This window comes from Mytilus galloprovincialis, chromosome 13, assembly GCF_965363235.1.
Source record: "Mytilus galloprovincialis chromosome 13, xbMytGall1.hap1.1, whole genome shotgun sequence".
NCBI lineage: Eukaryota > Metazoa > Mollusca > Bivalvia > Mytilida > Mytilidae > Mytilus > Mytilus galloprovincialis.
Genome location: NC_134850.1, coordinates 13,618,466 through 13,906,823, shown reverse-complemented (window position 1 = coordinate 13,906,823; position 288,358 = coordinate 13,618,466). Strand labels below are relative to the sequence as shown.

Below are 288,358 nucleotides of genomic sequence, written 5' to 3'. Positions count from 1 at the left end.
GGTCTTTCTTGTCTCTGTTTTTTTAAACATGTATTTTGGTTTTTAGTGATCTCTTTAAAAAGGGGTACGTTGTTGGTCATTAATATTTAACTTTTTCTTTGGTTTTTATTTATACCTATTAATAGGTCTTGTTAGTCTATGTTTTTTTAAACATGGATTTGGGTCTTTAGTGATCTCTTTAATAAGATGTACGTTGTTAGTCATTCATATTTAACTTTTACTTTGGTATTTATTTATACCTATTAATAGGTCTTTCTTGTCTATGTTTTTTTAACATGTATTTTGGTTTTCAGTGATCTCTTTAAAAAGAGGTACGTTGTTGGTCATTAATATTTAACTTTTTCTTTGGTTTTTATTTATACCTATTAATAGGTCTTGTTAGTCTATGTTTTTTTAAACATGTATTTTGGTTTTCAGTGATCTCTTTAAAAAGAGGTACGTTGTTGGTCATTAATATTTAATTTTTTCCTTGGTGTTTATTTTAAGCTATTTAATAGGTCTTTCTTGTCTCTGTTTTTTTTAAACATGTATTTCGGTTTTTAGTGATCTCTTTAAAAAGGGGTACGTTGTTGGTCATAAATATTTAACTTTTTCTTTGGTTTTTATTTATACCTGTTAATAGGTCTTGTTAGTCTATGTTTTTTTAAACATGGATTTGGGTCTTTAGTGATCTCTATAATAAGATGTACGTTGTTAGTCATTCATATTTAACTTTTAATTTGGTATTTTGTTTTTATCTATTTATGAGGTCTTTCTAGTCTATATTTTTTATAACATGCATTTTGGTTTTCAGTGAACCCTTAACCATAGACGTGCATTGGTGGTCATTAGATTTAACTTTTAATTTGGTATTCATTAATATCTATTAATAGGTCATTCTCGTCAATCCTTTTTAAATATGTATTTTGGTTTTTAGTGATCTCTTCAAAAAGAGGTACGTTGTTGTTCATTAATATTGTTTTTTTAAAGATAGATTTTGGTTTTTAGTGATCTCTTTACAAATAGGTACGTTGTTGGTCATTAGTTTTTAACTTTTACTTTGGTATTTATTTATACCTATTAATAGGTCTTTCTTGTCTATGTTTTTTTAACATGTATTTTAGTTTTCAGTGATCTCTTTAAAAAGAGGTACGTTGTTGGTCATTAATATTTGACTTTTTCTTTGGTTTTTATTTATACCTATTAATAGGTCTTGTTAGTCTATGTTTTTTTAAACATGTATTTTGGTTTTCAATGATCTCTTTAAAAAGAGGTACGTTGTTGGTCATTAATATATATTTTTTTCCTTGGTGTTTATTTTAAGCTATTTAATAGGTCTTTCTTGTCTCTGTTTTTTTTAAACATGTATTTCGGTTTTTAGTGATCTCTTTAAAAAGGGGTACGTTGTTGGTCATAAATATTTAACTTTTTCTTTGGTTTTTATTTATACCTGTTAATAGGTCTTGTTAGTCTATGTTTTTTTAAACATGGATTTGGGTCTTTAGTGATCTCTTTAATAAGATGTACGTTGTTAGTCATTCATATTTAACTTTTAATTTGGTATTTATTTTTATCTATTTATGAGGTCTTTCTAGTCTATATTTTTTATAACATGTATTTTGGTTTTCAGTGAACCCTTGACCATAGACGTACATTGGTGGTCATTAGATTTAACTTTTAATTTGGTATTCATTAATATCTATTAATAGGTCATTCTCGTCAATCCTTTTTAAATATGTATTTTGGTTTTTAGTGATCTCTTTAAAAAGAGGTACGTTGTTGTTCATTAATATTGTTTTTTTAAAGATCTGCTGCAGATACTCCAGATCATAAATGAGAGAATGTATGAATAAAACTGTTGTTGTTATTACTAAGAATTTTTTTTTAGGTATTACAGTGAAGAAAATAGATGCTTCTGACTGCGGGTACAATTTCTTATGTGTGCATCTTTTTTTCAGTTTTATTTTTAACCGCCATTCTATATTGATCCACAGTATGACAATGACAATTTCATCAGCCAATCCAATAAAAATGTTAATGCGCACACATGTACTAACTATTCTGAAGACATCTGGTAGCCAGAAAAGTTTAAAACAAGTCTGAAAACTACTTTTTATCATATAAAAAAACTTAAAAGTGCATGCAAGATATATGCTTACATGGACTTCCTACAGTGAAATTTCGGTGGGACTACTTGGACCCGTACCGAAATTATATTAATTTAAATAGAAACTTCATGATTTTGTACTACTAGCAGCAAGATAAGACTCTAAAGTGGACAAAATATATTACTACATGCATGGTAAAAATATTCTTTACAATTCTGAATAGAAAAGGGCTCTCAATTTTTGATATAGTATCCTGTAATATTAGTTTTCTAAAAAGAAATATTCAAATTAATGAATTATGCAAGATATTTAAACTTTAACTTAGCAAAAAGATTATGTTTTTTGCCATTTTCTATCTATGATGGTTCTCTTTCTTTAGTCTAGACTACTGGTGTAAATAATACATAAAAAGAAGACAAGACAAGTGAAGAAAAGAAAAGAAAAGAAAAGAAAAGAACAGAACAGAAGCACAGATAGGAACATTTATATGTTGTTTTTTTCTTTCTTTCTTTTGTACTATTGAATACTTCACACTAGGACATACATGTACCATGATAAACAAACACCCCCTTTTTTTTTATGTGTGATGAAACTTGTGTCATATAATTTAAATTTTTGTCTATAATTGTATTGCGTTGTATAAAGATGGATTCAACAAGAAGAAATAAAAGAGAGAGAGAGAGAGATGGGAGAAGAGGGGTTCAGCTATGTCTCTTTTTTTTCATGTACATGTACAACAATTTATAGATTATTTTTGAAAAATATTGCTGGCCCTGAAAGGGGGTCTCATTGGGGGGTTCCGATCCCGGATCCCGCTTACTTTTTTGTCAGATTCCCGTATCCCGCTTACACTATGTACGTAAGCAATTCTCATTTTTTTGTCATTTCCCAGGTCCCGCTAGACCTCATTTCCCGTTTTCACGACACAATAATTTGACTTTCACGTGTCCCGCTTACAAAAAATCGGCAATCCCGCGTCACGCTTAGACCCCAATGAGACCCACCTGAAAAGGGCCGTTATGTTTTGGTGAAAAATTCACACTTCTTAACTTAAGGTGGTATGGATGTCTTCCTCCATCTTGGATTGTAAAAAACAGAGAATCAAAGGTCCAGATTTTCCATCAAGTTAGCAAAATTTGATGCAGGAATGCAGATGTTAATGTACATTTTCATTTAAAAGTCTCAATTTATAAGAATATAACTTCTAAATATTGATATTTTTGCAAATGTTAACTATTTTTGGTTGTTTTTATCTTTTTTTAAAAATTGAACATTTTAAGGGGAGGTAACTCTAAAAAAATGCATTTTCTGAAGGATTCTGTATGGAATTTTCCTATTTTGTATTTTAGCCGGAAAAAACGTACGGTGACCCTATCTTTTCTTTTGATATTCTCAAAGCAGTGTCTGAAAGCTATCTTTCCCTGAAGTATTTAACAATTCTATCATTTTGTTTAGTTTCTAATCACAAAATAGTGTTTTTTCCTGTATAATCCATACACAATGTGTCATTTTGTCCCGTCCTGTAGCTTGAGAAAATGCGCGGTGATCTATCATTTTTATTATATTTTTCAACATGTATCAATAGATACAACGTTTTGGCAAAGTATGAACAAATTCTATCATTTTTATTTTAGACTCCCATACCACGTTAAGCACGTTCTCCACGGATTCTTCGGGCCAACTGGATATCCTTTGGCATGATGGTTACTCTCTTGGCGTGGATTGCGCACAAGTTGGTATCCTCGAAGATACCGACCAAGTAGGCTTCGCTGGCTTCCTTGTAGGGCCATGACGGCTGAACTCTGGAATCGGAGAGGTGTCTTTACTACTAGCCAACGCAAAGAAAAGAGTGCTTGAAATACATTACGATTTTATAAATAACGCTTCAGTGCAAATAAATAGCTACTAGAACACATCCGCGAAATCGCGGGCATTCAGAGCGTAGTTTATAGTATGCAAAGTGTTGTTGGAAGAATTATGTAAAATATTGAATGACTGGAGAATTTCAGCAAAAGTATCATAAGTCAAAGGAACAATTCATGAACAAGAAAGGGTTCATGATCATTGTTGTTCATGAACATTTAAATGCTCATGAACCTTTCTTGTTCATGAATTGTTCATGAACATTAAAGTTCATGAACATTACTGTCGATTTTCAGTTCATGAATTGCTCATCAAATGTTCATGAAGATATGATGAACTGTTCATGAAATCTGTTCATGAACAGTTCATGAAATGTTCATGCATATTCATGAATTATTCATTATCATCTCGCTCCCTAGTATACTAATTTTAGATTTCCAGAAAACCAGGTTTTTGTTTTGGAGTACCTCTGTTTGATGGTCAGTTATTTTGTTAGAAGGCTTTAAAAAGGTATGGTGAAAATTGGCATGTAGAAAGCTGATACATGTACAATTAAGGATATACCTGGTTTCTATGAAGTTAAACTTAAGGTAAAATATTTAGAAAGCTGTGAAAATTGCAAAATTTGGTTGAACAGATAGGGATTTTTAATTGGTGGTCTGACACCTTTAAGAGAAATGCGGTGAAACCCAAAATTCAGAAAACAATTGATTTTTTGGTCTTAACTGATCATTTGAAATAATAGTAGCCACATTTTAATCTTTTTTGGAGCAAAAATTCACATATTGCAAATTTAGAGCCTTAAACCTGAATGTGTGCTATTTTTAGCTTTTCCCACCCTGACAATATGCTTTCATATAAAAAATGTTATAAATTGTTATAAATGCACAGTAAGTTGTTTCTGTGGTGTTAAACATTTAAACATAGGTTGATTGCTACCCCAAAAAAATTGTCGTCATGAAGATTTGATGAAATTATTTGATTTTTACCCCTTATATCATTGCGGCATACCATGTATATGGCAGTTAACATAGCCTGATATAAACACTGCATAAACTCACAAAAATCTCATTTATTATCCCAAATGAAAGTTTTATACTTTTAATTTTATTGACTGATAGTAAATAAAACAGTTAAATGACCATGACTGCACTTTTGATCAGTTAATAGTCCCATTACTGACACCAGGTGTAAAAAAGGGGGGTCAATATTCCTTGACTCTTCAATACCTTGGATTTTTTATTAAACTCATTGTAAAAATTGTGGAAAGTCTTTAAAGCAGTAGAACAAACAAGGAAAAATCAACAAAAGCTGATCTTGATATTGAAAGTTTAGGTTTCTCTAGTCCAAAATGAGATTTTCAAGTATTTTCTATCAAAGGCTTACATTACAGTCAGTTTAAATTGAGCTGTGAAATTTGTTATATGAGTCGCATTATGCTCAGAAAGGATGTTTTTAACTTCAAATTGACTAAGGATTAAGAATAAACAAAACAAAAGATTTCTGATCAACTTTTTTTGCTCGAGAAATGCGGTGAAACCCAAAATTCAGAAAACAATTGATTTTTTGGTCTTAACTGATCATTTGAAATAATAGTAGCCACATTTTAATCTTTTTTGGAGCAAAAATTCACATATTGCAAATTTAGAGCCTTAAACCTGAATGTGTGCTATTTTTAGCTTTTCCCACCCTGACAATATGCTTTCATATAAAAAATGTTATAAATTGTTATAAATGCACAGTAAGTTGTTTCTGTGGTGTTAAACATTTAAACATAGGTTGATTGCTACCCCAAAAAAATTGTCGTCATGAAGATTTGATGAAATTATTTGATTTTTACCCCTTATATCATTGCGGCATACCATGTATATGGCAGTTAACATAGCCTGATATAAACACTGCATAAACTCACAAAAATCTCATTTATTATCCCAAATGAAAGTTTTATACTTTTAATTTTATTGACTGATAGTAAATAAAACAGTTAAATGACCATGACTGCACTTTTGATCAGTTAATAGTCCCATTACTGACACCAGGTGTAAAAAAGGGGGGTCAATATTCCTTGACTCTTCAATACCTTGGATTTTTTATTAAACTCATTGTAAAAATTGTGGAAAGTCTTTAAAGCAGTAGAACAAACAAGGAAAAATCAACAAAAGCTGATCTTGATATTGAAAGTTTAGGTTTCTCTAGTCCAAAATGAGATTTTCAAGTATTTTCTATCAAAGGCTTACATTACAGTCAGTTTAAATTGAGCTGTGAAATTTGTTATATGAGTCGCATTATGCTCAGAAAGGATGTTTTTAACTTCAAATTGACTAAGGATTAAGAATAAACAAAACAAAAGATTTCTGATCAACTTTTTTTGCTCGAGAAATGCGGTGAAACCCAAAATTCAGAAAACAATTGATTTTTTGGTCTTAACTGATCATTTGAAATAATAGTAGCCACATTTTAATCTTTTTTGGAGCAAAAATTCACATATTGCAAATTTAGAGCCTTAAACCTGAATGTGTGCTATTTTTAGCTTTTCCCACCCTGACAATATGCTTTCATATAAAAAATGTTATAAATTGTTATAAATGCACAGTAAGTTGTTTCTGTGGTGTTAAACATTTAAACATAGGTTGATTGCTACCCCAAAAAAAATTGTCGTCATGAAGATTTGATGAAATTATTTGATTTTTACCCCTTATATCATTGCGGCATACCATGTATATGGCAGTTAACATAGCCTGATATAAACACTGCATAAACTCACAAAAATCTCATTTATTATCCCAAATGAAAGTTTTATACTTTTAATTTTATTGACTGATAGTAAATAAAACAGTTAAATGACCATGACTGCACTTTTGATCAGTTAATAGTCCCATTACTGACACCAGGTGTAAAAAAGGGGGGTCAATATTCCTTGACTCTTCAATACCTTGGATTTTTTATTAAACTCATTGTAAAAATGGTGGAAAGTCTTTAAAGCAGTAGAACAAACAAGGAAAAATCAACAAAAGCTGATCTTGATATTGAAAGTTTAGGTTTCTCTAGTCCAAAATGAGATTTTCAAGTATTTTCTATCAAAGGCTTACATTACAGTCAGTTTAAATTGAGCTGTGAAATTTGTTATATGAGTCGCATTATGCTCAGAAAGGATGTTTTTAACTTCAAATTGACTAAGGATTAAGAATAAACAAAACAAAAGATTTCTGATCAACTTTTTTTGCTCGAGAAATGCGGTGAAACCCAAAATTCAGAAAACAATTGATTTTTTGGTCTTAACTGATCATTTGAAATAATAGTAGCCACATTTTAATCTTTTTTGGAGCAAAAATTCACATATTGCAAATTTAGAGCCTTAAACCTGAATGTGTGCTATTTTTAGCTTTTCCCACCCTGACAATATGCTTTCATATAAAAAATGTTATAAATTGTTATAAATGCACAGTAAGTTGTTTCTGTGGTGTTAAACATTTAAACATAGGTTGATTGCTACCCCAAAAAAATTGTCGTCATGAAGATTTGATGAAATTATTTGATTTTTACCCCTTATATCATTGCGGCATACCATGTATATGGCAGTTAACATAGCCTGATATAAACACTGCATAAACTCACAAAAATCTCATTTATTATCCCAAATGAAAGTTTTATACTTTTAATTTTATTGACTGATAGTAAATAAAACAGTTAAATGACCATGACTGCACTTTTGATCAGTTAATAGTCCCATTACTGACACCAGGTGTAAAAAAGGGGGGTCAATATTCCTTGACTCTTCAATACCTTGGATTTTTTATTAAACTCATTGTAAAAATGGTGGAAAGTCTTTAAAGCAGTAGAACAAACAAGGAAAAATCAACAAAAGCTGATCTTGATATTGAAAGTTTAGGTTTCTCTAGTCCAAAATGAGATTTTCAAGTATTTTCTATCAAAGGCTTACATTACAGTCAGTTTAAATTGAGCTGTGAAATTTGTTATATGAGTCGCATTATGCTCAGAAAGGATGTTTTTAACTTCAAATTGACTAAGGATTAAGAATAAACAAAACAAAAGATTTCTGATCAACTTTTTTTGCTCGAGAAATGCGGTGAAACCCAAAATTCAGAAAACAATTGATTTTTTGGTCTTAACTGATCATTTGAAATAATAGTAGCCACATTTTAATCTTTTTTGGAGCAAAAATTCACATATTGCAAATTTAGAGCCTTAAACCTGAATGTGTGCTATTTTTAGCTTTTCCCACCCTGACAATATGCTTTCATATAAAAAATGTTATAAATTGTTATAAATGCACAGTAAGTTGTTTCTGTGGTGTTAAACATTTAAACATAGGTTGATTGCTACCCCAAAAAAATTGTCGTCATGAAGATTTGATGAAATTATTTGATTTTTACCCCTTATATCATTGCGGCATACCATGTATATGGCAGTTAACATAGCCTGATATAAACACTGCATAAACTCACAAAAATCTCATTTATTATCCCAAATGAAAGTTTTATACTTTTAATTTTATTGACTGATAGTAAATAAAACAGTTAAATGACCATGACTGCACTTTTGATCAGTTAATAGTCCCATTACTGACACCAGGTGTAAAAAAGGGGGGTCAATATTCCTTGACTCTTCAATACCTTGGATTTTTTATTAAACTCATTGTAAAAATGGTGGAAAGTCTTTAAAGCAGTAGAACAAACAAGGAAAAATCAACAAAAGCTGATCTTGATATTGAAAGTTTAGGTTTCTCTAGTCCAAAATGAGATTTTCAAGTATTTTCTATCAAAGGCTTACATTACAGTCAGTTTAAATTGAGCTGTGAAATTTGTTATATGAGTCGCATTATGCTCAGAAAGGATGTTTTTAACTTCAAATTGACTAAGGATTAAGAATAAACAAAACAAAAGATTTCTGATCAACTTTTTTTGCTCGAGAAATGCGGTGAAACCCAAAATTCAGAAAACAATTGATTTTTTGGTCTTAACTGATCATTTGAAATAATAGTAGCCACATTTTAATCTTTTTTGGAGCAAAAATTCACATATTGCAAATTTAGAGCCTTAAACCTGAATGTGTGCTATTTTTAGCTTTTCCCACCCTGACAATATGCTTTCATATAAAAAATGTTATAAATTGTTATAAATGCACAGTAAGTTGTTTCTGTGGTGTTAAACATTTAAACATAGGTTGATTGCTACCCCAAAAAAATTGTCGTCATGAAGATTTGATGAAATTATTTGATTTTTACCCCTTATATCATTGCGGCATACCATGTATATGGCAGTTAACATAGCCTGATATAAACACTGCATAAACTCACAAAAATCTCATTTATTATCCCAAATGAAAGTTTTATACTTTTAATTTTATTGACTGATAGTAAATAAAACAGTTAAATGACCATGACTGCACTTTTGATCAGTTAATAGTCCCATTACTGACACCAGGTGTAAAAAAGGGGGGTCAATATTCCTTGACTCTTCAATACCTTGGATTTTTTATTAAACTCATTGTAAAAATTGTGGAAAGTCTTTAAAGCAGTAGAACAAACAAGGAAAAATCAACAAAAGCTGATCTTGATATTGAAAGTTTAGGTTTCTCTAGTCCAAAATGAGATTTTCAAGTATTTTCTATCAAAGGCTTACATTACAGTCAGTTTAAATTGAGCTGTGAAATTTGTTATATGAGTCGCATTATGCTCAGAAAGGATGTTTTTAACTTCAAATTGACTAAGGATTAAGAATAAACAAAACAAAAGATTTCTGATCAACTTTTTTTGCTCGAGAAATGCGGTGAAACCCAAAATTCAGAAAACAATTGATTTTTTGGTCTTAACTGATCATTTGAAATAATAGTAGCCACATTTTAATCTTTTTTGGAGCAAAAATTCACATATTGCAAATTTAGAGCCTTAAACCTGAATGTGTGCTATTTTTAGCTTTTCCCACCCTGACAATATGCTTTCATATAAAAAATGTTATAAATTGTTATAAATGCACAGTAAGTTGTTTCTGTGGTGTTAAACATTTAAACATAGGTTGATTGCTACCCCAAAAAAATTGTCGTCATGAAGATTTGATGAAATTATTTGATTTTTACCCCTTATATCATTGCGGCATACCATGTATATGGCAGTTAACATAGCCTGATATAAACACTGCATAAACTCACAAAAATCTCATTTATTATCCCAAATGAAAGTTTTATACTTTTAATTTTATTGACTGATAGTAAATAAAACAGTTAAATGACCATGACTGCACTTTTGATCAGTTAATAGTCCCATTACTGACACCAGGTGTAAAAAAGGGGGGTCAATATTCCTTGACTCTTCAATACCTTGGATTTTTTATTAAACTCATTGTAAAAATTGTGGAAAGTCTTTAAAGCAGTAGAACAAACAAGGAAAAATCAACAAAAGCTGATCTTGATATTGAAAGTTTAGGTTTCTCTAGTCCAAAATGAGATTTTCAAGTATTTTCTATCAAAGGCTTACATTACAGTCAGTTTAAATTGAGCTGTGAAATTTGTTATATGAGTCGCATTATGCTCAGAAAGGATGTTTTTAACTTCAAATTGACTAAGGATTAAGAATAAACAAAACAAAAGATTTCTGATCAACTTTTTTTGCTCGAGAAATGCGGTGAAACCCAAAATTCAGAAAACAATTGATTTTTTGGTCTTAACTGATCATTTGAAATAATAGTAGCCACATTTTAATCTTTTTTGGAGCAAAAATTCACATATTGCAAATTTAGAGCCTTAAACCTGAATGTGTGCTATTTTTAGCTTTTCCCACCCTGACAATATGCTTTCATATAAAAAATGTTATAAATTGTTATAAATGCACAGTAAGTTGTTTCTGTGGTGTTAAACATTTAAACATAGGTTGATTGCTACCCCAAAAAAATTGTCGTCATGAAGATTTGATGAAATTATTTGATTTTTACCCCTTATATCATTGCGGCATACCATGTATATGGCAGTTAACATAGCCTGATATAAACACTGCATAAACTCACAAAAATCTCATTTATTATCCCAAATGAAAGTTTTATACTTTTAATTTTATTGACTGATAGTAAATAAAACAGTTAAATGACCATGACTGCACTTTTGATCAGTTAATAGTCCCATTACTGACACCAGGTGTAAAAAAGGGGGGTCAATATTCCTTGACTCTTCAATACCTTGGATTTTTTATTAAACTCATTGTAAAAATTGTGGAAAGTCTTTAAAGCAGTAGAACAAACAAGGAAAAATCAACAAAAGCTGATCTTGATATTGAAAGTTTAGGTTTCTCTAGTCCAAAATGAGATTTTCAAGTATTTTCTATCAAAGGCTTACATTACAGTCAGTTTAAATTGAGCTGTGAAATTTGTTATATGAGTCGCATTATGCTCAGAAAGGATGTTTTTAACTTCAAATTGACTAAGGATTAAGAATAAACAAAACAAAAGATTTCTGATCAACTTTTTTTGCTCGAGAAATGCGGTGAAACCCAAAATTCAGAAAACAATTGATTTTTTGGTCTTAACTGATCATTTGAAATAATAGTAGCCACATTTTAATCTTTTTTGGAGCAAAAATTCACATATTGCAAATTTAGAGCCTTAAACCTGAATGTGTGCTATTTTTAGCTTTTCCCACCCTGACAATATGCTTTCATATAAAAAATGTTATAAATTGTTATAAATGCACAGTAAGTTGTTTCTGTGGTGTTAAACATTTAAACATAGGTTGATTGCTACCCCAAAAAAATTGTCGTCATGAAGATTTGATGAAATTATTTGATTTTTACCCCTTATATCATTACGGCATACCATGTATATGGCAGTTAACATAGCCTGATATAAACACTGCATAAACTCACAAAAATCTCATTTATTATCCCAAATGAAAGTTTTATACTTTTAATTTTATTGACTGATAGTAAATAAAACAGTTAAATGACCATGACTGCACTTTTGATCAGTTAATAGTCCCATTACTGACACCAGGTGTAAAAAAGGGGGGTCAATATTCCTTGACTCTTCAATACCTTGGATTTTTTATTAAACTCATTGTAAAAATTGTGGAAAGTCTTTAAAGCAGTAGAACAAACAAGGAAAAATCAACAAAAGCTGATCTTGATATTGAAAGTTTAGGTTTCTCTAGTCCAAAATGAGATTTTCAAGTATTTTCTATCAAAGGCTTACATTACAGTCAGTTTAAATTGAGCTGTGAAATTTGTTATATGAGTCGCATTATGCTCAGAAAGGATGTTTTTAACTTCAAATTGACTAAGGATTAAGAATAAACAAAACAAAAGATTTCTGATCAACTTTTTTTGCTCGAGAAATGCGGTGAAACCCAAAATTCAGAAAACAATTGATTTTTTGGTCTTAACTGATCATTTGAAATAATAGTAGCCACATTTTAATCTTTTTTGGAGCAAAAATTCACATATTGCAAATTTAGAGCCTTAAACCTGAATGTGTGCTATTTTTAGCTTTTCCCACCCTGACAATATGCTTTCATATAAAAAATGTTATAAATTGTTATAAATGCACAGTAAGTTGTTTCTGTGGTGTTAAACATTTAAACATAGGTTGATTGCTACCCCAAAAAAATTGTCGTCATGAAGATTTGATGAAATTATTTGATTTTTACCCCTTATATCATTGCGGCATACCATGTATATGGCAGTTAACATAGCCTGATATAAACACTGCATAAACTCACAAAAATCTCATTTATTATCCCAAATGAAAGTTTTATACTTTTAATTTTATTGACTGATAGTAAATAAAACAGTTAAATGACCATGACTGCACTTTTGATCAGTTAATAGTCCCATTACTGACACCAGGTGTAAAAAAGGGGGGTCAATATTCCTTGACTCTTCAATACCTTGGATTTTTTATTAAACTCATTGTAAAAATTGTGGAAAGTCTTTAAAGCAGTAGAACAAACAAGGAAAAATCAACAAAAGCTGATCTTGATATTGAAAGTTTAGGTTTCTCTAGTCCAAAATGAGATTTTCAAGTATTTTCTATCAAAGGCTTACATTACAGTCAGTTTAAATTGAGCTGTGAAATTTGTTATATGAGTCGCATTATGCTCAGAAAGGATGTTTTTAACTTCAAATTGACTAAGGATTAAGAATAAACAAAACAAAAGATTTCTGATCAACTTTTTTTGCTCGAGAAATGCGGTGAAACCCAAAATTCAGAAAACAATTGATTTTTTGGTCTTAACTGATCATTTGAAATAATAGTAGCCACATTTTAATCTTTTTTGGAGCAAAAATTCACATATTGCAAATTTAGAGCCTTAAACCTGAATGTGTGCTATTTTTAGCTTTTCCCACCCTGACAATATGCTTTCATATAAAAAATGTTATAAATTGTTATAAATGCACAGTAAGTTGTTTCTGTGGTGTTAAACATTTAAACATAGGTTGATTGCTACCCCAAAAAAATTGTCGTCATGAAGATTTGATGAAATTATTTGATTTTTACCCCTTATATCATTGCGGCATACCATGTATATGGCAGTTAACATAGCCTGATATAAACACTGCATAAACTCACAAAAATCTCATTTATTATCCCAAATGAAAGTTTTATACTTTTAATTTTATTGACTGATAGTAAATAAAACAGTTAAATGACCATGACTGCACTTTTGATCAGTTAATAGTCCCATTACTGACACCAGGTGTAAAAAAGGGGGGTCAATATTCCTTGACTCTTCAATACCTTGGATTTTTTATTAAACTCATTGTAAAAATTGTGGAAAGTCTTTAAAGCAGTAGAACAAACAAGGAAAAATCAACAAAAGCTGATCTTGATATTGAAAGTTTAGGTTTCTCTAGTCCAAAATGAGATTTTCAAATATTTTCTATCAAAGGCTTACATTACAGTCAGTTTAAATTGAGCTGTGAAATTTGTTATATGAGTCGCATTATGCTCAGAAAGGATGTTTTTAACTTCAAATTGACTAAGGATTAAGAATAAACAAAACAAAAGATTTCTGATCAACTTTTTTTGCTCGAGAAATGCGGTGAAACCCAAAATTCAGAAAACAATTGATTTTTTGGTCTTAACTGATCATTTGAAATAATAGTAGCCACATTTTAATCTTTTTTGGAGCAAAAATTCACATATTGCAAATTTAGAGCCTTAAACCTGAATGTGTGCTATTTTTAGCTTTTCCCACCCTGACAATATGCTTTCATATAAAAAATGTTATAAATTGTTATAAATGCACAGTAAGTTGTTTCTGTGGTGTTAAACATTTAAACATAGGTTGATTGCTACCCCAAAAAAATTGTCGTCATGAAGATTTGATGAAATTATTTGATTTTTACCCCTTATATCATTGCGGCATACCATGTATATGGCAGTTAACATAGCCTGATATAAACACTGCATAAACTCACAAAAATCTCATTTATTATCCCAAATGAAAGTTTTATACTTTTAATTTTATTGACTGATAGTAAATAAAACAGTTAAATGACCATGACTGCACTTTTGATCAGTTAATAGTCCCATTACTGACACCAGGTGTAAAAAAGGGGGGTCAATATTCCTTGACTCTTCAATACCTTGGATTTTTTATTAAACTCATTGTAAAAATTGTGGAAAGTCTTTAAAGCAGTAGAACAAACAAGGAAAAATCAACAAAAGCTGATCTTGATATTGAAAGTTTAGGTTTCTCTAGTCCAAAATGAGATTTTCAAGTATTTTCTATCAAAGGCTTACATTACAGTCAGTTTAAATTGAGCTGTGAAATTTGTTATATGAGTCGCATTATGCTCAGAAAGGATGTTTTTAACTTCAAATTGACTAAGGATTAAGAATAAACAAAACAAAAGATTTCTGATCAACTTTTTTTGCTCGAGAAATGCGGTGAAACCCAAAATTCAGAAAACAATTGATTTTTTGGTCTTAACTGATCATTTGAAATAATAGTAGCCACATTTTAATCTTTTTTGGAGCAAAAATTCACATATTGCAAATTTAGAGCCTTAAACCTGAATGTGTGCTATTTTTAGCTTTTCCCACCCTGACAATATGCTTTCATATAAAAAATGTTATAAATTGTTATAAATGCACAGTAAGTTGTTTCTGTGGTGTTAAACATTTAAACATAGGTTGATTGCTACCCCAAAAAAATTGTCGTCATGAAGATTTGATGAAATTATTTGATTTTTACCCCTTATATCATTGCGGCATACCATGTATATGGCAGTTAACATAGCCTGATATAAACACTGCATAAACTCACAAAAATCTCATTTATTATCCCAAATGAAAGTTTTATACTTTTAATTTTATTGACTGATAGTAAATAAAACAGTTAAATGACCATGACTGCACTTTTGATCAGTTAATAGTCCCATTACTGACACCAGGTGTAAAAAAGGGGGGTCAATATTCCTTGACTCTTCAATACCTTGGATTTTTTATTAAACTCATTGTAAAAATTGTGGAAAGTCTTTAAAGCAGTAGAACAAACAAGGAAAAATCAACAAAAGCTGATCTTGATATTGAAAGTTTAGGTTTCTCTAGTCCAAAATGAGATTTTCAAGTATTTTCTATCAAAGGCTTACATTACAGTCAGTTTAAATTGAGCTGTGAAATTTGTTATATGAGTCGCATTATGCTCAGAAAGGATGTTTTTAACTTCAAATTGACTAAGGATTAAGAATAAACAAAACAAAAGATTTCTGATCAACTTTTTTTGCTCGAGAAATGCGGTGAAACCCAAAATTCAGAAAACAATTGATTTTTTGGTCTTAACTGATCATTTGAAATAATAGTAGCCACATTTTAATCTTTTTTGGAGCAAAAATTCACATATTGCAAATTTAGAGCCTTAAACCTGAATGTGTGCTATTTTTAGCTTTTCCCACCCTGACAATATGCTTTCATATAAAAAATGTTATAAATTGTTATAAATGCATAGTAAGTTGTTTCTGTGGTGTTAAACATTTAAACATAGGTTGATTGCTACCCCAAAAAAATTGTCGTCATGAAGATTTGATGAAATTATTTGATTTTTACCCCTTATATCATTGCGGCATACCATGTATATGGCAGTTAACATAGCCTGATATAAACACTGCATAAACTCACAAAAATCTCATTTATTATCCCAAATGAAAGTTTTATACTTTTAATTTTATTGACTGATAGTAAATAAAACAGTTAAATGACCATGACTGCACTTTTGATCAGTTAATAGTCCCATTACTGACACCAGGTGTAAAAAAGGGGGGTCAATATTCCTTGACTCTTCAATACCTTGGATTTTTTATTAAACTCATTGTAAAAATTGTGGAAAGTCTTTAAAGCAGTAGAACAAACAAGGAAAAATCAACAAAAGCTGATCTTGATATTGAAAGTTTAGGTTTCTCTAGTCCAAAATGAGATTTTCAAGTATTTTCTATCAAAGGCTTACATTACAGTCAGTTTAAATTGAGCTGTGAAATTTGTTATATGAGTCGCATTATGCTCAGAAAGGATGTTTTTAACTTCAAATTGACTAAGGATTAAGAATAAACAAAACAAAAGATTTCTGATCAACTTTTTTTGCTCTTTAGGTGTCAGACCACTAATTACTCCCTCCAATTTAGAACGTATGTAAAAGTAGCCCTACTCTGACACAAAATAGTGCTTTTGATGTCCTTGTTTACTTAAACTAACCAACAAATTTGTAGAAATGAAACTTTTGGTGAAAGAGAAATATATCTAGATCATTTTGAGCCAAAATTTACTTGTCTATGAGTTTGCATTAAAAATTGAGGATTAGTGCGCTCCCTAGTATACTAATTTTAGATTTCCAGAAAACCAGGTTTTTGTTTTGGAGTACCTCTGATGGTCAGTTATTTTGTTAGAAGGCTTTGAAGGTATGGTGAAAATTGGCATGTAGAAAGCTGATACATGTACAATTAAGGATATACCTGGTTTCTATGAAGTTAAACTTAAGGTAAAATATTTAGAAAGCTGTGAAAATTGCAAAATTTGGTTGAACAGATAGGGATTTTTAATTGGTGGTCTGACACCTTTTTTCTCGTTTTTCTCCCAAAATAACTCAATCTGAATAATCATATGAATGGGTGACAAATGCGACTATGCACTGTACCTATAGGACACAGAGGCGTGTTGATTAATTTATTGTGGAAAGAAGAGAAGCGACACCAAAAATGAGGTCTTCTCCTTTAATAGTATAGATATGTTTATATTTTCCGTGTTCATCCATTTTAACTTAGGGAGCTACCATTTGATTTTTATGGGGGGGCTAGGATGAAAAATTTTGTCCTGCATTTATTTTTTAGTTGTAATCTTTGTCCTGCATTTTTATTTTTCACTCTATTCGGTCCTACCTTTTTTTTAATAGTTTATCCTGACTTTTTTTACCTAAATAAATTGTCATCCTGCCTTTTTTTTTTTGCAAAGTGTCTCATCCTGCCTTTTTTTTTACTCAAAACTCCTGTCCTGCCTATTTTTTTTCAAATTTCATCCTAGCCCCCCCATAAAAATCAAATGGTAGCTCCCTTACATCAGTAACACAATACAAAGGAAAACAATAAAAGGACTTGAGAAAAAATATTAACATCGTTTTAGAACTATTTTAGTAATGCGAGTGTGAACTCGCATTACTATAAGACGTGGTACGGTACTTATACATCCCAAATTCATGTATTTAGTTTAAATGTTTAATGTTATATTTGTAATTCTCATCGGATTTTGTCAAATGTGTTGACGTCTTTTCTATTATATTTCTGTGTTATGGTAAAGAAAATTAATCACCGCCTTCATTTATCAGATTTGATTTCGTTCAAAGTAATCAGTACGATATTTTACGTTTGAAGTTAGATTCATAACAAACCTGACATAGTTTTATAATATAGTTAATTGCTACCTCAGTTTTATATTAATAAGAATTAAAATGTGCTTTGTTATTAAATGCAATATCAGTATTTAGTTCAAATATATAATCTTAAATTAATCCTAATTCTAATGACGTCATTTTTTCGTCATTTTTCATTTTTTGATGCTCTGTTTTACTAATTCTAATGACGTCATTTTTTCGTCATTTTTCATTTTTTGATGCTCTGTTTTACTAATTCTAATGACGTCATTTTTTCGTCATTTTTCAGTTTCAAATAGGACGTCACTTGGCGTAGAGGTTTAAACGTATTCGGATGTGTCTACTTTTGTGTTTCAAATGTCTGGTTATGTAAATGTATTTCAGTTGTTTCCTGTAATTAGTTAATACTTCAGCTTTATCATGTACATCTTTTGAATATTCATTTTATTAAATTTACTGTGTGCAAAAGTATAAATTACTCTAAATTATAGGGATTTTCTGGTAACTTAACGGAAAACCCTTGCCGTTTTTGGCACAACCTTTTTGATCTTTTGGTCCTCGATGCTGTTCAACTTTGTACTCGTTTCGGCTTTCAAACTTTTGTATCTGTGCGTCACACATAGGTCTTGTGTGGACAAAATACACTTCTGGCGTATTAAAATTTTGAACTTGTTGCCTTTTGTTGGCTGTTGTTCGTGTGATTCTTTGTCAATTGTGTTCTCCAATTTATTTATATTGTAGTCCTGTGTTGTCATTTTGATGTTATATTTCACATGGCCATAAAAGTGCGAGGTTTGGCATGCCACAAAACCAGGTTCAACCCACCATTTTTTCCTTTAAAAATGCCCTGTACCAAGTCAGGAATATGGTCATTGTTATATTATAGTTCGTTTCTGTGTGTATTACATTATAACGTTGTGTCGTTTGTTTTCTCTTATTTTTTAGTGTAAATTCACATTGCGATAAGACGTGTCACGGTACTTGTCTATCCCAAATTCATGTATTTGGTTTTGATGTTATATATATATGTTATATTTGTTATTCTCGTGGGATTTTGTCTATATGTGTTACATTTTAGTGTTATGTCGTTGTTCTCCTCTTATATTTAATGCGTTTCCCTCGGTTTTAGTTTGTTATCCCGATTTTGTTTTTTGTCCATGGATTTATGAGTTTTGAACAGCGGTATACTACTGTTGCCTTTATTTACAGGATACCGAACCGGAAGTACTAGACTCGATAAAAACCCCTTAAAATCCCTTGAGGTCAACTACAACTCGCCTCTACAGAGAAGAAGTGTATATATGGGGTCGATGTATCTTGTTTATAATAGTGAAAAGGGGGCCATAATAACAGCTTTTCTTGGTTATCAATACAAATTTGGCATGATCGTTATTAATTCGTCATCCATACAAAACAAATGTCATAAAACAGACCGTTCGAAACACACAGGTTCAGCCGAGACCATCACGGGTAGTGAGGCCCCTCATGGGGGGGTCCTAGTAATCACATAATCACCATTTTTTTGCCAATATAATCACATAATCATTAAATATTTGCTTATCTTTAGTAATCAAATAATCATAAACTAAAAATACAGTCCTAGGTAATCAAATAATCATGAAATATTTGGCTTAATAATCAAATAATCTTCTTCTTCTTTGTATAAGCTTCCTATAGACAGGAACACCTCTAATGATATTAGAGTATATATGAGGGTATTTTTGTGGATAATTTTTTTTTTTTTTTGTTGATCATAAAAAAAAGGGCCAAGTAATCACATAATCAAAAACCCCATGAGGGCCCTCGGTAGTCAATGACCGACTGAAATTGTCAATGTCGTTAAAAAAACATCAATGGAACCTATAAAGCCAGGAACTACAGTGAGATTCAGACATTACGAGAACACATTTGTAGATTTTTTTTTGTAGAATGTCTCTGTTTACGCACGAAGGCACCTAGGCACCTAGGCACCTCGACGAAGGCACATACTCAAAGGATTTCCAAAGCAATAAAAAATTAACATACGCACATATAAAAGCGGACAGAACATCAAATAATATATTATACCTTCTTACATTTTCTCAAACCAGGAATAAACTAACAAAGTTCGTGTGGTTCTTCTATTCCCCATGCATCCTCCAAACTGGTTTGCATTATTACTTCGTTTATTTATGGTTCATCATAACCTTTTGGCTAAAATGGCCGTATTTACACCCCAAATTTTACTCTGAGTACAGACTAACCTATACATCTGCAACAGTTTTAAGGGATGGCAGGAACTAGATATATAAATTTTAAATGCATTTTATGTTTCAGAAAATTATAAACTTTTCTAGATTTTGCTATCCATTTTTTTTCGTTCCTGCAGAAGGTGCAAAAATTAACTAAGTAGTGAAAACGATTGAGAAGCTCCCCTCATATAATCAATGTTGTGAGTAGTATTGATTTAAATGGACAACAGATGGACAATAGACACCTGTAAACAATAGGTGATTTAACAGGTTTAAACTGTGTAACTGAGTGGACCGTATCAAATGAAACTCGGGTGTTTGTTTATTTTGCTATCTTCCTGCAGACTGGAAAAAAATGAACATCAAAATCCAGGTTTTTTTTTAATTTTCTGAAACGTAGACTTCATATAACTTTTATATATCTAGTTCCTGCCATGCCTTAAAACTTTCCTGGATGTACCAGTTTGTCTGTACTCATAGTAATTTTGGAGGTGTAAACACGGCCATATTTTTCAATTCTATATGATGAACCTTAAGCTCCACTGCTCAGGTGCACTTGACTGGTGTATCTGAAGACACATTTTCTCTGGTAATAGTGTTTAACATTCAACCAGCATACAATTAAAGGTTTGTCAATACATGTACTGTAGGGTTTGCTAGTTGAGAAGTAATTGTAAATATTTGCCAAAGGATTTAGATTTCATTTTAATTTACCAACAAACTTGACAACAAATAAATGAAATAGAAATTATTATTTCAAAGCAAAGATTTTTTTTAAGGCTACATCAAGAAAAGATGAGAAATATTCAATTTTTAAAGTTTTCTCAAATTCTTGTCATTCTTGTCATTTGATGATATTAACAGTTACTTCTCAATTAAAAAAAAACTTGTTTCACTTAATTACAGATCATTATTAGTTCATTGGAATTAAGATTGAAATAACTTATTACATATACAAAAATGGTTTACTTTTGATATAAATTCCACAAATATGACATGTTCTAAAATATTGTATGAATTAATAATTATTAATGTGTTACATATTGATTGTTATCAAACAACCAGCTCTAGGCAGATTCAGGGGAAGGGGATACCCTTTTCTGGGAGAAATTTGATTAATTATTATAGGAAATCATTGAAGCATATCTGTAGTGGGCCCCATCTTGGGTGTTATGAAAATTTCTGGTTCACTGCTGACACCTACAACATTAATTGATAATATTTACACATAAAACAATCAATATCAAGCCATTAACCACTAAAAATTCAAAATATTTATATCATCTGATACTATTATTTAAGAATTGAATGCTTCTTTTTGTAAATTCATTGGGGTACAAAAGCGTTGACCAAAGTACATTTTGTATGAAGCGCTTCTCTAAAAATGTGCGCACGGTCAACGCTTTTACAACCCTATAAAGTTACAAAAAGAAGCATTCAATACGCCACTTTATTGTTGGACCATGTGTTATCATGAATGAAAAGTTGTATTGAGCAATGCAACTGCTTACGGAATAACATGTGATGTGCAGTTAGCCAATCAAAATAAAGTATTATAATGAAACATACATCTAATGTAATTATTACTATACTATATATAAAAATATTAATTTTCGCGAACCATTTAGGTCACGGAAATTCCAAAATATGGCATCAGTAAGGAGAGTTGTACAAACAATGTAGATACACAGAACCCCATCCAAACTTGCTTTAGCTAATAGTATTCATCTTTTTCTATATTATATGTACAAACAACATTCCATTTTTCTATAATTTCGATTAAAAAATTCCAAAATCTGAGTTAAAATAGGTCGAATGCCCCAAATAAACGTTGTCTGATTGGTTGAAGTACTGTGGCGTCGATGATAAGCATAGAAAGCCTCGACGTAAAGCACACGCTTCACAGGAATAAGGAGAAATCCCGGGCTTAAAAACACGAAATCCCGAGGTCCCGAATTTAAATAAAGTTAAATCCCGAATCCCGTAATTTGAAAAAAAGAATTCCCGGATCCCGAAGGAGTAAATCCCGAAATCCCGAGCTTAAAAACACCCGATCCCGGAGTCCCGATAAAGGTCCTATCCCCCCTCAACATTCCATTTTTTTTTTATAATTCCGATTTAAAGATGTGGAAACCCGTAATAAAATTAGATGGCCTCAATGATTTAAAAGCAACGCAAAAAAATCCGTCAATACGACCCTGAGTTCAACCGGGGTTATATAAACCGATTCACAAATAGATCTCCTTGCGCTCAAATGTAATTCTTAGTGAAGTATACGGGTAAATTCGTTTACGGAAATTTATACACACTTTATCATTAATTATTACCAGGCTTTTGCATATTCACGTTTTTTTTATGCTCAACTTTAGTCAAATTCAATTCTATACATTTTTTTTTACGTAAAGCAATAGGAGTAAGAATATTATTTCGCGCCAATTTAACCAGCATCACAAAATTATTTACCGTTATCTTTGTGAAATTTCGTTATATAGTTTATTAATTAGAGAAATTTTGGTAAGTATTACTTATTAATGTTAAGGTTCTACTGATGTGCTTCTCTAGACCTTTTTGACGGTCAGTTTTATCCCATTTATCTCAATATTATCCCCGATGACAAAAATGTCAACCCGACCTATTCGTGTCAAAAGTGAAAATCGATCTATTTGATTAACTAATTTCTTCATAAACTGTACATGCATTATTTCTGTATTATTTGATAACCAATCACATTCACGTTGCATGTTTGCATGATAATGGGTTATGTATTAGTGGATTGTAAGCCTTAAAGGGCAATGCAACATGTGAGGTCTGCGCGATCACGTGACATTATTATTTGTAAACAAACATGCTCCCCGTGTAACACGTGTCTGAATTATCCTTTCAAAGTGTTATGAATCTTCAATCACTATTTTATGATATATTTTTCTGTTTTTAGGTTTGCATATCAGTAGTCAAAGTGAATTAGACATAGTTCTGAGTATTGTGGTTTTTTTTTTAAATTAGAAGGTATAAAAAAAAAAATACATAACTTCACAAGTCATTATTTAACTCTGAGACTACTATAACACATTACAGTAGTCTCAGTTTAACTGAAGTCTAAAAAGATGACTCAACTTTCCCTCTTAGGCAGCAACCATTTGATTTTCTGGGGGGGGGGGCTATGGTTTTTTTTTCTGTACAAACTTTTTTTTTCGCCTGCGGCGAAAAACAATCTATTTTTTTCGCGACAAGTCGAAAACAATTTTTTTCTTTCAATTTTAGCATTACATATAGTGGCAGCTGAGGGTGAAACAAACAATTTTTTTTTCTCAGAATCAAAAACAAATTATTTTTTTCTCCAAAAACTGGAAACAAACTTTTTTTTCCAAAAAAAACCATAGCCCCCCCCCAGAAAATCAAATGGTTGCTGCCTTATTCTCCCTCTATTTTTGAAACTAGTCCGAGATTACTCTGACGTCCAACGGCTGTTTTGCCAGACAAGCTGGGGCCGTGGGACGTCAGAGCTCGTCCCATATCAAAAAGTGGATATTTGCCCACCCAAAATAGATGCGCTGCTTCGTCGCTTCTGGTGCCGACTGACGCCCTTGGAATTATATAAATCGGGCATCAATCTGTTCATTTTTCATTAATCTCTTCATTTATGTAGGTTTCACCTACCTGCCAACTTTTATTTTTCCATATTTTAACAGTTTTCACAGTGACCCATCCATTTCGGCATTTTGACTTTCACTTTCAAATGGACCTCAAGTTACGAGAGAGTTTGTGGTCTCGAGACTCAAAATATGCAAATATTTATATTTTTTCACCTCCTTTACAGGAGATCGGTATGAAGCATTTAGTTCCGACCACGTTACAATCGGAAGCTCTCGGACGTTTAGATAACTTGCATTGTAAATGAACGAGGTGTTACATTATGGTCATTTGCATAAATCATCACTGTTTTCTCGTGGTCACGTGATAATCTTTGAAAATGAAAGGCAAAATGCCGAAATCGATGGGTCACTGTGAAAACTGTTAAAATATGGAAAAATAAAGGTTGGCAGGTAGGTGAAACTTACATAAATGAAGAGATAAATGAAAAATGAACAGATTGATGCCCGATTTATATAATTCCAAGGGCGTCAGTCGGCACTAGAAGTGACGAAGCAGCGCATCTATTTTGGGTGGGCAAATATCCACTTTTTGATATGGGACGAGCTCTGACGTCCCACGGCCCCAGCTTGTGTGGCAAACCAGCCGTTGGATGTCAGAATAATCTCGGACTATTTTGAAACCTGCATACCAAATGAAAGGGCATTTGCTCCCCTTCCCTGTCATTTCCCTTTAAATTTGCTCAAAAGTCATAGTCCATTTACAGTAACGGCTGATTTGTGATTTTACCATCTTAACTGCAATTTTCATATTGAACACATTTGACCATTCAGTATGAGTTCCCATGTATTTTTGTCTTATATGAAGGAGGTTTCAGGTCATGTTTTCCTAAACACCTTATTGCTATTTGTCTGTCTGGATTGTTAAAACCACAAATTCAAATATCGATGAATATGCAAGTTTTCAACAATCCAGGAGAATTGACATCCATGAAAAATATAGGATCCACAGTAAGATTTAGGTTTTGATAAATTTTGGAAATGACATTAGGAAGTTATAAAACTTTATTCTTTGAATATGTTTCAAGCATATTACATGCATGCTTGGCACCGCTTTTTATCAGGAATTTTATAATTTATGTCTTAAAATTCGGGTTTTTTCCATTATAATAGGTGGATTTTCAAGTTAATGAGAAAAATGCTTTGTTCACTAATTCAGCAATGCTTTAACTGTTGTGAATGTGAGCTCCCTTCGGCTATTATTAGAATCTAGATTTACAGCATTCATTTTCAATGTAAGAGTTCTCCTTTCATTCAAAAGGTAGATTTCCATGTTTGCTGGTCACTTGACTTGAAACTGCATTCAGTGATATTGTTTGTCTCAATTTACGCCTGAATTTCAGATTTTTCCTAATTACCAATCACTAAAATAAATGTCATTTAATACGTATTAAATACATGTAGCATTGTATGTAACTGGCTAAGTATTCAGTATAGTGTTGTTAGTGTGTGACATGGGCGTCAAGTTGGTTACCTATTCCCTATTCCCTATTCGTTACCTATTCCCTATTCCCTATTCGTTGCCTATTCGTTACCTATTCCCTATTCCCTATTCGTTACCTATTCGTTACCTATTCCCTATTCCCTATTCGTTACCTATTCGTTACCTATTCCCTATTCCCTATTCGTTGCCTATTCGTTACCTATTCCCTATTCCCTATTCGTTACCTATTCGTTACCTATTCCCATTCCCTATTCGTTACCTATTCGTTACTTATTTGATTTTTAATATCCTTCCCCCTTTTTAATTATGGCATGGAATAGTTTAATATGGCTGCCGTTACCATGGAAACGGCACAATTGTGAAAAAAATGAGCTTTTGGTTTTTGGTGAACTGTTTGGATATGCTTCAACTCAGAATCATCATATTTTAAAACAATGTAGGTGCCCACTATATACAGGTGTTGGATAATTTTGGCGATCATTGGAACTACTATGTTGCCATGGAAACTACACCAAAATTTTCAAAATTCTAAAAATGCTCAAAACTTCATGAAACTTCACAGTAATGATGAGCAACATTGGAGTTGGAATTTCCAAAATAGGTCTTGTTACCATGGAAACAATGCAAAAAGGTCAAAAATTTCAAAAATAAGAATTTTCCGCAAACTGGATGAAACTTTACAGGAATGGTAACTGGCATAGGCAGAGTTGGATTTTGAAGTTAGAATTTTCAAAATGGCCGCCGTAACCATGGAAACAGCAAAAATATCAAAAATTCAAAATGTTCAAACTTAATGAAACTTTGCAAAAATGTTACTAGACATCTGTAGATGCTCTCTTTGACTTTGGAATTGTCAAAATGGCTGTCGCTCACCTGGTAATAGGGGGAAGGGGTGCCTTCCGTTATTGCTAGCAATTACAAATCTAGTTGTTAATAGTCTTACATATGGTAATAGTTCTGAATTGGTTGAGGTAAAATGATCTTTTTATGACCTATTTATATGTGTTTGTGCTCAACCGATCCTTTTACTTCATGTTCGATACGCATTTGTTCCTTACTTGTTTTTTATACGTTCTACCTTTTAACTGCTTTATGTCCGTATGTTTGAAGATGGATCTTGGTTCGACGGGATGAAATCACCGTGTTAGCGCTTGCGTAAAAACGAAGATGTGGTATGATTGCCAATGAGACAACACTCCACATTAGACCAAAATGACACAGAAATTATCAACTATAGTTCACTGTACGGCCTTCAACAATGAGCATAGCCCAAACCGTGTAGTCACCTATAAAAGGCCCAGACATGACAACCTCATACAATTCAAACAACAAAACTGACGGCCGTATTTCATATACAAAAAAATAAACGGAAATATGTAACACAAAAACAAACGATAACTACTTAATTTCAGGCTCTTGTCTAGGGACAGGCACATACTTACATAATGTGGTAGAGTTAAACATGTAAGCAGGGTGTACATCGTTTCGGAGCATGCTATTACCTTGTTTAATTCGTTCCATCACTCGCTTATAATTCGCTTATAATACGTGTATCTTACGTTGCACCTTTTAAAACATGATTTTCAATTGTTTTGTTGTCTCTGGTGGAAGATTTAGGCTCTTAGAGGTGATATAACTCTATAAGTGCATTTGTATCCGTTCCAGCGGTCGGATAATACCCTGTTAAATATTCGTTACTATTTCGCTTTTAAAAAGTTTGTTGTACGTTGCACCTTTTAGAAAAGGATTTCCAATTGTGTTCATATCTCTGGTGGTAATAATGTGTTCTTATAGATGAAATACCCCTATAAGCGCATATGTACTCGTTCAAGCGATCGGTTAATACCCTGTTACCTATTCGTTACCTATTCGTTACCTATTCACTTATAGTACGTTTGTTGTACGTTGCACCTTTTAGAAAAGGATTTTCAATTAAATTCATATCTCTGATGGTAACAATGTGTTCTTAGAGATGAAATGACCCCATTAGAGCGCATGTACCCGTTCCAGCCCTCGGTAAATAACCTGTTACCTATTCGTTACTTATTCGCTTTTAATGCGCGGGGTATACGGTGCACCTTAAAATAAATCGTTTTTTAATTGTGTTCAGGTCTCTGGTGGTAAGAATGTGTTCTTAGAGATGAAATTACCCTATTAGCGCGCATGTACCCGTTCCAGCGCTCGGTTAATACCCTGTTACCTATTCGTTACCTATTCGTTACCTATTCGCTTATAATACATTTTTTTATACGTTGCACCTGTTACAAAAGGATTTTCAATTATGTCCAGGTCTCAGACGGTAACAATGTGTTCTTAGAGATGAAATGACCCCATTAGAGCGCATGTACCCGTTCCAGCGCTCGGTAAATAACCTGTTACCTATTCATTACCTATTCGCTTTTAATGCGCGGGGTATACGGTGCACCTTGAAATAAATCGTTTTTTAATTGTGTTCAGGTCTCTGGTGGTAATAATGTGTTCTTAGAGATGAAATGACCCTATTAGCGCGCATGTACCCGTTCCAGCGCTCGGTTAATACCCTGTTATCCAATCGTTACCTATTCGTTACCTATTCGCTTATAATACATTTTTTTATACGTTTCACCTGTTAGAAAAGGATTTTCAATTATGTCCATGTCTCAGGTGGTAACAATGTGTTCTTAGAGATGAAATTACCCTATTAGCGCTCATGTACCCGTTCCAGTGCTTGGTAAATAATCTTGTTACCTATTCGTTACCTATTCGCTTTTAATGCGCGGGGTATACGCTGCAACTTGAAATAAATCGTGTTTTAATTGTGTTCATGTCTCAGGTGGTAACAATGTGTTCTTAGAGATGAAATGACCCCATTAGAGCGCATGTACCCGTTCCAGCGCTCGGTAAATAACCTGTTACCTATTCGTTACCTATTCGCTTTTAATGCGCGGGGTATACGGTGCACCTTGAAATAAATCGTTTTTTAATTGTGTTCAGGTCTCTGGTGGTAAGAATGTGTTCTTAGAGATGAAATTACCCTATTAGCGCGCATGTACCCGTTCCAGCGCTCGGTTAATACCCTGTTACCTATTCGTTACCTATTCGTTACCTATTCGTTACCTATTCGCTTATAATACATTTTTTTATACGTTTCACCTGTTAGAGAAGGATTTTCAATTATGTCCATGTCTCAGGTGGTAACAATGTGTTCTTAGAGATGAAATGACCCCATTAGAGCGCATGTACCCGTTCCAGCGCTCGGTAAATAACCTGTTACCTATTCGTTACCTATTCGCTTTTAATGCGCGGGGTATACGCTGCACCTTGAAATAAATCGTGTTTTAATTGTGTTCATGTCTGGTGGTAACAATGTGTTCTTAGAGATGAAATGACCCCATTAGAGCGCATGTACCCGTTCCAGCGCTCGGTAAATAACCTGTTACCTATTCGTTACTTATTCGCTTTTAATGCGCGGGGTATACGGTGCACCTTGAAATAAATCGTTTTTTAATTGTGTTCAGGTCTCTGGTGGTAAGCATGTGTTCTTAGAGATGAAATGACCCTATTAGCGCGCATGTACCCGTTCCAGCGCTCGGTTAATACCCTGTTACCTATTCGTTACCTATTCGTTACCTATTCGCTTATAATACATTTTTTATACGTTTCACCTGTTAGAAAAGGATTTTCAATTATGTCCATGTCTCAGGTGGTAACAATGTGTTCTAAGAGATGAAATGACCCCATTAGAGCGCATGTACCCATTCCAGCGCTCGGTAAATAACCTGTTACCTATTCGTTACCTATTCGCTTTTAATGCGCAGGGTATACGCTGCAACTTGAAATAAATCGTGTTTTAATTGTGTTCATGTCTGGTAGTAACAATGTGTTCTTAGAGATGAAATGACCCCATTAGAGCGCATGTACCCGTTCCAGCGCTCGGTAAATAACCTGTTACCTATTCGTTACTTATTCGCTTTTAATGCGCGGGGTGTACGGTGCACCTTGAAATAAATCGTTTTTTAATTGTGTTCAGGTCTCTGGTGGTAAGAATGTGTTCTTAGAGATGAAATTACCCTATTAGCGCGCATGTACCCGTTCCAGCGCTCGGTTAATACCCTGTTACCTATTCGTTACCTATTCACTTATAATACGTTTGTTGTACGTTGCACCTTTCAAAAAAGGATTTTCAATGGTGTCCGTGTCTCTGGTGGTAACAATGTGTTCTTAGAGATGAAATGACCCTATAAGCGCATGTACCCGTTCCAGCGCTCGATAAATACCCTGTTACCTATTCGTTACCTATTCACTTATTATACGTTTGTTGTACGTTGCACCTTTTAGAAAAGGATTTTTAATTCAGTTCATATCTCTGGTGGTAATAATGTGTTCTTTTAGATGAAATACCCCTATTAGCGCGTATGTACTCGTTCCAGCGCTCAGTTAATACCCTGCTACTTATTCGTTCCTTATTTGCTTTTAATGCACGAGGTATACGTAGCACTTTGAAATAAATCGTTTTTTTAATTGTGTTCAGGTCTCTGGTGGTAACAATGTGTTCTTAGAAATGAAATGACCCTATTAGAGCGCATGAACCCGTTCCAGCGCTCGTTTAATACCCTGTTACCTATTCGTTACCTATTCACTTATAATACGTTTGTTGTATGTTGCACCTTTTAGAAAAGGATTTTTAATTGTCTCCATGTCTTTTGTGGTAACAATGTGTTCTTAGAGATGAAATTACCCTATTAGCGCGCCTGTAACCGTTCCATCGCTCGGTAAATACCCTGTTACCTATTCGTTACCTATTCACTTATAATACGTTTGTTGTACGTTGCACCTTTCAGAAAAGGATTTTCAATGGTGTCCGTGTCTCTGGTGGTAACAATGTGTTCTTAGAGATGAAATGACCCTATTAGCGCGCATGTACCCGTTCCAGCGCTCGATAAATACCATGTTACCTATTCGTTACCTATTCACTTATAATACGTTTGTTGTACGTTGCACCTTTTAGAGAAGGATTATAATTCAGTTCATATCTCTGGTGGTAATAATGTGTTCTTTTAGATGAAATACCCCATATTAGCGCATATGTACTCGTTCCAGCGCTCAGTTAATACCCTGCTTCTTATTCGTTCCTTATTTGCTTTGAATGCACGAGGTATACGTTGCACCTTGAAATAAATCGTTTTTTAATTGTGTTCATGTCTCTGGTGGAACGGGTACATGAGCGCTAATAGGGTAATTTCATCTCTAAGAACACATTGTTACCACCTGAGACATGGACATAATTGAAAATCCTTTTCTAACAGTTGAAACGTATAAAAAAATGTATTATATGCGAATAGGTAACGAATAGGTAACGAATAGGTAACAGGGTATTAACCGAGCGCGTGAACGGGTACATGCGCGCTAATAGGGTAATTTCATCTCTAAGAACACATTTATACCACCAGAGACCTGAACACAATTAAAAAACGATTTATTTCAAGGTGCACCGTATACCCCGCGCATTAAAAGCGAATAGGTAACGAATAGGTAACAGGTTATTTACCGAGCGCTGGAACGGGTACATGCGCTCTAATGGGGTCATTTCATCTCTAAGAACACATTGTTACCGTCTGAGCCCTGGACATAATTGAAAATCCTTTTCTAACAGGTGAAACGTATAAAAAAATGTATTATAAGCGAATAGGTAACGAATAGGTAACAGGGTATTAACCGAGCGCTGGAACGGGTACATGCGCGCTGATAGGGTAATTTCATCTCTAAGAACACATTCTTACCACCAGAGACCTGAACACAATTAAAAAACGATTTATTTCAAGGTGCACCGTATACCCCGCGCATTAAAAGCGAATAAGTAACGAATAGGTAACAGGTTATTTACCGAGCGCTGGAACGGGTACATGCGCTCTAATGGGGTCATTTCATCTCTAAGAACACATTGTTACCACCAGACATGAACACAATTAAAACACGATTTATTTCAAGTTGCAGCGTATACCCTGCGCATTAAAAGCGAATAGGTAACGAATAGGTAACAGGTTATTTACCGAGCGCTGGAACGGGTACATGCGCTCTAATGGGGTCATTTCATCTCTAAGAACACATTGTTACCGTCTGAGACCTGGACATAATTGAAAATCCTTTTCTAACAGGTGAAACGTATAAAAAAATGTATTATAAGCGAATAGGTAACGAATAGGTAACAGGGTATTAACCGAGCGCTGGAACGGGTACATGCGCGCTAATAGGGTCATTTCATCTTTAAGAACACATTCTTACCACCAGAGACCTGAACACAATTAAAAAACGATTTATTTCAAGGTGCACCGTATACCCCGCGCATTAAAAGCGAATAAGTAACGAATAGGTAACAGGTTATTTACCGAGCGCTGGAACGGGTACATGCGCTCTAATGGGGTCAATTCATCTCTAAGAACACATTGTTACCACCAGACATGAACACAATTAAAACACGATTTATTTCAAGGTGCAGCGTATACCCCGCGCATTAAAAGCGAATAGGTAACGAATAGGTAACAGGTTATTTACCGAGCGCTGGAACGGGTACATGCGCTCTAGTGGGGTCATTTCATCTCTAAGAACACATTGTTACCACCTGAGACATGAACACAATTAAAACACGATTTATTTCAAGTTGCAGCGTATACCCTGCGCATTAAAAGCGAATAGGTAACGAATAGGTAACAAGATTATTTACCGAGCACTGGAACGGGTACATGAGCGCTAATAGGGTAATTTCATCTCTAAGAACACATTGTTACCACCTGAGACATGAACACAATTAAAACACGATTTATTTCAAGTTGCAGCGTATACCCCGCGCATTAAAAGCGAATAGGTAACGAATAGGTTACGAATGGGTAACAGGGTATTAACCGAGCGCTGGAACGGGTACATGCGCGCTAATAGGGTCATTTCATCTCTAAGAACACATTCTTACCACCAGAGACCTGAACACAATTAAAAAACGATTTATTTCAAGGTGCACCGTATACCCCGCTCATTAAAAGCGAATAGGTAACGAATAGGTAACAGGTTATTTACCGAGCGCTGGAACGGGTACATGCGCTCTAATGGGGTCATTTCATCTCTAAGAACACATTGTTACCACCAGACATGAACACAATTAAAACACGATTTATTTCAAGTTGCAGCGTATACCCCGCGCATTAAAAGCGAATAGGTAACGAATAGGTAACAGGTTATTTACCGAGCGCTGGAACGGGTACATGCGCTCTAATGGGGTCATTTCATCTCTAAGAACACATTGTTACCGTCTGAGACCTGGACATAATTGAAAATCCTTTTCTAACAGGTGAAACGTATAAAAAAATGTATTATAAGCGAATAGGTAACGAATAGGTAACGAATAGGTAACAGGGTATTAACCGAGCGCTGGAACGGGTACATGCGCGCTAATAGGGTCATTTCATCTCTAAGAACACATTGTTATCACCAGACATGAACACAATTAAAAAACGATTTATTTCAAGGTGCACCGTATACCCCGCGCATTAAAAGCGAATAGGTAACGAATAGGTAACAGGTTATTTACCGAGCGCTGGAACGGGTACATGCGCTCTAATGGGGTCATTTCATCTCTAAGAACACATTGTTACCGTTTGAGACCTGGACATAATTGAAAATCCTTTTCTAACAGGTGCAACGTATAAAAAAATGTATTATAAGCGAATAGGTAACGAATAGGTAACGAATAGGTAACAGGGTATTAACCGAGCGCTGGAACGGGTACATGCGCGCTAATAGGGTAATTTCATCTCTAAGAACACATTCTTACCACCAAAGACCTGAACACAATTAAAAAACGATTTATTTCAAGGTGCACCGTATACCCCGCGCATTAAAAGCGAATAAGTAACGAATAGGTAACAGGTTATTTACCGAGCGCTGGAACGGGTACATGCGCTCTAATGGGGTCATTTCATCTCTAAGAACACATTGTTACCATCAGAGATATGAATTTAATTGAAAATCCTTTTCTAAAAGGTGCAACGTACAACAAACGTACTATAAGTGAATAGGTAACGAATAGGTAACGAATAGGTCACAGGGTATTAACCGATCGCTTGAACGAGTACATATGCGCTTATAGGGGTATTTCATCTATAAGAACACATTATTACCACCAGAGATATGAACACAATTGGAAATCCTTTTCTAAAAGGTGCAACGTACAACAAACTTTTTAAAAGCGAATTAGTAACGAATATTTAACAGGGTATTATCCGACCGCTGGAACGGATACAAATGCACTTATAGAGTTATATCACCTCTAAGAGCCCAAATCTTCCACCAGACACAACAAAACAATTGAAAATCATGTTTTAAAAGGTGCAACGTAAGATACACGTATTATAAGCGAATTATAAGCGAGTGATGGAACGAATTAAACAAGGTAATAGCATGCTCCGAAACGATGTACACCTTGCTTACATGTTTAACTCTACCACATTATGTAAGTATGTGCCTGTCCCTAGACAAGAGCCTGAAATTAAGTAGTTATCGTTTGTTTTTGTGTTACATATTTCCATTTATTTTTTTGTATATGAAATACGGCCTTCAGTTTTGTTGTTTGAATTGTATGAGGTTGTCATGTCTGGGCCTTTTATAGGTGACTACACGGTTTGGGCTATGCTCATTGTTGAAGGCCGTACAGTGAACTATAGTTGATAATTTCTGTGTCATTTTGGTCTAATGTGGAGTGTTGTCTCATTGGTAATCATACCACATCTTCGTTTTTACGCAAGCGCTCACACGGTGATTTCATCCCGTCGAACCAAGATCCATCTTCAAACATACGGACATAAAGCAGTTAAAAGGTAGAACGTATAAAAAACAAGTAAGGAACAAATGCGTATCGAACATGAAGTAAAAGGATCGGTTGAGCACAAACACATATAAATAGGTCATAAAAAGATCCTTTTACCTCAACCAATTCAGAACTATTACCATATGTAAGACTATTAACAACTAGATTTGTAATTGCTAGCAATAACGGAAGGCACCCCTTCCTCCTATTACCAGGTGAGCGACAGCCATTTTGACAATTCCAAAGTCAAAGAGAGCATCTACAGATGTCTAGTAACATTTTTGTATGTTTGATTAAGTTTGAACATTTTGAATTTTTGATATTTTTGCTGTTTCCATGGTTACGGCGGCCATTTTGAAAATTCTAACTTCAAAATCCAACTCTGCCTATGCCAGTTACCATTCCTGTAAAGTTTCATCCAGTTTGCGGAAAATTCTTATTTTTGAAATTTTTGACCTTTTTGCATTGTTTCCATGGTAACAAGACCTATTTTGGAAATTCCAACTCCAATGTTGCTCATCATTACTGTGAAGTTTCATGAAGTTTTGAGCATTTTGAGAATTTTGAAAATTTTGGTGTAGTTTCCATGGCAACATAGTAGTTCCAATGATCGCCAAAATTATCCAACACCTGTATATAGTGGGCACCTACATTGTTTTAAAATATGATGATTCTGAGTTGAAGCATATCCAAACAGTTCACCAAAAACCAAAAGCTCATTTTTTTACAATTGTGCCGTTTCCATGGTAACGGCAGCCATATTAAACTATTCCATGCCATAATTAAAAAGGGGGAAGGATATTAAAAATCAAATAAGTAACGAATAGGTAACGAATAGGGAATAGGGAATAGGTAACGAATAGGTAACGAATAGGGAATAGGGAATAGGTAACGAATAGGCAACGAATAGGGAATAGGGAATAGGTAACGAATAGGTAACGAATAGGGAATAGGGAATAGGTAACGAATAGGTAACGAATAGGGAATAGGGAATAGGTAACGAATAGGCAACGAATAGGGAATAGGGAATAGGTAACGAATAGGGAATAGGGAATAGGTAACCAACTTGACGCCCATGTGTGTGACAACATGTATGATTTTAAAAGTAGCTGTTTCAATCTTAATAACATGATTTTCTGAAAGGAGAATGATTCTAGTTTAGGGTTTTACATGTAAAAAGATAGTTATTTAGTCAGAAAACATAAAATTAGACCTAAATAGCATGTTGGACAGAGGTTATGTTGGACGTAACAGGACATTGAAAAATTGAATATTTTCCTTTTATATGAAGGCCTAGTTAATAAATATATCAATTTTTCTCTGACAGTTCATAAGATCTTCAATTAAAGTATATCATTTTGTTAAATTTTTCAAAAACTAACTTATAAGTTGGAAAAATCTTAAAATATGTCGGACAAACGGGGACATTTTTGGATGAGAATTTGTTCCATTTGCATCATTGAAAGTCAAAAACAAAATCAAAACTATGCTGTTTATACTAATATCTACAGCTGGTGTTCCTCAGCAAGAGGTAAAATGGTTCATTATTAAATAAATGGATAAAACAAAACCATAAAAAACTGTAGGACAAACATAGGACAGATTATATTCCCTGTCGGACAAACATAGGACAGAATTCATTAATTTACTGATCCTAATGGGAATTTAAAAATGGGCACCTCTTAAGAAGAGACTAGGAAGGGTCTGAGAACTATTTTTTAGTAGGTGGACTTGTTAGTTGTTAACAAGGTTCTTTTTACTTTTAAAAAGCTGTTACGTCCGACATTAGAAGATTTTGTCCTACGGTTCGTCCAACAGAAAATTAATGGACTCTTGTTACGTCCTAATTTTCAAAATTATGTCAAATTTAGACTGTCAACAGTTTAAAATCTCTTTATTTTTCATTTATATGGTAGTATTTAAGGTTAAGTAATTGTCAAAGTAGAAGCGAAATTGATTCTGTGACTTGTGGTAGCCATTTTAGAGAAAATCTTGGATGTTGGACCATTAGGCTTCCAAAAAATATTTGAGCCAGCCGGACATTTCATATCTGATCCCGATTTTAATCCCTTAAGACTTAGTCACAAAAGGCAATTATGGTAATCAGATGGCCATTCCAATGATTGACATAACATTAAAAAAAACGATTTTAAACTTTACTTTGATATGATATGAATTTGATGTACGGATGTAACTGTTAAATTGGCAGTTCATCATTCAAAGTGTGCACATCAGCGTGCTCATATCTGCCTTAGACTTTTTATTTGTGCAAAATGACATTGTCAAAAACTTTACTTTCGTTTCACATTGTTCTAACTGGAGAGGTCAACCGGATGTTGACTTGACAATGGTAAAACATGGACCATAAACGGATACGTAAAATCCGTGTACGTTTACAAAGCACGACTGAGTGAAGAAGGTCTTTCCACGTTATTTCTTCAACAAAATACTTGAAACGAACGTTAGATACATGTTTCAATGATAATTTTAGCATTTTTGAAGAAATGTAGCCATTTATAGGATGCATAATTAAATTTCCCACCTGTGCACATGCGCACGTGTTCTAGTTCATACGACGTAGTTCTGACGATTTTTCATTTAAAACCTTTTTAAATTTTTCATCAAATCATGTTGATAAACTCATTTCTAATAATTTTAATCTTTTGGACTAAATCAATTAGAAACAAACCGCTGAAAAGTAAGAAAAAAATTGTGAATAAACCGATCAATTATACGATGTCCGGTACTGAACATAGATCACCTGTCACCTGAACAGGTAGATTTCAGCTGTCCAACTACTAATTAGCCTTGATTAAAATTAGAAAGTATTGAAGTAGGTGTTGTTTTGATAGTAATTAATCATCATGTCACATTTATGACCGGAAATGTGATGATGTTAAAGGCATAAGGTTGGGTCAAAAAGAACGTGAATTATGTAAAAATGACCGAAAAAGCCTTGAAAACTAAAAAGTATATGACCGTTTCATGCTTTGACCAGCCGGTCTTTTACCGGACATTATACAAATGACCGGAATATATGACCGTTTTGGAAGCCCTGTAATACAGTAACAGTTGGACGTAACATTTTTTTGGACAAATGTTGGATGTAACTTCCATCTCTTGGTTGGACAGAAAGAGTGTTCACCCCTTCAATGTCGTTGACCTCAAGTAAAAAGGAACAGTTGACAGCAATACCGTATGCACATCGCGATTGTCGTAAAATTTGTTGTCATAAACATTAAAAAAAACTTAAACTGAGTTGGCAACTTGCAAATGAAAATTGAAATTTTCGCCCGTAACGGTTGGACAGATTTTTCAAGAGTAAACTTTAATGACAATTCCTGAAAAAAATAAAACTTTCTGCTGAAACTTCATGATGAATTATCACATTTTAGTTAATAAGCTCAAGCCTCAAGATATTTTGTGCATTTAATTGCCCTCTATTGTTACATAACTTATATTTCATTTTCACATAGGAAGAAGACAGAAAATGTTAGTCCAACAACATGACCATTTAAAATTGTTTTTAATCCTTATTTTTCGATAATTTTTCATGTTATAGTGTCCTTAACCTTGCCAACCCTATTGTTTTACCTGAAAATCCTTTTTACCTAGTTGCCATTCATACAAAAAGGTTAATAAAACAATTTTGATTTTGGGTCATTCGACCATGTCACAAAATAAGCATGCAAAAAATAGGGAATTCAACACTTCATTTATAAAATACTTTATTCAACAATAAACTTTTCATATGAGACTGTTTATATTATCTCTTCATCATGCAGTGAATTGATTAGCTACCTGCATTAAAACTCAAAATAATTTAAAATATGAAAAAAATGCATTTTTCTGGGACACCCATTGAAACAGCACTTTACTGAATACTTAGCCAACTATCATATTCATGTTTTAATTTGACATTATGAAAGTACTATTGAGATCCAGGATTCTGACTTGAATAAACAGTGTTTGTAACACACATGGTTTTATCCGTTTCTTTCCCTTCCTTTAAAAGTATCTTTCAGTTTGAAACTACCTGACAATCATACTGAGTTCACACCTAATTTGAATTGGATTGCATCGACATTAACTAATTTGAATTAGTTAAATTCACATTTGAAATGGTTTACATTAACAAACACATAGTTCAAATGCGAATCGAATGCAAGTGAATTGTTTGTCTGTCTATGGTCAACATGTTGGGGTATGACTATACCACTTTTACCAATTTTAAGAAACATTGTTGAATTTTATTTATGGAAGCTTACTTTTCATTTATATAAATTTAAGGGTTATGGATTGTCTCTACTTATAAAGGGGGAGGATTCCCAGTTATTTAATATATTTAATTAAATTGTATTCAGGCGCTTAGCTCCCTATATGCCAACACGCAACTGCGTGCGTATCAATTCAGCATGCAAAAAAAATATCAAAATAAAAATTTATAGCATTCGGCATGCAAAAAAAAATAATGTCAAAATAAAAATTTATAGCATTCGGTACGCAAAAAAAAATAATGTCAAAATAAAACTTTTAAGGAAAAACAAATATGTTGTTTATATAAACAAATCATTTAAACATTGTATGTTTTTCGAATATCATAAATACAGTTGTGAAAATGAATAATCAGTCCCTTGCTTTAATGAAAATGAAAAATCTTGCTTCACTAGTGCAGAAAATGAATAATTTGTCCTCTTAGATTACAAAAATAAATAACTTCAAAAACAAATCCTCCTGTCCCCTCCCCCAGAATATCAAATGGTCGACCCCTAAGTCTAATTATAGGATTTTTTTCTGCGACAAGTGCCTCAAACCATGTACATTGTATTAAGATTTTTGGATAAAGGACCACAATAGGTAAAAGTCCAATTTAATATTAAATGTTTTAAGTTCTTAGACTACATGTACATTCATTCTGTGTCAGAAACCTATTCTGTTTTGACTATTTGATCACAATCCAAATTCAGAGCTGTATCAGGCTTTAATGTTGTGTCCATACTTGCCCCAACTGTTCAGGGTTTGGCCTCTGCTGTAGTATCAAGCTGCGCCCTGTGGATCATCTGGTTTATTTGAAGGGTAGATGTTCCCGACCTGTTTATTAGTGGAATTGTGAATCAGGCCATTACTCTTCTCAATTGTATTAATGCATACTTTTCATGTTGGGACAGTTTCCCTCATTTTTGAAGGCTGTATGGTTGCCTATAATTGCTTTGTCATTTGAACATTTGTGGGTAGTTGTCTCATTGGCAATCTTATTACGTATTTTAATTTTTATACGTATCCATCCTTCTGAAAAGTTGTTCCAAATGTAATGAATCCCCTCCAGGCTTGCCTTTATCTTCATTGGAACAATTTTTGGGATACGATTGCTTTCAAGCAATCTGTAGACTTATACTGGTGGCTCAGAGCGTTGCCCTCACGTCAATCGTTTTATTCTAAACATTAAGGAACATCTCAGATTCTTATGATTGTCTTGCTTTAAAAGGTAAAAACAAACAAAGGGATTGAACTTTAACAACTTTCCTATAATGTTCTTTTCATAATCTTCATGTTTGATAATTCCCTTGACTTATATATGCATGTTTTTAACAACACGGAAAATCAGAATTAAGCAGTATTTATATTTACTAAGTGTTTTTATAAATTTAGAAACACGTTAGAGGAAATTCCCAGTTTTGATAAAATGCGAGAGTTCTCTGACTTCCGATAAATCTTTTTCTGTCATATAAGAACTGAAGTGGAGTTTTTCTTATATTTTACCTTTATGAAGGTACCTTTTGAGATTGTACTTCCATAAAGAAATAGAGAACTATCTAGGTCGTTTAATAAACATTTAATATACGACCTTGCTCCAGGTTTTTTTTTGAAATTATGCGCATGGGTATAGTTTTCTTGACTTATAGGGGTTTTCGATTGAATGGTTGCTCTGGATTCCCCACTCAATTAATTAATTTTTAACTCATGGGATCTTTTCTATGTATGTCTGCTATTGAAGGTTATTATTGTTGCATAATTTTAAATCATATGCATCATTTAAATTAAAATAAATATAGTCCACATCGTAGACCACCCCTTCAGGCGAAATGGAGTCTTCCATATTATTGTTTCGAGTTGTCTCCCTTCCGGAAGTAACTTCCGTGAATTCTGAATCAAAACAATACGTCGAGTATTAGCTCGTTCTGTCAATAAAGTGTATTACAATGTATATTAAAAACGATAGCAATTTAAACCGATAAATGTGTACGGAAAGGAGTTATGATCACTGACCGAAAGGAAATTAAATATTTAAAGAGTTAGGAATTGGGGCCTAAATTAAAATATTGTTTGTTTGCCCTTTTCCGACCCTATGTTTTGAAACAGGGTAGGTAGGTAGGTAAAATATTTTAGTTTTTTCCCCAAAAAAATAATTTGATTCGGTATATTTTTTTACATGGGTAGGCAGGTAGGTATAATATTTTATTTTATAGATACGAAATCTGCATAATGTCATTTTTTGTCTGTTTTGCTTTTGCTTATAAGTTTGTGGGACAACGTTTTGAAAAAAAAAATTCATGTAGAATGTGAAGTTAATTCATATGGCTTTTTTTTTGCACTACTATTTTGTTTCCAAATATCAAAATAAAGTGCTGTGTCGCATATTTTCAATGTTCATTTATGCCTGTAACTTTGAAGAGTTTTAAATTGCACTAATATTCTGTACTACATACCTTGTGTGCTTACCTCTACCTAAAGGTTTTTTGTAAGAGATAACATTGTCCTGGTTAAATATGTCCGGGCAGACATACATTACTATAAGAAAAAGTCCCAAGAGTGTTTAAATTTCCGTGTGTGCCCACGTTTCCAATAAAAATGCTACAAAACTTAAACTCAATTGTCACGTATTTTACATCGCATTTATTAATGATTTGTATGGAAAACTTTGGCGATTTTACTGCCAAATATTCTCCACTTTACAGGCTTTTGTCACCTTTGGTTCATGTCAGATATAAATAATATGGCAATGCTTGTCGAAGGCATCGTTAACCATGATAATTATCCTAATGATTCCCTAATCTACGGATCACAAAAGGCCATCCCTACATAAAATACAACGTCCGTTTACAAAATAGTTTGTACACACGTTAATAATTTTTTATTAAACAAACTTTTTTGTAAATGAACCCTGCTCTTCAAGTAAAAAGATGCAGAGTTAACGTACGTCATATCATTATTTCAAAGCATTTAACATCGATTTCAAACAAATGCTTTGAAACTCTATGCATGCTATATGCAAGTGTTCATGTCAAACGCTCACGTGATACCAAACGGACTAGACCTTATACGATAAAGATAAAACCCGAGGATTCCGGTAAAAAAGTTTTGAGCGGGAAATACAAATATAAGATTTTTGGTAGGACGAAAAAATAAAATAAAATAAAATCTTGCTGGTAAATACAAATAAAAGATTTTCAGGCGGAACGAATTTATAGGGTCGGTCGGTAAAGGGCAAACAAACAATATTTTAATTTAAGCCTGGGTTCCTCCTAGAATTAACGTAGGAAAATAGGTGATAAGATACGAAGTGAAATACCTTCTCTCACTCTGAGTCTCAGTGACTGCTGTGGAAAGTAAACTTGGAATTGATAGTACAAAAATAAAACACAATAGGCCTAATTGCATTGTTCATGCACTTTTATCCGGGATTGGCTATTTTGTAACTATTTTACATGTGCAATTGAATTAGTTTTGAAAATAATATTATCCAGCTACATGTATACATGTACATGTGTCAACGAAACAACGGCAATCGTATCCCTCAGAGCAATCTGCTCTTTGATTTTTTTGGGGGGAGGGTTCCAAACCAGTTGTTTATAAGTTGCAAATCAGGCCATTAGGCATTACTTTTCTTAATTTAATTGTTGCTTACTTAACATGTCTAGACTGTTTTTTTCTCACTTTTTAAGGCTGTATGGTTGCCTATAATTACTTTGTTATTTTAACCTCTGGAAAGCTGTCTCATTGGAAATTATACCACATATATATTCAGATTTTTATATGGATTGTAGACCTGGTAAAGATTTTCAAAGTTGAATATGCTGCAAACTTCAAACAACCTACTACTTATTTACCATGCATGTCTATCATGAAACTTTTGATCAGAACTATATATAAGTGATTTCACCATTTCTTCATATGTGTACCACTATCAATCAACAGAACAAATGCAAATTATTTTTTTAATATTTGCATATGGTTTCCTTTAATTTCTCACATCTATTTTATTTGAATTTAGGGAAATAAGTATTATGTATATAAACAAATCTCATGTCGATATATAACATGTACAACAATCAAACATCAACCCACACCAAACTGGCTGTAGTTGAAAAACATCAATAGGGAAAATGCAGTGAAATTTGGAGAATTTATATTATCACATGTACATGCATTTGAAATATATTTAAAATATTTTTTTCAAATTTTTTAGTTTTAGTTTCCACCTAGCTACCATATTAGAAAACTGGGATTTAAACGCTAGTCTATTAGAGGGATATTTCCAGTGGCGAATCCAGAAATGTTCATAAGTGGGGGCCCACTGACTGCCTAAGAGAGGGCCCACTCTGATCATGCTCCAGTGGTTCTCTAAATAATCAACCATTTTTTTTCCAGACAAGGCCTCTTAATTCGCCTTTGATTTCATTGGTTGTAATTTTTATTTTATCATAAATCAGATTTGAACAGGACTTGGGGAATGAAGGTAAAGACCGAATGTCAGTTTTAGTCTTATATATGTACTCTAATTTTAGTCTTACATGTATTTATGTGTACATATATCACTGATTCAGTGGCGATGGTGAATAGCTATATATAGACACTGACAAGTCTTAGATAACATTTTATAGTTTTGAATGTTTCTTCATCAGTTGACTAAAATTAGGTGGAGGTATGTTTTTATTTCCAACAGAGGGGCACTCATGCTCAACCTATATCAGTTTGTGCATGAAGCGATTGATAGTTGCCAGACACTGAATGATTATACCACAAATTTGTGAAAGTTTTAACCTATGCATATATACTTTAAATACGATAAAAAAAATCATGTCTTTTTCAGGACTTCTGATCCAACCATGTAGAATGGCATGTTATTGAGATATGGTTCTGGTTGACGGATGTTCATGAAGGACCTGTAGTTCAAAGTATATCACTGGATTGAGCTCTCTGTCAAGGTGTATTATTAAAGTGCTTTGCTTTGAGCTCGGTTCATTGTTATGCAATTCATTCTTTGTGAAATAAAGATTTTACAGACAACTCTCATGTACAAGGATGTCTCCAAGTATTATCATTTCTATGTACAATGTAAGTAACAGTGAGATAAAAGCATTTTTTGTTTGTTTGAACCAAACATTATTTGTCCATTGACCAAATTTGTTTTGCTTTCACCAGCTTTGAAGGAGATATTATCAAAGAATTGATAGAAAACAGCACAGAAGCTTACTTTCTAGCTCATCAGGCCCAAGCATCATGTTAGGCATTGTCATTACTAAAAACCAATAAATGTCTTCTAATCTGAGAATCAATTCACCATTTTAAAGTGTTTTACTAATGATACTGACAAGCCACCACAAAGATATACTGAGTGCCAATGAAAACGCAACACTTTTGTTTTTCAAAAAAGTCTGATAATTTTTATTTGTTTTATATTAGAACTTTGTAAAGTTGGTTGAAAATGACTTTAAAGACAATTGTCGACAACTTTACGGTTGGGTGATTTTTGGAACAAATGCGAAGTAAGGGTTATTATGAACGGATGTAAACCGAGTTCACCGCTTTTCAACATACGCACCATTTTCACGATTTTGTCATTTAAAGCTTGGCTAATGTCATGAATTTTCCCGCCCTTATTGTAAGGAAACTGCAATAAACATCTGAGTAAATGCCAGGACTTTCTGACAACCAGCGACATGCAGTTTCGGGCATGATCCAATGAAGCCTTTCACAGCATACAATAACCCAAATCATCCACAAATTGAACAAAAATGGATCAGTTAATGATAAGCCACATCCCGGGGTTCAAAAAGCAAGAAACCGGTTGGTTGTCATCGTGCAACACAGTTAATAACACATATAGGAAAATCATAGAACTACATTTATCATAAAACACTGTCAAACATCCAAACATACTATCCACACTCATCTGTGTCCACACTTGTATATTTTATAATATATCTATACATACAATTTCTATATATCTTTAATTTTTAATTTTTAATAATACTCTTAGAAGATATCTTACAAAACACACTTTATAAGACATCTCGCTAAATATAAGATAAATCTAATGAATTATACGAGTTATCTTACATAACTTATAAGAAATCATATTAATAATGTTAGAAATACGGAAAAAATGGAACGGTTATAAGATATTTTTCTTTTTTGTGATAAAATTAACAGTTCCAATTTTTGTGCACCAGATTCATATGAAATGTTCTTTCGGTGATGCTCGATGGAACACGTTTATTTTTTTTTTAAATTAATCAATCGTGCAAAATTGTCCAGAAACATTACATATCTTTAGAAAAGATATTTTATTATAAAGTTCAAGGGACATTGGACAATTCTGTCCACTACTAGGTATTATATTTATCAAATTCTCTGTTTTTTCTTGCATCTTTTAACAAAATGGTAAGTCCATTTTTAAACATACTAGAAAGGAATATTGTTTTACTTCCAGAATATACAGAAGATGGAAATGAAACTATGTTTCAGGTAAGGCTTAAAGAGTATATACGATGTGAGTTTTTATCACTATTGAAGGCCGTAAGGTGATCTTGGTTGCTTAAATATGTTATATTTTGACTCTGTTTGATTAGCAATCATAACACATACCCTTATATTATACTAGTCATAGCAGTCAAAATCCTATAAAGTTATACAAAACCTACTTTCAAGAGTTGAGAGTAAAAAGAAGAAAGATACCACAAAAATCAAAATATCAACAGAAAAATTACAAAGGCAGTGCACTGAAAACATACCAGTCAAATCCCATTAAAACTAGATGTTTTGAGCCGACCAGTATCTGAAACTACAAATAAGTGCTTTTCATGCTGAATATGTCCAAAAGTATCAAATGTAGATATTAACTTAGTTTTATATTGTTACAGGTAAATTATTTAAGCCAACTTTTGTTAACATTCCATTTGTTGCCAGTAATAAAGCGATCTGGTGACGATAGCAGAGTAATCCTTGTCAGCAGTTATGGACATAATTTCCACTCCACTCCATTTACTGTGGATAAAATACAAGGAAAGCAACACAACACTGGTAACTTCCCTAGATTCCATTATTATGGAAACTCGAAATTATATCAGGTAAAATCAAATATAAACCAAGGCCATACATAATTAACTAGTTTTCCATCATTATAAATGAAATAGTATATATTATGTGAGAAACGAAACGAAACGGAGGCAAATAAATTTTCGTTGTAGTATCAAAAGTTTAAAAAAAACCACAGTGTTCTTTCAGACTTTTGTGATATTTTGATAATATACTCCAAATGTTAAACAGCATTACCCTGTACCTTAACTTATAAACTATGCAAACTATTCAAAGACAATGCACCTTGACTTAAGGTGCAGGAACAAATAACCCTTGGATGTGAGAAATGCCAATGCTAATACAACTACAATCCAAATACCAATGACTTATCATAAGCGATTCCCTGCACATACTTCAGTATGTAAACTTTGCAAAACTTTCAAATATCAATGGACAATGACTGAAATAATCTGGTATCTTGAACCAATTGTTAAATTATCTAAATCTCAATCTTACTATAAAGACAACACAGCTTTTTTGAATTAAGGATTTAGTTCTGTCTTTTTATCTCACTCCACAGAGACCATTTCATTTCAGATTTTACAAATGTATTTTATGAATCGTCGGCTTGCTGAAAGTAATGTGTGTGTGTTGTCACTACATCCCGGATTGGTAGACACAGAAGTAACACGAGGATTTCAAGATAATTCATGGATGACTTGGGGATGGAAAATAGCAAGAGGTAATTGCTACACATTTTTTACCCAACATGAGGCAGAAAATAAGGTCAAGATTTTAAGTCATATGCTAATATCAAACAAATGTACAAAACCCATATTGCATGTAAAGGCGTAGTTTGGAGAAACGTACGCAATAATGAAAAACATGATCCATCGATTTCAATAAAATCAAAAATAAGCTACATGAATATTCGACAGACAAGCCGTCTCCGTGGACATACTTTTGTTTCAATGAATGTAATATATGTATTACTGTTAAATTATCAAGTCAGGGATTTGTTATTAAAAGTCACCTAATAAAATTATTAAATGTTTTCTGTTTCTTAGATGTTAAAATTTGCTCAGTAAAATTGGCTTTAAGTGTGGATTTTTTATCGGTAAAACATTGATTTTATTTTTGAAAAATTGAAACATAACTAATAATCTTTTTTCTAATGTCCTACTTCCTGTCGATACCATATACTTATATAATGGCATTGCGCATACTTATATATTGGCATTGCGCAAGGCAATGTTTTCTCATACTGTTTTTGACATCTTAATTTACACTAAATTTGTTGGATGTGTACTTATTGATTCTTAAGTCTGTGAGACTGAGATCGTGATTTACATGTATTTATTCTTTTTCTGTCCGCATCGGGACAACCTCAAATGAGTATTTATGTATCTGTCATCTATATGATACTGTATGTACAATAAATCATTCACCATAATTGTACCATCACCATATATACACTCAAGTCATCAGGGTTGGAACCCCCCCTTTTTTTTGGCCGATCAATGCATTTGAATGGGAGCATATAGCTGGAACCCCTCCCCCCCCCCTTTACTCTGGGTTGGGAACCCCCCCTTTTTAAAATGGCTGGATCCGCCCCTGCTGTTTAGTTATATGACATGTCACATGCTGATTTAGTCATAATCATTGTATGTGAGTAATATAGAAATGTTTCAGGACCTCCATTATTCGAATTCCGGATATCCATAAATTATTGAGGACTTCCTATAATATTTCAGTACCCCAGTATTCAAATTCAAGATATCCTGAAATATATCTGGATCTCCATAATTTGATTTAGGGATATCAGATAGTTATCAAAGGTACCAGAATTATAATTTAGTACGCCAGATCCTTTTATTGAATTTTAAAAGTCTTTTAGGGGGCTCACAGGTATAAATCTATTTTTTCTTATATAGGATTTCTCTATATTTTTCTATAAATGAACATTGTCATATATTTAAAAGAAAAAGATAACATAAACAAGAATGTGTCCCCAGTACAAGGATGCCCGACTCGCACTATCGTGGACCGTGAAATTGGGGTAAAAACTATAATTTGGCATTAAAATTAGAAAGATCATATCATAGGGAAAATATGCCTGAAGTTTCAAGTTGATTGGATTTCGACTTCATCAAAAACTACCTTGACCAAAAACGTTAATCTGAAGCGGGACAGACGGACGGATGAACAGACGAACAAACGGACGAAACAACGGAAGAACGGACGGACGAACGGACGCACAGACCAGAAAACATAATGCCCTCCATTATCGTGGTAGGGGCATATAAAATGGGGTCACCGTTCATTTAAACTCCAATCTGCCTTCGAAAGAAGCATACATGTTTGTACAGGTACTTTTTTTCTGTTGACCTGAAACTGATTTTTTTAGCTCCATAAGTATTTCAGGATATACAGAAATCGATAAATGTTAGTCCCATAATATTGATGGAGCTAATTGTTAAAGACTGTATTGTGAATTATAGTGACATCGACATTGAACTTAATGAATTCTGAATAAAGCTAATAACCTGTAATGTTAATACAGTTTTCAGTAAGTCATCAGCCGAAGGAGCAGAATGCACATTAAATGCAGCTATCAACCCTGCTCTAAAAGGTGTGCGAGATGTTTACTACCAAGACTGCAAACCAAAGAATACTCATGATGATGCAAGGTTTGTTTTTACTATTTTATTAGGTACATGTAGTTACAGTTTAGGTGGATTATCTGTATTTTGCAAAATATTTTAGGAATATTGGTCCACTTTGCTCTTCAACTTCATACTTTATTTATGACTTTTTAACTTTTTTGGATTTGATCTACCTGATGAGATTTTTGTAGACGAAACCCTTGTCTGGCGTAAATAAAAATATAATCCTGGTATCTATGCCTGCCCTTCTATTCAAACACTTTTAAGTTCTAATCTTAATTACGAAACAGTATGAAAATTCAAGCACTGCCTAACCCTTACAAGTTTCTATGAAATTCACTTTATAATGCCAGTGTGAACCACATATGCTTACCTCCTGAAATTATGTGCATATCTGGGCTGCAGCATATGCTTCATCTAGCTTACCTCGAGCAAAGTTAAAATTGGCCAGATATTTATTTAACTAACAAAATATCTTTTCACCACATTTAGTTTATATTGATAAGTTAAGAGGCAGGTTAATGAGGGGGGGGGGGGGGTACACAGGGTTTCAGGGACCCTGGGCTATATCAATTATTAATGAAATTGCTTCAACCTTCCCTCACCTTTTCCCTATCTATTTTCCTCTCTCCTCCCTTGATGCATTGCCAAATTTGGTGGATTAACTGTTGTCCAGTGCATACTTTATTTTTAGCTCACCTGACCTGAAAGATCAAGTGAGCTTTTCTTATCACTTGGTGTCCGTCGTCTGTAAACTTTCCAAAATTTTCTCCTCTGAAACTACTGGGCCACAATCATCCTTGGGGTATCTAGTTTTTAAAATGTGTTCGATGACCTGGCATTCAACCAAGATGGCCGCCATGGCTAAAAATAGAACACAGGGGTAAAATGTATATTTTGGCTTATATCTTTAAAACCAAAGCATTTAGAGCAATTCTGAATGGGGTAAAATTGTTGATCAGGTCAAGATCTATCTGCACTGAAATTTTCTGACGAATCAGACAACCTGTTGTTGGGTTACTGCCCCTGAATTGGTAATTTTAAGGAAATTTTGCAGATTTTGGTTATTATCTTGAATACTATTATAGATAGAGATAAACTGTAAACAGCAATAATGTTCAGCAAAGTAAGACCTAGAAATAAGTCAACATGACCAAAATTGTCAGTCAACCCCTTAAGAAGTTAGTTATTGCCCTTTATAGTCAATTTTAACAACTTTTTCGTATTTTTTGTAACTTGTACAAAAATCTTCTTCTCTGAAACTACTGGGCCAAATTTAAACTACCGTAACTTGGCCACAATCATAATTGTGGTATATAGTTTTAAAATGTGTCCCATGAACCCACCTACCAAACAAAATGGCCGACATGGCTAAAATTAGGACATAGTGGTAAAATGCAGTTTTTGCTTTATGTCTTTGAAACTAAGACATTTCGGGCAAATCTTTCAAGATTTAAATGTCTATCAGAATAAGATCTATCCCTCCCTCACAAATTTTCAGATGAATCCTACAACCCATTGTTGGGTTGCTGCCCTAAAATTGGTAATTTTAAGGAAATTTTGCAGTTTTTGGTAATATCTTGAATACTATTATAGATAGAGATAAACTGTAAACAGCAATAATGTTCAGCAAAGTAAGATCTACAAATAAGTCAAACAAGACCAAAATTGTCAGAGAACCCCTTAAGGAGTTATTGTCCTTTATAGTCAATATTGAACAACTTTTCATCATTTTTGTAACTTGTACAAAAATCTTCTTTTCTAAAACTATGGGCCAAATTTAACCAAACTTGGCCACAATCATTACTAGGGTATCTATTTTAAAAAAGTGTCTAATGACCCCACCAAGATGGCCAACATCAGTAAATACAGTAACAGGTGAGCGACACAGGCTCTTGAGAGCCTCTAGTTTGGTTTATGTTGGACTAGTTTGTCCTTTTTTTGTTTGTAATGGCTGTTGGTTCCGATAACCTTATCATTTAGATTGCAAGAATTTTCCATCTCCCCCCTCTTTTTTACTTCACAATTTTGTTTGTCTTACTTCTGCATCCTCAATTTATTTTTACAATATAAAGTGCTACAGGTTACTGTATGCTTAATCTATTGAACAATATAATCTTGAACATCTTACTGTATCTCAAATCTTTTGAAAAACACATTCTCTTGCTTATCTTAAATGTATTGAGAAGCACAGTCTTGTTCATCTAACTGCATATTATATCTGTTGAAAAACACATTCTTGTACATCTTACTGCATTCCTGTTGTACATACATACACAGTGGTGAATCCAGGTGGAGGCTTCCATGCATTGGAACCCCAATTGAATGGGCATATAGTTTGAACCCCCTTTTTTTGCATTTGAATTGGCATATAGTTGGAATCCCCCTTTCACCTGGGGTGGGACCCCCTTTTAAAAAGTGTTGGACAGTGCAGGACATAAAGTTGGAACCCCTTTTCTCCTGGGTTGGGACCCCCTCCCTTTGTAAAGAATAAAACACATCTTACTACATCCTTCCTTAATCTATTTTATTTTTTTGTCAGATTTGAAACAGCTTATACTCAAAACAACAAATAAAATTCCTTTTTATATAATATTCAATGTGCACTGTTTGAGAGTTGAAAGTAACATTTTTTATGTAGTAGGTTATATTGGAATAATTGTAAATACATGTTACAATGATTTCCAACAAACTTGTGGTTATTCAACAAACACACTGAAATGTAAATTTTATCACAAATGTATGATTTTCAGATACTTTAATATAGCTTCATCTATGGTTAATGTTAAATATTATTCTCTCTTCATCTAACATTGCCTTGATTGGGGTCTATTTAGGTTTTGTTTATCTGTACTGTACATTTTGAAATAATAACAAGGTATATATATATTCTTGTATGTGGTTGTTTTTTTCAGAACAGTCAATAACAAGTCTACAACATCTTTGTAAACATTGTCTCCCTGATACGTTTCAGCATCAGGGTAATGTGATGCCATCTAAAATTATTTCCTTATAGATAGTGTAATGGATGCGATGCTTTAATTTCTAGCAAGAGTCTCCTCATGGGGTTATTGATTATATGTTTATAGTGATTATTTGATTACCAGACAAAATATTTCATGATTACTAGTATTTGATTATTTTGTTCAAAATTGTGATTTAATATGGGATAACTTGGACACCCCTTTAAGGGGCCTGGAAACAAGAGGAAAGTTCATAATTTGCTATTTACCAGGATGCTATATGGGATCACTTGGACACCCCTTTAAGGTAGATTCATGGTATACCGCCATCTTGGATTGAACAATCACAGTAAAAAATCGGTCTAGTTATTTGCCTAAATCTGCAAATTTGGAGACAGATTTGCAATTTGATGGTTAGACTGTTTAATAATATAAAGAAAACTTGGCAATTTATTGTATAATTCAAAATAATTAAATAAATATCATTTTATTTTGCTTTTTGAATCATTTTTTTCAAATGAGCCATTTAAGGGAAGATAACTCTTTTAGTAAAAAATTTATACTGGACAGATAGGAAATTTTTTTCTTTTTACTTGTAGCAAGAAAACAAGTTCGGTGACACCATTTTTTATTTTTATTTTCTTAAAACATATTACAAAACCTATCTTTTCACAATTTATTTCAAAATTTTATCTCATAGATTATTTTTTATGCACACAATTGTGTTTTTCCATTAACAATCTAACCAAATTTAGCCAATTTTCAACGACTCATAGCTTGAAAAATAGCACAGTGACCCCTACTTTTTATTATATTTTTGAAAAGAGCATATTAAAATCTTCATTCTGGCTAAGTATAAGAAAATTCTGTCTCAAAAAAGATTTACTTATGATCTACCTTAAGGGGCCTGGAAACAAGAGGAAAGTTCATAATTTGCTATTTACCAGGATGCTATATGAAATGTAGGGAGAACACTGGACTCATGTGCAGTGGCGGATCCAGGGAAGGGTCTGGGGTTGGAACCCCCTTTTTCTTGGATGATCAATGCATTTGAATGGGAGCATATAATTGGAACCCCCCCCCCCCCTTTACTCTGGGTTGGGAAGCCCCCTTTTTAAAATGGCTGGATCCACCACTGATGTGTCTTATTTGTATTTCAATGTAATCATATATTTTCTCTGTATTGTATTTATTGATAATTTGTTCTGGTCTGAAATATGCTTGGAATATTTGCCACTGGACATTAAGCAAGCAATTGATTTGCATTACCAATGGATGTCATATATCCTTAGAGATCATTTGGCCTAATCATCTCAGTTTAGGTATTTCAACTTTCAAAGTTTTATGTAAAATCTGTGAAAAGTTCACTTTAAAGGCAATCAGACACTATTTGCCCCCATGGAGACTCCCAAATTGAACATTTGAAAGATCCATGAAATGAGGTCGAGGTCAAGTGAAAACTGTCTGACAGGCATGAGGACCTTGCAAGGTATGCACATACCAAATATAGTTATCCTACTACTTATAATAAGAGAGAACTTAACATTACAAAAAATTTTAACTTTTTTTTCAAGTAGTCACTGAACGATGAAAATGAGGCTTAACTATGTAATTGTTAAAGGTTCCATCAAAGATTTATGATTCGAAGTATGTCAAATTCTTTGTTTATTTTTGGCATACATTTTAATAGATTAAATTTTTTGTCAAATGTATTAATGAAGTGACAAACTGAAATCTTGTACAAATGCTCAGTAAACACTTTGGACCTTGTAAAATATATGAAATATTTGTGTTTGGATTGTTGTATTTTGCAGTACAACAACAGTAGGAAGAATCCATTGTATCTTGTCAACAAATCTTTTTCTTTTATTATATGATTGATACTGAGTATTGATAGTATTCACTGTGTGAATTTAAATTTCTTTTTTTGGTTTTAGATACTCTTTAAAAGTGTTTAAAAATAAAATTGAGAAAGGAAATGGTGAGTATGTCAAAGCGACAACCACCCGACCATAGAGCAAACAACAGCCGAAGGCAACCAATGGGTCTTCAATGTAGCGAGAATTCCCGCACCCGTAGGTGTCCTTCAGCTGGCCCCTAAAATATGCATAATAGTACAGTGATAATGGACGTCATACTAAACTCCGAATTATACACAAGAAACTAAAATTTAAAATCATACAAGACTAACAAAGGCCAGAAACCTATTGGTGACCTTCTTCTGTTGTCTGTTCTATGGTTGGGTTGTTGTCTCTTTGACACATTTCCCATTTCCATTCTCAATTTTATTGTATTTAAAATTAACAATCTGATTAAAGTAATGAGTTTATCAAAATTCTAATTTATTACAGTTTGTCTCTTTTTTAAATGTACATTGTAGAGCCGTGATGTAGTGGTACTAAGTGCATTGGACTACTAACACAAAGGTTCCTGGTTCGATTCCCGTTTGGGATGAAAATTTCAGGAACTCAATTTTCGGCTCTCCCTTGACACCATCTGCGAGTATGGTCTTGAGGAAACGTTGATAGTCCATCGGAAGGGGGTGATAAATGGCTGACCCGTGTTAAGAGAGCCATGTCTCTTGCACGTTAAAGACACCCTTGTAGATTTCGAAAAAGAGTAGGCTAATGCCGCTACAAGGCCGCAAAGTGGAAAGGGATTAATATAAGTTGCAAAACTTGTTTCCCAATCCACTATAAATAAATAAGTTTAAACTAAATGAACATTGTAATTTCCAGTGGGTGTTCCGTGTTCTAATGTAGCTTTCTTTTTAAAGCTTAAAAATATAAAGGAAGGAAGCACCACATAGCTAAATTATAATCAACATAATCTCCAAGAATTTATGTTACAATGTATGTACAAGATTGAATCAGCTTCTACTTTATTTATTTTCCTATAGGGATAAAAATCATCAGTTGTCCACATCGTATCATTGTTTTACACCAATCAGCTTTAAGATATTAAAAACCAGGACATTGGATATTTAAAGTTCCCTTAAACCAGGACAGAGTTAAGCCAAAACACAGTTTGAAGAAAAATAAGGTAAGCATTATATGCATGAAGTTTGGATACCAGGAAGTTTATCAAGAGGGATAAAGGTACTTTTGACATGGGACATATGAAAATCAGTAGGACATTCAGATCCAGTTTTGTTACCCCCCCCCTCCCCCTTGTAATCAACCAAATTTTTCCAACAAAAAGAGAGGGGGCCTGCCCCCCCCCCCCCTGGATCCACCTATCTAATGTTGGTAAGTTAGGGTCTACACCATCCATTATTATGAGGTTCTTTTCCAGAATTTTATTTTGCTAATCATACATATTAATGAATGACTATTCCCATTAGGTTTGAATAACTCTACCTGTCTAATATTGCAGACTTTGAAACAAATAATGATAACTGGTATAATTCAGTGTAGCCAACTGTGTCAAAGTATGAGTTTGATTTTCAGAATGAAAATAACAGTAGAGGAACAAAGATTTCTCACGTATATAATTAACAATATGTACACAGTAAAAGAAAACAATTGTCATATTTGGCAGCACACCATCACCGATTATGGATATCCATCTCTCTGAATAACTTTTAGGGGGAAAAGGGTTGCTATACGGGCACACCGCCTTGTTTTTTATTTGTCAAATTATGCTAATCCATTGAACCCTAAAGTTCATGTCAGTCATGTTTGCCATGAGAAACTTTGTGTTAATGTTTTACATCTTAGCTATGAACCTGCAGTTGTCAATCAGCTCAGAGAAATTCTTGTTACAGAGCAAATAAATGCTTTGGACACATTGGTTATAAGAATTGTATTGTGTTAACCAAGAGGCAAGTAATGTTTCAGTTTGAAATTTGAATTATGTACAAAACAATATCAGTTTTTGGTAGAATAGAAACTCATACAGGTCAGTTTAGACACAATGGCATGTAATACACACTTTTTTTTTGGTGGTTTGGGGAATTAGAGACACATGAGTTATTTTATGGACTGTTTTATATATTCCAATTGACATTGTATTTGACATTGTATTTCTTTCAGGATGTCTTCTTCTGACGTTTCAGTCTTGTTGAAATCTCGTATTGGAATTATTTCAAAACTATGTTATAAAAGTGGAAAATAGCAATGTGTTTAAAAAATATCATTATCAAACTAAACTCTGTCAAAAAATTAGGTATTTAAATCAGTAGTTTTTGAGTAATTAATTTTTCATATTTTATTAACAATCAGGGTAGTCAATTTAGCCTAAAATGTGAGAAAATAGGTGAGGGGTACAAAAATGATTCACCAGACACATGTACATCCCATATCACTTTTGTCTTTTCAAATTACTTAGTTACGTTTTTTTCATTTATCAGACAAAAAACTTGAGATCATATGCATTATGTTCTTAAAACAGAGAAAAATCACAAATTTACAAAATTGACAGCATGGTAAATTTGCCAAGAAAAAGCATCAAAATATGACAAAACTTTCTTATATCAACACCTACCTATAGTTTTTGAATTTATTCAGATTGGTCTACTTCATCTTTATTGAAAGTATGAAACAAAGTTTAATTGTGGAACTGTGATTTTTTTTCACGATAATAGCCCAAAAATGGGCAAAAACTGATGAGAAATGGATAAATCATCAAAATTGGGTACTTTCAAAGGGCTGAAGCAAAAAAAGAAGTGCACTGAAATATGATTTTTTTCTTCTCTAATTATTTTTTACAGTCATATAGACCCCAAAAATCAGGTTAAGAGCACAAAATTTATGTTATCTTGTTTGATGATGCACAGACGCGGATTTAGGGGGCAGCAGCCCTTTTTCAAGAAAAAATTGGTTGCTTATATAGGGAATCACTGAAGCGTGACTGGAACGGGCCACCTCTTAGGCAGTCAGTGGGCCCCCACTTATTAAAATTTCTGGATCCACCAGTGATGCAGCACATAAATTCCTATTTTTGAAAATCTCAAAGACTGTTATTTTTCAATGAATGTATCAATTAACATGTCACATTTATTTTTAAGTATAGTCATATTATATACACATTTGTTTGATTATGACTGAAATTGGATAGGCTGTTAGCTCACTTGCTATTTTGATCCATATATATGTTACTGTTTCAGAAATTTTGTCATTGTTCCCCTTTCAACCCCTACGGTACCTAACAATTTGTCTTCTCAATGTATTCATAAAATGTGTGTATTGTTATGCGTTTACTTTTCTGCATTGGCTAGAGGTATAGTGGGAGGGTTGAGATCTCATAAACATGTTTAACCCCGCTGCAATTTTGCGCCTGTCCCAAGTCAGGAGCCTTTGTTAGTCTTGTATGATTTTTAATTTTAGTTTCTTGTGTATAATTCAGAGTTTTGTATGACGTCCATTATCACTGTACTAGTATACAGGTGACATCCCATGAGTCCGACAACCATTATTCCGACAGCCCATTACTCCGACAGCCCATTATTCCGACAGCCCATTACTCCGACAGCCCATTATTCCGACAGCCCATTACTCCGACAGCCCACTTTTCCGACAGCCCATCACTTCGACAGCCCATTATTCCGACAATGCATCTATCTTAAGTTTATAGGTACATTTTCTATTAAAAAGACCAACTCCGTTCTCTATAATATTTGTGGTTGTACGTTTTGATTCCGATTCTTCTTCTCATGCGGAATATTTGTCTCAGTATATTGGAGTTGGTACACATGCGTTTTGCAACTGCTCAGTCCTGACCCTCGTCCCTCTTTCGTTTAAGTTTTTTTTTGGCTTTATCTATCTTCATTTCACTAGATCTTCGGATTCCCCCTTTCGCGCATCAGGGGAGTGAGGTTTAACCACTATTAACTACATAAATAAATATATCAGAGTTGGACAACACTACCCGCCCTCTTTGGTCACAACACATTCTTCTCCTTGTATGACACTCATCTGAGTTTTATTAAAATTGATTTTGTCGTGACAGTCAAAATGAGGGAAAAAAAGAGACAAATACAAACCAGGTCCTAAAAAAGATGACAAATAGGACGAAATATGTTTTCCGAAAAGATGAGTAATTCCAGCTTCTACCAAGACACCATACCGTGCGATTTTATGAATATCATTTTCGGGAATGTGAGTCCACGAAATACGGAGACATTCAGCACTTCCAATAACAATCGATCAGACATGGTTACACGCCATTATTCTGACAGCCCATTGTTCCGACAGCCTATTGGTCCGACCAGAGACATATATATGTGTATATATGTCTCTGGTCCGACAACCCAATATTCCGACAACCCATTGCTCCGACAGCCCATTTATCCGACAACCCATTAGTCCGACACTTATCAAGTATTAGGGTAAAATAAAATGTGCATGTCTGTATAATTACGTATATATGTTATAACATATTTAAAAAAAAATTACTCCTTATATATTACATAATTAGTTGGAATATTTTCTACATACTCAATTTGATATCTGTATATAGAATAGAACAGAATATAATATTTTATTTTCAAATTACAGGGTCTATAAAGAGCATATAAATCAAGAACAATAAGTGAAAGTGCGAGCTACTCACTTCAATGATACCCCGCCCAAATATTTTGGTAAACAGGAAGTTGTTGAGTGATGAATCTGAAAAAGCATCACACGTTATTGATGTCTTCAATATCCCTGTAATGTAGTTTATGAGAAAGATGCAACGAAAATATTCATTTAACCAAAACACATAATGTACTAAGTTTTTGATTCAAATAAGTTAATTGAATTCTTTTTGTAGAAATTCAATGCTGGAAAAAAACATGTATTGACCATAAAAAAATATAACTGTTTATTACACTTGTAGGCATCATATATAGTATTCCATCTTTCAAACCTACTAGTCTATGAACATTTTAACATTGATAAGTTAATCGCAAAATAAGGAAATCTACCAAGTTCTGACATCACAGCTATACGAGTTACAATTAGTGTAATAATTTTCTCGCCTTTCCGTATATATAGAAATCGTTTAATATGTGTTCAGTACTATTTACAAAATTATAAAAAAAAAAAAAAACAACGGATACACAAAACTATTTTGTGTGTGTTTAAGTTGGATAGACTTCGAATTACGTAAAATAAAAAGTACACACTATACAGAATTTAAATTACGTGTGTATATATGCAGAATTCGAATAACGTTAAACAGGGAATTATTTGTACAGATTCTCATCAAACTATTCAAACCAATTCGGCTGGGTCAGCATATGGTCCGAGACCACAATTATTTCATAGTGCATTTCTTTTTAATAGAACATAAATGAAAATAAAAAAAAATCCCACCTGCGCTTTCTCAAAGAAACTTTTACAGTGTGTTGTACTACTTTTGGGACAAATTATATCTAAATTATAGAAAACTTCATCGTCTCTAACTCAAAATATGGACAATTTTATCTTTAGGGCGTCTTGAAATCTTTTGACAGCTTCCGAAGTGCTATTTTTCAACCTTTTTCACCTGGACCAAATCACTACTTTCCTTTAAAATTCTGGACCCAAGTTTTTTTACAGTGTAATTTCACCCCCCTACTTGCAATTTGAGGCATTAAACATGGAAAAATAAATTTGAAAGGGGTATAAAAATTATTCTAATGCAATTTGGATGTAACAATTTTTTTCATTGGCTAAAAGTTGCCGTCAAATCCACAGTTGACCAGACGTAACTAAGGAGGGACCCGCCATTTTGAATTGATGAATCAACAAATATTCAATTACTTCTATATAATAGAAAATAAAACAACACCTACCTCGAATTCGCCGTTTTAATGTTTTTTTATTCGAATTTGAAGCGTACAGGTAACGTAATAACCTCAAGTTTGTAAGTTTTCATATGTATGACGTCACGTTTAGCCATGACGTCTTTGTGCCAAAATCATTCATGAAATTTCGAGGATTTTTTTTTATTTGACAAATTTAGACATTTTTTCAAGTTTTATCGGATTTTTTTTCTGTTTGTAATGCATTAGAATCGGAATAACAGTACTGTAGTTGAAGAGTTGCCACCGTCAATTTTGATTTGACGGTCGCAAATCTCTGTTTTACTGTCTCCACTACGCGTCGCCAGTAAAACTGCATTTGCGACCGTCAAATCTACAATTGACGGTGGCAACTCTTCAACTACAGTACTGTTATTCCTTAAATGGCAAGTAACCCACTGTCAACACTAGGGACTATATTTGTTATTCTGTATATCGGATGTTGTGTGACTTCAATATGGTCAAATCCAACCGGCACTAGTTACTGTAAGGATTAGGTGGGCGACTCTGCCTTAACCAATGAATAGAAGACAAACCAAGAGTAAGTCCAGGAGAAGGGAAATCATTGGACAAAGACACAATCGAGACAAAAATGTCACACATTGTCTTAGATACATGATTTTTTATTTATAAAAAAAGATGTGGTATCATTGTCAATGAGACAACTCTCCACAAGAGACCAAAATGACACAGAAATCAACAACTATAGGTCATAATATTTGTTATTGGCTTTGAACTTAAACTTTCAATAACTGCGAATACTTTCTGTTAAGCCATGTCCACGTCCGGTATGTATAAGTGTTAAAAGTGTATGTTATAACCTGTACAAAATCGCAACTTGTACACGACATATATATCATAAACTTAGTCATCTGTGCACTATTTTATTATTTATCAAAAGAAATCCATTACAAGAACAAAAAAAAAAAGTAAACATGAAAAACCGGGGGTTGTCTCAGATGCTTCGAAATAAGTAAACGGGCGTTTTTCAATAAAAGCGTATATTTCAGACCTAAAAAAATGGAATCAACTTGTCTAAAATTTAATTTCAAGAGTTATTTTGAATACCTCTATTATAGACCTGTTTGTAAACAAAAGGTGCAATCTTAAATACTCCTTAAAATGATATTTTTTTTCATAATTTGAGTACTGTTCAAAAGTCCCCTACGAAACTGCTTCTAAACACACATATGTTTGCAATTTTAAATGTTTCCTATAGGCATTCAAGTTTGTTTACTTTATATACTAGGAAAATCTAATTTTTTTCTGAATTGGAGAACCATTTTTTATCGATGAAGATTAGACAGTACTTCACATATGAAGGTACAATTCGTGTTACGTAGTGGACATTTTGATGCGTTTCGTAGGTGACAAATCCGTTTCGTAGTGGACAAAAAGTTTCGTAGTTGACATCAACCCTATTCTATGTTAATAAAAACATAATAAAAATTACATGAAACTAACCCTTGGTATTTGCTTTGCACGAATATAATTGAAAAAAGAGTAAAAAAAGACTGCATGGTAGTGGTAGTGTCCCCTACGAAACGTTTTTCTCCCATACTTGTTTCGTAGGGGACGTATTCACATGTTTTATTTTTTTACCACAATCCCTTTATTGCAAAAGTAACAAGACTGATTGTATTCATCAAAGCATGTATTAAGCTGTACACTGATATTTTTTTCATAATTTTAAAACCAGATACTGATGGAGATTTGACCCGTTTCGTAGTGGACATTTACAAAAATACGGTATCACTCTGGTCCATTTGATGTGCTCAATTTTTTTTACCAACAATTTAATTGCCGTTATAAAAGCATCACTTCTTTTGTAAGACCCTAATGTTTATATCTCTTGCAAACAAAAATTACATTGATTTTATAAAACGGTTTATTAGCAAATTTAATGACTTCGTTTCGTAGTGGACATTTTGTTAGGGACACACCTTCTGAAATTAAAAAGGCACTGGCTACGGTTACATGGAAATGTAACAATAATAAAAATATTATTGTTACATTGGAGACTAATTGCCGGAATGCAAAGTTGGGTAAGGAACCGATTAATTACGAATGTAACAATAATTATTGAGGCTACGGTTACATTGCGTTATTGTTACATAAAAAACAGCAATATACGCTAGATTTTTTAAACTTAAAAATCTTCTATAGTTTTATTGCTTAATTCTTTTATATGTACTTGATAATACTTGTAATAATGATAAATAATAAACATTATTATTTAACAAATGGTGTTTACATAGTTTTACGTATTAAATTTGGTTTTGATGTTCTTAAAGATACTACACCAGATTAGGAGTGCCAAAGGCGAAAAATATACTAGTAGTTCAATCGTTTCACTTTTAAGTATTTAACTACACACCTACTCTTAATTTACTGTTCGATTATACTTTGAACAACGGATGAAGAGATTCCTATTATCAGTTTTGTTTAGGGTGGAAAATTTGAAATTTGGGATGCGTTTGAAACGAAACTGAAACAATATCAAGACACAAATTTCATTCAACTATACAAACGCAGTTCTAAATAATTTGATACATCAAAAGCAAACTGTGAACTAAAATACTGGGAACTTCTGTATACATGTATCCATGGAGGACGTTATTTCGTTCATCAAAAATGTGTCGGACTTAAACATGCTTTAACAACCACTTACTGGATATGTAGAAACTGTCATTGTAAATAAAAAAATAAAGAAATTGTATGTAATTATTGTATGTATTGTAAATATAAAATAAATGTCCTCAACTTTTATTATTTAGTAATAATTACTAGTCCCATCGTACATTGCTGTTTTTCATGTAACAATAACGCACTGTAACCGTAGTCTCAATAATTATTGTTACATTCGTCTCTAACCAACCATACATTCCGGCATTTAGTCTCCAATGTAACAATAATATTTTTATTATTGTTACATTTCCATGTAACCGTAGCCAGTGCCTATCAAAAATCCTATGTTAAAAGCTGTTTATTATAATATGTTGGCTCTAAACATACTTTTGAATTATTAAAGAACTTATATTAGTAAAAATAACATTTATTTCTACATTTTTTTACGAAATTAGCAATCCCTTTAAAAAATTAACTCTTTCTTTGCTTTAAAATGTTAAATCTAAATGTACTGACTGCACAAAAAATTACTTGCAAAGACCAAACACATTATTTTTAAAGTGGCTAGGACAAGAAAATACGTTTTTATTGAAAAACGCCCAAACATGAAAAACCGGGGGTTGTCTCAGATGCTTCGAAATAAGTAAACATGAAAAACCGGGGGTTAATTTGTCTCAGATGCTTCGAAATAAGTAAACATGAAAAACCGGGGGTTGTCTCAGATGCTTCGAAATAAGTAAACATGCAGATCCTGCCCAGTAGAAAATGTCCCGTATAATTTTGATGGAACTTTTCACAGAAAAAGTAAACTAGTCTAAAAAAAAATGCTAGTAAAGAAAGCAATGCCGAGGGTGCAATATTTTAAATTAACATTTATTGTTCTTAGAATTATTCTTAGAAAGGCTATTTTATAATTTTATAAATGTTGTCTCATATTGAATGGGATTGTAACTGATGATGTATAAACCGAGTTTTTTTAATATTATGAAATGTAGTTTTATATTTTTTTTTTACTTTACGACACAATTAATAAGCAGTTACATCATCATAATAGTTAACATGCCAAAATTTTTGATCAACAGGGCAACCGCAAACACACTTGATAACGCCGATAAAAATATCATACACACAAATTTAAAGTTCACATTTTTCCTTTTTCGCACCTGTGATATGAAGTACCTAGGGTCGCGAAGATAATTATCCAAATAAAGAAGATCTTGAGAGCAAATATCCTTATCAGACCGATTATATAATTAATCTGGTTGAAGTATTATACTGTATAATTAATACCAGATTTTAAAGATAACGGTTATCTCAAAAGTCTCATTGACATGTTTCAATTTAGCAGATGAGGGGGGAATCCCGGGCTGTTCTATCAATTATACTTGGTTGTAAGAAAGTGTACTTCAAATGTCCGGTGGTATCACGATCATACATATTTGAGGGTTAAGTTGAAGGAAAATAATTGTTACAGTATTGCACACGTTTAAGTAGCTAATCAAAGTCTTTTTGTAATAATTGTGATGTTAGTGCGTGACTAATACGTGGGAGTTAAGTAACAGCCGAATAACATCGCCTTTCTTCAGTTCATTCAACCAGTGAATATAGAAAAGAAAGTGCTGGAGGCTTTTTGGAGGAGTTTGTTTTACAGTTTCAGCTGTTTTTCATTTTGTTGTTAGACGGCTGGGAAAAAACTCTGGCCTTGGATATTAGATAATGCATTTGAATAGGCATTTTTAATAGTGTGTCACGGCTTTTGTCTTTTTACATCTGGATTAGTACCGGTTAAAGAGAAAAGAAAAGGGGGTACTTACTGTCTGTTGCCCCAAAGGAAAGTGAAAATATGACCATGTATTCGTCTAGTAAAATATTATTCCTAAGGAACTGCAGAACTTTATTAATAAGTTTAATTTTATTAAATGGAATTTTATTATCAACTTCAGAATCGGTAAGTTTAAAAAGTGCTGATAAAGGAGTATTCTTGTCTGCATTAGTCAGTAGTTAATTATTTTAATTATCTTATCAGAATATTATATAATCGGTGCATGTTTGAAAAGAGAACGCAATATATACAACACGTTTACATAAGTACTGGTACATGATGCATGTGTTTGAATTGATTATAGTCTGTTTCCATTTAGGAAAAGACATGCATGTGTATAAAGTGAAAACGTCAATTTAGCGATGCTATTTATTGAAATATTTGAAAACACACATAGGTGTATACTCGTATCTACATATTATAGAACAATTGACATAAAAAAAAATATGCAACTTATGTGTTTATTGCTAATTTGACAGTATATCTGTATGTATGTACATGTGTGCATTTATCGTTCAAAACGGAAAAAAAGATGAAAAAGTTGCATACTAACTAATTTAATATTCCTGTTGCTAAGAAATATGTATACTTACATGTATATAAATGCAAAATTTTGTTTGGTGAATATTTCTAAAAATTCTTTGATGAGTTCTAGATCTTAAGATTTTTATAATAAATTATTTAGTTATGCAACTGTTGATCTGGTGCCTCCCAGATGTTTATAAATGATAACTGTCTTTAGCTCTGTTATGTGAAAGACTGGTTTCCTGCTGAGGTGATTTATCAGTCTTATCAAGGAGGTTATATGCTTTTCAGAACAAATATTTTTATTGATGAAAATCGTTTCACAAACCACCTGTGATGAATTAGTTTTCTTTTATGCATGGATATGTTGTTAAAGCAGCAGCAAAGCTGTTTTTCTTTGCATGTTAAATAGTATTCAAATTAGAGTTAGGACATAAAAAAGATATGTCTTGAGATCTTGCCAAACAAATTGTGATGTTATTTACTTTTTCCTTTTCTTTCTTTTTCCAATGCCAAGGCAACTTTTTCAAACAATTTCAGTAGAAAATTTGACCTACATGTTATCATTTCAATTTGTGACTGACTTCTGGAAAATCAAATATTAAATCTTGCCTAACCAAAATAAAATTTGCCTGGCAGATATGAAATCACACCCAAAATTTAAATAAAATTCATCATTGTCTGACTAGCTTTGACTATTCAGTCTATTGCCAATACTTGTCTGAAATAAAAATATTTCAGTCATATAAGTACATTGAATTATGGGGACCTCCCCTGGGAATAATTCAAGAACACACTGTTCTTAAAATGATCAAGAACTGTTCTAGGACCTAATTTTCACTTCAGTTCAAAGGAGATGTATTTCATGTATTTTGTATTCTTACATATACATATGTACATGTATAAAATAATCTTCAAAAATGGATTTCTTTAATATTTTTTTGGCAAATTGCAATTGCACAATGTAAATGTATTAAAATACAGAAAAGTGCAATGTTATCATGGTTATGTACATATTGGTTAATCCATGGAAGTAAAATGAATTATAATGCTTCCATGGTTTAACTAAAAAGACAATTTAAAAGCAAAAAATATTTTCTCCCAAAAAATAATTTTTAAAATGAAAATCAAACATTAATAGAAAGTCAAACTTGAATGTTATGTAAGACAAATTCTACCTTAGCATTTAATAACAAAAATATTAAAGTAGAAAATTATTCACAGATTTACTGATACAAATTTATTTCAGTCAAAAGCTAAATATAATCAGATGAAAAATAAGAGGTCACATTTTACAAATCTTTATGCAAGAGTTAATCTATTCATCTGGATTAAACCAATAACTATGAATATGAAATGATTTTACAATGAGAGTGACAAACAGGACATTCCTACAGGCTACTAATGGTGTAACAGATTTGTCTTCATGTATACAGGCTATCAACTGACCTGTATAGTGTACATGTCTGTATGCATGTTCACATTGTACAACCATTTTTGTACACTGTCATGACTGTATAACAATTTTAGATGTACATATATATAACACTTTGTAAGATGTTACATATATATATATATAATTACATTTGATGTATGTTTCATTATTTCGTTATTCTGATTGGCTAACTGCACAGCACGTGCTATTCCTTAAGCAATTGCATTACTCAATAAAATGTATCATTCATGATGACACGAGGTCCAACAATAAAGTTCACAGGTGAATTAAATAAAAACTTGATAAAAATCGTGTTTTCATGATCCTAGCTAAAAAATGTAATAAGTATTGAATGCTTCTTTTTGTAACTTTATAGGGTTGTAAAAGCGTTGACCGTGCACACATTTATAGAATGAAGCGATTCCGCGCTTCATACAAAATGTACTTCGGTCAATATTCTTTTACAACCCTATAAAGTTACAAAAAGAAGCATTAAATTCTTAAATATATATACGAGTCCAAATTGAAAACTACGTTTAAACCTATGATTGCGTTGGATAAAAACCGCAATTTTTATATGTGTGCATGTAAAACAAATTTCGTTGTAGAAGGGTCTAAATACAGCACAAACAACATTTTCCAAAAGACCAAAAATTTGAAGAAGTATACTTTTCTTCTGAGAATATAAGACAGATTAAGTTAAGTTTCACTTCTAATTTTTGAATATTCGGGCTGATGATATTAGCTAAAGGAAACATTTTTATTTGGATTATTTTAAGCAAAAAAATATGGCTGTCTAGTTCCTATACACTCCATGACCTCTGAATTTGCCTCTAACATGTCTAATTGTGGTTATAAGTCAAACAATATATGCGACTATAGTAAATATATACATGTACATGTACATGTACATGTCTATATATAGTAAAAGAAAGTCAGAGGTTGGAAAACGACCAGATACCACTGTACATGTAGTTATGACCATGTCATTTTCTTTGCTTTTACATGAATGTCAATGTATATTTGTGTACAAGTTATTGTTCATAATTATTTCATAAAAGTGAATTTTCTGTACATTTATATACAAAAAAAGCAGAAAGCATTGCAAAATATATTTGATGTACATTGTGTGTATACATTTGTACATGTACATGTAGGTATCTGAATATATATTGTACTAGAGGGAAAAATGCAGACAAATCATACCCTTACATACACTGTCTGCAAGTACATGTACATGTATATAATCATGATAATAGTAAATACCATTGGAAATTAAGATTAAGTCTGATAATACAATACAATACAATACAATACAATATTTTTATTTTACAAATGTAAAGAGCCCATTAACATGATTAAGAGCATAACATTTATTACAACATGACATAATTACAGAGAGATTAAAGAAACATAAAATAATAATTCAAATGCATGAGGAAAGAATCAGTGGTCAAGGGGAGATAATTTTGATATCTTTAATTAGAGTAACTAATTTTCTAATTTTCTAAGTTGAAGACCTTTATCGAGGTATGCTAATTACAGCCATGTAAATTCTTTTGGGGGTACATGTAGTATATTTGATTCATGTTATAAAATCAGTGGGAAGCAACTCATTAAAAAATACTTATGACTAAGTAGAAAATTATTTGTATTCCTTAAAGCTGGTAACTAAAACGATGTAATCAAAGAGGCTGCAGAGGAAGTTGACAGTTATTGCAATTGACATTTTGTGGTAGAAAATAATTATTATACATCATACATGTACATGAACTTAATAACACAATTCATTTTTGTGGTTAAAATTAAAAATGACCTAAATTTATAAAACACCAGGTTCAAATTTAAAACTGCTGCATTCTACATTGTGTACATCATCATGATCATGTATAATTCAAAATTTTAACAAAATAAATAATTATATCAATTATTCCCTCCCCCCCCCCCCCCCCCCCCCAAATGAGACAACTCTCCATCCAAATCACTTTTTGTAAAGTAAACCATTTTAGGTCAAACTACGGTCTTCAATACAGATCTTGAGACTTGATCCACCGAACAGCAAGCTATAAAAGGCCCCCAAAATGACTAGTGTAAAATATTCAAAGAGGAAAACCAACAGTCTAATCTACATGTATATAAAAAACCGAAAAAAGAGTACCACATCAACAAACAACGACCACCACATCAACAAACAACAACCACTGAACATCAGCCTGAACTTGTAGACTCTAAAGAAATTGTATCCTTAATGGTTTTGTCTGTAGAAAATTATAGGTTATCACTAAACAGCTTAAATACCCAAAATTGTTTTGCCCTATAATAACAATTATATTGCCATAAAATGTAGATAATTGGTCCAATTTCATTTTATCTAGTAAATATCCTCAGGTGTTCCTATTAAAAGTGAAAAGTAGGTTAATTGTACCCTTTTAACTTTGAGTTTCTGTAAAGCACATACACTATCTGGGTTTTTAGTACAATTAATAAAGGCATAGTGCGCAATTTAAAAATAGGTAACTTTTGATCCAAATATTTATTTTACCAAGTATATACAGTGAGTGGTTCATTTTATTTTTATTGCTTAAGCTGTGTGATCATATCTGGAGATTTTTCTACTTAATTTCATTGTTATATGATAAGAAAACTAATAAACTGATCAATTTTGCTGATTATGAAAAAAATAACAGAAGCTTTAAATACTTAATTGAAATTGACTTAAATGGATTGGTACATTGTACCAGTCTCTATAGAATTAGAACTGTTATAGGTGGACTAACTGGTACAATGGATTGGTACATTGTACCAGTCTCTATAGAATTAGAACTGTTATAGGTGGACTAACTGGTACAATGGATTGCATGGTACATTGTACCAGTCTCTATAGAATTAGATCTGTTATAGGTGGACTAACTGGTACAATGGATTGGTACATTGTACCAGTCTCTATAGAATTAGATCTGTTATAGGTGGACTAACTGGTACAATGGATTGGTACATTGTACCAGTCTCTATAGAATTAGAACTGTTATAGGTGGACTAACTGGTACAATGGATTGGTACATTGTACCAGTCTCTATAGAATTAGATCTGTTATAGGTGGACTAACTGGTACAATGGATTGGTACATTGTACTAGCCTCTATAGAATTAGAACTGTTATAGGTGGACTAACTGGTACAATGGATTGGTACATTGTACCAGTCTCTATAGAATTAGATCTGTTATAGGTGGACTAACTGGTACAATGGATTGGTACATTGTACCAGTCTCTATAGAATTAGATCTGTTATAGGTGGACTAACTGGTACAATGGATTGGTACATTGTACCAGTCTCTATAGAATTAGAACTGTTATAGACAGACTATAAAGGCTGACTGCGCCATTAGTTTTATTACTATATTAGTTACTGATACAAATTTTAATCCCAACTTTTTGATTTTACCAAATAAGTCTTTCACCCATGCATTCATTAAAGAGTTTGAACTTGACAATACAGCTTGTTTAATGTATAGAGAAGGAGGGAATTCTTTTCTTCATGTTCAAGTAGCTAGCTACATGCAATAATTTAAATATTCAAAACTTTATCAGTACTTTAGTCAATTTTTTTTTTGCTTTTTAGGGGGGGGGGGGGGGGGTAACAGACATTTCATTTAGCATCTTAAGTAAACAGGGAAATTTGAAATACAATATTGTTTCTTAAAATTATAGCATGTGACATCCATAACTTAATCTATAATAAGAAAACCAATCCAGATAGCCTCACATTCAGAAATATAGCATGATATTACCATCATAATACTAATAGGTTTTGAGGAGTATCTGTTATCTGAACCCCTCCAACACTCCCCACCCCACGCTGGCTACAGGAATGTCTTTGAAACAGAACATGGTACTCAACTGTCAATCAACATGGCCTTTGTATTTTCCATTTAAAGTATATGTATGTATATGATACTGGTACATGTACATGAAATAGAAAATATACTTTTGAATATTACATGTATTAGGGAGGTTAAGGCCCTTGGTCTTAAATTACTATTTCCTGCAACTTATTAACTTGAGGATATATACATCTTACACTTACAGATATCATATTATGCATAATTTATTTCCGACTTTGAAAATTATGAACTTGAGTTAAAGATCTTATTGTGCAGATTCAAGTTGCCCTTTCCTTTCCTGTTTGGTAACATTAGATTGAAGTGTTAGATCTAAAGAAAATCATAAAGAAATATCATGTTTATATCATAAATTGTTGACAGGTCAGGGACAGATCCAGCCATTAATAAAAGGGGGATCCCAATCCTGGATAAAGGGGGTTCCAACTACATGTCAAAATGCACATTCAAATGCATTAATTGTTTACTGCAGGTCTTTTTATTGCTGGTTGCTTGAAACAGGAACAATTTAAGGATTTAAGTTTTAATTGGATTAATTGACTTTTTCCTATCATAATTGTAAAAATGTTGTTTTGAACAAGTTATTTGATGTTTTCTGATTGTTTTCTGATGTACACATCTATTCTTTCAATCAAATTTTATTTAACAAGCTGACTCACATATTAAAAAGTCTTCACATGTACATGTATCATTGAACCCATCCGAAAATGAACTAAACATCAAATGAAAAGGTTGCTGACTTGAGAAAAAAGATATGAAAAAATAAATTATTAAAAATAAAATCACAAAGCTGTGTAAACCCAGTTGTTAAACTGTCACAGTTTGTGGTATGATATAGGATGATTCAAATGTGGCTGTTGTTTGTTTGATGTCTCTGGTTTTCTCACCTGTAGGCTACAGGTAAATCTGATAAGGTAGATAAAAAGATGGATCTGTTCACCTTCAGTATCAGGTGTAAAAACAAATCATGGTGTAAAATTACTCAATTAATCATATCCTCTAAACCACAATGCATATATCCTCTAAACAAAAAAGTGTAAAGAAAAAATCTGTTAGAAAATAACTATTGACAAACAAAAGAGATTATTTGGTAGATATCCATTTCTATAGTTTACCTGTTGAACTGATTTAAACAAAAAGTGAAAATTCTCTCTGTTTTATACTAGTAAAAAAAGGCATTTTTGGCAGGAAATTTAAAAAAGGTAAACAAAAAGTCTTAACTTTTGTCAAACAAAACGGAATAGATTTTCTGTGAGACATCTTTTTCAGTAAGTTCTGAAATTTTAGCCACGGATTGTAAATGAGCAATAAAAAATCAATCAAGCTTTTTTCAATAGCTTACCTTATGAGCTGAATAGGAAAAGGCAGGATATTTTTATACACTTGGGACTATTCAATTGATCATTCTCTTAACCACAATAAACAAAAAGGCAAAGAAAAAATCTATCAAAAGATAACTATTGTCAACCAGTTATCTGGGAGACTTCTTTTTTTGATAGTTTACCTGTTGAACTGAATATGAAAAATGAAAATATTATTTAAATATCCTAGGGAAAACCACATTTTATAAAAGATGTAACAGTAGTATGTGATTTTTAACCACATCTTTATCCAAGCGGGGCGAGGAAATGGCTCCCTGGGAGATTTTCATACTTTTAAACCTTGTTTGAAAGAATGCAACTCTGTATTGTATGCTCAAGGTGAATGCACTTAGTTTACAGATGTGTGCAAGTATGCAGTCAAGTTTGAGATAAGAAAGTGCATTTATGATGGTGGACATGAGGGCACTCCATAAGATGATTAGATAAAATTTGTGCTAAAAGTAGCATTGAAGATGGATAATTTACATTTTTAGTTTATAATTTTAAGGTTCTGACTGTTCATTTGACATAAATGCTAGCAAAAATAGGGAATAAATGCTTGAAGAGAAAGGGCATTCCTACCCTCATTTATGCAACAGGGCATGCATTTAGACACACAAACTTATAACCAAGTTCCCCAACTAGCTTTTATCATGGTTTTCACTGTAAATGTATTTGATTTTGGAGAAAAAACTGTATTTTATTGTACAGTGCAGTTTAGAGTTAAACAATTTTCTGCTGACAATATCCCTAAAATGCTACATTGCAATTAAATGTTTCCCCGATAGAAGGTTATTTTTAGGAATCGGTACATATACAATGTATGATATATAGATAGTTAAAATTAAGGAAGTTAAGGGGAAATAACTCTGAATTGATTGATGGATTGTTTGCTTAACACCCAGAGTGGATCTTTAGTGGCAGATACACTATTGTGCAAGTTCAAGTGCATATTAAAGTGATGTTATGCAATATTACTTTCAGTGATTTTACTTTATTCAGTTTACAAAAATTGGAACATATATATATATCATTGTATATACACAATATAAAATATGCAGCTGTAAAAACTGCATTTATCATGTTTTTCTGATTAAGATCTGTATTGCTTAAAGATGATTTCAACTTTCCAATTGTGAACTTTCCATTTTTAAGTAGCAACTTTCCAGCAGCACCTGCATACGGTGTATATATCTCCCAAGTAATACAATATTCCCGTGCTTGCATTTCCTATCATGATTTTCTTGATAGAGGGTTGTTGCTCACAAGGAAGCTATAAAATCAAGAGTTCCAAATGGTGAAGTTGAAATCATCCCTTCATACATTTTACGGACGCCATCACGAGTTGGTTGACTGTTATGGAATAACCGTTTCACAAATGATATCGGATATGTTCCTTATGTCATAACTACAATCCCTTTCCTTTCATGAATGTGACCTACCGAATTAGAGTGTTGTTTATTCTTTAGTTTTCTATGTTGTGTCATGTGTAATATTGTTTGTCTGTTTGTCCTTTTCATTTTTAGCCATGGCGTTGTCAGTTTTTTTCGATTTATGAGTTTGACTGTCCCTTTGGTATCTTTCGTCCCTCTTTTATTGTTTTTTGTCATCATTATTGGTTACTTGTTTCAGACAAGAAAAAAATGTTAGAGCACAAATATTACTGAAAAAAAGTGTCATAAAATTTTCCAATAGGCTGCTTTTTATATAAGTTGGTCAAGCAATTAGAATTTTATTTGTGACCTTACATGTTTTTATCTTGTTTGTGCATTTGAATGGGATTTTGGGATTTATACAGGTTTACTTCATAGTAATTGCAAATTGCCCCATAACCATGATAACTACTAATATTAGCATTTTGTCAATTTTTAAAGAAAAAATAACTCACTTTACAAATTGATTGCTCAGCCCTGGCTATAGGCTGTAACTGAAGTTAAGTACTTGAATTACTTCTGACTGACTTTTACAAGTAAATACACTGCATTTAAAAATATTATTGAAAATTTAACTGTATGGAATACGCTAGACATGTTACAAATGTAGATGTGGCTTAAAAAAGAATAATCTGAACCTTGGAGGCTTGATAGGCTTAAATTGACCTTGGAATTTTCATATGTGAATTTGTGACCTGAGGGTACCCTACTGGAGCTGCCAAAATGAACAGATATTCCATTAAAAAATCTGTCAAATAATGATAATAATAAAAACAAAGAATTTAAGTTGCTGATCTAAACTTACAATGGTTTTTTAAACTGGTTGTTAATGGATAAAATCAATGAAATGATTTGTTAGACATTCGACATATGATCTGATAATGGGATTGTGGCTTTATACATGTAGATGTCATAAGTTGTATATGCAAAGGTTTACTGTAGACTGACCCAAATAAAAGGGCTTTGTATGCACTATACTTTACATGTAATGTATATGTAAAAGTCAGTTAATAGTGCCATAAAATGTATTTCTTTTTAGTTTTAAAATGTATTAAAATAAAATCTCCATTGAGCAAAGAAAATGGACAGTTTGACAGACTTATTAATATTCTGTTTAAATGGCTCATGAACAGTTTCTTTAACAAAAAGCCATAAAGTATAATACCTCAATGTTGTCCATAAATAATTGTTAGTTTAGATATATTGAGTGAGAACAAAAAAAGAAGAAAAAGAGGTCCAAAAGGGGACATTTATATTTTGTCTGCTTGCTAACATTCTTTTCTTTTTCCTATCTAGTGGACTCTGTGGTTTACTTGTCTCAGTTACCTAACTTCATAACTTACAATTCACCACCGAGGTGAGATCAAACACAGCATGTGGCAGTTGCACTCAAATCCAATTTTAGTTGACATGGATTGTCAGTTTTCCTTCGAAGGTTGTGCCATGGTTCTCTCAAGTGAATCTGGCTTCCTAAATGGCCAATGGTTCTCTCCGGTGAATCTGGCTTCCTGATTGGCCAATAGTGCTAAAAGTGTGCTGGTATTGGCTATTTATGTGTTTATAAAAGCTGAAGTATCTCGTATGGACTAGTCCTTTGATGTGCTTAGAATGGAGACATCTCATCTCATGGCTATAATGTTCTTTGTTTTGAATAAATAGGAGGCATTTCATCTCAGAGCTATTGCCCTTGGTGTGTTTAAAGCCTATGCATCAGTCAGCATAACATCTCAGAGCTATTGACCTTTGATGTGTTTAAAATCAAACATTTCTTCTGTATTCAAGATCATATATACATGTATATACAAAATCTATAATTATCTATCTGTAAAAACTGTATAGAAGTACTTTTCTGTACCCCTCAAAATAATAAGATTAAAAATTTAGAGGAACAGGAGCATCACATCTCTGGGCAATTTCCCTTTGATGTGTTTAAAACAGAAGCATTACATCTCTGTGCAATTTCCCTTTGATGTGTTTAAAACAGAAGCAAGACATCTCTGGGAAATTTCCCTTTGATGTGTTTAAAACAGAAGCATTACATCTCTGTGCAATTTCCCTTTGATGTGTTTAAAACAGAAGCAAGACATCTCTGGGCAATTTCCCTTTGATGTGTTTAAAACAGAAGCATCACATCTCTGGGCAATTTCCCATTGATGTGTTAAAAACAGAAGCATCACATCTCTGGGCAATTTCCCTTTGATGTGTTTAAAACAGAAGCATCACATCTCTGGGCAATTTCCCATTGATGTGTTAAAAACAGAAGCAAGACATCTCTGGGCAATTTCCCTTTGATGTGTTTAAAACAGAAGCAAGACATCTCTGGGCAATTTCCCTTTGATGTGTTTAAAACAGAAGCAAGACATCTCTGGGCAATTTCCCTTTGATGTGTTTAAAACAGAAGCATCACATCTCTGGGCGATTTCCCTTTGATGTGTTTAAAACAGAAGCAAGACATCTCTGGGCAATTTCCCTTTGATGTGTTCAAAACAGAAGCATTACATCTCTGGGCAATTTCCCTTTGATGTGTTAAAAACAGAAGCATCCTATCTCTGGGCAATTTCCCTTTGATGTGTTTAAAACAGAAGCATTACATCTCTGGGCAATTTCCCTTTGATGTGTTAAAAACAGAAGCATCACATCTCTGGGCAATTTCCCTTTGATGTGTTAAAAACAGAAGCATCACATCTCTGGGCAATTTCCCTTTGATGTGTTTAAAACAGAAGCATTACATTTGGGGCAATTTCCCATTGATGTGTTTAAAGCAGAAGCATTACATCTCCTGGCAATTTCCGATTGATGTGTTTAAAGCAAATGCATTACATCTCTGGGAAATTTCCCTTTGATGTGTTTAAAACAGAAGCATTACATCTCTGTGCAATTTCTCTTTGATGTGTTTAAAACAGAAGCAAGACATCTCTGGGCAATTTCCCTTTGATGTGTTTAAAACAGAAGCATCACATCTCTGGGCAATTTCCCTTTGATGTGTTAAAAACAGAAGCAAGACATCTCTGGGCAATTTCCATTTGATGTGTTTAAAACAGAAGCATCACATCTCTGGGCAATTTCTCTTTGATGTGTTTAAAACAGCAGCAAGACATCTCTGGGCAATTTCCCTTTGATGTGTTTAAAACAAGCATTACATCTCTGTGCAATTTCCCATTGATGTGTTTAAAGCAGAAGCAAAACAACTCTAGACAATTTCCCTTTAATGTGTTTAAAACAGAAACATCACATCTCTGGGCAATTTCCCTTTGATGTTTTTAAAACAGAAGCATCACATCTCTGGGCAATTTCCCTTTGATGTGTTAAAAACAGAAGCAAGACATCTCTGGGCAATTTCCCTTTTATGTTTTTAAAACAGAAGCATCACATCTCTGGGCAATTTCTCTTTGATGTGTTTAAAACAGAAGCAAGACATCTCTGGGCAATTTCCCTTTGATGTGTTTAAAACAAGCATTACATCTCTGTGCAATTTCCCATTGATGTGTTTAAAGCAGAAGCAAAACAACTCTAGACAATTTCCCTTTGATGTGTTTAAAACAGAAGCATCACATCTCTGGGCAATTTCCCTTTGATGTGTTTAAAGCAGAAGCATTACATTTGGGGCAATTTCCCATTGATGTGTTTAAAACAGAAGCATTACATCTCTGGGCAATTACCCATTGATGAGTTTAAAGCAGAAGCATTACATCTCTGGGCAATTTCCCATTAATGTGTTTAAAGCAGAAGCATTACATCTCCGGGCAATTTCCCATTGATGTGTTTAAAGCAGAAGCATTACATCTCTGGGCAATTTCCCTTTGGTGTGTTTATAACAGAAGCATTAAATTTCAGGGCTTTTGCACTTTGATGAGTTTAAAGCAGAAAAATTCCTTCTGTATTTGAAAAAAATCTTACAAAATCTACAATTATGAATCTGCAAAAACCTAATAATCTGTACATTTTTGTACCCCTGAAAAGATTTAGTAGTAACATATTTTAGGGGCTCATTTCACATATTGCCCTTTCTTGTGTTTAAACCCAATGCATTCCCTCTTTATTTTAGCTCAAATTTACAAAATCTATAATTATATATATTTGGGAAATATGATAATTTTTTGGTGAACTCTTGAAAAGATTTAAGGTACAGATAATTGTCACCTGTGTATAGGATTAAGATTAATCAGGCTTTAATATTCAGAATGATTTATGGAGAAGATAAAAGTGAAGGCAGATTTGTAATCAACAGGTGAATGTCTAGACTTAATCTCATCATGATGGGTTTATTGCCAAAATTATATTTTGAAATTTATGTTTGAAAATTTTTAATCACATAGATGTACATGTGCAGACCTACACTTTGTTAGTTTTAGGGGTTGTGGCATCTTTAAATGAAATATCTGACCTTATATGTATATACCTATGATTATTTAAATGTAGGACAGAAAGTCACAGGACAAAAAGTCACAGACAAAAAGCAACGGACAAAAAGTCACAGGACAAAAAGTCACAATTCATTTTTTCTGATTATTTTCTTTAAATAAAAAACGCTTATTTCTACAAAATGTATTTTTCTTGAACTATTGTGTATAAACCAACTTTGTAAACAAAATTTATCAAAAAAATATCAAAGATGATTAAATAATTGTTGAAAAAAAATGTCAGAGTGGCTTGGCACTTAAATGGCTACATCAGGTGCCAAGAAATCTTTCTTTTGCACGATTAAAACTAAATAAATCTTTATTTTTCAAGTATAATGACACATTTCCTAAACTTTAATATGAATATATAGATGTATTAAAAAGTAAATATTTCAAGATATTTTTCATACATATTCAAACAATTGTCAACATACACTGTATATATTATTTGTGACTTTTTGTCCTACCAAATTTATTACTTTTTGTCCTGTGACTTTCTGTCCGTTTACCGATTATTTAACGCAGAACTTTGTGTTTTTCATGGATTTTTTTTTTACAATCAAACATTTTGAATTTTGAAATTACTTCTTTATACCTCAATACAATGTTGCTGAATATATTTTAAAGTTCCTCAATGTTTTCAATTTCTGCTATTTGTGTGTCATCTAATTACCAAAAAAGTGACATGTTTTATAAACCTGCATGTATTTGGTGCAGATGTGATCATTTAAAGTTAGAAAATGTGGTGATTCTAAGGTATTTCACCAGAATTTTGCAAAAGACACGTCACAATTTGGTATATTGCAATAGAAATAATAGTGAAATTTTTTCTTCAAGGACCACAAGGGGAAAAAAATAAAAAGTTTTGAGAATCCTGTCTTTGAGGGTTAAAAAATCCAATTTAAAGTATATATTTTTTTTACTGAGTAATTTATAATTAATGCAACATATGATGAACATGTAAATAAATATACATATAAGGTTTAATCATGTAAATGTAGCATACATTGCATGTAGTATTTGGTTTCTTCCGAAGGTCAGCCATGTATGTATAGATTAACAACATTGAAACTGAATATAGTTTATGTCATTGACATGTATGTATTAAAGTTTATTGACAAAACCTGGAGTTTTAAATTTCATTCAGATTTTAATTTTATAGCTGTCAATGAAATTTGATAGCAGAAAAGGTCAGTAAACTGATGTGTCACTTTAACATATACTGAGAAAATTTGTTAGAAATAAAGGAAAAGTGGAGTGCATGTATACCTCACCTGGGAAGTATTTAAAAATAAATAAATGTAGTACGATTGCCAATGAGACAAGAAGATCAAATGACATAGCTGGTTTTCAAAGCTGAAAAATGAAAAACTAAGGATCAGGGGCAGATGCAAGCGAGATTGTGGCGGGCTGCTGCACCCTCCCCTTCCAAAATAAAAATGCAAAGCATGGGTTGTCCTCAGCATAATAAAGAATATTTTATCTTAAAAATTTAGTTTTAGGCCCCCTTTACCTAAAATACTGCCTTCAACAATGAGCAAAGCCCATACCACATTGTCAGGACCCGAAATGACAATTCATACGAAGAAAACTAACGACCTAATTTATGTACAAAAAATGTTTACTTTACTTACATGTACAAAATGTAGAATTTCATTTTAAAAGTTACATAATGTATTCTATTTAAAAAAAAAAATAAAAAATTCCAATATCATTTTGATAGTAGTCATGGTAGTAACTCTTAATTTTATGTTTTTCAGGAAAAAGATTTTGAATTTTTAGATGAAGAATTATCATTACATAAAGTAGAAAAACGTTCCGTAACAGATGATGAAGATTTTTTAAATGATGAATCAGGATCAACACCAGAGGGCAGTGGTGACACTGACGAAAAAGTCAGTTACAGAGGTAAACACATTTCTTGTAACTGTTATCATTTTAAGGATAAGAAAGACATAATTGTTTACCTTTTTTAATTTTATGCAATGAAATTATTACATAAGGTCAGGTGTGGTCTAGTATAATACTAAAATTACACATTTAGCTCTATTAGTTCCAAGGACACAGTTATCGTACTTAATATAGTCCCTAGTGGGAACAGTGTATAACTTGGATTTTTAATTTGATACACTTTCCCAATTTATTTCTTTGCATGAAATATTAAGAAGGTGGATGAAATTACATGTTTAAAAAATTTGGGTGCTGAATCTTTATGTTATTTGTAGTGATTTGTTCCAGTTCAAAAAGGTCAAATTTGATTACGTCTGAAGCTGTCAAACTGAATTTTAGACCCCCTCAACATAGAATTGTCAATATTTTGAGTTAGAGCTGGTAGAAGTTTCTATAATTTTGATATTATTTGTCCCACTAGTGGTAAACTACCCTGTAAAAATGTTTTTGAGATAGAGATGGTGTGAATTTGAATTTTGAATTTGAATTTATTGTCTAAAAGAAATGCACTTCGAATTAACTCACTCACTCACTCAGTGTTCTTAGACCTTTTTATGAAAGGTGTTGATTGATTAGTAGGGTTATCAAGGCTGTAGCTATGCATCTTATTTTAGTGAGGCAAAATAATTGAGCCGAGCAAAGCGAGGCGAAATTTTTTTTTCAGGGTATGAAATGAATGGTGCAAAATCCTGCATTCTAAGCATTTTTAGAGAGTTTGATAATGTTTTGAATTTGGACACTTTTTATATATTTTTTTTTTATATTTTAAGACTTTTACTTACACCAAATTTTTAACAACTTTATTTAAATTTATATGTAAGATAATCATCCAAATATCACTGAAATGAGTCTGCTGTCAGAACATAGAACAAACATCGATTCAGTAGAGTTTGCCAAATTTTTCTATGGCCGGTTCAGTCAAATCGTTTCAGAATCATAATTTGGTCTGCTGATATCCTTATCGCGATGAACATGGCAAGCCCGCAAAATCTCTCGCCACTCATGCATGCTCTTTTCAAAGTTTTCAGTCGTTTCAGGGCTGTCTATGTTTCACATTATCATCAACACAATGATCAATGTCTTCTTCCAATTCCTTCTCCATCAGCAATTTGGTAGCAGCATCGGTAGTAACAGTTTTGTTTGCAAAAGTGAATTAAGCTTTCCTGTAAGCACCATCATACAGTTGCAGTTACAAAATATCAAACTCGCTTTTATGCTGACAAAGAGTAGACAAACTATATAAATGTATATGATGCTGTCTATAGAGTATATATGATATGGGTACAGGGGAATTGGAATGGAGGTTTTGACGTTTACATGTAGGTCCATAATTTCAAAATATTTCTGGAAATAGTTGGTGGTATTTTAGTTCCAGAATCTATAAATTTAGGGGTTAGGGGTATGGGTGTCTGATTCCGAAACCCAGAATATAAAGAAACGAAATTCCGTAGTCCCGAATAAGTAAAGACAAAATCCTGTGTTATAGGTTCTACCATTCCTCAATAATATCAAATTGGAATATGGGATATTCTTTCAATTTTTAAGGTTAAAGAAACACCTTTGAATAGACTTATTAAGAAGGGATATAATTACGATACTGTTGTCAAGTCATTAAAGATTGCATATTTTGGCGTTAATATTGAGTCACTGATAAGGTCTTTGCATCGGAACTAAACACATTTATTCTAAAAACAGTTGTTGGCATGACACGGGTTATGTTCTTTTCATATATGTTATGATGGTATGATACTAAACCCCTAACGGGAAGGATTGTGCCTGATGTTCATATGATGAAATCATAATCTTTCAGTCAGTTTAATTGAAGTCTGGAGCTGGCATGTCAGTTAACTGCTAGTAGTCTGTTGTTATTTATGTATTATTGTCATTTTGTTTATTTTCTTTGGTTACATCTTCTGACATCAGACTCGGATTTCTCTTGAACTGAATTTTAATGTGCGTTTTGTTATGCGTTTACTTTACTACATTGGTTAGAGGTATAGGGGGAGGGTTGAGATCTCACAAACATGTTTAACCCCGCCGCATTTATGCGCCTGTCCCAAGTCAGGAGCCTCTGGCCTTTGATAGTCTTGTATTATTTTAATTTTAGTTTCTTGTGTACAATTTGGAAATTAGTATGGCGTTCATTATCACTGGACTAGTATATATTTGTTTATGGGCCAGCTGAGGGACGCCTCCGGGTGCGGGAATTTCTCGCTACATTGAAGACCTGTTGGTGACCCTCTGCTGTTGTTTTTTATTTGGTCGGGTTGTTGTCTCTTTGACACATTCCCCATTTCCATTCTCAATTTTATGGATAGAAACTAATCCATGCGTGTTTCATATTATTTATATTTTATTCATCTGTAAAGAGAAAGATTAAAGTTCGTGAAATGAATACGCAGACAGGACAGCCCCCTTGTGATGACTTGATTTGTCAAAAGTTGGTTAAACGGAGAAATGAATACGCAGACAGGACTGCCCCCTTGTGATGACTTGATTTGTCAAAAGTTGGTTAAACGGAGAAATGAATACGCAGACAGGACTGCCCCTTTGTGATGACTTGATTTGTCAAAAGTTGGTTAACCGGAGAAATGAATACGCAGATAGGACTGCCTCCTTCCGAAGACCACTACTTGATCATTTGTCAGTCTACTTATCGTTTTTGGATTGTTCTAATGAAGTTATATGCAATACTCAGACTCTGTTCACAAAAAAACTAGTTTACTAGAATTATTCCTTCTTTACCTTCAGTGTCGCTTTTCCTTTTCTGCAAGAGCCTGTTTTAAACTAGAGATCCATGATGATTATCATTACTAGGTTAATGTTATCGAGAAACATCACCCGTGGAGATGCTGAGTTATATCCAGGAAGAATAGTTTAAAAGGAATGATGACAAGTTATATAGAAATTCGGGTTGAGACAGAACAACAAATGACTATTATATTGATATATATGTACCAAAAAATAGTCAGTGTCGAAATTTTAGTGAGGCAATTGCCTCACTTGCCTCAAGGGTAGCTACGGCCTTGGTTATACAGTATACACTAAAAATATCTGAACCCATGTCCTAATTTGGTTATGTGTACATTTGTGGCACACTTAGACTGTGGTAAAAGTTAAAAACATTTGAAGCAATGATACATATATATAAACCATGTTACCTACATATTACATGAGCATTGTATGTCTGGAAGACATTTGTTAGTCAAACTGAATTGATATGTTATTGTTTTATGAGACTCCCCCACTCATAAAATATCTTAATACATTGTCATAATTCAATTTATCAGTTCTTTTATGTGTGAAGATCTTTTAATATTTATCAAATCTGGAATCAAATAAAAAGTGTCACCCATGCATGCAACAACAACAAAAAAACAACACTAAACAACAAAAATATTAAAAAAAAAAAAAACAGGACAAAGGGAACAAAAAACTTCAGATTAAAATTGAATACAAAGATCAAAGCATTACAAAAACAATGTATAAGAAAACTAGTAAAAAGGTAAGATGTTTTGGCTGACAAGAGTTTTCTTAGACCTTTGGTCATAGAGGAAAACCTATTTGACCAAATAAGTTCAAATTTACACTTGCAAAGCTATATAATATACTTAGGACTCCCAATTATACTTTTTTTGTAACGATATTTTGGCTTGCTTAAGATTTCTAAGAACTTTGGTGACTTTGGTCATTGTTGAAAAGCAATATGACAAAATTTGATCAAGTTTACACTATAAAATATAAAATGTACATAATCTTTTGGCTACAAATAATAACATCAGATAACTGCATGTGGCCTATCTCAGTTTTAAATAAAGACAACTTATCCTGTTTACATGACTGAGCCGAGGGACAGAGTCTGATGTTTTTACATGACCCGAGGTAAAGATCACATGACCTGAGGTAAAGATCGTAGATGATATGTGAGACTTACATGTTCAGGGTCAGAATCTTCACAGATTTCTCTTCATCTTGTTTGTCATTGATTTATTTATAGCCGTAAACAAAAATTGAAAATGTTTATTTGAAGGTTTTGCTTGTTTGCTGTTGGCAAATGTAAAAATAGTTGGATACAGTTACTTTTTAATTTTTGTACATGCTAAATTGTTTAAGTTTAAATTGAAAAAAAGCTATGTCTGTTTTGTTTTACTAATGTCATTCTATAATTTTCAATATAGTTTTCATAAGAATTACTTGACTGCTTTAAAAATGTTCATTTTTGTTATATCATGGCCTTTTATAGCTGACTATACTGCATAGGTTTGGCTCATTGTCATTTGGTCTTTTGCGGACAGCTGTCTCATTGGCAATCATACCACATCTTCTTATTTTTATGTAGCTATATTCTTGTGCTAATTTGGTTATATCTGATCCTAATAATAATATGAAATAAGAAGATGTGGTACGATTGCCAATGAGACAACTTATCTATGATGTAGATGTTAGGATGTCAGTCTATATTTGTTCTGCCTCTGTACACTTTGTCAATGTTTGTTTTAGACATTCCATCATATATTTGTTCCTGGAACAATTATTCTGTACCCTGTATTTCATAAGGAACACATGGTTTCTCTGATCTTGTATATTCATGTAAAAGTACATAAACATTCTTCGATCAACTCTTTTTCATTAACACCCTGTCATGTTAGTGTAAACATCAAATTCATTTTATATGTAATACATCTAAATCTGATGGGACAAAGATGTTACAGATTCTTGAATGGGTGATTTGTAAAGGTTTTATTTGGAGATGAAATTGGCATGAACTTAGGTAACAAAACTTTTGAAGTTTTGCTACAGAGAGGAAAAGGGTCTTTGAAAATAAGGTAGCATCAGTTTAAAGTTTTACCTAAAGATGAAAATGTGTTTTGAGTCTAAGGGAACATAAGTTTAAAGTTTTTATCTGGTCACAAAAAGGGTCTTCAAGCTTTCATAAGTAAGAATAAGATTAAAGTTTTTACCAGGCGATGAAAAGGGGCTTTGAGCTTAAGTATAATATAAGTTTTTAAGTTTTAACAAAGAGATGAAAAGGGGCTTTGAGCCTAGGTCGAATCAGTTTTATGTTTTATCAAGTGATGAAGAGGGGCTTTGAGCTTAGGTCGAATCAGTTTCATGTTTTATCAAGTGATGAAAAGGGGCTTTGAGCTTAGGTCGAATCAAAACTGTGTGATAGAATTTTATGTAGAGGCTAAGAACCACAGCTACATTTTAGAAATAACTTGTCACAAAGTTGTGGATCTTATGGGTTGTCAAGGTTGATAACACCTCCTAGTACTACAGGTCGGTCATTTAAAGACTTATCAACTGTATCATATACTTTGATGTATATATATATGCATCTGCAGATTTACCAATAAACATTATGTGATCCTGAGCTTTAATTTTATATACTTTCAATAATGCAGATGGGCAACTGATTAATTTCTACTGCTAGTATTCAATTGTGTAGCCGACTTAATTGTTGGAAAAGAGGGACGAAAGATACTAAAGGGACAGAGGAAAAACGTATAATAGTCTTCAGCTTGGGATCACATAATATTTTTTGGTATATCTGCAGATGCGTATACGTCAATGTATATGATATGGTTGATATGTTTTAAAATGACCGACCTCTAGTGAGAGATAAATTTTGAAAAAAACAAATGTGGTGGACTTATAATAGTGTTTGATCTTTATGAAGAATAAATATACATATAGGTGTACACCTTTTAAGACTTATGATTGTAATAATTTTATCAATAGGTGGGGCTCTAAAAAATCATGACTCAGAAAAAAAAGAAAGCTGTAGTTATTGTTACACATAGGGTAATTAATTAATGTATACTATATTATATATGGTTATTGCATATAGATTTGTGAATAAATATTCATCACAATTAAAATCATGCAATGACCTTTTTTCAAATTCAAATCCAGGATTTAAAAAAAAGGGGGAAGGGGGTAGGGCAATAAAGGAGAAAACATTTAATTCAGCATTAGGAGTGGGACTTGTAAAAAGTCTATGCAGTAACCATGTATGTAGCTCCATAAAGGGTCCATGCTTTTTTAATTATCCATTTTTAGATGGTGACGTTCCCTTGTCACCATCTTACGGTGTTTATATATCTCAACTTGTACGATTCGCTCGTGTATGTAACAATGTTTTAGATTTTAACGAGAGAAATTTATGTATAACTGAAAAATTATTACACCAGGGTTTTCGATATCACAAACTAGTCAAAACATTTACTAAATTTTATTATCGGTATAAGGACATCATTCGTAAATATAGCTCAACATGCAGACTTCTTATACGTTCAGGTATTTCACATCCAATTTTTTATGGAAATATTCTTTATAAAGCACAAAGGTGTCAGTATTCACCTCAAAAACTAACAAAACCTTTGAATAGACTTATTAAGAAGGGATATAGTTACGATACTGTTGTCAGGTCATTAAGGATTGCATATTTTGGCGTTAATATTGATTCACTTCCAGGGTCTTTGCATTGGAACTAAACACATTTATTCAAAAACCAGTTGTTGGCATGACACGGGTTATGTTCTTCTCATATATGTTATGATGGTATGATACTAAACCCCTAACGGGAAGGATTGTGCCTGATGTTCATATGATGAAATCATAATCTTTCAGTCAGTTTAATTGAAGTCTGGAGCTGGCCTGTCAGTTAACTGCTAGTAGTCTGTTGTTATTTATGTATTATTGTCATTTTGTTTATTTTCTTTGGTTACATCTTCTGACATCAGACTCAGACTTCTCTTGGACTGAATTTTAATGTGCTATTGTTATGCGTTTATAGAGGTATAGGGGGAGGGTTGAGATCTCACAAACATGTTTAACCCCGCCACATTTTTGCGCCTGTCCCAAGTCAGGAGCCTCTGGCCTTTGTTAGTCTTGTATTATTTTAATTTTAGTTTCTTGTGTACAATTTGGAAATTAGTATGGCGTTCATTATCACTGAACTAGTATATATTTGTTTAGGGGCCAGCTGAAGGACGCTTCAGGGTGCGGGAATTTCTCGCTACATTGAAGACCTGTTGGTGACCTTCTGCTGTTTGTTTTTTGCTATGGTCGGGTTGTTGTCTCTTTGGCACATTCCCCATTTCCATTCTCAATTTTATTCTTTACCCTTCACTGCTTTTATTGCATGGATTTATAAATGTTTCTCGTTAATTAGATAAAGGACAGTGTTTCACATTGTACAAAAATTAGATAAAAAATTCTGACTTGTAAATAACCAATAAAATCTTAAAAGATCTACATTCTTTGACACAGGTTAAAAGATCTCTGTGACATTAAGTGTCTAGGTTAAGTAGCAGAGTATAGACACAGAGATAATATTTACATTTGGTTATGTTTGGAAAGTGGCCATTTAAATCAAGATGATGTCTTATATACATTTTTGTATAGTAGACTTATATATTTAATAGAAAAACATTTGAACTGATCATGAAACATGAATTATAAGAAGAGTTAAGGTCAAGAAACAGTAAATGGGCTAAGTCACTGATTTGGGTATCATTTTACATATAACTTTTGCTCGTACAAAGAAAAAATTAAAAAAAAAAACCACAATGGTTTTGTCTCTTTTTCTGAATTATAACTGATTGAATTCTTTCAAAATACATTTGTTTAGATAGCAAATAAAATCGGTGAAAATTAGATTTTAATCTGAAATTTCTGTGACATCAGCCTATTTAGTATAACTTGACCTTAAGTTTCTATTGTATTTAGAAATTTGTAGAGGTGATGGATTTTATCAATTAGAAGTAGAAATAAGTACTTTTGGGTATTTCTTTTGAAGAAGCTGCATATGTTCCTAAATTAGGATGGATGGCACTTCTATTACTCTGACCTTGACATTTTGTGTAAGGGGTTAAGCTACACTTACTGAATTCTACTGTGTACTTTTGTCTGAAGAGGAGTCATTATTGTTTGGAAGATGTTAATTAATGGATTTTGTTTCAGAGCCAAACTTAAAATTCTTTCTGAGTAAAGTGCTCATACTTGTTGTTTTTTTCATAAAAGCTATAATGCTTAAAATAACGAAAATCATGGAAATTGAAAATTTATGCTACATGTTTCAAGTTGAGTGCCAAATTCTGCCACATTATTTTCGCAAAATAGGATCACTTAAAAAACAATTTCAACACTTTCCTTTAAATTAGCAATATGACACCACTATTTTAACAATGTGAATAATCTTAAATTGCAAAAATAAATATCAAAAGGTCTTGATGGGGTTTCAGTCTAGAAAAAGTAAATAATCTTAAATTGCAAAAAAAAAATAAAAAAATTAATATCAAAAGGTCTTGATGGGGTTTCAGTCTAGAAAATTGATGGGGAAAATAGAGAATTGGGCTAAAAAAATAAAGAATTGACAAAAAAAAGTGAAAAAATAATGAAAAAAAAATAGAGAATAATGAAAAAATCATAAAGAATAGTGTTTTAGCTGTCAACATGGTTCTAAAGAAATTGCTTAAGTATATGTATAAATACTTGACTAAATTACAGTTAAACTTTTAACAACTTTGTGAAATCAATTGCCATCTTCCAGAAATGAAATATGTCAAAATAAATGACTGTGAAATTGGTTATTATGAATTCACAAATGGAAATGTTATAACTGCCACCAAAATGTCATATTGCATGTCAAAGCAATTACGGTTTCACTAAACTATTTGTTTTTTTTATGTACCTTACTATTTCAATTGCATATTTCATGTGATGATAAGGTAAACGGACCTGTGACTTTTTTTCCTGCATTTGATGATAAGTACGTAAAGTGCAATTTGATGGGAGTCAGAGTGCCCTTAAAAAAGTTTGATCAATGTACAGTAAGACAACTATATTTTTTTCTGGAAAAATGTGAGGGAGGTTTTCATCTATTTTAGTATTCTTTACCATTGTTTAAAATGACTTCAATAAAAAGCATTTGTTTTTATTAGAGTTTAAGAAAACGGTTTTTATGGCCCTGCAACAAAGTTGTCGGTGCCATATAGTTTTTCCCTGGTCTGAAATTCCGTAATTCCATCATTCCGTCATTCCTCAACAAACCAATATACAGAGTTTTTTCTAAACGCCTTCAGATATTAGGCTGATTTTTGGTATGTGAGTTAACCATGATAAAATGAGTTACAGATCAAGTTAAAGTTTCGTTCTGCTCTGCAAATTTTGGACTTTGATAAATTGTTGAAAATCACAGTTATACAGACTTTTTTTCTTAACACTTTCAGATATTGGACTGATTTTTGATATGTGAGTTACTCATGATGAGTTACAGATCAAGTTTATGTTTTGTTCCACTCCGCTTATTTTTGTCGATATTACGGGCTATGAACTTTGATAAATTGTTGAAAATCACAGTTATACAGTCTTTTTTTCTAAACTCTTTCAGATATTGGGCTGATTTTTGGTGTGTGAGTTACAGATCAAATTTCAGTTTTGTTCCACTTTGCTATTTTTTTCCAAAATTAACGGTTTACAACTTAGAAAATTGTTGAAAATCACAGATTACAGACTTTTTTTTCTATATGCCTCCAGATTTTGAGCTGATTTTTGATATTTGAGACTACCATCATGTTTGTGTCCACATGTGTTATTGAAATTGCAGATTTTGTCAACTTCTTGAGACAGGACCGTTTGTGTCACTTTGACACATCTAGTTATTCTATTGAAGTTAGGGAAAAATATGAATACATCATTGAATTTAAAAAAAAAAAATGTTTTTTCTTGTTTGTTATGGGGAAAAATATATTGTATTGGTATTGGTTTTGCTCATTGTTAAAGGCCATATGATGACCTATAGTTGCAAACTTCTATGGCATTTTGTCTGTTGTGGAGAGTTGCCTCACATCTTCTTATCTTTATACAGCAAATCTATACTATTAAAGGAGAAGACCTCATTTTATGTGTCACTTCTCTTCCTTCCACAATAAATTTATCATCATGCCTCTGTGTCCTATAGTTACATGACATAGTCACATTTGTCATCCATTCTTATGATTATTCAGTTTGGGTTATTTTGGAAGAAAAACGAAAAAAAAAAAGATGTCCCGGTATTGTTTTTTGACATTGGGCCAACTTTTAAGTCATGAAAGACTTCTGGTTTTTAACTTTTATAAACATATTATTTTCATATTAAAAATTCTGGAATAGGACAATTATTTTTCGGGTTATTCTTCATTTATTACTATGATTATACTCAGTCTCCTATAATGCATGTATGTACAATATAGAGACCCTCTAGATGATCGCAGTGGAGAATCAAATGGGAATGGATTGTTAATAGCAACAAGGATTTGTATAGTACTATACAAATACTTGATAGCAAATACACTTTATAATATATGTATGCTCATAGTATACAAAAATGTGAAAATTATGGAATTTAATAGAAAAATGAAGAATGGATTAAAATAATTGTCAGTGGCGGATTTTCATAATTTCATAATTTTCATATGTGGGGCCCATTGCTTAAGAGGGGGCCCTGCTCAAGATATGCTTATATTGTTGTCAGGTCATTAAAGATTGCATTTTTTGGCGTTAATATTGATTCACTTATAGGGTCTTTGCATCAGAACTAAACACATTTATTCAAAAACCAGTTGTTGGCATGACACGGGTTATGTTCTTCTCATATATATGTTATGATGGTATGATACTAAACCCCTAACGGAAGGATTGTGCCTGATATTCATATGATGAAATCACAATCTTTCAATCTGTTTTATTGAAGTCTGGAGCTGGCCTGTCAGTTAACTGCTAGTAGTCTGTTGTTATTTATGTATTATTGTCATTTTGTTTATTTTCTTTGGTTTCATTTTCTGACATCAGACTCAGACTTCTTGAACTGAATTTTAAATGTGCGTATTGTTTGAGTTTACTTTTCTACATTGGCTAGAGGTATAGGGGGAGGGTTGAGATCTCATAAACATGTTTAACCCCACCACATTTTTGCGCCTGTCCCAAGTCAGGAGCCTCTGGGCTTTGTTAGTCTTGTATTATTTTAATTTTAGTTTCTTGTGTACAATTTGGAAATTAGTATGGCGTTCGTTATCACTGAACTAGTATATATTTGATTAGGGGCCAGCTGAAGGACACCTCCGGGTGCAGTAATTTCTCGCTACATTTAAGACCTGTTGGTGACCTTCTGCTGTTGTTTTTTTCTATGGTTGGGTTGTTGTCTCTTTGACACATTTCCCATTTCCATTCTCAATTTTATTCATTGATTCCCTATGTAATCAACCGTTTTTTTCAAATACAATAGATCTAAATACAAAAAGCACTCAGTTTTCGGTTTCGGTTAAACTAACCAATGAATGAATATCTTTAATCAACAATATTGAATCAATTCATTTACCAATAAATGAGTTGAAGATGATGATTGTTGTTTGCATCTCCCGCAATGGAGGGGTGAGGGGTAAGAAATTTCGTTCGGATAGTGGGTTAAATGATGTCGAAAGTATGTGTTTGGGCCCGTGTGTTCAGTTTCGGTATGCAAGTTATCTTAATATGTTGTTCCTCGTAAAGATAAACATTTACATAATAGTAGGTTACCGATGTGTCCCTGATTGCTCTCTAAAAAATTGTATAACACTAGGTTCACAATTTAGTAAGTTTCTGTGTACCAGCTTAGTACTACAAATGTATTGGTCGGACTATTGGTGAGTCAGACCAATAGGGTGTCGGACTAATGGGGTGTCGGACCAATGGGGTGTCGGACTAGTGGGGTGTCGGACCAATGGGGTGTCGGACTAACGGGTCGTCGGAACATCAGGGCTGCCCCTTTCAAAAATTCATCTTACAACAGTTTACATACTTTCAACCAAGCTCTAAATGCCCGCAATATCCCGGGTGTGTTCTTGTAGATTATGAAATTAAAAACAAGCAGTGAAGCATTGTTAAATGAAAAACAAGCTCAAATATATGCAAAATATCTCAGTCACAAGGATTGGCAAGCAAAATAAATTTTAGCCAAAATGAAAACTGCATGTTTCAATTTTATTAAGTTATATAGTGTATGGTTCATAGATCCTCTGTTTCTGTTTCACTGCAAAAGTCACTATGCACCTGTGGTCTAAAATGAATTAAAACAGAATTGCCAGATTTCTGGAAAATTAGAGATTAATTACTAAACGAAACACCTGGATTTTTCATCTGATTTTTAAAAGTGAAATTCACAAAATCACAGCCTTGCGATCCTGTAATAGTGTGGTAAGGGAAAAAGAATGGTCAATTAGACATCAACCCAACCAAACACAACAAAGTAAAGAAAACTAAAAACACATGAAGAGTTTAGGTGTGCTTAAAGCAGTGGGTCAGTCTTCACAATCAAGTTTTGAAGCACATTTTGGAGAATCTTTATATATTGAATCTAATTTAGACTGCACGCAGTACATTTTCTTATAGACCTAATAGAATTTTACAAGCTTTGGCTGGTGGGTCTAGTAAAGACTCCTAGGTACAAGCACTTGTACACTGATTCATTTTCTTATGTTGAATTAATTTGTGGTTGGAAATTCCAGAGAGATCTGAGAAGAATCTCATAGACTATTTTTATAGACTGTAATTATCTATTGGAAAGTATTTATTTTTTATGATCTTATATCTGTTCCTCGTTTATGAAAAATCGTTTGATATTACCATTAATTGTTAAGGTACCAATTACATAAAAGAGAGGGATATTACAAGTTACCAATTATACATAAAAGAAAAAGGTCTGTTTGAATCGTTAACATTCTTTACTAATGTAATAACATCGGATGATGACCTTCTGCTTTGGTGCATCAGTTAAATTGCCAGACGTTTTCATGTTTACATGTGAAAAACTTGAAAATCTTAGGTGGGATGTGGTAATTTTTGTCTATACCGAAGAAAATTATAAACATTTGAAGATCAGTTTGAATGAAAAAGATAATTAATGACACTTAAAAGTCACTTTAAAGAAAATTAATTAAATGTTTGAAAATAATAGAATTAGAGGAGGAATATTTGAAAATAAGAGTAGGAATAAGTTGTAAATATTTGAGAGTTAAAACAATTGAAAATATGAGTAGGAGTAATGATTATAGCAGGCTGAAAATTGTATATGCCAGGCACACATTTCCTCTATTAAAACTCACCCATTTAATGCTGATATCTACAAAGGCTGATAAAAAATCTTTTGTTTTTGGTCATGATTGCTTGAATTGCCCATCTTTAGAAGTCAATTCTTGATAGATGAAGTCTTCTGAAAGGAGTTTTTTTGAATATATCAATTAGACAGCAAACCAACACATAAAAAAACAAAAAAGACACATTAAAAGATAAACATGATGTCTGCAACAATAGCCAGGTGTCAATACAAAATGTTAAGCTTATAATGCACTAGTTTAAAGAGTTTGGAATAAATTTATTTTAATTTATTATTCTTTGTTGGATACCAATTTTTCGTTGTTTTTTGTGGGTACAGGTGAACCATGAATACAAATGTTTAATGAACTACAAATTTTCTATAGTCTTTGTATGCCTAGATTGGAGAAACCACAAAATCAAATATTGTTGAAAATGTTTGTTTTCTCCCATCCATGAAAATTGAATCCCACGAAAATAGAAGTATCCTTAGGATGTCACGGAATAGAATGATATAAGTTCCAAAAAGAAAATATATTCTGGAATAATATTTCCACAGGAATAAATATTACAGTATATGTTCCTAACGGAATAAATGGTATAGAATATTTGTTCCAACAGGAATAAATATCATGACAATGTTTATAACAAAGTTTCCATTGGAACCTCTGTTAAGGGGAACAAATATACGTTGACAGCAACTGGGAATAAACAGTTTTAAACATCAACATAAAATTTAGCAAACTTAAAAAAACCCTAACATGAATAATCATCAGCTTGAATCACTGCAGCAAGCATAAAACTACCTTTTTGTGAAGCTATGAAAGGTCCACTAGAGTTATACATGTATTTTCAAATATGTTTGGTTAAATATTACAATAGAATATAAGTCCTTGACCTTTGTTTTGTCAGAATATTTTTTCATGATTATCAAATTGCATGCTTATGAAAACTTCACCCTAAAACTATTCAAGTGTAACTTATTTGTCTGGAAAATTGTGAGTTTTGAATTAATCTTATACGAAATGGATAAAGAAATATATATATGATGATTAAACCAGAACTGCTTAGGGCTAAGGTAGAACTCTGGGAAACTCAAAAGTCAGTTATAAATTAACAGAAAAGCGACCTAAAATATGCTGTTGCAATTTAACACTTTTTTAATTTCAAAATTTATTGAATGAGTCAAGTTCTTATGACATATTTCAATTGAGATTTTAGTAAACAGAAATTCCTTTAATTCTTAATCTTAAGGAACCCTGCACATGGCAGGTGCAATTGACTTCATTCTCAATTAACTAGGATTGTCAGTTTCCCTGCAGGAGGTGGAAGTTTTCTGTGAGTTTCTTGAACCAATAAAAACTAATCCAAAAATTAAGGACAATGGGTCTGAAAGTGGCGTTAATTTAAACAAACAATAGATTAATGGTTTAAAATTTCTGGAATAAGAGTTATTGTTAGCCAAAAAAAATCATTGTTTGCAATATCATACATACAAAACAGTTTTTGATCAAAACAATAAAAATTTTCGTATGAAATTTACCTATAGCATCTATTTGGGTCTAGCGTTAATAAAAATATTTTCATAGAAATAAGAAGATGTGATATGAATTTGGGTTGTAATAGCCTTATTGATATATGTCCGTTTTCTGCTCCAATAAATGGAAATTGAAAAACAAAAATTTCAAGGCTCACTTCATGAGCTCGGGTTTTTAAAATTAAAAAAAGACTAAGATTACTACTTATTTTTTAAAGCATTAATGGAAATTTTACGAAATGTATGCTAAAGTGACTAAGCAGAAACCAAGAGGTTTTCAATGGCAAAACCATTAAGATATTTAGATCCGGCAAAATGATTTATTATATCATGAAATCATATATAATCCCAATAATTAAACAACAGAAAATAGTTAATTTTGTCCCTTGCAAGAATTTGTAGTGTATATAACTACCAGTAACACTACTCTGTGGTAGTTTCAAGCTCTGGCGAATATTCAGGGAAATAATTAAGGAAGACTCTAATGCCAAAACATGTGTCATAATCAGACGAAGAATTCCAAGCAGGTTATTTTTTCTGCTGTATCACATGAGATGATCTGGTTTTATTGTATAATATAACATTTTGCCAGTTCTAAATAGCTTTATGGATGTCTGTAATCAATGTCAATTGTATAAAGAAAGATTGATATGATAAGCTATTATTAATGATGAAATTTTTTTATGAAGATTTAATTAACAATAAAGGGGGTTTGTGATGGTTATGACAGTTATAACTGTAAGTGAAACTAACAAGTTTGTTGTCTTGCTTGAAAAAGGCATACTGCTGATGAGATCATTGGTTTGTGTTTGAGGAGAAAGGACGGCTATGTGTAGATAAAGCTGTTTGAGGAGAAATGAAGAATATGTGTAGATAAAGTTGATTAAAATACATGAAATGAGTCCCTTAGCTATGTCATTTAGTCTCTTGTGATGATTCGTCTCATTGGGAATCATACCACATCTTCTTACTGTTATATATGTACACTGCAACTTAATAGAATATAATTATAGCAACTTCCACCTGTACTTGCTTTGTTTAGATCAGTCCCTCATAAATAAAACCCATCCCCTCCCCCCCCAAAAAAAAAAATAAAAACAAACAAACTTAAAAACTTGTTTCAGTGAATTTAATCTAATAATTGAAGCTTTGCATCAATTTGTATATACTGTGGATTTATTATTTGTTGTGGGGAAACTAATTTTCGTGGATTACAATTTGAACAGATATTTTCTATATGCTTGTATGTGGATTTTGGCAAAACTAAGAGTTTATATATCCACGAAATTGTTTTTGTCAATTCATGAATATTAGAACCCAAGAAAATAAATGAACCCACAGTGGTTATAGTACATCATGTTAAGTTGTTTTTCATTGAAAACACATAATGTAGTTACCTCCCTATAATAAAGAGTCATACTTGGATATATAATAATTGCATTGCTAAATTATACTGTTTTTAATTTTTTTTCAGTTGTATACAGAGTAGACGTGAACTTCACAGATATTTTATATACGCAGGAATTATCTAACAGAGACAGTAATGAATTCAAAACTTTAGCAGAAAAAATTCAGAATGTCTTAACACCTTTATATATAAATGTACCTGGTACCCAGGAAGTAGTTGTGGTTCAATTTCAGTAAGTACCAGTATTCAATTTAAAGGAAGGTCAGTAATCTATAAATTTTCATTATTTTTCTTCAACAAGAACAGCATTCTCGGAGGAAGGATTTTTTTCAATTTACAATCTTAAACAAGAACACAATTTAAAGCATGCTATTCATTTAATGATGAGATAGATATCCACAAATACATGTATATTAATTAAAGGAGGTGTGTATATGTTATGGGACAGCTACCCAACAACAATAAAGCAGGAGACACCTGATCGTTATGATTGTCAATCTCAAATATCTTACAAATAACATAACTTGACATCTTTTTGATGCACTTTTATTTTTTCTTTCGGATTTCCCACAGCAACACATGGACTGCCAATGCTAAAAACTTCATTCACTTACATTTGAATAAAATGAAACTTGACAGCATTGCTTAATAACATCTGCAGTTATGAATTTCAAACTTTTATATACTAAATTTAGTATCGGTATCTATGATGAGTTTACTTACAACCTGTAAGATTTATTTCCCCAAGGGTATCACAAGCCCAGCAGTCAGCACTTTTTGTGCTGACATGAATTGTCATTGATATGGTTATATTTTTATAAATTTACTGTTTACAAATTTTTGAATTTTTTGAAATACTAAGGCTTTTCTACCTCAGGCATAGATCACCTTAGCTGTATTTGGCAAAACTTTTAGGAATTTTGGTTCTCAATGCTCTTCAAAATCGTACTTTATTTGGGCTTTTTAACTTTTTTGGGTTCGAGCATCACTGATGAGTCTTTTGTAGACGAAACGCACGTCTGGTGTATATACTAAATTTAGTCCTGGTATCTATGATCAGTTTATTTATAGTAAATCTTTTTGAGGTTTATATTTGTTCTGTTCTCAGTTACAATAAAGAAGAAATTTGCAGAGGCAAATATTTGTGTTTCAAAAAGCAAATGCATTGTAGAAACTATAATTCTCATGTTTTTTGTTAATTTTCAGACCTGGATCTCTTCTGACGACTTTTGATTTAACGTCACGAGGTTACTATGACGAACCTGTATTAAGACAAACCATAGAAAAACCCCTTAATGATGGACGAGTTGGACAGTATAGAGCTAGCCCCATTGGTTTTGCTTTCAGATCATTCTCTGGTAAGCACTTGTTTTGTTTAGGAGAGATATTTTGTAAGCCTGTATCCTTAAAACTTATTAAACATAAACAGGTCGAAATTAACTGATAATTTTTACAATGAATAAATGCAAAAATTAACCCAAATATACATATATATTTATTTCTTGCATGATGAGGATGATTTAACTGTGTTGTCAACTAACATAGTTTGAAACAAACTTTTCCTCAAAACCCATATATAGTATGATAAACTTTGACACTTAGGTGAAAATACTTTTGCTTTTTGGTTGCGTTGTAGTCTTTTTAACACATTCCTTATTTCTATTTTCTATTCCATTGCTCTTAAAGTTACCATTAACTTCCATTTGTAATTTTATACCTCAAAATGTCTATTCTAATGTTTTTTGGCACATTTTGAAACAAAACCACATGTCTCCAGGAGACTAAAGCCAAATAATTAAAGCAAAACGAAAAAGAACAACCCTAATTCAAGAAAACTGGTCTTTTTAAATAACTTTACAGTACTATATATAGTTTCGAATAATACTTGTTGGGTTATAATTAATTATGTTTCACTAGCTATTACAGGTCTGAGATCAGGTGCAGATTCAGATTCAGGACTGAGGTGGATAATTCCCCCTAAAAAGATACTAAAAAAACAAAAAAACAAAAAAACAAAACAAACTTGTAAGTTGAAGGAAAATACAGCAAATTTGTACATGATCTTCTAGCTCTGAAATCTCAGGAGCTCCTCTCTAACATCAAATCCTGGATCTGCGCCTGTGCTTCTTTAAATATTGCAGACTATAGATTGTTGTTGACTCACAAAATGTATCTTTTTGTATACTAGGTCACAGTGATCCAACTAGAACGTTAACCCTTCCATCGACTGTTCTTTATCTCAATGGTAAAAGCAACCAATTCATGCTATGCTTTTTTCATATTTTCTATTTTGATAATATTTTTAGGGTTCAGTGGTTTTTATAAGAATGAGTCATATTTTGTCTGGAATTTCAAATTTTATAGCATGCCTTTATGATATTTATAGAAATTCTTTAAACTTATTTTATGAATATATAAATATATTGTATTATAAATTATGAGTTTAAAAATGAACTTTAATGTTTTTAGTAATATTGCATTTGATAACCAGTTGTTCACAAAAATTTGGTTTTTCGTAAAATTATATGAAAGTAAATTTAAGTTTTACAAAAAAGTTTTACAATCGTGTGAATTATATTGGTATTGGTATAGATTTTTTTTTATAGTTCAAAAATCTTTCACCATGAATGAATGATCTTTTTCTCACAAACAGAGAACAAAAATTATTTCCTCACATAAAGAAAAATATTGCTAAGAAATTGTAAATCATGAAATGATGGTTTGAAATTTTTTATACCTTTTTCCCAGGTGTGCATGATTACAATAAAGGTTAAATATGTTTTATAGATAAGCAACTTATATCCTATAATTTATAGATCATTATTTATTTTTATTGGGACAAGATATCTACTTTATATAATTTGAAAAATGAATATTTTCATAACAAAACAAACTTTGAATAGATTTTAAGTTATTGACCTGTAATCATTTGGACATGAGTTTTTATATGTGCACAATTTTATATTCAAGGTAGTTTTTACACAATGCATGATGTTAAAAAAGGGATTATCACATTTATTATAGTAATTTATAGTTTTTTAGGGTTTATTCATAAAATAGTTTTGCTACGGTCACAGCTTTAATGCATTTTTTGTACTTGTACTTTTGTGAATGGGAATTTTTTACATCAACATTAAAAATGTATTTTTCACACTTATGCTTGTATCAATGCACACACATTTATATTTAAAAAAAAAGATGAATTATTGAACAATTTAGTAACGCACAACCTGTAAAATTTTGTCTGTACTATAGTGTTTTTTAAATAGAAGCCCAATTGAATGGAATTGTGCTACATGTATGTAAATTTTGTGCAGTCCTTTGTGTTTTTATAGAAAAAAATCCACTGTTAATTCAGAAAGTTTTTTGATGGTTTTGTAAAATTTGCAAAATCATTGGGCAACCATCTCTGAATAATTTTTTAACCCATTATTATGAAATATTTAAAAAAAAAAAGGGATATTGAACCCCAGAGTCAGCAGGACAAAAAATGAAACTGACAACTTTCTGTAGGAAATGTATTCAGTTGTGTTCCATTTCAGTATATTTTTATGCGTCAGTGAATCTGAAGGTCACTCACCAAATCTTACAGAAAATCCAGATAACTTTTCTTTTATTTAGAAATAATTATTAAATTTTCTAAAAGAAATAGAAAACAGAATAGCCCTTTTGACATAGTTTTATCTATTTGAAGGATCATATTTTATACCTCCACTGGTTCATAATACCACTGTTTGTAAATTCCATCAGATCTCTTGTGTCTATAAACTTTGTTTCAATTGACATACACAGGCCTGTGTGGTGAATAAATCTCTATTGAAAGGATTTGATAATGACATTCATAATAAAACAGATAAGATGATAAAAATTCTTCTGTCTTATAAAGAATCTCTCCATTTTACTTGTTTTTTTTAAAATGGAAGTCATAGGGTGTTTGTTTTAACATTTAAAAAAAAAGAAAAAAAACAGAGTAAATATTCATGAAATTTTCCAACAATGTGAAATTTAAATGTAATATTATGACTTTTCAATCAAGTTTACACGAAAAGTTTGCCTTTTTCTTTACTTTAAACATGAAATAAAGTTCTTGAAATGCAGAGGGGATGAACTGTGCAACTATAGAGCTCTAACAAAACTTAAGTAATATGTAAAAAAGTGCACAAATTTATTGTAATTGATTAAAAGAAATTTACAAAGAATCAGACATGCTAGTCTTTGCTTCATTTTAGGTCAAGCACATCCCTTAATTATGAGCAAACTTAAGATGCACCTCTGCTTTGTACTAAATCACTTGTAAAGATACAGTACATATGTATGTACTCGTCTACCATAAACAACAAACAAACATGCATTTTCTTTACTATAATTGATAAACAAAAACAAATCTGTTAGCATTGTTTCATGTTTTTTAAGTTACATCATTAAGGAAATCCCAGTTTGTCCTTCCCACATACATTACATGTAATGTACGTAAAATTCTGATTTAAAAAAAAATCGTTGATGCGCTGATGACAGTTACCTATCTCATGTTTCCTGGGAGATAAAATTAACAAAATTTATGTAATTACTGCTGATTTATGTCTAGCATGCATGAAATTTGCAGATCTAATTTTTCTCAAGATGTATTTCCCATGCTAGATTGTCTACTCAAGTTTGTACCGAAATGACTTTTATACTTTTGATACATGCCTTCTCCAGATAAACAAGAGAACTGATATCTTCTGACATTTACATTTTTTGTTGCATTTGCTCTGCTGCTGGTTTGTTTCAATGCTAACTATGTTTGCAAATATAATAAATAAGAAGATGTGGTATATTATATGATTGCCAATTATTCAAATCTCCACGAGAGGTTTCAAATCATGCTGTGTCTGTAAATACCGTATTTAGTTGTGTATAGTAAGCAGTTGTGTATAATACGCACCCTCCAAATTTGTCAAAAATAAGGATTAAAAAAAAAAATGAAAAAAATAACGTACTATACACATCTAAAGACTGTATAAACATGATAAAATATAAGAATATTGCCAATGATACAACTCTCCACAAGAGCCTCACTCTGGGAGACTCCACGTAAGCCTCATTTAAAACAATAGCATTCACTTAGTTCAAGTTGCTTATCTAAATTTAATTCCATTTTCTTACGCCAAAAGACATATTTAAGTATTGCTAAGATAATGGATTTGAAAGTGCAATTTATACAAGGATACAGCTGGCTCAAATTGTAAATTACTTCAATGATAGTAGAAGTGTTAATCGGACAACGTTTGTGGTAAAAAAAGATAAGTTTTAGAGAACATTGAGCAGTATTCCCCGAAAAAATTCTGAGAATGAACCATTATGGATGAAAATTGCTAAGCATATTGTTATTCTATTATTATTCACACACCTCTTGGAAGAACAATGATACAATCCATAATGTTTACAAGACAGGTAAATGAAAAATGAAGGAAAAGAGAGTATTAGAATATGTCATCACTTAGCTTGATAAATTTATTTATAATCAGACCTGTATAAAGGTCATACTCAGGACTTAAGAAAAATGACCCTATTAGAGGTCACTTTTTGAATTGAGGTTCAAGTTCCATAGGTTTGACAAAAATGGGAAAAATTTAGGGTGATCTGACATGGCCTGTTATTGTAAATTTGACTTTTATAATGTATAGAAAAGAAATACATAGTATTATGGTCAAACAATTTACAAAATTTGAGAAAAAAGTTCAAATGACAGTTGTGTCCTAATATTTTTCCTCCCTCACTATTTTCAAGTGCCACTTGTTCATATCTAATCATTTTAACACCATATTAAAGCCTTTGAAAGTTATGATAATTTTATAGTATATTCTAAGGTATGCATAACTTATAAAAATCAGATTCTGTTGAATCAGCAGTTTAAAAGTTGACTCACTTTATTGAGAGCTATTTAAACAACTTTGATAGTATGTTTATTCACTAATACCACAAAAACTGTGGTGCCCTACATTTATAAGTCTAGCATGGTTGATTTGTTAAGTGTATACATCAGAAAAAAAATATAGGTCAGACTGTAAATTAAGGCTTTCAAAATAAAAAGAAAACAAATTTTAATGAGATATCTTAATTGTGCTTTTTATCAGGAAATATAAGTTTATTGAACTGGAAGGAAAGTTAAATTATGCATGACATCAAGACCATAAATGATCATTATCAATACATGGAGAAATTTCACTGAGGTTTAATAAGTGTCGACAATTTTGATTGATGGGATGTTGATAAGACCTTTTTGTTATATGTTTTAAAATACTTCTTTTGTGCAGTAATGTTAAAATGGGAAGTTAATATAATTTTGTCATGAGAAGTAGTCTGTCCTTGTCAAGAAAAAGACGTTGAGCACCTGGTTATTACCACCCAATTTGAGTAGAATTAATTTGTATGTTTATATTTTAATGTTCTGAAATTTGTTATTTACCAATTATGTTCATGTTATTGAGATAACAAAAGTTCTTTATCCCTATGATAATTAATAATGTTGAACATTTTTAGATAGGATATAATTCCAAAGTTGATAAATCATTTTAGTATTACAAAATGTATAAGTTTTTTCTTTCTTTTTTCTTCTTTTTTTCAGTGTATTTTATCCTTTCTTCTAGCTTGTTTTTGGTGTATTTGATTTTAGTAATTTTGACTTTTGAACATTGCCAACTGCAAAAGCACATGATATATTTTGTATAAGAAGCAGTTTTAACAGTATCCTGAGCAAATACTAGAAAATCAAAGAAGGATAAAAATTCATATTAAAAAACAATTGTTGGCCTTGATGAGTATCATATCTTTGGGTTGATAAATCATTTTATCAACCTGATCAAAAGTCAGTAATTGTATAATATTAACCCATAGTATATCATTCAATCAAAATCAAAATGATACCATGTTGGTACAAAGCAGTGGCTACCAGTAATTAAACCAGGTCAAATTGTATTGTTGAGTTATAGTCACCTTAACCTTTAACCTGTTTCTTATTTGACCTCTGTTGCTGCTTCTCTTGAAATAAGGTATGTAACTCAAGGGACAGTGATATGTCATATAGTTTGCTCCATTTGAGATTCTGGTTTGTAACTATGTAATGTAACTCAAGGGACAGTGATACGTCATATAGTTTGCTCCATTTGAGATTCTGGTTTGTAACTATGTACGGTTTGTATATTCCTTCTTTGTAGTTCTGCTCCAGTCTCAGCACATTCCAACTTTTTCATTAAGACATTCTTCTGCAAAATGAAATTTCTCTTGTGTTGATATAAACACCCTGAGGTATTGACGTATAGTCTAAATGTAGAGTTATCTTGTTTTCTTGGCAAATTATGCAATAACATTGTGAAGTTCATATGGAGGCTTCAATTAACCATGCAACAGAATCATCTGGGGAGTCTGCTGCCATCTTGGCATCATACATTTTCAAAATTCTCACGCATAATTTAAGTTCAGTAGTTTAATATGATTACATTAACAGTGTCTGAAATAATTTTAAGGAAATTTACAATATTGACTTCAATTTGAATCCCAACAGTTGACGAAATAAGAAAATTGTATAGGCAATGAAGTTTTAAATGAAAATCTTGTCATAGGGTGTAACAGAAGATACCTACAGCTTAACTTATTCATTTTTGGAATTAGAAAACAACAAAAAGGCATTTGTTTCAATCTATTTCAGATCTTATACCAGGAAACTATTAATATTAATGTTGCCTACAACTAGTCTACAAGTATATTAATATTTTTTGGGTGTTGACTTGAATAAGTCTCTTACTCATAAAGTCTGTATCTTAATGATAAAACAATAAATTTTTAAAGAATTGTTTGCTTTATTAAGGATATATATAAATTATAAAGACACAGAAAGTTGTAGCTGAGAACAAGAGGACAAAGCAAAATAATTTGTCGAGGTGCTTGAGATGGCTATGACTGAAAGATTCTTTAACCTGAATAATTCCTTACTGTCCACATTCTCTCTCTCTTTCAATTACTGTAGTGATCCATAGTGAGCTTAATATAATAACTGTATTATTCAGTAAAGGGATCTTTTTCTTTATCTCTATAAAAATTAAAGGGAAATAACTCTTTGTCAGGATCAGTTACTTCGCTGCCAAAGGACAAGGAATATTGTTGTAAAAGATTGACTGTTCTGACTCTAGCTGGAAGCTTTTTCATGAATGGTAAATTTATGGTAATCATGGGTTTCTTCCTATTGTGGGGTCACTCGGTTAAACAACTTTTAAGTCTGATACAAAAACGCCTAAGAGATGACGTAAGCATACATTGTATGTTTGTCTGTGTAAGCATTCCTAGGTGAGTAAACATTGGTCATTGGTAATTAGGTACAACATGTATAGTCTGGCCAAGTTACTTAGTACTTACACTTATATTTTGTAGGGTTTTGTATCTTTCAAAAGTTTGTCTACATTTTGCTTTATTGAACTTAGGAAATAAGAAAGGACACTGCAAGAATAGATTCACTGGAAACTTTAAAGTTATCAGGGGATCCTACAGATGGGTCAGTTAAACAACTTTTAAGACTGTCACAAAAATTGCTTATACAAAAACATTATAAGCAGACATCGTATGTTTGTCTGTGTAAGCATTCCTAGGTGAGTAAACATTGGTCAGTAATTAGGTACAACATGTAAAGTCTGGCCAAGCTACTTACACTGATTATCTATGTTTATTGATAATCAGATATACCAATTACACTTATGTATATAGATATTGATATTGATAAGTATTGATAGTGTATAATACTGCACTAGATATAAGATGGATGGATCAGAATTGAGCCATGGAATCTTAAGAATTGAAAGATTCTGATTTTGTTATGTACATTATAAAATTAAAGATATATATGCAGAATGTGTCCCTTTTCTAGGTAGGGTTCAGTTTGTTGTTCTAAGATATAAATTTAGTCCTTTACTTCTTCAATTTTAATGTTTAAACTATATGCCTTGTAATATGCAAAATACGTTCCTATTTGTGAATTGCTTTACTTTAGTAAGCTACACTACATATATCTGAGGGCTTTTGCTTTTATTACAAAAAAAAAGATGTTATTTGCAATTTTGTTTTGCATTCATGGAGAATTCCTCCTTGTAGGTGGGAGTGAAATAAATCTAACATGAAATGTTGTAGCTTTAACATGACATAATATTTACAGAAGGAAAACATAATTACCCAAGGTATTTTGTTACACATAAACAAAATACCAAATGGACTTTGTCTTTTAGAGTCTCAAAATTCATATGGCTAGTCCATCATATTTTGGTAAAAAAGGTTATTTCATAATTTGCTTAAATTAATTTGTAATTTTGGAAGTTGTTACCATGTAAAAGTTAAATTACCTGGATAGCATTTCATAAAAAATTAAATGTTTTGGGCAAAAATGGTCAATTTTGGAATTTAGAATTTATCTAAATATTAGTCTTGTTTGCAAAGATTGTAAAGAATTTTGATGTGATTAAAATAGCAGCATAAAAAAGGTCTTTGGTCATCTTGCTATGTGCTTGTCTCTGGTTTGTAAGGGACGATATCAAAAGTTCAATGAAGGATAAAAACTTAATTCACATAGTCTTTTCATTGACCCCCCTACCCCCCTCCTAACTTAATTTGGGAAAAATTGATTGACCAATAAAGATACATGTAAAATCGATGTCAATTAAATAAAACTTGCAGCAATTTTACCCCTCACCCACAAACTATATGAATTAAGTTTTTTATCCTTCATTGATCTTTTGATGTCGTCCCTAAGGTAAAGATTTCAATACCTTGCCAGACTAAAGACTTGAAAACTGGTATAAATTTGTTTCTTCCCTTAACCACAGCATTTTGGGAGTCATTTATAAGACTGTTTGGCTTAAGAATAATATGCCCAGGTGTAGAGGCATGTCTTCCTGGAGACGGTTCAAAATCGGGCTCAGTGTGTCTGTCCAGTTCAAAGCAGTTAAGGCATATCGCATTATCATTACTTCTAATCTTGAATATTACAGACTTTTGACTCAGACATTTATATATTTTTTGTACACAACAAAGTCATTGGAAAACAGTAAAATTTCCCTCAAGTTACAAAGATTATATGTTTAATTTTACTTCTTTTGGTTGCTCTCACTTGATGTATTACCACATAACCTGTTGAAAAGTTATACAATATGGAGTCAAAAGTCGGTTATATGAAAATTAGTCAATTAGTCCTTGGATGTTAAACAGCTGTCCATCATCATCTTCAAAATCTTTTTGTTGTCTGTAGAAATAAATAGCAAAACTTCAAAATTGACATTTTAATACAAATAAAGAAGGAAGATATTTGACTTTTTCTGGACTGTTTATATAACAATAAAAAAATATTTTTATATCAGTCTCAATATTTATATTTCTAGATCTGTTAATCTGCTGTAATTTATATACCACACATTTCCAAATTTCTTTAATTTGTTTACCTAACATAAAAATATTTTTATAATCAGATTCAACATGTTTAATATTTGTATCAGTTTAATAAGTGCTTATGATAACATTCATTGATAATGTCAAAAAGGTTATTCTCATATAGATAGGTCAATTTCCTACCCATTCAACCTAACATATGTGCTTCATTTCAAATGTTTGCTATCAGAGGGTAGAGATGGGGTCTACAGAAAAAAAGAGTAATGGACAAAAGAGAAAAAAAAATGGGGGGAAATGATAAAGACAAATAAGACAAAAAAACATAAAGAACAGAGAAGAATGGGGTGCTGAAATATAAAGCATAGAAAATAAAGGACTTTAAATAGAGAAAAGTGTTCTAAAAACTAAAGGATAAAGAATTAAAGGATCCCCCATCCAGACTCTCCTATAAGCAGTGCATGAGGCCACGAAATGAAAACATTAATTATTAAGCACTTATGAGTAATATGTATGATGTTGGCATGTGCATTAGCCCAATTAATGCATGTGTTTAATTATTATATCAGATGAAAATTATGCAAAAGTTATAGAAATTGAAAAAGTCATAATCATTAGATGTTCATTTCGTTGGTATTTAAACCATGTGTGAAGTATTAAAAGATTTATAAGAGAATTTATTGAAATATCTAACAGAACATTTTCCTGTTGCTGGAATTTTGTTATGTCTTGATTAATTTCAACAACAACAAAAAATACAACTTTGAAAAATCAAACAAAAAGAAGACAGAAAAAAAGGAAGAGTTCATTTTTCATATAAATGAATATATGCAGGGTAATAAGACAGCAACCAAAGACACAAAAAGAAAAACGCATCCCATTACGGGGTAGCTAAGAAAGGGGGGGATATACCAAAGCTGTATTTAAACTCATTCGTCAAAACAAACTGACAATGCCTAGGCAAAATATGAAAAATAAACAAGAGACATTATTTAAAACACAACATAGAAAACTAAAGATTGAGCTTCACAATCCCATCTTCAGCTTCCTAATTTGAAAAAAAAGGCCATCACAAAATTGCCAATAAGCTGACAGTGGCATGAAACACCAGAAATAAATCAATCATTGCTTGGATGGTTATTTGTAACAGTATGGCATACAAAATGAGATATAAAAGAAGTATAAATATACCATTGCAAATTCACACTAAACACCTGAGAGCAGGGAAACAGATTAACATTTCGAATCTGGGGGCCGCCACAATTTGAAAGGTAATAATATACTCACTATGGATATTTCCATTCCAAAATTTTGTTTGGGCTATTTAAGGTCCCAGCTAGTTGTTCTCTCTGATGAGATTAAAATGTGACCTGTGATAATGTACTTTAATCATGGGTTTCTGTTGAATGTATTTGAAAGACAGCTATTCTGCCAGGGTTCATAGAAGAGGTCCAAGACATTTCAATGTGGTGTCAAGTGACATTTTCTATGAATTTGACTCATATGTTTTTGAAACAGACAAATTCAGCAAATGGGAAGATTTAAATATTTAATCAACATGGAACTTTTCGTATTAAAAATTTAAGAATAGCAAGCAAGATCTGTCAATTACTTGTGATATGTTTTTTCATTGTATTTTGCTTTTTTTGCTATGGTGTTTTTAGTTTGTCTTTGACTTATGAGTTTGAATATCTTTTTGTCATAGATGTTCTGTTTCTCTTTAAGAATCCTCTTCTATCCTGGTTACTTTAAGTTTAAGAATGTAGAGTGTGAAATGGGGTTCACTTAGATTAGTAAATGTTGATGGGATTTTTATACTGCTTGTAGTTCAAATTGCAAAAGATGCCTAAAATCATTTTGTAATATGAGAATCTGGTAAATTTATTAATAAGACCTTAGGAATTCATTCCTTGAGTATCTTATATATCAATTTTTTTAAATCAAAAAGTCCTCTTTTTTCAGTGTGTAAAGCCAACTTTAAATTTTTTTTTTAGAAAAAAATTCAAATGAAAAGATGTCTTTTTTTTCTTCAAAAGGTTCAAAAGATAAATATCATTTGACTTCTTTAGCACATTAAAAAACAGTTAATGATCAATTACAGGTAGTCATTTAAGTATTGATTACATTATAATTGCGGGGTTATGATTTCTTTTTTATTTGAAATATTTATTTAAAACTTCAGCGTAACCTGTTATTAGAACAGATCAAAGTGAGATACATGTACATTTACATTTACCTTGTATTTATGATATCCTTATATTGTGTAGCATGAGTTTATTTTACATGTACTTATATAATGACATGAATATTATTTTATCTGATTTGTTTGTGTAAAAGTTTTTAAAAAATAGCCCGCTATGTAAACCGAAAATAATATCTGTGATGTAATTTGAACATTCTAAACATGGATTTGTTTCGGAAATGTATTTTTATAATTTTTAACCTATATTTTGCCTCTGCACAATATGGGATTGTTTTTGAAAGAGGTAATTATGTATTTCTCATTAGTATGAATACTAACTTTATGTTTTATTAGTGTTTTAGTGTATGTTAATTGGTACATTCGACTATCAATTTTAAACTTTTCTTTCTGTTGTTACAATTATATAAATTACACATAAATGCATTATGCAACTGAAGGACATTCAGCCTTAACTGTTTCAAAAATTTAGAACTACATTTTGAATTTAAAAAACTTAACATATTAGGTTAACTACAATGTAATATGAAAATCTTCTGACCAAAATTTGATATTTAATTACAGATGGAAGAACATGTCCAGATTTTGTTGGAAGGGACCCATCAAGATTACCTCGCTCTGGAGACAACCGTGCCAATCTTCTCATAAACAACATCTTTCCATGCCGTGGTTATGTCGTTGCTTGGCAATATTATCGTATTGTTCCTCGTTACACTGGCTATGTTGGTGTCTGGAGACAAATCAACGATTTACAGTTTCGACTTATTGGTAAAACAGAACTTCCAATTGCCAATGAAGGAAACCAGACTGTCTTCGTTGATCCACCAATTGCTGTCGAGAAAGGAGATTTCATTGGTATTTTTTATCCAAAACTGGCAGAAGAAGGCGTGGTTGCCAGTGCCACACCAGCAGAAGATGCTGTTGACTTCAGAGAATTGTATCAAAATTATTACGCAAAAATCTACAATGAAGATGCAAGTCCTGGAAGCATAGTTAATTTAAATGGCACTGACTTTCAGGATACAAAAGCTACTTTTGCCCTTAAAGCTATAATGGATTACACTGGTATAGATGGTAAGCTGTTAAATTGGTCAATATATAAAAGAAGATGTGGTATGATTGCCAATGAGCCCATTCTCCACAAGAGACCATTTGACACAGAAATTATCAACTATACATGTAGGTCACTTTATGGCCTTCAACAATGAGCAAAGCCCATACTGCATAGTTTCAGTCTTTCATAGCTGACTATGCAGTATGGGCTTTGCTCATTGTTGAAGGCCATAAAGTTACAAACGTTTCATGTTTTGTCATTCAGAGGCCTTTAAAAAAGTTTTATAGCTTACTATTACCTATGAGTTTTGCTCATTTTTGAAGGCAGTACATTAAAGACCTTACCATATCCATCCATGTCCTCTGTTCTCTGGTAATCATATATTCAACAGTTTGAAAATATGACCTTACATTTCAAGTGATCTCAAATTGAAGATCCATTTAAGAAAATTTGAATTTACAGTAGTTAAGGTCAAGGGATGTCAACAGATTTTGATAAAATTTGGCACACAACTTTGGTTGGATGAATTATGAATGAGAAACAATGCATTTATACCTTTTTGAGTTAATACTGATTAAATTGTTTTTAATTAGGTAAAAATTTGCATTTAAAGCACATCGAATGAAAACTGTTCTTAAATTTATCAAATCTTCAATTTCAATTTTTGCGTAAACAAAATGTATGTTTTTGAACTTCCATTTTAATGATATTAAATGGTTTAGTGATAGCTGATAAGAAGGATATGGGATCCTATGGACACATTTTCTCGTTTGTTATTTTTATGCCACATTTATGTTCTCTGGTCCGTCCGCCTGTTTGTCCATTTGTTCGTCCATCTGTCCTACTTCCGGTTAAAGTTTTTGATTAAAGTTTTTGGTCAAGGTAGTTTTTGATGAAGTTGAAGTCTTTCATCTTGAAACTTAGTACATATGTTTCTTATGATATGATCTTTCTAATTTTAATGCCAAATTCGGTATTGATCCAAATTTATGGTCCACTGAACATAGAAAATGATATAGTGTACTATGGATGCATTCATGTTTTTCAAGTTCTACCTCTTGATCATATAAACTAACTTTGATATATTTCCAGTTTCTGTTACCCCATCAAGATGTGCAGACAACCAGTTCTACCTCTTGATCATATAAACTAACTATGAATATATTTTCAGGATCTGTTACCCCATCAAGATGTGCAGACAACCAGTTCCGCTGTGATGATGGTGATTGCGTAGATGGAAGGTTTAAATGTGACGGACAAATTGATTGTAATGATGAGTCAGATGAACTTAACTGTCGTAAGTTTCATGGACCTATAGTCAAGTCCAGTAATTTTATTTGCAGATAATTCAGTTCAGTTCATTGGTATAAAATTATTTGAAAAGACTAATTGAAAATATAATTCGAAGATGATGCTTTTATTTTTTTTTATTTTTCAAAACTTTTGGGTTAATTATGTTTTTTTTGGGGTAAAAACTACACTTTTACATTGATAGCAGCAATCACATGTTTAAATTAGATCTTTTAAGAAATTTTTCATAAAGTCCAATATATCTTTTAAGCCATAATCAGTGTTTTTACCAATATGTGTAAAGTTGTCTATTGAGTTTAAGGTCACTAGGTCAAAGACCAAGTCAAATATCAAGGTTACAATGCCTAGGAACTGATTGATACTTACACACAATATTGGTCACCATTCTTTTGTCTTTGGTTTATAATGGACATTTGGATGAAAAAGACTTGTATTTATTTTGAGTCAAGGGACAAGGTTACAGTAGCTTTTTATTGACTTATAAAACTGTTGAACCATACATCTAATCACTTCCAAAGTACGTATTGGAGACAAAATAACATCTAGATAAAAAGTTTTCATCTAAATTTCTTTTTAGTTTTTATTTAAAAGAGACAAAAGATACCAAAAGGATTTGCAAACTAATAATCTAAATCATGTTACTCCTATCAAATTTGATGGCAATTTGTTGCACACATCTACTGATATTTTATGTTATTGATTTTATGCTTACAGCCGCAGTGATATGTAATACTGATGAGTTTCGTTGTAATAACAAGCAGCAGTGTGTACCCAAAGTCTTTGTTTGTAATAGACAGTTTGACTGTGCTGATGACAGCGATGAAGACAATTGTCGTAAGTTATCTCCTCTTGGATTTATTTAAATTTTGAGCTTTAAACCCTACTTCCTATTAAATTTATGAACTCAAATTTGCATTGAAACCTTTATATCTAGCTTTATCACTAAAATGATTGAAAATTGATTCTTCGGATTTTTGGAGATATATATATATGTGCTTTTTTTGTACCTGATTTGTACACCACATAATTATATTCTGTATATTTTGTTCTTCCTATCACATTTTATGGAAGTGAAATTTTGACAGCACAAAGCAGAAGTAATATTTGAAATAATTTAAATTAATTGAGTCAGAATACATGTATAAGGCATCTTGAGTTAAATTTTAGATAAGAACATTTACAAAATATTTTGAATTGCTAATAACTTTCTGCACTTATCAATGGATATCCTTATCAATGGCTTAAAGTTATTTTCATCTTATATACAAAATGAAATAACCCACATGCCTTTAAAAAGCAGATTTAATTTACTGCATTTTAGGAAATTGATTCAGCTTTTTTTTTTGCAAAACTGAAGTTTTCATGTTTATTTAAAGGGACAGTTTGAGAAGTGTAAATTAAATTTTCAGTTTTGGGCAGGATCATGGTTTGGAGACTGGGTTAAGGTTTTTATAATGAAACAGTTTATGAAAATTATGGCCCTATCTATTGAATTGCAAAAGAGGGACAAATGATACCAGAGGGACAGTCAAACTCATAGATTGAAAATAAACTGACAACTCTATGGCTAAAAATAAAAAGAGAAACTGACAAATAATAGTACAAAAGACCAACATAGAAAACTAAAGACTAAGCAACACAAACCCTAGCAAAAACTGGGGGTGATCTCGGGTGCTCCGGAAGGGTGAGCAGATCCTGCTCCACATGTTCTACCCGTCGAGTTGTTTATGTTATAGGTGCAAATCTTGAAAGTAATATTGGATAGAATAACTCTGAAATTATATATCATTTTTCATTTGAGCTGTCATATTTCACATGTAACCTGTTTTGTCCTCATTACAAGTTGTTACCCTCAGTGTATACAAATTGTATTAACTATTTTGTGACATTTCATTGTATTGTGTTCAGTTTTCCACACCCTTAATTAACTCATAAACTACCACCAATTTGCTGTGCTAAACAACTGCTAAGGACATTGACAAGGTTACAAGACTAATTGATTGAAGGTCAAATGGGATTATCCAGATGTTAATATTGAGGTTTTTGGGTAATTTGTAAGTAGAATTTGTTGCCATTAGAAGGAGCTATAACTTTTGTCTCACTGGAAAGGGAATAAAGTTGTCTCTCCCCCATAGGAAAAGGAGTAATTTTGTCTCCTATACAGGAAAGGAATATAATTTTTGTCCCCTATACAGGAAAGGAAGATAATTTTGGTCCATGCTAGAGGGTTGATAACTACATGTATGTGATTAAAGTACAAGAGCAGACAACATTGTTCCCACAGTCAGGGGAAATATCATTGTGTTTCAACTTCAAGGCCCAAAAACTTTGTCCCCCACATGAAAGGGAAAGTATTTTGTTCCTACAAGAAGGTTAGATTACTTTGGGATTAAAGCACAATGGGAGATAATTTTGTCCTTGCTAAAAGGATAGTTTACTTTGTGTTATAACAACTAGGACAGATAACTATGTCATTAAAGAACAAGAGCAGACAACCTTGTCCCCCACAAGAAGGGTAGACAACTTTATACCTTCTAGCATGGTAGATAACTTTGTATTCGAATTACAAGGGCAGATAACTTTGTCCCCCAGCATTTTGACATGTATATGTAAATGTTTTAGCCTATGATCAATGCTCATCAAGCGAGTTTCGTTGTGACGATGGATCATGCATCAGCGTGAATTCTGTCTGTAACGGCAGATCTGACTGCGCTGATCGCTCTGATGAGAGAGGATGTCGTAAGTATGGCTCAGGAGCATTTGTGATGTAACAGTGCATTATGCTCATTTATGCTCATTTATGCTCATAGTATCATCTCCCATGTAGAAATATTCATACTTAATTAAATATGTGTAGATATTCCAAGCCAGTCATTAGATTATTTATCTTATAGTTTATAACATGCTAAACTCTTGATGTACAGAAAGGGTTTGAATGTCCCAAAATGTTAAAAATTTATTCTAAAATATCTTATTTTTATTTTCAACTTTTTTGTTATGTGTCATTTATAGAATACATGTACTCACTTTTATTTGCCAAATTATTAGCTCACCTGGCCTAAAAGGCCATGTGAGCTTTTCTCATCACTTGGCGTCCGTCGTCGTCGTCGTCGACGTCGTCGTCGTCGTTAACATTTTTTCAAACATCTTCTCCTCTGAAACTACTGAATAGATTTGAATGAAACTTAAAATGATTGTTCCTTAGATTATCCTGCACAAAGTGTGTGCTTCGATTTTTGATCCGTCAAAAAACATGGCCGCCGTTACTTAAAATAGAACATAGGGGTCAAATGCAGTTTTTGGCTTATATCTCAAAAACGGAAGCATTTAGAGCAAATCTGACATGGGGTAAAAGTGTTCATTAGGTCAAGATCTATCAGCCCTGAAATTTTCAGACGAATCAAACAAACCATTGTTGGGTTGCTGCCACTTAATTGGTAATTTTAAGGAAATTTTGCAGTTTTTGGTCATTATCTTGAATATTATTATAGATGAAGATAAACTGTAAACAGCAAAAATGATCAGCAAAGTAAGATCTACAAATAAGTTCATATGACCAAAATTGTCAATTGACCCCTTAAGGGGTTATTGTCCTTTAATGACAATTTTTCACAATTTGTTCATCACATTTGCTAACTTTAAAAAATCTTCTCCTCTAAAACTACTAAACCAAATTCAACCAAACTTCAACTGAATGATCAGTAGGGTGTATAAAATAAAGTTTGTGCTTTATTTTTTATTTCGTCAAAAAACATGGCCGTCATGGCTAAAAATAGAACACAGGGTAAAATGCAGTTTTTGGCTTATATCTCAAAAACTCCAGCATTTAGAGCAAATAAGACAAGAAGTTAAAGTATTTATTAGGTCAAGGTCTACCTGTCCTGAAATTTTCAGCCGAATTGGGTAACTGGTTTTTCAGGTATAATGCCCCTGAATTGATGATTTTAAAGAAATTTTGCAGTTTTTGGTTATTATCTTGAATATTATTATAGATACAGATAAACTGTTATAGCAAAAATGTTAAGCAAAGTAAGATCTACAAATAAGTCAATTTGACCAAAATTGTCAATTGACCCCTTAAGGAGTTATTGCCCTTTAAAGACTTTTTTCACAATTTGTTCATCATGTTGACTTACTTTAAAAAATCTTCTCCTTTGAAACTGCTGTATCAATTTCAGCCAAACTTAGGCTAAATGAGTTTCAGAGTATCTAGTATAAATTTTATATTTCATTTCCATGTATGTCAGAAACATAGCTCCTATGGCTAAAATAGAACATAGGAGAAAATGATTTTTTTTTTGCTTTTGAAGAAAATAGGACGATTCAAAGAACATTTAAATAAATTGAAAAGCCAAAATAATCATTGATGAGAGATTTAACCAAAAAAATTAAGGTGAGCGATTCAGGCTCTTGAGAGCCTCTTGTTTTATAAACCCTCAATATACATGTATACATCTATTATCCATAATTATAATCATTTTAATTCCCAAAATAATGTTATTTCCCCTAACTGTACATGTTACATCAGTCATTTATAATAAAATCATTTTTATTCACCAAATTATTTTATAAACCCTAAATATACATGTAACTTATCTATTATATATTCATTGTTATTCCCAAGAATATTTTCAATACATGTATATATATTAATATAATCATTTTTATTTCAAACTTATTTTATAAAGTTCCAATATACATGTATACCAATTTTCCTCCCAGACATAGTATTTACAGTTTACTATGGGTTATTTATTTTAATCACAATGGGTTTTCATTTTATATTTAAACACTGCTATAAATTGTGCATAATTCTTACTTCATACTTAAGTGTCCAAGGACTTCTTTGGCAGAGTAGTTCATTCTATTAGCTCTGAGGTTGTGAGTTCAAATGTTGCTGGATGCGAGGTGCATTTGACTACAATCTTAATTGACAAGGATTGCCAGTTTTCCTGTTTCATGGTTCTCTCTGGGAACTGTAGCCTCCTCATCAAAACTGTCAACCATGATGTATCCAAGGTTGCTGAAAGGATGTAGAGTCCCTGCTGTATATAACCTGAATAATTCAGTCCCTCCTTGTTATCCACACTTCCTCTTGCAAAGGCCTGAACACAATAATGATAAACAGGTTTCATTAATCCAACCCCCCTTAAATCTTCCACTGTTTTTCATCAATATGATTGAATTTTTACTGTTGGTTGTGGATATTTTTTTTTTTTATGGAATGAGGTTAGTGTGGTATGAAGATACCTTGCTAGCATGCTGGCTCACAAGATAAGCATTGCTATGAAGATTCTGACTCCATTTTCTGTAAGTCAGTGCTAGCATTCCTATATATCATGTTCTATGTTATATATGCATAATTATCAATTTTAAACCTTTTGATATATTAACCTAGATGAAAAAAATCATGGGAATGTCTTACTCAAAGGCAACACTCTACTACAGACCATTTGGGGTATTTTTGGTTATTGATAAACGACCTTTCTTCTATTGCAACCTTTAAACAGTGCAACTCTCAATGTGCGAAAGGAGTTATATATGACTTGTCAAATGGTGAATATTTGAAATTGGTTGTACATGATTTCTAAGCTTTAGATTGCAATGCAAAATACTTGGATTGTCATGTATTTTATTTTTAATGTTATTTTTATTAACAGATTTATTTGATTTATGGTGATTTTTGTAATTTTATTTTGACTCTTTAGTTTTTATTGACTTTACATGTTTTATTTGTTTTAGTACTAACTCTATTACTATTAGTAATAATGATTGATATGTTTATTTAGATATATCGTACATGTATTGCTAATAAAAAAATAATGCTGTAAAACTGTTTATGAACACTAAGAGATAAGATAAAATAAGATCAGATAGGGTGTATTGATATAAGATTTAAATTTCTAATCGTTGACTTCAGGAAACACCCTTAGAAAACGTGAATGCACTTTTTATACTGATTTATTTTCTTATAAAAGATTGCCACTTACATTTTATTAAAATTATGATGTGTACTTTGTATACATATGCTAGGGTTTACTTGCATTCTAAATAGGACTTATACCTAATGCCTCAATAAAGTCATTAGGGTATATATTAGCCAATCTGTTGTGAAAAGGAAGGTCCATTTAGACCTATATACCTATATATATATATATATACAAAAAAAGTTTCTTTTCAAGCAGTGTACAGAATTATATATTAAAAATTAAATACACAAAAAGAGTTTTAAAAGCAGCATTGTCCATGTATGTTCCAGAGACAATTATAATTACTTAGAAATCGGTAGTACGAAATATTTCAAAAACGGTAAGAAATTTACAGTAAACGCAAACATGACTTGCAAATCAGAAAATTTACTCTATTGTATAACATGTGTCAACTGTAAAGAAAATTACATAGGTCAAACAGGAAATAGTGTGTGTGAACGGGTCAGGATCCATAAACAGCAAATACGGCAACCCGAGTACAGACAAATTCCGTTGAGCGAACATTTAGACATTTGTGCGGGAGGAAAATTCAAAATTTTCCCGTTCTTCAAATGTACGGAACCAACAGAAGAATACCGTAAAGAACTAGAGAGAAAATTCATAAAAGTGTTTGACGCCAAGCTTAATGCTTAGTAGTTACATGAACAATAACGTTGCGTCATACTACTAATATGTTACGAACAATGACGTTACGTCATAATACTAATGTGTTCCCCATAACGACGTTCATAGTCTTGAAAAGTCCCAAGATGGATGAAAGCGCTAGACAATGCTGCTTTTAAAACTCTTTTTGTGTATTTAATTTTTAATATATATATATATATATATATATAAGAATTAGAAGATTAAGAGATAAGGAAACAACAAAATCCAAGTTTATTTCTCATATATTTAAAAAAAAAAAAATATCAATTTTTTTTTAAGGCTAGTAGGGCTGAAAAGAAATACACTCACTGATGCAATAACAATTATGATATGATGTTTAAAAAAGACTCTTTCAAATCATTATGGGTAAACAAATTTCTTTCATGGCATTATGGGTAATAATTATATTGAAATTATCCCCTACCATCCTTAATTATTGCTTTTCAAACTTGTGTTTATCATGAAAAGTCAGAAAAAGCTACCAAATAAATATGTTAAATAATGGAAAATTTTGACAATTTTGTTAATGTATATTTTCAGCCGAGGGATGCCGTTTGGGCCAGTTTGAATGCCGTAACGGACAATGTATTGAATCCTTACTGAGATGTAATGACCAGTTTGACTGTGATGATCTGTCTGATGAAGAAGAATGTAAGTTTAAAGTCTGAGGGTGGGGATGGGTGTGGCCCTAGGTGACAGATGAAGTTTGGTGGTAGGGATGGGTGTGGCCCTAGGTGTCAGATGATGTTTGGTGGTAGGGATGGGTGTGGCCCTAGGTGAAAGATGACGTTTGGTGGTAGGGATGGGTGTGGCCCTAGGTGACACATGATGTTTGGTGGTTGGGATGGGTGTGGCTCTAGGGAACAGATGATGTTTGGTGGTAGGGATGGGTGTGGCCCTAGGTGACAGATGAAGTTCGGTGGTAGGGATGGGTGTGGCCCTAGGTGACAGATGACGTTTGGTGGTAGGGATGGGTGTGGCCCTAGGTGACAGATGATGTTTGGTGGTAGGGATGGGTGTGGCTCTAGGGTACAGATGATGTTTGGTGGTAGGGATGGGTGTGGCCCTAGGTGACAGATGATGTTTGGTGGTAGGGATGGGTGTGGCACTAGGTGACAGATGAAGTTCGGTGGTAGGGATGGGTGTGGCACTAGGTGACAGATAATGTTTGGTGGTAGGGATCGGTGTGGCCCTAGGTGACAGATGATGTTTGGTGGTAGGGATTAATGTAGCAAAGGGGAGTAAGTCTGAAGGTCAGGATTGATGTAGCTCTAGGGGACAAAAATGAAAGAGTTGAAGTTTCAACTCTGAGAAAAGTGATCGATGTAGCAAAAGGGTTCTGCTAGGTTAGGACGAAGTCATAGAGGAGGAGTTATTTGGTACTTAGGGGATAGACATGATTAAATGAACCTAAACATGGAAGTTTTGTGTTGTTAAACAAGAGAGGGCCTTGGTTGCTGAGAGTATAAGTAGTTCATCTGCAGTTATTACTTATCTGTCATGACTGAGGTTGTGGGTTCATACCTTGCTGGTGGCAAGGTGTGCTTGACTCCTATCTTAAATATCTAAGATTGCCAATAGCTTCCCCTACCTCTAAAGAATAGCCATCATGATATTGCCAATAGCTTCCCCTACCTCTAAAGAATAGCCATCATGATATAACCAATAGCTTCCCCTACCTGTAAAGAATAGCCATCATGATATTGCCAATAGCGTCCCCTACCTCTAAAGAATAGCCATCATGATATAACCAATAGCTTCCCCTACCTGTAAAGAATAGCCATCATGATATAGCCAATAGCTTCCCCTACCTGTAAAGAATAGCCATCATGATATTGCCAATAGCTTCCCCTACCTATAAAGAATAGCCATCATGATATAACCAATAGCTTCCCCTACCTGTAAAGAATAGCCATCATGATATAGCCAATAGCTTCCCCTACCTGTAAAGAATAGCCATCATGATATTGCCAATAGCTTCCCCTACCTGTAAAGAATAGCCATCATGATATTGCCAATAGCTTCCCCTACCTGTAAAGAATAGCCATCATGATATTGCCACTAGCTTCCCCTACCTCTAAAGAATAGCCATCATGATATAGCCAATAGCTTCCCCTACCTCTAAAGAATAGCCATCATGATATAGCCAATAGCTTCCCCTATCTGTAAATAATAGCCATCATGATATAACCAATAGCTTCCCCTACCTCTAAAGAATAGCCATCATGATATAGCCAATAGCTTCCCCTACCTCAAAAGAATAGCCATCATGATATAGCCAATAGCTTCCCCTACCTCTAAAGAATAGCCATCATGATATAGCCAATAGCTTCCCCTACCTGTAAATAATAGCCATCCTGATATAGCCAATAGAGCTGAAAATGTCGTTAAACATCAACAACCAATCTATCTTCATCATTCAACAAGAATTATTGTAAATCAGCTTATTTTAGCAGAAACTTTGTGATATAATTTCACGTTTTTGAAATTACTTCGTGATGTTAAATAAGGAAAGATGCAAATTTTACTGATTTACAATGATTTATAATTGTGTTATTTTCTACTCCTGAAAATGGGGGAATAGATAATGTCTCTGAAAATTTGTTGGTTTACAGTCTTTTATATGGTCTCTATGGTCGGGTTGTTGGCGCTTTGACAAATTCCCCATCTCTTTTCTCAATTTTATTTTATATTTTATTTTAGGTAATGTTGCTCCACCATGTCCAGAAGGACTTTATCGTTGTGATGATGGACAATGTGTTTCACCAGACGCCAGATGTAATGGAATAGTCCAATGTAGGGATCGCTCAGATGAAGCAAATTGTGGTATGATTTAAAACACACAATAGATTCTAGCTTATTGCATAAGGCAACAAACTTTTTTCGAAAAAGAGTATCTGTTTTAATGAACATGAGAAAACCAATACACCTTATTGCTATTTGTCTATCATTACTGGACATCACAAAAGTTCCAGTAAAATTTTGACGCCATGATGGAAAAGTTATTGATGTATGATGTTCAAGCCAGGACAGACTTCCAAATAGCGATAAGGTGTATGGTATACTAAATACCAAACTAGAAAGGTACACCATTTGTATTGTAAAGACACAGTTTTATTGCCTCCAGATACTAGACAAATAATTACAGAAAAGTTCAGTGATGTTTTTTTATTTGCTTAAATTGCGACATGATAGGTTACACTACAATTAATGCTCCCATATGATTTTATATTTTATAACTTTTGATATTTCTAAAATAGCAATTATTATTATTATTAGAATTTTGTTCATTGTTCAATGATAGCAATTAATCAATAAACACAAATATGATTGAATTTTTAGTACCCTTTATATGGGGTTATTTTCTCGTTGGGTTTTGTTTGCAGTTTTGGCCTTCAGAAGGGAAAAGTTAAAAAAAATCTGCATTTATATTCTCATTTCAAAGTAAATAAACACTGAAATTTTCACTTTGAGTATATTTCACATTAAAAATGTCTCTCACACATATTGCAAAAATTAGACACAAACAGATATTTTTGGATATATAGTATGCAAAGAAAAGAGTTCTGAGTGGTCCAGACATCTAATCTTTCTATTTTTAGCCTGCAGACCAGATGAGTTTCGATGTAGAAGTGGACAGTGTATACCAAACTCTAGAAAATGTGATAGTACCCCTGACTGTCAGGATCGTTCAGACGAAGAAGATTGTAAGTTGTCCTTCTGACTTATGACCTTTGACCTCTATGTCATAGGGTACTTTGGATTATTTACTTTTAGTTGGGTATCAATTTTTATGGATTTCTTGTGTAAAATTTAAAAGTGCAATGAATTATGTAATTTCAAATGGTTTTGTTAGCAAACATTTGAAAAACTACAGAATCTTTTAAATATTCATAAAAATACATTTGTTCCTTGATTCTCAAAAAAATATAACCAATGAAAATAAAAGAATCTAAAATATTTGTATTCTTTTTAGTATATGGGAAGTCATTAATAATCAAATTCAGCACAAGTTTCTTTGCTTTTAAAAAAAAGAATTTGAATAAAAGGATTTCCCCACAAATGTCAATCAAACAGCAATCCAACAAGAACATACAACTAACAAGACAAGTAGAGGTGAACATACAATCATCAATTATATACAACCCCCATAAAAACAGGAGACATTTAAAAGGAGTTTTTTGAACGACCTTGACCTTGATGAGGGTCTTGCATTAAAGTTGGTATTTTAGAAATTAAGCTTTCAAGTCATATTTTCACTTCAAAGAAGCATAAACAAATCCTTTTCTAACAATGAAGGAAAGATTAATGTCATGTGCATTCTTGTTTCATTTTACAAATCACAAGGTATTCACTTTCAGGGATTATATTGTATCAAAGATTTACCTTGCACTGATTCACTGTCGTTTGTTATTTATTTGATAGGTCCTGTAAAACCAGTATGTCCAGAGGGAATGTTTACCTGTGCTGATAATCAGTGTATACCACAAGCAAGGAGGTGTGACAATAGACAAGACTGTCGTGATAATACTGATGAATCTGTAGCAACATGTGGTTAGTATATCATTGTTGAGCCTGCGACATAGCGACCTACATTCCGTTGGCTGTATCAACATTTTTAAAAACCTTTTAAATTGAAAAAAATGCATAGCTTGAGTGGGGCATTCATGGGACACATTCTTCTTTTATGTTTGCTCTATTGCCTATACAAATAGGTACTGTAAATTTAATGTTTGCTTTATTGCCTATACATATCTTTTATGTTTGCTCTATTGCCTATACAAATCTTTTATGTTTGCTCTATTGCCTATACAAATCTTTTATGTTTGCTCTATTGCCTATACAGATCTTTTATGTTAGCTCTATTGCCTATACAGATCTTTTATGTTTGCTCTATTGCCTATACAGATCTTTTATGTTTGCTCTATTGCCTATACAAATCTTTTATGTTTGCTCTATTGCCTATACAAATCTTTTATGTTTGCTCTATTGCCTATACAGATCTTTTATGTTTGCTCTATTGCCTATACAGATCTTTTATGTTTGCTCTATTGCCTATACAGATCTTTTATGTTTGCTCTATTGCCTATACAAATCTTTGATGTTTGATCTATTGCCTATACAAATCTTTTATGTTTGCTCTATTGCCTATACATATCTTTTATGTTTGCTCTATTGCCTATACAGATCTTTTATGTTTGCTCTATGGCCTATACAAATAGGTACTGTAAATTTAATGTTTGCTCTATTGCCTATACAAATCTTTTATGTTTGCTCTATTGCCTATACAAATCTTTTATGTTTGCTCTATTGCCTATACAGATCTTTTATGTTTTCTCTATTGCCTATACAAATCTTTTATGTTTGCTCTATTGCCTATACAAATCTTTTATGTTTGCTCTATTGCCTATACATATCTTTTATGTTTGCTCTATTGCCTATACAGATCTTTTATGTTTGCTCTATTGCCTATACAGATCTTTTATGTTTGCTCTATTGCCTATACAGATCTTTTATGTTTGCTCTATTGCCTATACAAATCTTTTATGTTTGCTCTATTGCCTATACAAATAGGTACTGTAAATTTAATGTTTGCTCTATTGCCTATACATATCTTTTATGTTTGCTCTATTGCCTATACAGATATTTTATGTTTGCTCTATTGCCTATACAAATCTTTTATGTTTGCTCTATTGCCTATACAGATCTTTTATGTTTGCTCTATTGCCTATACAAATCTTTTATGTTTGCTCTATTGCCTATACAGATCTTTTATGTTTGCTCTATTGCCTATACAAATCTTTTATGTTTGCTCTATTGCCTATACAAATCTTTTATGTTTGCTCTATTGCCTATACAAATCTTTTATGTTTGCTCTATTGCCTATACATATCTTTTATGTTTGCTCTATTGCCTATACAGATCTTTTATGTTTGCTCTATTGCCTATACAAATAGGTACTGTAAATTTAATGTTTGCTCTATTGCCTATACAAATCTTTTATGTTTGCTCTATTGCCTATACAAATAGGTACTGTTAATTTAGATTTTTTTCTCCAAAATTGCTACAAGGTCAGTCTTGCAAACAGGACAATTTAATTTTTATTTCATAAATTTCTTTAATTGTAGGTATCTTTTAATGAATCATTACTCTCACAATTTTGTCATTTGTTCAACAATTTAAATAAGAAAAATGCACATATTTTTTTTCCAATTTATAATAACTCATATCAGTTTATTGTCCTGTCAGGTTTTGTTAGCATTTTGGGCTTTGAGATGTGGAAGTTAAATCTTTGCAATGTTTTAACATTAAATCACATTTCAAAGCATGTAAATGAACAGTTAAATTTTCTTGTGAGGTTAGTATATCATTGTTGAGCCTGCAAAATAGCAACCTACATTCTGTTGCCTGCATTAACATTATAGTTCAGTCTGTGGTTAAATTTCTTTTAACATCAATAACTTTGTCAAACCTTCATGGAATTTTTATTTGACTGAAAAATTACATAGTTTTGATTTTTTTTAGGTGTAATTGTGACCTCACTGAAAATAACGAACAAAGAGCTAGTTCTGAATGAGGGAGAAACTGCTGTGTTTGATTGTGTTGTCGAGGCTAATACCGCTGTCAAAATCCATTGGACCAGAGGTTCTCAGGTAATTACCATGGTGATAGTGTTGATGTTATTATTGTTTTTTCATTTCAAAAGTTATAACCATGCAACTGGACATAATGCTTTTTTTTGCTTACAGATTTATACAATTATACTTATGTGACAACATATAAATCAACACATAATAATTATTTTAATAAGCTTATTTTATATAACATAATCTTGGTGGAGTCCATGAAATAGTTTAAGATTTGACTCAACTTTAACACTTCAGAACTTTGATGCAATATCTTTCTTATAAGCAGTATTCTTTATAAGAAACACATTAACTCTGGAATATTTTATCTACTTGGAATTCCCTGTTTCAGAATTTGAGGGATTGTAGCTAATGTGACTATACTCAAAAATGAAAATAATGTGAATATCCTCTGTTTTTAACTTTGTCACCCAATCAAAATGTTTTGGTATACTTTCTGATATTGATACCCAGAATGCATTAGAATGACTAGGTTAACTTCGTTAATTTTTGTCAGGTCTTTTTGTTCCTTTCATTATTGCAAACAACCCTATCACTGAGAGTGTGAATTAAGCCACTCTCATTTGAAAAGTAGATTTTAAGAATTTTTTATTCCTATTTTTTGATTAAAAGTTTCAGGATAATATGGTAAGTATAATGTAAGTGGTATATATAACTTACCCTTAACAGGTAAGAGCAGACACAATGTTACATCAGTGATTTATTACATACATACTTCACATATTTCTACATTGACAATCATGTGACATTATCTTTTAAATGTGCAAATAGCAAATAAAATTATCAAATTCAGTGAAATTTGAGAAATTATGTTAGTTTTAATTGTACAAAAAAGGACAAATTTGAAGGCAATTTTTATATAAACCAAAATTTGAAAATATTCTGATTCTGTATCATTCTTTATAAGGCTGTACAAAATATTTATGTGGTTGGTTGTAAACAAATGTGTCTGCTCCACCTCGTATTTCCTGTCGGTGAGATTAATCCCTTTACACCTTTGTCTTGGGTGATCTCCCTTTACAGTACTACACATACACACAATATTTTGTCCTGGATGATTGTCCGTTTTGTACTGAGAAATCTGCCTTTACACTTCATGTTTTGTACTGGATTATTTCTCCTTTTGTACAGGTTAATCTCCCTTTACACTACGTATATACATGTTTTGTCCTGGATTTTTTCCTTTTTGTACTGGGTAATCTCCCTTTACACTTCATATTTTTTCCTGGATGCCTTCAAATCAATCAATTTATGTTTTCATATTTTTCAAAAATTATTTTAATGTAGTATGGATTTTCCTTGTTTATTTAACACTTTTCCTCTGAAATATTACAAAATTTAATGCATATTTTATCTTCAATTTGAACTACATTTTATTTTCATTTTGTTAGATTCCTAACCTCTCTGGCAGAATGTTTGTGATAATAAATTGGATATACTATTTTGAAGATGATTCTTTTTCTTTTTTGTAATAAATATGTAAGGGAGACCTTGGGGAAAAATAAGATTATGATATATTGAAACAAATATGCTTCTAGAATGGACCTGTTTGAATTTAGTACATGCATTGATTAGAAAAAAAATTGCCAGACAATATGCTATAATATAATCATAAATGCCACCATATTCTGAACCATCATTTATGGACTGGCTGTAATAAGTCCAAATATAAAAATATACGGCATGTTTAGGCATAGGATTCTTAAAAAAAAGACTTTTGTCGTACGTTGCAACATACAGGGAAAATGGGATTAAGCAATACATTACTATGAACAGTTAATGCCAGCTAGCACACGTCAATTAAAATAATGCGATCTCTCTTCAAATGTTAATTTTAGTTTGGTTAATATATAATGTGTTTTAATGTCTTAAATCGATTTTGTCTCTTCCTGGAATTCTAGAAAGTGAAACTAAAATTCTCTGTTGGTTAAAAGGTTGTTGGGGTAATACATTTTGTGGACATTGTCTATCCTTACAACCCCCTGTCTTGATAAGCTGATCAATATATATTGTATTGTAGCAGAAATATATACATAGAAGGCTAGTAGTTGTAAAGGCTATTTCATTACAATGGATGGAGGTAGGCAAGGAACTTTGAAACACCCCACAACTAACATACTTTCTTTGCAAAATATTGCACACATAAAATGAACATACAGGTGCAAATGACCCATGTCTATTGTCCAAAATTAGATGTCCCTTTATATCCTCTGACAACTATTGTAATGGAATAGCCCAAACTGGATATTATCATCTTGTGAAAACACTTTCTCCTTAAAACAAAATCTTTTTTCTAGTATATGATATCTCTTAAATAAATTTGGTTATTCTTTTCTTTTCATTAATTGCATGTTTCTCAGCTGATTCTTAAGAGTATCTTTCTGGATGGTGGTTAGATATTTCAAGACTGTAATTTACTATCAAAAACAATGAAACAGCACATTTGTAGCTGTTCTTTATCTTAAAATGTTACAGTGTGGCATTCAATAATACATCATGCCCCTTAGTATGTGGCCTCATCTTGGGAAAAACAAGTCAAAGATAGCCTCATTGCAGTGGATTAGAAAATTATAACACAGAGGAAAGTTAAAGAAAATGGTGATGCTTAGTACATACATATATTTATCTTTTCTTCAGATTCTTTGTTGAATAGCCATACCATTAAGATATCTAAGGTCTTCCTGTTTGGGTCTTATTCTCATAATCAAGTATTTTTGTTTGGTCTTTCGATTTTGACGGAAGCAAATTTGAGGAAAGCAATTCCAAAATTTTGTATAGTGTGCATCAAATTTAGTAATGGTTATATACTTTATAATATATTAATTTCTATGTGAATAATAGGATATACCTTCTAAAGCTGTGATTGATAGAGGAAGACTGACCATTCCTAACCTGGTACTCGCCGATGCTGACACCTACATCTGTTCTGTACCTACCTCACCACGAGCCACTCCAGACAGGGCCAGTCTATTGGTTATCCCAGGTAAGGAGTAATTTATATATGTTTAGCAAAGGAAACTAAACCTTTCTTAAAAATTGATTGTTGTTTACCTGGTCATTTAATCAGCAAAGTGAGCTGTGCAAATGAATAAATAGAAAATCTATTTTTCTTTGTTGTTTTTTTCAATAGATTTAAATTTTTCCTTGAATAAACGTTCATTCATTGATTAGATTGACTTTACAAAAAAAAATGTAACTCCTACTGATAGTTAAGAAAATAAATTTCCATAAATTTGTTCCATGGCTTCATATATTGCAGTTCACTTATTAGAAATATAGTAATCTTTACTTTCGAATCGTTAAAATGTTCATTTTATATCATTTTTGATCATTTGCTATATCATATATTATATATTTACACCATAAAGCAATCAACGATCAATCAATGTTATATATTTCAGCATGTGAACCTAACCAATTCCGTTGTCGAGATGGAACCTGTATTACAGACACGTACAGATGTGATGGTTATGCTGACTGTAATGATCGTTCTGATGAGGAAAACTGTAAGTACATGTGTACCCATTATTGAGGTTTCAAATAGGGTTTACATGATATGAAATAAAGGGACAAAATCTACCGATAAGTGTGCCAATCAAAGAATAGCAAAAATAGGCAACAAAAAAAATAAAGAATAAAATAAGAGAATAATTTGGTGTAAAATATAAAGAATAAAAAATGATTGCATAAAAACCTAAGAATACAAAAAATAAAACCTCCTCTTCTTTGTGTTCTAATACATTTATGTTCAGCAGAAAATAATAGCATAACATGTTTAATGTTTTCTAGGGATTAGACCCAAGTTCTATTTTTATGCAGTTAAGCTGCATTATGCGAGCACCCTAGATTTATGGTCTACCCAATAAATGCTGAAATACTTGCCATTGTTATTATCTAGCTGGCTGCTATGTTATATGTAACTAATTGAACACTTTTTTAATACTTTTAATTCTGGATTACAAAAAATATGACCAGAAAAACCTTAAATGATCGTCGAATCACCCAAAAGTTTTGAAGTTGCACATAGGAAGTAGTGCTCATTAGGAATCCTTATGTAGTTTATTATTGCCTGTGCTTTTGGCTAAGATGTCAAAGAACAATTGTATGAAATATTTAATCGCCGAAAATCTTTAAAGACAAGTAGTTTAGATTTCCCAAATGGCAAAAGTCGTAGGAATATTGTTTGTCGGCAATACGTAGTACTACGTCAGTAGTCTATTATATAATAAGTTCAACTGTTCATGCTGTTGGCGGCAATTTCAAATTAGAAGACGAAATTTTCGTATCTTTCAATTTGGAGGCAGGGGTTCAAATTAGCGGTGGTCCACAAATACATCTTTACCTGCCAACTTTCATGATTTAGGTGTGTATTACACGATTTTGACCCTTTGTCACGATTGGACGATCGTGATCGTAAAAAACCCTCTAAAACACGATTTTGTGAAAATCTACACGAAAAATATGATGGTTCCCGATTTTGAACTGTGTCCAAGGAAGACATTCGTGTTCAGCCAATCAAATTTTATGTTTCTCATGATTAAATTAATCAGCCAATCAAAAACGTTTTCTCTCAAGATAATTCTAACATCCTAGATTTTGAACTTGTGTTGAATTCCTGTTTTTTTAAATCTTGAACATGGCAAGTGGTTTTTCACCTGAAAGGAGGTTGTTACACAGAATAAGAATAAAAGCATGGCTTATTGACAAACTTCAATGATGCAGTACTATCATAAAGATAATAAATAGTAGTTTATTCACTAATTTATTGATATTACACTTGCTGTAACATTATGTTATTTATGTATTTAATTAAAATATCAAATCATTTAATGTACTATTCTTTTTTTACATGGACAAAACAAAAAAAACCACATGAGGAATCCCTTAAATGAGGGACTTCCCTTAATCAAGGGGTCATTTTACTTCTGTGAAAAATAAAAATGAAAAAAAAATGTAGATTTTTATTTAACTTATTTCTACTGATATATAATAACTAGAACCATGCAAATAAACTTAAGTAAAAGGCATGTAAGCTCATCTTACAAATATGACACTTTTTCTAGACCACAAAACAGCACACTCAAAATAGTCGTCGCAAAGAATTGTAACCTTTGAAATTGTTGTCACGCACTAAAACCCCCAAAAGTTGGCAGGTATGTGCATGGTAAATGAATATAAACACTAGAATTGAAAACCAAAAGATATATGTTAAAGAAAGAAAAAGCAGAAAATATTTTATACAGAAACTCAAAATTTAAATACTTTTTGACAAATTTTAATGTCAAAATCCTATACAATTTGACAGCTGGGAACAGTATATTTAACAATATATATGTTCCTGGTCACAGTATAAATTTTCTTTATCAGCAGTGATAAATGTTGATAATGCATGTAAGATGCTTTTAAAGTGTAAACATATTACTGCAATTTTGAAGGGGTATTTTTCTCTCAATTTTGAAGGGTCAGTTATATCAGAAATATAAGGGGAGTCCCTGGAGTTGCCCCATCCCCTCCCGTTTGAGAACTTGGAAATGGTCGAGTTCCCCGCCCCCAAAACCATACATACTCATGTATGGGACAATATAACTAATCAAATGAAATATAGGGGGAGTCCATGGGGTCACCAACCTGTTTGGAAACTTACGAAACGGTCGAGATCCGGCCACCCCTAAACACATTATATATTCAAGTATGGGACAATATAATAAATAAAATGAAATATAGTGGGAGTTCCTGGAGTCACCCCACACCCTCCTGTTTTAGAACTTGGAAACGGTTGAGATCCCAACCCCTAAACCAGATATATTCATGTATGGGACAATATAATAAATCAAATAAAATATATGGGGAGTCCCGGCTGTGGTCACTGTACACTCTCCTGTTTGAGAACTTGGAAACTGTAGAGACCCCCTCCCCTTAACCATATATATTCATGTTTGTGACAATATAAAAAATAAAGTGAAATAATAGGGGAGTCGCTGGGGGTCACCCCACCCCTCCTGTTTTAAAATTTGAAAACGGCTGAGATCACCACCCCTAAACCATTTATATTCATGTATGGGACAATATAACAAATCAGATTACATATAGGGTGTGTCCCTTGGGTTACCCCACGCTCCTGTTTGAGAATTTGAAAATCGTTGAGATCACCACTCCTTAACAATATATATATTCATGTATGTTTAATAATTTCTTGCGTCCGAAGTGTTTTTCTGGACGTGTCATGTATGATTTATTTTATTTTGATAAACTCCTCTTTTATGAAAATATTTTTATTTTGAACCTTTTTTTTTCTCTACAGGCCCAGGAGGTCCATGTCGTACAGGTCAGTACGTCTGTGATGACGGGTCATGTGCCAGACAAGGAAGTGGCTGTAATGGCCGTACAGAGTGCAGAGATGGGTCAGATGAGTTTCCTAAATATTGTGGTTGTCCAAGTCTAAGACAGTTCCAGTGTAGAGATGGTACCAAGTGTATTGATGCCATGCAGGAGTGTGATGGAATTACTGACTGTACTGATCGCTCAGATGAACATAGCAGATGTGGTGAGTATCAAGTATTCATACTTTCTACTTGCTTCTACAAAGAACGATAGAAAAGTAAAGAATCAGGTTTCAAGGAAAATACAAAGATTCTTAACCAAGGAAATTTAATGATTCCAAGGTACTGTGTGGATTCAGAAGAAAAAAATACTTTTTCATTTTCATTGTCTAAATCAGACAAGAAGACAAAAAAAATGCTGTACACATCAGCTTTGGCTTTGAAATTCATAAATGAAAATTAACCAGTTACAACAATTTACAAACAAAAATTTATCATCCAGATTTAATGTTGTTGTTTTTTTTTAAAACTTGGTGGTGATTGGTGAATAACAACCTGTAATGTTTCAGAATAATTGTTTATCAAAGAACTTTTGTTTGACTTTTGTAGTATCCACATGTCGCCCTGATGAATTCCGTTGTAGTGATGGTACATGCATCAACCTGGTTAAAGAGTGTGATGGTGTTAGAGACTGTGTCGACAATTCTGACGAAAATAATTGTCGTAAGTTTAGTTTTTCAAAAGTTTGAGATTGAGTTTTTTTTTCAGCATTTGTAATTTGATAGACATGTAGAAATAAGTTGCTGAAAACATGTATTTAATGTAAATTCAGAAATAATTGTGATGTTCTATTTATGCAAATTATAATGCGACTGGGGGAGTATCGCAGTAATAAGAACACACATTCTGATATCTGATACATTTATTTGTATGCAGATTAATCTGACAATAACTCACATTGTCTACAATAATAGCAATAATAAATGCTCACACTAATTTTTAAATTTACAGTACATAAAATGTATAAGTTTAAACATGCAGTTGCAGATTCAATTGAATGAAATTGGCAATTGCCACAAAAATAAATAAGAAAAGACATTTGCCAGCTTCAAAAGAAAACTTGTTTACTATAGAAGCTGACAAATTTATCATGCTTAATGTCAAAATGCTAGACATTGATTGGTTAAAACAAGGGAGATAATTTATGTTAAATATTCTATTACCCTTCACTGATAAACTAGATCAATTGTTTTTTTGTGAAATATTTGATTTTTTGTGGTAAAGAATGCATGCAATGCAATTAAAATTAAGAATGATCAAAACACTGGATTGCGGACAGATTTGAAATACTGTAAACCAACTTATCTTTGCAAGGTTTTGATTTCACGACTTCCATAATAGTAGTAAAATGATGCGAAATTGTTGTGAAAATGTCAAACTTGGATCTTTACTTATTAAACTACATCAAGTAAATTAGAAAATAGCAAAATTTAAAAGCTGTGATATGGACTAAAATGGGTAAAACGTGAAGTAAAATTGGTTTACAGGAATCCTTTTAATTATGTCTTCTTTTTCTCTTGTAGCTACATTGAATTGTCGTGCTGATCAGTTTACTTGTACACAACAATTCCAGTGTATACCAGCAACTAGAAAATGTGATGGTTTCGCTGACTGTTCTGATAGAACTGACGAGGAAGGCTGTGGTAAGAATAAAGTCAAATAACAAAAATGCCAAACTGTGAGGAAAAATTAAAAGCAGAAAGTCACTAATCAAATGGCATAATCAAAAGCTCAAACAAGTCAAACGAATGGATAACAACTGTCATATTTCTGACGTGGTACAGAGTCTTGTTGATTTGGACACCTAAGACGATTTATTATTGCAATTTGCGATTTGTTTACAGTTCCTTACAATTTTTACTTCTTATATTTGCTAGAAACTTATTCTGCATCATTGACAAAAAGGATTTTTTAAGTATACAAACCTTCATATGTTTAAAATCCTTTTCAGATTAACACCTACTGTTGTTGTTTAGTGTATTTTTGTTTAAATTAGAAGGAAACTGATAATATGAAAGAAGAAAATGTTAAGGCAATGGACAATATTCCAGTGCGTGTGATGATGCAACTTTACATCCCTGGTTAAAGAGAGATGATACCAAACTCATAAGTCAACAACAGACTGACAATTCAATGGCAAAAACAACAACCACAACACAAACAACAGAAAACAAAGCACAAAATAAAAAAACTATACTGAGAAAAAAGAACCCCATAAAAAAACGGGCAGTAATTTCATTAACTTTGGAGGAGTAAGCAGATCCTGCTACCCTTTCGTCACCTGTTGTGTTAAGGTTTGACCATTCCTGAGGAATTTACATTCAGAAAAGTGCTTTCAAAGTATAAAATATATGTTGTGTTATTTTTATCACAGCTTGTAAACCCAACGAGTTCCGCTGCAGTAATGGTCAGTGTATTGATAACAGGAGGCAATGCGATCGTAACAGGGATTGTTTGGACAACTCTGATGAAGAGGGATGTGGTAAGTTATAACGGTCAATTCTACACATTTTAGCTAAAAATCATCAGACATCTGTATATGATTGTTTGCTAAGCAGTTGTTTAGATTCTGAACATGTTAAGAATACATTTTAAATTGACTGTGGATTTAAGGATGTACACCTCTGAGGAGCCAAAAATTTCTAGAATTAAACTTTTTTTCTTAACCTGATTTTTTGGTTTATAAGACTGTAACAAAATAATTGGTGAAGAAAAAAGCATATGGTGGAGCACTTCTTTTTTTGCTACAGCCCTTTGAAAATGCACAATTTTGATGATTTTCCCATTTTGCATCGATTTTTACCTATTTTTGGACTATTATTACCAGTGGCGTAGCTGGGTCATATTTACGTGTACGCCCGAACCTTGGCGAGGGGTCTGAGGGGGTAACAAACCGCTCAATGCCAACCCCCCTGCTGGTAGTGGGTTCAAGGGGACGGAGCCCCCGAAAGCGATTGAGTTATCTAGAATGACATACCATTCATGTCAGTAAAAATTGATTGATAGTAACATACTTTTGAATCTAACATGTCTAAATGGTATATTTTTATGTTTAATTTTGAGAACTTATTGATCGTGTTAATTGGAAGCTAACGGACATTGGTTTTAGAAAAAAACGTTCAAATCAATATTACTTTCAAATTGTTTAAAGTCGTGAGTGAGCATACAATCGACAAAAGCACCTTTTAATGAACACGAAAACAATATTTCTTAGAGATGCGATATAAAAAAATTCATGAACACGATTTCTTTCCACAAGAAGTGAACCAATTTACCAGTTTTTTCCAGGAATTTAAAAATAATCAAAAATTTTCTTTATTATATTTTCTTGATCTGGAATTTAACGTGTGCCAATATATCACATTTTATGAACGAAAACAGATGCTTTCAAAATTTTGCTTTAGACATTAATCATAAAAAAAAAACTTCTTCCAAATTTTCATAAAAGTCGATGAAGGTTCGACAAGTAGTTAAATGTAATTAAGAAATAAAAAAAAAATAAGCCCAAACTGTGACCACTTATTAATTACAGAAAGAAATACCTTTTATCCGTAAAATGTGGGGAAATTTAAAGAAATAATTGCATTATTATATTGCACTGGATACTCTTTTGATCATAGTTTTTTAACAGAGAGTCATTCAAAAAACTTTGTCCACATTCGGAACCTAAATATTGACGGCGCTGACGACGCTATGTCTCGCTTTTGCAACATAAGGCACATACTCGACAACAATGCAAACCGCATATCGAATCTCACCAGATAATTAATTGCTTTAAATATAAAAAAAAAGTACGCTGAATTCACAGTAGGTTCAGACTTTTACAGAAAATTGGAACAAATATATGAAATGAACTATTTGATTAAAGTAAATTTAGTCCGTTTTTATTGAAAATTACAATCCATTGAAGAGAAAAGCACAAGGCTGATGTGCTTTTGACCAGTTTTTGTTATAATATTTAGATAAAAAAAAATATTTTCAAAATTCAAGTGTACGCCCGGGCGTTTTGACGTAAACGTAGCTACGCGCATGATTACAGTTCCACAATTAAACTTTTTTTCATTCTTTCTATAAAGATGAAGTGGACCAATCTGAATAAATTTACTTAAAAAAACTATAGGTAGGTGTTAATAAAAGAAAGTTTTATCATATTTTGAGGCTTTTTTGTGTAAAATTTACTATGCTGTCAATTTTGTATTTTTGTGATTTTTCTCAATTTTAAGAACAAAATGCATATTATTTAAGCTTTTTTGTTATAGATGATTGAAAAAATTACATATCTAAGAAATTTGAAAAGACAAAAATGATATGGGATGTACATGGTTCTTGTAAAATCATTTTTTGTAGCCCTCACCTATTTTCTCAAAATTTTGGCTAAAAATAGACTTGATTGGTGGTAAAATTTGAAAACTGGATTACTCAAAAACCATTCATTGTAAATACACAATTTTTTTCACAGAGTTATGTTTGATTATAATATTTTTAAAATTCATTGATATTTTCCACTTGTATCACATGTTTTGGAAATAATTCAAGAACAAGATTTCAACGAGACTGAACGAGACTGAAAAGTCAGAAGAATACATCCTTAATAATATTCTTGGTAAACTAATTTTCTTGGGTGTTGGTAAAACATGAATTCAGATATTCAAAACAGGAACACATTTAAAATAGATTTGTTCATAGACTTTGGCAAAATCCACAAAATCAGATATCCAGGAATTATTTTTTTTCTTCAATCCAACAAAATTGTGAAACCACGAAAAATAAATGAATCCACAGTACTTTTATAGCTTTGATTTAATGACTAATAGCTTTGTCCTGATTAATCGATGGGACTGTTTAAATAAATTACTAAATTAATGTGTATAACTATATAAATCTTTAAGCTAAAACAGCAAATATAGATGAAAATGCAATAAAAGGATAAAGTGAAACAATTTGAGACTGTATACCTGCTGATTGTAGAAATTACAGGATAACAGGTCAAACTTTAAATAATAAGATACTCAAGATGAGACTTTATTCATGCTGGCTTTGGACATACAACGGTACACTTAAACTTTTTCATTACAGGATGTCAACCAAATGAATTTACATGTAGAAGTGGAGACTGTATCCCTGCTGACCGTAGATGTGACAGGAGATCAGATTGTCGTGATGGATCAGATGAACTGAATTGTCGTATGTAAATTTGCAATATACAAACACAACAGTTTATAAAATGATTGGAACTTTTAAAATACCTGACAAGTATTCATTACAATTTAGAAAGATGTAGTATTACATTAAGAAAATAGCTAAATTAGAGAACAAAAATCTACACAGAAAAAATAATTTGAAATTCTTATATTTGTAAAAAAAAAAGGGAAAAGTTGAGTCAAATGTTTCATTCTGTTGAGGCATGGAGGATTACATATTTCATATTATTGAATTTTGCTTTTATTTACTCTGATTTATCTATTTCAATTTCTAAATAGTTCTTAGTGAGGTGCCCCAGGGACAATCATTTCAATTTTCTATTTCTGTGGGTAAAATGATCTTTGTAGTATGGTATTCTGTAATTAAAAACATTAAAAATGATCTTTGTAGTATGGTATTCTGTAATTAAAAACATTAAAAATTCAGAAAACTTCATCAGCTCATTATACGAGCGCAAAAAAAAATTTGCGTCATATAATGATATCAATTCTTCATCGTCGTCCGAAGACGCATTTAGTTTCCAGACAACTACTTTGATTTAGTTAATGGATCTCTATAAATTTTTACCAGAAGGTTTAATACTACTAAAGAAAAGTTGGGATTGATTTTAGAGGTTATGGTCCCAATAGTTTAGGAATTAGGGGCCCAAAAGGGGCCCAAAATAAGCATTTTGTAGTCTTCAAACAATAACTTGTGTTTAAGTGTATGAATCTCTCTGAAATTATACCAGTTTCCATACCATGATGGGATGGTTAATATTGACTTTAGGGGGTTATGGCTCAAAATGTTTCGGAATTAGGGGCAAAAAATGGGAAAAGCTAGGTATTTCTGGTCAGTGGACTATTAAGAAAATTTAAAAGCAGTGTAAGGGAGATTTCTAAAACATTTAACATACAATGTTTGGTATGTTTGGATTTAGCTCCCTTACACTACTTGTAAATAATGTATAAAGAAATGTCAGGTTTTGGACTTGTTGCAAAAAAAAAGGAGGGTGGTAATAGATTTCCATTTTTTTTTCCAAGTTTCTCAATAACCAAATTTTTGAATTGTTTGAAGAAGAAATCTTTAATTGCACAATATTGCATAATAGATTTGTAAGATCTTGACATTTGTTCGGCGTCAGAAACTCGTATTATGTCAAGAATTTGATCTCAATCCAAATTCAGAGCTGTATCAAGCTTGAATGTTGTGTCCATACTTGCCCCAACTGTTCAGGGTTCACCCTCTGTGGTGATATAAAGCTGCGCCCTGTGGAGCACCTGGTTTTCTCTAGGCATCACAAAACACAAAGACTATGGTATGGGTGTGGGTGAAGCCAGAGAGCTTCCGAGAAGAGGAAATTACACCTATTTTTACTTAACCAAATCTCATTTCTGCTCAACAAAAATTGGAAGAAGATAACTGTGTTCCCAGACCTAATGACTTAAAGTAAAGATGTTGCATGATATTATAGTAAATAATATATATTGTAAAAAATAACAATATTATTTTCTTTTGTAGCTTCTCAACAAGTAACCATCAGCATTACTCCCAGAGAGATGACTTTGAGAGTAGGTTCTCAGGCTTATTTTGAGTGTACTATATCACCAGCAGACACACCATTAGAATGGTACAGAAATGGAAATATTGTAAGTGTCTAAAATTTATAGGTTATCTTTGGTAATCTCAACAAGATTGATTATTCTTGCTTGAGCTGGTACGGCGAAAAGTGAGAAAAGCAATCGAGTAGAAATGACCAATGATAATCTGTTTATTAATTGCTATTTTACCTATGACGACATTGTTGATTTCATTGACAAAGGGCATGTAGGCCTTTACCTTCTGGCAATAAATTATCATATCACTCTACTGTGTTCAGAAAGGAAATTATCTGCCAGTAAGATCGATTCAAAATTTCATAAAATAATGAATCAGCAGAGTACCTAATTTTAATTTTGACATAAAAACTAAATTTTTTAATCACATTTATCTCAAATCTTTCTGTGTGATAATTTTGCATCTAAGACTGCCCAAGTGATTTTAGTTTTTCTCAGTAAAGATTAAAGAGAATGTATGATGTCAGATATTGTCTAGGACAAGTGTATATGTGTAAATAGATAATAGATATTATAAATGGTTTTTCAAACTTGAGGAAGTGTACATGTCTAGGTTACTTCTTAACTCGGTGCTATCCTCCTTTTTCAAGAATGTAGAATGTTGCTTTAAGAATTAAATGCTTCTTTTTGTAAATTAATTAGGGGGGGTATAAGCTTTGCCAGAAGTACATATTGTATTGGCTTCAATAATCTAAAAATGTGTGCTCAATCAATGCTTTTACAGCCCTATATACTAAAAGAATAAAATTGAGAATGGAAATGGGGAATATGTCAAAAAGACAACAATCCGACCAAACAGCAGATAACAGTCAAGGCAATGCTTATAATAACATTATTTTCCTAGGTTCATAAAGATTTCAATCAAGTTTTTCTTTCATTTAACTGAGCTCTTAATTGTGAAAGTGTGTGTCATCATGAATGTTCCTTTTTTATTTTGAAATGAATGTAAATTTAAGAATGATGCCAGATTGCTGTTAGCCAATCAAAATAATGTATTATAATGAAACCTTCATGTAATGTAATTATACACTATTGATTATCACTAAATTATGAATTTTCTGTCTTTTTTGTAGGATATACAACCTAAAGCTACCGTGGAGAGAGGTCGTCTCATCATACCTAACCTTGATATTACTGATGCTGGGGATTATATCTGCTCTGGTATCTACAATGACAGGACATACACAGAATCAGCCAGGCTTGTAGTCAGGCAAAGTAAGTACCTAGCCTTGATAACACTGATGCAGGAGATTATATCTGCTCTGGTATCTACAATGACAGGACGTACACAGAATCAGCCAGGCTTGTAGTCAGGCAAAGTAAGTAACTAACCTTGATATCACTGATACTGGGGATTATATCTGCTCTGGTATCTACAATGAGAGGACATACACAGAATCAGCCAGACTTGTAGTCAGGCAAAGTAAGTACCTAGCCTTGATATCACTGATACTGGGGATTATATCTGCTCTGGTATCTACAATGACAGAACGCACACAGAATCAGCTAGGCTTGTAGTCAGGCAAAGTAAGTACCTAGCCTTGATATCACTGATGCAGGAGATTATATCTGCTCTGGTTTCTACAATGACAGGACGCACACAGAATCGGCCAGGCTTGTAGTCTGGCAAAGTGAGGATCTAATGTTGCAATACATGGAAATATGGCTTAAACAGAGTGGAGGGTATTAATAACTTGTCTCTACATAATAGATTTTATAGGATTAATCTGCCATGTTCCATGTAATGATAAAAACTACATTAAATTCTTCATCAGAATTAAAAATAGCTTTGAAATAAGAATTTAAGAAAGATCTGTTGTGAATATGTGAAAAAAAAGTAGAGGTTTAGGAAAAAGGTTAGAAGTATCTTTCCATAACCCTTGTATTGAAAATAAGGGCATGATAGAATACGGAGGATTAGGAGTTTATCATCATCATCATAAACAATCATGAATTGTGGATGATTATTGAGAATTATAGTACCTGCTCATGTTAAAAGCATTGTCTTGTCACAGAATAGAAATTCCTTCATAATATAAGTTCCAAAAGGAAGAAATATTCTGGAATATTATTTCCACAGGAATAAAAATTACAGTATAAGTTCCTAACGGAATAAATATTACAGTAGATGGTCCTAATGGAATAAATGGTATAGATTATTTGTTCAAACAGATAGGTATTATGACATTGTTTATAACAAAGTTTCCAGTGGAACTTCTGTTAGGCGGAACAAATATACATTGACAGTCTTTCTTGAATAATTTCAATCTACTTTTAGTAACTGTACCAACAACGCCTGCACCGGTTGGTCCATGTGGTGTTGGACAAGCAACATGTAGGAATGGACAATGTATTCCGATTGACTATCGTTGTGATGGCGACAAGGATTGTGAGGACAACAGTGACGAAGACTCATGTACAGGTACAGTGAAACCTGTTTTAATAGACCACTTGAGGGATAGCAAATTAGTGGTCTTACATGTACAGTGAAATCTGTTTTAAGAGTTAAATTCACAAAAATACTGAACTCTGAAAATTCAAAACGGATTCACTAATCAAATGGCAAAATCAAAAGCTCAAACACATCAAACGAATGGATAACAACTGTTATATTCCTGATTTGGTACAAGCATTTTGTTATTTAGAAAAAATAGTGGACTAAACATCTTAGTTTTATAACAGTTGTATTAAGTTCCATTATATTGACAAAGATTTGCGAACAAAACAAACAGACATAAAAGGTAAGAATTTATAAAAAATAGGTGTACAGTGGATCAGCATTGTGTTATACTTTCATCACCATAAAAACAAACAAACATGTAACAAAGAAGCACAAAAAGGCATATAGACAAAGCACATTAGCAAAAATTAAAGACAAAAATTTACCATAGCACAATAGAGGGGGAGGACAGGGGGGTACCCTTCTCCCTTCTCCCACCCCTCTTCTCCTTTCTCCTACCCCCGTTCTCCTTTCTCCCATTAAAATAAAACATCTCCTTTTGAGATAATTTTTCTTGAAATATTAGAAATTTTTTTAAAAGGAGAGATATTTTATTTTTTCTCCTTTCTCCAACTTTTTCTCCTTTCTCCCAGCCTTCCTCTCCTTTCTCCTACCCCCTTTCTCCTTTCTCCTTTCTCCTACCCCCTTTCTCCCTGTCTCCCTTACCCCTGTCCTCCCCCTCACAATAGCACAATGAATATGTGAAGTGCAGAGTCATGTCATATGTATCAAAGAAACACAAAAAGACATATAGACAAAGCACATGCAAAACTGAAAGACAAAAATTTTACTATAACACAATAAAACAATGACAGCAAACTAACAAAATTTTCTCAGAACATATAACAGTGTAATTTATTTAGTTTACAATTGAAAAAGAATGATGTTCATCTTCAACAGTATAGCAATTTACACTCTTTAAATTGAGGAACTTTTTTTCTTTTTTATGAATATCCTTCTATTTTCAAAAGAAGTGTTATCATTTCAGCATCTGCAATATGTGAACCCAATGAATTCCGGTGTAGAAATGACCGTTGTGCAATGAAGATCTGGCGTTGTGATGGAGATGATGATTGTGGGGATAATTCAGATGAAGAAGATTGCCGTATGTATTTCTGACTGTAACCTTTAAGTGAATAGTTGTGTCATTGGCAATAACAGCTCATTTTCATATTTTTATAATGGTATATAAAAGAATTTTATACCAACATTTCATGCTTAACACTTGTATTTGCTAAAAATGCCTGTTAAGTGGTAAACAAATTTCCGTATGCATAATATCAATTGTTTAATTTCACCAAATGCTCATTGTATCCATCATGACCTTAGAATTTTTATTGTTGTGAGTTTTATTATTATTATTTATGTAAGCACCAATTTCATAGATGCAATTGAGGAAAATATTTTCATGGATACCTAATTTCGATATTTTGACAAATTCAGCATACAAGTCTATATATAAAAGTTTTAAATTTTCATTTAAATTCATGGTTTAGCTAGGCCCCTTAAATCAAGATAATAAGCTACCCAATACATGTAATAATCATATTATATTATCATATCATATTAATATAAATTATTATATATTACTGTAAATTCAGAATGCAGAAATTATTGACTTCATTTTTTATTGCAAACTTTGTAGAAAAGACTAAAATGCAAAAAATTGTGGTTTCAGGAAAATCTGTATACAGTTATACATATCAGATACAAGTTCTTATTATTGCGATACTTCATTCAATCGCATTATTTGCATTAATAAAAACCTTACATTGTGTATCATTATAGCAACAAGAAAACCTGGTGATCCATGCGATACAATTGAGTTCCAATGTATGTCAGGTGATCAGTGTGTTCCAGGGTCGTACCAATGTGACGGAGAAATTGATTGTCAAGATCGATCAGACGAAATTGGCTGTTGTAAGTTAAAAAAGGTCACAGTTTATAAATTTTTTTTAACTGTAAACTTTAATATAACACATGGTATGTGATTCATATTTTTGAGAAATGACACTTGGTCATAAAATTTACAAACAATGATTCTTCAAGTATCCCACTGAAAAATGTTATGACATAAATCTACATTAAATCAACTTCAAAATGGTGAATAACACACCTATTTCAGTTGTCAGAGTTATTCGTCACAGGCCTTCTAAGTTAGTCAACCATGATATATTTTGTCATTTCACTAACAAACTGTAAAGTTTTTATCGCCTTGAATGATAAATTATATATATCTTGCAGTCATTTGGTAGAGGGAAAATGAGGGATTACAGAACTATTTTTCTTCAGTCATTATTGATTTATTAAAAAAAAAATAAGGCTTTTATTCTAAATTTTACACAATTTTATGGTCAATTTCTATTACTGTTTTATCAAAAAACTTGACTAAAATTAATTTGGCACATTTGATTTCATATGTACTATCTTAAGAGAAAATTGATAGATGTAAAATATTTTTCTCTAATAGTGTAAGTATTTGTTTGTATAATTTATTTTTAGCTCCTCCCGTCATCAATTTACCACCAGTATCGAAGATAGATGTAGAATTAGGTGGGAGTTTTACCATTATTTGTGAAGCTGTTGGTACACCTACACCACTGATTGTCTGGAGATTGAACTGGGGAAATATCCCTACTGGGCCTCGTGTATTCACAAGCAGCAATGCTGGACGAGGAAATCTGACAATTACAGACGCTCGTGTGGAAGATTCCGGTGCATACACATGTGAAGCGATAAACACACGTGGTTCCATCTTTGCGACACCAGATGCTATTATTATTGTCAGAAGTAAGTAATGTTTATCTTATACATTTGAAAAATGAAAGTTCAAAAAAGAAAGAAATACAACTAGCATGAGGGCAAGGTCCTCAAGAACAGATTTTTTTAAAATCAATATACTAGTAAATCCAAAAAAGATTAAGCACTCATGTGAAACAGAAAAACAAAAATTAAACTGCATGTCAGAATTTTTATCATTGATATATTGAAAATTAGCAAATAATTAAGATTTAGTAAGTTGTCAATAAGAATATGAACTTTCTTTACCATATTAAAGGATCTTGACTTTTGGAACTTTTCTGTCTTTTATTTAATTCTATATCATAGAGAGAAAAATATAAAGAACATTATGTCTGCTTCTTTTTACAGAAAATATAACAGGTACTTTATACAGGATGTAAGAATAAAGTGAGCCAGTTTAGCCCATCCTGTTGATATTATTGATGTATAAATGATTCTACCTCTGCATCAATTCTGATACTATGTTTTTTGACTTTAGACAGTCATACATAAAAGTTGAGGCTGAACAAGTATTTTTGATAAATGAAGTACTTTTAAAAGTTTTAACATTTAAAATGCTTGTGAAGCCTCAGGTTTTAGAAATAATAATACCTGTCTAGTCTGGAGTAATATTGTTTTGGAGAAGATTTGGTGGGGGTTACTGTTTCTCTAATGATATTTTTATGCCCTACCTACGATAGTAGAGGGGCATTATGTTTTCTGGTCTGTGGCTCCGTTTGTTCGTTCGTCCGTCCGTCTGTTCGTTCGTTTGTTCGTCCGACTTCAGGTTAAAGTTTTTGGTCAAGGTAGTTTTTGATGAAGCTGAAGTCCAATCAACTTGAAACTTAGTACACTAGTTGCTTATAATATGATCTTTCTAATTTTAAAGCCCAATTACACTTTTGACACCAATTTCATGGTCCACTGAACATAGAAAATGAAAGTGGGAGTTTCAGGTTAAAGTTTTTGGTCATGGTAGTTTTTGATGAAGTTGAAGTCCAATCAACTTCAAACTTAGTACACACGCTCCCTATGATATGATCTTTCTAATTTAATTGCAAAATTATATTTTTCATCCCAATTTCACGGTCCACTGAACATAGAAAATGATAATGGGAGTGAGGCATCCGTGTACTATGGACACATTCTTGTTTTTACATAATTTATCAAATGATCTGAGGAAAGTTTTCTTTGTATGTGACATCATTGGTTAAATTTATTTCGTGATATCAAAATAGTATTTAAAATGAAAGCTAGAAAATTTGGCGTCATAATTGAATTTTGACCAACGAAGAACTGAGACCAAACAAACCACAAGTTGATCAAATAAAAATATTCAACCAGTCAGGCAATGTATATAAATTGGACAAAACTTTTTGTTTAATCTACAATTTTTTCCAATGCACACTCTCCCATTTCTACCTGAAGCACATACATTTGTATATGTCAGTTCACATGTTTTATTTTGATATTTTATTTGTTTTGTGTTAAAAAAAAAAGATTGAAAATGTAAGAAGAAATAAAATATTGTTCTCAGTATGTACATTTTGTATTATGAAAGTTAAAATATTTTATTTTAATATTTTATTTGTTTTGGGTTAAAAAAGATTTAAATTTTGCTTGAGAAATTGGGATAGAATGGCTTAAAAGGAACAGTTTAAAACAATTATATTCAAGAAGCCATCATTTTCACTGGATTAGCCTAGAAGGAATAAAATTGAAAATAAATATGTTTTTTGTTTTATTATTAGGATATCCAGCAGGACTTTGCCAACAGCCATATTTCAACGTTGAAGCTTCTGTCACTGGTGATTGTGTTCGTTGTTTCTGTTTTGGACACTCTGACGAATGTTACAGCAGCAATTTACAAATTTCACAGGTATTTGGTTTATTTTTAGAAATTTTTAATTCTGCTGGGAATCCACTCTTTATCCACTCCTAATGTGGATATGTGGAAGCCACAAAATCCACCTGAACATAGTGAAGTAACAATGACAAAACTCATGTAGTGTGGTATTGATCACTGACATAACATAAAATTGTAGTGTGGTAAAGATGACATAGTTGTCATCTATAAAAGGTGACACAAGACATGAAATATAGTGTAGTAAAGATGAAATGTCACATGAACTGGTGTAGCGATGACAACACATGAACTACACATGAACTGGTGTAGTGATGACAACACCTGAACTGGTGTAGTGATGACAACACATGAACTGGTGTAGTGATGACAACACATGAACTGGTGTAGTGATGACAACACCTGAACTGGTGTAGTGATGACAACACATGAACTGGTGTAGTGATGACAACACATGAACTGGTGTAGTGATGACAACACATGAACTGGTGTAGTGATGACAACACATGAACTGGTGTAGTGATGACAACACATGAACTGGTGTAGCGATGACAACACATGAACTACACATGAACTGGTGTAGTGATGACAACACATGAACTGGTGTAGTGATGACAACACATGAACTGGTGTAGTGATGACAACACATGAACTACACATGAACTGGTGTAGTGATGACAACACATGAACTGGTGTAGTGATGACAACACATGAACTGGTGTAGTGATGACAACACATGAACTGGTGTAGTGATGACAACACATGAACTGGTGTAGCGATGACAACACATGAACTACACATGAACTGGTGTAGTGATGACAACACATGAACTGGTGTAGTGATGACAACACATGAACTGGTGTAGTGATGACAACACATGAACTACACATGAACTGGTGTAGTGATGACAACACATGAACTGGTGTAGTGATGACAACACATGAACTGGTGTAGTGATGACAGCACATGAACTGGTGGTGTATTGATGAAAATTTATGAACTGTGATGTAGTAGGGATGACACAAAATACTGACTGTAGTGTAGTAATTATGACACACAATCATTTAAATTGTTCAGTGTAGTATAGATGACACATGCAGTGTTCTCCCCAGGCCGTTTTAGCGCCGCGATTTTCAGCGCTATTTCAATTTCCCGCTGTCCTATTGCACTGACCGCGTCGCTATCCCGTTCAACCGCGTCGCTATATTTTTTTTCGTATTTTTAAAATTTCCCGCTTATTTTTCTTTTCGGATCACGTGATTGACTGGTTAACGATTTTTGAAAGAATTATTTCCGTTGTATTAAAGTAAATCCGCGGGACCAGTCTAATAAATTTTACAAAATGGCGTCGTTGAGAGATCAAAATAAACAAAGATTTCAACATTGACATCTATTTAATGAATATATAGAGGCATATATGAATGAAATGAGAAGAAATAAATTGACCGCATTTCCCAACGACATTCACAAACTTGTTTAACGAACTTTGAACAAACACTGATTTTAACAACGATCAAATTGGCTTCAATGAGCTAGTCTTTGAAGTATTAATTATCACCCAATCGAACTAATACCTGTTTAATCAGCAATTCTACAGTAATGAATTTTACCCTTTGAAAACAATTAAGAGGATATGATTAGAAAAACAAACCCCAAGCTGATACTAGACTTGAGAAATTCACTTTCTCGATGTCCAGCTTGGGTGAAGCCAAGTTAAACGTCGTAAGGTTAACAGAACACTGCTACATTTTTTCGCTTTATAAAGATGCCGAAACGTATGAAAGGAATGGACAGTGCTAACAGAGACATATAATACATGTCTCGGGTGCTGAAAAGTTCATTTCTAAATTATATAAGGGAAGTTTTACCCCCTTCTCTGACAACGTTGTCTCGACCATTTTTTGAACCATCTACGATTATATCATTACTTTTTTGCGTTTACAACCGAACTGTCGAACCTGTATTGCTTGAAAGAAGCATCCCTGTTATCAAGGGATTCATTATAAGCCCGTATTTTACGATTACTTGACCATACATGGCTCTTTTTCAAATGGATAAGGCAGCAACCATTTGATTTTCTGGGGGGGGCTATGGTTTTTTTTGGAAAAAAAAGTTTGTTTCCAGGTTTTGGTGAAAAAAATAATTTGTTTTGGACCCTGAGTAAAAAAAATTGTTTGTTTCACCCTCAGCTGCCACTATATGTAATGCTAAAATTGAAAGAAAAAAATTGTCTTCGGTTTGTCGCTAAAAAAATTAATTGTTCTTCGCCGAAGGCGAAAAAAAAAGTTTGCACAGAAAAAAAAACCATAGCCCCCCCCAGAAAATCAAATGGTTGCTGCCTAAGGGAATAAAACAAAACGAAAATTTTGTGTAAATATATATAAAATATCGATATTTGTCAACCAATCATCAATATATCTTAATTAAATATTGCTTTAAATTTAATGTAAACAGAGGATGGCTTGGATAAGGAATAGTATTTAATGCTAAAAAAAGACACAGGTGTAAACAGGAAGTTATGTCAGCCAGTAAGGGAGATAATTTGGGAGGGAAAGACCTAAAAGAAGTATTGTCAAATCTTGACAAACTTATCTGGTGGCATGTATTCAAATGTTTATAAAATTATCAAACAAAACCTTTAAAGGTGGTATTTGTTTCAATTGGCATACATAATGTATTTGATTGGTAATTCACCTTTGAAATAAAAAAATCTCTTTAAAATATTTTTAAAGGATTTCTTTCATATTCATATTAAATTGGAATATTTTAGCCTTTTTTTTAAGCAAGTCTTTGATAAGATTTGAATATTATTAAAAGGGCAATTTCATTTCTTCCTTTGAAATACTATACTCATTTTTATTGAAAAGTTGTACTTTGCTAGAAATGTTAATAAAAGTAAATGTAAAAAATACCAATCTTGTCATTGAAAACTTTCTCACAGAAGCTGACAATGACTTTATTGTTGGTCCTACATGTTCTGCAACATCACCTGTTAGTGATAAGAAATCTTCACATCTAGGCAGTCTGGTATAGACCCACCATGGAAAAGACTTCTCCTTGGGTTTTATAGACAGATGATATGAGGATTATATGTATTTACAATGGAGACAAAAAGACTTTTCTTCTATCATGTCTATATCCAGACAATAACATTAGCAAACAAAGGGGTAACTTCCATGAGCATGATGAAGACATCATTACAAGAGAAAACATCAATAGCATTATATAAGAAAAACACATAACAAATCAATTACAAACCAACCGCGCGCCGCGACAAAGTTACTGAGAATTGTCGAAAATCACGCGCTTACCACAGCGCTATCCAAAAATCCTGGGGAGAACACTGCCATGAAATGTAGTGTAGTATAAATAACTTGAGTCAGACTGACACACCTAAATGGAAGTGTAGTAGAGATGACACGACTCATGAAATAGTGTAGAAGAAATGACATGACTCATGAACTGTAGTGTAGAAGAAATGACATGACTCATGAACTGTAGTGTAGAAGAAATGACATGACTCATGAACTGTAGTGTAGAAGAAATGACATGACTCATGAACTGTAGTGTAGAAGAAATGACACGACTCATGAACTGTAGTGTAGAAGAAATGACATGACTCATGAACTGTAGTGTAGAAGAAATGACACGACTCATGAACAGTAGTGTAGAAGAAATGACATGACTCATGAACATTAGTGTAGACAAGATGATGTGAAATGACCTGTAGTGTAGTTAAATGACAGAACACATAAGAATTTTAGTGAAGTGAAGATGACACAACACAAGACCAGAAGAGTACTCCAATTTCAAAATTAGATAAATACCTGTGTAATAATTTGTGTGAAAGTTATCGAAATTAGAATTTCACTTATTATGACGAAAACATCAGTTAAATTAGAAAATCATTAAAATGTCTGCTAGCTAATGCTTAACAAAAAAGAGGCATAAGTGAATATGAAATGTTAAATAGCTATACTAAAACATTTTGGAAGGCTATTAGTTTCAATTTTGTTCTTATATCTTTCAGATAAATCTAGTTGGTGAGATGAAATTGTTAGACACAAATTCATCAAGGACAGTTGAGACAGCCTATGTCCAGCAGCTGCCATCATTGAGGGGTGCACAGGTGCCAAGATTTGACCGACTTTCACCCAATATGTATTATTACTGGAGCCTTCCCAGCGAGTTTCTGAGTGAAAGGGTAATTATTATAAATTCTTTTATTTTCGAAGATATTAGATTTTGTGCATTTGAAGTTATTTGACTTTTGTTTTTTTCTAAAATCTACATACAATAGATATAGGAAGATTATGTATGAGTGCCAATGAGACAACTCTCCATCCAATAGATATAGGAAGATTATGTATGAGTGCCAATGAGACAACTCTCCATCCAATAGATATAGGAAGATTATGTATGAGTGCCAATGAGACAACTCTCCATCCAATAGATATAGGAAGATTATGTATGAGTGCCAATGAGACAACTCTCCATCCAATAGATATAGGAAGATTATGTATGAGTGCCAATGAGACAACTCTCCATCCAATAGATATAGGAAGATTATGTATGAGTGCCAATGAGACAACTCTCCATCCAATAGATATAGGAAGATTATGTATGAGTGCCAATGAGACAACTCTCCATACAATAGATATAGGAAGATTATGTATGAGTGCCAATGAGACAACTCTCCATCCAAGTCATAATTTATAAAAGTAAACCATTAAGCCTGTATGTGTACTTTGTTGAATATTTATATCTTTAAATTCTTATACAAGTATGCTGTTGTTTATTAGGTCTTTCCACCTTTCCGTGGAAAGACCTATTGATTTTGTTCTGATTATTAGGTCTTTCCACCTTTCCGTGGAAAGAATTATTGAATTTGTTCTGATTATTATTATTTTTTTTTTTTTTTTTTTCTTCCGCCTTAATTTTGTTCTTGCGTAGTATTGATGTTTCAGAAGATGTCGCTTAGATATTTGGAATATGATGTTGTATAGTTTATTCGCTTTAAAAATTTACATATGCGTAACAAAATACTTTACGTTGTAAGAGTTATCTCCCCAAACACTGTTTTTCTTGTGCCGACTTCTCCTTCGCAACCGTAAAAGATTACGACAAATTTATTTTAACAAATTGCTCGTTACTTCTTCAGGATTAGGATATTCATTTGGACCGAAGTTACCCGGAGACTCCATATGAGAGTTATTTCCCCTGATGCATTTGATATAAGTGATATGCGTTTCTTAATGGTAAACCATCAGTGATATAGGCCTAGGGTCTTTGGATTTAAGTTCCTTGGTCCAAAAAAATGAAAATAAGGTCAAGGTCATATTCTAAATTTTTAATTTTGGCTTATTTTCTCATATTTTAAACAACCGTGAAAGATATTGACAAATTATTTTTACTAAATTGTTAGTTGCGACATGTTTTAACTTATAAATTTTGGTTGGAAGGGTGCGTAAACAATAAATGAGAGTTTTCGCCAGTCTTATATTTAAAATCATGCCTAAAGTGATATAACTCATTAACCATACATATTACAGATCTAGGGTCTTTTTATTTGAGGTCCTTGGTTGGTGACCTTGAAATTGAGGTCAAGGTCAAAGGTTAATAGGACATTCTAGATTTTGACCTTTGCTTTAAATTCATATGTATACATTATAAAGTCATAGGAACTGACATTTTAGATTCATTTTTAATATTTTGATAATAAAATAGATCTTTACTTGTGGAAAGGCCTTCAATTGTTCTTTGAACAATTGGTTTTTAATTATTATTAGCTCACCTGGCCCGAAGGGCCGAGTGAGCTTTTCTCATCACTTGGCGTCCGGCGTCCGGCGTCCGTCGTCCGTCGTCCGTCGTCCGTCGTCTGTCGTCGTCCGTCGTCCGGCGTCGTTAACTTTTACAAAAATCTTCTCCTCTGAAACTACTGGGCCAAATCAAACCAAACTTGGCCACAATCATCATTGGGGTATCTAGTTTAAAAAATGTGTGGCGTGACCCGGTCAACCAACCAAGATGGCCGCCACGGCTAAAAATAGAACATAGGGGTAAAATGCAGTTTTTGGCTTATAACTCAAAAACCAAAGCATTTAGAGCAAATCTGACACGGGGTAAAAATGTGTATCAGGTCAAGATCTATCTGCCCTGAAATTTTCAGATGAATCGGTCAATCGGTTGTTGGGTTGCTGCCCCTGAATTGGTAATTTTGAGGAAATTTTGCTGTTTTTGGTTATTATCTTGAATATTATTATAGATAGAGGTAAACTGTAAACAGCAATAATGTTCAGCAAAGTAAGATCTACAAATAAGTCAACATGACCAAAATGGTCAGTTGACCCGTTTAGGAGTTATTGCCCTTTATAGTCAATTTTTAACCATTTTTCGTTAATTAAAGTAATCTTTTACAAAAATCTTCTCCTCTGAAACTACTGGGCCAAATTAATCCAAACTTGGCCACAATCATCTTTGGGTATCTAGTTTAAAAAATGTGTGGCATGACCTGGTCAACCAACCAAGATGGCCGCCACGGCTAAAATTAGAACAAAGGGGTAAAATGCAGTTTTTGGCTTATAACTCAAAAACCAAAGCATTTTGAGGAAATCTGACATGGAATAAAAATGTTTATCAGGTCAAGATCTATCTGCCCTGAAATTTTCAGATGAATCGGTCAATCGGTTGTTGGGTTGCTGCCCCTGAATTGGTAATTTTGAGGAAATTTTGCTGTTTTTGGTTATTATCTTGAATATTATTATAGATAGAGATAAACTGTAAACAGCAATAATGTTCAGCAAAGTAAGATCTACAAATAAGTCAACATGACCAAAATGGTCAGTTGACCCGTTTAGGAGTTATTGCCCTTTATAGTCAATTTTTAACCATTTTTCGTAAATTAAAGTAATCTTTTACAAAAATCTTCTCCTCTGAAACTACTGGGCCAAATTAATCCAAACTTGGCCACAATCATCTTTGGGGTATCTAGTTTAAAAAATGTGTGGCATGACCTGGTCAACCAACCAAGATGGCCGCCACCGCTAAAAATAGAACATAGGGGTAAAATGCAGTTTTTGGCTTATAACTCAAAAACCAAAGCATTTTGAGGAAATCTGACATGGAATAAAAATGTTTATCAGGTCAAGATCTATCTGCCCGGAAATTTTCAGATGAATCGGTCAATCGGTTGTTGTGTTGCTGCCCCTGAGTTGGTAATTTTGAGGAAATTTTGCTGTTTTTGGTTATTATCTTGAATATTATTATAGATAGAGATAAATTGTAAACAGCAATAATGTTCAGCAAAGTAAGATCTACAAATAAGTCAACATGACCAAAATGGTCAGTTGACCCCTTAAGGAGTTATTGCCCTTTATAGTCAATTTTTAACAATTTTCATTAATTTGGTAAATTTATGTAAATTTTTACCAAATATAGTTCTCTGTTACTAATGGGCAAAGTTCATTATAGATATAATTGTAAGAAGCAAAATCGTTCAGTAAAGAAAGAACTTCAAACACATCACCATCACCAAAATACAATTTTGTCATGAATCCATTTGTGTCCTTTGTTTAATATGCACATAGACCAAGGTGAGCGACACAGGCTCTTTAGAGCCTCTAGTTATTATTATTATTTTTATTTTTTTTTCTTGCGCTAATTTTTTTGTTGCGTATTGTTGATGTTTCAAAGATGTCGCTTAGATACTTGGAATATGATATCGTATAGTTTATACGCTTTAAAAATTGACAAAGGCGTAACCAAATACTTTACGTTTACTCCCCAAACACTGTTTTTCTTGTGGCCACTACTCCTTCGCAACCATAAAAGATTACGACAAATTTATTATACCAAATTGCTCGTTACATCTTCAGGATTCGGAGTTTAATTTGGACCGAAGCTATCCGGAGACTCCATATGAGAGTTGTTCCCCTTTATGTATTTGATATAAGTGAAAAAATGCGTTTCTAACTGGTAAACCATAAGTGATAGAGACTTAAGGTATTTTGATTTGAGATCCTTGGTCCAAAAAAATGAAAATTAGGTCAAGGTCAAAGGTCAAGGTCATATTATAAATTATTTTTGCTTATTTTCAAACACTGTATAACATATCGACAAATTAGTTTTACTAAATTATTAGTTGCGACATGTCGTTACTTATATATTTTGGTTGAATGGGTACGTAGACAATTAATGGGAGTTTTTGCCCATCTAATACATTTAGAATTACGCGTAAAGTGATATTACTCTTTAACCAAACATATTAAAGACCTAGGATCTTTTGATTTAAGGTCCTTGGTTTGTGACCTTGAAATTGAGGTCAAGGTCATAGGGCAATAGGACGTTCTAGATTTTGACCTTTGCCTTAAATTCATATTAATACATCATAAAGCTATAGGAACTAACATTTTAAAGTGATTTTTCATATTTCAATATCAAAATAGATCTTTACTAGTGGAAAGACCTTCAATTGTTCTCTGAACAATTGGTTTTTAATTGTTGTATGTCTTTTTTACTATATCTTCTTTGATGAAAAATAGCATGTATTGGAAACTTAAAAAAAATTAAGAAAACTGAAGTTTATTTAATATTTTATAGCCAATAAGTTATTGTGGTAAATAAAAATAAAAGTTTTACCTTCTTTGATTGTTGTTTGCTTAGTGTCCAGTGGCTCATATTTCATGCATGTTTGGGTCAAATATGTATAAGGAAAACAATTTTATTTTTTACAGTTAACCAGTTATGGTGGCAAGCTACAATACAATGTGTACTATGAAATAGCTGGTGGATCCCAGTATCCAACTCAACAATCAGATGTTATGATTACGGTAAGTTGATTGACGTCTTGACTTAAGTATTGACTTATATAAGGGATTGGGTTTGACGTCTTTCGCCAAAGAGTTTGTCTTTTTAGATCACCTGACCTGAAAGGTTAAGTGAGCTTTTCTCATCACTTGGCGTCCGTTGTTAACTTTTACAAAAATCTTCTTTTCTGAAACTAGGTTATCTTGTTTAAAAGATGTGTCCGATGACCCTGCCTGCCAGCCAACATGGCGAACATGGCTAAAAATAGAACATAGGGGTAAAATGCAGTTTTTGGGTTATATCTATGAAACTAAAGCATTAAGAGCAAATCTGACGACAGTTAAAAATGTTTAATAGGTTAAGATCTATCAGCCCTTAAATTTTCAGACAAATCCCACAATCCATTGTTCGGTTACTGCCCCTGAATTGGTAATTTTAAGGAAATTTTGCAGTTTTTGGTTAGCATCTTGAATACTATTATAGATATAGATAAACTGTAACAGCAATAATGTTCAGTAAAGAAAGATCAACCAAAAAATCGGAACCAAAATTGGCAGTCGATCCCTTTTATTGCATGCCCCTTATAGTCAATTTTTAATAATTTTTTGTAAATTTTTATAATCTTTTACAAAAATCTTCTTCTCTGAAACTACTGAGATAAATTTAATCATACTTTGTCATAATCATTATTAGGGTATCTAGTTTAAAAAATGTGTCCGATGACCACGCCTTCAAACCATGGTGGTGGACATGGTTAAAAATAGAACATAGGGGTAAATGCAGTTTTTGGTTTATATATCTGAAACTAAAGTATTTAGAGCAAATCTGACAGGTGGCAACAATGTTCATCAGATTTAGATTTATCTGCCATGAAATTTCAGACATATCCAACAACCCGTTGTTAGGTTGCTGCCCCTGATTTTTTGAAATTCTGAAATTTTGCAATTTTTGTTATTGTATATATCATTGTTCTATTTTATATCTAATATCATATGCATGATTACCAAAGCATCAGTAAAAACAGGTGAGTGACAGTCTCTTGACAGCCTCTACTTTACTTTATTTAATTCCTGTGTGCAGGTTCATTATCTGGACACCAGTCTTTCCTACTTTCAATACATGTTTTGGAGTTTAGTATGCCATTCATTTCTACTGAATAACTCAATTAGTACACATTGTTGTTAATTGGCCAGCTGATAGTCATCTCTGGGTATGGGATTTTATATTTATTTGCAAAAGGGTATTTTTAGGTTCAATGACCTTACAATAATGAAAAAGCTTGCAAAACACGGTGTTCTATGGACACATATTCTTATTCTCATGTCTTTTTTTTCTTTTTTTAGGGAAATGGTATTACCTTGTACCACAGAACTTCTACACAATTTCGACCAAGAGGAGAGAACTCTGTATCAGTTGCATTTTTGCCGGTTAGTTATATACCTATTGAAACCTTGTATATGTGCCAAACCATATAAATATATAATGATAACAACAGGTATTTTTCTGAGAGGGTGAGAGGTTGGTAATTTATTATTCAAATTTTCAAAATGGTAAGAAATAACTGAAATGAAAGTATAATATTATTCCCCATTCAGACCCTCGTGTAGTTTATCACATGATACAGACCAAAGTTTGATTAAATGACTCTTTTGGTATATATTTGTAAAACAAAAGTTTTAACCGCGGTTTGAAGGTAAGGAATGAAAAGGCATATGTTAAATAGTTTTTTTGGGGGTCTCTGTTAGCGTCAAGTTCTTAAAATTGCAGTTAGGTATAAGTGTGTGCTCCATATTGAAGGACAAAATACAGTTATGAGATTTAGAATTGCAAAAAGGTTCTGTAAGTTAGTATCAAACTGATTTTCCCTTTTTTTGAATTTTAATTTTGGGTTTTAACTTCTACTGTTATTAGATATTCAGACACATTTTTGTTGAAATCATTGAAAAATTCTTAACTTGCAGTTAAATATATTCAGAGCACAACATTCTACTGCATTTGATTATGTATTTTGATAATTTCGTTGTTTTGCCAAAATCTATAGACCTATAGGAAATGTGTCATTTATAAAATAAAATAATGAATTCACATTAATATTTATAAAAGAAATATTTTGATAATTTAGAATGAGTGGACCAGGGAGGATCAGCCTAAGAGAGGCGATACCCCAGTAAGGGAATATGCCTCCAGGGAGGACTTGATGATGGTTCTAGAAAATGTTGAGTCCATTAAAATCCGCTCTCAGTATGATGCCAGACAGACTCTAACAAGGTATGATACTATAAATAGAATACAAGGTATGATACTTCAAATAGAATAATTTGAAATAAGGAAATATGGTTTGATTGCCATTGAAACAACTATGAACCAGAAACTAAATGATGTAGATTTATAGATCACTGTAGGGCCCTTGACAATGAGATAACCCAAATCAATGTCAAGGTGACTTAACAACAACTTGATATTATCTTAAATACAAGCCGTAGAAACGGGTAAACTTAAAGACTTTGCCAAGCATTTCTATTCTGTTTCAAGCTAAGGCAGGGGCCAATGTCAACTGGTCATTATTAAGTACAAAGCAAAACAAAATGAAAAAAAAACAAAATATAGAACTGATCAGATTTGATCATTTTAAAGGTCACACTGTTTCTTTTGAATAACAATTCATTTTACAAGGTCATTTATAAGCACAAAAAAAAAACAATACAAAATTAAAAATCAAAATATGAAACTGATCAGATTTGATCATTTTAAAGGTCACACTGTTTCTTTTGAATAACAATCCATTTTACAAGGTCATTTATAAGCACAAAAAAAAACAATACAAAATTAAAAATCAAAATATGAAACTGATCAGATTTGATCATTTTAAAGGTCACACTAGTCCTATTAAATAAGAGGTACCGTACACCAAAGATAAGGTTTGGTTTGTCTAACCATTTTAGAGCTGCCTTCATTACTTAGAATAAATATATTTATGTTTACAGGGTTAATGATGTAATCTTGACCACAGGAGTACAGCAGGATACAGGTTTAGGTAGAGCTGTGTATGTAGAAGACTGTGTTTGTCCTGCTGGACATACTGGCTTGTCTTGTCAGGTGAGTTACTTCCCTTGCTTCAAAACAGGTTAAGAAAGATGTGTGTATGTGAAGGACTGTTTGTCCTGCTGCACATGCTGGATTGTCTTTTCAGGTGAGTTACATCCCTTTTCACACCACATGTTTATTTGATTGCGTACTATTAGGAATAAAGAATAAGGTAAACAGAATTATATTTTTTTTGGCATTAACATTGATGTCCAGTGTTGTTTAATGGAATAATGTTCAATAACTGTTCTTTTCTGGCAAATAATAATGTGGAATTATTGTTCTTTCTGGAATTTACAATAACTTGTTTTTATGTTTTAGGATTGTGCCGTTGGTTACCATCGAGTAAGAAATGGACCATACCTTGGAAACTGTGTACGATGTCGCTGTAACGGTCACTCAAATGATTGTGACCCTGTGACTGGTCAGTGTAGGGTGAGTAAAAAGCTTCTTATGCTTCTATTTCATAAAGAAAAAAATAAATAAAAAGTTGTTGAGTTTTAGTCAAACTATTTCCAGAGACATTTTGATGCAAATTTGGTTTGAAAATTAATGTACATAAACATAACAATTGACAAAATTTACTGAATTCAATAAAAGATATATATAGTTTAGATGCATTCATATCTGCCAACTGTCACTATTTGTGGGGTATTTATCCCATGAAAGCTCCCAAATTGAAATTTTGAAAGAGGCAATTTTGTCCAAAATTTTAAACAAAACAGTTTATTTCACAATGGCTATAGGCTTTAAAAAGCATGAAGAAGCCAAAATAGATGCATACATTAAAATGCAATGTGATGGCTGCCTTGTAGGTTTTTTAGGACTATAAGAGCCCTCTTGCACGTTAAACCCCCATGGGCATTTGGAAAAGTTTGCAGGTTAATCCAATAGTTCACTGTTAACATTTTATTTATAAATGTTTTTTTTTTTTAAATTGTGATTTTAAAGATATAAAAATCTTATATTACTTTTATGCATAACCTTTAGAGAAAAGATTTTTTTAATATTTTTGGAAATTTCTTTACAGTCCTGTCAACATAACACTGAAGGAACCAACTGTGAAAACTGTGCACGAGGTTACTATGGAGATGCCACTCAGGGTACTCCAAACGATTGTAACACATGTCCTTGTCCACTCACAGAATCAACCAATCAGTAAGTTTAAAATCAAAGTCACAGAAAGGTTAACTCGAATAATTCAGCGCCCTCTATCCACTACTTTTCTCGAGTGATCGAAGTGATCGTAATATAACGACTGGATTATTCGGGTTACAGAAAGGTTTGTAAATCTAAGAAAGTGTATCAAGTTTATATTTTGTCCAAAGATGAGATTTTTTTAAAGCTCTCATTAAAGACTTGTCCAATAATTTTCATGTGTCCCTCTTTTTAAAATTTATCGCCTTTTTATACGACTGCAAAAATTTTTAATTTTTTGGTCGTATATTGCTATCACGTTGGCGTCGTCGTCTGCGTCGTCGTCGTCGTCGTCCGAATACTTTAAGTTTTCGCACTCTAACTTTAGTAAAAGTGAATAGAAATCAATGAAATTTTAACACAAGGTTTATGACCACAAAAGGAAGGTTGGGATTGATTTTGGGAGTTTTGGTCCCAACATTTTAGGAATTAGGGGCCAAAAAGGGCCCAAATAAGCATTTTCTTGGTTTTCGCACTATAACTTTAGTTTAAGTGAATAGAAATCTATGAAATTTTGACACAAGGTTTATGACCACAAAAGGAAGGTTGTGATTGATTTTGGGAGTTTTGGTTCTAACAGTTTAGGAATTAAGGGCCAAAAAAGGGCCCAAATAAGCATTATTCTTGGTTTTTCGCACGATAACTTTAGTATAAGTAAATAGAAATCAATGAAATTTTAACACAAGGTTAATGACCACAAAAGGAAGGTTGGGTTTGATTTTGGGAGTTTTGGTCCTAACAGTTTAGGAATAAGGGGCCCAAAGGGTCCAAAATTGAACTTTGTGTGATTTCATCAAAAATTGAATAATTGGGGTTCTTTGATATGCCGAATCTAACTATGTATGGAGATTCTTAATTTTTGGTCCCGTTTTCAAATTGGTCTACATTAAGGTCCAAAGGTTCCAAAATTAAACTTAGTTTGATTTTAACAAAAATTGAATCCTTGGGGTTCTTTGATATGCTGAATTTAAAAATGTACTTAGATTTTTAATTATTGGCCTAGTTTTCAAGTTGGTCCAAATGGGGGTCCAAAATTAAACTTTGTTTGATTTCAGCAAAAATTGAATAAATGGGTTCTTTGATATGCCAAATCTAACTGTGTATGTAGATTCTTAATTTTTGGTCCAGTTTTCAAATTGGTCTACATTAAGGTCCAAAGGGTCCAAAATTAAACTAAGTTTGATTTTAACAAAAATTAAATTCTTGGGCTTATTTGATATGCGTTATCTAAATATGTACTTTGATTTTTGATTATGGGCCCAGTTTTCAAGTTGGTCCAAATCAGGATTCCATATCAATTATTGTGCAATAGCAAGAAATTTTCAATTGCACAGTATTGCACAATAGCAAGAAATATCTAATTGCACAATATTGTGGAATAGCAATTAATTTTCAATTGGAGTTATCTTTCTTTGTATAGAATAGTAGTTGATAATATATGTTGGAAATTTGCCAGACATGACTATGATGTCATTTTTATACGACCGCAAAATTTGAAAAATTTTTCGTCGTATATTGCTATCACTTTGGCGTCGTCGTCCGAATACTTTTAGTTTTCGCACTCTAACTTTAGTAAAAGTGAATGGAAATCTATGAAATTTTAACACAAGGTTTATGACCACAAAAGGAAGGTTGGTATTGATTTTGGGAATTTTTGGTCCTAACATTTTAGGAATTAGGGGCCAAAAAGGGCCCAAATAAGCATTTTCTTGGTTTTCGCACTATAACTTTAGTTTAAGTTAATAGAAATCTATGAAATTTTGACACAAGGTTTATGACCACAAAAGAACGGTTGGGATTGATTTTGGGAGTTTTGGTTTCAACAGTTTAGGAATTAGGGGCCAAAAAAGGGCCCAAATAAGCATTATTCTTGGTTTTCGCACAATAACTTTAGTTTAAGTAAATAGAAATCTATGATATTTAAACACAAGGTTTATGACCATAAAAGGAAGGTTGATATTGATTTTGGGAGTTTTGGTCCTAACAGTTTAGGAATAAGGGGCCCAAAGGGTCCAAAATTGAACTTTGTGTGATTTCATCAAAAATTGAATAATTGGGGTTCTTTGATATGCCGAATCTAACTGTGTATGTAGATTCTTAACTTTTGGTCCCGTTTTCAAATTGGTCTACATTAAGGTCCAAAGGGTCCAAAATTAAACTTAGTTTGATTTTGACAAAAAATGAATCAGTTAGGTTCTTTGATATGCTGAATCTAAAAATGTACTTAGATTCTTGATTATTGGCCCAGTTTCAAGTTGGTCCAAATCGGGGTCCAAAATTAAACTTTGTTTGATTTCATCAAAAATTGAATAAATGGGGTTCTTTGATATACCAAATCTAACTGTGTATGTAGATTCTTCATTTTTGGTCCTGTTTTCAAATTGGTCTACACTAAAGCCCAAAGGGTCCAAAATTAAACTTAGTCTGATTTAAGGTTCTTTGATATGCTGAATCCAAAAATGTACTTAGATTTTTTATTATGGGCCCAGTTTTCAAGTTGGTCCAAATCAGGGTCTAAAATTATTATATTAAGTATTGTGCAATAGCAAGTCTTTTCAATTGCACAGTATTGCGCAATGGCAAGAAATATCTAATTGCACAATATTGTGAAATAGCAATTTTTTTTTAATTAGAGTTATCTTTCTTTGTCCAGAATCAACTTAAATCTTTGTTATATACAATATACAATGTATATTCACTTTTTACTACCAACTGATAAATTAAAATAATCTTTACCATTCAGTGATAACAAGCAGTTTTTTTACATCTTAATATTTTATGATGTATTTAAATGAGTAGTTATTGTTGCAAACTCCATTAGAAATTTTAATTGAGATTAGTTTTGGAATAAGGGAAAGGGGGATGTGATTAAAAAAATTGGGTTCAATTTTTCTCATTTGAAATTTCATAAAGAAAAAAGAAAATTTCTTCAAACATTTTTTTGAGAGGATTAATATTCAACAGCATAGTGAATTGCTCTAAGAGAAAACAAAAAAATTAAGTTCATTAGAACACATTCATTCTGTGTCAGAAACCTATGCTGTGTCAACTATTTAATCACAATCCAAATTTAGAGCTGAATCCAGCTTGAATGTTGTGTCCATACTTGCCCCAACCATTCAGGGTTCAACCTCTGCGGTCGTATAAAGCTACGCCCTGCGGAGCATCTGGTCTATTTTTATTTGCCAATAACTTTATGTAAATAACTTCATTGGAAATTTGCCAATAAAAAATGTTGCTGATGAAGCTTTTTTTCCTTATCTTATCTAAAATGTTTTTAGATAATGTATGTTGGACATTTGCCAGACATGACTATGATATCATTTTCTATTTTTATTTGCCAATAACTTTATGTAAATAACTTCATTGGAAATTTGCCAATATAAAATGTTGCTGATGAAGTCTTTTTTTATTGTTTTATACAATAAACAATGTATATTCACTTTTACTACCAACCAATCTTTACCATTCAGTGATAACAAGCACGACATTTTAATATTTTATGATGTATTTAAAAGAGTAGTTATTGTTGCAAACTCCATTAGAAATTTGAATTGATATCAGTTTTGGAAAAAGGGAAACAGGGATGTGAAAAAAAGGGGGGGGGGGTTTTAATTTTTCTCATTTCAGATTTCATAAATAAAAAGAAAATTTCTTCAAACATTTTTTTGAGAGGATTAATATTCAACAGCATAGTGAATTGCTCAAAGGCAAAAAAAACCTTTTAAGTTCATTAGACCACATTCATTCTATGTCAGAAACCTATGCTGTGTCAACTATTTAATTTTAGATTTAAAAAGTTTGAAGAAGAAATCTTTAATTGATTTGTAAAATCTTGACATTTGTTTTGTGTAAAAAAAAACCATGTAATGTCAAAAATTTGATCACAATCCAAATTCAGAGCTGTATCACGCTTGAATGTTTTGTCCATACTTGCCCCAACTGTTCAGGGTTCGACCTCTGCGGTCGTATAAAGCTGCGCCCTGCGGAGCACCTGGTTGGCTGATTAATATAAGATCTTTCTAAGGTTTAGAAACCATACAATGTAAGACACAGAAATTAAAACTATAGGTCAATGTACTGCTTTCAACAATGAGCAATACCCATACATCAATATGCATGTCAGAATGACACTTAAAATAAAAAAGAAGATGTGGTACAAATGCCAATGAGACAACTTTCCAACAGACCCTAAAATTGGTGGATTTAAGAAACTATAGTAAACTGTAAATAAAAACAACCTCCTAGAGTCAGTTTTTAGCTCACCTGGCCTAAAGGGCCAAGTGAGCTTTTCTCATCACTTGGCGTCCGGCGTCCGTCGTCGTCGTTAACTTTTACAAAAATCTTCTCCTCTGAAACTACTGAGCCAAATTAAACCAAACTTGGCCACAATCATCATTGGGGTATCTAGTTTAAAAAATGTGTCCGGTGACCCGGCCAATCATCCAAGATGGCCGCCATGGCTAAAAATAGAACATAGGGGTAAAATGCAGATTTTGGCTTATAACTCAAAAACCAAAGCATTTAGAGCAAATCTGACATGTGGTAGAATTGTTAAACAGGTGAAGATCTATCTGCCCTGAAATTTTCAGATGAATCTGACAGCCCGTTGTTGGGTTGCTGGCCCTGAATTAGTAATTTTAAGGAAATTTTGCTCTTTTTGGTTATTATCTTGAATATTATTATAGATAGAGATAAACTATAAACAGCAATAATGTTCAGCAAAGTAAGATTTACAAATAAGTCAGCATGACTGAAATGGTCAGTTGACCCCTTTAGGAGTTATTGCCCTTTATAGTCAATTTTTAACCATTTTTCGTATATCTTAGTAATCTTTTACAAAAATCTTCTTCTCTGAAACTACTTGGCCAAATTAATCCAAACTTGGCCACAATCATCTTTTGGGTTAGTAGTTTGAAAAATGTGTCCGGTGACCCGGCCATCCAACCAAGATGGCCGCCATGGCTAAAAATAGAACATGGGGTAAAATGCAGTTTTTGGCTTATAACTCAAAACCCAAAGCATTTAGAGCAAATCTGACATGGGGTAAAATTGTTTATCAGGTCAAGATCAAAAGCCCTGAAATTTTCAGATGAATCTGACAACCCGTTGTTGGGTTGCTGGCCCTGAATTAGTAATTTTAAGGAAATTTTGCTCTTTTTGGTTATTATCTTGAATATTATTATAGATAGAGATAAACTATAACAGCAATAATGTTCAGCAAAGTAAGATTTACAAATAAGTCAGCATGACTGAAATGGTCAGTTGACCCCTTTAGGAGTTATTGCCCTTTATAGTCAATTTTTAACCATTTTTCGTAAATCTTAGTAATCTTTTACAAAAATCTTCTCCTCTGAAACTACTTGGCCAAATTAATCCAAACTTGGCCACAATCATCTTTTGGGTTAGTAGTTTGAAAAATGTGTCCGGTGACCCGGCCATCCAACCAAGATGGCCGCCATGGCTAAAAATAGAACATGGGGTAAAATGCAGTTTTTGGCTTATAACTCAAAACCCAAAGCATTTAGAGCAAATCTGACATGGGGTAAAATTGTTTATCAGGTCAACATTTATCTGCTCTGAAATTTTTAGATGAATCGGACAACCCGTTGTTGGGTTGCTGACCCTGAATTGTTAGTTTTAAGGAAATTTTGCTGTTTTTGGTCATTATCTTGAATATTATTATTGATAGAGATAAACTGTAAACAACAATAATGTTCAGCAAAGTAAGATTTACAAATAAGTCAACATGACCGAAATGGTCAATTGACCCCCTTAGGAGTTATTGTTCTTTATAGTCAATATTTAACAATTTTCATAAAATTTGTAAATTTTTACTAACATTTTCCACTGAAACTAATGGGCCAAGTTCATTATAGATAGAGATAATTTTAAGCAGCAAGAATGTTCAGTAAAGTAAGATGTACAAACACATCACCATCACCAAAACACAATTTTGTCATGAATCCATCTGCTTCCTTTAATATTCACATAGACCAAGGTGAGCGACACAGGCTCTTTAGAGCCTCTAGTTATAATAAGTGTCCTTGACATGACAAAATGTAAAACAATGCAAGCTGAAAAAATTCTTACATATGGTCTGATTTATAACACAACAACAAATGACATGCAGCAACTAAACACAGCTACTAACAAGGGACAGACACATACATATTGTGGCTGGGTGGAACATGCTTTTAAGCACTCTACCCTCCCCTAATCTGAAACAGTAGTGTAATGCACAATATCAAAACAATTTATAAAAATCAGTACAAAATAGCCTGATATATTAGAATGGCACCAAACATTTTTAGTATTTTATGATTTTTTTTTACACACAGATTTTGTGTATTTAATGATTTCTATTTATCCCACAGATTTAGCCCCACCTGTGAGATTGATCGTAGAGATGGACAGGTGACATGTACTGCCTGTGCTCAAGGTTATGAAGGAAGACGATGTGAGAGATGTGCCAGGGGTTACGTAGGAAATCCACAAATTGTAGGAGACTATTGTCGAATCAGTGATGGTTTGTAATATTAAGACTGTTTTTAATATATTGCCTAGTTAATACAATTTTTTTGGATATTGTTGCTAGGGGAAAAATTTAGAAACTTTCAGGACAATAAATTTTAAATTGATTTTTTTTTTGGTAAATTTTTTTTCTCAATCCATAAAAACATATACCAATCGGAAGAAATGAATGTATTCATTATTATTTAATGCCATTTTTTGTAGATTTAGTAACCATAGATTTGAATTTTCTAGGAATTGCAAATTTACTATTAATAGGAATATTTGTCAAAACCATAAAAATCAAATATCCTCAAACATTTGTCAAACAGGCAAGATTTCCTCAATCTGCAGAAAGTGAAAATAAATCATTCCTTTATGAAACATTTATTTTTAAATTTGAATGCCTACCTGTCATTTACAACTTTACATCTGTGTTCCATGGACTCATTCTCCATTTATTACATTTTGTCATAAACATTTGTTTTCCAGAGAGGTGTGACTCCAGAGGAAGTTTAAGTCAACTACCAGATTCTGTTACCAGACAATGTACATGCAAGGTAAATTTGTTTTAACATTTAAGGTTGTAAATTTTGCCACAATGATTTTATCATTAACTAAATATAAAAATAGTAAGATGTGTTTTTACCTAATGAGACAACAATCATTCATAGTCAAAATAAGGTAGAATTTAGCACCTATTGGTCTTTAACAATGAGCAAATGTATACTGCACAGAAAGCATCGAAAGCCCTGACATGTCAAATGTAAATAATATAAGAAAAGCCTGATTCATGCAGTAAAAATATTGAAGGAAAAAAATAAGTTTATTAACCTACAATTTCATGTTTACCTTAATCTTTTTGACAAGTTTGGTTTTTGACCCCAAACCACTTAACCTTGATCTTTGGAGAAGTTTTATTTCACTTTTCACAAAACTATTAACAATACAAATCAATATGAAGACTTAACATGTTTATATTTTTCACGATTTTGTATTTTTTTGTCATTATTTTGTCATTTCCTTCTAACTTTACATTTGTATTATAAGATTCTGGCTGCCATAATTGGCTCAAAATGAGATATCTTGGATCTTACATGTATATCATTTGTCTAAAAAACCTCGAACTGCAAATAAAACTTGAATTCTAATTTTGAAAACACAAGATTAGAATACAGCTATCATTTTATCATCTATCTCTTTTAGACAAATGTGTATGGAAGGAATTGTGACCAATGTAAACAAAATACATTTTATCTGAGTGTAAACAATCCATATGGCTGTGTCTCCTGTTTTTGTATGGGTGTGACTCAACAGTGTACCAGTACCTTCTGGCATAGAGCTCAGGTAAGATAGGTCTGACTCAACAGTGTACCAGTACCTTGTAATAGAGCCCAGGTAAGATTCTACAGTAGCCATTATCAGTAGTATGTCTGATTGGTTAACTACAAGCAAACTGTATTCTGTTTGGTTAATATCCAGCAATCTATATTTAATAGGGGGAAATCTGTTAATTTATATAAACGAGGGAGGACTGTATAGCCAGTCAAGGTTGTTAAAATCTTCCATCATCAACTTATATAAATGAGTATCTAAAATTCATTGATGAGTTAATGAAAGAAACCTAATTTTATTCATTGATGAGATGTACAAAATGTATGAATTTTGCAGGCAAAAATTTTAGAATTTGTAACTTATTGAACGCTTAACTTGTGGTTTACTTTACCCACAAAATCCATGGAATTTTAAATTCTTTGAAAATTTCAAAGAATTCACAGTATATGCAATGAATGCAAAATTGAATTATTGTCAGGTAAATGGTTTTTATGTATGAAATATATTTGATAGATTGGAGCATCTTTCACCAGAGACAGACAAGGATTTTCATTGGTTGATATTGCTCAGCGACAAGAACCAACCACAGATGGTTTTACAGTGAACAGCAATGTCAGAGAGTTGACCTATAGAAGATTTAACACACTACCACAGAGAGTATATTATTGGTCACTGCCTCAGAGGTTCTTGGGTGATAAGGTAAATCTTTGTTTGTCTGTTTATTCATTTTGATAATGAATGGGCTGATAACAAAAATTTATATTTTGTTTCATGGAAAAAATTAAACATGGTTTATACAAAATTCTAACATGACGTCCTTCAAAGGCTTTGAGTGTAAACCTGTGGTGAAATATCATTGGCGGATGCAGGAATTTTCGAAAGGGGGGGTGCTAGCCCAGGGCAAAGGGGGGGTGCCGGGGGGTGCAAAACATATGTCCCGATTCAAATGCATTGATCGGCCAAAATAAAGGGGGGGTGCGGACCCCCGGAACCCCCCCTCTGGATCCGCCACTGAAATATGAATATATTGTTTTGGGCTGTTCCAATCGTACTCCCACATCATTTTTCTTTTTTTTATGAATGAGCTACCCAACGTCATAGAACGATGACGTCAGAAAATAAGCATTTTTCGGGAAAATACATGCTTGTGAAGCCGAAAATCATCACCACTTGGAAACGTAAACAAACGATATTAAAATGTGTTATTTTAGCAATTATTTGTATACATTTAATATATAAATATAATTGTCATTTAGATTCATCCAAACCTATCGAAATGCCCTTGCGAAAATAGTGCAGGATATCACAAGATTTCCCCAGGATATCACAGGATAATCTTGAGAAAAATCACAGGGCAATCTTGAGATATCCTGATCCTGAGATAGGGTCAAACATGGGACGGTATTGGAACAAGGATATTCCAGGGATATCCAGGGACCATCCAGACCATAAATTTCCTAGTAGAAAATCCTGTGATAATCCTGTTCTCAGGATTCTCAGGTGACCTGGTCTCAGGAAATTATCCTCATGTCAGGATTTACAGATTTGCTTGCATTGAGTTGGCCCTGGGATAATCCTGGTATATCCTGTGAATATCCTGAGAATGTCCTTAGTTCAGGACCAATAAATGTCTTACATTAATTCTATAAGAAATTACAAAATTTGAGTAAAGTCCTTTTTTTTAATTTTTCTATTGCAAATATTTTCTTAAATTAGTTTAAATCCATATTCCTCATTCTAAGCAAGGGCGGATTCAGCCATTTCAAAAAGGGTGGTTCCCAACCCAGGATAAATGGGGGTCCAACTATATGTCCCTTTTTAAATGCAATGATTGTCCAAAAAAACAACAAGACCCCTCCCTTTAATACGCCACTGAATGACTGATAAGGTATGTTTGCCCTGGTACACAGGGGCTCGTTAGTGAGTCGCATGAGATCTTACTGTCAATGGCGGTATCTTATGGTTTTTTTATGTAGGTTTGTAACAACCGCCATTGACTGTTTGAATTACATTACATGTAGTTAGGCAGCAACCATTTAATTTTTGCAGGGTGGGGGGCTATGGATTTTTTGGAAAATAAAGTTTGTTTCTAGTTTTTGGAGAAAAAAATAATTTGTTTTTGACCCTGAGAAAAAAAATATGTTTGTTTCACCCTCAGCTGCAACTACATGTAATGCTAAAATTGAAAGAAAAATTGTTTTTTCGACCTGTTCGATACATTGTTTAAATGCAAAAAAAAAAAGGTTTTTCCGAAAAGCAAACTTGTTGGCCAATTTTATTAATGGCTGTTCATATTGTTAAATTACCAATAAAAATGGTACACCAGTGGCGTATCAAAGGGGGTTCCCTTTTTTTAGAACATAAAGTATGAACCCCCCCCCCTTTTCAAAATGGCTGGATTCGCCCCTGTTACCCTACCCAATATTAAAAATTAAATTATGCGTCAGATATATAAAAGGATACATGAAAAGTTCTGCTTCTTTCTGTAATATGTTGCTGTCTGTTCTTCCAAGTAGTATTGCTGAATAAATAACTGAAATCTGCATGGAATCATTCAATCCCCTAAAAGTATAAAAAAAAATCCACAAAGAATCAATTGTTCTAAGACGTTTAAAAGCAGTACAATCAATAAAAATGTTGTTGCCTGTTTATACAGTACATCGGAAGCTGTTACCTTAACCTAAGGAACCGAATTCATTTACAGCCCCCCCCCTTTTTATCCCCTGAACTTTAAAAAGATTAAAAAAAAACTAGCTCAGGGTTGACTTTGGCAATGGTAGCCCACAGATTAATTGTTTTTGGCCCACATACATAGTCCTATACAAAAAAAAGTAGAAATTTAAGTAGCCCACACTAGATTTTAGGGGCCAATGGCCCGTGGGCCACTGCTAATTTCATACCCTGCTAGCTACTTATTATTCACTAAAGAACCATTCACACAATTCAATATTTATAAAGTTTACGTATCTACCAGTTATACCCGTTATCATATGTGAAAACAATTATTCATTTTGTTTAATTTATGTAAAAATTATTTTTCAAAATATGCTTTCAGACTTTCTGATGTTGCTTTGCTCAAATAAAAACCAAAAAAGAATAATAGTTCTTCAATAAATTATACTTTATAATAATATACACATGTCTGTCATGTTAAATTAAATTTGTAATGCACTTATCTGAAATCTTTCTGTCTGGAAATGTCTTTTTCGGGTTTCCATCAGCGTAGTCTCCATTTTGGTGACGTATTAATCAAGAGTGCACTTACGCTCACATTGAGTTGACAATCTCGTCCCAAATTATATCGGCCAAAAGTTGATCCGTCACCGTACCGGTATTGTGAAAATAAATCAAGGATGTCGCAAACAAATATTTTTTAATATGCAGTTTTTTATGAAGTATAATAAAAATAATCTTTAGTTTGAACGGAACATGGTACATGCGAATGAACAAGTGCCGAAGTGGAGTCACCATCTAGGACGGTATATTTAGGGCCGAACTGTTCAGACCTGTTCAGTACAATTACGAAAAACCGCGAGGTCCTACAATTTGTTTACATTTTGCATACGTTGAGAAATCTATCATTGCTGTTCATCTGATATTTTTTCTAAGTTATTTATATGCCGGACGACAATTAATAGAAAGGCACATACATAAACTTGGAGAAAATCAGAATTTACATCTGTAGGGAAAGCTAGGAAGGGTCAAAAGATACCAGTTACAAAAAAATGTACCGCCACCGGCACTGTAAGTTCAAAGTTCAAAGTTCTTTATTTTCCAATTAAGGGCCCCTAACGGGACATAATGACAGTTACAACTCTGATTCTAAACACACATATAATGAAGATAAAATTAAAATTTAGCTGTATGCACAATTACTTCAAAAAGATTTGTCTAGTTTAGTAAAATGGGAAGAGGATTGGCAAATGTTAATCCTGAGAAGTGTTATGTTATTCATATTTCTAAAAAAAGTAAACCTTCCACTTTTGATTATATATTGCATAATCATATTTTAGAAGCAGTAAAAGACAGTAAATATTTAGGTGTAACTATAAGCCATGATCTTGATTGGGGAACACATATAAACAATATTACTTGTAAGGCAAATAAAACCTTAGGTTTTCTTCTTAGGAACTTAAAAAACTGCACACGTAAGGTTAACCTTACGTACACATCACTTGTCCGTCCGGTCGTCGAATACTCTTCTCCTGTCTGGGATCCGTACAAAAAACAACACATCACTCAGGTTGAGCAGGTACAGCGTAAGGCAGCCAGGTTTGTCTTCAATGATTATAAAGACAGATCACCTGGAGCAGTTTCAAATTTAATAAAATCGTTGGAATGGGAAAATTTAGAATTAAGAAGGAAAAAGGCTAGATTAACTATGCTTTATAAAATAAATTGGGGGTTAGTTGAAGTTCCTAAGGACAACTTAACAATATCTGATAGACGCACTAGGGGGAAACATAAATTTAGGCAAATATCAACAAATAAAGATTTCTATAAATTTTCATTTTATCCTCGAACTATTTCGGACTGGAACTCACTACCTGAAGCAATAGGTATGTCAGACACCCTGGAATCCTTCAAAAGTGGCATATCCACTCTAACATTTGAAGGATCCACAGCAACTTATTAAACTTTAAAGCCACTGTACATAATGTATATATGTTATTGATAACGATTTTTCTTGTCATATTATTTTTAAATTAAGTCCATATGTACATAGCACACAAGTTCCGGGAAGTTTTACACTCCTACCTAGGAGTCTACTCCCGTATTCGGAAGAAGAAGAAGATGATAAATAAAACCAAACAACTCTGCATATCCGGCAATGACAAAATTATGTGTGTTTCAACACTTCCAAAATAGCTGGAATGAACAGAACAGAACAGAACATATTTTATATCCAATTAAGGGCCCACAAGGGGCATACAGAGCATACATGAATAAGGAAAAAGACTATTGATTTGCATAGATACATCATGTACATAGATACAAATGTGATTTTTTTATTGATGTCATTTAAATTATGATCTTAACCTGCTTTAAATAGGCTTAGTCCAAGATTACTCTGAAGTACAGACAACAGTGGCGGATCTAGAAATTTTCATAAGTGGGGGCCCACTGACTGCCTAAGAGGGGGCCCGTTTCGGTCATGCCTCAGTGATTCCCTAGATAATCAACCAAATTTTTCCCAGAAAAGGGGGTCCCTTACCCCCTGGGCTCTCCCTAAATCCGCCTCTGGACAAGCTGGGGTGTAGCCCCAACTTGTGGCCCCGTCTTGCAAAACTGCCATTGGACATCAGAGTAATCCTCACTATGCCAGACAAGCTTTCTTGGACACCCTGCTGTTTTTATCACAAAAATCTCTGACTTTGAAATACTGTAAAACTGAAACTCGTTATGCTTCCTGAACAGGGAGATCAGCAGTAACTGTGTAAATAAGTTAACTGTCAAAATATGTTTAATATTTTTAATTAACACCATAATTTGGGTATTTTAAAAATGTTTGACAAAAAAATTTTTGTTTCTTCCCCCTATTCTATCACCCTTCACAAATCCTTGCCAAAAAAACTTATTTAATTTAACAAACAACAGTTAATTTCAGTCCCAAAGATATTTTTTATTTGAATTTGTGATACAGATTATATTATTTCTTAAGTCCCAATACCAGGAATCATTAAGGATTTTATTTCAGTTTATTCATTCAGGAAGAAAGTGTAAAGTTTCTGAAAGTAGGATGAATGTTGAAGGAAAAGTCCTGACATATCCTGGTCTATATTATATTTATTTTTGAAAGTCTTGAGATATCCTGAGAATTCCCCTAGTTTACAGCTTCTTGATTTGAAAGTCCTGACATTTCCTGAAATTCTCCCATCAACTTTTTCCCTAAAAAAAGGGCTAAATGTTTTACAGGATATTTTCAGGATTTCCCAGGATAATCTTGAGATATCCTGGTTAAAAAAATTGTCAGGATTTATTTCTGCAAGGGTATGCTATTATAAATAGTTTAATCATGCCAACCCGTGGTAAAATCACGATATATTCAAGCCCCCATGAATTATTTCTTAAGTTTGACTCAACATATTTAATATCTACATAAGACTTATAAGTAAAAAAAATCCCAAATAAAGTATGAGGTCAAAGAGCATTGAAATTAAGCCAAATACAGCTAAATTAATCTGTTCCTGGCATAGATAAAGTATATCGAGCAATTAAAAGCTTGGTGAACATTTAATTGATATTATCGCTATTTTGTGCATTTTTCGTTTGATCTTTTTTTGTGATATTTTTCATATCATGCTACTCGCTTGAGATGGAAAAATTATTGCTAGAAACTAAGCAGGCACGTGGCGTTGCTAACGAAATTGACATGAAATTGACAACGTCCTCATAGGTAAAATAGCGATAAACAGATTATCATTAGTCATCTCAACTCGATTGCCTTTCTCGCTTTCGCCGTCCCGGCTCAAGCGAGAAAATCAATCTCGTTGAGATGATCAACGATAATCTATAAATAATGACATTATCAAAATGACTGACATTTGATATAAAGCTTCACGTGAGATTGTTACCTGTGATGTTCTCCTTGAATGTGACATTTATTATAAAGCTTCACGTGAGATGGTAACCTGTGAATTTTGTTCTACTCGAATGCAGGAGATCTTGTGTTTTAACTTCTGCCAAGTCTAACCAAAGACTTATTGGATGTTTTTAAGAAGTTTATTTAATTATCTATCTATTACAGGTGACATCTTATGGTGGAAATCTTAATTTTGTGATCAGCTATAGACCTGGACTGGATACTAGCCCACAGGACACTGCTGCTCCACTGGTAGAAATAAGTGTAAGTGGAACCAGTTCAAAATCCAATTTTGTTTTCATGGACATTACAAAAGCTTTTCTCTATTTTCCTGGTACGGTAATATAACACATTGCGTTAAAATAAAATCAACAGCATTTTCAATAGCGATCATTACCATAATATGGTCTTTTCAACTTGTGTTTTATATTAAGATTTCTGTTTTCAGGGAAACGATATAACATTAGTTTACAAGGACAAGACTGCCCCAACATCAAATACACCTGCAGTATACAAAGTGCCATTATATGAGGTAAATTTTCAGGAGGTCTCAGTACTTTGAAAGAGGATATTCATGAATTTTAATCTACTACAATAACTTTTTATTTGGTTAAAATTGCTTTTGATATTTTTTTAGATTTATTGAGAATTAATTTCATAGAATGCATGAATTATGATCATTATAGTAAGTTGTTTCTGACATTATTTTATGATCATTATAGCAAGTTGTTTCTGACATTGTTTTATGATCATTATAGTAAGTTGTTTCTGACATTATTTTATGATCATTATAGCAAGTTGTTTCTGACATTATTTTATGATCATTACAGCAAGTTGTTTCTGACATTATTTTATGATCATTATAGCCTAAGTTGTTTCTGACATTATTTTATGATCATTATAGCAAGTTGTTTCTGACATTATTTTATGATCATTATAGCAAGTTGTTTCTAACATTATTTTATGATCATTATAGCAAGTTGTTTCTGACATTATTTTATGATCATTATAGCAAGTTGTTTCTGACATTATTTTATGATCATTATAGCAAGTTGTTTCTGACATTATTTTATGATCATTATAGCAAGTTGTTTCTGACATTATTTTATGATTATTACAGCAATTTTGGACAAGACCAGATGGAGAACCTGCCACCAGAGAATTCTTATTGATGGCTCTAGCTGATGTTAGTGCCTTACTGATTAGAGCTACCTTTACAAGAGACACAGACTCAGCAAGGTAAAAACTAATGGCATTTCACATTTGTTTTATTTTTTTATTGAGAAAATATGGGGTTTCCCATAGCAAAACCTGGGATAGACGTTGTGTATAAAAAATAAACACCAAGGATTTTGCAATATTGTGGGGAGGGGGATGAAACTTTAAACACTGGTCAAAATTTTGTTACTAGATTATCTAAGAAATGGTAAATAATGCTTTATACAATATTTTTAAACTCTCATTATTTATTTGATGGAATACAAATTTTAGGACAATATGGAAAAATGAAGTTAGCTTGTAGCAACATGGAAAATAGATTTTAAAACATTTTAATATTTTAAAATTTGATTGTAGTATCCGTGATGTAATTATGGACATAGCAGAAGACAGGGATACCAGATTAGACAGGGCTTATGCTGTAGAACAATGTGCTTGTCCAACTGGTTACAAAGGATTGTCCTGTGAAGTTAGTGAAAATATGATAATGATGATATACCAATTATGATGTATTTTTGAACCACAATTTTTAAATATTTTCATGAAAATCTTCAATTTTATATGCAATTCCAAAGTCTGCACATAAGCCTTTATATGCAGACTTTTGCAAAATCATGAACTCATACATCCACGAAAAAACATTTTTTCCTCAATTCTTGAAAATTGATACCCTTGAAAATAAATAAATCCACTGTATATGATTTGAATTATTAAAATTATCTAGCTAAGATTGTATACTCTCAATTTCAATACACACACCAATAGGAGAAATATAAAAATAACTGATTAGAGATATAAAAAATCTATGAAGAAAAGGAAATATGGTGAGTATATCAATTAGACAGCAACCCAATGACAAAACTTGTTTTTTTCAAGATTTATTTACAGGATTATGAATCAATGCAGTTTTATTTTGATAACCAATTTAAATTTTTGTAAGCGACTTATTTTTGAGACTTTCTTGAACAGAAACCTAACACAAATATAAATTGCAGTGAATATGTGAAACTTCTGTCTTCTCTTTAATGTTCACATCAAGAAAATAAATCACTGCATAGTTTGCTGCTAAGGGCTTCAGTTTAAATGTATATTTGAATACCAACAGCACAGCTGTAAATCAACTGTATTTTAATTGGTTGGTAAGATAATCATTTCTTAAACAATAATCAAACAATAGTTGTGTTATGAGTGCCAATGAGACAAATCTCAATCAAAGTCACTATTTGTAAAAGTAAACCATTATAGGTTATAGTAAGGTCTTTATCATGGAGCCTTGGCTCACACCAAACAGCAAGCTATAAAGGGCCCCATTCAAACAGGTATACCAACATTCTAATCTATATATAAAAAAACGAGAAACACTTATGATCCACATCAACAAACAACATTCAATGAACATCACAACATAGAAAGACAATAAGTATATATATTTGTATAATTGTTTAGGATTGTGATAGTGGGTATACTAGGACAGGAGGAGGATTATACCTCGGGTTATGTGAACCATGTCAGTGTAACAGACATTCCAGTGAGTGTGACCCAGAGACAGGAACATGCAAGGTAGGGCCAGGTTACATGTTTTTACTGTGAAACTTTTTTTTATCTTAAAATATGTAGAAGTTACCTTATAAAGATTTATGTAAAAAAAAATCAATTGTTATACTTATGATACCATGATGTTGAAGTAGAAAAAAGTAAAAAGTGATTTAAAAGTCAAGGCTGATATGCATATTACCACTGAAGTTAAGATATCCAATAGCTATAGGAAACAGACATGTAGAGTTGTCTCATTGGCACTCATACCACATCTTCCTATAACTATGTTGTAGAAAAAAATCTGTCTTTTCGGAACAAATCTTAACTTAACAGAGGTTAAAAATAATTCAGAATTTGAAAATTCTGCTATATATTTCATAGAAAAATATATTTTTTACCAAAATTCTCCTGAAGTTTAATTTCTTGATGTAAATGAGTGAAAAGTCTACAGTTTCTTGCAATAATTGAAACATGTTTGTCCTATGACAGTACATTGAATAACTTTTTTTATAGTACAGTAATATAGAATTTATCACACATTTTTGAAAGGTGTAAAATAACTTCACTAGCTGACACAAATTCTTCGGGTGCAGGATTTTTTCACTGTGTTGGTGACCTGCACTGGCTGTAATCTGCACTTTGCTCGGTTTGTTGCTTTTCACATGTTCATTCTTAATTTTATCACAAATGAATCTATTTCTAGAACTGTCAACATAATACAGAAGGTGATATGTGTGAGAAATGTGCCCCTGGTTTCTATGGCGATGCTAGAGGAGGATCTCCAACCTCCTGTCAACCATGTCCATGTCCTCTTACAGAATCTCCAAATCAGTGAGTATATGATCTTTCAACTCTTCTGGTAATCATTTGTATACACCATGTATTAAACCAAAAGATGTCCCATTGCTTATTTTATTATGACATATACAGTCGAATATAGTTCTCACCCCTTTTTATCCCCCAAAAATCTTTATTAATATAATTGATATTTAATATTAATAAAGGAAGTACTGGGACATCTTTTCGTCGTCCTTTTTGGGTTAACTATTTCGATTGTTTGATGGTTGAATTATGGTTAAAAAGAAATACTAAAAGGCAAACATTGTTTGAGAAATGATCAGTATAATGGCAAAAGATGAGAAATGTAGATGTAACAAGAACAATGATTTTTGTATGTGGTTTTGAAAATAGCTGTTCATTCTAAAGAAAATTTAAAAAAGATAAACAGTCAAATAATTGTTTTTGTAGTAAATGCTTGTAATTATATTTGTTGACCAGAAAGTTTTGAAAATTGCTTTTGTTGGAAGTTTGACCAAACACTTTCAAGATAAAAAATTATGTTAAAAGGAATTCACTTCATTTGAAATGCTTATGTGAAATATCTTAAATGTTGTAAAATATATAAAATACTGTAAAATATATAAAATATTGTAAAATATATAAAATATTGTAAAATATATAAAATATTGTAAAATATATAAAATAATGTAAATCAAATAAAATATTGTAAAATGTATCTAATGCTATTCTTAAGTAGATTATTGGCAGTACATTTGATTAATAGAGTTACTTAAATCTATTTAGAATTGTTTAATAGAGAATTATTTCCCTACAATTGATAAACATTTTACTTCAGATTCAGTCCAGTTTGTGAGTTATCTAGTGATGGCCAGGTGACATGTACGGCTTGTCCTGCAGGTCACACAGGCAGGAGATGTGAAAGGTAAATATTTAATATAATCAGGAGGGCGGAAGGACATATTTTTGGATGTTAGTATTGTATCTTTAGTTTTGAGTGAAATTCAAGATTTACACTTATCAGGAATCAGGAATTAAAGATTATTTTCTTTCTGGAAAGAATGCTTTATTTTTGGGAAACGCAGATTCAGCTAAATTTTTCAGTGAATTTGGGACGACACCACCACATCTGAACCCCCTCAAATCAATATGTTTCAATATGTGACAATAGGAGTAAAGTACTCAACTTCAATTACTTTGGAGTCATTGCTATTCATACATATCAATGTTTGTGGATTTCGAAGGAATTGGTTAATTACAAATCTAATCTTAGATTAATAGAAATAATTAGAAGATGTGGTATGAGTGCCAATGAGACTACTCTCCATCCAAGTACACATTTTCAATAGGCTTGTTTGCAGACACAAAACAATAGCAAAAGATATCTTGGAAAGTTTCAAGCATCTTTAGAAAATAAAGCTTAAAACATTGCTAAGTTACTTCTTCATTTTTTAAAACTTGTTGGAAGATGAGTAAAAGCATTTTAACCTGAGATTTTTAAATTAAATTGTAGATATAAAAAAACTTTATAAAAATCAAAGAACAAACTTTGGTTTGTAATTTAGAAATGTCATTATAACTGATAAACATTATCCAAACAACAAAATTTGCATTGCACGTCAAATAAAACAACTATTTAAAAGCTGAAGTTTTTCAGTTATTAATTTACTGGTTGCAAGACTGAATGAATAACCTTTGACCTTTCAGCTGTATACAAGGCTATACTGGTAACCCACTCAGACCTGGAGATTACTGTAAAATTGGACCAGTTGGTAAGTTAAAATGCAATTAAATTTAAAAAAATTACCTGCTATATAGTAATCAGTTGTTTGTACTTTGTGTTGTCTGTCAGAAAATCTTTTTGGAGTACTGCGGATTCATTTATTGTCGTGGATGAGGGAAAACTTGCATGTACTTGGATATTTAATTTAGTAGTTTTGATGAAGTCTATATACAAGCCTTTAGAAAATTTGTCATAATGGAAAACATTTAATTTTGTGGTTCACCTGTAACCACAAATTCCACGAAAATTTGCTTTGAATTTTTACATTGAAAGTTCACTAAAATTAAATATATCTCACATTTTTCTTAGAAAAACAGGAAGGGGGGTTGCTACCTGTAAGATATGAAGTGGACTTGTAAAAAGTCTATTCATTAACTTTATACTTAGGTCAATGAGGGTACCCCTTAATCTGTCTCTTATATCATGGATTTAGTAAGCGAAAAGTTTTTATTTTAATATTTTAAATCAATTATTGAAAATTTTTATGTAAAATTATCTCTAATTAAAGAAAAGATTTAAGACAGAAGCAAATATTGCCTGAATTATTTGCTATTATTATTTTGAAACCAGGACCAGATTGTAATTGTGACAGCAGGGGAACAGTTCCTAACACACAGTGTGATCCTAACAATCTACAATGCACGTGTAAAGTAAGTGACTGTATTCTTAGGACTTGTTGTCAAGTAACATTTTGAACCCCTCATGCTTTTTTCCTAGGCAATGCATTTAAATTTTGCCCACTTAATTTCAAAATTATTGTTTTTTTTGTTGTTGTTAAAATCTGTATATGAAGAGTTATATGATTGCTAATGAGACAAATATGAAGGACAGCAGCTGAATTATTAAGTACCGACTTCAAACTGTCACATGCAGAATGTGAATGGGTTAAACATCTTTGGACAGTGGTGTAACAGCACAACATAAGAAAAAAATCTGAAAAACAGATGGAAAGTTATTAATACTTATCTGATCAGAAAAAAAAGAAAAAAAAAAACCCAAATGACATCAAACAACAACAATAGATTTGTCATTAACAAGGTCAGCCATTCATTGAAATGTGTATGATAGTATGTAAAACATTATGTTCTTGTTTTCAGTCCTATGTAAGAGGTCTGCGTTGTAGTTCATGTAAAGATGGCTATTTTTACTTGGACCAAAGTAACCAACAGGGATGTCTGGCATGTTGGTGTAACGGCCTGACCAATCAGTGCTCTAGTTCATCTTACTATAGAGATGAGGTAAGTACGATACCAGACAAAACAGTGCTTTTGTTGCTATGGAAACATGCCTGTTATTTTTTATGTTGAATGTCATCTTTGTTTTCATCATTGTAAGGTTTGATTAAATGTAAAATTTTGACACATTTGGCACAAAAACACATATATAAATTTAACTGAAATTTTGAAACAATAAATGCAAATTGAAAATATTCCTACAGTGTTTCTCAAAATTTTGTTACAGTGTAGTGTTTCTCTGTTTTAGAAATTTGCTTAACTATTTCAATTTAACCAATTCAGACTTTTTCAAGATTTCCCATCAACATTTGACATCTTCACAAAAATTAATTTTCAAGTTAATTTTCTAATCGGGAAAAAGAAATCCCCCACAAAATTTAGACAGTTTGCAGTATAATTTTGTTTAAAGTATAATATCTTTGAAAAAATATCTTTTTATTTGCATATGTTTTAAACATTTTAGCTAAGACCACAGTTAGGATCAGATGGAAGCCATAACTTCGCCCTTACAAACAGAAGATTAAGTAATACAATTACTGATGGTTTTGAACTAGATGTCACAAGACGGGAAGTCAAATTCGCCAGATTAGATAGTGTCCAGAAGGAACGAGAAAGTCTTTACTTCAGCCTGCCTCCCAAGTTTAGAGGAAACAAGGTAAAGAAATTTTATTGCACAACTTCATTAGGTAAATCACCATTATTGCAAATCATCAGGTAAATCATGGTTACTGCAAATTATTAGGTAAATCCTGGTAAATGCAAATCATTAGGTAAATCATGGTTATAGCACAGCATCATTAGGTAAATCATGGTCATAGCACAACATCATTAGGTTAATCATGGCTATAGCATAACTTCATCAGGTAAATAATGCTTATTGGAAATCATTAGGTAAATCATGGTTATTGCAAATCATTAGGTAAATCATTGTTATAGCACAGCATCATTAGGTAAACCATGGTCATGGTCATAGTACAACATCATTAGGTAAATCATGACTATAGCATTATTATCATCAGGTAAATCATGGTTATTGCAAATCATCAGGTAAATCATGGTTATTGCAAATCATCAGGTAAATCATGGTTATTGCAAATCATCAGGTAAATCATGGTTATTGCAAATCATCAGGTAAATCATGGTTATTGCAAATCATCAGGTAAATCATTGTTATAGCAAATCATTAGGTAAATCATGGTTATTGCAAATCATTAGGTAAATCATTGTTATAGCACAGCATCATTAGGTAAACCATGGTCATGGTCATAGTACAACATCATTAGGTAAATCATGACTATAGCATTATTATCATCAGGTAAATCATGGTTATTGCAAATCATCAGGTAAATCATGGTTATTGCACATCATCATTAGGTAAATCATGGTTAGTACACCACATCATTAGTAACTGTAGGTACTCAAGTATAAAATCAGAAGTTTGGAAGTAAAATTAAGATTTTAGAGAGGGGTGCCAACTTATAAGCAAGACCCATTTACTAGTGGAAAATCAAAGTCCAAGATATGCAGTCAGATTTAAATTCCCTAAGGAAAACTATGTTGGTAATAGCTAAACCTTTAAAACTCTCTTAATAAATAAATAAAATTAAATGACCACAATGAATGATGATGAATGGATTACAAAATGAATATAATTCCTGGATTTTGCATTGATTTTATAAACAGTCAGTTACTGTCTGTGGCAAAATTAAAATGCACAAAAATTTCCCAACTTATATGAGCCAACTTATATGAGGGTCAAGATTTATTCCTTGGATTTTGAAGCTGAAAATTGCATTCGACATTATAGCCAGATCAACTTTTTCTCAAGTACCAACGGTAAATCATCCTCAGGTATTTCATGTAAAAAACATAGAATTTTCCTATTAATCTCTACAACATAGAAACAAAAAGAAAGAAATTTGCAAAAGCACAATTTCTGGTATTTAAATCACCAGAGGTTCAGGGTTCAATTGGAAGTACATTAATTATATTAAATCTTCATAGATCAGGCCTCTAGTTTCCCTTTTGAATTGTTCTCATTTTGTCATTTTATGGCCTTTTCGGGATATCTTTACTGCTTAGATTTTTGCTTATTGTTGAAGTCCTTACCAGGAGTTATAGTTAGAACTCAGTGGGAAAGTTGTCTCGTCTACAATGATACCGCATCTTTTTATAAAGTTTTTATTTTTTAATTTTCAGGTGGAATCTTATGGTGGTTATCTACGATTTACATTGGAGACCCATGTAGCTCAGGATGCAGGAGGCACCTTTAGGGACGTTGATATAGAAATAATTGTGAGTATTTTCAAGCAATTGATACAAATTTCTTAGCACTCATAGAAAACATTTTTGTAAATGTTATCTGAGTAATTAAAAAAAATTATAATATAAACAATTTTTATTGATTGTATTTACAGAGTATTATGTATATATTTGCTAAATCTGTTCCTTCTTTTTTTACAATGAATGAAAATGAAATGAAATAAACCTGCAAAACTGTATGATGTATGGGACAGAAAATTGTTATATAAAGGAAAATTTAACATCTAGAATAGATGAATCTTTTTCTAAGCCTCCTTTGTAATGCACTTTCATATTAAAACTATTAACAAACATTCTATTTATAATATGCTTGAATTTTGTTTACAGACAAGTGGGCAGAGAGAGCGAATGTACCATCTATTCAATCCTGCAGTCAAGATGTATGAAGATAACTTATATGAGATTTTACTTAGAGAGGTAAGATTGCATTTTGAAAGAAGAACAATGAAATATTTGCCTCTGGAGGTTAAGCAATTAACAATCAATATATATGTTGAATAATGCTGTAAATATTGTTGTTCTCTTTTTTGTAAAAAAATGGTTCTGACAAGGTTAAATTCCATGTATAATATAAGAGGTGTCCTCCCATTTCTTGAATTTAAAAATTGATTCCCTTGAAAGAATTTTTATATGTGCACACTTGCAAATATATATCTCTGAAAATAGCTGTAAGCCAAGATGTAAAAAAATCCATATGTTAAGTTTGATATAAAATCAAAAATTATTTTAGTGGATTAATGTTAGTTGGTTATATGTAGTTATTTTAAGTATCTCATTAAAATCTAAAATAAAAAGATAAAAAAAAATAACTGTTACTTAGAAAAATAGAAGTAATTATACCCCCGCTTTAAAAAAGGGGGGGGTATACTGTTTTACCTCTGTCTGTCAGTCCGTCCGTCAGTCCGTCCGTCCATCAGTCCGTCAGTCCGTCAGTCAGTCCGTCCCATGAAACTTTCGTCACATTTTTCTCAGGAACTACACATCCACCCTTTCTGTAATTTGGTATCAACATTTATATATGTCAGCCATACCGTGTGATGCGTTTTCAGATTCATCACTTGACAACTTCCTGTTTACCGAACACTTGTCTGATTTTACACATGATAGCCAAGTTGAAAATTTTCGTCACATTACAATACAAGGATTTCTGAAATTTGGTTTCAGGATTTATATAAGTCAGCTATACTGTGTGATGCGTTTTCAGATTCATCACTCGACAACTTTCTGTTTACCGAACACTTGTATGATTTTACACATGATAGCCAAGTTGAAAATTTTCGTCACATTTTTCTCAGGAACTACAATACAAGGACTTCTGAAATTTGGTTTCAGGATTTATATAAGTCAGCTATACCGTGTGATGCGTTTTCAGATTCATCACTCGACAACTTCCTGTTTACCGAACACTTGTATGATTTTACACATGATAGCCAAGTTGAAAATTTTCGTCACATTTTTCTCAGGAACTACAATACAAGGATTTCTGAAATTTGGTTTCAGGATTTATATAAGTCAGCTATAGTACCGTGTGATGCGTTTTCAGATTCATCACTCGACAACTTCCTGTTTACCGAACACTTCCATATTTTTACACTATTAATATTATCCACTTGCGGCGGGGGTATCATCAGTGAGCAGTAGCTCGCAGTTTCACTTGTTGTCTATCTTGATAGCAGTTATGAAACAAATATGAAATCCAAAATTTCTTTTAACACGCTTTCAGCATAAACATCTAGATTCATAAGTGACCATTACATTTTGAATTTCAGTCAACTTTCCAATTGAGCGATGGATCAACACCAACCAGAGAAGCATTCCTTAGGATATTGTCTGACATCGAAGCCATTCTCATCAGAGCTACATACCACAGCATCACCTCATACACATCATTACGTGACCTTCGTATGGATACAGCTGTACCTGAAGTTACCAACCTTGGTCGCGCTCCAATGGTTGAGAGCTGTCGATGCCCAGAAGGATACAGAGGACTCTCATGTGAAGAGTGTGCTGTTGGTTATCTAAAGGATACCAATAACCGTTGTATCAGGTGTAGCTGTAATGGGCATGCTTCAGCATGTGACCCAGCAACTGGAGTCTGCTTGGTAAGATGTTGTTTGGTTTGAAACTAAATAAAAATTCAGTAAAATATATAAAAAAAAAAAATGAATAGTGGGCCAAGATCTAAAGATTAAAAAAAAAATTATACAAGGGAGAAAATTACATAAAGAAAATAAAAAAATTCAGTAATGAAGTTACTTCGTACAGAGACTCATTGAATTTTTGTTCAACAGAACTGTCAAGACAATACTGAAGGTGAGAGATGTGAAAGATGTGCTACTGGTTACTATGGTGATTCCACAACTGGTACCCCTAATGATTGTAGACCTTGTCCTTGTCCACTTACTGTACCCTCTAACCAGTAAGTATGAAAATTTTATAAAAATAATTGCATTTAGAATGATGGTGGCATTATAAGTACATAGCGGTTCTTGAAATTGCTGTAATTAATCTCATGATTGTGTCCATCATTTAATAAAAACAACAATAATTGTATGCAAAAATTTCTAAAATATGCAGATCATCTAAAAACTTTTAAGATATAGTAAAAAAGGAAGAACATAGTAAAATGGCAAGTTTGTGTGTAACATTCAAACAATTCTGAATTTACAGAACTGATATAGTCTTTAAGAATGAAATTATGAAAATATTGAAATTGAAAAATTTGTGCTTTACAGATTTTCACGAAGTTGTTACCTTGAATCAGATGGTCTAGTCACATGTGATAGATGTCCACCAGGATATATTGGTAGAAAGTGTGAAAGGTAACTCATATAACATTCTATACACCTTATGGCTATTTGTCTGCCATTACTGGACATCACAAAAGTTTTGTAAAATTTGACGTCATAAAACAAATATCTGACACCACAATGGAAAAGCGATTGTTGTATGACATCAATAGTTCAAGCGGGACAGATTCTCTGGTCAGCGGGAGAGACTGTGAAGGGCTTTTCCATTTAAGAGGTTGAGCTGTGGTAATGGGGTTGTAGAAAGTGTCTGTCAAATCTTCTTTCAACCAACATATACTTTCAATGAAAAATATTATACTTTTACCATTGCAGATCATTTTCTGTTTAATTAAATTTTGAAAGAAATTTAGCCATAGTGGAGGTTACTCAAACAATTCGATTGAAAAAAAAAGGAATTCTCTGTAAATTTTCAGATTTTGCTTAAATCCAAGAGAATAGATTTGATAAAACATAAAAATAATACACTGTGGATTTTATATTTGTTTTCAAATATGCTTTAATGATCTTAAAATGAAAATCTTTCTTTTTATTGAGAAATAGTTTTGCAACCCGCTCTTCATCCAAATGGGTAGAAATTCTAGTTTTATATCGAACATGATTTGTTTATCAGGTGTGATACAGACAGAGGCTACACTGGTAACCCTACAGAAGTAGGAGGAAGATGCCAGAGAGATGGTAAGTTACCAGTCATGTGACTTAATTTAGGAAATATTCAGAAAGAGGCTATGCTAAAAATAAAGAGATAATGTCAGGTTATATTTCATTGCGATATAAATGTACTGCTAAAAACTCATAAGACATCTATAGTGCAATAAACAGTTTTGAACAATAGACTGGTTTTTTTTCAACATGTCCCTAGTCAATTAGACAATTTGATTCACATGAGCAACATAATTGATTAGAATATAGACTTCCAATTTAAAATACAATGTCAAGGGCACTTCCAATTAATCTGGAAGAGGAAAGATAGTTGAGATGTCAGGTTGGTCGATAGTACACTATTATTTGAGATATGGAAGAATTAGATAATATAATGCATGAAGATACTGTAAATAGATATAGGAAGATGTGGTATGAGTGCCAATTAGACAACTCTCCATCCAAATAACAATTTATAAAAGTAAACCATTATAGGTCAATGTACGGCCTTCAACATGGAACCTTGGCTCACACTGAACAACAAGCTATAAAGGGCCCCAAAATTACTAGTGTTAAACCATTCAAACAGAAAAACCAGCGGTCTAATCTATATTAAAAAAATGAGAAATGAGATATACGTATAAAAGAGGGACGAAAGATACCAAAGGGACAGTCAAACTCATAAATCTAAAACAAACTGACAACGCCATGGCTAAAAATGAAAAAGACAAACAGAAAAAACAATAGTACACAAGACACAACATAGAAAACTAAAGAATAAACAACACGAACCCCACCAAAAACTAGGGGTGATCTCAGGTGCTCCGGAAGGGTAATCAGATCCTGCTCCACATGTGGCACCCGTCGTGTTGCTTATGTGATTACAAATCCGGTAAATAGTCTAATTATTATGTATAAATTACAAAAACAAACGACAACTACTGTACAACATACTTATATTAGTCACTTTCACAAGTAGAATAATAACACAGATATGAATAGTTATGCTTATGCCAAATTTGGTTCTTCTCTTCAATGAATAAAAGAACAAGAGTAGAAAATCATGAATAGAAATCCTTGGAAAACAGTCTGAATTTAGTCTAGGCCGATTGCCAATGAGATTTTTAAAAAATTGGCATGGGTGTTTTAAATTTATTTGATATTTGCGTAAGAGAAAATCACTTTTCAAATGAATGTTTTGTCTTCAGAGGTCCTAAAACCTGTTGTAACGGTCAACCCAACAGAGCTAGAGGACACAGTCGGTCAGACTATAGTCTTCCAATGTAATGTGCAAGGTCCAGGGCCTTTCAATGTAATCTGGAGTAGAATAGACGGCCAAGGTCTACCAAATAGAGCCCAAGTTGGTCCAAGATACTCACTTACAATCAGAGATGTACAAGAAACAGATGCAGGCAGATATGTTTGTACGGCAACTAATGTTCACGGAAGCAACAGGCAGTATGTCAACTTAATTGTGTTAGGTAGGTATTATGAATTATGTCCTCTTGTTGGCACTCTTTTATTTGGAATAAAATTGATTTGTACAAGAAAAATATGCAGGAAGAGATGTCTGTCTGGCAACTTATGTTCACTCAAGCAGCAGACGTAATTGTGTTATGTAGATATTACAAATTATCTCCCCTTTCTAGCACTTACAGATTTTTTTGATTGCATAAACGCTTTAGGTTTATTTGCTTATAGTAGCTTTTTGAAAAAACTGTCAAGTTTGGAATTTTAAAAATCTTTGGGTGTGAATAAATTGGCAAAAGTCACGATTCAGCAGCTTTTATTGTCAAATTGAAAATTGGTTTGAAATTTATGCTTAAAAATATATAATTTAACAACAGGTAAACAACAGCCTATTAGGGTGTACATTGAGCCACCAAAGGAACGATCAGTTGATCAGGGACAATCGGTTAGATTTGTGTGTGTTGCTCAAGGAGAAATGCAGGTACGTTTTGTCTGAAATCACCATAGTGATTAAAATTCATAATTTTAAATATAAACAGGTTTTTGCCAATTTTGAGGTTTTAAAACTTTCATTTGAATTATTGCAATTTTAACTTTTCCTTTATTTTAACAACCAAAATGGACTAATGAAGATTTTTTATGCCCCACCTATGATAGTAGAGGGGCATTATGTTTTCTGGTCTGACTGTCTGTTCCTTCGTCTGTCTGTTTGTCCCACTTCAGGTTAAAGTTTTTGATCAAGGTAGTTTTTGATGAAGTTGAAGCTCAATCAACTGGAAACTTAGTACACATGTTCCTTATGATGAAGTTGAAGCCCAATCAACTTGAAACTTAGTACACATGTTCTTTATGATATGATCTTTCTTATTTTAATGCCAAATAAGAGTTTTGACCCCAATTTCACGGTCAACTGAACAAAGGAAATGATAGTGCGAGTGGGGCATCCATGTACTGGGGACACATTCTTGTTTGTTTCAGCCTTTAATTACTGATATTTTTTTTTAATCATTTGATATTAAAGTTCCTTTGACATTGAACCTTCATTTTAATATTTTCAACGATTTCGTTTTACTTTTGTTATAAAATTGTGAATGGAAATGGTGAATGTGTCAAAGATACAACAACCCGACCATATAGCAGACAACAGCCGAAGGCCACCAATGGGTCTTCAATGCAGTGAGAAACTGCCGCACCTGGAGGAGCCCTTCAGCTGGCCCCTTAACAAATATGTATACTAGTTCAGTGATAAGGACATCATACTAAACTCTGAATTATACACGAGAAACTAAAATTTAAAATTATACAAGACTAACAAATGCCAGAGGCTCCTGACTTGGAACAGGCACAAAAATGTAACTTATTTACGAATGATGTTCCACTCTTAAAGTCAAGGCTATATTGTATTCAACTTGTCTGTCCATCTGTTCATTCAACAATTATTTTCATCACAATTTTTACAAACTCTACTGTCTAAAATGACTTTCTATTTGGTCAGCAATCTGACAATACAAATATGTAAAGTGTATAAGTGATTTTTTAATCTGTTGGACACTTACTGTTTCTTTACTTTGAATAACTAATTGGGTATATATGTTTAGTAGGACATCATATGTATTCTTTTTAATATTAACTTTAATAGGAAATGTCAAAGAATTCGTTTTACATGATAGTATTTAACAAAAAATGAATTTTCATAATTTTGTTATGGTACCACTTATTGTCATTTAGATTATTGATAAATACTTTTGTTAGCAGTGGATAATGTCTGCAACTGGAAAATATTCCACTTTATATTAAGGGAGATTTTGTAAGCAGTGTCATATTCTAAGTTTGGATTATTTATGTTCTACTTTTATATATGTGATGCTATGTCAAATTATGATTTAGATATGGCGTACTGGTCGTATACAGGTAATTTATATACATGGGTAGAGGTACATGTAATCTATGCATTTGTATTGTATAGGGTCGCCATCTGCAGGTAAACATTGGAGAAAAAATGTACTAACAAACCATTATTGAAAATTGCAGCTTTGTAATTTGTTTGTTTTTTCTTTTGAAATTTGCAGATTGGGGTAAACAACTTAGTCCATAATTATTGTTGTGCAATTTCCCCCCTCTCCCTCTTTCTGGTCTAAATTAGAATTTTCTATAGAAATCTTACTGTAAATTCAGAAATTTTTGCATGCATTTATTAATGAAATTGTGGGATTTGATTACAATGTTTAAATATTTCAGGAATTGCTGCATTCAACTAATCAAGAGAAAAGAGCTTAAAATTTGCAAAATTATCCCATTTGCAATAATGAAAGCAGTGCAAGAATTTCTGAATTTACAGTATCTAAATCATCTTTTGATAAAAAATCTTTTTAATTCTCAAAGCCTGTTGCACAGAATGAATAAAATTAGCTTTTTGCATGCATATCTTTGAATTTATTAAATTTTTTTTTCAACTTTTTGAAGCAGCTAGCCTCATTTTTTTAATTCTTCAATTGAGGTAAAAAATAATCTTGGAATATGGTAAAAAATTTAATGACTTACTGCAACCATGGTATCCACATATGGTTAGTCAAATGATATTGACTATATAAACAGTTGTGATATACTGTCACCAACCCAATAAAGCCGTCTTGGTTACACAAGTATAATATTGCCATAGAACTTTGTGTATAAAGCTTAGAGACACATATGAGTTGAGTAGCCAGCCTACAACAACCAGTTCATGTCCAAAGTCACACCAAACTTTTTAATTTGAGTACATTGTATTTTAGTTGTTACAATAGAGCATGATTTTCAAATCCTATCAATATTCTCTTAATCTTTAAATCTCTTTTAACCACTAACCCAGGTTTTTCAGTTTGTTGCCAAATGTTACCTTTAAACATGATTTCCCTTCCAAAATATCATATGACAGGCAGATTTGAACATGTGACTGACCCTGCTCCACCAACTGAGCTACAGGAGCCCAAATGGTGGGCGTATATATATACGGCTGCAGTGCAGGCGATTTGGTGTCACGATATCACAGTAGCATGGGTTCCAATCCCAGCGAGGGAAGAACCAAAAATTTGCGAAATTGAATTGACTCCAATCTTGATTGACAGTGATTGCTACGTCAATCTTTAAAGACCCAAATGTTGCTAAACACTTATCCGACCTCCATGATAAATATGTTGTTGTCCCCGCAGACAAAGCCCCAAATAACATCGTTTTTGTCTGTAAAAGTCACTACATTAATTGCTTGATAAACGAATTAGGTATAGACAATTCACTTGGAAACTCAACATATACCCTCACGACACTTACCAAAGAGGAAATCCTGGATAATCATAGGTCTGTTCTTTGTTCCTTTGGTATTTCAACCAAAGATGAAGAACTGGATCTTCCATCACTGTATTGGATACCTAAACTACACAAGTGTCCTTACAAACAACGGTATATTGCTGGGTCTTCCAAGTGCTCCACGAAACCTCTTTCTAAATTATTAACATCTATTTTATCAGCAATCAAAGACAGGCTTCAAAGTTATTGTGAAACTGCCTATTCTAGAGGTGGCGTGAATCAGATGTGGATACTTAAAAATTCCAAAGATCTTTTAGAGTACATACAATCTAACTCTCTTTCATCTTGTAACAGTATTAAAACATTTGACTTTTCTACATTCCACATTCCAAACTAAAAGACAAATTGAAAGAGTTGATATTACTTTGCTTCATAAAAAAGAATGGCCAACGTAGATACAAGTATCTTGTCTTAGGGAGGGATAAATCATACTTTGTAAAGAATCACTCTGATTCAAACAAAAAATTCTCTGAAACCGATATTATCAAGATGCTTGATTTCTTGATTGACAACATATTTGTAACGTTCGGAGGACGTGTTTTTCAACAGACTGTCGGCATCCCAATGGGAACAAACTGTGCCCCTCTACTTGCCGACTTGTTTCTTTATTATTATGAGGATGACTTCATGCAGGAACTTCTTAGAAAGAAAGATAAGAAGTTAGCAATATCCTTTAACTCTACTTTCCACTATATAGATGACGTTCTTTCACTAAACAATTAAAAATTTGGTGACTATGTGGAACGCATCTATCCCATCGAATTGGAGATAAAGGATACTACAGATACAGTTAAGTCGGCTTCATATCTTGACTTACATCTAGAAATTGACAATGAGGGTCGGTTGAAAACCAAACTTTACGACAAAAGAGTTGATTTCAGCTTTCCAATTGTGAACTTTCCATTTCTAAGTAGCAACATTCCAGCAGCACCTGCATACGGGGTATATATCTCCCAATTGATACGATATTCCCGTGCTTGCATTTCCTATCATGATTTTCTTGATAGAGGGTTACTGCTCACAAGGAAGCTATTAAACCAAGAGTTCCAAATGGTGAAGTTGAAATCATCCCTTCGTAAATTTTACGGACGCCATCACGAGTTGGTTGACCGTTATGGAATAACCGTTTCACAAATGATATCGGATATGTTCCTTACGTCGTAACTACAACCCCCTTCCCTTTCATGAATGTGACCTACCGAATTAGACTATTTACCGGATTTGTAATCACATAAGCAACACGACAGGTGCCACATGTGGAGCAGGATCTGCTTACCCTTCCAGAGCACCTGAGATCACCCCTAGTTTTTGGTGGGGTTCGTGTTGTTTATTCTTTAGTTTTCTATGTTGTGTCATGTGTACTATTGTTTTTCTGTTTGTCTTTTTCTTTTTTAGCCATGGCGTTGTCAGTTTGTTTTAGATTTATGAGTTTGACTTTCGTCCCTCTTTTACAGATCTAACATTGTTGGGTTGATGTTTAGACGAGTTGTATATATATATATACTTACTGGCTTAAATGAAGAACTGGTACACAGTTAAAAGGGAATGAGGCAAGAAACAGGATAGAAATGCCCATTAATCCTGTTTTTATACGCCCGTCAAAATTTTGACGGGACGTATTATGGTATACAAATGTCCGGTGTCCGTCCGTCCGTCTGTCTGTCTGTCTGTCCGTCTGTCCGGCGTAAACATGTCGCACCGTAACTTGAGAACGACTTATCCAAATTTCATGAAACTTAATATAGTTGTTTCTTATGATGGTCAAATGATCTGTATACTTTTTGGTGAAAATAAGATTTAAACTTTTTGAGTTACAGTACTTTATGACTAAAACAGGGGTGTGTTTTTTTCACATGTCGCACTGTATCTCAAAAACGATTCTTGATTATGACTTAAAACTTTAAACACTTCTTAGTTATATTAATTTCAATATCTGTATACTTTTTGGTGATAATTCAAAATTTCATTTTTGAGTTATTGAGTATTTTGTAAAAAAGGGGGAGGGTTTTTTTACATGTCGCGCCATATCTCAAAAACTATTTATGATTATTGCTTAAAACTTTACACATGTCTTTGTTATATTAATCTCAATATCTGTATACTTTTTGGTGATGATTCAATATTTCATTTTTGAGTTATTAGTATTTTTTAAAAAAGGGGGAGGGTTTTTTTTACATGTTGTGCCATATCTCTAAAATGATTTATGATTATTGCTTAAAACTTTACACACTTCTTTTTTCTATTAATCTAAAGATCTGTGTACTTTTTGGTGATTATTCAAAATTTTATTTTTGAGTTATTGAGTATTTTGTAAAAGAGGGGAGGGTTTTTTACATGTCGTGCCGTATCTCAAAAACAAGTTATGATTATTGCTTAAAACTTTACACACTTCTTTGATATATTAATCTAAAGATCTGTATACTTTTTGGTTTTGATTCAAAATTTTATTTTGGTAATATTTAGTTTTTGTAAAAAAAAACAGGGTGGGGGGTTTCACATGTCCCGCCGTGTCTCTAAAACAATATATGGTTATTGCTTAAAACTTTCTCATAAACTATTTATGATTATTGCATAAGACTTCCACATAAGATGTCGGGCGTATCATGCGCTCATGGCGCAGCTGTTTATTTTCTAAGCCCCACACACATGATTATTTGTTCCTAGACAATGTTTGGGGTATTCCATATTTTAATCTTTTGTTGATAGCTCATTGCATAAATTAAAAGAAGATGTCCTTGGAAGCTGAGTGGTAGAAGTAGTTCATCTACTATATCACAAGCCTGTCATCACTGAAGTTGTGAGTTAGACCCCACACATGACGGGTGGGATTGACTCCAATCTTGATTGACAACATTTATGCCAGTGATTGGTGGTTGTCAAGACACTCTGGCTTATCCTTCACCAATAAAAACTTACCACCATAATATAGCTGATAGTGCTGAAAGTGAGGTTAAACATCAAGAAACAATCACTCATCAGATATAAAGATGTTTACAAAAACAAGTTTTTGAATGAATGGTGATTGAGCATGTTTTCATAATTCTGGACTATGGTATAAATTGGTGAAAGTGTTTATTGTTATTTCTTGCCTAGCTAGGTAAAAGGGATACAGCAACAATAATGTTTATTGAATTTAAGCATGATTTTAACAGTCCAGGGACATTCTTAGGCCATGATAGTATTATTCCTAGATTAATAAAGTCAATTCAAAGTAAACTGGTAAAAAAATGTAATTGATAATCATACATGCATTATAGCTAATTGGTTAAAGAGGTCATCCTTCAAAAATAGATATTATGCAAATTACATAACGTTTTCATTTTGCTTTAGTATCAATGAAATTAGGAAATTCTTTCAAATTTGACAAATTGTAGGCAAAATAGTAATGTTTTGTAAATTTTCACTAGTATAGAAACAGTTATTTTCCATGTTAAATGAAAATCTTAAAACAACTAATATGGTTGAGGTGTTAAACCTCCAACACAACAACTGAATGCTCAAAGTTGGATGTAAAAAATATTTTCGAAACCTTGACAATTGTTAGTGTATGAATTTCCTAATTTCATGTTTACTGACCTTCATTATAATCTAGAATTATTATCATGACCCTATACTAATATTTTTTAAAGTTTCTACTTAATTCATTGGTGCAATGGTTTGTAGCATTTTTAGAGTTCTTTTTGGTGAATTGTTTAAAAAAAAAATTATATAAGATTATTTATTTTAAAATGATTGTAACATTCTATCCCATTTTGCAAACATTATTTAGGAAATAAATGTAAAAAAAATCTGAAATTTCATAATTCTTTTTTGCTGAGACACTATAAGCAAAGAAAAGAAGTCATTTTATGTTAATGCAGATGTATAACTAGAGATTCATTTGGGTTGGATATTTTGCTATTGAGCAGCTGAATATTTATTTATTTTTGATGTAAAAAAGAATAATTAGATATGAACTTTGCTATTTCAACCAACATCCAGTTGGCAGGTCATCAAAGTTTACTAATGAAGCAATTAGTATATATGAAAAGTAACTTGTTATTAAAATAACATTTCATTTTATGTATCATTCTAATATGTAGCTGTTATCATTATATGTGAAATTGTCCACTTGTAAATGTTGCTTTATTAATAATATTGTTAGTTCTGTGTATAGAATATTAGACTCAGTGAATTGAGGCAATTTTTAAATGTGATCTTTTGATCCTAAAGGGGTGTGCCCTATTAGAGTCACCTAAAGCTGTGACAATTAAATTATGTTTGAACAAGATTTTTATATCTTTTTGAACAGAGCAACTACATCCTGTCATGGTCAAAAGTTGGTGGTTTGATGCCAAACAAAGCTATTGATCAGAATGGTGTGCTGGTCATTCCAAATGTCCGACCAGAAGATGGTGGTACTTATGAGTGTACTGGTTCTGACATGTTCAATATGGATACAGATAGGGCTACTCTTGTTGTCAGCGGTAAATATAAAAAAAAAAAACCCATTTTTTTATGGTTTTGGTGGTACGTTTTTAGTTTTTTGATTTACCAAATTATTTTCTTGCCAGTAAACTAGGTATCATTTGCAACACTTTTTTTTACTGAATATGAAACCAATGTCAAATACTTAAGTATTAATAATTGATGCTTTAAACTATATCTTACAGCACAACAAGTACAGCCTACTGTTAGAATTGAGCCAACATTCCAAACTGTGAACGAATTTGAGACAGCAGAGTTCAGATGTGTAACAACTGGTCGACCCGCACCAACAGTAGAATGGCGAAGAGGAACTGGTACTATGAACCCCAGTGCTGTTATATCTGGTGGTGTGTTGAGGATACCAGCTGCTCTAAGAAGTGACGAGGCCCAGTACTTCTGCAAGGCATCAAATGTAGCAGGAACCACAGAAGTTAGAACCATTCTTTATGTTAAATCTAGTAAGTACTATGATTTGCATGAACTTTAATTTGTTTCAGGGTATTCCATTATATTGGATTTGACTTTGTTTTGGACTATTCCATCAAACTTAATGTGACTTTGTTTTAGGCTCTTCCATCAAAATGGATATGACTTTGTTTAGACACTTTAAAATCTAAAAAAAAATTAACTCTGACAGTTTTTAAAGATTGAAACCTTTGACCTACTGGCTCGAAGCAAACCTTTGTGTTTGTACACTGGTAATGTAGACAATAGTATTTTCTGTTTTTTTGTATTCTATTACATGGAGAAAATCTGTATGAAAATTTATTATTTATACATAGAAACATCTGATATTGTTTTCATGCAGCAGACACTATACATATGATTTCACCTTTCAGATCCACGACCACCGACTGATATAACAGTCATTGTAAGACAAGTAGCCATCATAGCAACAATAGGAAGTACAGAACAACTTATATGTTATATTGACGATAATTCAGTCAGACCTACGTTGATCTGGTCAAGGAATGGAGGTCTTCCATCAGGTGAGTCCTTTATTTCTATAGTTATTACAAAAGAAATAGGTCATTTTTCTCTATTCTTTTATTTTTTTGCTCATTATTCTCTGTTCTTTAATTTTTAGCACTCTGTTATGATCAATTATTTTTTTTTCTATTCTGTATTTTTTGGGGGCCATTTTCCTGTAGATATACGTATGGTTCATTATTGTCAATTCTATAAACTGCATTCAGACCATCACAGTAAGCCTGCGCTATACCTTGTTTAGTAAGCCATATTCAAACTAGACCTGCCAACTTTTCATCCATGAGAGATTTTGACCGAACATTGAAATCCTCTACAGTAAATAAACTGCACAACTCAAAATAGGTATGTAAGGAAGTTAGAATGACACTTAATACATATACTCATTCAAAACAATAGTATAAAAATAAGAATCAACACACCCTAAATAAAAAAAAATTTAAATAGCGACTTAAAGGAATCTGAGGGAGAAAAAAAAATTAAAATATTGGAAACCCTCTTCCCACTATTTTAATCCCTCACAGGTAAAATTTAGAATAGCCTTCCAACATGTCATAATCATTAGCTCACCTGGCCCGAAGGGCCAAGTGAGCTTTTCCCATCACTTGGCGTCCGGCGTCCGGCGTCGTTAACTTTTACAAAAATCTTCTCCTCTGAAACTACTGGGCCAAATTAATCCAAACTTGGCCACAATCATCATTGGGGTATCTAGTTTTAAAAATGTGTGGCGTGACCCGGCCAACCAACCAAGATGGCCGCCATGGCTAAAAATAGAACATAGGGGTAAAATGCAGTTTTTGGCTTATAACTCAAAAACCAAAGCATTTAGAGCAAATCTGACATGGGGGTAAAATTGTTTATCAGGTCAAGATCTATCTGCCCTCAAATTTTCAGATGAATCCGACAACCTGTTATTGGGTTGCTGCCCCTGAATTGGTAATTTTAGGTAATTTTTGCTGTTTTTGGCTATTATCTTGAATATTATTATAGATAGAGATAAACTGTAAACAGCAATAATGTTCAGCAAAGTAAGATTTACAAATAAGTCAACATGACGGAAATGGTCAGTTGACCCCTTTAGGAGTTATTGACCTTTATAGTCAATTTTTAACCATTTTTCCTAAATCTTAGTAATCTTTTACAAAAATCTTCTCCTCTGAAACTACTGGGCCAAATTAATCCAAACTTGGCCACAATCATCTTTGGGATATCTAGTTTAAAAAATGTGTGGCGTGTCCCTGCCAACCAACCAAGATGGCCGCCATGGCTAAAAATAGAACATAGGGGTAAAATGCAGTTTTTGGCTTATAACTCAAAAACCAAAGCATTTAGAGCAAATCTGACAGCGGTAAGAGTGTTTATCAGGTCTAGTTCTATCTGTCCTGAAATTTTCAGATGAATCGGACAACCTGTTGTTAGGTTGCTGCCCCTGAATTGGTAATTTTAAGGAAATTTTGCTGTTTTTGGTTATTATCTTGAATATTATTATAGATAGAGATAAACTGTAAACAGCAATAATGTTCAGCAAAGTAAGATTTACAAATAAGTCAGCATGACCAAAATGGTCAGTTGGCCCCTGAAGGAGTTATTGCCCTTTATAGTCAATTTTTAACCATTTTTTCGTAAATCTTAGTAATCTTTTACAAAAATCTTCTTCTCTGAAACTACTGGACCAAATTAAACTAAACTTGGCCACAGTCATCATTGGGGTAACTTGTTTAAAAAATGTGTGGCGTGACCTAGCCAATCAACCAAAATGACTGCCAAGGCTTATAATAGAACATAGGGGTAAAATGCAGTTTTTGGCTTATAACTCTAAAACCGAAGCATTAAGATAAAAATCTGACAGGGTTTAATTGTTTATCAGGTGAAGATCTATCTGCCCTGATGTTTTCACATGGATCAGATAACCCGTTGTTAGGTTACTGTCCTGAATTGGTAATTTTAAGGAAATTTTGCCGTTTTTTGTTATTATCTTGAATATTATTATAGATAGAGATAAACTGTATATAGCAATAATGTTCAGCAAAATAAGATCTACAAATAAGTTTACATGACCAAAATAGTCAATTGACCCCTTAAGGAGTAATTGCCCTTTATAGTTAATTTTTAACATTTTTCATAAATTTTTGTTAATTTTTAGAAAATATTTTCCACTGTAATTACTGGGCCAAGTTCATTATAGATAGAGATAATTGTAGCAACAAGAATGTTCAGTAAAGTAAGATCTACAAACACATCGATCACTATCACCAAAACACAATTATGTCATGAATTTATCCGTGTCCATTGTTTAATATGCACAAGACCAAGGTGAGCTACACAGGCTCTTTAGAGCCTTTAGTTAACATTAGGTATTCTATGCTAAGCTATAGGTTAACTGTAAACTATTTGTGTACTGCATCCATTTATAAAAAAATGTATATTTATATTTTTTATTTTTGTTTTTGTTTTTATTTTTTATCTTTTTCATTTGCAGGCTCTGCACAAGAGAATGGTGTTTTGACCTTGAACAACATTCAGCCATCTTTTGCTGGTTCCTATGTATGTACAGGTATAACACCAAATGGAGACAGGGGAACAGGCACAACTACTCTGACTGTACGACCTGAAATAGAAAGTAAGTAAAATAGATATACCACCATGAACATCTACTGAATTGCATTTTTGTACCTTTTGTAAATTTGATATTGTATAACAATAAAACAAAACAAAAAAGCATGTTGTTTGCATACATATAAAATATACCTGCTTGACCATCTTGGGTACCAAACAAACAACAACAAAGAAACATGTTTGTTATGCCCGACCTAGGGTCATTATGTGTTCGGTCTGTGTGTCTTTTCATTTGTTTGTCTGTTACAATCATCAGAGACAAATAGCAATTTGTTATTCAATCTTAACTCGTAAGAATGCATTATGCAATAATGATGACTTCTGGCATAAAACAGATCTCTCTGATATCCATGTTCTTTGAGTTTAAAGTTCAAGTGCATTTTTCTATTTTGTATAGCCACAGTACCAACTGCTACAGTGACACCAGATAGAACAACTATTGCCCAGGGAACTACTGGTACCATAAGATGTAGTGTAACTGGCACCCCACAACCTAAGATCACATGGTCTAAATCTAGAGGAGAATTGACATCCAGACATCAGGTAAACTGAGTTTTCAAGAAAAGAAAATTGAAAAAATTTGGGTCATTTTGACATTTAAAATTTCCACTTTGAAAAGGGAATGATTATTTCAAGGAATATTTTACCTTGCCTATATTTAGAAAAAAGCCAGCATTAGATATTTGAAATTATTTTAGCCTGAACTATTGTTCAACATTTTTTTAACAAGCGATAAAAACTAGTTTAGCTAGATTCACAAAATTTTCACTGCACTAATAGGCATCACACTACAAAATCTATTTAATGTCATCATAACAAATTGATTAAGTCAAGTGACATTTCAATTTAATGCTTTGAATTATCATAATATTATGTCTGTTTTTCTAGGTCGTAGGAGAAATGTTGAGAATCACTAACGCCCAAGTAGAGGACCGCGGTGTATACATCTGCCGTGCTGAGAATACTGCAGGGTTAGGACAAGGCTGGGCCATTGTAGAAGTTGAAAGTGAGTACAGTTGTACTAGTTAAAATAGTTGGAACTTTGGAAGTGAGTAAATAATATGATACTGTGGAATCAATATTATTCGTTAGATACCAATTTGTGGTGGTTTCGTGGGTACAGGTAAATAATGAATTCAAATATTCAACGAAATGCAATTTTTCTATAGGCTTTGAGAACAGAGATAGTCAAAATCATGAAGTCAAATATCCACAAAAATGCAAAGTTTTAATTAATTCACAAAAATTGATACCCTTGAAAATAAATGAATTCACAGTATGGGGTTTTGAAAATCTCAGAAATAAAGAAAAAAACAAAATGAAATCATAAGTTTGCCAGGATTTTCAACCAAAACAAATACTCATATTATGATGAAAATTGTTGAAATAAATAGAAACATGGCTCATGAATATTCTTTTTATTTCAGTTAGCTTCAGCTTTTAAATATTATGCTGTATGTTATAAATATCCAAACTAAAAATGATGAACAGAATTTATGTATGAAGATTTGATGTTTTTATAATAATTGATTGATATCTAATACAAATGTTTTATCTTGTTTCAGGAAGAGCTAAGCCTAAGTTGGACATCTATCCAGCAATATCTCAGACAATAAAGACTGGAGAAAGTGCATTGTTCCAGTGTCGTGTAATGGGTGGAGATCCTCCTCCCACTGTAACATGGTCAAGGTAAGCTTTAATAATTCTCAATTTTATTTTAAGAAATATTCAAATTTATAATTCCCTCAAAGAGGTTAAACTGTGTGTAATTATGAATGATGTGTATAAACCAGAGAGCATGATTCTGTTGCAAAATCACCTGTATCCTTGGGAACTCTAATCTCTGTGTTACAAGGCAGCAATTTAAGTGACTGAGCTAAAGTATGATTGCCAATAGGACAACTATCAAGCAAATGTCTAAACCAAAGGCCTAATTTATAACAAAACATTTTGTAAACAACAGAAATGAACCAATGACAATCACTGAACTTCAGGATCCTGACTTGGGCTAGGCACATATAGAATGTGAAGAGGTTACTAATATTATTATAACTTTGAGTTTTGGAATTTTATGCTTATAAGCTAGAAAAACAAAAAAGTCATTGCATGCATGAACTAGTTGCAAATTGAATGCCTGCTCTGCACCTGAGGTTTTGCACACCACAATTAGACTAGACAAAAGTCCTTTTTTTTTTTTAAATTTCAGCACTTTTTTGCTTTAAGTTTATAGATATAGATTTGATAATTGGTATACAGTTTTACTATGACACGTTACAGATCAATTTCTAATTTTTTTCCAGCATGATGATTTTTTGCAGAGTTAGGTCCTTGGACTTAAAAAAAGTAATTTTAATATTTTTTCTCCAGAGCTGGAGGAGAACCAATGTTGTCCACCATAGATACAATGGAGAATGGAGTCATCATGTTTAAGGGTGTGACAGGGGAGGAAGCAGGCGGCTACATTTGTACGGCCACAAATGAAATGGGATCTGTGACAGCTACAGCCACACTTATCATTCAGGGTAAGGTGTAAGATGAACTACATTACAGCTCAGGTGGAATTTACTTTGTCCACCCAACCACAGTTGGAGAAGGCACTGAGAGGGCAAAATTTCTAGCTTGTCCACTCTGCCCACCAATAGCAGTTAGCATGCAATTTCTTTTGTTTAATCAAAAGACTTGCAAGTGCAATCAATTGAAAAAAGCAGAAAAGCATTTTTAATTAATATTTTTTACAAATAAGATTATATAGCTAGAGTGGGCATATTTAGGCTGTGCACTGTAGGCAGATGGAAAAAGCAAAATTCACAAGGGCTGGTGTGTACATCTTAAAATAGAATTGGATTTTCAGTTTAAAATCACCTCAGAAATGGTACTGGAATCATTTTCAATGTGGAATAAATTGAGTTGAACTATTCCTATGGCGTTTTCTGGCAACTGATGGTTTTTGTTTTGTTTAAAGATCACATAGGCAGCAATATTGGAAACTTTCTCAATGTGGAACAATTAGAGCTGAACTAAGATGTTTTCTTGCAACTGATGTTTTTTCATCTAAAATGATACTGGATAAATTTGAAAATTCGCAAATGTAAGAATATATTGAAGTTAAGTTTGGACACTTTTGATTGACAATGCCATATTAAAGAATGAAAAGCAACGTTACGAAAGACAAACAATAGTACTCAACACACAAGATTGAACAACACAAGCATCATAAACCAAAGTCAGCTAGAGGGTGATATCAGGTGCTCTGGAAGGTAAACAGATCCTGAAATGGTAATAGGAATTAGGAAAGGTAGCAAATATTATTCTGTAAATAAAAATAAAAATTTATAGTATTTTGTGAGGTATAAAAAAGTTTTGTACTGAAAGCATTTATATTTTCTCCTGAATAACCCTTTCTGAATACCAATCTTAGTGGAATATTTATTTTTTTAATTTTAGGTCCACCTAGAATTGTAATCTCTCCTAGTAAGAAAGTCTTTGCTGTAATCGGCCAGAGAGTATCTTTAGAATGTACAGGTGAAGGTGATCCTATTCCAACAGTACAGTGGAAATATGAAAGAGCCCCAGACAGAGGTGATGTACCAACACCAGTAGAGGGCGCCCTCAGTCAAGGATCGGCAACGCTTACTCTCAATGCTGTTTCTAGGAGTGATTCAGGAAATTACTATTGTACAGCTAATAATGTTGCAGGGTCTGTCACTGAAACTGTTCAACTTGAAGGTAAGAGAAAAATACTTTTCTCTAATTCTTAGCCTGACCCTTTGAATACTTTTATTTAATTCTTAGCCTGACCCTTTGAATACTTTTCTCTAATTCTTAGCCTGACCCTTTGAATACTTTTATTTAATCAAAGTGTGGTGTGGTTGATCTATGACAGAGTTAAAATGACTTTCAGATGTGTTTAGGTTTTTAAAGGGAAACTTCGCAAAAAAATCAAAAATTGATATTATGTCCATTCTGTATAAAAATGCTCAAATTTATAGATATTAAAGTTTTATTCCGCTAAATAAGAGATCACCATCGATTTTAAATTTTGAGTATCAGTTCTCTACTCTCCGCCATCTTGTCACCTTCTCCGATGAAAAATCCCGATATGTCAATAAACCACAAAGGAACAAAACTACAGTAAACGATGTAGTCGTAATTGCGTGTCGATATCTTGTCAATCGTACGGTTGTTTTATCTGACTGACTAACTTGATACGGAAAATGGTCTTATATTTTTAAATAACCATATAGTCTGTTATTTTTAAACTGATAATATTGTAATTAGTTAAAAAGTCAAAGTTCAAATCATAAAATGATAAATAAGTGTTCCGTGGAAATTGTTTTCGAAAATCTAATTCGTTCATAATTCTTTCAAGTAATAAACTTTATTTAAATAAATTCGGATCTTCCCTTATCTGATCACCAGCATGGCTAAATGTATTACTCCCAAAGGTATTGGAAGGGGTGTAAGGTGACACGTCCAGGTATTCAATCGATTTCCTGTCCGGCGGGCTTGCAAGTTCATGCATCGTTTTACTTCTGTAGGTATTGATCAGTGTACACGACCGTTACTTATAACTTTCCATTTTGAACTATCAAGTGCATGTATGATATACATTTTTGTCTTGCGTGTCCGAAAGTGATATAATATACTAGTCATTACTGAACTCATACGCTTGTTTATAAATAACATTTCTGGTGTAAAGAATATTATTTATAAAAAAAAAATAATACAAAAAAAAATAATTGAAGAAATACAAATCTATTTACATATTTTTCCAAGGGTTATTTGGGAAAATGTAATATATACTCGTTGTCAATAGTTTAGGACAGATTGGAACATACCAGAATTATTGATCTAAAAAAATGTGCGCACTTGTCGACGATTCGTGTATACATACGCCTGGTAGAAAGTTACGGAACTATAGTCAGTAGCGCAATTTAAAATATGTATACATGTATACATTGAACATAAGAAAGAAACATACATTTTGTGTAAATTGTGGTAAAAGTTTTGTAAATAGACTAGTCCATGTATGCCAACAGTATGTAATCAACGAATTCGATAGACTATTGTATACCAAAAGAAGAAGAAGAAAAAAAAGAAACAATTTGATTTAAATACAGGTCAATTTATAACTTGCTTTGGTTCATCGAAGTTAAGAACATAGTAAACTCACAGATTTATATATCAATTAAATTGTTCTCGAATAAAGGACGAAATTCGTCATCATCACAATTGTTCCAACATTCATGTAAAATATATGCAACTGGACGTACACTAATAATCCCCAAGGAATGTGAATATTTTCTAGGAAAACTATTGAGTATCAATTTCGGGATTTATTTTCTTTCTTGATATTCAATGACAGCAATTTAAAGAATAAACTGCTTGTCGGATATTTGTCCGCTTTAGGGGTATTCTTGCAAGTTGAACAGACTTATAATAACATTCAAAAATAGGGAAAGATAACATTAAATTCGTTGTCTTTTAATTTTAAACATCGTTGATCAAATAGTTATTTAAGTATATATATACGTTGGGAGACGACGATTATTATAGTTGTCTCAGATTTTAATAAGGACGTTCCCCATTATGAATAAATTTGGTTGACGTTTATCACACTTGAAAAGAATATCTATTCGTAATTTTTCGATTCCATTACAAAAATATTTTTTTCTTTATTCGTACATATTATATTCCGCTTCGGTAGAGTTATCTTCAGATAGTTTCATATATTAATTAATACATGGCTTTCAAAAGTCTAAATGTAAGTGTTCTCGTACATTTTTTCGCCTAATAAAGACAAATAAAAATGATTTAGTAAAGCTATTTCTAATTTCTAAGTCCCCCTTTTTTATGAGACATAAATCAAGGACAAGACTTGTATATCATTTCATTCTGACATATGAATTAAGTTTCCCGTCTTTAACCGAAAATTGTGTATTTCTTAGTAAATTAACTTATTTGAATTCAAATAAATAATAGCACCAAATATAATTAAATAATTCCACGGCGACCAATTTTTATTTGTCACCAACTTGAATATGTATTTTTAATGTGTGTATTAAAATTAATGCTACCATTGATCCGAATAGACAGTCACACCTGGCAAGGTGTGCCCTAGAGGCGTGGTTAAATACCGAAGTGCAAATAACAATTTACCTTTCAACAAGCCATCTACGAGTATTGCCACAGAACCGTGAATACACACATCGTATAAACCTAGCCATAGCAGAGATAGTAAAAGGTCAATAATAGTACACCAACATATTGTCTTTACAGATTATTGTACTTTAATTTGTTCACCTTATCAGTCCGAAAATGCATTTATTAAAAATAAATTTATAACTTTTTGTGTTGTCTACAAAAATAATTCGAATATATACGTTTAACATAGATAATTTATCTCACGAATGAGTACAATTGAACGTCTGTGCGTTTTATCTTCTTATTATCGGATGGTTATTAGATAAAGCATAAGTCATCGGCGCGCTTACGATTACGTTAAAATATGATTAAAAACCAAGACTTTTAATGATTGTATTTTAAATCCCGGCATGCAAAAATCAGGAGAAAACGTCACGACCTACAGGAAGTAGTTGATATTTTTTCATTAATTATTGAATTTCTCCTTTATTACTGCACATATAGCGATAAAACTTTGTGAATATACATGTATATATTATGTCATAATGAACATATTTAAACCATAAGTAAAAAATCGTGAATTTTCCCTTTAATGCTAATGTTTGAGACTCAAAGAATTTATCATAATTATGTATTATATTATATATTCTACTTGGAGAATAAGTAGAATATATATCTAATTGATAATGGACATTTTATAATCAAAGTGACAATAATGCCTCTGGGCTTAATCCTTTATCCTTCTTAAATTAGAGACATTGCTAAAAGAGTTGTATAAATTATTTATCTTTCTTTATCTGGATAATAACTTGTTTATATTTGTCAACACATTAAGTGATAATTGATCTTAGCTTATTGTTTAATTCTCATATATATATATTGTACTATTTTGTGAAAAAGATAAGTTTGGAAGTCACAGTGTTGGTGACAAGTTCCAGTCTTGGAAATAAATTATATACTACGTGGAATTCATCTTCTGTGTATTACTGCTAGTTTATGGTGCTTGGTTATTTAGGTTTAACATTTAGTTGTGACCAAATCCTCATATCAGTCTCCTAGTTTTAGACTGTGGATTTCTTGGTCACACATCTCAGTTTTTCATTGGTCAAATTTAAATTACTGTAAATTCAGAAATTATTGCAAGGCTTTTATTAATGTGAATAATGCAACTGGGTTGAATATCACAATAATAAGAACTGGCATTCAGATAACTGAAACATAGACAATTATGCAGATTTTTTGCAAAATTCCCCAAAATAGCAATAATTACCTCACATTTTTGTCGAGCCTGCAACTTTTGTTGCAGAAAGCTCGACATAGGGATAGTGATCCGGCGGTGGCGGCGGCGGTGTTAGCTAACTTCTTAAAAGCTTTATATTTTAGAAGGTGGAAGACCTGGATGCTTCATACTTTGTATATAGATGCCTCATGTTACGAAGTTTCCGTCAGTCACATGTCCAATGTCCTTGACCTCATTTTCATGGTTCAGTGACCACTTGAAAAAAAAGTTCAGATTTTTTGTAATGTTGAATTCTCTCTTATTATAAGTAATAGGATAACTATATTTGATATGTGCGTACCTTGAAAGGTCCTCATGTCTGTCAGACAGTTTTCACTTGACCTCGACCTCATTTCATGGATCAGTGAACAAGGTTAAGTTTTGGTGGTCAAGTCCATATCTCAGATACTACAAGCAATAGGGCTAGTATATTCGGTGTATGGAAGGACTGTAAGGTGTACATGTCCAACTGGCAGGTGTCATCTGACCTTGACCTCATTTTTATGGTTCAGTGGTTATAGTTAAATTTTTGTGTTTTGGTCTGTTTTTCTCATACTATATGCAATAGGTCTACTATATTTGTTGTATTGAATGATTGTAAGGTGTACCTATCTAGCGGGCAGATGTCATCTGACCTTGACCTCATTTCCATGGTTCAGTGGTCAAAGTTAAGTTTTTGAGTTTTGGTCTTTTTATCTTATACTATATGCCATAGGTCATCTATATTTGGTGTATGGAAATATTTTATGATCTTTAGGTCAGTCGCGCAAGTTTTATTTGACCGTGACCTCATTTTCACGGTTCATTGCACAGTGTTAAGTTTTTGTGTTTTGGTCTATTTTTCTTAAACTATAAGTAATAAGTCAACTATATATGTTGTATAGAAGCATTGTTAGCTGTACATGTCTGCCTGGCATGGTTCATCTGACCTTGACCTCATTTTCAAGGTTCCTTGGTCTTTGTTTAGTTATCTTGGTTAATGTTAAGTTTATGTGACAGTTGTATTAAAGCTTAGCTTTATACTTAGGACTATCAACATAATATCAATGATTAGTATAGAAGGCGAGACATTTCAGCGTGTGCACTCTTGTTGTCTATTCTTGAAAGATTGCAATGATAGATGCATGCAATAATTTCTGAATTAACAGTATGACGTTATGAAATAAGACAACCATCCCTGATGATACAGCATAGAAACTAATCATCTTCTAGTAGATTATTGAAAGCTTGTCTGGATATCATTCGAAAATCATTTGAGAATAAGATTCTAGCACCAATACAATTCAATACAATATTTTTCAACTCTGGACAGTTGAATTTTAAATATTTAAGCCTCTAATTTATCTGTTCTGAGTGGCTACTCATGTATTGAGGGGATAGACTTTTTTTTTATCCCTTCAAGAAAATTTGGCATAACCATATTGGTTTTGATCATTTGACAAACTATTATTATGGATTTTGATAGAGCATAGGTATGGTAGATTTTTTTTTCTTACCTTAAAGTTCTTTTTTAGGTGAACATGTATAATGTTTAAAAAATGTGAGAATTTTAGCAGTCAGCAGCTTGAAAACAGACATGGATACTTAAATCATATTTAGGAAAATAGTTTGATAAAAATGTACAATTTTATAGAGAATAATCAAAGTTAAAATATAAAAAAAATCAGATGTCATTTGAATGCCAGTGAGAAAACAATCCAACAGAAACAAATTACATAAATGAAAGCAGAATAGGTCACCATAAAGGCCTTCAACAATGAGAAAAACCCATACCATATAGTTGGCTAATAAGGCCCTGAAATGACAAAATATGAAGAAATTCAGAAAATAAATATCTGATCATTTTTTGGTTTGTATTACCATATTCTGTATTTTATTGTAGTTCAGGAAAGTGGCCAGCCATCAAGAGAGACTGGTGTGACAATCAGAGGACCAGGACAGCGTACAGTTAGAGAAGGAGAAACTGTAACAATAGAATGTGATACTACAGGTAAAAACTGCTTATTTAGATTATATGTATCTGTTCCAGACCATATGAGTATTTGGACCATACGGGTATATACTCATATGGTCGGGGTAATTAACACTCTGTAACAGTTTACTTATAATACTTCTAAACTCTTCATATGGTATGACCGTTCATTAAAAAGATGCTACCATATAGGTAATTTTATTATTATTATTATAATAAAAATATTAGCTAAATAAAAATTAGAAGTTTCACATATAGTTAATTTACTTACTTGTCAAAACTATAATAAACACATTTTATACCGATGGTCGTTACCGATTTGTTATTACGAGTGAATGGCAATATGTCGACTTAAAAAAATAAATTCCAAAAATTTCTTAATGAACTGTTACACGAGAAGTAACATATAAGTAGACATAAATTAAACCAGTGACAGTCTATTCATAAGTTTTTATATTTCCAGCAGTTCTGTCCGCTTTTTCTCTAGGTTTGAATAAGGTTTTACTCTAACATTTGAATTTTTAACAATAATTGGGAAGTTTATTTCTAATTTATATTTCTAAGAATTGTCTGCCCTTTTGCCCTGTTCTTTTTTTTTCTTCATTTAGTGTAGGTGGTGGGGGTCATTACATAATGAATACGATTTTTCCTCTTCTGTATGATTGTGAATTGAGTAAAAGTTCTCATAATCAATAACTGCAGTCTATAGAAATATCCACAAAAACAACACAATAGTCAAAAATAAATTTTGATAAATAATTTTTTTGTATATTTACCTCAACTTTTTTATCCCTTGATCATAATTTCTAATAATTTTCCATAGGAATACGAAATGCTGTGGTCCGTTGGAGGAAACGGGATGGATTGATGCCACCTAATCATTCAGTCCGTGGAGGAACATTAACCATACCTAATTTCAGATCAGTATACAGTGGGGAATACATCTGTTCTGCATCATCTCCTGTTAAAAATTATGAGACATCAGTTTTTATCATTGTTACAGGTAAGTACTGTGGAATTCAGAGCTGTTTTCGTGGAAAAAAAAATTCTGTTGAAACTTTTTTTCATGGTTTTTTTTTTTTTACAAATTTTACATTTTTATAGAAAACTTGTATTTTCAATGCAAGAAAAAAAAATTCATGATTGATTTGTCATAATATGAGTATATCTTATTAGAAATAGCTAATTCATGTTTACTACTCAAATTGTTTAATATTTCACCATGTCTATTTTCCTCAAACTTGCTCTCCAGCCATGTTAAGTTAGGGTAGGGTTACTATTCAGCAAAATGTTATTCCACTTTTCATTTTTGTTTTCAGTTATGGCAAGTCTGACAATTTCACCTGTCAGAAATGAAGCAAGGGCAGGTTAACAAATAATGTAAATGTAATTTGCTTTCTAATTTGTTTTCAGTTACACCAAGTCTGACCATCTCTCCAGCCAGAGTGGAAGCTAGGGCAGGAGGTACTGTTCAGCTAAGATGTCGGCCCCAGGGATCCGGACCATTTAACATTGAATGGTTGAAGGTTGATGGTGTCCTTAATCCTTCAGCTACACAGACTAGAGATGGTCTTCTAGAAATAAGACAAGTGACTGCAGCAGACACAGGCCGATACCGTTGCTTAGCAACAGGAAGCAGTGGATCTTCTGATGGTTTTGCTATAGTATCTGTAATAGGTAAGAAACATCCAATAGAATTATATTCATTGAAGGATTTAGGGATTCTGAGCTTTGGGCTTGGCAGTTTGTTAAGATAAAATATTCTGGTCCCTTAAAATTTGAAAATGAATATTAGGACAAGACTAATAAGTAAAAAAAAATCTAAATCCTTGCTATCAAATTATCAACATATTAAAATTAAATATTCTTTCTTGTCTTCTGGCAACAACATTTTAAAAGCAATAAAACTGTTAATTCAGTCTTTTTAAAAAGTTTCTGTAACTGTATCAACTTGTATGTTTGCAGATACTTTTTTCACTTTTGGTATTTTTCATCCAAATTCACAGAAATTAATGTTTGTGGTTTTCTAATTTTTCTTCATGTGTTTAAACAAGGGAATACCGGTACTTATATTCAGGATGACTTATATTAACATTATTATACTACTCACGAAAAATAAATTGCTGGTGAAATAATAAGTTGGTTTACAGTAGTTCAGATATGATTTTTTCCCTTAAATAAGTGTAAATAAAAAAACTTTCATTTGATTATATGATACATATATAGATTCTTACATTGGTAGCAGTGGATTATCGGATTTATCCAATCGAGATAGTTTAATTTTTGTTGATCAAATTTTTAATTTTAACTATCGTCTGAGATCATTGTCAGCCACCTGTTGATTAAATTTGTTTATTTAATACATCCAGAAAGGGTTAAAATATCAAAGAACTTGAGAAATATATCTACATGCAGCTTTTCATAAAATTGCAATAATTTATTTCCTATTTTTGTTATTTTTTAAAAATCGCAATCATAAATGCTCGTGACAATTTCTGAATTTAACTTACTCAGTCCAACTGCTTTAAATACTTCAAAAATGTAAATGTGTGTGTTTATAGGACAAAACTTTTTCTTTATATTCAAGTGCCGCCAACAATTACCCTTTCACAACGTGAAGCCAGGCCATACTTGGGTCAGTTGATGGAATTGAGATGTCAGGCTTCAGGAAACCCACCACCTAGTATAACATGGGAGAAAGAAAATGGAGTCCTTCCACGGGATCATACTGTCAATAATGGTGTTCTGCAGTAAGTATTACGTATCTCAAAGAGGTTACAGATCATCAAAGGACCTTAAAATAGTCAAATCCATCTACTGTCAACTTTACCTGAGGGAGTTGAAACCTTAGTATCTTTATAATTTCAAAATCTATAGACTGACAATTTTAGAAATTTTTGTTGTAAATCATGTCAGTAACAAAGTACTGACTAATGAGCTAATGATACCCTCAGTGGCTAATATTCGACCAAAAGAGGTACAATGTATCAATCCAGTACTGTAAATGAGCTAATGATACCCTCAGTGGTTAATAGTCGACCAGCAGAGGTACAATGTATCCATCCAGTACTGTAAAGTTAAAAATTACCACAAAAAAAAAACATGTTTATTGATTCATTACTGATTACTTATATAGTTTGATTGATAAAAAAAGGTAGAATTAAAAAGAGTACTTTTGAGATTTATTGATTATGATTATTTTTTATTAGAATTTTCAATGTGAGACAAGAAGACAGTGGACGATACATTTGTCAAGCTGCCAGTCAGGCAGGAGTAGACAGAGAATATGTTACCCTTACTGTACAAGGACGTAATAGTAAGTGATTTTATTCAATAAATATAAATATATGTATCTGAAGAACTCAAGTCGAACATTAAAATGATTTGACGCATACAGGGGGACGTAGAGAGTTTAAATCCCTTTTTGTTTTGAAAAAATATAATTTTTGACATTGATTTGTCCAAAAGTTTTTCTTTTTCCAATGCTCTGAAATTTTTTACCATTTTGTATGATAACACTCCTCTTTCCTCTGACCCTTAATCGGATTCTTAAATGTTTCTGTCTATTTGTTGACAATGTTAACACCTTAAAAGACTGATAAAGTTTTAAGCCATACTTTCTGTTTAATTGTATTTCAAATGGTTTTGTTCTTTATAATAAAAACCTTGCCTAAAATGTTGGTGCATTTTTCTTTCACTTCCAATCCAAGGTTTCCACTTGTGTGTTCCCCTCATGAATATGTCAGAGTAAAATCTACATAGAATGTACATGGTTTTTGACTAGAAACAATTTCAACTGACCAGTCACATTCAGCTTTTTTTGGATATGCTAATGAAATAATTTATGTATATTTTTTTGCAATGGATTTTCATATTAAGTCATCTGAGGATAATGGTCCAATCACATTCAGCTATGTGTAAAAACATGTATGCTAATGAGATAACTAAGTGGTCCAATCACATTCAGCTATATGTATATACATGTATTCTAATGAGATAACTAAATGGTCCAATCACATTCAGCTATTTGTATATAAATGTATGCTAATGAGATAACTAAATGGTCCAATCACATTCAGCTATTTGTATATACGGTACATGTATGCTAATGAGATAACTAAATGGTCCAATCACATTCAGCTATTTGTATATACATGTATGCTAATGAGATAACTAAATGGTCCAATCACATTCAGCTAGCCTATTTGTATATACATGTATGCTAATGAGATAACTAAATGGTCCAATCACATTCAGCTATTTGTATATACATGTATGCTAATGAGATAACTAAATGGTCCAATCACATTCAGCTAGCCTATTTGTATATACATGTATGCTAATGAGATAACTAAATGGTCCAATCACATTCAGCTATTTGTATAAACATGTATGCTAATGAGATAACTAAATGGTCCAATCACATTCAGCTATTTGTATATACATGTATGCTAATGAGATAACTAAATGGTCCAATCACATTCAGCTATTTGTATATACATGTATGCTAATGAGATATCTAAATGTTCTAATCACATTCAGCTATTTGTATATATACATGTATGCTAATGAGATAACTAAATGGTCCAATAAAATTCAGCTATTTGCAAAAATGCTAATGAGAATATTTATGTATATTCTTTGTAATGTTGTGAAAATTTTCTTTACACAGCTGGAACTGGTACTGGTCCAATCAGGATAGATACACAGACTGTAAACATTGGTGAAAGAGTAGAAATGGAATGTGTTGTCACAGGTAAATATTTTATGTATGAATGGCTTAAAATTTTGGATTATCTCCCCTTATCCATACACTAGGAGTTTGAGCCCACTAGTGCTTTGTGTCTGCTTGTTGGTTTTTCAGGTTTGATTTTGGAAAGTCTGAAATATTTCTCATTTTGTGGTTTATCTTCACTTGTCCATACATTAGCAGTCTTAGCCCACCAGTGCTTTGTGCCTTTCTATAGGTTTTAAGTTTGATTTTGGAATGTCTTAAAAAAATCATGGCAATGTAATTTGACTTTTATCTTGATTAACATAGATATTAACATCATTTGACTCTTGTGTAAATTTACAATGATTGCCAGTTTTCCTGCTGAAGGTTTTGGTTCTCTCTGTGCACTATGACTTCTTACTCCAATATATAAAATGCTGTAATGATATAACAAGGACTACTGAAACAACAACTATCATTCAAAGTACCATGCAAGTGATTTTCACATCGTAAAAACAAGTTTTTATTTTGCTTGTTCTTGTTTTGTTGTATTTTGGATACCCCAACTTTAAATGCTATGTTTTAAAAAACATGTATTGTATAAAGTGGAGAAAAAGTTTACATTATTTTGCATTTGTTGAAAGAAAATAAAAGTGCTTATAACAGGGATGAAAATGGTTACCACAGAGCAAAGGAGCTACATTATAATGTAATAAAGTACCATTATTAGTTGTTCTCTAAGTAATATTTTCCACATTTTAAGCAGTTCCAACTTCAATATCTTTACATATTCGGTATACTTTCTAATGTAAGGAAATTTATTTTAAAGGAGAATTAAGTAAGTATTGTTTGATAAGCTTGTCAGATATAACACTATTTTTTTCTCTGGGGCACTTCAGAGTGTTTTATCTTGAATGTCTTACTCACTCCTACCAACCAAGTGGGTAGTCTCCCTTTTACCAGTTCCACTAAGGAGAGGTAATTGGTGAAAACCCTTTTTCTTGTGAAGATATGAAGTATTTAAATATTTTAGCACAAAAGGATAAAATTGAAGTATCTTTTCAGAGATTTAATAATTTAAAACAATATGTTAATAAGATAAGATATTTTTTAATTTACTAATTGTGATAAGCATTCAATTTGCATTGGTTTTGCAATACATAAAAAATACAATCAAACAACTCAAACTATAAAGATAGGAATGACAATTCCTGGATTTTTAGTCACAAGAAATGAATTTTGACCCCCTTCACACATGGGATGTCCTAAGAGGGATAATTTTTTTTTTAAAGAAAAAGAGAGAGTCTCCCTTCTAGAATTGGTGGGTTGGCAATATGGTCCTACTTGATACACATGTCTTTTTACAGTTTACTCTTTACCTTTTTATAAGATATGGACTACAGAGAGCTAATTTCAATGAAACTGATGATTTTTTTAAAACATATATTTCTTTATCTTTGAAAGTTCCAAATTATTTTCTAGCATGAAATTTTAAATTTTGCATGGGAAGATTGTGGAAGGCATGATCTATGCATTTTTTGTTCTATACTTTTTATACGACCGCAAAATTTGAAAAATTTTTCGTCGTATATTGCTATCACGTTGGCGTCAGCGTCGTCGTCGTCGTCGTCGTCGTCCGGCGTCCGAATACTTTTAGTTTTCGCACTCTAACTTTAGTAAAAGTGAATGGAAATCTATGAAATTTTAACACAAGGTTTATGACCACAAAAGGAAGGTTGGTATTGATTTTGGGAGTTTTGGTCCCAACATTTTAGGAATTAGGGGCCAAAAAGGGCCCAAATAAGCATTTTCTTGGTTTTCGCACTATAACTTTAGTTTAAGTGAATAGAAATCTATGAAATTTTGACACAAGGTTTATGACCACAAAAGGAAGGTTGGGATTGATTTTGGGGGTTTTGGTTCCAACAGTTTAGGAATTAAGGGCCAAAAAAGGGCCCAAATAAGCATTATTTTTGGTTTTCGCACAATAACTTTAGTATAAGTAAATAGAAATCAATGAAATTTTAGCACAAGGTTTATGACCATAAAAGGAAGGTTGGGATTGATTTTTGGAGTTGAGGTCACAACAGTTTATGAATTAGGGGCCAAAAAGGGGTCCTATTAAGCATTATTTTTGGTTTTTGCACCATAACTTTAGTATAAGTAAATAGAAATCTATGAAATTTAAACACAAGGTTTATGACCATAAAAGGAAGGTTGGGTTTGATTTTGGGAGTTTTGGTCCTAACAGTTTAGGAATAAGGGGCCCAAAGGGTCCAAAATTGAACTTTGTGTGATTTCATCAAAAATTGAATAATTGGGGTTCTTTGATATGCCGAATCTAACTATGTATGTAGATTCTTAATTTTTGGTTCCGTTTTCAAATTGGTCTACATTAAGGTCCAAAGGGTCCAAAATTAAACTTAGTTTGATTTTAACAAAAATTGAATCCTTGGGGTTCTTTGATATGCTGAATTTAAAAATGTACTTAGATTTTTAATTATTGGCCTAGTTTTCAAGTTGGTCCAAATGGGGGTCCAAAATTAAACTTGTTTGATTTCTTCAAAAATTGAATAAATGGGTTCTTTGATATGCCAAATCTAACTGTGTATGTAGATTCTTAATTTTTGGTCCAGTTTTCAAATTGGTCTACATTAAGGTCCAAAGGGTCCAAATTAAACTAAGTTTGATTTTAACAAAAATTAAATTCTTGGGCTTATTTGATATGCTTTATCTAAATATGTACTTTGATTTTTGATTATGGGCCCAGTTTTCAAGTTGGTCCAAATCAGGATTCCATATCAAGTATTGTGCAATAGCAAGAAATTTTCAATTGCACAGTATTGCACAATAGCAAGAAATATCTAATTGCACAATATTGTGCAATAGCAATTAATTTTCAATTGGAGTTATCTTTCTTTGTATAGAATAGTAGTTGATAATATATGTTGGAAATTTGCCAGACATGACTATAATGTCATTTTCTATTTTTATTTGCCAATAACTTTATGTAAATAACTTCATTGGAAATTTGCCAATATAAAATGTTGCTGATGAAGCTTTTTTTCCTTATCTTATCTAAAATGTTTTAGATAATGTATGTTGGAAATTTGCCAGACATGACTATGATGTCATTTTCTATTTTTATTTGCCAATAACTTTATGTAAATAACTTCATTGGAAATTTGCCAATATAAAATGTTGCTGATGAAGTTTTTTTTATTGTTTTATACAATAAACAATGTATATTCACTTTTACTACCAACCAATCTTTACCATTCAGTGATAACAAGCACTTTATTTTACATTTTAATATTTTATGATGTATTTAAAAGAGTAGTTATTGTTGCAAACTCCATTAGAAATTTGAATTGATATCAGTTTTGGAAAAAGGGAAACGGGGATGTGAAAAAAAAGGGGGGGGGGGGGGGGTTAAATTTTTCTCATTTCAGATTTCATAAATAAAAAGAAAATTTCTTCAAACATTTTTTTGAGAGGATTAATATTCAACAGCATAGTCAATTGCTCAAAGGCAAAAAAAACTTTTAAGTTCATTAGACCACATTCATTCTGTGTCAGAAACCTATGCTGTGTCAACTATTTAATTTTAGATTTAAATAAGAAGAAATCTTTAATTGATTTGTAAAATCTTGACATTTGTTTTGTGTAAAAAAAACCATGTAATGTCAAAAATTTGATCACAATCCAAATTCAGAGCTGTATCACGCTTGAATGTTTTGTCCATACTTGCCCCAACTGTTCAGGGTTCGACCTCTGCGGTCGTATAAAGCTGCGCCCTGCGGAGCACCTGGTTTTCTTTGCAAAAACTTCACAAAAAAGGCATTTTGCCAGCTGTGGATGTATTTATTTTGTTGGATACCAATTCACTTGGATTTAGAAACATTTTGTATTATCGTTGATATTGATTTGTGCTTTTGCTAAATAGATATAAGAAGATGTGGTATGAATGCCAATGAGAAAACTCTCCATCCAAGTCGCAATTTATAAATGTAAACCATTATAGATCAATTAGTATGGTCTTCGACATGGAACCTTTGCATACAAAAAGCCTTGGCAGTACACAAGCCTATTGAAAATTTGTGCTTTGTTAACCTTTTGAATTCATAATGTTTACCTTTACCCACGAAATTTTCTGAAATTGGTATCCAACCAATAAATATCTATCCACAATTTCCTTTGAAAAGCATAAAAAAAATTCCTTTACAATTCTTTTCTGATTTTTTTTCAGCGTAGTTTTTGATTGCAATTATGGCATGTCCTTAGCTAAATTACTCTATTTGAGGAAATTGAACTGAAATAAAAAGAGACAGAAACTAGAATTTGATTTTTATAACATCCCTTCAGTAAACAGTATTTCTTCCCAGCTTTGTTATTTAATTCAGAGTTTCAAGATTTAGAGCATTAGATACCCATTTACTTTCCCTAATTTTATATCACCCTTATATTGATGTAGTTTATCCTTTGTATTAAATTTTAAAACCCTGCATCTGATCATGGAACTAGCTTTAGACCAAACTGACCTTTAAAATAATGATGTGTGTATAAAAAAATTTAATTGTAATATGAAAATAATTTGTAGGAACACCCATACCGACTGTTACATGGTCAAGAATTGGAGAACCACTGCCTGAGACTTCAACCGTGAACGATGTGTTCCTGGTTATTCCAAATGTCAGAATTGAGGATGCCGGGACTTATGTTTGTACAGCTCAGAATCTGAGAGGAACAATACAACAAAGAGTTAATTTGTTTGTCAAAGGTGAACCATTAACATTATTATACTTCATGTCAAAATACCATATTTTAATTGGCTAATAAAAGGTAGATTAAGTTTGTTTTATCCCATGTTAAATACTCAATATTACTCTTTAAGGGCACCCTTGATCAAGTGTGCACTTTACTCAATATGGATGGTTGTTATATACAAGATGTCATAGTTTATTATTTTAATTTTGAAATTTAATAACAGTAATAACAGAATAATTAGATTACACATAGCTGAGATGGTGCTAGAGCAGCTTGGCTTCGCAACAGTTGACAATGTTTTCTCAGGGAAACAAATACTCTATCCAACTCTCAGCTGTTACGTTTCCAAATCAAAGTTATGCATATATATAACTAAAATAAGTGAATTCCTTTTGATCATAGAGTGATTGTATCAAAAACTAATGCTGAGTAAGAAAAAAAATTCTCTGCATTCATTCTTATAAGAACAAAAATGTAGGTTTTTTCAAAACATCAGTGTCGTCCTGCATATAGATCACTGAACACTTATGTTTTGTTTAAATATGTACACATCTGTCATTTAAGTTATTTTCATTTCATTATGAAAACACACACTTTTATGTACTTTCTTCCTGAAATGTATTTTACCCAAGAATGTGTACATGAAGAGTAATGATATGTCTTTTTCAATATCTTAAACTGCTATTTAAAAAAATGGGGTAGACAAAACCTATGCGGGGAGATGTTAGATCCATGCCAAAAACAGAAATTTGAGAAAAAGACCAACAATTGTAAACAGTCCACAAAACACTAAATAGAAAGCTAATTGCTGAGCATTAGGATAAGAAACCCACCCAAAAATGGAGCTGATCTCAGGTACCCAAGAAGGGTAAGCAGATACTGCTCCATATGTTCACCTATTGTGTTACACATGACAAGTCCAAATTCAGTTAAAAATCTCATTTGGTAATGTCACAATCAATTTAGGTTTTTAGGTAAATAGAATGATATACACAATGAAATAATATACCTATTAAATATGTTGTAGCCCGTCCTATTATATACAGTTGCATTTGGGAATGTCACTTTCAATTTAGGATTTTTTTGTTCACCATAATCATAAATACACAATAAAATAATATACAAATGTCTTGTAGACTTTCCTAATTTATACATTCTCATTTGATGGTGTCACAATAGATTTTGGATTTTTAGGTCACCATAATTATATGAACAACTGAATAATATACCTATGAAATGTGTTGTAGCCCATGCTATTGTATACCATCTCATTTGGTAAAGTGACAGTCATTTAGGATTTAATGTAACCTTAATAATATACACAATGGAATAATATACCCATTAAATCTGTTGTAGCCCATCCTATTATATACAGTGGCATTTGGGAATGTCAATCAATTAAGAATTTGCTATATTTATAATAATATACACAACAGAATGATATACTTATTACATTTGTTGTAGCCTGTCATTTTATATACCTTCTCATTTGGTAATGTCAATCAATTAAGAATTTGATATATCTATAATAATATGTATATACAACAGAATAATATACTTATTAAATATGTTGTAGCCCGTCCTATAATATCAGGAAGTCAGGCTGACTCCATGACAGCAGCTCTGGGATCTAAGGCATCCATGTCATGTGAGGCTGTAGGATATCCACAACCTGATATCACATGGTACCGAAAAGATGGACAAATGCCAAGGTTTGTATTGGTACATGTACTTTTATTACTATGTAAGCAGGTGGTTACCAGCTCTAGGTTTTATTTTTAGCTCACCTGGCCGAAAGGCCAAGTGAGCTTTTCTCATCACTTGGCGTCCGGCGTCCGGCGTCGTCGTCCTGCGTTAACTTTTACAAAAATCTTCTCCTCTGAAACTACTGGGCCAAATTTAACCAAACTTGGCCACAATCATCATTGGGGTATCTAGTTTAAGAAATGTGTCCGGTGGCCCGGCCAACCAACCAAGATGGCTGCCATGGCTAAAAATAGAACATAGGGGTAAAATGCAGTTTTTGGCATATAACTCAAAAACCAAAGCATTTAGAGCAAATCTGACGGGGTAAAATTGTTAATCAGGTCAAAATCTATCTGCCCTGAAATTTTCAGATGAATCGGATAACCCGTTGTTAGGTTGCTGCCCCTGAATTGGTAATTTTAAGGAAATTTTGCTGTTTTTGGTTATTATCTTGAATTTTATTATAGATAGAGATAAACTGTGAACTGCAATAATGTTCAGCAAAGTAAGATCTACAAATAAGTCAACATGACCAAAATGGTCAGTTGACCACTTTAGGAGTTATTGCCCTTTATAGTCAATTTTTAACCATTTTTCGTAAATCTTGGTAATCTTTTAGAAAAATCTTCTCCTCTGAAACTACTTGGCCAAATTTAACCAAACTTGGCCATAATCATCATTGGGGTATCTATTTAAAAAAATGTGTCCGGTGACCCGGCCAACCAACCAAGATGGCCGCCATGGCTAAAAATAGAACATGAGGGTAAAATGCAGTTTTTGGCTTATAACTCAAAATCAAAGCATTTAGACCAAATCTGACTGAGTTAAATTGTTCATCAGGTCAAGATCTATCTGCCCTGAAATTTTCAGATGAATCGGACATTCCGTTGTTGGGTTGCTGCCCCTGAAATGGTAATTTTAAGGAAAATTTGCTGTTTTTGGTTATTATCTTGAATATTATTATAGATAGAGATAAACTGTAAACAGCAATAATGTTCAGCAAAGTAAGATCTACAAATAAGTCAACATGACCAAAATGGTCAGTTTACCACTTTAGGAGTTATTGCCCTTTATAGTCAATTTTTAACCATTTTTCGTAAATCTTAATAATCTTTAAGAAAAATCTTCTCCTCTGAAACTACTGGGCCAAATTTAACCAAACTTGGCCATAATCATCATTGGGGTATGTAGTTAAAAAAATGTGTCCGGTAACTCGGCCAACAAACCAAGATGGCCGCCATGGCTAAAAATAGAACATGGGGGTAAAATGCAGTTTTTGGCTTATAACTCAAAAACCAAAGCATTAAGAGCAAATTTGACGAAGTAAAATTGTTGATCAGGTCACGATCTATCTGCCCTGGAATTTTCAGATGAATCGGATAATCGGTTGTTAGGTTGCTGCCCCTGAATTGGTAATTTTGAGGAAATTTTGCTGTTTTTTTTGTTTTCTTGAATATTATTATAGATAGAGATCATAAACTGTAAACAGCAATAATGTACAGCAAAGTAAGAACTAAAAATAAGTCACTATAACCAAAATAGTCAATTGACCCCCTAAGGAGTTATTGCCCTTCATAGTCAATTTTTAACAATTTTCTTAAAATTTGAAGATTTTCAATAACATTTTCCACAGAAAGTATTGTTATAGATAGAGATAATTGTAAGCAGCAATAATGTTTAGTAAAGTAAGATCTACAAACACATCACCATCACCAAAACACAATTTTGTCATGAATCCATCTGTGTCCATTGTTTAATATTCACATAGACCAAGGTGAGCGACACAGGCTCTTTAGAGCCTCTAGTTGCAATGTCATATGGTGTTCACAACCTGATATCACATCGTACAGAAAGGATGGAAAATGCCAAGTATTTTTTTTTAATTCTATTACTATGTAAGCAAGGGGTTACCAGCTCTATGTTCCATTAAGATAATTCCATGTGGTGCCAAATGACACGCATAACCTGATGTCACATTGTACAGAAAAAATGGAGAAATGTCAAGTTTTCTTTTTGCTTTTTCATAACTATGTCAGCAGAAGTTGATATCTCTGATTTTATTTTGACTATGCCATGTGATGCCATATGATACACACAACCTGATATTACATGGTACAGAAAAGTTGGACAAATGTCAAGGGTTGTTTGTTTACTTCTACAACTATGTTAGCAGATGGTTTCCAGCTCTTCAGTTTTATTTTTACAATGTTATGTGAAACCATATGTTATGCACAATCTGGTTTCACATGGTACAGAAATGATGGACAAATACAGAAGTTTGTTTTTAGTACTTTAAAAACTATGTGAGGGAGTGGTTGCCATGAAAACTATAGGTTCTTTTTCTACACTTACAACCTGATTTCACATGCTGTGGAATTATTTGTTTCTTGGATACTAAATCGTGGTTTGTGGAGAATTCTTTTTTTGTGGATAACAGATTTCATGGTTTAGCCAAAAGATGTATACAATATGAACAAGCCTGTGTACTTCATTAAACATTCAGAATCATGTATTACCTATACCGAAAGATCTTGTACACAAAATCATCTGTGCAAATAAATTAAAGACCCCCTTTCATCACTTCAAGCAGTTCAAGACAACAGAAAAGGTTTTCAGTCAAGGTCGAAGGGGACTTTAGGTTTGGACTCCGTCCAGCTGTCTGTCTGTCTGTTTGTCCATCTGTCTGTCTGGCAAATCAGTTTTCCACACTTTTTTCTTTGTTCTGAAAGATATTTATTTGATATTTGGTATATAGTTTTCTCATGACAAGTAATAGATCAAGTTCGAATGTTGTGCCAGTCTGAGAATTTGAGTTATGGTCCATATCTAATGTTAGAGTACTATATTAAACCATATATCTGTACAAAGAGAGATAACTCATGTATTAAAAGATTTTTAAATGACATTGTATTAGTAATTACGGATAAATTTTTACCTTGTAGGATTCTATGTATTGACATGCAATACTCTCAAAATGTTTGTTTGAATCAATTGCAAGGTATGTGAATAAATAAATAAAAGCGATGAAATACCAAATATTTGAAAAGAAATTGTTTGTTTTCAATTTTAGCGAATATACAGTGGAGAAGGATGGTCGTCTGACAATACCCAAGGTAAACCCCGATGACGCTGGCATGTATGTCTGTAGTGCTGGTAATGAGCTTGGAAAGATTGAACAACCAATGGAACTTGTTGTTGGAGATCTGGTACCCTACTTCCCACAGAACCCAGTTTCCTATATAACTTATCCACCAATGAATGATGTTTATCTGGACTTTGATATCCTGCTTAGACTAAAACCAGAGGCAACTGATGGTAAGTGCAGAATATATTCATTAATGAGGTGCTAAAATAGAGACATATTGAGGTTCAGTCAAGAGTTGTTTAGTTCTTTCAAACGTTTTGGTGTAAGCTTTTGAAAATATTTCCCAGAATGTGCATGATTCTGAAATTCAGGCATTTATCTTCCAAGATATTGAAACAAGAAAAAATCTTTAAAATTTTGATTTAGTAAAGATGAAAAGTATTGTAAGCTTTTGAAAATATTTTCCTGAATTCATTAAAATTTAGATAGGTATTTATCTTCCAATTTTTTTGTAACACAAGAGAATCTAATATTTAGCTTTAGTAAAGATAAATTGTATTTTATTGCATTTGACAGGTTTAGTTTTGTACAATGGTAATGATGACTTCCAGAGAGGAGGTGGAGATTACGTCTGCTTTGGGTTGAGAGAAGGTTACCCAGAATTCACCTTTGATGTAGGATCGGGACCAGCCATCATTCAGGGTAATGAGACCTTGGACCTGAACCAATGGCACACAGTCAGACTAGAGAGAAACAGGAAAGCTGGTCAGTTGTTTTTTATAAACATTTAATTGATAAAATCATTTTATGTTTTCTCTGTTATACAATCCTGAAAAAGCCTCGGAAAACAGTTTTTTTTTGGTCATTTCTTATTAAATACTGTCGATTCATTTATTATTTATGATACCAAATTTTGCAGATTTAGGAAAAAATGCACATTTTAGTAGAAATTTAATTTTTGTGATATGACTGGCAAAAATACTTTATGAAAACAAGTACTGTGGATTCATTTATTTTTGTGGGTACCAATTTTCAGGGATTGAGAAAAACCTGCATTTTCGTGGATATTTTATTTTATTTTTTATGCAGCAAAAATACTACAATCTGACTGGTTAATTACCCCAGGGTAAATAACACCCCACCCTTGTTCACCCCGGGATAAATAAAATTTTGCTAAAAAAAAAAATTTAATAAACGAATCCCCCCCCAAAAAAAGTATTTGACAATATGCAGCGAAAAAACATCTACGCTATGGATAAAAAATAATTGGCTATAATGAATAAAACATAATTGATTCATTTTACAAAAAACAAAAACCAATACATGTATAATCAATTATCAGAAAATTGGGAGGTGTATAAAGGATGATTGTTTTGATATATTTTCCCAATATTTTCCACTGGACATTTAGCAAGGAACAATAAATCAATAATATGTATTTTTATGCAAACAAATAATGACAAATAAAGTTGTGGTAGTATATTTTGTTTATTTGTATTATTTACATGTGTTTTAGGGTCCTTGTTATTGATATTTTTTTATTTATTAACTTGTTCTTAGAGAATAAGATGTGTAATTTCTTATGATTATGAAAAAGATATCATTCTTATTTTTCTTATGCTACTTTTGAATGGAAATTTCCACAGTAAGTATCAAATATGAAATGTATATATTAATTTATGATTCGATGAACACATGCAATCAATCATCAATCAATGGTTTGTTGGTAAAAGAACGACCTTTTGCAGTGATTTGCAAAATACAAATTGGTTTTGGGCATGTTTGAAGTTAATCATGAAAAATAATAAAAGGATTCAATGGAAATAAAAGATATTATTGCATAGCAATATAATATTTCCCACAGAAAGTAACCAAAAGTTAGCGTGCAATAAATTCTAATATTGCACTAGTGCAATAAATCTTCAAAAAATCATGACGTCATCAACGACAAAATCTTACTTTAAACCAATTTTTAAACGACCGCAAAAATTGAAAATTTTTTGGTCGTATATTGGTATCACGTTGGCGTCGTCGTCGTCGTTGTCCGAATACTTTTAGTTTTCGCACTCTAACTTTAGTAAAAGTGAATAGAAATCTATGAAATTTTAACACAAGGTTTATGACCACAAAAGGAAGGTTGGGATTGATTTTGGGAGTTTTGGTCTCAACATTTTAGGAATTAGGGGCCAAAAAGGGCCCAAATAAGCATTTTCTTGGTTTTCACACTATAACTTTAGTTTAAGAAAATAGAAATCAATGATATTTTGACACAAAGTTTATGACCACAAAAGGAAGGTTGGGGGTCCAAAATTAAACTTAGTTTGATTTTAACAAAAAATGAATTCTTGGGGTTCTTTGATATGCTGAATCTAAAAAAGTACTTAGATTTTGATTATTGGCCCAGTTTTCAAGTTGGTTCAAATCGGGGTCCAAAATTAAACTTTGTTTGATTTCATCAAAAATTGAATATTTGGGGTTCTTTGATTTGCTGAATCTAAAAACGTACTTAGATTTTGATTATTGGCGCAGTTTTCAAGTTGGTTCAAATCGGGGTCCAAAATTAAACTTTGTTTGATTTCATCAAAAATTGATATGCCAAATCTAACTGTGTATGTAGATTCTTAATTTTTGGTCCCGTTTTCAAATTGGTCTACATTAAGTCCAAAGGGTCCAAAATTAAACTAAGTTTGATTTTAACAAAAATTGAATTCTTAGGCTTTTTTGATATGCTGAATCTCAACATGTACTTAGATTTTTTATTATGGGCCTAGTTTTCAAGTTGGTCCAAATCAGGATCCAAAATTATTATATTAAGTATTGAATTTTCAATTGCACAGTGTTCAGCAATAGCAAGAAATCTTCAATTGCACAGTATTGTGCAATAGCAAGAAATTTTCAATTGCACAGTATTGTGCAATAGCAAGAAATCTGCAATTGCACAGTATTGTGCAATAGCAAGTATTTTCAATTACACAGTATTGCGCAATAGCAAGAAATATCTAATTGCATAATATTGTGCAATAGCAAGAAATTTTCAATTGAAGTTATCTTTCTTTGTCCAGAATAGTAGTTGAATCAACTTAAATCATTGTTTTATACATTATACAATGTATATTCACTTTTACTACCAACTGATAAATTAAAACAATCTTTACCATAACAAGCACTTTTTTTACATTTTAATATTTTATGATGTATTTAAATGAGTATAGTATTGTAGCAAACTCCATTAGAAATTTGAATTGAGATCAGTTTTGGAATAAGGGAAAGGGGGGGGGGGAGGGGGGTTCAATTTTTCTCATTTCAGATTTCATAAATAAAAAGAAAATTTCTTCAAACATTTTTTTGAGAGGATTAATATTCAACAGCATAGTGAATTGCTCAAAGGCAAAAAAAAATATTTTTAAGATCATTAGACCACATTCATTCTGTGTCAGAAACCTATGCTGTGTCAACTATTTAATTTTAAATTTAAATAAGTTTGAAGAAGAAATCTTTAATTGATTTGTAAGATCTTGACATTTTTTTGTGTGTAAAAAACCTATATAATGTCAAAAATTTGATCACAATCCAAATTCAGAGCTGAATCAAGCTTGAATGCTTTGTCCATACTTGCCCCAACTGTTCAGGGTTCGACCTCTGCGGTCGTATAAAGCTGCACCCTGCAGAGCACCTCGTTACTTTCCGATATCATATTGCTATACAATAAAAGGGTTATTGCATGAATATTGGGGAATATTGTCCCTCGCAGAACATATATTGCACTCACAAGCTTGTGCGATATAAAATTCTACTTGGGACGATATTCCCCAATATTCATGCAATAACCCTATATTACAACATTATCAGAAAGTTACTACTGTCTTGTATTCAAATAGATTTACTATGATAACTTTTAATTTTTGCCAGACTATGCCATGGCTTACACTGCAATAATAAAACGTTGCAAACATTTTTAAGTTAACAGTAAGTACTGGCGACATAGCTGTATTAGTAGCATGACAGATACCGTAAGGAATTCTGCTCAAATTCCGGTATTAGAAGCCATTTTACAATTGAAGTGATGTCTAGTGATGACCTCTCTGTTTATCAGAAAAAAATAGCAGTAAGATCGCTTGGTTTTTTGTCTGTTGTTCATGTAGTATATTTTTATTTTCTATCACATCACAGGTACTTTAACTGTCAATGAGAAACAGAAATACATTGGAGAAACTCCTGGCCGATTCCAGGGTTTGGACCTCACACAAGACATGTACTTAGGTGGTGTTCCAGACTATAGTAAGATACCACAGCCAGCCAGATATACCACAGGATTTGTAGGTAATGTCAAATTTATATTTAGTTTTTTTTCATTGACTTATTGGTATGTTTTGCCCCCACAAAGACAGTAGAGGGGCATTATGTTTTCTGGTCACTGGGTCCATTTATCTGATCGTTCCTTCGTCCGTCTGTCCGGCTTCAGGTTAAAGTTTTTGGTCAAAGTAGTTTTTGATGAAGTTGAAGTCCAATCAATTTTAAACTTAGTACACATGTTCCCTATGATAAGATCTTTCTAATTTTAAAGCCAAATGAGAGTTTTGACCCAAATTTCACTGTCAACTGAACATAGAAAATGATAGTGCGAGTTGTGCATCTGTGTACTGTGATTATGAACACATGTTTGTTTAGTTGAGTTTTAATTTAATTTTTTTTTAAAGGCAAAACTCCATTTACAATGTTTATTTTTCTGTGTTATTTTTTTCCTGGCCATCATCCCTTAATCCCCCAGGGCATCAATATAAGAAACACTTGTATGACAATGTTATGGAGTATTCCAGTTAATTTACAAGGATTGCATGTCCTGGGAAAGTCAAAAGTCCAGTTTTTCTTTTAGGTTCTCCAGCTCCTTTCTCTTATAGGCTTTTTAAACAAATTGGCCAATGTTATATTCCCAAAAGTTGCTGACAGAGGTTTTATTCATAATTTTTTGTAAAAGGTATTTGATTGTTTTGCAGGTGCCATTAGCCAGGTTGAAAGAAATGGTGATAACTTAAACTTGGGAGCTGATGCTGTTACTCTAGAAGGTATAGAGATGTATGATGCCTGTCAGAACAGACCATGTATGAATGGAGCTAGGTGTACTCCTGCTAATTCAGGAGATGGATTCAGATGTGTCTGTCCTCAAGGATTTACAGGGGAGAGATGTGACCAACAGGGACAGAGATGTTATCCAGGTAATGAATTATGTCTATGTTGTGTTGGGGAATCACTGTCTGACTCAATGTGACCAACAGGGACAGAGATGTTATCCAGGTAACGAATTATGTCTATGTTGTGTTAGGGAGTCACTGTCTGACTCAATGTGACCAACAGGGACAGAGATGTTATCCAGGTAATGAATTATGTCTATGTTGTGTTGGGGAATCACTGTCTGACTCAATGTGACCAACAGGGACAGAGATGTTATCCAGGTAATAAATTGTGTCTATGTTGTGTTAGGGAGTCACTGTCTGACTCAATGTGACCAACAGGGACAGAGATGTTATCCAGGTAATAAATTGTGTCTATGTTGTGTTGGGGAATCACTGTCTGACTCAATGTGACCAACAGGGACAGAGATGTTATCCAGGTAACGAATTGTGTCTATGTTGTGTTGGGGAGTCACTGTCTGACTCAATGTGACCAACAGGGACAGAGATGTTATCCAGGTAATAAATTGTGTCTACGTTTGTGAGTTCAAACCTCCCTTTTGGCAAGGTGCGTTTGACAAAAATATTGACTTGGATTACCAGTTAATATTCCTCTTCTGGTACTCCTTTGCCAGTTAATATTCCTCTTCTGGTACTCCTTTGCCAGTTAATATTCCTCTTCTGGTACTCCTTTGCCAGTTAATATTCCTCTTCTGGTACTCCATTGCCAGTTAATATTCCTCTTCTGGTACTACAGATTCCTCCACCAATTGACTTGGATTACCACTTAATATTCCTCTTCTGGTACACCAGATTCCTCCACCAATTGACTTGGATTACCAGTTAATATTCCTCTTCTGGTACTTCAGATTCCTCCACCTTTATGGCTGCCATAATACAGGTTAGTGTGCTCTTAGTGGTGTTAAACACCAGGAATGATTGAATCATGAATGTTTAGGATTTCAAAATATATTTATCCTTTACAGGTGCCTGTGGACCAGCTGGACGTTGCCGTAACCTACCTAATGGGTTCACTTGTATTTGTCCAATGGAAAGTTCTGGACCTGGTTGTCTGACAGGTGAATATTAATATTATTGCCCTGGTAGTATGATATCAATTTACTGGCATTTCATTGGTTTTGGTGAATGACAAATTGAAATTTTCCATAGAATAGAAAATGTTTATAGATGCATGGATAATGTATTTAAAAAAAATGAAATCAATAATTCTAAATTCTAAGGAAATCATAACTTCCAACTATTAATTAATTTGAGTGCCTGCTATTCTCCCACCAATATCAATAATTTTTGAAACAGCCTGTAGGTATTATATGTACATCCAAACACCAAAATATTAATCATTTTTATTCAAGTTATATAATTTTTTATTTTAAGATTCCATGGATGTTGACTCTAAATTCAGACACACATGGACATGTCTTATATTAAGGTGGTACCAATCACCTTGACTAAAATAAATTTGACTTGTTTACTTTTCTTAAGATTTGGACAAAATATTTACTTTGGGCCTTTGACAAAAATATATAAAAAAAAATGATAATAATTGAACCACACACTGCAATGGAAATATTTCATTGGTTATACATAAAGCAGTTTGACAAACACTAATTTTGATCATTGAGAAGCTCAATACTTCCTTAATAATAGAATGGAATTTAAACATTCATCTGATTTTTACAGAGTTATCTCCCTAGAGTGTTATGCACCAACCTATTAAGATTATTTAACTATATTTCAGTTGGAAGAATCAACATTCCAAGATTCAACAAGACTTCTTTTGCTGCCTACGCTGCTGTACAAGGAGCTAAGTTTGAAATGAAGATAGAATTAGAATTTAAACCACACAGTCTGGAGAATGGAATTGTTTTGTATAGTGCTCAAAGTAATGATGGAATCGGAGATTATGTCTCTTTGGCTCTAAGGAATGGATATCTGGAGTTCAGATACAATACTGGCTCAGGTAAGTTAAAATATGAGACATTTATCTCATTGGCTCCAGGAATGGATATCTGAGTTCAGATACAAGACTGGCTCAGGTAAGTCAGAACTAGATATCTTGTTGACTCTGGGAAATGATATCTGGAGTTCAGATACAAAACTGGCTCAGGTAAGTCAAATTATATCTCCTTTAGGTAGAAATTTTTCGGTAACAATAAAATATCACAAACATGTCTAAGATAAAGTATATGTAAAATATTCATGTGTATCGCATGTCAGCAAAGATTATTAGTTTTCAAATTTGTTATTAAACTTCTCATGCATATTTAAAAAGAAAAGCATTCAATTTCATTTCAGGCCCAGCAGTTCTCAGCAGTAGACGCAGGCTAACAGTCAATGAATGGGTCAAGGTTGTTGCTTCTAAGCAAGGACAGGAAGGAACACTTGTTGTTAATGATGAAGAGCCTGTCAAAGGTGAGATATTATACCTAATTTTGAGGTTTAGGGGAGTGTGAATGTTTGAAGTCCAAATTTTGCAATTTTGAGATATGTGTTTGAAGTGAAAATGGTTTCTTTTTCTTAAAATTTTTATCTGTTTGACTCAGATTCAAACTTCTTATCTGCTGATATTTAGACTTTTTTTTTAATTTTAGAAATGATTTTCTCTATAGTATCTTCTAATTAAAAGATATTTATCTCAAATACCACTGAAATGCATCGATATATTCAATTTTAGATAATTTTTCAACTCAATTTTGTAATTAAATTGCCTAGCCAATCGTATCTCGATATATTTTTTTTGGTCATGGTTGCTAAGCAACTTATGGTTGATAATTGTGACTTAATTTTTCCTCAGTTGAGTTGATTGATGATAGTTTTCAATACATTTTTATACGACCGCTTCAAATTTTTCGTCGTATATTGCTATCACGTTGGCGTCTGCGTCGTCGTCGTCGTCGTCGTCCGAATACTTTTAGTTTTCGCACTCTAACTTTAGTAAAACTGAATAGAAATCTATGAAATTTTAACACAAGGTTTATGACCACAAAAAGAAGGTTGGGATTGATTTTGGGAGTTTTGGTCCCAACATTTTAGGAATTAGGGGCCAAAAAGGGCCCAAATAAGCATTTTCTTGGTTTTCGCACTATAACTTTAGTTTAAGTTAATAGAAATCTATGAAATTTTGACACAAAGTTTATGACCACAAAAGAAAGGTTGGGATTGATTTTGGGAGTTTTGGTTCCAACTGTTTAGGAATTAGGGGCCAAAAAAGGGCCCAAATAAGCATTATTCTTGGTTTTCGCACAATAACTTTAGTTTAAGTAAATAGAAATCAATGAAATTTAAACACAATGTTTATGACCACAAAAGGAAGGTTGGTATTGATTTTGGAAGTTGAGGTCCCAACAGTTTAGGAATTAGGGGCCAAAAAGGGACCCAAATAAGCATTTTTCTTGGTTTTCGCACCATAACTTTAGTATAAGTAAATAGAAATGTATGAAATTTAAACACAAGGTTTATGACCATAAAAGGAAGGTTGGTATTGATTTTGGGAGTTTTGGTCCCAACAGTTTAGGAATAAAGGGCCCAAAGGGTCCAAAATTAAACTTTGTTTGATTTCATCAAAAATTGAATAATTGGGGTTCTTTGATATGCCGAATCTAACTGTGTATGTAGATTCTTAATTTTTGATCCCGTTTTCAAATTGGTCTACATTAAGGTCCAAAGGGTCCAAAATTAAACTTAGTTTGATTTTAACAAAAATTGAATCCTTGGGGTTCTTTGATATGCTGAATCTAAAAATGTACTTAGATTTTTAATTATTGGCCCAGTTTTCAAGTTGGTCCAAATCGGGGTCCAAAATTAAACTTTGTTTGATTTCATCAAAAATTGAATAATTGGGGTTCTTTGATATGCCAAATCTAACTGTGTATGTAGATTCTTAATTGTTGGTCCCGTTTTAAAATTGGTCTACATTAAAGTCCAAAGGGTCCAAAATTAAACTAAGTTTGATTTTAACAAAAATTGAATTCTTGGGCCTCTTTGATATGCTGAATCTAAACATGTACTTAGATTTTTGATTATGGGCCCAGTTTTCAAGTTGGTCCAAATCAGGATCCAAAATTATTATATTAAGTATTGTGCAATAGCAAGAAATTTTCAATTGCACAGTATTCAGCAATAGCAAGAAATCTTCAATTGCACAGTATTGTGCAATAGCAAGAAATCTTCAATTGCACAGTATTGTGCAATAGCAAATATTTTCAATTGCACAGTATTGCACAATAGCAAGAAATATCTAATTGCACAATATTGTGCAATAGCAAGAAATTCCAATTGGATTTCAATTGGAGTTATCTTTCTTTGTCCAGAATAGTAGTTGAATCAACTTAAATCATTGTTTTATACAATATACAATGTATATTCACTTTTACTACCAACTGATAGATTAAAACAATCTTTACCATTCAGTAATAACAAGCACTTTTTTTACATTTTAATATGTTATGATGTATTTAAATGAGTAGTTATTGTTGCAAACTTCATTAGAAATTTGAATTGAGATCAGTTTTGAAATTAGGGAAAGGGGGATGTGAAAAAAAAATTGGGGGTCAATTTTTTTCATTTCAGATTTCATTAATAAAAAGAAAATTTCTTCAAACATTTTTTTGAGAGGATTAATATTCAACAGCATAGTGAATTGCTCAAAGGCAAATTTTTTTGTTTAAGTTCATTAGACCACATTCATTCTGTGTCAGAAACCTATGCTGTGTCAACTATTTAATCACAATCCAAATTTAGAGCTGAATCCAGCTTGAATGTTGTGTCCATACTTGCCCCAACCGTTCAGGGTTCAACCTCTGCGGTCGTATAATGCTGCGCCCTGCGAAGCAACTGGTTTTGTTTTGACCTTTGATAAATGAGACCTTAATTGCCCTTAGTTGAGTCAATTGGTGATTTTTTTATACAATATTTTTGTTTTGACCTTGGTTGCTAAGCAACTAATGGTTGATAATTGTGACTTTTATTGCCCTCAGTTTGGCCATGGAGTTACTACAACAATAGATATAGAAATTACTACAACTACCATCTGTTGAGACGTTATCGTTACAGAAGAGGTATAGGCACTGCTTGATATCTGTTTTTTTAAAAGTAGTATAAAAAACCCATTGAAAATTCCTCATTTTACTTTAAAAAAAAAATTAGAGAATGTAGAATAACTTTTATGTTTCTATGGTACAGACCTGAGTTTGACAAAAAAAATCTTGGGACCAAAATTTATCCTACGTTGCCAACAATTCTATATTAACCATCAATTTTAGTCAAAAGATTTTATGGGAAATGAAGGTCTGAATTGCCTTGACAAATAAGCTGTCAACCAGCATTGGCTGTTGTTTTGAATTGAAAACAGTTACCTTCAAATAAAATCTGTCAAAAAATTATGTGCAATAGAAAAAATTGTTTGTTTAATAAAGTAAAATGTTCTCTTGGATTTTTTTAACAGATATCGAATTTTCAATGGTGTTTTCGTACTGCTTGTATGCTTATCTTTGTCTTTGGAGACCAGTATTTTAACTTGGTGTGGGTTTTTTCATTATGATGAGCTTAGTTTTATCATTAGAATCAACATCATAAATCATTATCATTTTATTTTAGATTTTTGCATGTAAAAGGAAGATTCCTTTTAAGTAGGCCGTTCTAACTTGAATATTGAAAATGCATGGGTAGGGTTTAAAATATAGAAACAATATTGACTAGCTGTTAAGTATACATATATTTAGTAACTTAAAGATAAGTTGATATTTTAAGAATGTCCCATAATGTTGTGGGGTTTTTTTTGTCTGGAAGGAGAAAAAAATCATGATATTACTAAGAAAAAGAAATCGAAAAGGAAAAAAGATTACAGAGTAGATTTTGTTTGTTAGAAAAGGTTTCAATAAATAAAAAAAAATAAAGTTTTGCCAACCCACACCAAGAAGTAAATGAAAGGTCTTGTTTTTAGCTACATTTGAGATTTTTAATAATTTAATTAACATTTTGTGTGGTCTTAAACAGGATCATGACACTGTCCTGATAAGAAATATGTTGGCCTTATTTTTGTTCGTCAATGTAAAAACCTTTATTGTTAACAAAAAATAATTTGGAATGTGCATATTAACTATTTAATTTTGATTTTTTTGTGTCTTGTTCTGATTTTTTTCTTTCTGAAATAGATTTGAATGTGCATGTAAATTCAAGTTATGAAATATCAATTACTTTTTCAACATTATTTCTTTATTGAAGCTTGCTTTTACTGCTTGCAGTGCAAATTACTGGCAGCATACTCAATGTTTAAAAATAGCAATGAAAGTTCATCATCAGAAAAGAGTGACAAAAACAGTTCACTGCAGAGATAATTGAAGATTGGGCAACACTTAAAACTAAGGTTGAATTCAAATGATTTCCAAGGGGCAGTAACTCCTGCTCCACTTGTGACACCTGTCATATCTCTATTGCTCCAAGCTAAGAGATGAATATCCTCTTAAATATGCACCAAATCACATGTACATACCAATTACATCAAATAAAATTATCTCTTTCTACAATTAAACATAGTGTCAAATCTAGCTATGTTGACCTGTAATCAGATGATGACTTTCAATGATTTTTTTAAATTTTGTGTAGTTATATATTTGGAACTTGGACAAAAGTGTATATATAAAGCTTTCACATCTATAAGGAATTGCTTAATTTATGAGAATGAATATTTTTCTGTTTAAATCTATGTTTTGAAATTAGGATATCTTATGATTTTTCCTCAAGAATGTTAGTAAAAAAAAAAAAAAATCTGACATGCTGACACATGCATACATAAACATGATTAATGATAGCATTCTATGATTGAAAGTCATTTGTGTAGGTAATTCTTAACCAATCACAATGCATGATGCCTGCTGTTGAAAATTTGATTGGTTGAGTACCATTTGCTTAGAATGTTCTAAACTAATCCCAATGCTTGATGAATGCTCTGAAAAATTTGAAATGGCCAATTGATGAATAGATTGATTGTCATTGCATGGTGTCATGAGAGTTTAGTTTTAACTTAAAATATAGATGTCTGCCTTTTCATTCTGTTCTTCAAAATTTAACATTTTAACCTACAAATCTAATGATGGAAGTTTCAGTCAGTAATCAATTGTTTTAGCTAACTTGGTCCAAAGCAGTGGCGGATCCGGGGGTTGGAACCCCCCCTTTTTTTGGACGATCAATGCATTTGAATAGGGACATGTGGTTGGAACCCCTTTGTCCTTGGTTGGGACCCCCCTTTTTTTAAATGGCTTGATCCGCCCCTGCAAGACTTCAGTCTGACACTTTACATCTGTTATGTTTTAATTTCAATAATATGTTCTGCTACAAACAGTGGAACTCATAAAAATTGGCAGAAATAATTTTTATGCATTTTTATTGCTCCTTTGGTTTCATGAGAGTTAGAAAGAATTTTTGGGGGGAATTTATGATTGATCTGTTTAGTATATGGGAGTTTGGGGAAAGTCCATTTTATCTTTGGGAATTCAGGATTTAATTATATCGATTTTCATGGGAGTTTTGGTTTGGCATTTATTTTCTCCAATCAATCCTTCACTTTTGTCTCCCCCTTAATAGAAAAAAGATGTCAATCAAATGTCATCAGTGAAATTTAAATCTCAAAAGATAAATGTAAAATATGGGAAAAACTTCTATTCACTGGTCTATTTAGTTGAACTGCTATGCCATTAGCTAGTCAATATTGAGGTAGTGAGATCCTGCAAGTAGAAAGGATCACTCTATGCACTCAACACCAACCTTATTTGACTAGGATTGTCAGTTTTCCTAAGATAGGTTGGTTTTTCTCTTTGGGGACTCCGCTCACCCCATCAATTAAAACTGACTGCCACGAAATTGCACAAGAGTGCTGAAAGTGGCATTAAACACCAATAAACATTTAGCTTCATTTGATATTGACCATTCTTGATATTAGGCTGAGCTACCAGGTATGCATTGCTTGCTCTTCAAATTGATCATTTTATCATTTATCTCAAGTCTTTAGCTTAATCTTGGTTGGCTAATATAGTTGGTAGATTTTTTTAAATTCAGGTATTGATTGTTATCTGTTCAATTTATCTTTCACTTTAACTGTTAAAATATAATGGTAACTTTGCATGGTTACAAAACGTATTTTCAGAAGTATATTTCTTAGTTTCTATTAATATTAAAAAACAAGAATTATATATATTTGCAAAGTAAATGAAGTTTAATTTAGAAATTTAGATTTCAGATGTTTCACAGACACTAGGACAGGAATGTTCTAGTTTGACATTTTGTAGATCGTTTAACAATGCCAAGACAAGGGGGGTTCAAATAAAAAGGAATTTTAAAAATATACAATCTCACATGTTAAATCATTCTTTAATATACACAGGTACAAATGATTCATTTTAAAACATATGGTCAATAACTTCCCTTTAAAATGTCAATTAAAGAAGGAGGGTAATCAATTTGTTTTAAAAATGACATTTACACTATTTGACTTCATTTTTAGCTGCATCACCTGGAACTACAATTGGTTTGGATCTAAGAACCATGTTATATATTGGAGGAACTGACTCAGATAATAAACTACCACAAAATCTTGGAATCACTGATGGTCTGGTCGGCTGTGTGGCTGAGGTGAGTTGTCATGTGATCAGAGGTACATACATGTAAAGAGGTTATAATGTGAGTTGTCTTGTGGTCAGGGTTCAAGAGTTCAGATTATGAGTTGTTATGTGATCAGGGTCCTGAAGTTCATGTTGAAATTTTTCTGTTAAATTTAAATTTAGATTTTACCATATATGTATGGGCTGAAAATGTTTGAATCAAAATAATAAAAAAAAAAGTACAAATTTCTGAGAGAAAACACTAGTGTTTATGTGTTTCAAGAAATCTGATTACATATTTTTACTTTGTTATTTTGTCTTCATTTTAACAGGTAACTATTAATTCCAAACAAGTAGATTTGATTGGTTCAGCTGTGGAGACATACAATGTACAAGATTGTGGGGAGAGAAACATCTGTAATCGTCGACCATGTTTGAATGGTGGAACTTGTGAAAGACTTTCATCTTTGGAGTACAGATGTGTTTGTCCTACAAAATTCACAGGTCAGGAATTTCAAGATTTAGTTTTCTGTGAAGTTTCTATTTTTCGATACCATTGGCAAAATTAAATCTTTTATTGGTTAGAGCTTTACCCCAAACTATAACTTCTCAATATAAATGTGTTAGACATTTTGTAACAAAAAAAAATCTCATTTTGAGTAAAACTGCTGCTCATTATACTTTATGGTTATGATAACAAAATGAGGCTATTTTGGCAATTTTGTTTTTTGATTGAATACAAAAATTGAAGCTATCATAAGTCATATAATGTGTCAGAGTTGGTATTAGTGAAGTTATAATGATATCTTAAGTGTTATAATGTATCAGAGTTTGTATCAGATACTTTTGCACATCTTGTCATTTTAAGTGTTTACCATTAATACTGAAGTTAGATTTCAAAGAATTGTAAGAACAATAATGACCCTTTGTGAACCTTCTTCAAGACAAAAGTAGTTAATCAATTTTCAAAACTTATAAATCTATTTTAAAAGAACTTAAAATCAAAATAAACAACTAAAAAATGTAAACAGAGGTCCATGCCCTGTGAGAGGAACAAGACAGGGTAATTAAAGTGTCTCCTGCTCATGCCCTGTGAAAGGAACAAGACAGGGTAATTAAAGTGTCTCCTACTTTGCATGCCCTGTGAAAGGAACAAGTCGAGGTAATTAAAGTGTCTCCTGCTTTGTATGCCCTGTGAAAGAAACAAGTCGAGGTAATTAAAGTGTCTCCTGCTTTGTATGCCCTGTGAAAGGAACAAGACAGGGTAATTAAAGTGTCTCCTGCTTTACATGCCCTGTGAAAGGAACAAGACAGGGTAATTAAAGTGTCTCCTGCTTTACATGCCCTGTGAAAGGAACAAGACAGGGTAATTAAAGTGTCTCCTGCTTTGTATGCCCTGTGAAAGGAACAAGACAGGGTAATTAAAGTGTCTCCTACTTTGCATGGCCTGTGAGAGGAACAAGACAGGATAATTAAAGTGTCTCCTACTTTGCATGCCCTGTGAAAGGAACATGACAGGGTAATTAAAGTGTCTCCTACTTTGCATGCCCTGTGAAAGGAACAAGACAGGGTAATTAAAGTGTCTCCTGCTTTGTATGCCCTGTGAAAGGAACAAGACAGGATAATTAAAGTGTCTCCTACTTTGCATGCCCTGTGAAAGGAACATGACAGGGTAATTAAAGTGTCTCCTACTTTGCATGCCCTGTGAAAGGAAAAAGACAGAGTAATTAAAGTGTCTTCTGCTTTGCATGCCCTGTGAAAGGAACAAGACAGGATAATTAAAGTGTCTCCTACTTTGCATGCCCTGTGAAAGGAACATGACAGGGTAATTAAAGTGTCTCCTACTTTGCATGCCCTGTGAAAGGAAAAAGACAGAGTAATTAAAGTGTCTCCTGCTTTGTATGCCCTGTGAAAGAAACAAGTCGAGGTAATTAAAGTGTCTCCTGCTTTGTATGCCCTGTGAAAGGAACAAGACAGGGTAATTAAAGTGTCTCCTGCTTTACATGCCCTGTGAAAGGAACAAGACAGGGTAATTAAAGTGTCTCCTGCTTTACATGCCCTGTGAAAGGAACAAGACAGGGTAATTAAAGTGTCTCCTGCTTTGTATGCCCTGTGAAAGGAACAAGACAGGGTAATTAAAGTGTCTCCTACTTTGCATGGCCTGTGAGAGGAACAAGACAGGATAATTAAAGTGTCTCCTACTTTGCATGCCCTGTGAAAGGAACATGACAGGGTAATTAAAGTGTCTCCTACTTTGCATGCCCTGTGAAAGGAACAAGACAGGGTAATTAAAGTGTCTCCTGCTTTGTATGCCCTGTGAAAGGAACAAGACAGGATAATTAAAGTGTCTCCTACTTTGCATGCCCTGTGAAAGGAACATGACAGGGTAATTAAAGTGTCTCCTACTTTGCATGCCCTGTGAAAGGAAAAAGACAGAGTAATTAAAGTGTCTTCTGCTTTGCATGCCCTGTGAAAGGAACAAGACATGGTAATTAAAGTGTCTCCTGCTTTGCATGCCCTGTGAGAGGAACAAGACAGGGTAATTAAAGTGTCTCCTGCTTTACATGCCCTGTGAGAGGAACAAGACAGGGTAATTGAAGTGTCTCCTGCTTTGCATCACCTGTCATGTGAACGTTGAATCAAGCTATCAACATATCACAATGTTGCTTTAACATGTCATTTATGCTTTTGACTTTTTTAGTATATTTGGCCTCACATGGAAAAAAAGAAGAATCCATAGTTTGAGTGTTCTTTTGTATAAATAACTTCAATTACAATGTAACTTCTATCACCCTGTATTTGGGTGGAGTTCATATTGCTCAGTCTTTGGTTTTCTATGTTGTGTTTTGTAAACTGTTGTTTGACTTTTGATCTTTGTTCACTTTTTGCCTTTTAAAGTGTTGTATTTTTTTCTTCATTAAATGAGTTTGGATGTCCCTTTAGTATCGTTTATCTCTCAAGAAAGTAACTATATAAAAACTTGATGTTTTTATTTCCAGGAAAGAATTGTGAGACCCAGATAAATGTATGCATCACCAAGCAGCCATGTCAAAATAACGCCCCATGTAGTATAACTGCTGATGGATACAGATGTGACTGTCCACTCGGTTATATTGGTGTTCATTGTGAAGGCAGTAAGTATTTTATACCTACAGTATTAGGTTCAAATGCAATTTGGTATGTTATGTAAATTTTGATTGGATGGTGTAATTAGTAACATCATAGCTCAATAGCAGTCAATGTTTATTACCAAACAACAGTTTTGAGTTGTCTTAAGATAATGTATAAAGGGGATACAGAACACTTAGAGAAGTTTACTCTAAAAAAAATCAACTGAACATTTCAATTACATATACTATTTTTAGAAAAGAGAAATCAAGCATCTTATTGATCAAAATATGTTTTTGTCAAACTTCTCGGTTATGGGGCTCCTTTTTCAAGATATTTGATTTTTTTTTTAAATGGCGGGGAAAAGCTGACTTAGACTTTTACCTTATATGTGTATTCGCACTGGTATAATTTGGGTATTGAATTGAAAGAAAAGGGACATAGAACTGGCTTAAATTTTGGTAAATGACATTTTTTTATGCGTTTGAAGTCTTGTATAAAAAGAGGATGCATGTTATGGGGCAAAATATTTTACCCTGTATTGCAGAGAAAAAACCAAGGAGTCTGCACTTTCAACACAAATTCCTAAACCTCATCTAAGTACATCCTTAAGTCAAAGTGTTGGGTACCCTCTTAAATATTTTAGAATTTGTCTTTTATATCATCTCAACAGCAACCCCACTTGGAGAAAAGATCACTGTTACAGGCGATGGATTTTTGGAGTTCGACAAATCTTTCTTGACCCAGACAGAGAACAAACAGATTGTCAAAGTGACCATCAGGACCACAGAACCTAATGGTCTAATATTTTACCAGGGCCAGGCTTCTCCTGCAGGAGGCATTAGTCGGTCAAAGGACTATGTATCAGTTGGTCTTAAAGATGGATTTATAGAATATAGGTAATGTACCAAAGCTTTGTAGTTTTTCAAGTCCGAATTAATTTTGTATTTGACAAATTAATATTTCAATTCAGGTAGACAGTCATGCTCATCTTATACTGTAAATTCAGAAATTATTGCAAGTTTTTTATTGATGTGAATAACGCGACAGGGTGAGTATCGCAATGATAAGAACTCACATTCTTATAACTGAAACATAGACCTTTATGCATATTTTTTCGAAATCAAGTTCAAAGTTTTATTTCAAGTTGATACTAAATAAATTACATAAACAAAACCTCTAGAGGGCTTTTCATATCGCATTAATTAAACTCTCATTTTTGTCCCTTGAATAATGGCAATAAGAAATGCACTCAATAATTTCTGATTTTACAATAATTAACTTGGATTGTTAATATTGCTCTTTTTAAGGAAAAGACAATTTCACATATGTTTGTTTAGGGGCCGGAAGCCTCCGGGTTTGGAATTTTCTCGCTTCATTGACGACCTATTGGTGACCTTCTGCTGTTGTATGTTCTATGGTCAGGTTGTTGTCTCTTTGACACATTCCCCATTTCCATTTTCCATTTTATTATATTTTCTGGGTACAAAATGTCCTTTAATTTTCTATAATTTTGGATACTGAAAATGCCAGAATAATATGGATTCAACAGGGGAAAAATCCATAATTAAATATAAGTAATTCTCTTGAAATTCCTTCATTACATTTTATATTTTAAAATATACTTCTCGTTTTTGACTATATATTGAAATAGGGAGATGTGGTATGATTACTAATGAGACAAGAGTTCAAATGACATGGATATAAGCAATTAAAGTTTATTTTTATGCCCCATCTAGTGGAATTATGCTTTTCTGTCTGTGTGTTTGTTTCCTGGTTTGTTTGTATATAGTCTGTCCCACTTAAGGTTAAAGTTTCTGTCTGTGTGTTTGTTTACTGGGTTGTTTGTATATAGTCTGTCCCACTTAAGGTTAAAGTTTCTGTCTGTGTGTTTGTTTACTGGGTTGTTTGTATATAGTCTGTCCCACTTAAGGTTAAAGTGTCTGTCTGTGTGTTTGTTTCCTGGTTTGTTTGTATATAGTCTGTCCCACTTAAGGTTAAAGTTTCTGTCTGTGTGTTTGTTTACTGGGTTGTTTGTATATAGTCTGTCCCACTTAAGGTTAAAGTTTCTGTCTGTGTGTTTGTTTACTGGGTTGTTTGTATATAGTCTGTCCCACTTAAGGTTAAAGTGTCTGTCTGTGTGTTTGTTTCCTGGTTTGTTTGTATATAGTCTGTCCCACTTAAGGTTAAAGTTTCTGTCTGTGTGTTTGTTTCCTGGTTTGTTTGTATATAGTCTGTCCCACTTAAGGTTAAAGTTTCTGTCTGTGTGTTTGTTTACTGGGTTGTTTGTATATAGTCTGTCCCACTTAAGGTTAAAGTTTCTGTCTGTGTGTTTGTTTACTGGGTTGTTTGTATATAGTCTGTCCCACTTAAGGTTAAAGTTTCTGTCTGTGTGTTTGTTTACTGGGTTGTTTGTATATAGTCTGTCCCACTTAAGGTTAAAGTTTCTGTCTGTGTGTTTGTTTCCTGGTTTGTTTGTATATAGTCTGTCCCACTTAAGGTTAAAGTTTCTGTCTGTGTGTTTGTTTACTGGGTTGTTTGTATATAGTCTGTCCCACTTAAGGTTAAAGTGTCTGTCTGTGTGTTTGTTTCCTGGTTTGTTTGTATATAGTCTGTCCCACTTAAGGTTAAAGTTTCTGTCTGTGTGTTTGTTTACTGGGTTGTTTGTATATAGTCTGTCCCACTTAAGGTTAAAGTTTATGTCTGTGTGTTTGTTTCCTGGTTTGTTTGTATATAGTCTTTCCCACTTAAGGTTAAAGTTTTTTAATTTTTCGTCGTATATTGCTATCACGTTGGCGTCGTCGCCTTGCGTCGTCGTCGTCATCCGAATACTATTAGTTTTCGCACTCTTACTTAAGTAAAAGTGAATAGAAATCGATGAAATTTTGACACAAGGTTTATGACCACAAAAGGAAGGTTGGGATTGATTTTGGGAGTTTTGGTCCCAACATTTTAGGAATTAGGGGCCAAAAAGGGCCCAAATAAACATTTTCTTGGTTTTCGCACTATAACTTTAGTTTAAGTGAATAGAAATCTATGAAATTTTGACACAAGGTTTATGACCACAAAAGGAAGGTTGGGAATGATTTTGGGAGTTTTGGTTTCAACAGTTTAGGAATAAGGGGCCCAAATAAGCATTATTCTTGGTTTTCGCACAATAACTTTAGTATTAGTAAATAGAAATCAGTGAAATTTAAACACAAGGTTTTTAACCACAAAAGGAAGGTTGGGATTGATTTTGGGAGTTTTGGTCCCAACATTTTAGGAATTAGGGGCCAAAAAGGGCCCAAATAAGCATTTTCTTGGTTTTCGCGCTATAACTTTAGTTTAAGTGAAAAGAAATCTATGACATTTTGACACAAGGTTTATGACCACAAAATGAAGGTTGGGCTTGATTTTGGGAGTTTTGTTTTTAACAGTTTAGGAATAAGGGGCCAAAAAAGGATCCAAATAAGCATTATTCTTGGTTTTCGCACAATAACTTTAGTATAAGTAAATAGAAATCAGTGAAATTTAAACACAAGGTTTATGATCACAAAAGGACGGTTGGGATTGATTTTGGGAGTTGAGGTCCTAACAGTTTAGGAATTAGGGGCCAAAAAGGGGCCCAAATAAGCATTATTCTTGGTTTTTGCACCATAACTTGAGTATAAGTAAATAGAAATCTATGAAATTTAAACACAAGGTTTATGACCATAAAAGGAAGGTTGGGTTTGATTTTGGGAGTTTTGGTCCCAACAGTTTAGGAATAAGGGGCCCAAAGAGTCCAAAATTGAACTTTGTTTGATGTCATCAAAAATTGAATAATTGGGGTTCTTTGATATGCTAAATCTAACTGTGTATGTAGATTCTTAATTTTTGGTCCCGTTTTCAAATTGGTCTACATTAAGGTCCAAAGGGTCCAAAATTAAACATAGTTTGATTTTAACAAAAATTGAATCCTTGGGATTCTTTAATATGTTGAATCTAAAAATGTACTTAGATTTTTGATTATTGGCCCAGTTAAGTTGGTCCAAATCGGGGTCCAAAATTAAACTTTGTTAGATTTCATCAAAAATTGAATAATTGAGGTTCTTTGATATGCCAAATCTAACTGTGTATGTAGATTCTTAATTTTTGGTCCAGTTTTCAAATTGGTCTACATTAAAGTCCAAAGGGTCCAAAATTAAACTAAGTTTGATTTTAACAAAAATTGAATTCTTGGGCTTTTTTGATATGCTGAATCTAAACATGTACTTGGAATTTGATTATGGGCCCAGTTTTCAAGTTGGTTCAAATCAGGATCCAAAATTATTATATTAAGTATTGTGCAATAGCAAGAAATTTTCAATTGCACAGTATTTAGCAATAGCAAGAAATCTTCAATTGCACAGTATTGTGCAGTAGCAAGAAATGTTCAATTGCACAGTATTGCGCAATAGCAAGAAATCTTCAATTGCACAGTATTGTGCAAAAGCAAATATTTTCAATTGCACAGTAGTTTGCAATAGCAAGAAATATCTAATTGCACAATATTGTGCAATAGCAAGATATTTTCAATTGGAGTTATCTTTCTTTGTCCAGAATAGTAATTGAATCAACTTAAATCATTGTTTTATACAATATACAATGTATATTCACTTTTACTACCAACTGATAAATTAAAACAATCTTTACCATTCAGTGATAACAAGCACTTTATTTTACATTTTAATATTTTATGATGTATTTAAATGAGTGGTTATTGTTGCAAACTCCATTAGAAATTGAAATTGAGATCAGTTTTGAAAAAAGGGAAAGGGGGATGTGAAAAAAAAGGGGGGGGGGGGGTTAAATTTTTCTCATTTCAGATTTCATAAATAAAAAGAAAATTTCTTCAAACATTTTTGTGAGAGGATTAATATTCAACAGCAAAGTGAATTGCTCAAAGGCCAAAAAATTTTTTTAAGTTCATTAGACCACATTCATTCTGTGTCAGAAACCTATGCTGTGTCAACTATTTAATCACAATCCAAATTTAGAGCTGAATCCAACTTGAATGTTGTGTCCATACTTGCCCCAACCGTTCAGGGTTCAACCTCTGCTGTTGTATAAAGCTGTGCCCTGGTTGGTCAATATAAAGGTGCTTTGGTCTAATAATTAGGTCTTTCCACTTTTCGTGGAAAGACCTTTTGTTTTTCTTCTGATTATTTTTTTTTTTTTCTTCTGCCGTCTGAGATGCTTTTTTGTTTTACAACATATCGAATGGATGTTTGGCCAACGATGTTGTTCCGTAATGGAGGTTTCAAAACTCACCCTGTGTGACTGAACACTTATTCTTATAGGAGTTATCTCCCCGCGTCCCCTTTTTCTTGTTATCGCTATATCTCTTAAACCGTATAAGATTTTTACGAACTGTTTTCACCAAATTGTTTGTCTACTCTTAAGAATGATTTGTTTTACTTTGACTGAGGTGATCAGAAGACATCTTATGGGAGTCATTTCCCTTTGAAAATTTTAAATAAACGATATGTTGGGTTAATTCATACAGTATAAGTTGTAGAGGCCTACAGTCTTTTGATATGAAGTCCTTGGTCCATATAAAGGAAATTGAGGTCAAGGTCAAAGGTCAAGGTCATGTTATAAATTTTGAATTTTGCTTGTTATCGTTATTCAAAAGAAACTGTAACAGTTAATGATATGATATGTTTGCAAAATAACTGTTTACAATAAGGCGCAACTTCAACTTATTCAGTCGAAGTGTTTTGGTTAACCCTTATAGGAGTTTTCTCCCCTTATGTATTTGAAATCATTATTTCTCCACAACCATACAAGTGATTGACCTCGGACCTTCTAATTTGAGTTCACTGATCCATGACCTTGAAATTGAGGTCAAGGTCAAAGGTCAAGGTCATGTTATAAATTTTGAATTTTTCTTGTTATCGTTATTCAAAAGAAACTGTAACAGTTAATGATACGATGTGTTTGCCAAATTACTGTTTACAACAAGGGGCAACTTCAACCCATTTAAGTCGAAGTGTTTTGGTCAACCCTTTTAGGAGTTTTGTCTCCTTTTGTATTTGAAATCGATATTTCTCTACAACCATACAAGTGATTGACCTGGGTCTTTTGATTTGAGATCACTGACCTATGTCAACTTGACGTTCTAGATTTTGACCTTTGCTTAAGATTTGTTTTTGTTCATTATAAAACAATTAAGTCTTCTGCATATACCTATTAATCTTATTTTTCTATATCAGTTGAGGTACCAAATTACATCAACAAGGAGTGACCCTTTCTAACATCTTTTTCTAAATTTTATTCTAATTATCGAGGTGGAAAGACCTTCAATTGTTCTCTGAAGAATTGGTTTTTAGCTCACCTGGCCGAAAGGCCAAGTGAGCTTTTCTCATCACTTGGCGTCCGTCGTCATCGTCGTCCTGCGTTAACTTTTACAAAAATCTTCTCCTCTGAAACTACTGGGCCAAATTTAACCAAACTTGGCCACAATCATCATTGGGGTATCTAGTTTAAAAAATGTGTCCGGTGACCCGGCCAACCAACCAAGATGGCCGCCATGGCTAAAAATAGAACATAGGGGTAAAATGCAGTTTTTGGCTTATAACTCAAAAACCAAAGCCTTTAGAGCAAATCTGACAGAGGTATTATTGTTCATCAGGTCAAGATCTATCTGCCCTGAAATTTTCAGATGAATCGGATATTTCGTTGTTGGGTTGCTGCCCCTGAAATGGTAATTTTAAGGAAATTTTGCTGTTTTTGGTTATTATCTTGAATATTATTATAGATAGAGATAAACTGTAGACAGCAATAATGTTAAGCAAAGTAAGATCTACAAATAAGTCAACATGACCAAAATGGTCAGTTGACTACTTTAGGAGTTATTGCCCTTAATAGTCAATTTTTAACCATTTTTTCGTAAATCTTAGTAATCTTTTAGAAAAATCTTCTACTCTGAAACTACTGGGCCAAATTTAACCAAACTTGGCCATAATCATCATTGGGGTATCTAGTTAAAAAAATGTGTCCGATGCCCCGCCCAACCAACCAAGATGGCCGCCATGGCTAAAAATAGAACATAGGGGTAAAATGCAGTTTTTGGCTTATAACTCAAAAACCAAAGCATTTAGAGCAAATCTGACATCGGGGTATTATTGTTCATCAGGTCAAGATCTATCTGCCCTGAAATTTTCAGATGAATCGGATATTTCGTTGTTGGGTTGCTGCCCCTGAAATGGTAATTTTAAGGAAATTTTGCTGTTTTTGGTTATTATCTTGAATATTATTATAGATAGAGATAAACTGTAGACAGCAATAATGTTAAGCAAAGTAAGATCTACAAATAAGTCAACATGACCAAAATGGTCAGTTGACTACTTTAGGAGTTATTGCCCTTAATAGTCAATTTTTAACCATTTTTTCGTAAATCTTAGTAATCTTTTAGAAAAATCTTCTACTCTGAAACTACTGGGCCAAATTTAACCAAACTTGGCCATAATCATCATTGGGGTATCTAGTTAAAAAAATGTGTCCGATGCCCCGCCCAACCAACCAAGATGGCCGCCATGGCTAAAAATAGAACATAGGGGTAAAATGCAGTTTTTGGCTTATAACTCAAAAACCAAAGCATTTAGAGCAAATCTGACATCGGGGTAAAATTGTTCATCAGGTCAAGATCTATCTGCCCTGAAATTTTCAGATGAATCGGACATTCCGTTGTTGGGTTGCTGCCCCTGAAATGGTAATTTTAAAGAAATTTTGCTGTTTTTGGTTATTATCTTGAATATTATTATAGATAGAGATAAACTGTAACAGCAATAATGTTCAGCAAAGTAAGATCTACAAATAAGTCAACATGACCAAAATGGTCAGTTGACCACTTTAGGAGTTATTGCCCTTTATAGTCAATTTTTAACCATTTTCCGTAAATCTTAGTAATCTTTTAGAAAAATCTTCTCCTCTGAAACTACTGGGCCAAATTTAACCAAACTTAGCCATAATCATCATTGGGGTATCTAGTTTAAAAAATGTGTCCGGTAACTCGGCCAACAAACCAAGATGGCCGCCATGGCTAAAAATAGAACATGGGGGTAAAATGCAGTTTTTGGCTTATAACTCAAAAACCAAAGCATTTAGAGCAAATCTGAGAGGAAGTAAAATTGTTGATCAGGTCATGATCTATCTGCCCTGGAATTTTCAGATGAATCGGATAATCGGTTGTTAGGTTGCTGCCCCTGAATTGGTAATTTTGAGGACATTTTGCTGTTTTTTTGTTATTATCTTGAATATTATTATAGATAGAGATAAACTGTAAACAGCAATAATGTACAGCAAAGTAAGAACTAAAAATAAGTCAGTATGACCAAAATAGTCAATTGACCCACTAAGGAGTTATTGCCCTTCATAGTCAATTTTTAACAATTTTCTTAAAATTTGAAGATTTTCAATAACATTTTCCACAGAAAGTACTGTTATAGATAGAGATAATTGTAAGCAGCAAGAATTTTTAGTAAAGTAAGATCTACAAACACATCACCATCACCAAAACACAATTTTGTCATGAATCCATCTGTGTCCATTGTTTAATATTCACATAGACCAAGGTGAGCGACACAGGCTCTTTAGAGCCTCTAGTTAATTTTTATTGTAACTTTGTTTGAATCTGTTATAATTAAATTTGATGCGACTGTCGTACAAGTGAGAGGTTTAGCGCTATAAAACCAGGTTCAATCCACCATTTTTTACATTTGAAAATGCCCGTACCAAGTCAGGAATATGACAGTTCTTCTCCATTTGTTTTTTTTGTGTTTTGTCATTTGATTTTGTCATGTGATTATGGACTTTCTGATTGGATTTTCCTCTGAGTTCAGTATTTTTGTGATTTTACTTTTTATTTACATTTCAGTTATGACCTTGGAAGTGGACCAGCAGTAATTAGGTCATTACAGAAAGTAAATGATGGCTATGGCCATACCATTGAAGTTACAAGGTAATGAATATTTTTAATGTGATAAGAATTTAGAACAAATTTCAACTATACTCTCTCTCATGAAGTACCTTTAGGCCAAATAAATAATATGTGTGGTTCCAGTTACATCTTAAAATAAGACATGGGTAGATTGGTAGGTAGGGATTTTTTTTATTTTACATTTTTTTTACATTGAGCCTAATGGGAGCAACATTCTGACTTTATCAGAGCTTAATGAAAAATGACAAAAATATCTTAAGGGTAGGCTATTGTTAAAAGTATGGTAGGTAGGGTAACTGGAACCACACATATATTTTTACTTGGCCTTATCATATCAGTATCAAATGAGAGAACAATTTTGAACACCTATAGAAATGCTACAGTATTTGTTCCATGAGGGAAAGATATTATAGCAGAATTTGTTTCACATTTCCATAGTCTTTCTTTCTTACAGAAGGAACATATTTGCTGACAACACAGTTTTTTCATATGTAACTGAGGATAAACAATTGTTTATAATGCCTAAAAAAGGGCATAACTTATGGATTGAAGGGTTCAATAAACAGCAACTTTTTTATTCCTCCTCCACTAGGCTAAGAGGACATAAAATGTTACCCTTATCGGTCCTGGCTGTCCCTAGAGTATATCCTCAAAATTTGCTTCCGTTGTCTAATTTTAGTTTGCCTCAACCGAATGTTTTAGCATTTATTCACAATGCTTATTACCATAAAACATAGATCAAGTTCAAATTGAGTGGTATTGCTTTACCGTTCATCAGTTGTACCCCTTTATAATAATAATTTTTTTTTTTTTCATTTTTGCTTATTGCTTTAGTTTGCCCCAAACAAATGTTATGAAACTTATACACAATGCTTATTATCACAAAACACAGTTCAAGTTCAAAATGTGGTGACATCACTTTTACGATTCACCAGTTATGCTCCTTTATAAACATGAAAGTTGCTGAATTTTTGGTTTGTTTACAAAGTCATTACTTAAATATGCAAAAGGGATGAGACACAAGTTAATCAAACTTATATAGTCTTCTTCCAGTTGTTTACATCTGTGTCCATTGAACCCATTCCTCTTGCGTTTAATACTGAATGCATATTTTTTGACAGATTGGGACGTCAGGGTACACTAAAGATTGATGACAAACAAGAAACTGTAGTTGAGGGTACCTCACAAGGAATACTTCAGATGCTTAATGCAGGCAGTAATCTTTATATAGGTAAGTTCATTGTGTGAAGAACTCCTCAAAAGAATAATTTAGCAACATATCAAAAACTGTCTATAGCCATACACACCTCTCTACCAACTACTTTTTGGAGTTTAAAATGCGTACTATACTCACCTAGAAACAATATACGTTTAGGGATTTACAAAAGGCAGAACAACAAGAAAAAATAGTTCACCAACTTGTACACTTCTATCTTAAGCTTGTTCAGCAATTAAGAAAACAGAAAAACAAATCATATTGAAAAATCAATGACAGGTTTATGTTGATATAATTATGTAATGACATGAGCATACATTATGAAGTGTACAGGTGAAAAAAGAAAAACTTTATAGAAATCGTAATGTAATTATAAGTATTGAATGTTTCTTTAGGAATATTATAGGGTTGTATAAACTATCTTTAGAATAGTGCACCAAATTTACTTCTATCAAAGCTTGGTAAACCCAGATGAATTTAAAAAAAAATAATATCCAGACATTAGTTTTATTTATTTAGGAAAGTTCATGCCATGCTGTATGAAACACCAACAAATCATTGAACTAATTTTAATTTTTTTTTAAATCCAGATTTCAAATATTTTTAAGATTTAAATACTTTTTTGTTTAAAAATCAGTAATGACATCTATAAAAATAACATCCTACAAACAAAAAAAAATATCCTGTATCCCTGATGTAAATAGCTGGTATTAAGTTATCATCTATACTATTAAACGAGAAGACCTCATTTTGTGTGTCGCTTCTCTTCCTTCCACAACAAATTAATCATCATGCCTCTGTGTTCTATAGGTAACATACATAGTCGCATTTGTCATTCATTCTTATGATTATTCAGATTGAGTTATTTTTGGAGAAAAACAAGGAAAAAAAGGCATCCGGATATTGTCCCGTCATTGGCCGAAATTTTAAGTCAGATTAGACTTCCGGTTTACGTTTTTCTGTATACTTTGAACATACATATTCTACGAATAAAGAAGTGTATTTTCAGAATTCTATCTGCTATCATTTTCAAGTTTACTATCCACGGCGGTCACAGAGTTTATTAAATAGAGAGGGTCTGAATACTATATCAATGACCACCATGGATCGATTATTAAACTTAGAATTGAAAGAAAATACTCTTTATTTATACAGTAATGAATGTTCATAATATACAGATAAGCGCAAAAATTATTCATGTGAACTTTTGATACCTTTTCTGAAATTTTCGAATCATTTAATCTTTTACAAAATTCATTGATTACAAAAAAAAGAAGATCTGGTATGATTGCCATGTTGAGACAACTCCGTCCACAAGAGACCAAAATGACACAGAAATTAACAACTATAGGTCACCGTACGGCCTTCAGCAACGAGCAAAGCCCATACCGCATACTTAGCTTTAAAAGGCACCGAAATGACAATGTAAAACAATTCAAACTTGAAAACTAGCGGCCTTATTTATGTACAAAAAATGAACGAAAAACAAGTATGTAACACAAACAAACGACAACCACTGAATTACAGACTCCTTACTTAAATTGTCATAATATATACTAAATGTATGTTCATATTGAAATTGATAGAAAACCAAAAATTCAGAATTTTGGAAATAAAGGAGGAGGGATAAAAAAAAAAAAACATTTTCCTGTCCCCAATAACCTATGACTTATGATACTTTTGCTGAAATTCTCCATTCATTCAATATTTTACAAAATTCTTCCAACAACACTTTACATACTTTAAACTACGCTCTGAATGCCCGCGATTTCGCGGGTGTGTTCTAGTAAGTTATAAATCTTGCACCAACAGATATTTTCTTGAATAAAACCCTCTTCAATTAAATAAAATGAAAATGGGTTAACATTAGCATGATTTAGGTTATTTAATTAATCTTTCTTTTTTTAGGAGGAGTACCTTCAGTAGAAACAATGACATCCAATAGATATAAAGAAACCTTTAGCGGTTGTATTTATGATATTTATTTCATGGACAAAGGGCCATTACGTGCTCCAGAAGATGCTGTTAGAGGATTCAATGTGCGCCCATGTAGCTAAATTTGTTAAATGACATGATTTTTTTATAAGAGTGTAAAAATCTGTTAATATTTGTTAATGTGCATGTGTGATCTTGTTAATGTGAACAAATTGTCTGCCATATTTTGGAATACTTAGATGGCGTGGATGGTTGATGGTTGATCCAATCAAATGATTTCAAAGATACAAAATAAATTCCTTATGAATAAAATTGCTTCAATTTTTCATAGCTTTGAAGCTTTCATAAATATAAATTTATATCCAGTGGTGGTAGTTAAAAGAGAATAAAAGCTCATTGAATTGTTATTTGTGCCAATAATTTTCAAAAGGATGGCAAATTAGTAAATTTTATGGATGAAGTGAACCAGCTTTTAAAATTACACATTTCGTGTACATTGAATGATATTATATGATTATAACAGTGAATGGTTTTCAGAATGCATGCAAGTTACGTACAGGAAACAAGTTAGCTATCTTGTTCATGCCACTAAGTTTTATTTAATTTCTTATATGGTAGTGATGCAGATCTGTTAATGTATTGAATGTGTGTTTCATTTGTTTTGTTAAATATGCAAAAATCATTTTGTAAAAAATTTTTTTTTTTTAAATATTTGAATGTCAAAGTGTTTGAATTTTGACATTTTAATTGTAATAATGCTGTAATTAATATTGTCAAAAATAGGTGCCGATATACCTTATTGTAGATAGTGTCCTTTTTATTATCAACTCCATTCTATCTGTTTTTGTTTTTAAAAATAATATTTTTATGTATATTTCCTGTATTTTGTTACCATAGATACTGTTTATATTGTTGAACTTTCTATTTTAAATGGTAACAGGAGTTAACTTTGCAGGCACTTAAGTACTTGATTGACTGCAAGCAAAAATGTTAGTACTGAATTTGAAATTAAAAAAATAATATGAAAAGTAACTTAAACAAGTCTTAAAGTTTGAAGTTTCAAAGAGGATGTTAAGATCCATTTACTTATGATGGTAGGCAATTCAATAAAAAAAAATTAAAACTAATTTTATTATAAAACTTTGTATTTCAATGTTTAAGGTGATGAATCCTATTGCAAATCCGAGACATTGTCTTGTTTATAATCCTTATCTTAAAATGTTTGTGTAACCTAAAAGGTTGTCATGGATACTGAGCTTTGTGTAGGTTGTCATGACCACAGATTGAACAAATCTACCACGCTTTTTATTTTTATTTCATTGTGTATTATTGTGATATATATAGACTTAATCCAAACATTTATATTTCATTTTATAAGTTTAGGTGCTGTATTTTTGTATTTTTTGTCTTATTTTATTGTAATAAAACCCATTTTTATATCATATAGTGTATTTTAGCTATTTTGAATGTTTTTGACAATGTATGTTGTCGTTTCTACAAAAATGAGAGCAAGCATTTCCAATTAAAAGACTGTATAAAATTTGTTTTGTTACCTAAACAACTGCCAACTTTTTTCTATGTCAAATATTTTTGTAATTGTTTCTGTTAAATTATCGGTACAGTGTAAAAATACTCAGTTTGAAAAAATAAACAGTGAAGTAGATTTTTGAAATTGTATGATACTGGTTAACTAATACAAATATAAATTCTTTCAGTTTGAAAATTCCTAAAAAGATACTTTAATCATAATGTGAAGGAGTGAAGATAAATACTAGTGTAGGCCTATTTTTTTTCTTCATTTTTACGTCTAAAATAGTTTAAAAGTTTATACTGCATCATAGTGTTTATTTTGCAGGAGATACTTAAATACCGTTGCAAGCTAGTGAAAGCTTAAGCCCTAGCAAACTGTTTAGAATTACTGTCAAATTTCATTATGGTTATAAAGCCGATAGAAAAAAAATTGGATGTGCAATGAATTTGTAGTATCAAATACCTCAGCTTTGATCAAAATATACTGGCCAGTGCTAAAAGTATTACATCTTATATTATAAGCATATATTTTAATCTCATTTTATACGAAATCCATACTTATCTTTATATAGAATGCATATGCACATGCACATTTTGTATTAAAGGTGCAAAATTTTGTTTGCTTGCTATGCAGTTGAAGAACTCAGATTCAGAATATTTAAGTCAAATAAAAAAATCAGTGTTTTTAGCTTTTGATTTTAATTTGTTACAGCTTAGGATCTGAATTCAGAGTTTTACTACAGTCCTAAAAATACCATTGAAATTATCCACTGAAGATGTACTTTTAACTTTAAGTATTAATTGTAAGATGTCTGTTGCAGTATTGATCTACGTGAACTGAACTTTTCATCTATTATCTAGTAGTTTCATTTTTTGCTATCTTTGTGGTTAGACTTGACAAAAATCTGTGGCAAACATAAGAACATGGTGGCAGTAATGCATTCAACCAATTGATTTACTGAAGTAAAATAACCACTGACAGACACTGTGTTACAATATCAAAGGAACAAATAAAGTGTCCCAAGTCATTGCTTTAAATTTATACATGACAAATTGTAAATTCATAAAGAAACAAATGTTCATTAAGCTTGCAAATTGCAAGAGAAAAAAAAACAAAGAAAAATAAGATTGATAGGAATTCACTGAATTGCAAATAATAGAATCTTTACCAATCCTACCATGTGATTGATTGGCAAAAGTACAAAGCATATGCTTTATTTAAATACTTTACTTTCAACAGTATTTTTTAACAGTTTAGAAGTAAAATCATTGTTATCATTAGAAAATCAAAAATAGAAATATCTAGCATGCATCTAATTTTCATGAAATATTTTACAATTTATGAAGAGAAATGTATCATCAAATCAGTAAAGGGAAATTTCAAGGTGCATCAATAACAAAATACTGAATAAACACTACTGAGCTTTTGTGTAGTTTTGATCTTTAATATGCCATAGAATAAGTCGCTAATGCCAGAGAATTATTAATTACATTATACAAGAGAACTGCAACTCTTTTAAACTACTTATTCAAAAACTGAGATATTTTATTCTATTTTTTTTTGTCTGTCCTTCTGTCTGTCCCGCTTCAGGTTAAAGTTTTTGGTCGAGGTAGTTTTTGATGAAGTTGAAGTCTTATCAACTTGAATCTTAGTAAACATGTTCCCTACGATATGATCTTTCTAATTTTAATGCCAAATTAGAGATTTTGTCCCATTTTCACAGTCCACTGACATAGAAAATGATAGTGCGGATCTGTGTACTTGGGACACATTCTTGTTCTAGAGGTTTTCAAATATTTCAATTTGTTTGTTTACCTGATTCTCAAAACAAACCAACAAGCGAATGCAAAAATTACCCCCAAATAACAAAAAAAATTTACCTAAACTACCGGTAAGATATACAGCACACAACACTACAGTATCTAGCATAAAGTCATGGAATCGAACGAGTTTTACTTAGATCCTTCAATCTGTGATACATTGTCTCAAAAGCATCATACAAATTTTTCAAATCAAAACCAACAACGACCAAACTGATGATTCCAACGATTGAAACGCCAGATATCCCAATAACTTGTGCGCTGAATCTGTCGTCTGGTGCGCTTTTGAACTTCCGCTTATACTGTGACGTAGAATTTTTGCTTACTTTGATTTCACGTACAATCTTGTCAACGGATTCCTGTATTTCTTCCGGTGACATATGAACAGTGGTATTTTTGCTAGTTGCAGTTGGTTGTGTTGATTTGTTATTTGTAGATCTACATGAACAAGCACAAGGCGGTTCGGTGAAACTTGTTTCTGAAATTGATAGAAAAGTAATGTATAACATAATTATATTGTGACATATTATATTATACAGTGATGGCATGTACTCTTCATTTAAAATAATTGATACTTTTTGCTTTAATGAGGTTTTTTGAAAATGGGTTTGAATGTGCAATTATAAATAACAACAAAGACATGCACGACACTACTACTATAATGCGGGACATATAAGTACACAATGAAAACGCTATGGGAGCTATCATTTAATTTCTTCTTAAGAGTGGGGTTGGGGTAAAAAGGTGCGGGATAACTTTTTATTTTTCACTCTATTCAGTCCTTCATTTTTTTAATTAGTTTATATCGTGACACTTTTTTTTTATGAATAATTTTATTGTTAATCCTGCATTTTTTTTTTAAGTATCTAGTCCTGTCCTTTTCAAATTTTATCCTATTCCTAATCCTCCTCCCCATAAAAAACAAATTGTAGCTCCCTGATTTCCCTATTATTACATTCCAGCTCCTCACTATTAATCTTATAATTAAATATACATTATATACGGAAAAGACTAATTATATACAATTATACGGAAAAGACTATCTATCAAAATTCGAACTGAAGACCTTTAGCATATCAAGCCACGACACAACCACTACACCAGGACGACTGGATACGAACTATCAGTAATTTAACATACTTAAAGGAAGCAAGATATTTTTATAAGTGGGGCGAGTTAGCAGACCTTTATTCAGTGGGGTTTAAACCCTTTTCGTCAATAAGTGAGTTGTCAGTGATTATTCAGTTTGATTTTACACTTTTTCAAAAGTCGGGCGATTTTTTTCATAAAGTGGCGATATAGGTTGGGCCGATTGGACAGTGGGGCGAGTTGACATTGTTTGATATCTACTCATCGTGTTCGGGGGTCAAAAAGGGTATAAATCATATAGTAATGTATAAAGTATATTATAATGGTTGTGTGGCGTTCTAAACTAGATTTTATGAATTGTAAATGGTTTTTCGTCTAATCATTATCTAAAACAGCTGGGATGTAAAATAGTTATCCCACTCGGACTTGGTGTGTCCGTGTTAGATCACCCTCTGGCCTCCGGCCATCGGGGTGATCTTACACTGACACACCGCGTCATCGTGGGATAACTATTAAAGATCAAATTGCGAAATTATTCATCAGCACAAGTTCATCATGGTGAATTTCAGGTTAATGAATAAAAGATTCTTAAGAACAAGTTTGACCCAGAAGATTATATTCCACGAAAATAAATTATTGTGCAGTATGTCCAACTCTAGTCTAAATAATTACGACGTCTGGCAAGGCTATTTTAATTTTTTTCTGGGACGCCTTCCTAGAAAAAAATTATTATTTGGACTAGGAAGGCGTCCCAGAAAAAAATAAAATAGCCTTGCCAGACGTCATAATTATTTGGACTAGTCCAACTCCAGTCAACGTCAAAAAAGTCAATGCAGAATCAAAATATTTATAATACCTGCTTTTATAGTTTCATATACTTCTGTGATTACATCCTCTAAAATATAAAAACAATGTGTGAAAATTATCCAAGACACTCAAGTGAACATGAATGAACACAACAACAAACAACAACAAAAAAGTTAAAATAAAAAAAAAATATGAAAAAAGACAATAAGTAATTTTAAAACTGTAAAAAAGTCACATGGTTTATGCCCTCTCAACAAACCGACTTAAATCATTATGTCACATGGTTTATGCCTTCTCAACAAACCGACTCTAATCATTATGTTTGTCAATTTTGTTCATGGTACATGTACTCATTTTAAAAGTGTTTTTTAATATGATATTAGAGAGTATATAATAGATTGGAACTAATTGAGCTAAGATGTGTTAAAAAAAAAACAACTCTAAAAAAAAACTGCTTAAGTTTGTAAGGGTTTAAAACATGTATTGAAATCGGGGGCTTCTGTACATTTTCTTTTTCCTAGCATAGAACTTCATATATCTGTAAAAAAAAAAAAAGTGTTCATATAAATATTTTCTTTGAATTTTGGAAAATAAGTTACAGGGAACTTTTAATAAAAACATGTCACAACCTATTACAACTGTATATTAACACACAAAAAACTGGATAAAATTAATTAACTTTCATATTTATATTTCAAACCATGTATATTTAAGAACAAATACAGTCCAGTGCGGACCCGAAATTTTCAGAAAGGTGGTGGTATATATAGCTGTTTCTTATGGACATAGACATAACATTTTTAAAAATGCAGAAAGTAAGAGCAAAAAGGCGAATAAAAATTATAAATTTATAATACTTATTGGTTCGTCTGCTTTTGTAGTAATTTCCTCTGTAATATAAAAAATACAAAAAATCTAAATCATATGAACATTTCCTGAAAACAAAGAAAACTTCCTGCATACATGTGAACATAGTAGAGAACATAATTGATGTCTTCAATAATAATAATAATATAATAATAATAATAAATTCTTTATTTAAAGAGGGTAAACACAGTTAGTTACAATTACTAATCTTCCCTGAGGCCCTCATATACATGTAAACAATCCAAGTAAAAAAAAATTGAAATAATGATACGAGAAAAAAGCAAACATACAACATATAAACACAATTGTATAGACATTGATTAAAAGATATAAAACAGTTACAGATTGCATACACTTGTAGTAAATAGATATAACATACAAATCATTAAAATCATACATTCTAAGAGTAATAGTTGCAATAATTTCAGACAGACTGTTTAGATTTAACCCATATGATCCAATAACATGTATAATCAGCTCGTACTGGACCACACACGTATACTCATGGTCCGACCGTACGCGTATGGTCGGACCATACGAGTATACGTATACGGTTCGGACCGTATGCGTACGGTCCAAATACTCATATGGTCTGGAACATACACATTCTTGTTTATTCTGTGCTTTATCGGTCTGAAGAATTAAGCCCTTTCATTTATAATAGCCTGTTCTTATGTTGTACTGCAACACCACTGACCAATGTTAGGGCCGGGAGTGCCTGGCGCCAGCAAATTTGTTAAAACCCACAACATTCTATTTGCGCCTGTCATATAATATATAGTGGTATGGCCATAAAGATTTGAATTAAAACGAATTGAATAAAATGACTGTTAAATTATGAAAATATAAGGAAATAAAATAAATTAATCTACATCATACCCTCTGTTTGGGCTTCTGCTTGTGTTGCACTGATATTTCCTGAAAATCCAAAATAAAACAATAAGGAAAAGAGAAGAGCTGAACGTGTTATCAAAGTGGTTAGAGTGACTATAATCTATGTCAAAAAGTTACGAAATTGAAATTAAATTATTTTTTTGATACACAAATAAAAAAAAACAATGTATACATAACAAATAAATTCCGATTTTTTTAAAATACGTCAGACGGAAATAGTTTCATGAATTTAAGATTTGAGGATCATAATTTGTCAAAACCATACCGATAAATCAGTCACATTTAAACCATACCGATAAATCAGTCACATTTAAACCATACCGATAAATCAGTCACGTTTAAACCATACCGATAAATCAGTCACATTTGAACCATACCGATAAATCAGTCACTTTTAAACCATACCGATAAATCAGTCACTTTTAAACCATGCCGATAAATCAGTCACATTTAAACCATACCGATAAATCAGTCACTTTTAAACCATACCGATAAATCAGTCACATTTAAACCATACCGATAAATCAGTCACATTTTATCTACAAATATTCATTGAGATATAAATATTACTGGCTTTTATCATTAACGTTAATCACCGATTTTTTTTTTTATTTCCATGAGTAAGCTACACGTGGAACCCGTTACCGGACGTGCTTACAGTACCTCCTCTAGGTCACATGCTATCCTCCTAGTTCCTGTTGGAGTTCGTACTGTTACCTATTATGAATAAAAAAACTCGTGTGTACAATTCATACCATAGCACCGTACAATACCATATTCGTTTATTTGCAAATAAATAACAAAAACTTGCCTTGAAAACATGTCTTGATGAACAAAGAAACGCCAGCATAGTTAGCCTCATTCTGTACACAATAATCCGTAGCTTTGGTGAAAAACAACCAGCAATCGTCTCCCTCATGTTCTGGCATATGAGCAGCCGCCCAGCATTCAATGTCGTTTACATTGTCTTCATTGAGACACACCATCAGACATTCTGTTTGGCTAATTTCACGTGTGTGTACATCCTCTAATAACATTAGTCGGTCACTGCTACAACCTCTACCTTGAGGTCTGTGTTCAAAAGTGCATTGCCCTGTCGACAACAAATTAGTTATTGAAAATAGCAACACAATCAGACGTGAACTGGTGTGTGTTCTTTTTAAATCGTATTATAGAATTTCTGATTCTCGGTGAGTGTTTTAAAGTTTTTAAATCTCAGTGTGGTTACTTTTACATGCAGATCTCAATGTCTTGTTCCAAATTATTTTGACATAGTTTTGACGAGATTAGTATATGTTTATTCAGGAACATATATGTTAAATTCCGTGACTGTTTAAATCCGATGGGATACAACGTAAAACTGTTCATACAATCTTTATTTATAATAAACATTTTCTCCATTCTTTTATTTTTAGTGGTACCAAATTATCGATTCTTTGGTATTCTTTTTATTGTAGGTTAATTTGTCAATCGACTATATCATTTTGGCCAATATCTTGTACATGTAATTAATTGAAGGCCCGTTAATCTCTATTATGTTAACCCAACCAGACCCTGTATCTACGTTTCGCTAACATTTAAGTAAAGCGTGGACTCAAGATCTGTAATTTAAGGGGGTAAACCTTTGTTCAGGGAGATCACTCTTTAAATCAGTTATGGAGTTGTAAAAGTCCAGCTGCTTCAATGATTTTAAGCATTTAACTGAAACAGATCGGAAATTATCTATGTAACTTTATTTTAGAGATTGTAATTATGTTTACCTATGTCCATTTCACACACAAACCCCAATCGATCAGTACACGTATTTTTGTCCCAGTTCCCATGCTGAGCGTCTAATGCATAGCAATTCAGGTCAACTTCCTCTCTCCAAACGTTGTCGCTTGAGTATTTAGTCCAAGTCGGTGTTGAATCATCTGTCCATTTTACCGTTCCATATTCATCTTTACGTAGACCAATCCAAACATGAAAATCTCTGAAATCAAAAAATGATTATCATATATAAAGTTTAAAAAAAATAGCGGGAGGGATGCCTTCAATTTCGTATTTGTATTAAATATATTTAACAAGGCCACTTCCTCTTCTTTTTTCTTCCTCACATTCTTCTTTATTCGTTATACGTCAACAGCTAATTATCATCTTTGCTTTATTTGATCTATCCTTTATTTTAATTTGTTCACCACATGCGATCCTCAATGCTCTTCAACTTTGAACTTTTTTGGCTGTATAATATTTTTTAATATGAGACGGTCACTGATGAGTCTTATGTAGACGAAATGCGCGTCTGGCGTACTAAATTATAATAATGGTACCTTTGATAACTATAAACAGCCTCTCATGTTTTCATGGTTTTGTTTGGGGCCTTGATGACCGAATGGTCTAAGTAGTTTTACTTCTATATCACTATCCTGTCAACACTGATGTTGTGAGTTCCAATCCCACACGGGGCAGGTGCAATTGTAACGTGTTTGGCTTATGAACTATATATGCGACTCGTATGTTTGTATCCGTTTTCACAGAATCTAACATGCTCCAATATTAATCTTTTAATTAACTCAAAAAACTAACTACAACTTTGAGGCTTTTCTTAAAAACTACAAGACCAACTTTTAAACTTTGAAACTTAATAAAGAAATATTATAACACTGTTTACACGAATAACTTTGTATCAAAAAGTAGTCTGAAAACTATAACCTCAATTTATCCTTGATCCTTTTAATGTCTCCGATGTCTCAACTGATTTGACAAACAATTATATAACAAGCTTCAAAAATCCTAGATTCATGAAACACCTAGTTCTGAGGCACCCAGTCTCTGAGACACCTAGTCCTGAAATGACTAGTCTCTGAAGTACCCAGTCGGAAACCCGGTTAAAATAGTGACAAAAATTTTAAAAGTTAATAGAAACAAACCAAATTACAATTGTCTTGTCAATTAAGAAGTGTTTTATTTTAAAAACACCATTTGCATAAGTTTTCAATTTATTTAGTACATAGTTAAGCAGAACAATTAGATATCAAGTCGACGACATGGGTATCTTTCAAGTTGGATGTAGAAAATGCATAACCTCCGATTTCTTTTAAAAATTTACCACGGACGGAAAACATATCAATCTATTAGTTCAGTAATTTTCGTGTCTGCCCTTCCATGATGTGACTCAAGAAAAAATTCCAAAAAATGGGTAACAATTGTATATCGAAAACAGAAAATCGAGTGCACCTTTTTATGTTAGGGCGTGTTTGAGTTGAATATTTTGTCTTGCTATCATATAAAGCAAGAATATTTCATACATCGTCTCGCTTCAGATTCTATCCTTTTTATATATCAAAGCTACAGGTTGACTTTATAACATAAAAAAAAATCACAGTACTAAAAAATGAAATATATGGGTCAAGTGAAATACCTATCTAATGAATCACAAAAACAGAGTAGGTGTGTTCGAATAGCTATTTTTTTACTGAAAGTACATGGCGACAGTCTTTCAAGTTGGATGATGAAAATGCGGATCATGAAATAAGATAAACATCGACATATATTTACTACGATATTATCATAACAGGCCTCATTGATATGCATAATTATGTCACTTTTAAGTAAAACTAGTAATAATAATAAAATAAGTTCATAAACTATACATATATGCCAGATTGAAAGTTTAATATTTCACAATTACTAAATTATTAGTCAAAAATTCACAAGATCATCATCCTGCGTAAACATTCATATTTTTTAATGAATTTCTTTGTAAATTTGCCTATTAGAAGGATAGAAAATCGGACAAACAACTATCTTCTTTGTTAGATCAGAATTTGAACACCTGGCTGTGTACACTGTGTCTGAACACACATGTTAATATTTTTAACACGAACGTTAAAACTTTGAACACGTCTCTAAGCATTAACATATGATGTTAAAATATTGAACATTCGGTGTACAAAGGAGTAGGTCCGGTAAGGACCAATTTTGGCCTCAAATTTCAGGTTCATCTATCGGAAGATTTTGGACACTTTTTAATCACTTACGTGTCTATTTCAATTGATTCAATTAGTTTATGTGAAAAAATTTAACTGATTTAGTCATTACAAACGCTCCGATATAAGTTTAAATATGAAAAATCTATCAAATATGCCAAAAAACGTCACTTTTCTGTTGGTTTTTGTCAAAAATGAAAGGGGCCGCATCCGTGTTCATCCTCAACCTTTATATATGTTATGTATTATCACCAACTACAACTTACATCTCAATATTATGAATGAACACGAATGCGGCCACTTTCATTTAAGACGGAAACCGTTTAAAATTTAACTAAAATGCTGATATTGTGAAGATTTCAGTAATTTAGCATGACTTTATGATGCTAGTACCCGATATATATGCATTATATTGTCGATAACAGCCCATATTTATATAGCAGAAGCATTCTTCTTTCCACTAAATAGCTAAAAGATTACATTTTCACAATTTTGTAAAACTGCTCTATTTTGGGGCCAAAAAGGGGTCTTACTGAACCTTATCCTTTTGAACGCGTCCGGACGCGTCAGGCGTCAGGTATATTTACAGTGCACGACATAGCATATTAGTGTTGAAAGTGGCGTTAAACACCAATCAATCAGTTTAGTGTTGCCAGTTAAACAGATATTTTTTCTAAAACCAGTTGTTGGCATGATACGGGGTACGTTGACGGTTCTTGTCAAATACGTAATGATTATACGAAACTTCTTGTTTCCCTCTTTGGTTAGAACACATACAATTTTCCCCCAATACTCACCCGTTTCCAATTTCACGTCCAGCATTGGTTAAATTGATGACGTAATCATTTTCTTGTAGGGTTTCTATTTTTAACATTCGCATTCCTGAATTTTCGCATATTTGCTTGGCGTCTGTAAAGTTTTTTTCCACATTGTAAAAGGTGAAATGTTGTTTGTCATAAGTTCCAATAACTACCAAATATAAATTATATAGAAATAAGAAGATGTGGTAAAAATTGCAATGAGACACACCATCTATGTCACAATTTAAAAAAATAAACCATTATACTTTTAAAATATGTTCTATTAAATTTATTAAATTGTATTGTATTTCATTGTATTGCATTGTATTTAAAATGTATATTTGTTTGTTTGTATTGCTTGACCCTTATGGGTGTAATTGTGCAATAACGATTATTATTATAGGTCAAAACACGGAGCCTTGGCTCAAACCGAACAGCAAGATATAAGGGCCCCACAAATGACTAGTGTAAAACCATTCAAACAGGAAAACCAACGGTCTTATCTATTTAAAAATCGAGAAGCGAGAAATACCTATATGAACCACATAAACAACCTCCGAGCAATAGGTTCCTAAGCGTACGATGAGGTCAATGTACACTAACCAAAATTATTATAAGGGGGTGCCTATTTAATTTCACTGGGGAGAGATGGAAAGGAATGTTTATTCCTGGATGTAAGTTTTAAACCACCTTGACTGGCTATACAGCCCTCGCACGGTGGGTGGCAGAATGTTCATTCACAGTTTGACTTATAAAGAGAGCTACCATTTGATTTCTGAAAGGGGGCTAGGATGAAAAAATGTTATCCTGCATCTTTTTTAGGTGCAATCTCTAAATTGTCATCCTGTTTTTTGGGGGGGTAAACTGTCCAATCCTGCTTTTTGTAATACTTGAAACTCCTGTCTGTTTTTTTCAAATTTTATCCTAGCCCCACCACCATCTCCCCATTAAATTCAAATGGCAGCTCCCTTATTCTTGTTTAGTCACTCAAAACATTATTTTCCCTTCTATGCACAGTGATTTACTAAAATTTATTGAACAAATATATGTTAATAATATATGACAAGGGACGACCATTTGATATTCCTGGAGAGAGTTGAGAAAGCACGATTAATTATATTTTTTTGTCCTCGGTGTAAAACGTATTTCGAACTAAGTTACCAGTTTAACAATCTTCAAACAATGCAGGAGTTGCTTTCAAAGTCAACCATAGGGGTATGGATGGGAATTTACATAATAGAGAATAAAGGGCAATCTACACTATAGATAATAAAGGATAAACACATGATTATAAAAAAAAATTAGTAAAACGAACCAAGAAAGTAAAGAATTGAGAAAAATAATGGGCAAAAGAACAAACAAAAGAGAAAATTGTCTAAAAAATAAAGAACCGAAGACCCCTTCCACTTTAATGCATACATTTAACTATTCCCAACAAATGTCAGCAACGGCATCAAAACGAGTAAAACACGATTCTTTTGAAAAGATCATTAAACCAAATGTGACTCATAAAGTAAAGTTCTTGAATTGGTCATTGTTGAAGACCGATGACCTATTATAGTTGTTAATTTCATTGTCATTTGGTATCTTATCATTGACATTCATACCACGTCTTCTTTTTTTTTTTATATTCTTAACATGCAATTGGTAACTTAAGTACTTACCAAATGATGGTACTGATAAAGTCAACACGACAGATAAGAAATTCCACATCTACAATTCGAATTGCAATTTTTGTTGACAATAAAATTGAGGCTATCGTGCCACAGTGTTCAATGTAATTCTTTATAAGACTTTATAGCCATGTATAACGTGACAGCATACAAGGGATTAAATGGGTAAGCCAAAAAAAAATCAAAATAAAAAAATAACGTTAACGCAAACAAATCCTTTTGACGCCAGCGCTTACTCAGAATATGATGAGGTGAGTGACGATAAAAATGAAAATAGGATCATTTGACGCTGATGAAAACGGAAAAGGGGTGATAAATCCCTTTTTACCCTCAAATATAAGAATAAATCAATCTGAAATAATTCTCTACTAATCAATTATTTTGAAATTTGATGCGAATTCCAATAAGACTGTAACATATCTTAGTATATATAAAGCAATCATAAAATATCAGGTAACCTTCAGATTCATAATTTATTCACAACTTCGAAATAACTTTTTTTAATTGACAAATTGGTATGTAATAGATATAGGAAGATGTGGTATGGGTGCCCAATGAGACAACTCTCTATCCGAGTCACAATTTATAAAAGTAACCCATTAAAAGCTAAGGTACAGTACGGTCTTAAACACGGAGCCTAGGCTCACACAGAACAGCAAGCTATAAACGGCATCGATTTTTTTTTCTACTGTTTTAATCCAAATCTGTGAAACTTCACAGAAAGTTTTGCACACATATCGACAAAGTAGTGCACCCTCCTTGTTTAGTTCTTTTTTAAAGGTTTTTTTCTCTCACAATTTTATTATTGCGATTAATTTGGTATAAAAAAAAGCCGACTGTGAAATGATTGCCAAAGAGACCAAAATGATACAGAAGTTAACCGCTATACAATACAATTTTTATTTTTATTTTCCAAATTAAAGGGCCCATTAAGAGCATAACATTAATTAAAACATGATATAAACATTACAGAGTGATTAAAGAAACATAAAATAATAATTCAAATGCATGAGGAAAGGATCAGTGGTCAAGGGGAGATAATTTTTATGTCTATTAGAGTATTTAAGTTAACTAATTTTCTGATTTTCTAAGTTGCAGGCCTTTATCGAGGTATGCACATGAAATAGATAAAAATCTGCTATCTTCATTAATCATGATCCATGAAAAAAGATCTTTTCTGTTTAAATTATCTAAACTGGGGTATTTTTTTTTATATAATCAGTCATATCTCTTCTGAGGTTATTGTAAAAAGGGCATTCCAGAAGCCGGAAAATGCATTTCATTTTCAATAACAATTTGAATTACAATGACGTTACTCACGGTGCTCGGTTTAGTAATGGTAACGTTAGTCGACGTCGTTTTCTATTATTTCAACCTACTTCTGTACCAAACGTCAAAGGTTTGCAGGTTTAAAAAAAAAACGGCTTGCATTTTGATGTTTAACTATTTATTTAAAAAAAAAAACAGCATGTTAACATGACTGATTACTAGTATATATATTTGACATCATATTCTTAACATAATGAAAGTGTATATTTCAAATATTTGTCACCGCCCAAGCATGTCAATTGTTGCAAAATGCACATCCTCTATGATTCTCAGAATTCCGTCATCACAAGTATCTAGGACTAGGCATTTATTTCGATTGGAAACAGTCAGTACCAAAGCTTTTTGTGCTTCAAGAATATAAATGTTATTTAGCCACCTTCAACTAGTTTTTTAACTACTGTACCAGTTCGTGAATAATTTCAGGTCTTTTTATTCGTATTATCTACATCTCAAATATGTATCTTTCAAGAAGATTATAATGAAAAATAATCCTTGTTCAGGTCAATCGCAGCAACAGCTACTATTTATCCTCTGTTTGCTTGATCTATAATTTTAGTTTCATCCTCAGATTTTTGAAATGAAAACGGCAGTTTAGAATTGTTGATTTTATTTAAAATTAAAAAGTGATCTACAGTCCTTAAAATATAACTCAGTAATTTCAAATGCGTCTGTTTGTCGGATGCGTGGAAATGACTTTTAGTGTATACAACATATACAATCGTACTAGCAGACGCATCTATGTTACTAGAATTCAAAAACGAAAGCTTCGGCATGTTTAAAGCTTGTGCTACATATATATTCATCCGAAAATTTAGAGTAATATTTTGATAAATTTACATGTAAATTAACACATGAAAATCGCTGGATCATATAAAAAAAATCATGTTTGAATCATGCTTTTAGAGCTGTCTATGCGGTATGGGCTTTGCTCATTGTTGAAGGCCGTACAGTGACCTACAGTTGTTAATTTCTGTGTCACTTGGTTTAAAATGCAATTCTTTTGCATTAAAAATACCTAATCTTTTGCATGATACTTTTATTTATCCGACGCTTTTACGATCAGAAAATGGCCTAAAAATTTTGATGGAAGTCAAAGTTTCTTGTTGATTTAAATAATTATTCAAAAAATATCTCCCAAAATAATATCATCACACAGAACGTGTCAAATGCTTAAGAGACAACATGCTACACTTTTAGTAAATGGGAAATACAATTATATATTATAACGTTATATTCACGTTCCGTGCAAAAATCGTTCAATTTGGACGTGGTAACATTTACGGGAGACACGGAAAATACTGGAAAAAAAATAGGAGAAGCTATGTTAAAAATGAAAATATTTTTGTAAAATTCAATAAAATCACATTTTTATGTAGAGGTGGCGAACCTTTTCTATTATTTATATGAAAATATTATAATATTGAAGTGTTAACACATGGCAAGAGTAAAATCTCTTTGTTCTTACTCTGCTATAATCTTGATAATGCACAGCAAAGGTACCTAAAGAAAATGTTAAAGATTTTAAGCTTAAACACCGTACTTTGTCCAATCAAAGGGTAAACGACCCGTTTGCCCCAACTCCCGAATCCGCCATCTGCCTTGAAATTACGACAAAGTTGAACTTCGTACAATTATCGTAGTTTCAAAATAGGTAAAAAGATAGGTTTCTCATTCCTTTATTTTTTTTTATCTAAGCTGGGACATAAACGGGTTGCGGGGAGTAAAAGGTTTTGAAAGAGAAACGTATTTTCTGTTTATTTAACATTTTAAATTTAGGTAATACAACATCTTCCTCGGTTCTTTTAAGCATATCATTGAGGAAAGGAAATTCAAAAGCAATTAATCTTATTTAAACTCAACAACCCTTGCAGGTATGGTTTTTTTTCATACACCGATTTGAAAGTACACAATTTTTATCAAAGTCTTAATCGTCACCAATTAAATAAAAATTGGGAATAAATTAACGGAAACGATTAAAAAGCATATACCATTAAAGCGCTATTTTAGTATGAGTCTAAATATAAAAAAAAGATTAATTTGAAACTTACCTAAGTCGTATTTCCCCCTTTCTTTACCATACAAGAAACTTTCCTAGGACCCGTTGATTGCAGAATAACGTCCACATTTCTAAAACGTTCACGTATTACTAAATTGATTGCGTCATGTGTTAAAACAGTTATTGGCCAATCAAATCGGTATATGTAATTTAATCTGCACAGCACGAGATGACCCAATAACCCGAACTCCTACGTCGTTCGGGTTATTGGGTCATCTTGTGCTGTGCAGATTAAATGACATATACCGACTTGTTTGGTCAATAACTATAACTTAGCTTTCATTTTTGTGTACTCGAATTTTCATAACTTACAGCTATATGGAATTTCGAAAATGGCTGCTAGATTGCGAACTGACAGGATATTTATCGTGACCGTTTAACATAATAAATATGATCATAATAATTTTATCATATCCCATCTGTACAAATTTTATCGAAATCCATTCAGTAGTTAGTATTTTTTTCTTCGTTTATTTGTTTAATGGTTGGCGCTTGTTGTTACGTCTTACACGGAAAATACGGCAAACACTGGCAAAATCATTGTTTAATCATATAATGGGACATAACATTAAATTTATTAAAATCAGGTTTTATTTAATTTCGATTCAAATGAAAAATCAAGACAAGTTACTATTCAATAATGCGTAGATTTGATTTGTTTTTGTCATACTTATGCATCAAGAAATGGTCAAATGAAACATAGACCGAATACCGTGCGAAACGTCACTAGAAACATATCCTCTCATGTCGAGGTAATATTTCATATTTACCACATACATTTGTAATTCGTTCATGTCTGCCAGTTTCTATTCTTAAACAGTGATTGCTGAGTCTGTATTTTGTTAACAAGTGTTTTTGTGGTTGCTTTTTAAGTCAAAATAATTTTCATAGTCAAATGACCTTTTGAATGAAAAATAAGCGTCCAAGGTCACAGTACGACCTTCAACACTGCATAAAATTTCAGGAAAACTTATTAACGGATATTTATTTATCTCTTAGGGAATTCTACGAGGGGTTATGTTTTTTTCCTTAAGTCGATAAAATTCTGAATGCTGATTTCTACCTTTTAATTTTTTTAAAAGAAACAAGAATGTGTCTATAGTACACGGATGCCCCACTCGCATTATCATTTTCTGTGTTCAGTAGACCGTGAAATTGGGGTCAAAACTCTAATTTGGCAATAACTAAGTACACATGTCGCTATGATATGATCTTTCTAATTTAATTGTCAAATTAGACTTTTGACCCCAATTTCATGGTCCACTGAACATAGAAAATAATAGTGCAAGTTTCAGGTTAAATTTTTGGTCAAGGTAGTTTTTGATTCACTGGTGGTAAGCGGATGGTCGTAACTAACTAAAAGTTACGACCATCTGAATATGGGAGACAACTCTAGGGATAAGTTTTTCTTTTCCGATTTTCGTGCAGTAAAAGGTTCATTTGAGTCAAACGGCTTGTCTCATATACACATATCGTGAGTGCATTCTTATTGAAACCAAATTTGACACATAAAATCATTCTAATTTTCGTAAAATAGTCATTCAAAAATTCGAGAATGATGGTCGTAACTTTAACTTGTGATGGTCGTAATGTCAACTGTAGTAATTTGGATGATGGTCGTAACCGACACAAGATGGTCGTAACTTTGAAAGATGACCGTAACTCAAGTATTTAGACGAACTTTTATCAAGCTATTTTAAAAGTACTGTGCTCATGCATAACCATGTTAATAAACTCAGTTGTTATATAAAGTTTACTACAAAAAAATATTATTTCATTTGTTACTCTGATAATGGTATGCAGAAATTAAGTTAAAGAAATATCAATCATACATTTTTGATATGTTCCAAACGACCATGATCATTTAGGAGAAACAGTGAAAACTAATCAACTCGCATTAAGCCAAATAATATGTTAGGGTTGAGTATTAATATATTTTTACTGTACGTTAAGGCATAAAATTGTTGAATATTTGCTTTCAGATTTTTTTTTATTTACGACTCTTTACTTCCTGCAATCATGTCGGCAGATGAAATTATTGACCGTACAATTTTGAACAATCTTCTTTAATTTTTAATCAGCTATTGCAGCTTTTATAAACCATTGGCTTTCAAATATTCGGCTTTTGGTGAATCATGATTAATGAAAATCCACAAATGCCTGGTGTTTTTATCGTGTTGTCTTTATTTTTTATCGATTGCATGACGATATTGCGGTATATTATTGATAATTGTTCTAAGTATTGGTTCAGAATAAAAACTTAATCCATGGTGTCGCAATGAACAGTGTTTTAACCTAAAAAGTATGAATAAGGTTGAGATATTTTACAATGCTACACGCGTTGAATTTAAGAGTAAGATCAAATATCAGTAGTTTGTAGACAGGATAATATTACAAGGTAGAACTAAATGTACTGCGGCAAATATTACATACATATATGCAGGTATATATTTTACAATGATACACGCTTTGAATTTAAGAGTAAGATCAAATATTAGTAGTTAATAGCCAGCCTTGTAGCTAAGATAATATTACAAGGTAGAACTAAATGTACTGCGGCAACTATCACATACATATGCAGGTTGAAAATAATATTTATGTTATATGTTTATATTGTATGAATGTACTCAGATTTAAAAGACCAGCACGCTGAGTTGAAGAATAAAGATCTATATTTTAAATATTACCCTGGCTACAAGCTATGTATGAATACTGTTTGCTGAAGTCCTTTTGCTGAAATTTAAAAAAATACATTATCATCAGCACATAGTAAACAATGTGAATTGCTGACCCCCATATTCCTTAGAAAGAAGTTTAAGGATCCATACTGTGAAGGAATTTTTTTTTAACTCGTGTAGAAATTTTGACTCTAAATATGCCTCCTCTAGTAGTGGAAAGATGATCCCAAATTGTCAAGCCTGTGCCAGTATCTGATCATAGACTTTGCAATGACAAAATACAGAGTGAATCTACCGAGCTAAGAAAGATTGGCAAAATGTGTTTCTCTTTTGGTAACACCAAGTAAATGTTTACAAAATTCAATGCGTAGTCTTTCTGAAGGAATCTTAGGATAAGCCTGATCTACATTTTTTTGCTGAAGTTGAAAAAATGGCAAGATCATCAGCATATGTATAGTAAAGAATAGGCTGGTCGTGAATAAACAACAGCTGGATCAGGGGAACTTTTAACACAATCAGGAAGTTCATTTATAAAAAATTTAAACAAATTCGGACTAAAATTGTCTCCCTATTTTACTCCAACTTTAGTTCTAAAGAGATCTCTTACCATACTCTAACTATATTCAATAGCTTAAGTTTTACTTCCCTGGGAGAATGCCAGTATCAAAAGCCTTCTGGAAATCAACAAAGCAGGCAAACATTCTACCTTCTTTTGTATTACAATACTTATTTATAATAGTTTTTAGAATGAACATATGGTCAGATGGTCGTGTTATTTTTTTTTTTTTTTTTTTTTTTTTTTTTTTTTTGGTAAACCAAATTTGGCTCTCATCAATTCCTCGATAGTTATTAAGATCGGATGCATCATTCCCTTTATGAATTGGGGGAAAAACGTGTGGTCCAGGGTTCATGGTATTTTCCATAAGAAAGACAAAGATGTATAACGGATAGCATGGTACCAATAGGCGTTTTCAGAATTTTCTAAAACCACGGGTAATAATTATACCTGAACTTCGAATTTGCACCTTATAATCAGCTTGACTATATGCCAAATGACAATACGACTTCTCAAAATCCAGGCTAAGAATAAGATGTATGTTGTTAAATTCGATTACGCACCTGCGAATTCGCGGATATGGTCTTGTCTCGATAACGATCCACATAACATTATTTTGACTCCTTACTTATGCTCTTTCGTCTTAAAGTATCAATTTTGAATTGTAGATTTTTCTTTTAAATTCCACCTAGTAGGTACATACTAGTTTTTAAAAAGTTTATCTTTTCAAAACATGCAAAATATGAAGAAAATAAATCAGGATACTGTTATTTCATGTGATGTCAAATTTGTTAAAATCGCCTTTTCTTAATTCGTAACTAAACCAGAGCTGTGTGTTAAAATGAATTCTCCACTTTTGAGAATTTATATTGTTATTAAACTTAACAGCTTATAATTAGTTGCCTCTTGGTTGATTTTATACATTATATTTTAAGCAACAGTGACTGGTCATTTCATTTTGTGTTGGTTTTTTTTTTCGATTCGTTCCAATTTTCTTTCCTTTCGCACTTTACAGGTATCCCTCTCTTCACCTCTTTTAGTTTTTATCATTTAGTGAAATCAACTTCACAAATATATCATATAATATATTCATATAACAAAAGACACGTTTAAAACTATTGACTTGTCTTATTAGGTCCTATTTAATAAAGAGTTACGACCATCACAATTTTAAGTTACGACCATCCTGAACATTTTTGTTTTTTTAGTTACGACCATCATGCTCGAATTATTGAATGATCATTTTACGAAAATTGGAATGTTTTTATGTATCCTATTTTGTTTCAATATCAACGCACTGACGATTAGTATGTATGAGACAAGCGGTTTTACTGAAACATTGTTTTACTGCACGAAAAACGGAAAAGAAAAATGTATCCCTAGAGTTGTCTCCCATCTTCGGATGGTCGTAACTTTAAGTTACGACCATCCGCTTACCACCAGTGTTGATTGGACTTCAACTTCATCAAAAACTACCTTGACCAAAAACTTTAACCTGAAACTTGCACTATTATTTTCTATGTTCAGTGGACCGTGAAATTGGGGTAAAAAGTCTAATTCGGCAATTAAATTAGAAAGATCATATCATAGGGAACATGTGTACTAAGTTTGAAGTTGATTAGACTTCAACTTCATCACAAGAGTGCACACGCTGAAATGTCTCGCCTTCTATACTAATCATTGATATTATGTTGATAGTCCTAAGTATAAAGCTAAGCTTTATTACAACTGTCACATAAACTTAACATTAACCAAGATAACTCAACAAAGACCAATGAACCTTGAAAATGAGGTCAAGGTCAGATGAACCATACCAGGCAGACATGTACAGCTAACAATGCTTCTATACAACATATATAGTTGACCCATAATTACTTATAGTTTAAGAAAAATAGACCAGAACACAAAAACTGAACACTGTGCAATGAACTGTGAAAATGAGGTCACGGTCAAATAAAACCTTCGCGACTGACATAAAGATCATAAAATATTTCCATACACCAAATATAGTTGACCTATGGCATATAGTATTAGGTAAAAAGACCAAAACTCACAAACTTAACTTTGACCACTGAACCATGAAAATGAGGTCAAGGTCACATGACATCTGCCCGCTAGACATGTACACCTTACAATCATTCCATACAACAAATATAGTAGACCTATTGCATATAGTATGAGAAAAACACACCAAAACACAAAAATTTAACTATAACCACTGAACCATGAAAATGAGGTCAAGGTCAGATGACACCTGCCAGTTGGACATGTACACCTTACAGTCCTTCCATACACTGAATATACTAGCCCTATTTCTTATAGTATCTGAGATATGGACTTGACCACCAAAACTTAACCTTGTTCACTGATCCATGAAATGAGGTTGAGGTCAAGTGAAAACTGTCTGACAGACATGAGGACCTTGCAAGGTACGCACATATCAAATATAGTTATCCTATTACTTATAATAAGAGAGAATTCAACATTACAAAAAATTTGAACTTTTTTTTTAAGTAGTCACTGAACCATGAAAATGAGGTCAAGGTTATTGGACATGTGACTGACAGAAACTTCGTAACATGAAGCATCTATATACAAAGTATGAAGCATCCAGGTCTTCCACCTTCTAAAATATAAAGCTTTTAAGAAGTGAGCTAACACCGCCGCCGCCGCCGTAGCCGCCGCCGCCGGATCACTATCCCTATGTCGAGCTTTCTGCAACAAAAGTTGCAGGCTCGACAAAAAACTACCTTGACCAAAAACTTTAACCTGAAACTTGCACTATTATTTTCTATGTTCAGTGGACCATGAAATTGGGGTAAAAAGTCTAATTTGGCAATTAAATTAGAAAGATCATATCATAGGGAACATGTGTACTAAGTTTGAAGTTGATTAGACTTCAACTTCATCAAAAACTACCTTGACCAAAAACTTTAACCTGAACGAACGGACGGACGGAAGCACAGACCAGAAAACATAATGCCCCTCTTCTATCGTAGGTGGGGCATAAAAATTGATTGATAGCATCGAAAAACTTAATATTTTTGTTCGGGCCTGAAAATTATTACTGACTCAAAAACCCCTCCCCGTGAAATTAAATGGCTGTTACCTTACATTGAGCATACTGTATACATTTATCTACTTTCAAATTAACTCGATTATTAATGATCTAATTTTACTTCAATACGTCCTGTAGCTTGACAAACAAATAAGGAGATGTGTTATAATTTGTCAACATAAATGGGAAATGTGGCTAATAGACAACAACCCGACCAAATAGCAGAAAACAATACAAGACCACAAATGGGTCTTCAACTCAGTAAGAAAATCCCGCAACTGCAGTCGGGCTTTAGCTGGCCCCTAAACAAACATGTAAAAATGGACCTTGGTCACACAAAACTTCAATGACAACCAATGAGACAATTATCCATCGGAGCACGTCACTTGTGAATGCAAGCAGCTATATGTCTTAATTTGTGTACGACCAATGACAACTTACTGAATTTCAGGCGCCTACAAGTACTGTGGACAGGCACATACAGAATAAGACAGGGTCACACATGTTTGTGAACGCTGAACGCTCCCCTAACTTGTGATAGTAGTGTAACAACATAACAAAAGGACATAAAGACTATGATACAGCTGTATCTAACTTTAAATACATGATTAACGTTATGGAAATGGAAATAACAGAAAGGTCTAACCAAAGCCCTGAGAACTTTTTACCTGAATTTTCGATGACTTTTAGCCACCTGTATGCTGTACATATCGAAGATAATTGATTCAGTGAATTCTTAGACAAAAACTACATTTTTGTAGGTTTATAAACTTGCGAGGTTTAATTTATCTCATATTACAACAGTTTCGTGCATAAAAAGTTCGATTTTTTTTTCATTTACATTGTACCTAAAACTGTTGTACAATGCAGTTAATATGGCTCCATATAAAAATATATTCACACAAGGAAAACTTATTAATTTAATTCCGAAAGCGGACCCACGATTGTGAAGATATTTGAAGTGACACGTATTCGACATCACACGAAATACCCCTGTGTTAGATATAGACAAAAGAAAGTGGTCATGCAAGCTGCTGTATAAGTTTGCTTATATTTCAATGACTTTGTTTTATCTTTATTTTTTATTTCCATATTCTTTAGTTCTGTTTTTCTTGCATGATTAGTTTGACAAATACATCTCGTCCTGACCCACGTTGATTTTCAAATTGTTTCTCGTTATGTCGATTATGGAGTGCTTTAAAACGCAGTTACGCATAAAAAATGCCATGAATAATGAATTAACTGTCCTTTTAAAAAAGACAATTCCGTACATAATTCAGTAAAATTGATTAACCGCCTACTTATCCTCAATATATGACCGATATTTCCATCAATTTATCAAATACAAAGCCTTATTTTTTAATATTTAAAAAGCAGCGTCAACCAATATTAGTCTTTAAAAACCAAAGTGTCATTTCAATTTTTAATTTTTATTTTATTAGCTTTGCCAAAGTTCTATTTGAAGACAATTGCATTTGTAAAGCATTGAAGTTTTTTGCAGTTGTATGTAAGTGATACGCAGTAGGCTTTATAATGAGGTCGTTCATTACTGTATCTAAACAAGAGTACACACACTGAAATGTCTCGCTTTCTTGATATTATGTTGATAGTCCTAACTTAAAGTATAAAGCTTTATTACAACTGTCACATAAACTTAACATTAACCAAGATAGCTAAACAAAGACCAATGAACCATGAAAATGAGGCCAAGGTCAAATGAACCATGCCAGCTAACAAAGCTTCCATACAACAAATATAGTTGACCTATTACTTATAGTTTAAGAAAATAGACCAAAACACAAAAACTTAACACTGTGCAATGAACCGTGCAATTGAGGTCATGGTCAAATAAAACCTGCGGGACTGATGTATAGATCATAATATTTCCATACACCAAATATAGTTGACCTTTGGCATATAATATTAGATAAAAAGACCAAAACTTAAAAACTTAACTTTGACCACTGAACCATGAAAATGAGGCCAAGGTCAGATGACATCTGCCCGCTAGACATGAACACCTTACAACCATTTCATACAACAAATATAGTAGACCTATTGCATAAAGTATGAGAAAAACAGACCAAAACACAAAAACTTAACTATAACCACTGAACCATGAAAATGAGGTCAAGGTCAGATGACACCTGCCAGTTGGACATGTACACCTTCCATACACCAAATATACTAGCCCTATTACTTATAGTATCTGAGATATGGACTTGACCACCAAAACTTAACCTTGTTCACTGATCCATGAAATGAGGTTGAGGTCAAGTGAAAACTGTCTGACGGGCATGAGGACCTTGCAAGGTACGCACATACCAAATATAGTTATCCTATTACTTATAATAAGAGAGAATTCAACATTACAAAAATTATGAACTTTTTTTTCAAGTGGTCACTGAACCATGAAAATGAGGTCAAGGATATTGGACATGTGACTGACGGAAACTTCGTAACATGAGGCATCTATATACAAAGTATGAAGCATCCAGGTCTTTCACCTTCTAAAATATAAACCTTTTAAGAAGTTAGCTAACGCCGCCGTCGTAGCCGCCGCGTCCGCCAGATCACTATCCCTATGTCGAGCTTTCTGCAACAAAAGTTGCAGGCTCGACAAAAAATGTGGCTGTTTTTCTGTATTCTTCCTTTTTTTTTAAATTTCGGTAACCTATATTTACATCTGTTTCTTTCAATTTTCCATTATTTTCTATATTTTTGCACTTTTACCCCATTATTTTTTATTCTGTAAACCTCATCCAACCCCTCGTGAAAATGACACCCAGCCCTTCGTGAAAATGACAACCAGCCCCTCGTGAAAATGATATGCAGTCCCTCGTGAAAATGACATGCAGCCCCTCGTGAAAATGACATCCAGCTCCTAGTGAAAATGACATGCAGCCCCTCGTGAAAATGACATGTAGCCCCTCGTGAAAATGACATCCAGTCCCTCGTGAAAATGACATGCAGCCCCTCGTGAAAATGACATGCAGCCCCTCGTGAAAATGACCAATGTAACCATTATGTCAATGGGGGTTACAAAACAAGGTAACTGAATTATGGTGCACATTTTGTGCCGTATATGATTTTCCATCAATCATGACAAAAAAAATCATTAACATTTGAGAAAATGGAAATATGTATTCATATTCTTCCGTTTTGATCGTGTAACTAACTACGTTTACTTTTCTCATGCTTACAGAATTTTTCCTTTGGAAATTTTCATACGATTGATACTGGAGTATAAAGTGCAATTTGCTGGTAAAATTTAAAATATTCTTTGATTATTCCATTCCAAAAATCATTTTCTGCCTGATTTTCAACGACTGCTTGTACTATGTATTTTCGATAAATTATATCCCATATCATTTTCCAAAATAATTTTATTTTTCTATTTTGAATTGTAAGCAGTGTTTTTCGGCAACCATTTTAAAACGAATTGGTTTCTTTATGAAATTGCACTAATAGTATCACAAAAATTCCCCGTATTTTCACACATGATACTGCGTTTATACTTAAAGAAAATCATCGGGAAACGGCGTGCATCAGAGTTAAAAATACAATGCAAACAGACAGCTTAACAGTCAGTGAAAAAGTAAAAGAGGTACTTGAAGCGGAAGAAACAACGCTTCTATCTTGTGAAAGGACTAGACGGGGACGAGCCATAAAAAAACAAGACATTTAATCAATTTCTTTTAAAATAAGCTCCATATACCGACTAGTTTTTCATCTTTTCAGGGCGGGAGAAAGGACATATTAAAATTTTAACCATAGAATCAGAATCTTTAATGAAATGCTACTACTTTTATAGATTTCAGTTTTGACAAATCTCGTTTAAAAGCTTTGGTTGACCAGTTCGTTAGTAAATACACTGACAATATTTGGCTGCCACCCTCCTACCCACCGTGCATCCCCAAATCAATAACCGACATATTTGTCACAAAAATCTGGTTATAACAATCTAAAGGGAGTTTACGCCATTAGATATAAAAAACTGCTATAAGTATTTTTGAGTTATTGTTTAAAACAGAGACATATAATATAATTGTATTATATGTCTCTGTTTAAAAACTGACTCAGAAACGTAATATCTAAAATTTATAACAAGAGTGCACATGCTGAAATGTCTCACCTTCTTTACTAATAATTATTACAACTGTCACATAAATTTAAATTACCGAAGGTGAGACATTTCAGCATGTGCACTCTTGTTATAAATTTTAGATATTACGTTTCTGAGTCAGTTTTTCAGATATGTCCTATTTTCGGTGCAAAATATAGTTAGCATGCATTTTGTGTCCTGGGATACATGGACACGTATGTATGGCTACATTCAAGAGTACAAAAGTGTTCTAACTATATAAACAGATAAACAATCAATGTCTATTATACGCTTGCGCAAAATCGTAATCTAGGACAGCATAACTTTAGGATTATCAAAACCGATATATAATTTTAAAAAAGTCGAAATATTTCCTATGATGCGAACTATTGAATATTTCTGATGCTATTGGAAATCTCCACTTTTAATACATAATAATAGTTTTTTGTTTGTGTGTCCAGACACAAAATGCATGTCAACTATATTTTGCACCGAAACCTTGCCAGCTAGACATGTACACCTTACAATCATTCCATAGTGATAAATCAATACACCAAATATAGTAGACCTGTTGCTTATAGTATTTGGGACCACCAAAACTAAACCTTGTTCACTGATCCATGAAATGAGGTCAAGTGAAAACTGTCTGACTGGCATGAAGACCTTGCAATGTACGCACTTACTAAATATAGTTCAAGATAACAAAAAATCTGAACTATTTTTCAAGTAGTCACTGAACCCTGAAAATGAGATCAAGGACTATGGACATGTAAACCAAATATAGTAGACCTGCGATATAAAAAAAAATTTGAATCGTAATTGCCTGTCGATATGCACATCTACATAGTATGTCCTTATTATCTAAAAACGTTTCATGAAATTCTGTTGTGTGTTTTCAGAGGAGTTGCGATGACAAGGACAGGCAGACTGACATTGCGTAGGGTATAATAAACCAGATACAAAAACTGGGAAATCCCCCCCTTCTCTAGGAATAAAATCACTCAACTCAGAAAAGGTGCTTTCATCAATAGAAATAAACAATTCACTAAAGTTTTATACAACTTGGTGAACAAGTTTTTGTTGACAATGGACAGAAGGACAACAGTGTACCATAATACCTCCCTGAGAGAAAGGCCCATATCAAAAGGTTACCTGTACTATTAAGTTTGTATAATGAAACAATCATGCAATCATGATAATAATAAATATAAAAAGTTACAAAATTATTTCTTTAATACAAAATATAACATATCTATTAATATATTATATATTTTATATATTGTATAAATGTAATGTATTTCTTTCATATTGCTATTTTCATTGAATTTTGTTAATCATTTTTCGTCACAAGCTACTTGACTGAGAATTGTTTTCTCTCCATGAAATAGATTTGAGAATGAGACCATATAATGTGTCATTAACGTTGCTTTGGAAAAAGCTATAAACACATTAATTATGATATTTTTGAAAAGTTCTGTCTGTTCAATTTTTCATTCCTAACAATTATAGATTATCTACAGTTTTGGAAATGAGAGGAGGTTTCTAGGCTACAATTCATCACAGGGGTTGGCGCCTAACGCCCTTTGATGAGATTGCATCCAAGATTTTCCCTCTTGTTTCCAAAACCATAGATAATCAATAATCATTAGGATAAAATATTCAATAGAAAGGAAAAAAAATAATTTTGATTTGATATATTTAATCATTACATTTCATTTAAAAATGAAAATTTTCAGAGATATTTTAATTACAAACAGTGAAAAGAATAGACAAAACTATTTACAGAAATGAGCAACAATTTGTTATCAAAACCTAAAATTCACAAAAGATGTGGAATATTTCCACCAAGTATTACTTAATTGATAAACAAAATTAATTTTGTTCACACATATACAGTACGGGTAGGGACTTATTTTAATGGAAGTCTTAATCCGTCTAGATGTCAGACTGGTCGGACAGTTGTCCCAGTGTAATAAACACTTGCTGTGCAATATCCAAGTGGAAGGTCGTAAATCAATCTGGTACGGCTAGATTGGAATTAAATTTTACCTGTACGGATATATTAGTATTTATGGAGGATAGATAAATGTAAAATATTGTTTTGTATTCAAAGAGAAAGAATTAAAATTAAAATTAAATATAAGAAATAAAATTAAAATTAAATATAAGAATAAAAATTAAAATTAAATATAATTTTATTTTTTTTATAATTTGAAAATGAAACAAAGACGATTTTTAACAATATATTGTATTGCCAATTATTTCAATAGTTTTGTGCCAATAAACTATTTTGTATTTGTATTTGTAAACCGTAAATATTTCATCTAATTCAAAATAATAAGCCTAATCACAACCAAGACTGTTTTCAATAGAAGTTTAAACCAAATTGTTGAGACTTCAATCCCGTAAATTATACGTTTTCGTTGATGTTTATATTATTTCCCGCTTTTAACGTCCTGTTCCTTTATATATTATTATAAGAAACTCAATTTTAAGTATAAGGCCAACATATCGTATTTATGAAATATGTATAGGCATTGTGAATTAAGTTATTTTCCTTTTGATACAACTTTCCCCGTCGGAGCCTCTGCATCTATTCACACCTGTCAATCATTTCTCGCAAGTGAAACATTTTGGTCAGACAGATCACTCGTGCTTTCTATTTTGACATATTTCCCGTTAATCTCTTTGAAAGTCAAACAATTGGTTTCTAAATTTTCCGGCATTTAATGTCTTATCCTGAGACGAGAAAAGTCCGCCCCGTGATGCAATATTTATAACGCCGAGATCATATTTCGATTCCTATTTTATGTATATGGGTAAAAATTAAGTTTTAATTTGACAGAAATATAATAATTAAGTTGGCAAATTAAAAATTCATTAAAGCCATTTTTAGAAATACCTATTTATTTTACATTCTATAATGAATGGTTCATTGATTTATTTTTGGTTTTAATGCACTTTCAACACTTTTCTTGGCAAGGACTTTAAAAATGTTAAATTAACTATAGAGATTGGATAAATGATAAAGATTATGACCCTCACACTCAAAATCATCTTCAACCACACATTGATTAAATCTTTTTATACATTGGGTCAAAAAAGTGTTAATTGCTAAAGAATTAGAGAAATAAATATTCATGTGGCAAACCTTCAAGAAATTTTAATGTTTTAGAATTTACTGAGAATGTACAAAAAAATTTTTTTAGCATGCATTTTCACTTTGATCCTTTCACATTCTTTTTAAAATTTCAACTACTAGTCTTATTTTTGTTATAAATTCAAAAGGAATAAAAGGGGACTAACAAGGTAACTAGTGAACTTGCAATATTTGTAAAACATAGAAGAGTATAAAACAGGACATTATTGATACGGTACAATTTAAGTAAACATGTAATTGAATACCTGCTATCTGTACAACAGTTGCAGGTAAAAAGAAAAATATAAATAGTTTTAAAAATAAACAATACAATACTAACCCGAATAATTCAGTTGTTATATTCCGCTGATCTACGATCACTACATTAACGCCTGAATGCATAGACAATGAAAAATCTTCAATAAACCATTCGATTGGAATTAGCTTTGGATTTACCTATCTCGATAAAATTGAGCTGATTGCTTATTGGTCACCTTTTCTATAGGGCACCAATCAAAATCCAGGATTCGTGAAGAGTTTTTATCGTGTTAGGAATTCAGGCCCTCACAAGTAGGAGAGATTGATTACGGGGAGGGACTGAATTATTCGGGTTAATATAATACAAAATATATATATATATATACCAGTTTAATAAATAAACAATATAATACACAAAAAAACAATATAATATGAGAAAACTATACAATATAATACAAACAAATTTAATAAATAAAAAGTTTAGTACCATGCTTATCAAGATCAAGTTGAAATTTTGGTTAGAATAATAATTAACCCTTTTTTTACCCAAAATTTGCAGAAATCGGTTCTGTTCTCTAACTTAGGTCTGCCTCAACCAAATGTTTTTAAACTTGTACACAATGCTAAGTACCATAGAACAAGAATCAAATTTGATTTGCGCCCTGATCCAATATATGGTTTTCCAGTTAGGCCAGGAGTGGCTTTCATGTCCTTCAGACTTATTTGTTGTCTTACTTTAGTTTCATGCATCATAAAAAAAAGTATGATTCACATCAATTGTGAGGGTCACTCAATTGGGAACAAAAAATTGCTGGTGTATAACACCTTGCGATCAGATGCCAACTTGGCTGTGTGAGACACTCAATGCGATAAGCCCAGTGCTGTATCCTTCTATAGATACTATTTTGTCAATAGTAAAAAGCGGTACCACGGATAGATTGTTCAGTGTGGTATGTCGGTTGAAAACATATGTACGATTAACCATGAATAACAATAGGTCATCATTGCTAACATTAATGCATATTCATCAGGATTTCAGTATGAATATGGACAAAGTAATGGAGAAATTTGTTTCTACTAAGACCTAAAGAGCAAATATTGGACAATTTTGAGTAAAATTTATGTATTTAATGTACCATAATTTTCCCTATTCAAAAGAATTCTAAATAGATTTGCATTAATGGATGTCTAATAAGTCCTATGAGCACAACCTTTCTATGACCGAAAAACCTACGGGAAAAAAAAAGTCTGCATAAATTGGTCTCGAAAATTTTCATTTTATCATAGCTATGCCCTGTAAGTGATTTGTTATTCTATTATTTTTTTTAACTAGTTTTAGGAGATCACAATTTTACCTGATGTTGATGTGAATGATGCACAAATGGCTGTCATACACTTCTTATTTATCATAATTTAAAGATGTCTAATATATTTTTTTAAGATTGATGAAACATTTTGAAGAGCCAAATAGTTTTTGTAACAAGTTAAAATCTCCAAATACTGATTATATGATAATATAAGATAAGAAACATTGCATAATTATATAAGATGTCACAATATATCACAAACCCAAGATGGAGTGTTAATCTAAGCTGACAATATAATGTTTCTCATTTAATGAGCTCTTTACATTGTTATAATTATCAAAGTAAGCATTCTTTTTTTTTATATTACTAGAACACACCCGTGATATCACGGGTCCGTGACTGAATTAAAGTATATAACTATGCACAAGCCTTATTTTAGTATTAGTATTGTCATCTGATAAAGTCATGCCGTTTATAAGATACACAGTTTTTCTCTGCTTTCAAGTCTTTCTGTTTGAACCCGTCGAACTGAAACAATAATATTAATTATTTGGAAAACAAAAGGTCCTGGAATGGAGTATTTTTTAATCAACAGCATTGTCCTATATATATATAAGTTATAAATAAAGTTGAATTCTTTGCTTCGCTGTTTTACGTCATGCCCACTAACAAATTGAAAACTGTACCTATACGCCTTATTTTTAGTCCAGATTTTTAGTATTCGTATTGTTATCTTAGAAAGTCTTATTGATTAAAATACTACAATAGGTAACAATTTGACAATTTAGTAGTGTCAACCCTGTGGTTTAATATGACCCGTGTATATAGCATATTAATCCTGAATACAACGTTTGGTGGTGCGCCTGTCAGATGCGGAACGTACAGATAAGGTAATAGGTAACAGGTGAATATACTATTGGTATCGGTAGCGGACTCGACCCGGAACTTCTTAATTATTGGCAATATGAATTACGTGGAAAACAAAAGGGCCTGGAGTGGTGTAATTTTTAATCTACACGTTTGTACTATATTAGTTATATATAAAGTTGAATTCTGTGATTCGTCGTTTTTACGTGATGACGGCTGACAAATTGGACCTCGTAATTTTAGTATTATAGATAATTATGACAATTTAAATTTAGATATAATAAAAGCTTTGGGTGATCTATTTTGAATATTTTAAAAATGAAATTTGAAAGGTTGAGGCCAATTTTCCCACAAAATGAATAGAATTTTTTCTGAAGTACATTACTTGTGGTGCATTCAGCCGAATTAATGTACTACGGTAACTTAATACTTTGAGATATGGAGGACTATGAAAAACTAAATCAAAGGATTTTCCCACCTTTTTCTCTTAGATCTGCAAATAAAAGTTGTTTTACTTCTTTATCAAAAAATTAATTACCTTGCAATTTTTGTCTGAACTAATAATATTTGAAAATTTAATCAGAGTGAAGCTGTACAAAATGTTAGAATCTCATAAAGTTGCCATAATATGATATTAACACCGGTCTACTGTAAACCAACTTCTTTTCGCAGATACTCTATTTCGCGTTAAGCCCTTTCTAGTCTATTTCCCAGCAAAGTAATTTTGCGACTCTCAAATTTACTTGATGTAGTTAAGTAAGAAATAATCAAAGTTTTTCATTTTCGCTAAGATTTATATTCGTGAATATGCAGGTCCTTCGAAGACACATTTTCAACCCAAGTTTAATGAATAAGGGTTTTGTTCTTTCCTAAAGACATTTAACAACCTATATTTGGTGAATAAGGGTTTTGTTCTTTCCTGAAGACATTTAACAACCTACATTTGGTGAATAAGGTCTTGGTCTTTCCTAAAGACATTTAACAACCGATATTTGGTGAATAAGGGTTTTGTTCTTTCCTGAAGACATTTAACAACCTATATTTGGTGAATATAAGGGTCTTGTTCTTTCCTAAAGACATTTAACAACCTATATTTGGTGAATAAGGGTTTTGTTCTTTCCTAAAGACATTTAACAACCTACAGTTGGTGAATAAGGGTCTTGGTCTTTCCTAAAGACATTTAACTACCTATATTTGGTGAATAAGGGTTTTGTTCTTTCCTAAAGACATTTAACTACCTATATTTGGTGAATAAGGGTTTTGTTCTTTCCTAAAGACATTTAACAACCTTCATTTGGTGAATAAGGGTCTTGGTCTTTCCTAAAGACATTTAACAACCTATATTTGGTGAATAAGGGTTTTGTTCTTTCCTAAAGACATTTAACAACCTATATTTGGTGAATAAGGGTCTTGTTCTTTCCTAAAGACATTTAACAACCTATATTTGGTGAATAAGGGTCTTGTTCTTTCCTAAAGACATTTAACAACCTACATTTTGTGAATAAGGGTTGTGTTCTTTCATTTAGTAATTTTCAACATAAATTTGGTGAACAAGATACTTTTTCTTTCATGTAGACGTTTTCAATCCAGCTTTGGTGTACAAGAAAGAGTCTTTTTGAAACTATTGAACATTATCGATTATAACAATCTTCTGCACTCTTACATAATTTTCAGCCTTTGATGCATAAGATCATTCTTTCAAGTAAATGTTTTCAATTGTTCTCTCCATATATAAAGCCTCAGATTCAAAGTGCCCCTCTGACTGGACACCTCAATGATGAGAGGGTTTTCATTTGCAGAAAGCATGGTATTGTTTTCTCCATATACAAGGCCTCAGATTTCGAACTTAAATAAAAACGTAGAGAGGTTTTCATGTGCACCGACTGTCATGAAAATAGCCAAAAGAGATGATATTGACATTAAACACCAATCAGTTAATCAATCTCTCAAACCTTTAGTATTCATAGAGTTATATTCACTATGGAATCATTATTTTTCATTGAATACCAATTTTCATAGGAATATAAATTTTGTGCTGGTGGGGATTGAACAATAAAAAAAAAAAAAAAATCATTGAGAGACGAGTCATCTTATGATCAAGTCATTTTATCAGCCAAAAAAAGTCTTCCTAATCATGGGTTTTACATTCATATACCAAATGTCATGGTAACAATCTTTGTGGATTTTCCAAAAAGTAAAGATTAATTAGAACACTAATTCTGTTGAATGATATCATGGTGTTATGTTTAACATGTACCCAATTTTCTAACATGTACCCAATTTTCTTTAAGTCCATGCATGCATGCGCAGGCAGTGAAGGAAGTACAATTACTCAGCCAAGAAATACCAGAATAGGTACCTTAAATCTGAAGCCTCCTGCAATCATATTTGAAAATCAGGACATTTAAAGAGGTATTGCCATATCTAGTTTACAAATTGAAAATCGGTACCATGAAATTTTGGGTTCTGAACTTTGTTTTGCTCGAATGCATATGGTGACTTAATGAAGTTGAAATTTGTTAATCCTTGAGAACCAGATAATCACTTTGGTGTTTCAGAAACCTAGGCAGAATTGTTCTGATTGTGTTGGCGGTCAAACAGAAAAATCCTGTCTGGTCCCTGAATCCCCTGAAGGAATTATCCAATTCTCTAGGATTGACAAAATTTACCTTTTATAAACATTCATATGCACTCAACCAAAACAAAGCTAAGAAACCAACATTTCATGTTGCTGATATTCTACTTGCAAACTAAATAAGTCAATATTTCTTGAATGTTCTGATTTTCAAATATATTTACTTCAGATTAAAGCATCAAATTTAAGGTCCCCATTCTGATCAGATTTGGCTGCGTTAACATGTACATCCTGCACAGACTGGCCTGGACAGGGTTTTACTGCCGGTCAGACAACCAGGTGACCATATTTCTATTCCCCAGTCACCCTTGGGGTAAAATTGATATAAATTTAAAGTAAATGTAGGCTGGTCTTTAGTTTAAATAAATGAGTCACCCTATTTTACCAGAGTGAACTACTTGAAAGTAACCAATGAAAACATAAATTAAGTATTTGGTCAAAGCTTTTAAATTCATGACCACTGAATACAGTTCAATAGCATGGTCGCCTACAGTATTTGTTTAAACTCAATGTGGCCTGATGGCCAATGAAATAATTTCATGAATATTCAAGACAAAACCAAATTATCAATACAACAAGCATTAATTCCCCATTTCCATTCTCAATTTTATGTTCTGTATAAAGCAGGTCTAAAGTGATGAAGAGCAAAACATTTGGACTACTGCCACTTGAAAAACTAGATGTGTCAAAACGACACGAATGGCCCCCATCTGAAAATGTTTGAAAATCTGTAATTTCAACAACAAATGTGGACACAAACATCCCCCTGATGATGGTTGTCTCACATATAAAAAATCAGCTCAAAATCATAGGGCTTTAAAATACTTCATACAACTAACTTTTAACAATTTATCAAAGTCCAAAGCCCATAATTTCTGCAAAAACTAACAGAGTAGAACAAAACCTTAACTTAATTGACCTGCAACTCATCATGGATATATCACATATACAAAAAAATCAGCCCAATATCTGAAGGTGTTTAGGAAAAAGTCTGTATAACTGTGATTTTCAACAATTTATCAAAGTCCAAAGCCTGTAATTTCATCAAAAATTAGTGGAGCGGCACAAAACTCAAACTTGATCTGTAACTCACATACCAAAAATCAGCCCAATATCTGAAGGTGTTTAGAAAAAAAGTCTATATAACTGATTTTCAACAATTTATCGAAGTCCTAATCCTGTTATTTCGATAAAAATTAGTGGAGCAGAACGAAACTCAAACATGATCTGTAACTCATCATGGTTAACTCACATACCAAAAATCAGTCCAATATCTAAAGGCGTTTAGAAAAATAAAACATATAATGGTTTGTTGCAGAATGATGGAATGACAGAATGGCGGAATGATAGTTTGTCGGAAAAGGGTAAAACTATATGGCCCAGAAAACTTTGTTGCAGGGCCATAAAAAACACTTGGATAAAGCTTATGATGAAGTTTATATCAACAAAATCCATACACCAGGCCTCATATTCAAAGTCCCTTCACTGACTTAACATCTCAATTTAGCAATGGTTTTCATATGCAGAAAATTTGGGATTGGCCACGCCATACATAAAACTTGGTATTGTTCTCTCCATATACACAGTGGCAGATCCAGAAGGGGGGGGGGGGGGGTTCCGGGGGTTTTGAACTCCCCTTTTTTTTGCCGATCAATGCATTTGAATGGGAGCATATAGTTGGAACCCCCCCTTTACTCTGGGTTGGGAACCCCCCCTTTTTAAAATGGCTGGATCCGCGCCTGTATACAAGACCTCAGATTCAAAATACCCCCCTGACTGTACACCTCAATTAAGCAAGGGTTTTCATATGCAGTAAACAATTTGTCAGTTCATGGTTTTACTTTGTACAAAAAAAAACAAAACTTTCTATTAATTGTACAAAAAAAAAAGACTATTACTTAAAAGGTCTATTAAAAATGTAGAGACTAACAAATAAACCAAAGAAACAAATCAGAAGACTAGAGCAATTGGCAGATAACAGCTTCTGTACATAATTTTGACTAATTTGGCAGAAAAAATCCTGGGAACTTGAATGTGTCATTGTCCAGAAAAGTGATTAAAACACCAAATATCCCTGTCTAACACACAACAGATCAAGATCACGGATATCACTACCACGTCAGTAATCACGACAAGAGACAGAGCTTTGAGAAGACAACAAGGTTTGATATTAAATTTATTAAAGTCAAACCCTGCAAAGTTGATCTCAGATCGCACCCTGTCTGTATGATACGTTGGTATTATATATTTTTGTTGAAATTACTTTTTAATAAGCAACTGTTACCACCAAGATGTCATTTTTGTCTATCACAGTTAGCAATTGTAGCAACTTCTGTACCAAAACGAGACAGAGCTCAAACTTAAAAAATTAGCGGTCAAACAGAAAAATCCTTTCTGTTTTTCAACAATTTATCAAAGTCTAAAGCCCGTAATTTCTGCAAAAACTAACAGAGCAGAACAAAACTCAAACTTGACCTGCAACTCATCATGGTTAATTCACATATACAAAAAATCAGCCCAATATCTTAAGGTGTTTAGGAAAAAGTCGGTATAACTGTGATTTTCAACAATTTATCAAAGTCAAAAGCCTATAATTCCATCAAAAATTAGTGGAGCGGCACAAAACTCAAACTTGATCTGTAACTCACATACCAAAAATCAGCCCAATATCTGAAGGCGTTTAGAAAAAAAGTCTATATAACTGTGATTTTCAACAATTTATCGAAGTCCTAATCCTGTTATTTCGATAAAAATTAGTGGAGCAGAACGAAACTCAAACATGATCTGTAACTCATCATGGTTAACTCACATACCAAAAATCAGTCCAATATCTAAAGGCGTTTAGAAAAATAAAACATATAATGGTTTGTTGCAGAATGATGGAATGACAGAATGGCGGAATGATAGTTTGTCGGAAACGGGTAAAACTATATGGCCCAGAAAACTTTGTTGCAGGGCCATAAAAAACACTTGGATAAAGCTTATGATGAAGTTTATATCAACAAAATCCATACACCAGGCCTCATATTCAAAGTCCCTTCACTGACTTGACATCTCAATTTAGCAATGGTTTTCATATGCAGAAAATTTGGGATTCGTCACGCCATACATAAAACTTGGTATTGTTCTCTCCATATACAAGACCTCAGATTCAAAGTACCCCCCCTGACTGTACACCTCAATTAAGCAAGGGTTTTCATATGCAGTAAACAATTTGTCAGTTCATGGTTTTACTTTGTACAAATAAAAAAGACTTTCTATTAATTGTACACAAAAAAAAGATTTCTATTACTTAAAAGGTCTATTAAAAATACAGAGACTAACAAAAAAACACAGAAACAAATCAGAAGTCTAGAGCAATTGGCAGATAACAGCTTCTGTACATAATTTTGACTAATTTGGCAGATTAAATCCTGGGAATTTGAATGTGTCATTGTCCAGAAAAGTTATTAAAACACCAAATATCCCTGTCTAACACACAGCAGATCAAGTTTACGGATATCACTACCACGCCAGTGAATCACGACAAGAGACAGAGCTTTGAGAAGACAACAAGGTTTGATATTAAATTTATTAAAGTCAAACCCTGCAAAGTTGATCTCAGATCGCGCCCTGTCTGTATGCTACGTTGGGATTATATATTTTTGTTGAAATTACTTTTTAATAAACAACTGTTACCACCAAGATGTCATTTTTGTCTATTACAGTTAGCAAGTAACAACTTCTGTACCAAAACGAGACAGAGATCAAACTTAAGAAATTAGCGGTCAAACAGAAAAATCTTTTCTGGTCCCCGAATTCCCTGAAGGAATTATCCATCAATTCTCTAGGATTGACAAAATTTACCTTCTATAAACATTCATATGCACTCAACTGAAAAAAAAGCTAAGAAACCAACATTTCATGTTGCTGATATTCTACTTGCAAACTAAATAAGTCAATATTTCTAGAATGTTCTGATTTTCAAATATATTTACTACAGATTAAAGCATCAAATTTAAGGTCCCCATTCTGATCAGATTTGGCTGCCTTAACTTGTACATCCTGCACAGACTGGCCTGGACAGGGTTTTACTGCCGGTCAGACGACCAGGTGACCATATTTCTATTCCCCAGTCACCCTTGGGGTAAAATTGATATAAATTTAAGTAAATGTAGGCTGGTCTTTAGTTTAAATAAATGAGTCACCCTTTTTTACCAGAGTGAACTACTTGAAAGTAACCAATGAAAACATAAATAAAGTATTTCGTCAAAGAAGCTTTTAAATTCATGACCACTGAATACACACGAATGGCCCCGTCTCAAAATGCTGGAAAATCTATAATTTCAACAACAAATGTGGACACAAACTTCCCCCGATGATGGTAGTCTCACATATAAAAAATCAGCTCAAAATCTAAGGGCTTTAAAATACTCCATACAACTAATTTTCAACGATTTATCAAAGTCCAAAGCCCATAATTTCTGCAAAAACTAACAGAGCAGAACAAAACTCAAACTTGACCTGCAACTCATCATGGTTAATTCACATATACAAAAAAATCAGCCCATTATCTTAAGGTGTTTAGAAAAAAGTCGGTATAACTGTGATTTTCAACAATATATCAAAGTCAAAAGCCTGTAATTTCATCAAAAATTAGTGGGGCGGCACAAAACTCAAACTTGATCTGTAACTCACATACCAAAAATCAGCCCAATATCTGAAGGCGTTTAGAAAAAAAGTCTATATAACTGTGATT

At 32.5% G+C, this 288,358-nt stretch overlaps 3 protein-coding genes and 1 long non-coding RNA gene across 10 annotated transcripts; 2 read left to right on the top strand and 2 right to left on the bottom strand.

The window, feature by feature from the left end:
- The first annotated feature begins 45,191 nt into the window (after positions 1 to 45,191).
- On the top strand, positions 45,192 to 52,729 carry LOC143057406 (retinol dehydrogenase 11-like). The gene is made up of 4 exons (XM_076230710.1): positions 45,192 to 45,322; positions 45,870 to 46,014; positions 47,836 to 47,985; positions 52,716 to 52,729. Exons 2-4 carry the CDS (start codon positions 45,879 to 45,881, stop codon positions 52,727 to 52,729), a joined length of 300 nt encoding a protein of 99 aa, XP_076086825.1. The 5' UTR covers positions 45,192 to 45,322; positions 45,870 to 45,878.
- Positions 52,730 to 62,723: 9,994 nt separating this feature from the next.
- Positions 62,724 to 251,140, top strand: LOC143057180 (basement membrane-specific heparan sulfate proteoglycan core protein-like). Of its 7 annotated transcripts, XM_076230436.1 has the most exons (91): positions 62,724 to 63,245; positions 77,933 to 78,080; positions 94,247 to 94,412; positions 95,387 to 95,538; positions 107,346 to 107,855; positions 109,007 to 109,132; positions 109,861 to 109,980; positions 111,769 to 111,885; positions 116,322 to 116,432; positions 118,485 to 118,607; positions 119,384 to 119,488; positions 120,207 to 120,335; positions 122,307 to 122,434; positions 123,041 to 123,055; positions 125,270 to 125,411; positions 125,830 to 125,934; positions 128,730 to 128,972; positions 129,358 to 129,471; positions 130,332 to 130,451; positions 131,183 to 131,290; positions 133,885 to 133,992; positions 135,511 to 135,638; positions 136,679 to 136,820; positions 137,884 to 138,027; positions 139,094 to 139,210; positions 139,894 to 140,025; positions 140,608 to 140,895; positions 142,638 to 142,765; positions 146,781 to 146,954; positions 151,483 to 151,578; positions 152,899 to 152,982; positions 153,678 to 153,823; positions 154,540 to 154,651; positions 154,961 to 155,074; positions 155,670 to 155,797; positions 162,214 to 162,365; positions 162,842 to 162,909; positions 163,556 to 163,696; positions 164,198 to 164,383; positions 170,433 to 170,531; positions 170,716 to 170,799; positions 171,388 to 171,506; positions 171,843 to 171,954; positions 172,932 to 173,045; positions 173,725 to 173,852; positions 174,658 to 174,744; positions 175,527 to 175,591; positions 176,173 to 176,252; positions 176,700 to 176,840; positions 177,301 to 177,492; positions 179,037 to 179,132; positions 179,487 to 179,576; positions 180,929 to 181,261; positions 181,451 to 181,578; positions 181,895 to 181,981; positions 182,580 to 182,644; positions 183,817 to 184,089; positions 184,456 to 184,559; positions 185,966 to 185,989; positions 191,712 to 191,886; positions 192,073 to 192,345; positions 192,727 to 192,876; positions 195,354 to 195,494; positions 195,888 to 196,033; positions 196,379 to 196,496; positions 197,056 to 197,179; positions 197,858 to 198,012; positions 198,935 to 199,216; positions 204,796 to 204,903; positions 205,709 to 205,888; positions 206,299 to 206,562; positions 207,473 to 207,635; positions 208,095 to 208,201; positions 209,558 to 209,641; positions 214,200 to 214,379; positions 215,943 to 216,078; positions 219,183 to 219,427; positions 219,774 to 219,962; positions 223,368 to 223,517; positions 224,192 to 224,410; positions 225,352 to 225,444; positions 226,125 to 226,346; positions 226,682 to 226,798; positions 229,363 to 229,443; positions 232,884 to 233,011; positions 233,313 to 233,484; positions 235,980 to 236,114; positions 236,762 to 236,987; positions 244,970 to 245,053; positions 246,154 to 246,263; positions 248,157 to 251,140. In XM_076230436.1, the coding sequence occupies exons 1-91, from the start codon at positions 63,141 to 63,143 to the stop codon at positions 248,303 to 248,305; spliced, it is 13,002 nt and encodes a 4,333-aa protein (XP_076086551.1). In that variant the 5' UTR covers positions 62,724 to 63,140; the 3' UTR covers positions 248,306 to 251,140. The 7 variants fall into 7 exon arrangements, with proteins under 7 accessions (XP_076086551.1, XP_076086555.1, XP_076086552.1 ...); XM_076230440.1 differs by lacking the exon at positions 111,769 to 111,885 and having other exon boundaries at positions 62,725 to 63,245; XM_076230437.1 differs by lacking the exon at positions 123,041 to 123,055 and having other exon boundaries at positions 62,725 to 63,245.
- LOC143057182 (uncharacterized) lies at positions 250,424 to 253,822 on the bottom strand. Its single transcript, XR_012972658.1, has 2 exons — positions 253,480 to 253,822; positions 250,424 to 252,012 (listed from the first exon to the last, which is right to left on the bottom strand). It is a non-coding gene; the product is annotated as an uncharacterized LOC143057182 (long non-coding RNA).
- A 404-nt stretch (positions 253,823 to 254,226) lies between these two features.
- On the bottom strand, positions 254,227 to 256,512 carry LOC143057179 (uncharacterized). The gene is made up of 3 exons (XM_076230435.1): positions 256,003 to 256,512; positions 255,177 to 255,215; positions 254,227 to 254,320 (listed from the first exon to the last, which is right to left on the bottom strand). The coding sequence occupies exons 1-3, from the start codon at positions 256,226 to 256,228 to the stop codon at positions 254,271 to 254,273; spliced, it is 315 nt and encodes a 104-aa protein (XP_076086550.1). The 5' UTR covers positions 256,229 to 256,512; the 3' UTR covers positions 254,227 to 254,270.
- Positions 256,513 to 288,358: the final 31,846 nt, after the last annotated feature.

What these genes read in the sequence shown, in the direction of transcription:
- LOC143057180 (XM_076230436.1), top strand. Translation starts at nt 63,141, where the DNA reads ATGACCATGTATTCGTCTAGTAAAATATTATTCCTAAGGAACTGCAGA. An exon ending in TATTATCAACTTCAGAATCG is followed by an intron (nt 63,246 to 77,932) that starts GTAAGTTTAAAA and finishes TATGTTTTTCAG; the next exon opens with GAAAAAGATTTTGAATTTTT. An exon ending in TGTACGACCTGAAATAGAAA is followed by an intron (nt 195,495 to 195,887) that starts GTAAGTAAAATA and finishes TATTTTGTATAG; the next exon opens with CCACAGTACCAACTGCTACA.
- LOC143057179 (XM_076230435.1), bottom strand. Translation starts at nt 256,228, where the DNA reads ATGTTATTAGAGGATGTACACACACGTGAAATTAGCCAAACAGAATGT. An exon ending in CATCAAGACATGTTTTCAAG is followed by an intron (nt 255,216 to 256,002) that starts GCAAGTTTTTGT and finishes TTGGATTTTCAG; the next exon opens with GAAATATCAGTGCAACACAA. An exon ending in AGCAGAAGCCCAAACAGAGG is followed by an intron (nt 254,321 to 255,176) that starts GTATGATGTAGA and finishes TTTATATTACAG; the next exon opens with AGGAAATTACTACAAAAGCA.
- LOC143057406 (XM_076230710.1), top strand. Translation starts at nt 45,879, where the DNA reads ATGTATTTTATGAATCGTCGGCTTGCTGAAAGTAATGTGTGTGTGTTG. An exon ending in GGGATGGAAAATAGCAAGAG is followed by an intron (nt 46,015 to 47,835) that starts GTAATTGCTACA and finishes ATGTTAATACAG; the next exon opens with TTTTCAGTAAGTCATCAGCC.